Below are 288,358 nucleotides of genomic sequence, written 5' to 3' on the forward strand. Positions count from 1 at the left end.
GGCATCTTCTCTTCTTTCAGTCTTCCTTATTAGTCCATCCTTATCTCTTCTAGCCCAGAGAGATGATTAAAATTAAACCTACTTGGTAGGGATACTGAATGTCACCTGAAATCTGTTGTTACAGTTTGAAACACCAGCTAAAATACTCCTGTGACGATTACACAAATGTTACCCTGTTTCCTAAAGCTATTATTGATTTTTATTATTATTACAGTAGTACTGACAGTCCCCAGATGAGAGTGGGCCCCATTGTGCTAGATGCTGTACATACCTAGTCAGAGCCACTCCCTTCCCCAAAGACCTTTCAAGTTAGAGACAAGACAAACAAAGGGTGAGAGGGGAAGTGATTTGCCCAAGGTCACTCAGCAGATTAGTGGCAGAGCTAGGAACAGAACCTTTGTCTCCTGATTCCTAGTCCAGAGACCTAGTTGCTACAATTCCCTACTGTTTCTCTATTTAAAGAGTGGGTGATACCACTGGGGTTTTTATGCATTTGCAAGGTTTTTAATTAATCTGAATTTCATTGGGTGAATAATTCATCAGAAATAATTTATTCATATAATTTTGCTTTCTCATCTGTTTGCAAAGTGCTCCCAAGCTTCTCAAATGTGTCCATTATTAAAATGATAAATTTGTGAATTTCTTCAGATTTCCCTTCTCCCATTCCCTATTAATAGCTGACTGCCCGTTTGTGGTGAATATTTATTTGAAATGCACACTGGGTTGGTTAATTACAGAAGTCGGTTGGTATTGTTTCTGTTCCCTAACTGGATTACTTCTGTAACTGACTAACCCAATGTAAATTGCAAACATGTCATTCAAAAATTGCTTTCAGCAACCATTTGTGCTTAAAAAATTCACTATTCCCAAATATTTGTGCTAGCTAACCCTGAGCACTGAAATGTTCACAAAGGTAAACATGAGTCATAATAAACTCAATTGTCAATAAATTTTGTAATCAAAACATACTTGCAAACAATTTTTTCCATTATTTGCTCAGCTATAATCTGAACCTACTAGCTCCTTGCACAATGCAAGATTCTATAACTGCAGTGTTCCAAGCCACAACAGGATTAAGTTTTTGATAACTGATCCCATTATTTCTTGAATAAACATGTCTCAAGGTTGACAAGACTGAACAATATTTAGATGAAATATGAGCTGTGCATTCAGAAGAAAGAAAGAGCTAAATATTGCATTAAACTCCTACAATATTTAATACAGGGTTGTTGGTTTTTTCTTTAAAAAAAAAAAGCTGGACATTTCTTGATGAGCATAAAAAAATTACACTCCATAGCACAAATTACTGCCAAATATATCCAGTGTAAAATATGCTCCTTCATGGAAGGTCAAATGAATTATTAAGAGACTTAATGTTTTTAAAACAAAGCAGAAGTGCTTCTAATTGATGTGAGAACACTTTTTTTTACACTTTAATTGTTAATTTAGGACTTGCAAGAGATGCCAGAAGGGAAATAAATCTAATTCATGTCAGCTGGCTTGCATACAATATTTTTACCTATGTGAATGTTTCATTTTTGCCACATAGGCTCTTTTGCACATCTGAGCTCTTACACTAATGTTTTGCAATCTGTTTTCTACTTTTGTATGTTTGATCAATCAATGAGATTCAAGATGTCATATTACATACATAGAAACACACATTTTATATATGTACATATGACCCATAAAATAAATAATACCTATCTTGTATATAGTACTTTTCATACATAAACCTCAAAGTGATTTACAAAGTAGGAATCGTTATCTCCCATACTGATTGGGAAACTAAGGCTTGGAGAAGTTAAATGACTTATCCAAGGTCATCCAGCAGGTCAGTGGAAAGCCAAGAATAGAACCCAACTTTCCTGAAACACAGTCCAGTACTCAATTCACTGGAACACAGTACTCCCTTTAGGTTGTAAACTAGAAAGAAAAGAAAGAAAGAAAATGAAAGACAGATCTCTTCTGAACATCACCAGGGATTGGGGGAGAGGAGAAGGGGTGGAATGAGAAGAGGGGAATAGAAATTGCAGAAAGAATAGATTAAAAGTGCAGGGAATATTGCTATTTTTTGTAGAACATTACATAAGAACGGCCATCCTGGGTTAGAGCAAAGGTCCATCTAGCCCAGTACTCTGTCTTCCAACTGTGGCCAATGCCAGGTGCTTCAGAGGGAATGAACAGAAAAGATAATCATCAAGTGATACATCCCCTGTTGCCCATTCCCAGCTTCTGGCAAACAGAGGCTAGGAACACCACCTCTGCCCATCCTGGCTGACATGCATCCGACGAAGTGGGTATTCACCCACGAAAGCTCATGCTCCAATACGTCTGTTAGTCTATAAGGTGCCACAGGACTCTTTGCTGCTTTTACAGATTCAGACTAACATGGCTACCCCTCTAATACTGAACATTGATGGACCTATCCTTCATTAATTTATCTAGTTCTTTTTTGAACCGTTATAGTCTTGGCCTTCACAACATCATCTGGCAATGAGTTCCACAAGTTGACTGTGCATTGTGTAAAGCAATATTTCCTTTTGTTTTAAACCTGCTGCCTATTAATTTCATTTGGTGACCCCTAGGTGCTTGTGTTATGAGAAGGAGTAAATAAAACTTCCTTATTTAATTTCTCCATACCAGTCATGATTTTATAGACCGCTACCATATACCCCCTTAGTTGTCTCTTTTCCAAGCTGAAAAGTCCCCATCTAATTAATCTCTCCTCATATGAAAACTGTTCCATACCCCTTATTTTTACAATATACCATTACATTATTTGGAAAAACACCTCAGCCAAAAAGCCTTGGGAACATTTCCTAGCCCTAAAATATATGTTAGTGAGACATTGATAAAATCATATCTATCTATTTGGAGATGTATATTAATACTCATTGTTTTGGCATCTAAGTGCTTTCTCTTCAGTAACAGCAGAATATAATGAAGCTCCCCACTGTCTGCCAAAACAAAAACTCTTTATTTTTTATAATAAACTCCTGGCCAAACAAATAATGGTTACACAATGCCCTGCCTCACCAACCCCAGGCTCTAACAAGCCCCCAGAGGAAGCAGTTTTCAGAGGTGTGGGCCCTTCACTGACATCTCCCTGTGCAGGCCGTGGGGAGATTAAACCTGAATCCAACAAGGAGAATAACACCGAGGGTCTCTGTCAGGTAATTGGGGCTATCCCAGTACAATTAAGGCAACCTCACTAAATTCTACTCCACCATTTGCTCTCGTTGAATTTTTGTTTTGTTTTGTTTTTAAATGAGTGAGTTTAAAATAATCCTTTTTAAAAATCATTATTGTGGTAAAGACCCATTTTCATGATTTTTTTGCAAAGTTAACTGAGTGATTATTGATTAAAACCAATATCCTTGAACTGTAGCCTAAAGCAGACCGGGTAGCTGGCATGGATCGTGCAGCACTGGAGATACATGAGAAGAACAGTTTCTTCCACTATTTTAGATATGTTGCTAAGCTTCATAGTATTTTGAAAGCATGTAGCATCTTTCAATTGAAAGGATTCAAAAACACCTTACAAACTATATAATTTTATAAATGTATTTATGTTGGATGTAAATGTAAATATGTTGGATGGTGTTAACGGTTTCCATCAATCACAGATCTGGGTAGGGTCAATGGGTATACTGAACACCTTCATTCAGGCTAAAAGAATGAGCAATTAAGTGCCCCTTTGTGTTGAGAGACATGAAACAATAGAAGCCACTCCCAAAGCACTGACCAGCGTAGCAAACTGAGCAGAAGCTATACCATGTGAGCCAATGGTTTTTCCTGTGGACTGATTGCAAGTGCAGACGCTGGGGCATTAACTGGTTGCAGCTTTCTGTGTCTACGTGCGTCAGAGGCAGAAAGAGAAGCAGTTGTAAGCATGGTTCGGAGAAAGAGCAAATAAAGAGCATCTTGGGGCACAGGACTCTTTGGAAAGACAGGGCTGTAAACTACAAGCAGGAAACTGCATGCTGTTGCTGCTGTTGTATTCAGAGAAACGGGACTTTGTGCACATTGTTTGTAAATAATTAGGATTTCTCTGAAGAAATATCTGGTATCTATTAAATTTCTCATCAATGGAAACAACCCAGCACGGCCTTGAATACTGGCTAATTACTCGAGTTCATGGGCAATTAATGAATATATATCACCCCTCCCTACTACGGGTATGCAGCCACCCAGCAGTAGCAGCCAGGGTGACATCAACAAATGACAACACTGCGCTAAGGGAAATTTTGACCAAGGACAATGGAGAACACTCACACTTATTGTAAGTGTCCTGGAATATGAACTGAATGTTGAAGTTCTCTTCTTTAGTAGATTCCTATCTATCTAAACTACCTGAGAAAGATGAAGGGCTGCCTCAATCCCACAAAGATTAGAAAGGAGTCTCATATTTAACCCCTGATGTTTATGTCTCTAATCACCTCCAAATGACCATTATTGCAGATACCACCTTGGGTTTATGATGTATTTGGTTCATTGCGCAACCAGTACTATGAATGAATGGTTAGATAATAGCTCACACGAACTAGAAACCTGGTAAAAATTCAGCTAGAAATTATTCAAAAGGATTGATGGCTGGGTGCACTCTATGGCTACAATGAATTTTAAAGACCCTGCATAACCTGTATTTGCCAGATTTTTTTTTTCCATTTGGGGGATTTCAGGCAACAAAAAATGAAGGCAAAGCAACATTCTGGATTGACCGTTCCTCTCTCTTGAAAAGGAGTTCTGCATATTTGCAGACAAGTATGCACATGCATCCTGGATATTCTCAGCCCCCAAAGATTCCAGACTGACTTGCCTAGCCCTCTTCCTGCTAGCATGTGTCTCTGGGCCACTTGGCATGCGATAGCAGCCACACACATTTAGTGATGACATTTTTAAAAGTTTTCAAGCTATGAATTCACCCTTCCATTCTGGTAAAGCCCATTATGTGGAAAGCATTTAAAAACAGTTCGAATATGTACTTAGATTTTTCCTTCAATTGGTTTAAAAATCATATTCACTTTCCACATAATTTATTGACTCCCATGCACAGAGTTATCCCTACACTGTTTTTATATCAGTCTACTCTGTAACTGAAGTCAAACAATGCTTCCGATGCAGTGATTTTGCAAATCAAGTAAAACCTCAGGCTTTTCAGCATAGCTACACTGGAACTGTTTCTATTTATTTCCTCCCGATTCTAATACAGTAGAATTGTAGTCTATGGTAGGAAGCCATTCAAAGTTCACTCCTCCCCTCATGGAAACATAGATTTTCAGAAGTAGTTCAGAAAGAGCTATTTCAATGTCCTAGGACAGGCAGTTTCCCTTGGATACATCCCTCTGTACACAGCCTTCTCTTCGGCACCAATCTCAACTGTAGTAGTCTGCCTGTGAGCCCCACTGAAGTTAATTTAGGCTCTGCATGGGAGCAAGGATCAGTCCACATGTATGAGCTTGTAGGATTAGAAAAAGTCCAGACATCCTCAATATTTGGAGCAAAATATGTATTGAAATTCCCAGACATTTCTCTCCCGACCCTGCAATTGCCCATGTTGTTACAATGTATCAATGTGGGGGAAGAAATTAAGGATGTTATGGACCCCTGCTAAGAAGTCACAGATACGGCTGTGCCTGAATTAGGATTTCCCTCCTATAGCCTAGGGAAGGGAGAGCAGAACATAGCTCTAAATGAAACTGCAGCTTTGGTCAATAATCATTTACAGTACTGTGCATGCTTGACAATTAATTAGCTTCAAACATTTGCTAATAAAGAAGCCTGGAGATACCTGCAAAGCTTGTATCTTCTTGAACTGTAGACCTCACTGCAGTGAGGCATTATTAGACAGAACAATGCAAACAAAATAAAAATCATGTTGCTATCAAGACACCAGTCTAAAATCCCAACAGTAACTCCCATGACTTTTTGTTGTCTTATTCCAGTCTGTACCTTGTCACCTTACTCTTTTCTGGCCAGAGATCATGTCTTCTTAGTCCTCTATAAAGCACTGATCATACAGGTAAATAAATGATCTGACGGAGCGTGGGCGCTATCAAGCCCCTCATGAACAAGGGTTTAATCTCAACTCAGTTTCCCCCTCCTCTCACACAGCTGTGCATAAGAAGGGCCTGGGAGACAATGCACGGTCATGTGGACTCTTATTACCTCCCAAGCACCCCCTCATGGCAAGGGGTACCTCTGCAGTACTCTACCTCTGTTGTCTCTTTCACAGGTCTCCTTAAACAAATTCCACACAGTCCAAAGGAAAATTAAAACATTCCCCATCTAGACTCTAATGTATTTAGTCTTCAGGTGCACAATCGTCCCTCCAGACCCCAATACCAGTTCAGAGTTTCTCTCTCTCTCTCACTTTCTCCCCTTAATTGGGAGGGTTTCCAGCCCTCTTCCTCAGACCTGGGTCATAGTTCAATGTTTCTGCAGTAGCCATGCTTGCTAGCACGGATGGTGTTGTGGGGTGGCAGGGAGGGGCATTACACCCCCCCCCCCAAACTGCAAGCCTCAGACAGGCAGCCTGAATGTGCAATGTAATGAGTTCTGCAGAGGAGACTTCTCCCAGTGTGGGCCTCTGAGGCAGAGAGTCAGAATTTTGTTTATAAACACAGTGATTAACAGGTGATTAAGATAAGAAAGGGTTTCCCAAAGCTAAATGATCTCTTCCAAGCTTGGGGAACTGCAAAAAGCAAGTAGCCTAAATGACAGAAAGTAATTGTAGATTTTTCTACAATTGTTTCATTTGTTGGATTCAAGAGGTAGTAAAACTAATATCTATCTTTTTTTGAGAAAATAACTGATTTTTTAGACAAAGGAAATGCAGTAGATTTAATCTACCTGGATATCAGTAAGGCATTTGTTACAGTTCCACATGAGAAATTATTAATTAAACTGGAGAAGACGGGGATTAATAGGAGAACTGAAAGGTGGATAATGACCTGGTTGAAGGGGAGACTGCAATGGGTCATACTGAAAGGTGAATTGTCAGGCTAGGGAAGGTTACTAGTGGAGTTCCTCAAGGATCAGTCTTCAGAATAATCTTATTTAATTTATTACTGGCCTTGGCACTAAAAGTGGATGTGTATTAATAAAATGTGCAGATGACACAAATTTGGGTTGTATTGCCAATATGGAGGAGGAACAGAATATCATACAAGAAGATCTGGATGACCTAGTAAACTGGAGTGATAGAAATGGGATGATATTGCAAGTGCAAGGTCATGCAGTTAGGGACTAACAAAAAGATTTTTTGCTATAAACAGAGGACATATCAATTGGAAGTGACAGAGGAGGAGTAAGACCTGGGTATATTGGTTGATCACAGGATGACTATGAGCCGTCAATGTGATGTGGCTGTGAAAAAGGCTAACATGGTCCTGGGGTGCGTCAGGTGAGGTATTTCCAGTAGAGATAGGGAAGTGTTAGTACCATTATACAAAGCCCTGGTGAGACCTCATCTGGAGGTTGCACTGTGTGCAATTTTGCTCTCCCATGTTTAAGAAAGAGGAATTCAAACTGGAACAGGTGCAGAAAAGGGCTACTAGGATGATCTGAGGAATGAAAAAACCTACCTTATGAGAGCAGACAGAGAGCTTAGCTTGTTTAGCCTAACCAAAAGAAGGCTGAGGGGCGATAAGATTGCTCTCTATAAATGCATCAGAGGGATAAATACAGGCAGGGAGAGGAGTTATTTAAGTTAAGCACCAATGTGAACCTCAGAACAAATGGATATAAACTTGCCATCAACAAGTTTAGGCTTCAAATTAGGTGAAGATTTCTAACCATCAGAGGAGTGAAATTCTGGAGCAGCCTCTCAAGGGGAGCAGTGGGGGCAAAAAGCCTGTCTTCAGGCCATGTCTACATCTAAAATTTTGCAGCGCTGGTTGTTACAGCTGTATTAGTACAGCTGTATAGGGCCAGCGCTGCAGAGTGGCCACACTTACAGCAACCAGCGCTGCAAGTGGTGTTAGATGTGGCCACACTGCAGCGCTGTTGGGCGGCTTCAAGGGGGGTTCCGGGAACGCGAGAGCAAACCGGGAAAGGCGACCAGCTTCGCCGCGGTTTGCTCTCGCGTTCCCGGAGCCACCCAGCAAACCGCAGGGAAGGAGACCTGCTTGCTCGGGGTTCCGGGAACGAGAGAGCAAACCGGGGAAGGAGACCAGCTTCGCCGCGGTTTGCTCTCGCGTTCCCGGAGCCACCCAGCAAACCGCAGGGAAGGAGACCTGCTTGCTCGGGGTTCCGGGAACGAGAGAGCAAACCGGGGAAAGAGACCAGCTTCGCCGTGGTTTGCTCTCGCGTTCCCGGAGCCACCCAGCAAACCGCAGGGAAGGAGACCTGCTTGCTCGGGGTTCCGGGAACGAGAGAGCAAACCGGGGAAGGAGACCAGCTTCGCCGCGGTTTGCTCTCGCGTTCCCGGAGCCACCCTGCAAACCGCAGGGAAGGAGACCTGCTTGCTCGGGGTTCCGGGAACGAGAGAGCAAACCGGGAAAGGAGACCAGCTTGATTACCAGAGGCTTCCTCCTTCCACGGAGGTCAAGAAAAGCGCTGGTAAGTGTCTACATTGGATTACCAGCGCTGGATCACCAGCGATGGATCCTCTACACCCGAGACAAAACGGGAGTACGGCCAGCGCTGCAAACAGGGAGTTGCAGCGCTGGTGATGCCCTGCAGATGTGTACACCTTCAAAGTTGCAGCGCTGTAACTCCCTCACCAGCGCTGCAACTTTCTGATGTAGACAAGCCCTGAGCTTCATAATTTTATGGAGGGGATGGTAGACAAGACTGCGTACAATGGCCCATCAGCAACTGCCTGTAGCCAAAATCCCCAATGGCTAGAGATGAGACACTAGATGGGGAGAGCTCTGAGTTACTATAGAGAATTTTTTCCCAGGAATCTTCCTGGTGGATCTTGCCCACATGCTCAGGGTCTTTCTGATCACCATATTAGTGGGCAGAGAGGAATTTTCCCCCAGATCAGATTGGCAGACACATTGGTGGTTTTTCGCTTCCTCTGAAGCACGGGGCATGGGTCACTTGCAGATTTAAACTAGTGTAAATGGTGAATTCTCTGTAACTTGAAGTCTTTAAATCATGATTTGAGAACTTCAGTAACTCAGTTAGGGGGTCTATTACAGGAGTGAATGGGTGGTATTCTATGGCCTGAAACCTGCAGGTCAGACCAGATGATCATGATGGTCCCTTTTGACTTTAGTAAGAGTATCTGAGAAAGAACATACATTACAATTTTAAACCAAACCAGTCCCTTAAGTGACTTGCCACAAGATGTCAGAACATGTTAGTATTAGAGCTGAGTGGATATAATATTTATTTAATTTTATTTCTTGATATAGGAATTAGATACGGTGCTCCTGCCAGATAATTTCTAAGTATCTGCAAAAAAAAATACAGTATTCAGTTGCCTCAGTAGCCCCTGGAATCATGGTTAAAGTTGTCCCATCCCCTGAAAAATCTGAAATGGTGCCCCTGTGGACCAAACCAGAATTTGTCCCTTCCACACCCCCATACGGCTGGACTGGAGCCGCACTCCCAAATATGGAAGTCTAACTATGCTTGCTAGCTACATCTCCTCAGGTTTCTGTTTCCTGAGCATCCCCGAGCTTTCTACCTCTGGCAGCCTCAACAACCCTTTTTGAGCCACACCCCTGCCTTGAATCTGCCTGCTGTCTTTTCAGTTGGAATCTCCTGACTACTCTCAGTCTCACCTTGTAATAAGGGCTGGCTTTGCCCCAGCCTCTCCAATCCAAGTACAAGCCACCCTGTTACTCTGGGGAAAGACATTGCCTTTGGACAGATAGGCCTCCATAGCCAGGGCCACATGAGTGGGTTAACCTCTAGGGAGTTTTTCTGTTTAGTAGTTTTTGCTCAGGTTAACTGGCTTCAATTTCTTAGCAGAAACATTGTTTCTTGAAGAAAAAGCTTGACTACAGTGAGTCATGCTGCCAGCTTACAATGACTGATACACATCTTGTGGCAGACAGTCTAAACTACAGGAGTGCATCTGACCCACTTCTATTACATATCTCTATTTTTGTAATGCTAAGTGCCGTCATAGTAGTACCTAGGTGCCATATACAGTACAAAAGTAAATCACATTTTATGTCCCCAAAAGGATTTAATTTTCACTAGCTTGAGTGTCATTGTTCTAGTCCAGTGGTTCCCAAACTTTAACAACCTGTGATCTCCTTTCAATAAAATGTCATCTCGTGAACCCCCTCCTAAAAATGAATATTTCCAGGAATTTTCTCCTTTACCTGACTACAAATTATAAAAGAAGTGATATTGGAAATATAAAATTTGTTTTATGACATGCTTATTACACACTATTTATAATTATTTATCATCACAGTATTTTTATTACATTATGAAAATGGCAAAACTCTTTCAAGATCTCACTTCCATAGCTTGTATCACTTTGAATAAACGTGTTATAAGACAGGGCTCCTATGTTTCATCAAGGTGTATCAGATGTGAAACTGCATGAAGATACTTAGGAAGCCAAATCAAAGAGTTCCTCCTACACAAGCATTCAGTTCTTGAGCAGTCCATGCAAACAAACAAAGCTTAAACTTGTTCTTCATAATAATTTTAAAAACAATACTAGCTGCTTATTTAATTTTAAAAACAGCAAAAAATATCCACCTCCCTTTCCATTTTGTATAAGGAGTCTTGAAGTTTAAATCTCCTAAGTGAGACAGATATGCTTGCTTTGATCTGCTTCGCTCTTGGAAGTCCAGGGGCTTTGGGCTGCTGGCCCTGTGCTGCCCAAGGTCCCTAGGGACAGCTCTGTCTGCCATTAGGGAATTTTTTCCTGAGAATCCCCTGTAATATTCAGCAAGCCCCCAGGGGTTCATGAGCCCCAGTTAGGGAACCAGTCATAGACTTCGAGAAAGCCAAAGCTGAGCTGTTCCATAGATTTGTTAGTGGGGAAAGGCCTCCTCTAATTATCACATTTGGAATACAATGACTTCATTCCACACTTCTGGAGAGTACTACATTCCACCTTAATATCACATCAATAATATTCTTATTGTATAGTTTGTAGTTCATTGGTGGTCTGGCACCATTCTTGATGGTCTGTAGAATAAAATTTCTTGAAAATCAAGCAGTGATGGAATGGCATAATGGGAGAAGACTTGGGTCAAAGAGCAGCTCACATGCTCTCTCACTCTCTCTCAAAAGGTCTAAAAAGAATCCTGTGGCACCTTATAGACTAACAGACGTCTAGTCGGTCATGGCTGCTGTATGACCATTCTGCACTAGTATAAATCCCCCAGCTTCTGGAGAGTACAAATCTAAGACATTAAAAAAAGACTAGAAACCTTTTTTTTTTTTTTTAATGAAAGCTAATGCCATGGAAAGGGCTCATAATTGTAGAGTTGGCCTTTTTTTATTCCTACGATATTCTAATTGCCTATTTCTGGGATCCATAACTCAGTAATATCAAGTCACAAAGCCAACAGAGAAATAGGACAGGAGCATTTAACAATGGATTTTTACTAAATTGCTACATTTTCAATCTCCATCAGGAAAGTCTGAACTCCTTATAAAACAAAAGTTAGTGAATCCCACAGTGCCCTGCGGAGGCCATTTCTTTTATGAGATACATTTATCTTCTGTACTGAGAGGGCAAAGCAGATAAACCACAAACTTCCTGCAGGGAGAGTTGCACTTCATCATTACTTACAGCATGGCTCTACTGTCTGCTCAGCATTCCACTATCTCAGAGATTAAGAGCAATCTATTTTTATACTGCTCTCACATTAGGGAGGAAACATTGAATCAGCTGTAATGTTTGACCACCTGCAGGCATTGTGCTTTTAGAACACAAGACCATTTCCCCCAAGGCAAGTCAAATCAATAAAGCAAAACTGCTACAGCTGGTCCAGAAATTGCCTTGGCTACACTCACACTTTACAGCGCTGCAACTACACCCGTAAGGGATGTGGTTTACATGCAGCGCTGGGAGAGCTCTCTCCCAGCGCTGCCGCTCTGACTACACTCACACTTCAAAGCGCTGCCGCTGCACGCTCCCGCAGCGCTGCCGGGGCAGCGCTTTGAAATTCCAAATGTAGCCATACATAGCAGACTGGAAGGGAGAATTCTTCTGACTTCTTTAAACATGTATAAGATGGTGTTGCTCAATCAGAAGCCAGAGACTCTGCTGCACGGAGGATCAACTAGAATTTTCTATATTTAAGCAGTGCTTTTCAACATCAGGGACAGAGACCACTTTCATTTAGTTGTGATGTTGTATACATTTTTGATGCTTCTGCATTCAGAATACAATAGTTCATGCTTTCCTTTATTGCCCAAAAGAACCAAACCTCAATCTGCTCATGAGAACTCCCCTAATAAAACACATAAAGGCAATCTTGGGACTTTTAACTATTTTCTGTATACAATAAATACATCTATTTGTGATGAAAATGAAGAATTTCCTCCTTTATTCAGGAATGGAACATTCTTAATATCACTTTGTTCTAAACTCTAAGTCCCCAGGATGCAGCTATAGTGGAAAGTTTCATGTCAACTGCCCCCATGAGGGATAATATAGAAAATCCTACACTAGATAGATGGGCAGTGTATACATGCCGAGATAAGATACAGATAGGAACTGACTGGGTGAAGAACAGTAACTGTTTCATGATTCACCTCATAAGAAAGGCTCATTACATGTGCACACAATACTGCCCTCTACTGGATGTAACAGGAGGCCTGCTGGCATATTTATCACTTCTTTTTCTCCCCATGAAGGACTGGCACAGCTCTTTCAACTCACCACCCAGAGGCCTCTATTTTTGGAGCTGCTGATGAAAAATTCTAGCTCCTATTCCATGCTGGCAGTACCTGCTCATAATGGCAACTGTTTATAGGCGTTGACTTAAATGATAATATACTTTGGTCCACTCTCATTACATTCTATTTCTTACCAAACTCAAACGCATGTTGACAGTTGGCAAAAAGGGGAAATTATGCCAGCTGGTAAAATCTGGTAAGGGAGTTTTACAAAGACAGGCCCACCTTCAGGAGTTAGTGCCACTTCCTCTTTCAAGGTCTCCCAAATGGAACCTAACCTTTAAAGGGATGTCATGCTGGATTTAGCCCAAAATCTGACATCCACTAGAATACTGAAATGTAACTGGATTACCTACATTCTATTTGGAAGGGCCTTGGTTTTTATTTAACTTAAGTTCTAAACAACTGATTAAAAAAAATAGCCACCAGTTTCAGACATCCACGTACAAAAACAGCATTTCAGGTGTTCCTACTGGTGCTAAGGCAGCAGTTAAATATTTTTCCTAGAGCTACACAGACATCAGTTGAAGGTTCAGCTCACAGTTCTTTCGGTATAAGAAGTTGCTACATCGAGTACCGCATATTGATAATGGTGCTGTTAAACCAAACAGGCACGTTCATTTTTGCTCCATTCAGAACACAGGAGAGAGGAAGGCAACTCAAGTTTGCCAGTCAAAAAAGGTCAAACTGTAGGAGGAAGGAGGAAACATTTTCACATGTACAAGTAGACAGCACTCTGAACATGTAAATATTAAGAGGAAATGTATAAAGGGAAACTAAGACAAAAGACTACAGAAAAATTTCCTTGACAATGTGCTTTTAATAAAATATTGCACCAGTAAGAAGAGCTATAACAGAGACTTGTTTGTACTTTGGTCTTTTGAGAAATGCAAAATTATTTTTTAAATGTCAAGAGATGTAATGACCAAAGATATACTCCAAGTGGTCTCTAGGGTTTATGTTGAGAAATACATGATTTTCTGCTGTGGTTTTTCTAATTTTTTTTTGTATCCTCCACTGAAATCTTTTTTGTAACTCCAATGTACTCCTTAGGAATTAATAATATGAAATACACTCCTATGCCTCTTACACAAGCTGTGCTGAATCAAGGCAAATGGGCCTTTCGACTCAAATATCAACTGGAGTTCTCCAAGTGCAGCCCTGAAATGAAGCCACAGAACATATCTGAACTACATTCTCAAAGAAACACAGTAACTTTGGCCTCAAGAAGACACAAGATGCATTTCCCATATTATAAGACTCTAAATTTTGGAACTTGACTTGCGAAAAGGTGGCATGACAGTTTTTATTCTAAAGCCACTTATTTCATTTCACTCCTGTAGCAGCCATCTTTGTAAGTCAAAGGCAGATTCAGTTTTAAAGGCAGAAAGACCTTGTATATACAATTCAGTCTCCTTCAATACAAGTGTAATTCCTCCTTTTAAATAAGACTCAATTTATGCAGACACTATAAATAGTTTATTAAAGGAATGTATCTAAGTTTGGGGGGGGTTGTTTATTTGCATCCATCCTCTTTTCTCTTCTCATGTTCCTCAGCTTAATTCTCAACATCTTACATACAGCTGATAAGGCACCTCCTGATCAGATCGTTAAGAGACAGGTCATTTCATGCAGAGATGGGTGAAGGGTTGAAAATTAAGATTAGCACCTGCCTGGATCACGAAGTGCTTCTCTGTTTCCCCAACCCAGCAGAGAAAAGGGTGTTGCTTCTGTCCACCTCATTCTTTCTGCTCCTGCCCCTACATGTGTGAGCAAGCTTGCTTGACATCTTAGCCAGTATCATACTCCATTTATACAATATAAAGACCTCTTTCAGCTAGAACAGTGCTTGATCCCAGTTACATTGAATTTCATCATTATTACCCCATCTCCCTTTCTGGTCTTTCATAATATTTGGTAATCCATGAGCTTTGGAATTTTACAAAAATGGAAAGAGTCTCTTTTTCAGGATGTAGAGCACAGTGGCCAAAAATAAGGCCAGGGCAAGAAAAATGAGCAGCTTATCAGTCAGTTCTCTGCGGTTGTACTTTGTAATGAGCTTTCGCCCCAACTGTATTGTTCCCGACATGGACTTAAATTCATCATTCGCATCCAGGATGGTTCGTGAAGAATTGGCTGAAATGAGAAAGTGTAAAGTTTCAGCTGAGTGTGCTTCAAAACATCTTACAAAGGAAACATGCATAAAGGAAACTACAGATAGTGATACCCCCATGAGTTAGTCTGACTAGTGGTGACATCAATGCAGATCATGTTCCTGCAGAATCTTTGACCACACAGGAGCCCTAATATGCCTTGGAAAAGAACACAAAGCAAAATAAACTAGGAGGGCCGGATGGTTTGCAGATTTGGTAACAGGATACAGGACCATTCATTTTTAGGTTACTGGATCGTCAAATCTAGTTCAGGTCAATTGTGAACAAAGGTCATTGCCTTTTAAGGTCTATGTGAAACAAGTTTGGTGGATTTAGCTCCATTCTTACTAGAGAGAAACTGCCATTACAACTGGCACCATTACTGGCAACTTCAGGGCAGGCCAGCATCTGAGTATGGTCATGAAAACCAAATTGCTCTCTCACCACTAGAAGTGTCCCTCTGAGCCAGGACAATAGTTCGATAAAAGTCAGGAGGAGTGATGAGTGATGAAGCAGTTAGGGCCTCAAGGGATTCCTTAATGGTTCACTTCCAAACATTTTAACATTTGGCTTTCTTTTTAAAAAATGTACAATTTCTTTGTAAAAATTTTAATCTTAGGGAGCTGGATTCCATTGAACAAAGAGTTAGTCTGAGAATATAACAAAATAATGACATGGCATACAGGGGCTTTTCAGCTTGTGTTTTTGCAAAATAATTCTTTCTTTAGATTATTAAATGATGACAAGCAGAAGCCTGAATCTCCATTTTCTTGCATTACAAAATCCACATCCTGTAACAGAAAATGCAGTTGAATGTGTACAGAGCTAAATGAATAAAAAGGGTCAAACTTCAAATGTGCTGTTCACTTATATGAGCTTGTAATATCTTATGAAAGAAATATTATCATAATCCATCATATCACAAACTTTGATGTCCCATCCTTAAAGAAAAGTCCTTGATCCAATAAGTGGCAAAGGGAAAATTGTTGTTGTTTCCCATGGTTAGTGACAAAGCATGGCTTCCTTGCTCCACAATCAAATACTGGAAAAAGGACTGCTATTTTTTAGAAATTAAAATTCTAATTACAGACTCAAAATCCGCAGCTGGTTTTCTCACAGCAGACAATCTTTGATAGCTCCTCCCATGACAAACTGTAAGCACTATTCAGCCAGAAAATGGGTGACAGAGTGACTGCCAAAACTGTCTTATTTAAAAGGAAAAGAAACATACTTTTTCTGCATGCAGGAACTGTGCACAGTTGCCATCCCCAGGTGGGAGTAGATAGTGAGGGGGAGAAAGTTGCATTATCTAGCCTATCCTTTAAATCCCACTCTTTCTTTCTTTCTTTCTCCAAGCACAGCAAATATAAGAGGCCCAGCTGGCACACATCCGACTTCTAAATGGTTCATGAATCATCAATTTTGACAGTCCACTTGATTTATTGTTTTAGGGTCTAAAGGAAAGAGCTGGCCAAATCCTGGTTTCCTAGTCCTAGACGCATTACTGACACAGCACGTGACCTTGGGTACAAATCACTTGATCTCCTCCTGCCTTAGTCAACCCAGCTGGAGGGCTGGGTATAAGCAATCTTCTTGTATCCATTAAACTTCCTTCTGTGTGTGGGTATGTGCCTCTATTTAAACAGACACACCCACACACCATATTTTCATATTTCTTTGATACTACACCGTGCATGCTAGGAAAACAGTGTAAACTAATAGCAAACAAACTGTCCCTGACAAACACTAACCAAACTTGTTGCTGTCCCATCAAATTTGCTGTGGAATGCCAGTGATCTCATATCACAGAAAAGATTTTACGCAGAACCAAGAGTCTCCAATGAGCTTCTTCCTCTTTCTTCTTTTTCTCGGACGATTTTACAAAACTTGCCACCAGTCAGGAGGATGGTCTGAAACACAACTCCAAGCCACAGCCAGTTGTTATTCTCTGTTCTGTGTGAAAATGTTAGCTCCGGTGACAGGTACTGACTGAAAGTCCTGAAACACAAGTCGTCTATGTATCTGCAAAATAAGTTCATCATGGGCAGCAGCACAAGTTTCCACTGCACCCTGCCAAGTTTTCTCTCTCTATCCTGGAAGAATCACCTCTAGGAATAGAGCATCATTCTCCTTTAAAACAGGTTTGAACCCAGGTCTCCAGAGGTAAAAGACTACTGCAATAATCCTATCAAAAAGAACAGCCATATTGTGTCCCACCAAAGGTCCATCTAGCCCAGTATCCTGTCTTCCAACAGAGGCCAATGCCAGGTGCTTCAGAGGGAATGAACAGAACAGGCAATCATCAACTGATCCATCCCGTTGTCCATTCCGAGCTTCTGGCAATCAGAGGCTTGGGACACCCACAGCATGGGGTTGCATCCCTGACCACCCTGGCTAATAGCCATTGATAGACTTATCCTCCACAAACTTATCTAATTCTTTTTTGAACTCTGTTATAGTTTTGGCCTTCACAACATCCCCTGGCAATGAGTTCCACAGACTGACTGTGTGTTGTGCGAAGAAATACTTCCTTTAGTTTGTTTTAAACCTGCTGCCTATTAATTTCAATCAATTTTTTATAATCCATAACCGAAGACTTGGGTTGCATCTGTACCTAGTGTTTGCATGGTCTCCTCACTCTGCTTGACCTGCTGAGACATCATCCTGCTAATAGCCATCAGGTTCTCTGTAATTGTACTTGCATTCTCTGCCAGGCTTTCCTTTGTGGTTTTTCTGAAGGAAGAAAGGAAAAATAAAATGGTAAGGAATAAAATCATGTCTCAGGGTGTTTGATGCTTGCTGCTTCTGATAGCAATAGGGTGTTCAGAGCTGGAATTTGGAACCAACTATAGCCGTCTTCAGATATACAAAGCACGCAAACATATTATTTTAATGTGCTCATTCAAATGAGGTGGTAGATTTTGGTTTGCACCCAAAATCCTCACTAAAGCCCAAAGTCACTGAATTTTAGAGCAGCAGCCCCTGAGACAGTTACTAGGCAATGGCTGAGAGAAAGGGTCCAAGTGTCATCAGGTGCTGATCCACAAATACATTATTTCATGACACAATATAGAAACACTGATGAAAGCCATCACATTGTTACCTTTTATATCTAGTTTGATGTTCCTCACTGATTAAATAAGACATGTTTAATTCACAAATTATATAAAACAATCCAATTTTTGGCATGAAATAATGATAGCAGGTAGATTTGTAACTTGTACTTTATATCTACGATGTACTTGATGTAAATCACACAAACTTTGGAGCAGTCTAACACTTTCCTCCTTCCTAACAAGCCAAAGGTTGGAGAATGTATAGTTTAACTGAATATTACAAATCAACCACACCTTTATTTACACAGAAGGTAATAGGTGTTAATAAAAGACCCACTTTCTAAATCAAACCATGTAGTTTACAGTACACACACACAATGTATCATTATTTCTTTTTAGAATAACTGGATACAGCATCTATTGTTTAAATTCTCTAATTAAAAAGGAAAGATTTAGTACCTTTGTCTTAATGAGTTTCCTCCTGGCAGCAGTTCATCCTTCTCAGAGTTGTCTATAGCAATTTTGCAAGCTAGATTTGCCTTTCTCCAAGCTGTCTGATTGCTGAAATCACAAGTGTACAATGTTTTAGAATGATGACAACAGTTTGCAAAGCTAGAAAGATTTTCAGGTGCCAGACAGATAATCAGAAGGCAGTTGGGCACAAATAAATACTGCACCCCAACAACATCCCACCTGCTTATCAGTAACAATTAACCAACATGTAAGATATATTATGTTAACAACTTCTACATCATGCTAAGAGTAGAAATATCCCATTCCCTCATCCATTTCTCCTCTTCTGTATGTTTAGAGAGCAAGGTAAGGAAGAATATTGTGCAAGTTGTTGAAAATCTAATTATATTCCATCCCTGTTCTGAATGTCATCAGGAATAACTATTCAAACACAATTCCATTTGACAGAAAGGTATATCCATAAAACACAACTGGGAGATTTGAACAAGAGACTGTGCTTCAGGAGATCTGAGTTCTATTCTTGACTCTATCATTGATTTATTCTGTGACCTTGTGTAAGTCACTTCACCTAGGTCAGTGGTTTTCAAACTTTTTTTTCTAGCAACCCAACTGAAGAAAATTGTTGACACCTATGAACCAGTGGAGCTGAGAATGAGGGGTTTGGGAGGGGGTCAGGGCTCTGGGCTAGGGGTGCAGGCTCTGAGGTGATGCCAGGAATGAGGGGCTTGGGGTGCAGGAGGGGGCTCTGGGTTTGGGAGAGGCTCAGGGCTGGGGCAGTGGGCTGGGGTGCCGGCTTACCTCCGGCCATTCTCGGTCAGCGGCACAGCCAGGGTGCAGAGGCAGGCTTCCCACCTGTCCTGGCACTGTGGACTGCGCTGCGCCCTGGAAGCGGTCAGCAGCAGGTCCAGCTCCTAAGTGGAGGTGCGCAAGCAGTTCCCTTCCAGTGGTAGTGCAGAGCTGATTCTCGGGGCAGCGTGCAGAGCCACGTGGCCCCCTGCCTAGGAGCTGGAACTACTACTGGCTGCTTCCAGGGCGCAGCACAGTGTCAGAACAGGTAGGGACTAGCCGAGCAGCACTGCCAACAGGACTTTTAATGGCCTGGTCGGCAGTGCTGATCAGAGCTGCTGCAACCAATGCCTTACATTCCGTGACCTGGTACTGGGTTGCAACCCACAGTTTGAAAACGGCTGACCTAGGTGACCCCATCTGTAAAATGAGGGTAATGATGCTCACCCACTTTTGTAAAGTGCTTTGAGATCCTAAGAGTGTATGATTAAATGAAGAATCCGTATATACTATCATCTTTACCTACCTGAGCATTTGTTTTTTATGGTTCTCTACTTCTTGGAGTAAGGCTTGTTTCTCTGATTCTTTATCTTGCTCCTTAGCCATCTGCTCAAGCTCCTTCGATATAAAAGCAGACATACTAAAATCTGAGCATAAGATATCATCTACAGTCATTACTTTTTTCTCAATCAGAGAGGATAACCGATTCTGTAAATTAGCAACTAACTGGATACTGCTGATACCTTTGGTTTGGATCTAGATTAGCTTAGAATGACTAATCATGTGTATCCTAACCAGCTGGCTCTGAAAGGTCCCCAATAACAAGACAAGAATCAACTCTCTATCACATAAGCCAGAGAACACAGAGCAATAAGAATGAATGAAGCAGACTGGCAGGTCAACTTCATTTCTGCTTTACAGCAGACTACTGGCAACAATGGAAATGACAAGAATCATGCCAGTTTCCCTCTGCTGATTTTAGAGAAAGCTATGAGTCTCAGCCCATTTCGAAGGTTACCACTCTAACTAGTGTTTAGGAATTAAATTTTTCTTTTAGAAGTAAATTTAATTTCTGCAGAATTTGTCAGGGTAAGTATACTTGCAAGACACATTTGTAGGATGAGACTTCAGATTTAACTATTTTTACGTATCATGCTCAATATATAAACACTTAGAAATTCTCAATATTACGGTTTATAAATGGCTCCAAGACACTAGTTCTGCAGTGTCACCCTGGTACATTTTAACCTTCATTCTACCTAACGCACAGGCAAATAAGACTTCTGTTTCTCTAGAAAATCCGGTAAAACTCTAGTACAAACACCATTAACACTGTTGCTGTTACCTGCCAGCACCTCATTTTTGTGGTTATTTTGTGCCTCACCTGTATTCTGAGACGTAAATGTTGAAACTTTTCCTTTACTCTGGCATTTAATTCTGTAAGCACACTTAAGGGCCCTTGACAATCACTGATATCCTAAAAGAAATAACAGACATGACCACCATGCTAGATTAGGAGCAGTTGGTTATGCAATGTAATTGAATTTGCTTATTAATTTATTTAATTCGTTTTTGAGAAGGGTGTCTGCTGAATGACATACAGGCAGAAACGTAGGACTTTTCAATTTGTGGGGAATGTGAATGTTTGCAATGTGATTAACGATGAAGAACGGGATTCCCCCGTGGGATCAATATAAACATTATCAGTATTATGTTTTTGGTTGATTTTTTTTCCACCAGGGACACAGGGCCCATTGCACTAGGCACTGCACAAACACACAACCAATGGTTTTGAAATGCTCTATTAACCTTTTAGTGGGGCAGACCTGACACAATTTGTGAAAATTAGTTAGCCTGGGCACATCTGAGGACCAGGCACCAGAGAATTAAACTAACATTTCTACTCCCCTTCCACAGACCTGCAGGCTCCTAAATGTCAGTTCTCCAACCCCCGCCAAAGGAACATGACCAGGGCAGAGAGGTTCACAAGAGACATGGGTTCACATATCTGTTTGCAAAGACCCTAACTGGTGGGTGGGGAAGGATCAAGTTCTTGGGAGAGGTTTCTGGACTAGGAAAAGGTCAGGGTACTGACCAACACCACAGAGGCGACCCCCCCATCCCGAATGTGGCAGGAGACCAGTGGGCTGAGAGCTGCTACCCAGGGGTCACCCCCCACCTACTAGGAAGGAGATGGAAGGAGGACGGGGCTCTGGGCGAACTCCTCAGAGGTGACCCCCCCCATGGCAGGAAGGCAGGGTGCTGAGCGAGCTCCCCAGAGATGATCCCCTCCCCCAGGTATGGCGGGAGGTTCAGGGCGCTGAGCGAGTTCCCCAGCGGTGACCCCCTCCCCCCGTATGGCGGGAGGTTCAGAGCGCTGAGCGAGTTCCCCAGCGGTGACCCCCACCAGGTATGGCGGGAGGTTCAGGGCGCTGAGCGAGCTCCACGGCGGTGACCCCCCCACAGGTATGGCGGGAGGTTCAGGGCGCTGAGCGAGCTCCCCAGCGGTGACCCCCCCCCACAGGTATGGCGGGAGGTTCAGGGCGCTGAGCGAGCTCCCCAGAGGTGACCCCCCCAGGTATGGCGGGAGGGCCGGGCGCTGAGCGAGCTCCACGGCGGTGACCCCCCCCCCCAGGTATGGCGGGAGGGTCGGGCGCTGAGCGAGCTCCCCAGCGGTGACCCCCCCAGGTATGGCGGGAAGGCCGGGCGCTGAGCGAGCTCCCCAGCGGTGACCCCCCCCCCAGGTATGGCGGGAGGGTCGGGCGCTGAGCGAGCTCCACGGCGGTGACCCCCCCAGGTATGGCGGGAAGGCCGGGCGCTGAGCGAGCTCCCCAGCGGTGACCCCCCCCCAGGTATGGCGGGAGGGCCGGGCGCTGAGCGAGCTCCACGGCGGTGACCCCCCCCAGGTATGGCGGGAGGGCCGGGCGCTGGGCCCAGCTGCCCCGAGGTGACCCTCCCCCAGGTGTGGCGGGAGGGCCGGGCGCTGGGCCCAGCTGCCCCGAGGTGACCCCCCCACACGGGGAGGGGGGTGGCAGGAGAGTAGGGAGCCATGGGGCCGTGACCCCTTCTCCAGGAAGGTGCCGTGGGGGCAGTGTCTGAGGGGGCGCAGGAAATGGGCCCAGGGGATGCGGAGACGGTACCTGCACCGTCGCTTTAATCTCCAAGTCGAATTTGACAATCTCCTGGTTACAGACCCGCACAGGCACGTCCCCGGCCGCCGCCATCTTGAGAACTACAGGGAGCTAGAGGGATCAAAATCAAAACCGAATCCCCTCTCCCGCCTCGGGCGGCATCCCCGCCATCTAGTGGCAGCGCCCTGGAGGCGCGGGGCAGGGGATGCGAATGCAGCGCCTCCTTTCCTGGTCCTAGGGATGTACTTGCCTGTGACCGCTGCCCCAGGGCTGTGGGCGGCAGGAGCAGGGTCTGGGCCCAGCTGCTTAAGTACAGCGGAGAACAATGGTTGCAAACCAGCCCCAAATAAATTCAGGGGGTGATGCCACTTTAGGGTGACCAGCTGTCCTGATTTTATAAGGACAGTTCTGATTTTTGGGTCTTTTTTCCTCACATAGGCACCTACTAACTCCCACCTCCTGTCCTGACTTTTGACACATGCTAGCTGGTCAGCCTAGGCCACTTTCTGTCCAGATACCGAAGTTTCAAAATCTTGATATTGCTACTTCCAGGCCCATCATGAGTCAGGCACTTGGCTTTAAAAAAAAAAAAAAAAAAATTCTGTGACTAAGTTTCAAGCTTTTTTTCTCCACAACCAGGAGCATTTGAACCATATTTGTTTTTTAAATTAAAGATGGGATTCTCATGCAACCTCCTGGTTCCAGCAACTGAAAAACATCAACTGATTGAAAGACTCATGATAAACCTCCAGGATTGTGGCAGGGGAGATTCTACATTTGTCCTTCAGAAGGGCTAACAGAATGTTGTGAATCATTAAGAAAGGGATACCCAATAAGACAGAAGATATCATATTGCATCTATATAAATCCACAGTATGCCCACATCTTGAATACTGCATGCAGATGGGGTCATCCCATCTCAAAAAAGATATATTGGAATTGGAAAAGAGCAACAAAAAGAGCAGATAAGAACAACAAAAATGATTAGAGGTATGGAATGGCTGTTACACACTCTCCACCTGAGAATACAAAAAGAGAAGAGTGTGAGGATCCTGCTTTTTCACCACCTCATCCTAGCATGCATAAAGGGATTCCTCCCAGCCTATAGTATGCAGTTTGCTAAACATACCTTGAAAGGGCAGCAGAGACCAAAGTCCACAGAGACCATATCATAGCCATTTTGTGGCTTTTGTAAAATAACTTGGTGGTTCCAGTCTAGGTTCTGCTGGAGAACTGTCCACATCACTCTAGCACCCTTTCAGCTAGTTGCTATTACTATGTCAAGGACTGAATGGGCCTAGAGATTAAATTATCCTCATACCTAGTAATGGTCCCTCCAAGAGGAATACTGAAGCATGATAGTGGGGCAATGGGAGGCGCTTACCCTGTTGATGACTGTGCTGTCCCTGTTCTATGGGGGCGGGGAAAAGGGTGTCAAGCTTCCTGCAATGTCACTACAACATTCTACAGGGGAAACCCAAGTAATTTTACTGGAGAACTATAGAAACAATGCCTCAGCTGATGCACTGTGGGAGAGAGAACATACCAAATGGGAAGCACAAGAATTTGAGAACTGTTTTTTCTCCACAATTTTTTATTTTAAATTACAAAGGATGTTGCATACATTGATGAGTTTGTATCTGAATAGAAGTGCTAGGGCTCCAGGGTGACAGAGTAAACAAAAATCAATATTTTAATTGTGCCTCTTTAAAAAGAAAACTGTACAACTATTAACCAACATTAAACATTGCAACTCTTAACAGATCATGCTTTTAACAAGGAAAAAATATTTTCTGACAGAGACACAAGACTTTCAGTAAGTTTTTCTGAGCTCCAGTTGGAAATTGACTACAGAATATTGAGGACAGCATTACAAACATGACCCCAAGCATAAGCAGAGCAGGTTGCCACGTTTTGTTAAAAAAATATTTTAATTTTTGCCTTTCAGTCAGTTCACTAAATCCACCATGTGCCATCAGCCTTAGAGTTCATTCTTAGCCACAATTACTGAGCTACAAGACATCTTTTAGACAGATGGAAGTTTTCTAAAAAGGATAGGGGAAAAGTGTAGTTCAATCAACAGAAATGCAGTTAGTAGAACATAGTGTTCTAAGAAAGATTAAAAAAAGCAGCTACATTTCTACCACTACATTTGTTTGGTTTTTAATGTCATGAAGAGACAGGAAAAAAAGAGGAAGTATTGTGGTAGAAGATGCATTTGTAATTATGAAGTCCAAGCCAAGAGAATCCTACTCTAACCATTCTATGTATCCAAGTTTGGCTTATCCAAATGTTCCTAACCCATTCAATCTTTAAATGCTAATACAGTACTACAGTATATATTGCTTGCTTAAAATAAAGAGTTTAGGATTTTTGTCCAGATTAAAAAATAAAATTGAGATTTGTCTTAAATGGATCTGGCTTTATTTTTGGCTCCATTGCTCAACAGAAAGACAGTTAATAAATGCATAATCAGCATTTGTCTTTGTGGAAGTTCATGAATGTCTAAGATGCTGAGAGGTATAAATTCAGCACACACACCTTACCATGCTATATCCATTAAAAATCATGGCCTATTGTATAATGTAAATCAAACATCAGCAACAAGGTATCATTCAGTTTTTGGATGCAGGGAAAAAAAAATACTCTAGAGTACCACTTACGCAATGTGGACATTGAAATATCTCCAATGTAAACTGGGATATTAAAAAAAGTGGTGTTTTCTCAACATGATAATACCCTTTATCTGGTTACAACAAGAATCAGCCACTTCAGCAGTAACTATTTGAAATGTATTTTGCATGATCCCTAGGGTAAACAAAATGAACTGCAGCTCTGTGAATAAGCGAAGGTTTCATCTGGTAGCATACAGAACTAGTGGTACTCAACTGAAACCTTTAATTTTAAAATAAAAAAAATAAATCATGATTAGACACATTCTTGAAATTCAGGTCCCAAGGCCAAATAAAGATACAAACATTCATGTTACATAACTGGGCTATGCCTCAACACAATTTCAGGAAGACTGCTAAGCAAGTTTGAGGAACAAAATTATATTTGCTATTTCTGCTGAAGGCAACTGTATACAACCCTTTCAAAGTATGTGGAAAATATTAGTTTTTTAAAAATATGTTTTAAAAAGATTTATGTAAGATAAAAGCACACCCATTCTTGACATTTTTGTGAATAAATTAATAGTTTTATTAAATAAAGGCAAACATCAGATAATGGTATAGATTTTAAAAATGAAACCCAAACTGGCAGTATTGAATTTCAGAAATATGTCTGGTCCTTTAGATTACTTAAAAGACCCGCCATGCATTTTATAAAGGAAGAATTTTGCTTTTTACTGCTATTTTTTTTTAAACTGGAAAAAGAGCTTACTAAACTTCAAGCTGATGTACTGAGCACACCTGGACCCGATCCTCACATCACTTTTACATCAATGTATATCACGGATGTCAGTGTTGTTATTCTTGATTTATACTGCTATGGGAGGAGAATCAAGCACATCCACATCTATCTGGAGACTTAATAAGCGCCCCTCAAAAAATAAATCAGAAAACGTGTTTGATACACTCATGAAAGTCAGAGAAAGCATTAGCTGAAGGGATGTAGTGGAAAATATTTTTTATTTTATTTGTTTAGCCCTAGCACCCCATCTCCCAAGGCCATTCAAAATTGCTCTTCCATACAAATACAAAGTAACTATTAAGAGAATTTGAAATCAGATTCATTTGAAATTCCTTCATGATGCTTTTATCATAGTTCTGATTTTGCTTTCAAAAGGGTCAAAGGATTTAATAGGTTCAGGGGAATGAAAAATACAAACATTTAGTTCTAAATGTACAAGTAAGGCACAATATAAAGCCACATCATAATCTGGCATGAAGGAAATAGGAACAGACAAGAATCATACATGGTACAGTAGAACACGCAGTCCATCATATTGATTCAAAAAGTGTGGCACCCAAATTCAGGCTGACAAGATCTTAACAAGAGCAGTTTGACAGCATGCTTTAATATGGAAACAAATTCTAGAGAATCCAGTGTATCAGAAAAAAAGGAAGAACTTTTAGTTTTTATTAAATCAAAATGTATAACTGGTTTTGGATGACAGAATGAAAGTGAATATTCACAATGCCTACACTCAAAAATATTCAAGGACTTCATTAAGATCCACATACCATGTATGAATGCTGAAAGCCTTTAGAGAACTATTCTCTAAAGATCATCCAAAAATGCATGCCACAATTTCCAAAAAACAGAACATGTACATTTGTATTTTTACCCTTATAAGATTTGTTTGTGATAAGAATACACTAAACATATATATTTTAATGACACTAGAGGAAGCAGATTGTTACTGGCATTAAAGTACAACCATTTCTAGACGGTTTAAATGCCACAGAGTCCCCTGGTTAAAATGTAAAGCTGCACAGCTTGCCTATGTCATCTTTATGATAAAGTTAAACCAGCAAAGGTCTTAACTTTACTCTACATTTTACTGCCAGGTTTTATTTAGATCAAGTATCGCTGCAGCATTCTGACCAGCCCAGAGTTAGCAGCAAATGGCAGGAATCATATAAAAATGCATTTTTTTTCTTCTTCTTTTTAAACAAAGTGCTTTTCTAAGATATACATACTTATATAAATAGGTACAAAATAAAGTGTCAACATTAAAAAGCTCAACTATTTAAAAGCTTTTAACTATTTAACTTAAAATAATACATAGAAAACACTGAAATGCAAGGGTACGGAATCCGCTAAAGAGATTCAAAGTCTTTTTTGAAATGCTAGACCAAAATCATATTCTGGTTTTCAGACAAAATAAAAACTATAAAGCAATGTTAGCTCAGTATTCCTGAGCAGCTAAAAAAGGGTATTTTTCTACCTTATCGTCAGTTTAATTTGTCATGTAAATCCTACCTTATTGCAAAACTGCTGTCATTGTATTTTAAAATACTGCCTTGTCTATACAGTTCTGATACTGCGTTTGCACCTTTCTAGCATCACAAATGTTTAAACACCAGAGAGGACTAACATTAATTCAAATCTAAGTATAGCCATGACTTTAAATTTACACGACATTGACATTCTTTGTCAAGATTTCAATGGCCAAATGCATCTCTGGTATAACTCTTGGTATTGGCAGAATTACAGCAGGGATGCATCTGACCCATTATGTTCTGTTCTGAAGCTACAAACCTGTGCTTCTCCTGCCACCACATTAAAAAACACACACACACACACACACACACACACACACACACACACACCATCCCCCCCCCTCAAACATACAAGACAGTTTTGCTAATCCTTTAAGAGAATTTTCTAAGTTTTGACTAGATAGTATTGGGTACTTTTTCACAAGTCTTGAAAGAAAAACTTGTGACACAGTTCAGTAGTGGTATTTTGGCTTCCTCCACCCTTTTAAAATTTTCAAAATATCAAGCTGTAGCATAAGTTGTGGACACACTACAAGCATGTAGCAGGATTTCCATTTTCATCTTCCACTCTTTAGTTTACTACTTTTGATTCAGACCTTCTTACACTAAAAGTTTAGGTATAAAAATAATCCTATCTATACATAAAAGGAGTCACAGTACAAACTTAGATAAGCTACATGAAGGAGAGACATTTCCCCAAAGGGAGTGGAAAGAAAACCTTCATGGACTTTTTTATTTCCTTTCCATTTTTTCAGTAGCTACATTTTAAAGTATTTGGTATTTTCTATTCTCAGTAGACAGTGTTTTGTCATTATCTTTAAATAAAAAGGAAAGGGGAGAAAAAAAGGGGTCCTTGAAACCAGAGAATGATCTTGCCTTGACATAAAGGACTTTCTCGTCAAGAGATAAAGCTTTTCATTTATACTCTAAACACTAACAAAGCAAACTCTTATGAGCAGAAGAGCAAATAAGAACTAACGTGTGTTAGTATTTCCTAATCATAGAAACTACTGAATTAAGAATAAGTCACATATAAGTTTGAAGAAGCTAGTTTTGAAATTTCTGTACAAAAATATAAAAGAAAACTATAAATTTTGTTTTTGTTTTAAGCCTGTGCTGATCCTTTGAAACATCACATGCATAATAATACATCAACTGGAAAAGTGGCAACTAAGGAATTAGATTATTTGTAGCTCTTTTTCTTCTTTACATATATACATTTTACAATAAAAATAATTTTATTTTGGTTGTTTGGTGGAAGTATCCTACAACAAGCTAAATAATTTTTTTTAAATTCTCAAAGTTGAAAACTATTTTTCCAATAGCCTTCTAAAATCCACATATATTAAAAATTTCCTACAGGAAATGCAGAGAAAAAAAAAGATTGAAAGACTTCGAGATGGTCATCAACTTATCTACTATGGAAGCGAACTAGAAGAACAGCAAAATAATATTATGTATGAATGCTCCTTCTGTAGATAATTGGACCCAAACAAAAAAAAATTCACAGTTCAGTAAGATCCCTAACCCTGACCTTTAATTTTTTTTTCTTTTTTTTGTTTTTTTACATTCAGTACAGTATCATGTAAGCTGTGCAAAACTTTACTTAGACTGGCAGTTTGCCATATCAGTTGCATTTGTCTTTGGTACAAAAATAAACAATCGCATTAATGTGCAAGTATTTGTTTTCTTCCGGCCAAGTACCGAAATTGAATTTTCTAGAGCCATCTTTTATACAATACATAGACTCTGTGGCATATATCTACATTTTCAACATATTCTTATATACATTCAAAAATTTGTAAGAGCTGGAACAAATACATGAAACCCCATAATCATACCATCTATACATCTTGTTTTTTCCTCAGGGTTTTCATCGTACAAAAACTTGACTAGCTTATATTTATAGCTCTCCCCCAAAATACAAGGCACAAAGAATATACTTTTTTTCTCCTCTTACTTTCACAGACATTTAAATACAATATTAAGCTCAGAAAATTAAAGTCTTATATGGCACACTAGCTCTAATGCCGTGTGCACTATGTACAAGTTAATGGGTGCAAAGAAAGCTTATTGGTTTTATTTTTCAGAAGAAAAAAAGCAGTAATTCTAAAAAAAACCACTAAACTTTGACAGTTTACAAAGAATGCTTCCTCTTAATTTTTAATTTTACTCAGAGCATAAACCTGCCACAATGTTCAGCATTTTGCTAAAATTTTCACTAGCACAAAATGTGTTTTTGCTTCTAAAGCAAATTATATGATCTGGTTCTAGGTTTAAAAACACCTAATCTCTGTATTTGTGCCTGAAGCAGCTTTAATACTATATGGTTTATGCTCCAAAAATGCTAATTAAGCATTTTATATCGTGCGTTTACTTATCCTGTTACATTGTTATTAAAAAATTATGGAACCTAATTTTAAGTGTTTACATAATGCTAAACTGACATGCAGACCAGAATGAAATTTACAGTGGAGTACGTAACACAGGTAGAGCTCTGACCAATGAGATTAGGTGAAATGATGTCTGTTAAACTTTTGACGTTGGTATTCGCAGCCCTACAAGGCCACCAGTGGGGTCTCCTTCCGCAGTTTTCTCTAAAACTTGGTTCACAAATTCTGATGTTTGACCAGCTACAGGTAGTCCTGGAAAGGAAAATTAGGGATGTACTTTAAGATCTCTTTTATTCCCACACATGTGTATATTTTAATTAATACAAAACCTCTCAGAATTCCTGTTGTTGGTCAGTAAAGCAGAATGCCTAAAGCTCTGTGATAATTGGGCAACTGCTCCCACAGAAATACTAGGCTGAAGGGACTCAACACTTGCTACATCACAGTTTTGGAGTATGTGGCTGATTAAGTTTATTCCTTACCAAGAGTATCTTTAATAAGTACATCAAGCTTCTGTTCCATGTTGGTTCCTCTGTCATCTTTAGGACTCTGCACTCGATTAACAATTTCTTGTTTGATAGAGTTGATCACAAACAACAAATTATCTACAGAAAAAGACAACATTGGATCACATAGTAATCTCTCTGGGGCAGGAACTGTGTTTCCCTATGTGTATGTACTGCACTTTATAGCAATGGGCCCTATAATAGCACTACCACAACACAAATAACTAATCAAAAGCAAACCAAAATATCTTTAAGCACTACCTACAAGTTAAATACCAACACCCTTTTCTGCATGAAAAAATGTCCAAAGTATGACTCTAGTGACATGAAAATACAGAACGTACAACCGTTTGTATTAAGACAAAGGGAAAATTGCAAAAGTGAAAAAAGTTAATTACCATATTCTGTGTTGAGACCCCATAGCTTCACTTTGTTGGCTTCATACTGGGCTTTCTTCTTTAGTCTGCAAGCCCTGTAATGGAGAGAGTCAATATGCCTCTAATCGCTATAGAACATTCATTACCAATAACTTCCATCTGTGCTGCCAGAGACTGTGGCTTATTATCTGCTCCCACGTCGTCTCTACAACCACTGCTTGTATTTGGTATTACTCAAAAACAAAGAAATGCAATATGGCAGCAGTTCCTGTAGCCTCTCAGATTCCTGTTAGTTAAGTTAACAGGATGGCTTTCTGGGTCTGTGTCAAAATCTATCAGCTAGGCCTGCTTCCAGTGGAAAGAAAGTACAATTTAGTTTGCATTTTTCAATGTGAATCAGATGCCCTGGTTGTTTTGGGGGATTGTTTTTATTTTTTTTGTTAAAGCAATACTAACCTTACAATACTTGTCAAGGATGAAGCAGCCTCTCTCTAAGAAATTCAAAGAGGTCTCACTTGTAAAGCATATGTCTAGAATAATCCCAAATAGGATTAATTCACACAGGTAAAAGCCATTTAAAGTTTACCTGGAAGCTAGTTTGTTCTTTTCTTTTCTTGACCTCGGTCTGGCAGTTAAGGGAAGTTCACTGACTGGTGTCAGGTCACTAATCACCTTATTCAGTTTCCTTAGTTCATTGCCAATCTGGAGAAGTTTTTTGGGGTTAGGAGTCAGGTCTTCCACATCAGTCCTCCGTGACTTCTTTACTGCGTATTTTCCTATTTGAATACACAGATGACAGGGCTGAGGGGTGTTAGAATACAGAGACATACAACTGAAAAACATTCTTAAAAACTGTATCTGGGGAGTAGGTTGTGTGCATCTGGGGAGTAGGTTATCTTTTCATCACTGGAGACCTGGGTGCAACCTGTCAGGTCCCTGTGACCTTCTGCAATATAAACAGGACCACCACACAATTTGGCACTACTGACAATCCATCCAGAACCAGGACAGCAAACACTGCTGGTTAGGACTGAGATACAGGAGCAGCGATGGGTGGGATGCAGGATAATCTTTGAACTGTGGATGCTACACGTCAGCAAGGACTGGCACTATCTCTTCCCTAGATGCACTACAGATTCTAAACAGTTAAATAAAAGTTATACTGTTTCAGTGATTCCTTCTCATATAGCATAACAAGAGCTCCCTTACATGAAGTCAGAGACAGCATCGGTATGTGAAGATGACAGCATCAAAGACGCTAACTGGTTACTAGAGAACTACTCTTACCATGATGGAGCCCATTCTTCTGATACATGTTACTTGGTAACGTATCTCGACTCCACTCCGACGGCCTCAGAATTCTTTCTTGTTGCGATGGTGTCAGTTGCTCACTATACTCCCAAAAGTATCTTCGTTTGCCTCTTTTTCGGCAAGATACTGCAGCACTTTCTTTTAGGTCTTCCACCGAATCATTTTCGTATCCTACAGGGATAAATTGCATTAGTCAGCTTATAAACTCAAGGTTGGAAATATTCTAATGTGTCTACAGGTACCAAAAAAGCCTTCAAGAAACTACAAGTGAGAAGACTTTTAGTTAATGTCCCAAGACACAAGGAGAACAGAAAAGTTACCAAACATAGATTCTCCAGATGACATGGCAGGGTAAATATTAGACATTCAGGGCATTCTGTAAAACAGATGGATTATTAGTTTTTAGTTAGTTGGACCCATTTTTTTTTCAAGAGTTGCTTTACAAGATGATGTATTAGGACCACTGGGGAGGGAAGGGAAGAGAAAATGATCTAGTTTGATTTTGACCCTGCCTAGATCAAGTCATTCCAGAGGGGCAGTTATCAACGCAAGTGCCCTCAGTTTAGAGTCTAGTACAGGATTTCTCAAACTGGGGTCTGCGAGTCATGTCCAGGGCTTCCAGCCCCACTGATCAATTCCTCCCCCTCTCCCCCCGTGCCTCCTGCATGCCATGGAACAGCTGTTCAGCGGTGTGCAGGAGGCGTTGGGAGGGAGGGGGAGGAGGCGGGAAGAGGCAGGGCAGAGGTGGGGCCTTGGGGGAAGGGGTGGACTGGGGATCCGTGACAAATTTTAAATCAAAATGGTGGTCCTCGGGTTGCTGAAGTTTGAGAACCGCTGGACTAGTATAAGAAATGGGTACTGAACGTTAAGAATATGATCAACCCTACCAAATACATTCTCTGCTACATCCTATGTGTAAGAGTAAGGGAGTCTGCATCCCATAAGCTACCCGCAATAATCAAGAGAAGCCTCTTTCCTCAAATCAGTGGTTTCCAAACTTTTTGAGCTGAGCCCCTCTTTGAGTTACAATTTCTGGTTGTGTCCCCCAACCCAGATAGAAATAGACACAATACCTGCCCCTCCCATCCCAGGTTCTCAGGGTGGGGAAAAAGCATGTGAGATGGTCTGTGGGGGAGAAGCCAGTGCTGGGCACGGAGTCTGCCATGAGCGGAATTCCGCTCAGCTGCAGCAGATGTTGACACTGACCCATAGGGTGGCCCTCTGAGATGAGTCAGGGAGTGGAGGTGGAGCTCCTTCCCTGAGCCCTGACACATGGGGCTGGAGTCACCACTTACCCCCCTGAATGTTCCTCCATTTCCCTGTAGGTTGGCACGCGCCACTATTTGAAAACCTCTGCCTCACAAGTCTCAAAAAGCTTTGCACATATTAAGTGATTTAGCCTTGCAACACCATATTGAGGCAGAAAAGTATTTTACCAAGACAGAAACTGAAGTACAGATAAATTAAGAGACTTACCCAATGTCACACAAAGTTAGTGTCTAAGCCAGAGAACATGATCTCTTAACCATCAGTTGTGCATTGTAAAAAACAACTACAACAAAGAGTCCACAAACAAAAAACCCAGACATGTATGTCTGGTAAATTTTTCCTGAACAGTGTATGAGCCATCACCCTAATCCCAAAAATCACACATAATTCATGTAAAAGCAGCAAAGAATCCTGTGGCACCTTATAGACTAACAGACGTTTTGGAGCATGAGCTTTCGTGGGTGAATACCCACTTCCTCAGATGCATGTAATGGAAATATCCAGGGGCAGGTATATATATGTGTGCTAGCAAGCAAGCTAGAGATAACGAGGTCAGTTCAATCAGGGAGGATGAGGCCCTGTTCTAGCAGTTGAGGTGTGAAAACCAAGAGAGGAGAAACTGGTTCTGTAATTGGCAAGCCATTCACAGTCTTTGTTCAATCCTGAGCTGATGGTGTCAAATTTGCAGATGAACTGAAGCTCAGCAGTTTCTCTTTGAAGTCTGGTCCTGAAGTTTTTTTGCTGCAGGATGGCCACCTTAAGGTCTGCTATAGTGTGGCCAGGGAGGTTGAAGTGCTCTCCTACAGGTTTTTGTATATTGCCATTCCTAATGTCTGATTTGTGTCCATTTATCCTTTTCCGTAGAGACTGTCCAGTTTGGCCGATGTACATAGCAGAGGGGCATTGCTGGCATATGATGGCGTATATTACATTGGTGGATGTGCAGGTGAATGAACCAGTGATGGTGTGGCTGATCTGGTTAGGTCCTGTGATGGTGTCGCTGGTGTAGATATGTGGGCAGAGTTGGCATCGAGGTTTGTTGCATGGATTGGTTCCTGAGCTAGAGTTATTATGGTGTGGTGTGCAGTTACTGGTGAGAATATGTTTCAGGTTGGCAGGTTGTCTGTGGGCAAGGATTGGCCTGCCACCCAAGGCCTGTGAAAGTGTGGGATCATTGTCCAGGATGGGTTGTAGATCCTTGATGATGCGTTGGAGGGGTTTTAGCTGGGGGCTGTATGTGATGGCCAGTGGAGTCCTGTTGGTTTCTCTCTTGGGTTTGTCTCGCAGTAGGAGGCTTCTGGGTACACGTCTGGCTCTGTTGATCTGTTTCCTTATTTCCTCATGCGGGTATTGTAGTTTTGAGAATGCTTGGTGGAGATTTTGTAGGTGTTGGTCTCTGTCTGAGGGGTTAGAGCAGATGCGGTTGTACCTCAGTGCTTGGCTGTAGACAATGGATCGTGTGATGTGCCCGGGATGGAAGCTGGAGGCATGAAGGTAGGCATAGCGGTCGGTGGGTTTTCGATATAGGGTGGTGTTAATGTGACCATCACTTATTTGCACCGTGGTGTCAAGAAAGTGGACCTCCCGTGTAGATTGGTCCAGGCTGAGGTTGATGGTGGGGTGGAAGCTGTTGAAATCATGGTGGAATTTTTCCAGAGTCTCCTTCCCATGGGTCCAGATGATGAAGATGTCATCAATGTAGCGTAGATAGAGAAGGGGTGTGAGTGGACGAGAGCTGAGGAAGCGTTGTTCCAGGTCGGCCATGAAGATATTGGCATATTGTGGGGCCATGCGGGTGCCCATAGCAGTGCCACTGATCTGGAGATATATATTGTCATCAAATTTGAAATAGTTGTGTGTAAGTATAAAGGCACAGAGCTCAGCAGCCAGTTGTGCTGTGGCATCATCAGGGATGGTGTTCTTGACAGCTTGTATTCCATCTGTGTGTGGGATGTTTGTGTAGAGAGCCTCTACATCCATGGTGGCTAGGATGGTGTTTTCTGGGAGGTCACCAATGCATTGTAGTTTCCTCAGGAAATCAGTGGTGTCGCGGAGATAGCTGGGAGTGCTGGTGGCATAGGGTCTGAGTAGAGAGTCCATATATCCAGACAGTCCTTCAGTGAGAGTGCCAATGCCCGAGATGATGGGGCCCCATCATCTCGGGCATTGGCACTCTCACTGAAGGACTGTCTGGATATATGGACTCTCTACTCAGACCCTATGCCACCAGCACTCCCAGCTATCTCCGCGACACCACTGATTTCCTGAGGAAACTACAATGCATTGGTGACCTCCCAGAAAACACCATCCTAGCCACCATGGATGTAGAGGCTCTCTACACAAACATCCCACACACAGATGGAATACAAGCTGTCAGGAACACCATCCCTGATGATGCCACAGCACAACTGGCTGCTGAGCTCTGTGCCTTTATACTTACACACAACTATTTCAAATTTGATGACAATATATATCTCCAGATCAGTGGCACTGCTATGGGCACCCGCATGGCCCCACAATATGCCAATATCTTCATGGCCGACCTGGAACAACGCTTCCTCAGCTCTCGTCCACTCACACCCCTTCTCTATCTACGCTACATTGATGACATCTTCATCATCTGGACCCATGGGAAGGAGACTCTGGAAAAATTCCACCATGATTTCAACAGCTTCCACCCCACCATCAACCTCAGCCTGGACCAATCTACACGGGAGGTCCACTTTCTTGACACCACGGTGCAAATAAGTGATGGTCACATTAACACCACCCTATATCGAAAACCCACCGACCGCTATGCCTACCTTCATGCCTCCAGCTTCCATCCCGGGCACATCACACGATCCATTGTCTACAGCCAAGCACTGAGGTACAACCGCATCTGCTCTAACCCCTCAGACAGAGACCAACACCTACAAAATCTCCACCAAGCATTCTCAAAACTACAATACCCGCATGAGGAAATAAGGAAACAGATCAACAGAGCCAGACGTGTACCCAGAAGCCTCCTACTGCGAGACAAACCCAAGAGAGAAACCAACAGGACTCCACTGGCCATCACATACAGCCCCCAGCTAAAACCCCTCCAACGCATCATCAAGGATCTACAACCCATCCTGGACAATGATCCCACACTTTCACAGGCCTTGGGTGGCAGGCCAATCCTTGCCCACAGACAACCTGCCAACCTGAAACATATTCTCACCAGTAACTGCACACCACACCATAATAACTCTAGCTCAGGAACCAATCCATGCAACAAACCTCGATGCCAACTCTGCCCACATATCTACACCAGCGACACCATCACAGGACCTAACCAGATCAGCCACACCATCACTGGTTCATTCACCTGCACATCCACCAATGTAATATACGCCATCATATGCCAGCAATGCCCCTCTGCTATGTACATCGGCCAAACTGGACAGTCTCTACGGAAAAGGATAAATGGACACAAATCAGACATTAGGAATGGCAATATACAAAAACCTGTAGGAGAGCACTTCAACCTCCCTGGCCACACTATAGCAGACCTTAAGGTGGCCATCCTGCAGCAAAAAAACTTCAGGACCAGACTTCAAAGAGAAACTGCTGAGCTTCAGTTCATCTGCAAATTTGACACCATCAGCTCAGGATTGAACAAAGACTGTGAATGGCTTGCCAATTACAGAACCAGTTTCTCCTCTCTTGGTTTTCACACCTCAACTGCTAGAACAGGGCCTCATCCTCCCTGATTGAACTGACCTCGTTATCTCTAGCTTGCTTGCTAGCACACATATATATACCTGCCCCTGGATATTTCCATTACATGCATCTGAGGAAGTGGGTATTCACCCACGAAAGCTCATGCTCCAAAACGTCTGTTAGTCTATAAGGTGCCACAGGATTCTTTGCTGCTTTTACAGATCCAGACTAACACGGCTACCCTCTGATACATAATTCATGGTAAGGATAAGGAAAGACCCTTGCACTCTTGTTTAGGATTTAAAATGCACTCTGTGACCTACCCCATTTTGTTTCCCTATAACTACCCAGTATTATTAGGGTTCAGGGATTTGAAAAAGAAGTATACAAGTCTGTAGAAATCCTTCTGGACCTGGTTTTCTGGCAAGAACATTTTGGAGCTTGAGAAACTTTGTAGGGTGAATAAAAATGGATAATTTAAAAACAAGTATTTTACTCATACTTTAAAAATAAACTTATTTAAAATTAAATTTGAAATGCTAACCCAGCATTTGACACCAGTAGTAGCTTCTGCAGGTTCAGAGAGAATATTTTTTAATTTCAGTTTGTTCAACTACGTCAGTTCAATGACTAATTCATTAAAAAAGTCAAGAAACTGAGTGGGAGCTGCATGAGATCTACTAGTTCTAAAATCTTGAACACAGTGATAAGAAAATCATTTCAATTCACTAACTACAGATAAGACTTTATTTAATAAATCAGTTTGAAATATCAAAACATGTTTTCATAAATCTTTCTTATGTACCCAGAACATTTTAGGTAGGTTTTTTTTAAACTAATAAAAATATTGTGCAGTTTTGGGGCATTTTAATTGAATTCCTATTTCCATCCAAATGCATCTGGACACAAATCATGAACAACATATTAATCTAGTAAATAATATATGTGTCATTCATCATTTTCTAACATAACAAAATGTAATAATTAAGATACTGAACAAATGTATTTATTTAAGCAATTGTATAACTTAACATATATGTATAGTTATGCTCCTGGCTATTCAAAGGATCTATTAAATTTAGTGTAATGGCTACATTTAACTAGTAAGTTACCATTAAAAATGTTGATCTGCAACTAATAAGAATCAACCTTTCTTTAGAAAAATAATTGAGTAAAATGCAGATCAAGATTAAATGTTTCTTGCTTGCTGATCTATATCATGATTGAAAGTTAAATCAATCCACCCTGACATCTTGCTAAATCAGCAGTTCCCAGTCTTTCTAAGCAATTTACCAGCTAGACTTCAGATGAACCAGCTAGTGCCTCCTCTTATTCTACTGAATATTCTAATCCAGCATGGAGCTTTGGCTACTCCAAAGTGTATCCTAGCCTAAATACTCCTAGGTCGGTAGAAGAAAGTGGTGCTGCATCAATTCTCAGTATTATAGGAAAGTAGAGCCTAGAATGCTCAGAAATGGTACATATATAAATTTAGGAAATAGTGCCCTAGTTCTATTACCTGTATAATGGAAAAGGCATAGAGAAATTCTGTTTTAAAAACAGCTGGTCCTCTATTAGCTAGTGTGAGAGAGAACCTAGACAACCCACCTGGAATCCCATGCAATGTCAGTTGACCTTTGCTGAAGTTTGGGCTCCTAATGCTCTTACCATACATTAGCTACACTCCTGCCCTCCATGGCAGAAAGGCAGCTCAGTGCTGGCCTGACAAAAGGAGAATGTAGTTAAATAGACTGAGTCACCAACCCCTGCCCAAAGTGTAAATTTCATTTATATACTAGATTATCCCTCTTTTCAGCTGCAGATGCAGTGCACATAAGATGTGCCTCTGCAATGACTGGGTGAGGAGGATAAGACCTCAAAACAGTTGTTGCTCAATAGAGATTGGCCATCCACTTTTAGGATGTCCTTTAAAGCAGTGCTTCTCAAAGCCGGTCCGCTGCTTGTTCAGGGAAAGCCCCTGGCGGTCCGGGCCAGTTTGTTTACCTGCCGTGTTTGCAGGTTTCGCCAATTGCGGCTCCCACTGGCTGCAGTTCGCCACTCCAGGCCAATGGGGGCTGCGGGAAGCGGTGCAGGACAAGGGATGTGCTGGCTGTGGCTTCCCGCAGCCCCCATTGGCCTGGAGCGGTGAACTGCAGCCAGTGGGAGCCACAATTGGCCAAGCCTGCGGATGCAGCAGGTAAACAAACCAGCCCGGACTGCCAGGGGCTTTCCCTGAACAAGAGGCGGACCAGCTTTGAGAAGCACTGCTTTAAACTATGGATAATGAAGGAGCATGCAGATTATTAGTTTATCATTGTTTCAGATGAGTCAGTGCTTCATAAACCCACAGAAATACAGTGCAGGGAGTGGTGGAGGGAAAGGTGAATCAAAGTAGAAAATATACATGATAGGAGTCAATAAAAACAGTATGTTCTTTGTCCTTTCAGTGAAATGCATCTCTGTATCAAAATTAACTCTCTACCTTTAGTTTCAATATAACAGAATGAAAAACCTTTCTGCTCTATGCTTGTTTCACCACTCCTTCCTTCCCATCTAGGTGTGTTTAGCCTGGGATACACTTTAGCGAAGCCAAAGCTCCATGCAGGATTAGAAAAATAAAGAAGCAACACAAATCCTGGTACAGTGTAATTAGACTAGATAGTGATTTAATCTTTTAGTTCCACGCTTGGAATAAATGACCTTCATTATTTACTTGAAGCTCCAGTGAGCTTTTATAGGCCAAGAGGTTTTTTTGTTTCTTAGTTATGCTGCATGAAAGAGCAGTAGTATTTAATAGAAGGTGGAATGGATTGCTGGTCAGAAAAAAAACTTTCAAAAGAGCAATTAAAGCAATGCCACTAACTGAAATTCTAGCAATTAAAAAAAAAATCCTTTTCAAGATTACATATTATTAAACCTGGGAACCTAATAATGTGGCACAGTGGTCCAGGAGTTATACAGTACGGCAATAAAGTCAGACCACACAAAAATGTAACAGAAGCCACTCAATGCTTCAGAAAGAGAATAAGTTGAGTGGATTCCCTAAAGAAGCAACGAAGGGGGAAAGCTTAGAGGATGTTAATAAAGACCTGTAATGTACATGCAGAAGTAATATAGAGCATACTGAATACCCAATACACTGTTTTATACAAGGTCTACTCATGACTTCTTCCTTACAAACGTGCTTGACTGAGATTGCTGATTTAAAGTGGAATTTTTTAACTGCCTTTTGAGTTTCCTCCCCAAAGTTATATATTGTCGAGTGTCTGTAAAAGCTGTTAATGTCTATTCTATGCTAGAAAGTTGTATGCCCACTAATAAAACTAAGCCCCTTAGCTACAGGCCTCTTTCCTTACAGTTAACCTTTACAATAACAGTTACTGCATTGTCACCTTCCAGATGAGGGTTAGTTCTCTGTTTTCTACTTGCAGATAAGAGAAGAGTTCTGTCTCCACAGTCCCACTGAATGCTTGGTCTCGGAGACTGACAACAGCAGGCCAATTAGGGACAATTATAGGATTGATCTGTGTATTATGGACAATTGTCCAGTAGGATCTAGACCAGGGGTCTCAAAACATGTGGCCCGGAGAGTTATTTCCTGCAGCCTGCCATAGGCGCCGACTCCACCAGCAGCCAAGCTCCCCCCCCCGCCCCGACCACATAAGGAATAGTTTCAGGTGCTTATATTTTATTAAAACCCGCTTCACATTACAGTTTTTTAAAAGTTAATATATTGACTTTTAATAGCATACTATATTACTTTTCATTTCTTTCATTTTTGACTATACTTTTGTATCGTTGCATGAAAAGGTTTCAGAGATGCAGCCCTCAGGCCAATGTACTAGTCCTCATGTGGCCCTCGTGGTGATTTGAGTTTGAGACCCCTGATCTAGACAGACTATCAACTGATTTCACATGGGATACCCAGGCAACTTGATACACTACGAGAAACAACCTATCACAGAGCTGTAAGGCTCCGTGTATCCCACTATCAAGAGATTGACTCAATACATCCCAGCCCAGGAAAGGGATGGATAGATACATCCAGTAGTGTCTAGTAAGCTGGGAGTCAAGAATTCTACACTCTCTTCCTGATTTTACTACTGACTGTGTGACCCTGACCTTCTCTGTGAAACAGGTAGAATACCTACCTAATCGGGTGCTCTGAGGTTTCATGTTTGCATCTGAAATCCTTGGATGGAAGATCCTATGTAAGAGTAAAGTGTTGCCATCTATATCTATAAATCATTCCAAAGCATATTTCCCCCCAATACTTGCTTGGCAGAAAGAGCTGCCCACCTCCTAATATACCACAACATTCAACAAACCTGGTTCAGAGAAAGTATCACTGATGTCATCATCTTTGTCTTCCTCATAATCTTCTTCCTCATCATCATTTTCAGACAGTTCATGCTCACTGCCAAACCCCTCATCATGGTCCTCATCTTCAATATCTTCCTCATCCTCCTCATCCTCTTCAGGGTCTCCTTTGGTTGGCTGCTCACCCAAACCGTCTGTGACAAAGAGAGAATAATTGTGCTCTTCTTTCTTCTGTGAAGGATCTGAGACAGATGTGCTGGCAGAAAGGCTGCTCTCCCCCACAACTAGCCCTGGAGGTTCCTGGGGTGGGCTGAGGAGCAGCTCCTGAGTCTCTTTAAAAGGCAAAATAGGCGTATTATGACTCTGAAGGGAATCTATCCCTTTCCTCTCTTGTCTCTTTGCTACAGCTCCACAATAGCAGGTATTCTCCTTTGCCGCATCTGCATGTGCCTGGCTCAACACTGGTCTGCTTTGTGGTAATGGACTGATCTTTACTTTTGCCTTTTTAACATAGTCTTTACATTCCACATGACTGTTCATCTTCTCATTATTGTACACATTGGTCTTCATGATTTGTGTGCTTGAAGTGGGCTTGCTTGCCTTTTGAACATAGTCTGACAAAGGTGCCTCAGCCTGAATGTTCTTTGAGGAACACACAGGGGCTGCAGCTCTACTTGTGATTTTTTTCCCAGGTAACAGAGAAGTTAAAGGGTTTTGTTTTACACTGAAGAGTGAATCTGAGTAATAAAGTGAATCTGACACAGGTTGAGAGTCCTCACTGTTAAGCTGGGCCAGAGTTGGAGTTTTACTTATCACCTCTTCATCTTGGTATGGGCTTGAGAAATCATCAAGGCCCAGGTAATCCACTTCCTTTGTTCCCCAGATGTCACAGCTGGTTAGTTTGGTGTACTTAGTTAAGTCTTCACAGTTTGTGTCCCACTGCTCCCAGTTTGAGGTGAAAGCAGCTTCACTATCCAGGACGTCTGTAAAAGACTCTAGATTTTCAATATCTTTGCAGTCCTCCATAGAAAAGAAGTTGTCTCTGGAGGTCTGCTGATAGTCCATTTCTCTGTCCTGTGCATAATAAAACAAGTTAACAAGGCACACTTTTTTATAGACCAGGCGGTTGGATGGTCTATAAAAACAAACAAACAAAAAAATCCCCAAAACAAACAAAGAACCCCCCCCCAAACACTGAGTGATGGTGAAGTGTGCCAGCCTGATGGCACATGAGGCCTTTTTATCCCAAAACCAGACATAGCACAAGTAGCTCAGCATTGAGCTAAAGCAGGGGTGTGCAAACTACGGCCTGTGGTACTGCCCCCCCCGTGGCACCGCAGGCCTGGCGCCACTCTCAGAAGTGGCCCCTGGGCGGGGGGTCAGAGGGCTCCGCGTGCATTGCCCTTGCCACCAAGCACTGCCCCCCACAGCTCCCACTGGCTGGGAATAGGGAACCGTGGCAAATGGGAGCTTCGGGGGAGGTACCTGGAGGCATGGTAAGGGCAGTGCATGCAGAGCCCTCCGTCTCCCTACCCCCCAACTCCCTGCCCTAAGCACCCTGCCTGCACCTCGCACCCCTCCTGCACCCCATCTCCATGCCCTGAGCTCCCTGCTGCACCCTGCACACCCCAACCCCCTGCTCTGAGCCCCCTGCCGCACCCTGAACCCCTCCTGCACCCCAACCACCTTCTCTGAGCCCCCTCATACACTCTGCACCCCATCTCTGCCCCGATCTCTTGCCCTGAGCCCCTTCCTGCACCCCCCTCCCACACCTCACACTCCTTCCTGCACCCCAACCCCTGCCCCAGCCCTGCATACAATTTCCCCATCAAGATGTGGCCCTCAGCCCAAAAAGTTTGCCCACCCCTGAGCTAAAGAATCTTTTTACGAGAAAGGCAGGAGCATAGTTTCCATGCACCATCAATTCTGGGCTTCTCTGCTGAGACTGCCAACAAGGGTACTGGCCAATTGTGCTATGGGGTTTTGCACACCTGGCCACTGGGAACTGGACTAAGACCAACAATTCATTTCATATATAAAAAAGCCAGCAGATGGAAATTACTTTAGTTCCCTACTCAGCTGGGTCAGATTTATACAAGTGACCAAGAAAAGCAGGGCTCCACATACCAGCCATTACCAATGCCAGATATCCCAACCCTGAAGAATCTTGTTCTAGCCAGATCTGTCAAATAATGAATATGAGCAATCTTTTTCCCTAGTCCATGTAGGTCTGGTATAGGAAAAATTAGTTATTTCCAACATAAGCTTAGTTTACATTTTGTTCTGTTCATGTGTCTCATCCTCAACTTGGAGGAATGTAATGTCTTTCCTAGACAAGACTACATTGCTTGGGACTTATGTCTGCAAACAACATCCCAGCAGCGATACACCTATCTGTCAATCTGAGGCTCCTGAACATAAAGCCTCTGCTGATGGTTAGTTTTAACAGTTTCCTGTAAGTGGGAAACATCCCAGTTGGTGGCCTGGTGGTTGGGGGCTAAGTCAGAAATAAGTGAATAATCAGACAGCAGACCTTCACTGAACAGCTCCCTATAGACCATCCCCTCATTTACATAGGAAAGAAAGGTGTAACCCAAAGGGAAAAAACAAAGTAACTTACTAGTTCATACATGAAGTCTGGATCTGAACTATTTGCCAAGAGATCTGTGCTCGTCAGCGTCTGTTCTGAAAATGTGTGGCATTGAAAGGCATCCCCAAAAGGAGGGTCCATTCCGCTCACACTGGGCTACAACAAAATTGTTTGATTTTGTTAAGCAAGCTACGAAAGTTATATAAATATATACATATTATATTATATGCGCACTCCTACACCCCATATACTTCAACTTTGAACTTGTTCTATACTTGCATTTGGAAGACTTTTAGATAAACAAATAAGCAAACAGCCAGTAAACGATATCCAGTGCTTTTACCCACATGAGACACTAAAATTTGTATCCACTATGTAGCTGCTAGATAGTTGCTCATTTATTCTTTTGGTTGTTGACTTGAAATTCTCAGTTGTTTGGTGAGTTTAGTGAAATTTTAGTGCTTGTAGAAGTGACAGACTAGTACCCCTGGCTCTAGCCAATACTCTTGTGAATGGGCACTATCTAAGTTTTTCATCCACTGCTTCATCAGTGGGCCTTAATCTTGCCTTGCAGCACCCTTACTATTCTAGTCCTGGAAGCTTTAAGTACACCTCAGTTATTTCAATCCTGGGTAGAGATTGATGATTTTACCAACTTGTTCTATTACAAACCAATTGCACATGTACTGGGGGAATAGGTGGAACTTTGCGTAGAAACATTTTGCAGTTAGGTTAGGATTACTGGCCACAGAAATTATAAGTAACAAGATTACTTCCTGCTTTTTGCCCTTAGTCCTTATTTTTTACTCCTGCTTTACTGTTTCCACCCTGTCCCCAAAGAGACATCACTCATTAGTCCTGGGAGCTAGGGAGGAAGCAGCATTGGATTACTCTCACTCTCACCTAGAGCTGGGCTGGTATGTGAATCATTGCAGTAATAAAAGGCTGTTCCAGGCACCTACCCTCATCAGGAAGACAACTTTGCTGAATCTTGTTTTGTGACAGAGACTACATGACCAGTCATATCACCACCAAGGCCCAGAAATTCTATGGAATTTCTATACTGATTTTCGCAGCAAGGGTAAGCATTTAGTGCAGTATTCCCAGAGAAGTCACACTGGGATACAAGACTGTTGGAGAACCAGACCAATTATATCTCCGTATTTGTGTGCACAAGCATGGGGCAGTGTAATGCTCTGTCAAAACCAACAGCCAGTTTAAAAACAAACAAAACAAACTGAAACAATGCTATGAAGCAATGGCAGCTAAGGTTGAAATAAGTTACTGCTACAAGCCTGATTTTTGGTCTCCCTCTAAAATCCACAAAAGAAGTCACACTGGACTCAGACTGGTAGAAGTCAAAATTTCTTCTATACAATTTGAAATGAACTGGACAAGAGGTTTCTGAATTAGGACACTAGCAGGTCATGATTTGTGGTGTTTGCCTGAAAACCCACCTTGCTAGTAGGTGGTGATCTTGCTGGAACATGATAAGTGTGTTTCACTGGTTCACTCTGCAGGTGGCTCCTACGCCCACAGACAGAGAGGTAAAAGTGGCTCTCTAGAACGAGTAGCTAGAGTATGAGTTAAGCAGCCATGAGTTAACAACTCTAAGAGCGGTCAAACCGGAGGAGAAAACTTGAGTTTTTAGTTTTGTTTGTCCATTGATGATTATTTTATTATTAAATAAAGTAAAATCTGAGAAGGGGACAGTTTTGACTCTACCCAGCATCTTGGCTTTAACTTAAAGCAGATTGGGAAAGGCATCTCACTGGTTATAATTTATATTCTTCTTCTGAAGGTTCCTCATTAGCTCAAAAGAATCCTGTAATTCAACTGTACTTTTAAAAATACAGCCGTGTATGCATGTGGAGGGAATACTTTACGTAAGTAAATCAACCATAACATGCACACCAGGCTTACCTGAGGCATTTCCAAGCCCAGATCCCCCAAATCCAATTCCAAACTTCTTGTTTTCTTCACTTTTGGATTCCTTTCCAGCTTTACTTCAGTGTCAGTGGGTAGCATATAACTCATGCAATGAAAGGGATAGAGGTTTTCCCTGAAATAACTTCAGTTCACACACATGGAGCTCTTCTCTCTTTGTAGACTTCTGTGTAAAATGAACAGACCAAACACCAAAAGTTAACCTTTATTACACTACAAATTAAAGAGCCACCAAAAAAAAAAAAAGAGAGAAAGAAAAATACAGGTGCTTTTTTTTCCCCCTTCAGAAAAAAAGTTATTATCCCAACATGATCATTTCTGAGGAGGCAAAAAACAAAAATCCCCCGCAAAACTGAATAGACCTCATGCTGGAACATGCTATAAGAATTAGTTCTCCTCTCCTCCCGCACCCTAGTGTAAATGAAAAAGCCTGGAACAAACAATACCTGTGCAAACCTTGCTGCTAGTTCAGACTGTTTTCCATTACCTTTTGCCTCACTGTGTTTGTATGTCCTCTAGCTAGACTGCGAGCTCTTCAGGGTAGAGACTGTCTTTTCACATGTCTGGAAAGTGCCCAGCATAGTTTTGGGTCAATACAAACAACAGTCTTCATACATTTAACATCACAAAGTCAATAAATTCTAGAATGAGACTCATGTAATCATCATCTTTTCCAAAGTGGATATTGAGGGCATACCTGTTTTAGTGTTTTCCCCATCCTTCTCTTACAAGTTCAGCCCATCCACCTCCTGCTACAGTTTAATCAGTTTCTCATGCAGTAATATCTAGTGGCAGAAGGGAAGTGTAGCAGACACACTCACTATTAAAAAGGGGAACATCCTTATTGGAACTTAAAGTCTGGGCCAATTCCAATTTCGTTACTCTTCCACTGACTTCTGCCTGGGCCTGGATTGTTTTGATCCAATTTATTCAATAGTAATTTCCTTGACTCAGTATCTTCTGTAATCCCTTGGATAGTTCAAATGCATGATTGGAAAGGAGATCTTATTTAGACAATCCTGCATTTGTAACAGCATGAGGAAGCAAGGCTATGAAAAAGCGAAGTACTTGGTGCAAATATGACAAAAAGCTCAGAAGATAAATGATGGTGAGTGCAGGAGAAACTGATTTATACATCAGTACTAAAGAGCCATATTCATTCCTGGTGTAATTCCACTGACAAAGGCTGTTACAGTGGGAATGAATTTGGCCAAATATTTATTGGCCTTCCTTCTCACACCCCCCAAAACATGAAAGTCTCTTCAAGGAATGATATGCACTGCCTAGATAAATCAGACAGCAGCAGTGTTGTATGAGTATTGAACCAAAATCCCAACTATGAATCTTGAAACAATAGTGCAGGAATATCAGTTGAAACATATTTTTTTATTTTGCACACAATTCCCTTTTAAAAGTTTGTCATTTTTTAAACGCAGAAATAGCACTAGAAATGTTCTAGAACAGCAGAGTAAACATAGCAGGAAAAAAAGAACCCCTTTATAGACAAACTAACACAGGAAGGTAAATTATTCCTTCCCACTGAGTTAGTCTAACATTTTGTACATTGAATTTAGTATTTTTAAAAAGTCATTTATATCTTAAGGTAAGTGAAACAGAATGCAAATAAAGCTCGTGCCACCGCAAAATAAAGTGGTTTTTAAATCACAGAGTCACAAATATAAAACAAACATAAAAAGTCACAAAGTTAAACATAGCCCAAATTTTAACTAGGCAAGACAGGTCCTCAGTAAGACAATGCAAATGCTTCCAATGAAGCTACCCCTTTTAGGGCCTAGATGTCAAATAAAAACCAGCCAGTCTTTTCTGAAGTAAGCTTTTCTTTCTACCCTCATATTTCCAACAATCTCTTATTTTTGTGTCAACTGATGTATAAACTTTTTGGCAGACTGCCTCAGGGCATCACATCTGCAGCCCTTGTCCGTCTCAGTGCACTGAAAAGAGACATCTACAGAGCCGGCTTGCTCAATGCTGTGAAATTTCACATTAGGTCGCAAAATAGATTTGCTCATTCATCTAATGCAGGAGCAAAACTTTGCTCTTTAATTTTAAAAACAGTATGGAAACTCATTTTGGAGCCTCGCTTTTAATATTTGTAGCGGGGGGGGGGCACAAGGATTCAGGAAATGGATCTCATCTTTCAATACCAATCTGCATGTCAGAGTCTCTTTGCAATTCTGTATGTTCAAAGGGATCAATTTTATCTTCTATAAACTTAATATGCCAGCATCTAATGATTTTTGGCATCCAGAATATCTGAAACTGCAAGTCTATGGAGTGTTAAGGTCAAATTCTGCCTTTTTACAATCCAAACAACCTCACTGCCTTTGATACACAAGGTATAAAGTTGGGACAGAATTTTGCCCAAGCCCTATCACAATGGGTTCAGTAACGATTTGACACTTCCCAAAAACTTCTCTGCTCCTCAATCTCCAGAGTCTGCAAGTGTTATGATGGTTATTAAGAAACATATCAAATTCTCATAAATTTAAGTATGGTAGTTGTTGATCTCCAACATAAACTCATAGCATCATATTCTCAAACATCTTGTGCCCTTACTTGACTAGGCAGAATGTATTCAAATAATCATTCTTTTTCATATACAAATACAAATTTGAATGAATGAAAGACCTGAAGGGGGGCCTACAACAGGAGTATAAGTAATAGTGAAGATCAGCACACTTGCAGAGTTGTATGGGAGTACTTGCCCTTTAAGAGAGTTCCATTAATTCCTTAAATAAACATTAAAGGATGCTGGGCATTGGTAATGTAATACACCTTTTCACTTCTAAATCACTGATGCCCCACGTGGGTTGTGATCATAAAGTCATAACCAACCCCTGTTCAATAGAGTTTGTAAAAAGGAAATATTAATGTAAAATCAGTTCCTAAACATAAAAACACACTTTTCTAACTGATTATCTTGCTGGTGATCTTAACAGAAATGCTAAATGAACCACAGAGACAACTTTCAAGCTGGACCCTCCAATGTCAGGGTTGTTACACTACTGTGGTAGTGCAGGGGAGCTCCCATTGCCACTTTCTGTGTTGTATTTTATTCTCCCAGGTCGTAAATCCATCACCTTTCACCAGCATTAAATTCACTCAAAAGAAACCCCAAAGAGAAATTTCCAAACAACTGCAGGATAATCTAGCTGAATGGCTTTACAAAATACAGTGCACCTCAATTTGCAATATGAATTTTGTACTTTAATTAGTTATGAGCAAGATTGCTATTTCATGTTTGTGATGTTAGATGCACATTTGATACAGTTTGAAAATAGTAAGTATAGCTATAACTTTTGTTAAGGACTTGCACAGTGTCTATTATCACAGCAGCTACGCACTTAGTTACAGAGTTAAAGTGCATTACATAAACAATTACATTTTCACTACCATGAGAAGTGTTTCAGCTGCTATTAATGTCAAAGTTCCATTTTTAATACCAGAAGAAAGGCAGGAGAAAACAAGTTTTCATGACTTCCCATGTATACTAATCAATATTTTACTGATATTAATATTTGTATATGATTTGGAAGATGAAGAAATATAGTTTGAAAGTTTCTCCAAACACCTATTAGGCTGAGGACGAAGCCTATCAGCATAGTGAAGAATGCCAGAGATGTCACATCCCCAAAAACTATGTCCATGTCATTTACGAAGAACAACAGTATGTGCTAGGTGTGTGTACTGTACTTAGCTGTAGCATTAACAATCTTTTTTTTTTTTTCCAAGTTAACTAGATTTGTCTCCTGTGTTTTTGTTACAGCTTCTTTCCTCTTCCTGAGTATATTTCACTTTGTTTTCTGTTATGGACAACATTATCCATATCTTCCCCCTGACCCCCATTTGTCTCCCTACATTAAGTTCTGTTCTATACCTCTTCTCTTATATTTTAAGTCTCACTCCTGTTTCTCTCCCCAACCCACTCAAGATGGATCTTTTTTTTTTTTTTTGAAGGGTGGAATGTCTTCCTCCAACAACAGATGATCATGATGGTCCCTTCTCGCCTTAATGTCTATGAGTTTATAATTACACGTTGAAACTTCCCCCTGCCAAACCTGTATATGCATCCACCTGCATAGAGGCTCATTTCCCTCACCTCCTCCAACACCAAGATCCTGATAAAACTGCAGCAGCACAATCTGAATCACTATGCCTTTTGGCTTCTCCTCCCACCCTGAAAAGCAAGCAACAGCTCAGGACACTCTACTCCCCAGCTCTCCTCCCACATTTTAAGAAAATGCTGCACTGCTGAACTCTTCTGCTAGCAAATTCTTCCACTCTTCATCTTAAAGTAGTAGGCCCTAGCATCACATTACTTCCAGGTTTGCCTCTTTCCCTCAGAAGAAGGAACCAGCAGCTCCAGTTGCTTTGCCCCCTCTCCCAAGTGAGATTACGCTCCCAACATTTCTATTTGACAAAATCAGACTGATTTTTGAGATCTGTTAAGTGATACTATTAAACCAGGGTGGGCAACCTGCAGCCCATCAAAATAATCTGCTGGTGGGCCACCAGACAGTTTGTTTATATTTGCACGGCCACCCACAGCTCCCAATGGGCCGCAGTTCGCCGTTCCCAGCCAATGGGAGCTGTGGGAAGCGGCAGCCAGCATGTCCCGGCCACTGGGAACTGTGGGCAGCCACGCAAATGTAAACAAACTGTCTGGCGGCCTGCCAGCAGATTACCCTGACGGGCCGTGCGCAGCCCATGGGCCATGGGTTGGCCACCACTGTATTAAACAGAACCCTTTGTCTGCAAGCAGGCATCCACTGGACTATAACTGCACAAAACAGTGATCCATACTATTAATAACTTTAACGACTACAACAAGAGTATGGTATTAGATTATTAAGACTAAATTCATAGTTTATTTGAACGCATATCCTTATGCAAGAATTTCAGCCAAATAGCTGAAAGGTTATTTGGGCATGCTTAATTTCTGCATATTACATAAGCAGACTAACAGATGCCAGCAACTGATCACTGCTTTTTCACTGCATGTCATATTTCAAAGAGACTTTAAGATTCTTAAAAAACCCTCCAACCACCTATCCCTTTTGTAATAAAGTGTTAACTTTTCTGTGCATTTTGGGGTGGGGAAAGGGGCTTGATGTTTGAACGGACATATCAGACTAATTAATATTTTTAAATCATTGAGCACCACCTGCCTCACTGTTTTGCTGCTGCAGGTGCTAATAGCAACATATTTCAAACAGTAGCATCTTAAGCCCAAGGATCTCAAAAGGTAAGCATCATTATCCCTCTTCTAAAAAGATAGGGAATTTGAAGTACAGGGAAGTTAAGTGATTTGTTCCAGGTCACGGCAAGTCTGTGAAAGAATTGAGGATAGTACCCAGATATCTTGATTCATATTCTTCCTATAACCACTACACTATATACATCTTTAAACTCTAATACTACCAGCACTACTTTCCTTTGAACACCTGCTGCATGGACATCTTAGCCCTCGTCCAGACTAACCCGCGGCATCGGCGGGTTAAAATCGATTGCTCGGGGATCGATATATCGCGTCTAGTCTGGACGCGATGTATCGATCCCTGAGCGCGCTTACATCGATTCCGGAACTCCATCAACCCGAACGGAGTTCCGGAATCGACACGGAGACCCGCGGACATCGATGCAGCGCCATCCAGATGGGTGAGTACCTCGATTTTAGAAATTCGACTTCAGCTACGTTATTCCCGTCGCTGAAGTTGCGTATCTATAATCGATTTTAATATCTAGTCTGGACGTGGCCTTACTCAAGAAAAACCTCATCAGACCAAGTGGAAAACTACAGCAGGTTAGGTGCAACAGTGAAAGACTGTTTTGTATTTTCATCTGTATTCAAGTGCTAGAGATTACACTATTTTCAGGCAAGTTATTAAAGCTTTCAATTAATTCTTAAGATCTTTTTATACTTTTAGGAATCAATTTTAACTGTGAAAGGAATTAATTAGTATATGGATTTTACCAAAGTATTGTAAAACTAGAAAAAAAAAAGAGTTACTTTCACAAGAGATAATGATTTAACTGGTTTCTTCTGCTTACGTTTCAAGGGAATTCACTGTTAGAAACAGAACAATGAAGAGAGGAAACTAAAACAAAACTAGGCAATTATATAACTGATCTTTTGGAAGGCGTGTCCTAGTATAAACAATGCTATAGAGATGTAGAATATGAAGTCATTGTCTCCACTCTTCTGCCAGTGCAGGGTACAGGGTGTAGAGCAGAGTCTTTGAGGAGGATGTGAGGGGCGCAAAGAAGGAAGAAATCCTTAATGCTCAGAAACCCCTGAGTAAAGGGAAATGTAAACTTATTCTAAGTCCTCCTATTGTGGAATTATATTTTATATTTACGGAAACAAAAAAAAAGTTATGAGATTAATTGCTGTCAACACAAAATGCTTCAAACTCACATATTTTATAGCCAAGAAGTGTGCAAGTGTAGTCAATTTATCCATTAACAACTCATAAAAATATAATCCAATTGCCTATGCCATCCAAAAACCTGTAGGAAATGTAAATGAACAAAAACTAAAGTGTTTATTTTTTCTTAAAATGAGTTATGGCACAGGATACACTTTAAAGCCTAAGGCAATAAATTCAAGTAATCATCCCCTAGCACCAATCCGTTAGGCAGATTTTCCTAGATGTTGGTTATTCTCTGTTGTAGTAGAACCTCGGAGTTACGAACACCTTGGGAATGGGGGTTGTTCCTAACTCTGAAAAGTTTGGAACTCTGAACAAAGAGTTATGGTTGTTCTTTCAAAAGTTACACCTGAAAAATAACAATACAGCTTTGAAACTTTACCATGCAGAAGAAAAATGCTGTTTTTAAACCATCTTAATTTAAACAAAACAAGCACAGAAACAGTTTCCTTACGATATCAAATCTTTTTAAACGTTCACTTTATTTTTAGTAGTTTGTATTTAACACAGTACTGTACAATATTTGCTTTTTTTGGTCTCTGCTGCCTGATTGCATACTTCCAATTCCAAATGAGGTATGTGATTGATCGGTCAGTTTCTAACTCTGGTGTTCGTAACTCTGAGGTTCCACTGTACCTCAAACAAATGCTCTCATAGAGTTTTATATGCTTGATCCTCAAGGAATCTCTCTGATGCAGATAAATAATTTTTTCATTATACAGTTGGGAAAACTGGGGTATACGGTTAAGTGGTATGATGTATCAGAGATGGTCTCCTCTGACCACTAAATAATTCCTCTATCAAACATGGATAATCCTTTATAAGTTAGCTAGTGTTTGTACAGCACTCGAAAAGTACTCAGAATTATAACTCATTTCTCACTCCAGGAGCTATACCATCAAGCAATGAGTTTTATAGGCCATGTGATCATAATCCACTGTCCTTCAGCATCAACTATATCAGGTTAGTTGACAATCCCAAGTATACCAACCACCTAAAATATCTCAGACCTAGCAGTTTCCACCCCTTATTTAGGCTGCTCACAATGAACATGCAGCAGGTCCCCCACCAAAAAAACTTCTGAATCTACATCCATTATTCTTACTCAAAAAAAAAAAGAAAAAAAAAGCAAGTGTAAATGTTATTATTAAAAAACCCAGTACTTCAGCTGTGCTCAGACGCAAGCTGTCTGACATATGCAACCTAGATGTCAGCCCACCTTTTTATTACTCTGTTTCGATTTCTAGTCTCTTACAGCTTGAAAGACCGTAGAGTCGAGTCTCATCACACTTATACCGGTTTTACACCGGTGTGACTTCAAGGAGTTACCCCTGATTTACACTGTGAACAAAACAGGCCTAATGTGCTTTCAATCCAGAAATTAATATTTCAGTACGTACAGTTAAAAACTTAAAATAAAGAATCTAGTCTGTACTGGAGTTTGAAAAAAGTGGAACGTTTTAATTGGTTAGTTCAGAATGAAAGGTAGCAGAACTCTGGTCCTGAAATTAAAACACTAATTATTGGATCAATTACTGAAAATAATCCTCTAAAAAAATAGTGTGCCTCACCTATGCACATGCCACAGTTGTATTAAGGAACTGTTAAATCACATGGATGAGATTAGGGCAGGGGCAGGCAACCTATGGCACACGTGCTGAAGGCGGCACGCGAGCTGATTTTCAGTGGCACTCACACTGCCCAGTTCCTGGCCACAAGTTTGGGGGGCTCTGCATTTTAATTTAATTTTAAATTAAGCTTCTTAAGCATTTAAAAAACCTTATTTACTTTACATACAATGATAGTTTACTTATACATTATAGACTTATAGAAAGAGACCTTCTAAAAATGTTAAAATGTATTACTGGCACGCGAAACCTTAAATTAGAGTGAATAAATGAAGACTCGGCACACCACTTCTGAAAGGTTGCTGACCCCTGAATTAGGGCATGCTCTTAACTCAAAGGGACGGAGTAATTCAGTAGGAAGGCCCTAATCATACAAAAAGCTCCCTGGCAAGCAGATGCCAGCTAAAAGCCCACTGAAGTAGAGGAGAGTCCTTGTAGGTGCAGAAGTCTACTTATTTGGTGATCCATTGATTTGAAAGAGGTTCTGTGCCAGGATCCATCAACACAACGCTCCTTATAGGAATGATCTCATGGAATGTTAATATTTTCTTATTTATAAGAAAAGACGGAAAGAAGGACGATCAGAAAACTCATGCTTAGATAAACACCTTAATTTGTTTTAAAAGGGAAGTGATTCAGATTAATATTGGATTAAACTCCACATTCCTAGAATAGTTAGTGAACAGTTTATGACATTTTCTGAATTTTAGATCAAACTTTTTTTTGTAGAACATCAATATTGTGTATGATTATTCCTCATTTACAAAAGCCAGAAGTGAACAGACTCATGAGGGAAGGAGGCAGGGTTTAAGTATGCAAAGAGAGAGAACATAATTTAAAGAACTAAGTTATGGAGTATCTGTCTCCTTAACAATAAATGAAGATGTTTTACCCTAAGTTTTCTGATACAAACAAACAATATTAATGATGAGAAGTCCTGCGAGTGGCAGCAGGGAATTAGGGCTGCCCTGAGTCTGAGGGTAACTAGGGGAACCGGTCTGGATATGTGTGGGGTAGTCAGAAGAAGGGGGTGTTCCCAGTTTTGTAAATTACTTCTTGTCCAGCATGTGCCACCTGACACCCCCTTGTCTTCAGACAGCAGGAGCTCAACCTTCCAGCCCAATCACCTGGATCAGGCATGTCCCCCTTCTGCATCGTCCCGGAGCCCTATCTGTGCCTCTCCCCACCACCTCAAAGGGGAAGGGAACTACCATTCCTAGCACATCCCTGGCTGCGCCCGCCTGCGTCCCCCACCTCCGACCCAGGGCCCACAGGCGCTGTCTCCCCTCGCCAACCCCTTATGCCTGGGCCTCGCCCCCTGCTCCTGACCCACTAACACACCTCCCAGCCAACATGGCCGCCCCACCAACCAGCACCGAGCGCAGCCTAACCCGTGACACAGCCAGCCCCATCCCCTCCCCAACCTGATTGGCCAAACAATCTCCCAAGCTCGCACCCATTGGCCTGCAACGCCGCCACTCAGCCGCCCAGCGGCTCTTTCAAGCTAGTGTGAGGCAACATGTAAACAAATCACTTTCATAGGCTCCTCAGCTAGGCAGTGCCGCTCCCCCACTTCCAAAGGAAAGGAAGAGGAGGGGGAACTACTTCGCTTCAGAGGGAAGGGATAATGGAACCTACTCTCACCAGCTACAGCCGCCAGGCGTGGGGGGCTTCCCTCGCCCCCTGGGGTGCCCGTAGGCAGCAACTCTTCTCTCCTGGAGGAGGACGACGGGGCAGGAGGCTCGCAGGCAGCTAGGTTCGCCCCACAAATCCCCCTACAGGGGAGGAAATAAGGACGGCTCTCCAGCTGCTTTCCAGGCCTGTCACAAGCCTATGATTCCTCCAGGAACCCACGGATCCCCCGCCCCACAACCACAAACTAGATACACAGAGCTGAGTTGGGAGACTCCCTCACCCGTTTCCCACCCAGTTGTCGCCTGTCTCCCCTATTTGCACTGATCCCTTATATACTGAGGGCTAAGCAACTTGTTCATCCATACTACCAGAACCCACAAAGCCCCTGGAGGGAAGGTGCTTTAATCCCCAGGATCCTACAGTGCAGGCTCTGCTCCCCTTGCCACGGCACAGACGCCTGGTAGACGTAGGTTGCAATGGACGCCGACAGGCCACTGCTAACTCAGTGCAAGCCCTGCATGCTGCTGCTTTCCTTTACAGTCTCTCAACTCCTTCTGCTACTAACTTGCAGTCATTCATTTCAAAACACACCAAAGGCCTAAGAAACGACAGCAGTACAATCAACTGTGCCAACGGGTCAGAAATCTCGGAAGCAGAGAAACTCAGACATCTGCCTAGCACGGGGCTGTTCCTATCATACAACCAACAACTAACTATCCCCCTGAATGAGCACGGGGAAGTGTCTGCTGCCCTCCACATCTCTATCAGCGTGGCACCTCCCCCATCCCATGCGCCTCTCCAAAACCAAGAGAGGGGATGGGAGGCAGACACACCCCTTTTTCATCCTGGGAGTGCCCTGGCCTCAGAACCCCGGTCCTTCCTTGTATGTATCAGCGACTCTCCTGATCTACTCTGCATGCAGCCCCTGTACCCCTCTGCTGGGTTAAAGGGACAATAAATGCAGCCCCCCTCCCGCCTCGCCAAGGACTGTACCAGCCTCCACACCGCTGCCCCCAGCCCTTGTCCTACCATGGGCTACTAGAGCAACAGTCTCTCTAGCCTCCGCCCTGTCAGAGGCTGCTGCTACCGCCACCCCACGACCCCTCCCTGCCCAGCCTGTCCCTCACCTGGCGTCCCCCCGACCCAGCGGGGGAAAGGGATGTCTCAGTAGGGGGCGCCGCCCATCCCGCTCGGGCCCGGACCCTCCATGCTGCTTTGGGGTTTGTTTTGTTTATGTCTCTTCCTGACGGGTTCCCGGAAATCGCGTGACTCGCCCTCCTCACGTGGGAAGGGGGGGGTCTGAGAGCAGGCCAATCAATGCACAGGGTCTATCTGAAGCTGCATAGCACGGACTCCTCTGTCATGTGACATTGATAAGTCTCTGGAGGGGCCCAGTGGGGGTGGGTGTGAGTGATTAGTGCCTCTACCCATACAGGATATTCCAGGAGAGGCCAAAGTTCCTCACCCTTGAATTCTGAGCTGCATATAACAATCTTCAGAAGTTCAAGTGCTGGAGTATGCCTGCCAGGGTTCGGAGTTTAAGCTTTGCAGGGGCTCCAACCCCATGGGAGGGATCTGCTGGGGCTTGGGGCGCCCCTGTGGGAGGCACCTACAAGGGCTTGGGTTTTCAGACCTGCAGGAAGCACATGCTGGGGCTGAGGGGGCTTTAGCCTTGCTCTTGCTGAAGCCCCCAGCCTCAGCAGGTGCACTCCACAGGCTGAATCCCTGAGACCTCCATACCTGCAGGGTGGTAGGCCCTAACTCCACCACCACTGTGAAGTCTTCCAGGGAGTCACTGGAGGGGAGTCAGGGCTACGGGACTCCAGGGAGTTACTGGTGGGGATTATTTTGATGTAGCTTAAAACCTTAAACCCAAGAATCGTATTTCTGTTGCTCTGTTGAACTTTTGTCCTCTTTATCCCTGTGCCTATATGGCAGTGGTCCCCAAACTTTTCAGGGTTATGCACCCCTTTACCCCAGTGTGCCCCTACCCCCCAAGAGTAAGGGGGCAGAGGCTGGGGCCACAGCTGGGAGTGTGGCTGCAGCCAGGGGCCAAGGCTAGGGGCAGGGGCAGGAGCGGAGCCATGGCCAGGCTGCAGTGAGGGCTGGCAGCCAGGCCCCCAACCTTGGTTCCGGAGCTGGGGACAGCATATGACACAGTAGGGTGACCGGATGTCCTGATTTTATAGGGATAGTCCTGATTTTTGGGTCTTTTTCTTATATAGGCATTACCCCCCCACCCCAGTCCCGATTTTTCACATTTGCTGTCTGGTCACCCTAGGACACAGTAGGGGTGAGACTAGAGCAGAACTAGGGGTGAGGGGGCCTGCTGGGTACTTCTCTCTCATCACCCCCCTGGGGCTTGCCCAGGCCCCACCAGATGTTCCTCCACCCCTCCTTAGGGAGGGCATGCCCCACAGTTTGGGGACCTCTGCTGTATGGTATAAACCCTCAATTAAAAAAAAAAAAGTTGAAGCCACATTTGGTACCTAAATCTCTCCTGCAGCTGCTGCTGCAGCCTATAAGCAAAGGGTCTGAAGTTAGTGTGTATTGTAGTAATATGTGAGTTTATATATTTTTTCATTTATTTTTTCCTGGCCTCCACCCTGTTATATCCAGATGGGCATTAAACAGACAAGCAAACCCCAGTCCTCACCAGCTTTTCATACATTTATAGCTCTCTGACTTGGAGAATGAATGGGTTTTGACTTAAAATCGATTGATCTCAAAGTAAATTGTAAATAAAAAGACACCTACTCAGCTGTGGACAACATTACACATTTTATCCACTCGTATCCTATTTCTGCTCCTCAGTGCTGGCTGCTCAAACTCAGTATTTCCTATTGGCTAAATGCAAGTGGATGCCTATATTGTTTACTGATTAATTTAATTCTATTGCCTATAAGTCTAGGTCTATTAAATAAAGAAGATGTAAAAAAGAGTGAAAAAATCATTGTCAGCTTCAAAAAACCTTCCAGGTCTTACTAATTACTCCTTAGATTAAAACCAATATATTTGGAAAACCTTATTTACTTTCTGCTGTTTAGACTGCTGTTTACTTTTGCACTTACTTCAAACAGGCCAACACAATTATTAGTATTTATTTGACACTATCCAAGAATGCGTGAGGCAACTATCAGTACAAACAGGAAGACATAATCACTGTCTTGAAGATCTTTAAATCTATTGCCCCAGTTCTGCAATCTCCCTACACACTACTTCTTGTTGGCTCCAGACCTAATTTCAAATGGAGGAGTAACAAAACAGTAATGAGAAAAAGGGAGGATGGACAGAGTTAACATCAATAAAATAACGTTATCAGAAAAAGCTTATGCACACCATGATGGAGCAAACAATTATTAAGAATAAATAAATGTCTCTCTCTCATCACAGGTCAAAGAGGAGAGGTTAGTGGCTTGGCAGACTAGTTCAAAAGGGCATTGCATGCATAGAAGACAGTGTGGGTAAAGCAGCGCAAAGAGAAGTAGACAATAGGACAGAAGAGTCATCTGTAGAAATGTATCAGAGGGGTAGCCGTGTTAGTCTGGATCTGTAAAAGCAGCAAAGAATCCTGTGGCACCTAATAGACTAATGAGCTTTCGTGGGTGAATACCCACTTCCTCAGATGCATTCCCGACATGCATCTGAGGAAATGGGTATTCACCCACGAAAGCTCATGCTCCAAAACGTCTGTTAGTCTATAAGGTGCCACAGGATTCTTTGCTGCATCTGTAGAAATGGTGACCACATGCATCCTGTATTCACACTCTACACATCACTGTAATAATCTTTGTACAAAATATGCTTTGGTATTGTTTGAAAACTAAAAGCTTGCTGGCTAATAATATCATGGTGGAATGTATGCAGCAATATGTTAGTTTGTGAACAAAAGGTGAAATCATGACTGAAGTGTGTTTTCCAGACAAGTCTGGGGAGTAGGTAAACCTGTTTCTCAAAGACAAAGAACAAGTTGAACCTCTACCCAGGTGTCACTAAAGCTGATAGGTAATCACCTACCAAGTGGCTATTCTTGAGAAAGGAAGCAAGGGAGGAACAAACAGATCTGCATCTTAGCAAACAGCAGCATGGAGATTGTTTTCACCACTAGTCTCTTTGGCTATTGTCTACACTATGCACCTTTTAGTGACACACTTGTGCCACTACAGCCATGCTCCTAAAAGGCACACAGCGTAGTCGCTGTTTGTCGGCAGGAGAGAGCACTCCCGCAGACAAAAAAACTTCCACCCTCAACGAGCGGCTGGAGACCTCTCCTGCCGACAAAGCACTGTTCACACCCCCAGTTTTCGTCGGCAAAACTTTTGGCGTTCAGAGGTGGTTCCACCCCTCAAAAGTTCTGTCATTCAGGTTCCAGTGTAGACAAAGCCTTAATCTCCATCCTCACAGCCGGAATGAACTTTATCTAGGGATAACCCTTAGGAAAATGCAATTTCAAAGGGTGACTGAATTATACAAAAAGTAAAAACACCCCAAGTTCTCTTTCCTTATCTCTTTCTCTCTTTTCCATGTAAGATGACAAAGAAACAGCCTATGGACTTTTGGAGCAGATTGTGACCTGAAATTTGGTCAGCCCTGTTGCTGGGAGCTTGTGGTAAGAATTTCACTTTGAACCAAGTCTGGTTTGTTAAGTTTGGAAAGCATTTTATCTTTATTTTTCTTGTAACCATTTCTAACTTTAATGCCTTATACCTGCACTCACTTAATTTCTTTATAATTAAACAAACTTGTTTTATTATTTAATTAAAACTAATCCAGCATCATCTTTAAACTGAACCATGTAGGTAATTCCAGTCATGGTAGCAAATGTTTGTATATTGATATCCTTAGAGGGGCAATGGACCTAGTATTGTCCAGAACACATATTTTGGGGGGAGAAATCCAGGACTGGGAGCGTGTTAGTTTCACCCAGCTAGTGGTAACCAAGACTGCAGAATTCCAGAGTATAGCTGGTGTTTGCTAAAAGGCAGCTGGGGTCAGAGTTGCTAGACCAATTTATGGCTATATACAGACACTAAGGGTGTACCTGCATCCTGTTTGGCTGTTTGTGAGGAGCCCCAGCAGCAAAGCATTGAGACACACCCAGGGTTGCAGAGAAGGGGTGACAGCCTATCACTGGTCTGGACTGCACAGCACAATGAGGGGAAAGAGGTGATGAGAAAAGCAGACAAATAGGACAAAATAGTCATCTGTAGAGATGGCTGCAGAAACAGAGAAAGCCATATTCTGTTGGAATATTCAGTTCTGTCAAAACTGAAACACTTCACAAAATTGATTTAGTTTTAATGGAATTTCATTTCAGAAGAAAACCAGAAAACCAACGATGTCAAAATGTCCTGTTTTGACATTTTCAGAACAAGACATTGATATTTTTTGTTTTGAAATGACTTTTCATTGTGCATTTTTAAATTTTGTCTCGTATCACACAATTTAAAAAAGACAAAATTAAAAAAATATTTTAATTGACCCAAAACAATTTTTTTTAATTTCCTTTATGAGGGATTTTGGAATTTTTGGGTTTCATTCCAATTTGGAATGAAATCAAATTTCAAAATTCTTTAGGAAATGGGATTTCATCCCCTGCACAGCTCTATTAGTCTGCTTATAAGTTAGTTTCAGTTTTGTATTTTCATCTACCCACACTACAGTGCCACACTGTATGGGTTGCAAACAGTTCAGAAAAAAATCTAAATCCAAAAAGTTTTAACTGATGTTTACATTTTTTTTAAAATGAATTTTATTAATTTCAAATGATTTTGCAAAAATAACTGTTAGCAAGACAAGATCAACAGAAACAATAGCATCAAAATAAATAAATAAAAAAAATCAGGCTTCAGAAAGAAAACAGTACTTGGAAATCTTGAACAGACACCAACTTTAAAAACAAGTTGACCATAATCAGCAAAGGTTAGCTGGTCTAGTTTTAGATTTAACTATATTAAATGGCAGAAAAAACAATGGTGTTAATAAGCAGTTTTGTAAATCTTTTACAAAATTTACATTTTGGGCTTCAAACTACCTGTCAATGTACAAAGTATGAGATAAAAAGAATAAAGTTCATGGGATGGGTTTCACCTGTGATGACTTTGAAACAGAGAAGTATCTCCAGAGTCCAGCTGAGTGAGCCTCAGAAATTCATCTGAAGAAAAATAAATACCAGATTGAGGAATTTCCCTATATTTTATGCATCAGCAGGGTGAGCTAACACTTCCTCTCTGAGACAGCTGTCAGATAGTTAATGTGAAGAACATTGGAGATATCTGCATTTTTTTTTAAATGAGTATTATGTGGATCTCTCTTTGATTACTATCATGCTGTCTGCTGCATGGGTGCAATGAGTTAACACAGTCCTGGATGGCTTTTTGCATGTCTGCAGGAAGCCAAAGTCAATAGCTTTAGACAGCCCTAAGTACTAGTGCTTAGCAAACACTACAGGTGTCAAGGCCTTTAACAGTGTGTTTATCCAAGTTGAGCACAGCACCCCGCTACCATATGGCAAAGGGGGGAGGGGAGTTTATGGATCACCCTAACTGATCACTCTCCTTACAGTGTGTATGGTAACACCCATTGTTTCATGTTCCCTGTGTGTATATATCTCTTCCTACTGTATTTTCCACTACATGCATCCGATGAAGTGGGCTGTAGCCCATGAAAGCTTATGCTCAAATAAATGTGTTCATCTCTAAGGTGCCATAAGTATTCCTGTTCTTTTTAAAGAAAAGGGAGTTGCCTGGTTTTAAAAGAAGATTCTCCCTGAAACTGAGAAGAGACTTAATAAAAATTTGCATGGAGTTAACCAACTTGTATACTCCCCCCTTTGGATAATAAATTATAGGAACATTATTTACCTACACAAAAGCCTGCTTTGTGACTATTGCCATGGTTTCCCACTTCACCAATCCACCACTTTCCTCATTCAAATTCCTCCTAAACTCTCATCTGATACCTCCAAGTAGTTAATTTTGTAAAAGCACTGAATTATATCCTGTTCCCTAGCATGCCTCTTCATTTGTTGCTCAGACTGTAATATATGCATGCTAACAGCTGTCTTTGTGTTGTTTTGTAACACAATGGGGTGAATATCATCATAATCACAGATTGTATCTGAGGCTTATGTATAATGGAGATGCCCCTTCAGCTCTATATAGATGTGGCTAATTGCAATGGTCACAAAATCCTGGACATGTTTTAAATAGGAAGGAGGGTAAGTGTGTCAAACCCATGTAGGCATGAACTGGGATTTTGATTACACCCTGCATAGAAGAGGTTTGTTCCCCTTTTCCTGCACCTCAGTGGTTTCCAATCTCAGGTAGTACTAGATTAATCTCTCCTCATGGAGGCCCAGCTGATATACATGGGTTTCACCAGTTATGTCTTTTTTCACATTTGGCCTAGGATTGGCATGATCTCTGTTTAGAATTAGAACACCTTTGAGGATTACTTGGAAACATCAGCTAGTACAAAATAAATGTAGTCCTTGTGCTTTCTGCTCTGTACTGGGTCAATCTAAAGGGTTTGATACCATCAATACCCCCAAAAATCCTGGCATCAAGTTAGCCAAGTAACAGTATCTCCACTTATGCCTTATTGAAATTGGCTCTCTTATCTCCAAGATCAAATTCCTAGCATCAGGCAATAGAACATTCTGGGAGGGATGCTCAGCTCTAGAACTCATTTACTCTGAAGGGTCTTTCACATAATGTCTATTTCTAAGGCACATGCATATATCTATATCTAGTATTTTTCCCTACCTGCAGTCTTTATCATTAGATAGGGTTGGTTGCTGTAGCATAACTTAAGGCAGTTTATTATCAGGACAGTGGCTTTCTATACTAACTCTTGATGGTGCTTTAGCCCAAAGCACCAAGCTCTATTTTGTCATAGGCCTTTACTATCTATCACGGAAAATATAGATACTGAAGTTGAACAACTTGAAACACTACAAGAAAGGATTCAGAGGGAAAGCAGCCGCGTAATTTCCCTCAGTATAGATCAATTCAGATGGCATAGTGAAACAACAAGCAATATTAGATACAGACATACTGAAAGCTCTGAAAGTTTCAGAAGTTGAACTCTTTGACTAACTAAGCAAGATTAACATTACAGAAATCTACCCAAAACCAAAATAACTATACAACCATTAGATGCTTCCCAAGAATGTTTCATATAAAGCAGCAGATTCATTTTATTCCCATGTACCCAGAAATTTAAGATTAAACGTTTGAGAATACAATCCATTGTAAAAATAAATGCCATAAAGACGTGGCAGCATCTCCCAGCCACCAGCTTTGTTGTACACTTTATTTTATGCAATTGTAGTCAGACAGAAAATGCCTGTGTATTACACTATAAATAGATAGCCTAGTGTGTGGAAGTTTCATGAAGCTCATGGAGAATGTGCAACACCGAGGACAAGGAAGAGGCTGCCCTCAAACTCACATATCCCAGAAAAAAATTATAAAACTTAACTTTCAAGTGTAATTGAAACAAGTAGAAGTATATAGTACAGAAAAAGAGGTATAAAACTTACATATTAGGCACATTGTTAAACAGTGGAAAAGGAAACCAGGAGAAAAATATAAGGCTTTGAACAAGCCATTTTAAGCACAATACAAACATTAAGGCATTAAGCAGGTTTGGTATCCAACCAGCTATGTTAAGGGCATCTTTGGATCAATGTAGTTTTTACGTCTAGAGGAAATATCTTCTTTACCTGCAAAGCAAAAGGCAATTCAGTCACTCTCTTTCATAGAGGCAATTTATTAGCTGAAGATCTGCTCAGTGAATTAACCATGGCTGTTTGCTTTCTAGGAAGATACCATGCTGTAAAGAAACAGTTGTGGCCAAGTAACTGTAGAGCAGAGGTGGCCAACCTGAGCCTAAGGAGGAGCCAGAATTTACCAACGTACATTGCCAAAGAGCCACAGTAATATGTCAGCTGCCCCCATTAGCTCCCCCCATGCTCCCAGTGCCTCCCACCCACCAGCAGCGCCACCAGTCATGCATCCCCTTCCCTCCCCATCAGCTGTTTCTTGGCACACAGGAGGCTTTGGGGTGGGGGGAGGGGAAGGACAAAGGGCATGGCAGGAGTGGGCGGGAAGGGATGGAGTAGGGGCAGGGCCTCTGGCAGAGCCAGGGCTTGAGCAGTGAGCACCCTCCCGCACAAAGTTGGTGCCTGTAGCTCTCACTCCAGAGTCGATGCCTATACAAGGAGCCACATATTAACTTCTTAAGAGCTGCATGTGGCTCCGGAGCAACAGGTTGGCCACCCAGCTATGTAGAGTATGGACAGAATTCATCTGCTTAGGTGTTTGAAAGTTCTTTCTGCAGAGATCTATCCCCAAACCAGCATCATCTATGGTGTTAGTACATTTATCATGTTTAATTGGGTCACATTAGAAGCTACCAGCTGGGAAGTTGTGCAGTTTTATAAATGGGTCTGATGAGAATTCTGGCAGGTGCCCTGGATGTTAGTAGTGTGTGCACAGAATCTCCAAAGTAACGCCAGGGATGCACATCCAAGATCTCTTTCAGTTTCAGTCTGTATGGCAAGCTTGTTCTGGAGCAAGAAGCCCACTGAAGGTTGTATGGCTCCATAGGTACTCTGATGGCAGAAGAAATTGGTCAATACCCAGCATGGTTGCTACCAGTTTCTTCTGGTCACACAGGCAAGAATACACATGTGTAACTCAGTGACACCACATAAGCTGAAGGTTAAAAACCCACAAAAGTTGCTTTATAGCTACTTATCACAGGAATTCAATCAGAAAGGCCCTCAATCAGTAATTTGGATTCTCTGGCAGCATAATTTGACTGGATTCGAACTTGCTCTCTCACCATCCCTTCAGATGAGGGACTGTCTGGTCATTCTATCACAGGGGTGGGCAATAATTTTTGCAGGGGGAGGCCACTCCATGAATTTTGGTAAGTTGTCATAGGCTGTACATTTCTACTATATTAATGGAGAGGGTGCAGGGTCTGGGAGGGAGTTTGGGTTGAGGAGGGAGCTCTCGGCTGGTGCACAGTGTTGGGGTGCAGGAGGGGGTGAGGACTCTGGGACAGAGTTTGGTGCAGGAGGCGGTTGTGACCTTGGGCAGGAGTGCGAGGTATAGGCTCTGGCCAAGAGGCACTTACCACAGGCGGCTCCCATGCTGCTCCTGGAAGTGGCTACAGCTGGCTGCTGCTCGTATGTCTCTGGGCGCCCCTTGCACATAGGGGGGCAGCAGGTCTACGTGTGCTGCCTGCGTCTGCAAGCACCACCCTTGCAGCTCCCATTGACTGGATTATGGTCAACGGGAGCTGTGAGGACGGTGCTGGGGGCGGGGGCAGCACACAGAGCTGCCTCTCCCCTGCCAGGGTCGTGGAGAGATGTGCCAGCAGCAGCCGGCCACTTCCAGGAGCGGCGTGGGGCCACAGCAGTCAGGTAGCCTGCCTGAGTACCCCACTGTGCCGCAGGACTTTTAGCGTCCTGGACTCAGAGATCGCGAGGGGGCAGAGGAGGCCGGACAGAAATGTTAAACGGGCCACATCTGGCCCGCAGGCTGTATTTTGCCCACCCCCGTTCTATCAGACATTAATCCCCCTTCTCCTCAGTATCAATTTATTTGTAATGGTTTGGGATGCTACTCCACTAAAAGGGAAACATCTTCCAATAGATATTCTCTGGATAGCCATACCTAGATTCCATCTCTCACTCCAGCTTGGTCTGGCTGGTAGTGGCAGCACACTCCATGGAGCAGATGGTTCATTATTAATTAAAAGCAAGGCCCACCCTCTAGTCTGAAGTGTCCATTCTATGTAGGTGATTATATTCCAATTCCAATCCCAATCCCCTGGCCTTCTGGGAATATGCCAGCCCTTCTGCCTGTGGTCAAGGTCATTACTCAGCAGAAACAAAATCCAGCACAATCACATCAAACAAATCCAGCTTGGCCGCTGTACACTGTTAGAGCTTTCTATCTGCAGCAGATCCCAGCCTACCTTTGGCTTCTACTGAAAAAGTAGGAAACAGAGAGACTTACATACACCACAGTCTGATACTATTCAGGCTTAGCCTGATTTGGAAACACTAGAGTTATGCTTAAGGGTTAGTACTCAACAAGCTTTACAACCAACATCCAATTGAGCAGCACTGTCAGCTATCATCCAGATACTGCTGTTCAATTCTTTCAAAATATAGAAAATTATAGTAGTGAGGGGGGATTAAAGCTGCAAGACAAAGGCAGTAGAACACAGTGCTTTGAATTATTCATTCAGTTCCACGGCTTTGTTTTTTTATGTTGATGAAACTGGTCCCCACTGTGTGCTGAGACACTGCCTGTCATGCTGACAAATGCCGTCTCTTGTCTTATACTTAGGATATATCTACACTAGAAACTTAAAGTTGACCTATATTAGGTCAACTTACACCACCGCATACTATGGTGGCTGTATGTCCATACTACCCTCCTTGGGTCAGTGGCACACATCCTCACCAGGAGGGCTTGCAATGACCTAAGAGGGCAGTGTGGGGAGCAGAGTGCCTGGCGCCTCAGCTCCACTGGCAGCTCTCTGTCAGGAGCCCAGCTGCTCTACAGGCTCCTGGTGGGCTACCCAGGGTGGTGGTGGTAGGGGGGGGTTTCATCAAGGGGAGGGGCTGAACAGGAGGAGGAGGAGCTGCCCTGCTTTCTTGTCAATTTCATGTCTCCTGCCCTAAAATTGACAGGACAACCAACAGCCGAGGTAAGTAACACAGCATTTACACAGACATTGCATCGTCCTAACTACACTGACATAAGCCCTATGCCTGTCGTGGAGATGGAGTATGGCACTTGCATTGGGGAGCGAGGCTGTAATGTAGACATTGACATAATTAGGTAGACGTAAGTTGCCTTATGTCAACCTAAATGGGTAGTGTAGACCAGCCCTCAGATTGTAAGAATTTTTTGGGCAGGAACCATCTTTTTGTTGGGTGTTTGTATAGGGCATAACATAATGGGGTCCTGGTCCATGACTTGGGCTCCTAGGCACAACAATAATACAAATGATAATAATGTTACTCTGGAGAGTTAAGGTGGGAGGATTACCTGCTCTGCAGGAAGATAGTCAGGTCACCTCAACCATAATAGTGTAAGGACTTGAAGATTGTTAAAAAACAAAACCAACTTATGATAAGTGTTAAAGAAAACAAAGATATCCCTCGCCCTCCATACCCATTTTCAGGGCTCTCATTTTGTTGCTAGGAGGAACAGATGGTTCCACCAAAACCACCTGCTGTTACATGGTGTGGCACTCCCCTCTCCATCCTTTCAGAAATCAAGCATCCTAGTTCTAACATCTCAGTCTCCAAATGAGATTAAAAGCACCCAGTCCCAAACTCAAATCCTTCTTTGTTACAGACTGCGAAAACACTGCTTCCTCTTGTGAAACTACCCACCCATTATCCATGCTATTGCTTAAGTTTTCACTGAGCATTTAACAAACCCAAAGACATAACTGGAGAAGGTCTCCAACCATATTTACCTAGTCCACAAAAAAAAGGCAGCAGAGAGGACAGACATCTTTAAGGCCAGTGATACTGAAGATACCAGATTGTTTCATTGCTTAACTGTGGACCAAAGAGAGGGTTGAGCTGGGCCAGGATCGCGATCAGCCAACTGCAAGGGGGAAAAAAAAAAGACAAAAAAAAAGACATCAAGAGTATGGATGACTTCGCCAAAGCATAAAGGCTATCAGGAGACAGTAAGACAGCATCGCTAAAGGTCTAACATCAAGTCAAAATGCTGCTAAACCCAAACTCCTAAAGGTCTCACATTAATGTAAGAGCTCTAGCACTGTATTACACCTCAGAAGACTGTAGCATGTTTAGACTGAGAACTATCCTGTTCAATTTAAAGTGACACTGTCAGTTGGATTTTATAGCATCTTTTTAATTCGCTGCTGCTTCTTCTTGAAAGGTGAAGTGCTCTGGGACACATTCCCATCCTCTGGGCCCATGTTTCAACAACACTGCCTCTAGAGCTGCTCAAGGCCTCCCTGAATGGCAGTAGAAGTCAGAGGGTTACTAAAGGACATCACCTTCCAAATAAGGAGTATGTGTCTCATTTACTTTAACCGTCACTATGCCAAAATGTTTAGATATACAGAATACAGATGAAATTTAAATTGAAGGCAGAGCCTCTTTTATATCAATAAACATTATGACAAAGATTAAATTGAGGGATAGAAGTACAATCTAGCAGTTAAAAGAAGGAACAGGAATTGGGAAATTTTGATTGTATTCCTGACCTACTATGCAACCTCTGTGCCTGAGACATTCCCCCCAATAAATCAGAGATACTAGGCTTGGCTTTACAAGGAACATTACGATCCAATAAAAGATCTTAATGAAATGTATTGAACACGTTCAAACCACCAGTCCCCAATATAATTCTTATAAGAGCCTAAACAAAAATAGAACAAATTTAGAATGGAAGTCAGAGAAATGGGTGTCTAGATCAAAAAGGTGCAAAGCTACTGAAACAACATCAATGACAGCAAAATCCAGATTAGCAGCAGCAGCAGCCTCTCCCTCAGAGCAGCTGAAAGACTAACTCTGCAGAAACCACAGTCAGAATGCAGAAGAAGAATTTGGGATGTGGAAGATATCCAGGAAAGCTGAACAGAAATAAATTTTTCAGTATTATAAAATGTTCTTGCTTTAGCTTTTTCTGAACTTGTAATATTTACCTTCTCATTTGCATGGATTTAGATCTAAGTAAAATACTAACTATATACACGTTTAGTGAACATACTGTCTTATCCATCAGCTATTTGTAGAATCTTTGTAAGGAGGAGAAAAAGCAGAGCAGCTTTGAATGGGAGCTGCCACAAATGCATCAAAGTGCTTAGGCAGTCATAGAAAATTCCACATAAACCTGGATGCTTTGACCAGCAAATGAAGTGCTGGTCAGGTCAGCTTCAAAATGGCTACAGAAGCCTTAGGCAAAAGATGCAGGGTTAGATAAAAGGAAGGTCAATCTTCTTGGCACTGACAAAATAAATATTTGTAAATTTTAGTGGTGTTAATACTAAAAAGTAACAAGATTAAGCAGGACAATAGCTAAAAATCAAGCAAATGCTGTGTCCATAGTGTTCTAACAACCCCTCACACCTTCAATAGTATTCTGAGTGTATATCAACAACTGAAACCAGTCACTCATGCTGATATGCACAATGGATATTATGAAGTGGGTAAATGTCCACCCAGGACCAGTAGGAAAATAGCCAATTTATTTTCACTTGTAAACTGAAGAACCAGAATACTCTTATTTTGTTATCCCTAGCTACTGCAGGGAAAGGGTCGCTCAGCATCGCGCACACATTATGTTGAATGTAGCCTAATCCTTTTACTATATCAAGAAAATCCCTCAAGCATTCATTGATTTGATAGAAATTCTCTCCTTCATCAACAGAACTCTGTGTATAGCCCACTTACAAGTTATTTTTCAGATACAAAGGCAGATTAGAAGAGTACCAGAGTGCATTGTACCAACTGTCATTAACTTCCTGAACTAACAGTTGATTGCTGTTAAGGGATAATTTGCCTCTTTACACTGGGCAGAGAAAAGAACTCCAGGCACCAATGCACATGCCCAGACCTCTCCCTATGTTCACAGAGATCAGACCCAAAACTGCTGTGAAATAAATGAGCTGGAAGCGCATTCTGAATATTGACATGTCCACAGCTGTACAATTAGGCTCTAGGCAAACACTGTACTGGTTTCAAAAGCTATTTGTTCAGATCATGCAGTTTACAGAACTTCTGAAGCACAGTGGCATTATAGGTCAATACCCGGATTGCTCTTTAGCTCCATTACTTCCCTGTAGTGCTGGAGGTCTGATCACTGAGAACATAGTAGTAGAAGGTAGGGGAGCACAGAGTTCAGTGCTTTGAAAGACAATTGTGGAAAGCTTCCCCACGCACATTAATCTTACACCAGGCTGCTTTACACTATAATCTACCACGACAAGGAACAACAAAATGGGGCATTCAGAGCACAATAAAGGAAACTTCTATATCCAATATAATGTTTTAGTGTTGCTACATTCCACATGCTACCTCCTGCAACAGTCAACGTTAATTATCATGCTAACTCAAAGAAATTATGGTCCATCATGATCAAGGATAACCATGTCATTTTATTACTGTATAGACTTCAGAGCAATTTTAATTCTAATTCCATTCTAATGGGTTGAACACTACAATCTGTCTCTCTCTATAGCAGAATAAGAGGGCAGATTCTGGTTTCTATTTAGATTCTAATTTGGGTAATTACAGTCAGCCCACCCAGAATTCTCCTGCAGATGCAACTGATGTAGTATTCCAAACTTTCTTTTCTGAACTACTGGGTAGTACTGCTGTGTCCTCCTACACAGATTATATCTTTTATCTCAGAGGTGGCTTCAGTGATCTCAAAATAGATGTAACTGAGCACCCTGGGTTTTTGATGGAAGGTACTACAGAAAGATAAACTTCTTATCAAAAAGACAATAGGAAAAAAAGACCTGGAATGGTCATCTCAGGCTTTGCTTGTATCTGGTAGAGTATTATGAGCTAAAACTATTACAAAAATGAATTTAAAAACAAAAACAAACAAAACAAAAACAGTAGTACCACCACTATATACTCTGCTTTATAACACCATGCTCCTGAGGGTTTGGTTACACTTCTTTTAGCGAGGTACAGCATACAGCACATGCACAAAAGGATATACAGTAAATTGTGTAAAGTTTCCCACAAAGCAACCAAATTTGTACAGCACGGTCAACAAGCTTAATTGGGATGACCTCAACCAATTCCACACATAGAGGAAGCCAATTTATTTTATCAAATGGCAATGACTGCTTTTTAATTGAGATTAAATTGGAATAAATTCATTTTAATGTGGAGGTATTTGGCAAGTGCCAGGGAGTTAAGTGGCATTTAACAGATACAAAACTGAACTTCATTAAGACTGGTGCTATCAAATGTTAAAAGAAATTAAGATAATTTTTATACCTGCATTTTATTTAATCCAGAATTTCAAGACAAAAGGTTTTGTAAAAACTGCATAATAAGGAACAGCCACTTCAGTAGAGTGGTAGGTCCTTGCAGGGGAATCTCATATATAGGGGAATACACTTGTGACAGTGCAGTTAACATCAATTTGACTCTGACACCAATATAATAAATACTTTCACACAAAGAACCTTTCATCTGAAATCCCAAAGCTTCAATAGGATTAACAAATGGAATGTAAGTGCAATATTTCCAGAAAGTATTTAAAAAAAACAAACAACAAATCCATAAATATGCAACACAAGGCAATTCCACCTTGGAGCATCAGAAGAGACAACAGTTCTCCTCCACATTCATAAAAATATAATTCAATCCAAAAATGCAATTCCATATGATTGACTGTGTATTCACTAAGACACTTAGGTTTTGTCTACAATAGCACTCGTTAGTCAGGGGTGTGAAAGAACACCTCACTGACTGACATAAGTTTCACCAACAAAAGTGCAGGTGTGGACAGCGCTAGGTCGGCGGGAGACACGCTCTCACCAACATAGCTACTGCCGCTCATTGGGGTGGTTTAATTATGCCAGTGGGAATGCTCTCTCCTGCCGGTATAGAGCGGCTACACAGGAGATCTTACAGCAGTGCAGCTGCTGTGATACCTCTGTGAGGTCCGTAGTGTAGACATAGCCTTAGACATCACGTATGAAGACTTTAGCTTCTTCCACTTTTTCCTTCTTTGCAAGGTGCAACTGAGAATGTCAGAATAAATCCTGAGACCATGTTTATTTGCATTTATTCAGATTAGTCAATCTATCCCTCATTCAACAACACACAAGAGCAGATTACAAGTCATTTTAATGAAGAACAGTTTTACCACTGCCCTATTCCAGTACAGTAGTTGCTAACCTCTTTCAGTACTTCCACAACCACCTTTTCTTTGAGGATTTCAAAGCATTCAATCAAGCCTCAGCCATTCTGTGAAGTAAATATTTCCATTTTACAGATAAGGAGTCTGACGCACAGAAAAGTAAAGAAACTCATTTCCAGGGATTCTGAGAACCCTTCAGTTTCATTAACTTCAAGGGGAATTGCCTGTGCTCAGTACCTAAAAAACAAACAAAGAAAAAAACTAGCCTTAAGTGGCTCGTCCAAGATCACACAGCAAATCATTGGCAGGGCCAAAGTCAGAAATGTGGAATCGCAATTCCCACTCGCCTCAAACTTTCTGTTTTATTTTTTATTTTTAATCAAACTAGAGAGCAGAGACAAGCACAGTGCCTCAAAGCTAAATGGGGAGAATCACTGTACCCCAAAGACCATCAAACACAGCAAAGAGAGTTAGTTACTAGGTGAAAGTGAGGACTTGCTTCTCAGTTTCACTGGTACACATGTACAGAGCACCGCAGTCTTGTCAGGGCCTACCTGATTACTTCATAATGCACTGGATTGCTACGAAACTGAGAAGAAGACTCAATGGCACTCCAAAATTCAAGTTATTGGGACCACAGCACTGCTCCTAAATACAAATAAATAAGCCATTCACATTTCCCTAGAAAGAGGCAGTGTGCTCCCTCTATTAGGAGCTATGAATCTCTCTCTAAAAATTAAGATGCTACAGCCATATCATGCTCCTCTTCTTTCAAATCATAATTTATTTCATCTGCTCATAGTCTAAATGCAATTTTCATGATGAAATAAGGGCAACACATCATGGATATTTAATTTGGCAAATATTCATGATTACAAATAAAGTCTAAGGAAGTTGAATAAAGATGCCTCCATTGACTTTCTATAGAATCACCTTTATGAATTCACAGCAGTTAAGTGTATGAGAGCGTGATTTCATTAACATTTTGTGGAATACAATTTCCACATATGCCAGCTGAAAATTCATCAGTATTTTCATTACACTGCATCCAGTAATTCTCTGACAGCCAAGTATTAAAATCTACTTGTATGCATTTTTTAGAACACACCGCTTCCCCTACCACAATTAGTACTTGCTTTTGACAAGTATAAGACAGCATGATCCAGGCACTCATCCTTAAATAGGCAGATACCCACACAAGAAATAGCTTAATATAAATGTTTAAAGTTATCTATTTGATGGCATTCATCAAAAGCCCTAAGGGTATTTCAGCCAATAAGTCAAGTTAGGTTAGTATATATTTTGTGAGAGCATAATTATGCAACTGGGTGGTTATTCCTATATGAACTGCAAGCGCGACGGACAGGGCTCCCAGTGCTTATGTATAGACATCTTTTCATATTTAAATACAGATTTTTTTAAATGGTTTTTAAAAGATAGGATGTGTCCTGGTATAGCTGCTCTTTTCTAAAAGTCATCCAGGAGACAGATTCCATAAAGGCTTCACATGTGAAATATTTCAGGCCTGTTTAACTATAAACAGAAACTGGACCTTGCTTGTATAAAACCTGCATATCACAGCATTCAACCAAGCCAAACCCACACAAGCTTGTGTCCCAAACCAACTCAAGATGGAACAAGACAGACCTTACTTTAAACATGTCATCTACTACAAATAATGCAAACACTAAAAACATGGCTTTGTGCTGGCAATCCCTGCACTCAGAGTCCCAGAAATTGAGATGTCTCTCTCTAAGAGGTTATTTATATTAAGCTCATCACCATGGTATGTTATGAGTGATGGCTTGCAACTAGAGAACGTGTGAACACTCCCAAGTGGACTTGTTCTGTCATTGAATTATGAACAAGTCACCTAGCAAGATGTACCCACAACAGGTATGTCAGTTTACTGTCTGTACCAGTCTGTACGTGTAGAGAAAAAAGTGCTGTGTAGAAATGGCCTGAAAGGTAGTTTGATCTCAATCACAAGTCTCTATCAAGAGGAAGAAATCATTTCACAGAATTAAAGGTTTTCACTTCACACTGTACCTATAACTCATCTATTTATTGGCCAGGAAAGATGATATAGGAAGCAAAGAGGGTTGCAAAGTGTTTCCAGGAGCGCAGAGGCTGCTCATAGGTGGCTAAGAGAGAATTGTTATTAATACCATAAAATAAGGCATAATCAAGGAGCACATTGATTTCAGTGGAAGTCAAGGGCTCTTGGCACCTCAGAGGATTTAGGCATGGCTGACCTGCCACTCTATCACAATAGGTACATACAAATAGTTATTACAATTAATACAAATTATTCAGAAACTGAGAAACCCTCAAGAGGCTTAAGCTGAATAATTCAAGGTCTGTAAAACAGAAAACAATATCAAGATAAATCAATATAGAAGTACTAAAACTTTGGGTATATGTCAGATTCACTTTAATATATTATCCACTAAAGGGAATTTTTTCAAGATTGTTGAAGCTATTTAGGAGCAAGAGTTCAAATGACTTTCAAAGGGACTTGTGCTCCTAAATCCTTTTGGTACTTTGAAAATTCCCCCCTAAACATTTATTTACTTCACTGAAGAGGTCTTTTTCATTTTTATCAGGTGTGCCATTATTAGGAGCGGAGGCATTATTTATACTTACAAGAGGTAACAGCAAACGGCACAGGTCACCAGCATTGTGTTGATAACACTGCAGAAAGAAATAGGAAAAAGACAACTGATTAAGAGTCATAGGCACAGAAAATAAACCTAAGAATGCATTTGGCTATGATCACATGCAAGGTGACTCAAAATATGAATGTTCTAATGACAATCTAATTTCTTGTAATGTAACAGTATAACTGGAAGATAGATATGCCTCTCTAACCTAGGACTCTGCACAGATTTAGTCTGCCATTTGCAAATAAAAGCATCTCTTTTTTGTTTGTAGTATAAATATGTAAATACAAAGCACAAGACCATACAGCCTTGTCTAAAAAGGCTGTTCCAAAGGGAAGATCTCATATAAGAAGCTGTCTTCTTTTTTACAATTATCTCTATACAGCAAATCAGAACCAAATCCTAAAGCACCTTTTCTGTTAGATTTATATGTGAAAACCCAAAGGTACAGTTTATAGAATTCTTCATTTGGATACTCTGTTTGCAGAAAGTCTCACTGAAAACCAGGAAATTAAGAGCCAATTATTTTGTTTAAAGTGAATCTTGTGGACTGTAACTATTGTCAAATTAAAGATCTTAAAAAGGACAAACAAAATCTTGGAGATAATGACAGTTGCCCAGAATGGGAAGATCCTTATTGGAGGGGATTGTCGGAGCAGGTGTTACTAAAATGACAATAAAGAAACTGAAGCTGTAATGGTAAAATCGTGGCTGAACAAACATTTCAAAATCCTGTATAGATGGGAAAATTATGTTTTCCAAGAAAGAAAGAGTCATATGTTCTGCCCATGGAGCTCAATGGAAGATGGGTATTCTGTGTCATGATCTTTGCTTTTATTAAAAGAAAAAAAAAAAAAAAGGAATTTCTCTATATGCAGGTTTTCAGTTGTGTAAGAAGAGTTCAACCTAGATAATAAAAATCCTAATCAGCACCGGAAATAGGTAGATCAAGTAACTCACTTTGGCTTCTTAAGCTATAAAATGCATAGATCTGCTCAAGAACAGTAACTTTAACATTAATGCTGGTGGTGTTTCTAAAAAGTAGAGTAAAACACAATACAATTATAATGTATAGCGTATCCATCAAATACACTGTACAAGAAATTTGAGAGATGCAAAATGGTGAATGGTCTATGCATTATATATGAGAAGATGATGGTGGTGTTAATTGGGTGAATAATTTATTCAGTTCTTGCAGCCACAGCATCATGGGCTGTGGATGAGGGCATGGGGGGCAAAGTAGCATCCCCTCCCACTCCCTGTTGCTCCTGGATGCATGGCCTTCGTGTTGGTTGCTAGGGCCATTCACAGGGGTTAGGCCCTGTCCCACCTCTGGAGACAGCTGGGGCACAAGGCTGGAGGAAAAGGCAGCCGGTGAGTTCTCCACCTTCTCAGAGGTGGTGGGGCTCGGCCTTGGGGCTTCAGCCCCAGGCTTCGGGCGCCATCCCTGGGCCCCATCCTCCAGCTGCAGGGCTTTGGGCTCTTGCTGCAGGGCTTCGGGCTTCAGCCCTCCGCTGCCTCTCCCACCCACCCCCAACACCCGTGTAGCCACCCCCAATCCTCCATCTGGGGCTTCATTTGTCCCCAGGTTTGCCAGAGCTGAGTAAGTCTGCTGTGGAAAGTGATACTTGTATGTTTGTTAACAACACTTTTCACAACAGGCTTACTAGCTAGCAATAAATAAGTTACAATGATTTGGACATGTATCTGTGCTTTGGGCTTTCCCAAAGCTAATTAAGTATTTTAGGAAAAAGTATGAGAGCAAGTGGTCACACTCTGAGGCCACCAAAAAAATTTGTCCTCAGAACCCCTGATAGGTGCTTATGTGCCCCTTCACCCTAGGAGCACTTCCCAAGTACATAAGAACAGAACAGCAACATCTTATGATCTGGCGGATAAATACAGGGAGAGCATGCCAGGAAGCAGGATGTACAGAGAAAAAGGTTCTTGTGTCATTAAAAGAAGCTAAAGAAAAGCTACACTACAACAGCAGCTACATATGGGGTCTCAGGCTCAGTCCCTGCAGATGGTCAGCGATCACAGCAAAGCAGCTTATTAGTCTGCACCCCCCAATCACATGACTCTGTTCAGGAGGAGCAAGACAGACACATTCAAGCAGACAGAAAATAAATAAAAGGGGAACTACGATGAGCAAATGGCACAAGACCACTTCTGTCTGTGCTACTGCGATGCAGCTGGACCCCCAAACCAGGCAGGCACCTGCTGCCCTCCCACTCTCCAGAAGGAAGGCTGTATTATATGAGGGTCGAAATAGTTATTGCCAAGGGCCCTTCGCTGGTTTTATCGACTATGCCCTGCCCGGCAGGCCCAGAGGGAAGATTCCTACAGGCTTGTGGGGGCGGGGGAGGAATGAAGGGGGAAGTTGGGCCCCGACGCCGATTTCAGTTGAAGGAAGAAGTGGTCAAGAGGCCCCAGGGGAAGGAGCCAGATCCGCTCCCCAGATGTGGGGGGACCACGATGGTCCCCAGAGCCAGGCCAGACTCACAGCCCTGCCTCAGGAGCCTTGTTCCCCTCACAGCTAGGGTGACCAGATGTCCTGCTTTTATAGGGACAGTCCCAGTATTTGGGGCTTTGCCTTACATAGGTGCCTATTCCCCCCACCCCCATAGCACACGGCCCTGCCCAGTCACGGTGGGGGGACACGGGGGCAGTTCCCCCATCGGAGTGCTCCGTCGCCGGAGGGTGGGGGACACTCTCCAGCCCAGGACAGGGTCAGGGTCCGCTCCCCTTTTCTCCAGGCGGCCTGTCACTCACCCGCGGTTGGGCCCCTTGGGCACGAGCCAGGGCAGGATGCCGCCGACTACCCCCCAGAAAACGCTCATGACGATGATGGGCACAGTGAGGCCGCCGTACGCCATGGCTGGGCTGGGGGCTTCACTCTGAGACACTCGCGATGGCACCACTCCGAGGTCCTGCGCGGCTCCCAGTCGGCCGCAGCCACAGTTGCTCGCAGAGCCCCGCCCCAGCCCGGCCGACCAACCAACCAGCGCCCGGCACGTGACACTGGCCTATGCCCGCCCTGCCCGGAACCCGCACTCGACCCGGCCCATAGCGAGGCGAGGCACGCGCGTGCCCGGGATGGGGCTCACGGCGCCTGCGCGGTTGGTTTACCGAGTCCGTTCGGCAGTTAGAGGCGCGGCCTGGCGGTCGGCAGCAATGTTGGCTTCGGGCTGTCGCCCCCACACGCCCAGCGGGACTCCCAGGTTTCCCGACATCGCCCTTGGGAATAGCTGGTGCCTGTAGCCCCGCAGCCACCACCTGCGGGGAGGAGCTCAGGTCCCCTGCAGCACAGCGCGAGTCCAGTTTAGGGCTCCTGTGGGCGGCTTCCCGATTGCTCTCAGCGACCCCCAGCACCCGGGGAGAGGGCAGAGCAGGGTCGGCTCCAGCCACCCAAAAGCTGGAAGGCCGCACCCCTGCGGCTCATTCTTCACTGCACAGCTACAGGAAGCAGAGAGATTCCCGCTGCCAGGCAGTGCGAAGCAGCCCATACAGACTCTAGGCTTGAACAAGAAAGGGGACCCCCGTGCCGGCTGTGGCGGTAGAGGAGGGCAAGCCGTACCCTCAAGAATTTAGTTTAAAGCAAGAAGCCAAGAAATGGAACAGCTAGTGAAACTCTTCTGAGGGTGCTGTGCGCTCCAAGGAGTAGCAAGTTCAATTGCTTTGTCCATAAGTGGTTTCAACTTGGATTCTCCATTTCAAATCTTAGATTGTAAGGACAGACTATACTTCTGTACAGCACCTACAGTAGCAGGGGCCATATCTGCCACCATAACAAAATCGATGGGCCTTGGTTGGTATAGGACACATAGGACTATATGTTTGGAGAATGTGAATATAATCCTATCACATATCAGTGGAAAAGTGGCCCTTTGGTCTAAAGCAGTGATTAGAACAAGTAACTTTGGATTCACTTCATAGACCTGGCTCTGCCTCCCTGGATGACTTGGGTAGGTTACTTTACCTATGCATTTCACTTTCTCCATCTAAACTTTGAGATAAATACTATGTTTCAAAGATCAAAGGATAGAGATGGACTATTTTGCTAAAATAGTGGAAGTACTCTTCCCAGTTCTCCAACATGGCTACGTCAGTTCAGTTTACCCATTCCCACATGAACATAAACTAAAGTATACACTGTGTTTGTAAGCATGGAAAGAGGTCTACAAGGGTATGTCTACACTGCCTGTGCCAACTGACTTGGGCTCAGGCTAAGGGGCTGTTTAATTATGCTGTAGATATTCCGGCTTGGGCTGAAGCCCAGATGCTAGGACAGTGAAGTTGGAGGTCAGAGTCCAGGCTAATCTATCTCTGCAATAAACAGCCACACAAGTCCAGTCAACTTGCACAGGCCAGCCATGGGTGTCTTAAGTGCAGTGTAAACATTCCGAAAGGGACTATGATGAGGCCTCAATTTATGCAACAGCAGTCTACAAATTATTTAAAACATTCCAAATTAATCTTTCCTCTGGATTCTTACTGCTTCCCATGTTTCAGAGTAGCAGCCGTGTTAGTCTGTATCCGCAAAAAGAACAGGAGTACTTGTGGCACCTTAGAGACTAACCAATTTATTTAAGCATAAGCTTTCATGGGCTACAGCCCACTTCTTCGGATGCATGGAATGGAACATATATTGAGGAGATATATATACACATACAGAGAGCATGAAAAGGTGGAAGTTGCCCTACCAACTCTAAGAGGCCAGTTAAGTAAGGAAGAAAAAAAAAAACCTTTAGAAGTGATAAACAAGATAGCCCAGTACAGACAGTTTGATAAGTGTGAGAATACTTACAAGGGGAGATAGATTCAATGTTTGTAATGGCTCAGGCATTCCCAGTCCCTATTTAAACCTAAGGTGATTGTATCTAGTTTGCATATCATAATTTTCTTCCCATGTTTTTGATGGTAAATCTTCAAGGCAGGGGCTGAATTTTTGTCCAAGCTTATCAATGATTAAGTCATTCGCTGTGCCAGTTAGCTATCCAGTAAACGTGAACTGTTTTCACCTTTTCTGCAACAGCTTTCGGTCATTTCTATTACATTCATGTCAAAGCTCATGGAATTATGTTTTACTTACATAAACTCTGGTATAATTTCACAAAGTGCTGAAAATGAAGGAAGCCTGTTCTCAAACTTCAGTAATAATTTAAAGGCACATCACAACTCAGTAACTGCACAGAACTAAAATAAAGCTACCACAACAGGGTACTTCAATACCTTTGTCTGTCGTCTTCTACTTCCACTTCACTATATGCCAGTGTAAAACTAATATGCAGACAAGCCCATTAACTTATTTGAAGACAAAAGTTGGCTAGTGCAAGAGAATGTGGTTGCAAGCATTGCACTTATCTGCCTTGAAACCAAATTTTTGTAGACACGCCAATTTCTACTTATTTTGCCAAGTATGTGGTACTTCAAACCAAATAACTTAATGTTCCTTCATGGTTTTACACGTCTTAAAGTTTTATTTATAGAGATGGAGAAGAGAAAAGACCCAGTACATGCACTATTCATTCTAACCATGTGTTTTCTCCCCAGTTGTCCTTCCAGCCCCTCCACCTTTTCCTGCATCAACTCTTGCTACTGTTCTTGATTTCTTAGACTGTAAACTCTTAGGTATAGCGTCTGTCTTTACTGGCTTTGTAAAAAGGCATACACGTCTCTTATACTACATAAAGGAATACAAGAATCAATGTGCATGCATGATGAGAAGATATTAAATTCGCTTTAACCAATTTAAAGCGCCCAACAGATAAGAAAACAAGCCTCTTTTAAATTAGTAGAAGTACTTTTCTGAGCATCCAATATTAACATGTGAAAGCGGTATGAAGACAAACCCAATCCAGACAGACTGTACCAATGCTTCCAAAAACAGAACACACAACAATAGGTTTCATTTTAGCAGTTCTTTTAATGGGTGACACACAGGAGACCATTCTATTCTTGCATCTTTTCAATGGTTTCTTCCTTGTATTTGCCCTTCTCCTTGCCAACCTGGCGAGACTTTGCTTTGCGTTCCAAGATCTTTTTGCGATCCTTGTCCAGTTTTAGCCTAGTGATCACCACCTAGAGAAAAAGGAGAAATAGTAAAAATCCGTAATACTAAACTTTGGCAGAGAACTGTTCAATCCTAACACCTTGAGGGTATCACAGTCAAACCTCTGCCTCCCCAGTGACAGGTCAGGTCCTCTTAATACACAGCATGAGAGAACCAGTGGAAAGCAACAAGGGGCATTAATCCAAGATTTTCCTGATGGCCATCTGATTTCTTCATTTACACTGAATTTTCATTTCCTTGTTTCACTTGCTAGCCTACAAGTTTTCCAGAGCCCAGTTTCTTGTGAATTGGAAAACTGCATCACAAAGGCCAGCACACGGAACAAGCTCTAGAATTGTATGTATTCATGGACCCACACTAGACAAGGTGGGTGGGGTAATATCCTGGATCCAACATATCTGCAAATAACAATGGACTGAAATAGACATATATTCAGGTATTTGGGAATTGATACCCCTAGTGTGCTGCAATAAATTTAATTTATAGATCTTACTTTTAAACTTGTCTTAGCTACAGGTAGAGGTTTTCTGGGTGCGAAGGTTATTGCAAGCCAGCCAGTCAAAGAATGAAATTATCACTGAGATACACGATAAGTTTATTGCTTGTATTATTACCAGAGGCTATACAAGGTATGTGGCTTAGAGCTAAAAAGACTATATATTTTTAACCCTTTCCCTGCTATTCCCTCATTGCATCTGCTCTACTATGCAGAGTTTTCCTCAAAGTCTTAAGGAATGTTATCTGATGAAAACCAAACATGCAAATTCACAACGTGCATCAAGCTGGGATGTATAGAATTTGGAGCTAGTGGCCATTATACTATGTAAACTGACACTGTATTTGCAGAACTGCAACTGATTACATGTAATGATCATATCTTCAGAGAGCTTCCTTCACCATTCACTAGCATAAGTACCAAAAATAAGCAACTTAAGCAAAGGTGTCCACAATAACAACTCCTTCCTCTTTACAGGGCACATAATGAGGTATCCCCATAATTTTGGAAAACACTGCTGCTGTTGGCCATGCTATTGGTTTAGCAACAAAACATTTAGCATGGCTAATCCATGTAGTCAATACAAAATATTTTCAAAATATAAACAAATATATGTTGACCAGTTTAAAAGACAAAGATTATAAAATAAAATAGGTTAAAGAAAAGTAGCAATAACTGATGGTAAATATCATTCATACATATACTGGGTTTATTCAAATAAATCATTCAATAAGAGGACCATCTTGGGCAGGATAATCATAGGTAGATTCTCAAACATTTTGATTAAAGATTGCTTTCTTGTAATTATAAATCTGCATTTCCCTGTGCTCCAGCCTTGAATAAAGTTCTCTCTTTTAGAGATTCACTAGATAGCACAACCAGCCCAAGATCAGCAAACTGTATTGCTTGTACGCCCTACAGTTAAATATCTTTCCAACCAAGTTCAGCTCTAAGTCTGTTAGCAAGTTATAGAATAGCACTTCTCCAGAAACAAAAATAGTCCCATGTTTGCATAGTGGATAAAAAGCATCTGGGAAATAATACTAATGGGAAAAGTTTGTCATGCAAACAGCAGACAACATTGCAAATACAATTTTGCTGGTCCCCTTTCTTGGAATGCAAGAGCCACCAAGCTGTGTGCGCTCTGCTGTAAACGCATGGCTGCTGTCAAAAGGTTACAGTCTGGCAAGGCAGTTATCAAACCTTATTAACACATGGGTACGTTAGTGATTACTTGCCAAGCCCAATTTGTTTCCAGATTTCTGACGTTATTTCATAATAAGACAGTGATATACACAAGAGTTTGCAATGGGCACCTTTGGAGTTTCCAGACCCTTGCAGCAGCCTATTACTTTTCTCTCTCTCCAGCTGGCAAGGAAGTAACATAATTGGATTAAGCAGGGCTAGAAGCCCAATAAGCAGGGCTAGAAAAAACAGACACATAAACCCCTACATTTGTAAAGTAATGAGTTAATGAGATATCTACTGTATCTCCCATCAAGCAATATTTTGATACTATTTGCTTTAAAAAAATGCAACTCAGAGGATGTAGGTCTAATACAGCCACACAGATCTGCAGTAGGGCTGTACAATCTAGCCAGTATTCATTCTGCTCCTGCCAGCATTGAAGAAATAAATGCATCATCAATGGGACAAAAGGAGGAATTTCTTCTGCTACAGTGAGAGGCAGAAAACTGCAGAATTCCTGTTATCTCCCTAGAACAGTGGTTCTCAAACTGTGGGTCACCAAGGCTGGCATTAGACTGGCTGCAGCTCAGGCTTCAGCTTCAGTCCTGGGTGATGGGGCTCAAGTATCGGGCCCCCCAGTCAGGGGATGATGCCCTTGGACTTTGGTTTTGGTCCTCCCTGCCCGGGGCGGCAGGGCTCAGACAGACTCAGGCTTCAGTTACTCTTCTTGGGGTTACGTAGAAATTATTTTCTGTTGTCAGTAGGGGGTCGCAGTGCAAAGAAGTTTGAGAACCCCTGCCCTAGAAGTTTACTACATAACCAGACTGTTTTTTCTCCTCTTTTGTATTTGCAGCTGGTCATTTCCTTATGGAAACAGAGCCTCCTTAGGAGACACTGCTTTCTTGGGGGTGGCCCAAGACTGGAATTAATTCCTAATGGAACTAAGGACCATTAGAAAACTCATTACTTTTCACTCTTAAGTACAAATCAACATCTTCCTCTGGGGGAAAGAATGACAGATGTTAGTCATTTTGCTTAATGCACTACTAGAAGACACACAGCTACTATAATGATGAATGCGCTATAAGAACCTATCTAGGATAGAATGGTAGATACGATGCATTATAGATGAGGTCATATTTCCACTGTGTGTAGATTTGTGGTGGAACCCATTAGTTCAAACCCAGTATCTGGATACAAAACTGTGTTCTTTGGATATAATTCTGTTCCCCCCTATCACATGCACAGTTTGTTAGAGGTTTCAGGAAACCTGCCAGAGCTGGGTTCACTCAAAACTACCCTTGCCTGGTCAGTGTGGGCCAGACAAAAGTCTTGTTTTATTGGCTTCAAACTAGGTTTCTAGCTAGCTTTGCTGTTATTTCATTAGTTCCCTATATATTCTTAAATGCCTATCTACAATGAGCAAAACAAGCATTTCCTTCATCTTCACTGAATACAAACCACCTTAAACCATATTAGGCTGAAGCCAGATTCAACCAACAATATTCTTCCTGGCAGCAACTCCTTTAAGTTATGGAGGTGTATTTAGGTATTTTTAATGCATCCATCAGAGTGGCAGAAATGTCATATGGCAAGGCTGAAGGATGGATCAGATCAATCCACAATAGATGACAATCACATTTTCACCGCTGCAGGACTGGTGTATATGTTGGAGGGAGGGGTCCCCCAACATGGCAGTTACTACAATGTGGATGTGCACTTACAGTATTTTTAAAACGAAACAGTACTTTTGTTTTTAAATGACCAAGCTTTTTGGAAATTTTTACAAAAAGCTTTAGCCTTTCACAAGACCCTACAGTTCAGATGCCAATAATTTCTTCATGGTAATCAATTCACAGCAGGAAACAACCCCAGAATTCTGATTCCTACTTCCCTGCTGCAACTAGGACATTTCCTCACTGTATAGTTATGCCACCGCTACTGCTTCTCAAACTACTGTGTGTGCTAGGATAGCACTCTACTTCTACAAATTGCACCTATTTCCAGAGCTAGCAGAAATTCCTTTTGGGAAAAAGTTCAGTTCTCATGCACATATTATACCTTGCTAGGATGGATTCCAACATGGACTGTTGTGCCGTTGGCCTTCTCACGCTGTACGCGTTCAATGTAGATAACGTATTTTTTTCTGTATACCTGGACTACCTTGCCGATTTGCTGGCCTTTATAATGTCCCCGGACAACCTGACCAAAAAAACCCAGAACATTTAACTTTTTCAAGTTTCACAAACTCAGTCTCAGACATAAATAAGAACAATAAGATCTTCACAGGCTGAAATCCCACTTTACCCCTTGTTTGCGACATTACAGTGAGATCTCATAGGATCTCACTATGGACAATATAATGTTCAGCTAGATATAAAATATAACGGAAAGGAAGCGCACCCTGTTCTGTATTTCTCCTTCAGTAAACTAGATTCAGTGAACTCTAAACTGCTTGAAGTTTAAATTATTAAAGGAGTTGCTTTTTCTGTATTTGTCCTGTTTGAGGCCTGTAACCAAGTCTGGCTCTCAAAACACCTGTGTTCCACACATTTTTTTCCTTGACATCTCCCCCACCATAGCCTAGCCTGCTATGAGATTAACTCCAAAGCCCTAACAGCTATTTAAAGTTGCCTGGTCCATCTCTCCTGATTCTATATAAAAACTAGATGTCCACAAGGCTCAAATTTCACAACAAGGACTACCTGGACTTCGTCATCTTTTCGGATAGGCATAGAGCGGACATTGTATTTCTGCCTTAGCTCCTTGGAAAGGGGAGAAGACATGATCTTCCTGCGAATGTGAGAAGGTGCATTGAAGTGCCTCTTGCGGTTCTTGCTGCGGTCCGAGGTCACAAAAGGATTGAACTTCATTTTGGCTGCACAAAGCAAAAAATTGAAACTCAGAAGCATTTATAGCAAAAAGAAACTAGGTGTGAAATTCTGCATATGGCACTGTTCCAACTAGATTTCAACAAAGTCCTTTAAGCACTTACTTTAGTTTCCATCCACAAGACTCTAGCTTGCATTAGGTTGCAACAAGGTTATATAGCATGTTCCCTGACCAGTGTGATGACAGTTCTTCCTGAAAAACCATACTGTGAACAATCACCCTGACAATCTATAGCACTATTTTATAACACTTCTTCTGACCCAAAACTCACTGTGCACACCAGTCAGGAAAACTGTACTAGTAATAACCATAATTAAGCCTGGTGGTTGTAACCAGCACAGTTCTATTTCCAGTGCGGCCATAACCTAGATATTTGAGGGGGCTTGCAGAGCCAGGGATTGCATCTTTTTGTATGCTTTTATTAAAAAGAAAAATGAAAGTTTAGAGCATATAGCAATCCTGTAATTCAGGTATGTCTTGGACTTTTAGCAAATGTTTGTGACACCCACAATATCAGTAACTTCACATAGAAGCTCATAGTGTTTTAAAGGTAAATTAAGTCCTCTGTGATGCAAACATGTGCCCTCTACCTGCCTATGTGTTCAAATGTGCATGTTCCAATTTGCACTGAGCTTGGGTTGCTCAGGAATACAAGACAGGACTTTGAAACAACCCAATTACAAATAAGATACTGGACCCTGAGGCTTAGTGCTGCCCAAGCTCAGTGGGAGGTGAGAGAGCTAAACAAGAGGAAGGAACAGCAGGCCACAACATAAAAGCTCATCAGCAGAAAAAAGAATACAGGAAAGGAGAGATCAAGGACAATCAGTTACAGAACTGAGGCATACAACAGTGAGGGGAATCTGGGGCCTACGAGTACCATTCAAAACACTCTCCAACGTGCACATTTTTGGAAACACTCCACCAGACATGACATAGGAGCAAGAGGTAAGAGAATCTTGGAATCAGCCCAAAATAGGGGCAGCATCTCTCCCCGCGCGGCCGACACCTCGGGGGGATGTGCAGTCTCACAGCGGCGAAACAGACTACTCCGTGGGGCCTTTCATCTCGGCTCCCCGCCTTAAGGCATTTCCCGCAAAGAGGCTAGGCCCCCAGTAGGTGATCGCCCCCAGGGCAATGGGGAGAGAGGCTGCTCGCCGTGTTTTCCCTCCACCAGCCGAACGGCCCCTACTGACCACCCTCCCATTCCCTACTGGGCATAATCCCATCACCACAAAGGCCCCAGGCATCTTTTGCAACCGGGAGCCCCCTCCTGCCTCGCCAGGCTCTCATACAGGCACTACTCTGTCGGCCGCACGGCTCCCGAGGTCCCCGCAACACCCTGGGCACGGGATCGAGACCCCATGGAACGGATGGCGGCGGATTATACCGACCCCCCCCCCCACCGCCTCCCTTACCCCGCTGCTGGCTCCACTATGGCCGCTAGGAAAGAGGAATGGATGCTGCTTCCGCCTGCCCTCCGAACTCTCTAAGTTCTCGCGAGAATCAAAGGATGAGCCTGGGGAGGGAAGGTGAGCAGCGCCACCAGGTGTTCGCCGAGCCAAACGGCACCTGCAGAAGACGGGCTGTTTAAAGCATTCAATCTATCACAGATCAACTATTCCACGTATTAGCATCTCATCAATCTTATATGCTTGTGTTATAGATGTCATAGAATCATAGGGGTGAAAGGTACCTCAGGAGGTCATCTAGTCCAACCCCCTGCTCAAAGCAGGACCAACCCCCACATTTTTTCCTCAGTTCCCCAAATGGCCCTCTCAAGGACTGAATTCACAACCCTGGGTTGAGCAGGCCAATGCTCAAACCACTGAGCTATTCCTCTTCCCCTATAGCATGTCCCTTCTCCAGCTCCTATGTGGAGGTGCAGCCCGTGGCTCTGCATACTGCACCATCCACAGGCACCACCCCTACAGCTCCCATTGGAGCGTGTAGGAGCCAGAGTGGGGCCATGCTGGCGAGCAGGGCTGAGCCCGGGGCCTGGCTTAAAACGGCTCAGCCCGCAGGACGTAGTTTGCCCACCCCTGCTGTAACTATAGGGCATCCTTGCAAACACTGTCACAGAAATTTACAGCTCAAGCCCAAAAATCTAGGTGCATGGAGAAAAACTGTGACTTCCACTTCCTCCTCACCCCCATCCCAAAGTAAAAAGCCATTTGCCTCAAAAGTGGGAGGGCATCCTTTGAAGTGCTGCTCTAGGATTTGCAGGGGGTTGGGGGTGGTTGGTGAGTTTAAAAAATAAATGGGTGGCAGGGAATATTAAGAAAAATCACAATTTACATTCTCCATAATTACCACCATAAAAATAACTTACTTGCATGCTGTAACAGACACCCTTAAACTGCCAGTCTTCAGTAAAGCTAATATTAGGTTGGCTACAGTTGAATGTATTCTGAGGCAAATAATGTCACAGTGATGGGAGGTAATGCCAGGTTATTAAAATCTGCAAAGCACTGTTTGCACAGCCATTTGGAACAATCCCTTGAGCCTGGCTCAATAGACTTTAGCTAGCAGGGCTTGCACAAGTGCTCTAAAAGTAGGTATACAGTACAGACAGCACTTTGAAATGGCCACTTGTGCTGGAGCTTGTGCTCTGAAACCTAAGGGAGGGATGGGTATCAGCGCCACAGCTGGAGTTTCAACTTCAATGCGCTGTCTACACTATTTTTAGAGTACTAGCATGAGCCCCACTACCCCAACTGTGTCAACCTGGCTTAGAAGGCTTGCTCCAGACTGCTGTGTAGATATACCCTAAGAAATCCTCAAATGAAAAGCACTATAGAAGCATGACTTTGTTTTGCCCTACCTTGATGGGGCCACTTGTAAACTGGTAGGTTGTAGTATTCAGAGTTATAAAAACAGCTTCTGTACTACTCTCAATTTTCTTTTTAGCAGTATAGTGAGTTCATACACAGGACTGTCACTTCTGGAAACCTGAGTTCAAAACCAGATTTGAGGTCAACTGCAAGCTGGCAAAGCCTGATCCTTTCTCAGTATTTTGAACTGTCACACAAGTATAGATATTAATAAACAATATGAAAGTTAAAGGGATTGTGGTGACTCAAACAAGACAATGATCATTGTCTACATCAGGGGTCGGCAACCTTTCAGAAGTGATGTGCCAAGTCTTCATTTATTCACTATAATTTAAGGTTTCACGTGCCAGTAATACATTTTAATGTTTTTAGAAAGTCACTTTCTATAACTCTATAATAGATAACTAAACTATTGTTGTATGTAAAGTAATTAAGGTTTTTAAAATGTTTAAGAAGCTTCATTTAAAATTAAATTAAAATGTAGAGCCCCCCAGACTGGTGGCCAGGACCCGGGCAGTATGAGTGCCACTGAAAATCAGCTTGCGTGCCATCTTTGGCACATGTGCCATAGGTTGCCTACCCCTGATCTAAACACCTCTTCCCTTCAGACTGACAAACTGTATAGCTTAATTAATACAGTGGTTCAATCAATCATTATAACCCTGTATTGCAAAGGATTTAAAGAAAGAGAAAGTGCTTTCATACAGCAAGATACATATTGAAAAGGGCCAGTAATGGAAGGTTCTGAGCATAACCTGCATTGTGCTGAGCAAACACTACTTCCACTAAAGTCAGCTGGAGTTGAGGAGACTGAGCACCTCCAAGATTGAGCCCTATCTATTTTTTATGCCCTGGTAGTGAGTCAGCGTCAATTAAAATTCAAGGAGGCTCCCGACTATTTCAACTTTCCACCCACGTCAGAATGCTTACAATGATTTCACTATACACAGCTCATTGAAATAAACAAAACATTTACAAATGAAAAACCTCATCAAACTTGGTCTTGCAAAGCTAGTGGAATGAGAGGCAAATGGAAGTGAAGGTTTATGTGATTACATCCAAAAAGACAATGTTCTTTTAATGTAAATGCTGCTAAGTCAAGCACTCAAAAGTTAAGAAATGCTAGAATTAAAATTGCCTGTGCAACCCTGATTTGGCACCTTTATGCATATGCATTGTGAGAACCTTTAATTACATGACTGCATGCTATTTTTTCCACAGGGCCCTGCCTCATTCAGTGAACCTTTGTATCCAAAGCTTTTAAAAAAATAAATCAGTATGAGGCTGATATCCAGCAAGGAAAATTTTAACCTGAACCATCTTTTTATGGCAAAGTTATAAGCAACTGAAAAACGGGTCTTAGTTATAATGAACAGCATTGGGGAACCTTAAGTATAGATGTCGGTATACTGCCTATAATGAATATTCAGTGATCTTACTTAGTCCAGCTGGTACTCTATTAAACCCTGGTTTGCAAAACATCTGCAAACAGACATGCACAAACCTCTTTTGAGTATTTGTTTCCACCACTTCCAAACACTAGCACCACAAGAGAGCCCTGTGTCCCATTTTCCTCAGCACTCCATGTACATTTGAGGAAACACCATAAGGCCATGACTTTTCACGGATCTGGGAATTGAAATCCTGGTTGCTTCAGGATTAAGCAAAACTTTCTAGGCCCCCATTTCTTCAACTGTGTGATAGGGATAATGCAGGTTTCAAGGGGCCTATGAGGATTATTTAGTTACTGCGGAGATTAACATCTTAAAAAGTGCTAAGTATTTATTTTTGGGGATGTCCCTCCAAGAAACACTCAAATCAGTATTTTGATGGAGGTACATGTAAAAGCAAAGTGAGGGGAATGGAAAAGGAGCATCTATTAATGTAACAGCTTTGTGGAAACTTCTGCTTGAATTTTAGGGTATTCTTTGTTAGACATCAGACTAGTGGGGTTCCACTGACTGTTTTCTTGCCACGATGACTTGGTTGAGTTTTGTTTTCATCATTGAGTAAAATATCACTAACAGTTAACTCATTTTAACTGGTGTCTCCTAGTGTACGGAAACAAAACAGAATAAAGGGGTGGGGAGGAGAGAGAGAGACTGCTACTGTAAAAGCCAAGTGGCTGCTACAAGTCACCTTCTCTTTTGAGAGAGATGAACAGCAAACTCCTTTATTAAACATATTCTGACATCTGGTTTCATGTTGCCAAAATATGGGTCAGCTACAGCAAGGGAATGGGGATGCCTAGAACATACAGAGCATTGGTTTGGCAAAGCTTGAGAGGCTGTGGATCCATTGCCTAGAGACAGGTCTGAGCTGTGATGTCAAGATCTGGACATTCCCTTTTTCCAAATTCATCTGGCGTTTGAAAGGCTGTTGGGGTTCTATCTCTACCAAAAACAGCTCTTTGACTGGGTTAATTCAGTGGATTGTTTTGGAAAGAAAGCAGGTAAGCTGAAACCTATTTGAAAACCAACACAGCCCAATTGGCTGTCCTATAGCCAAAGACCTCCATTTTTAAAGGGTGGGACAAAGATGCGCTGTGCAAGATGCTAAAATCATATCCTTTAAATTCTTTAATCCAACAGGCTCTCAGCTAAAATTCACCAAACGCAAGAGGAAAAATGAGAACGTTTGCTTTAAGCTTTGGTTGGGAACACTGAATTAGAGGAAATTCCTCAGCAGAACTGATCATACTAGAAAAATCCCATGTTCCCTCTGCAAAGCAACCTCCACCACCAAGTGGGCAAAAACACACAAACACACACACTGAAATGAAGACAAATGTACTGTTTTCAACTTGATTTCTATAAATGGAAAAAATGTATAAAATCCATCCATACATTAACAGATACAGGAAGTTACAAGATCCAATTCACACCTAAAATAATAGCAATCAGTTCATTAAAAAATCATGGGAAATTCCACCACTGTCATTTTGCAGAAGTTACTACAGGGCAGGTACCAAAAGATTTTTGTCAATACAATTAAAAATTATTGGCTATCTTCCCTACTTCTAAAGCAATGAGAATTTCAACAGACATACTGGGCAGATTGAAATGTTTCTGGCTCTTGCATCAATGTGGAATATTCAAGATGCATATAATTACAATGCTCTATTTGGACACTTTCACCTCCAGAAGAGGGCTAAGGACAATAGATACTACTCCAAAGAAAGCCTTAACTCATTCTAGAATCTGTAAAGTTGACACACTTGGAGTTTATTGTTTTATGATTTGCAGCAACCCGGGAACAATCAAAACGTGTGTCCCTCAAGTCACACAATTCACAAATTGTGCAAGGACTTAAGGGATGTTTAGGGGCCTATGGAGAACACATGGTGGGTCAGTCCAGTTCCCAGTGGACTGACTGATGTTCACACATCACATACAAACTGTATCTGGCAGAAAATCTCCTCTCATACTCCCATTTGTTGGAGGTCTCAGACAGGTCAATAATTAAATGAAGGACCTGGAAGCTGAGCTACCCTTTCATGCTTAGGGTTTAGGATTACTGGCAGGAGCCAGTCTGAGGAAAGCTTGCCCCGTTACTGCCTGTGCGGTCTCTGTGACTAGACAGAGGACTTCAGTAACTGCCAGTCTAGGGCTGGTAAAAGATGCTGGTTCAGTTTATTTTTTAAAAAGTACTGGGAATGCAGGCACCTCAAAATCCCAAAGGACAGGCTTATTATGATTTACAGGTGTGCATCACGTACACAGACAGCATAAGGCATCAAGCTGTGTACATCCACCCAAGACAGTACAGCATTTCTGTGAACAAGTAGTATGGGTGACCCTTTCCAAATAAATCAGATCAAATTGCAGACTCCAAACAAGGTGGTCTGTGTTTAAAAAAGGCAGGAGAAACGGATACAAAGCTAGTGTTGCAATGACAACTATTCTCCTTCAAAACAAAAGGCCACATATAATAGTGTTACTCAATTTGGCCATCTGTAAACACAAGACTGGATATTCAGTTACTGGGAAGAAATGAAAATATTTTTACATCCAAAAGGAGTACAAGAGAGGCTGTCCCCTTCCCCAGTTACAGATAGTTTACCAAGGAGAAGGTGGTTGGGGAAAGGTTTCATCATAATTGTTCATTTCATCTAGAGAGGGAAATATCTACAGAGGAGCTTTTCAATAAAATCAAAACATTTTGAAATCATTTTTGCCTCTCTCCCCTTAGGATTGCTGTGAGGGCTAAACACTTTCCATTCTTCATCAATGGACACATCACTCTTTTTGGCACTGAAGATAGAATTTCTTCCTAATACATAATTTTGCCGTATAAAATACATGATTGTCTAGTCATGCAATTCCAATAGCATGAAAGAGCTGCAAGAGAATTCACATATCTTTGCAACCCCTACATAAGGGACCCTCCTGACACTAAAGTGTTACTCTATAGGATCCTGGAGAGTTAATTCATAAATGCAATTTCTACATTAAAAACCTTTTGGGGAGATTTGTTGGGAGGGACCTGATGACTCAGAGCTTTGAAATGCAGACAGATTTTTGATTTGTTGAAAAAAAGGGCTTCACCAAATAACTTGACTAAAGAATAATGTATCGATTCAATCAAACAGAAGAAACAGAAACAGGTGTGTGTAGGCGGGTTCTCATTCTTCTCTCTTGCCCCTGGAGCCTTGGATAACGGTTTCATCGCTACTGCATTTTCCCTAATTGTATCTTCTTCCAGGCTTCAGAGGCTGTGAAAATGCATGAGTCAAGGATCCCAGCTACAGTAAATGTTCCTCCAATAATGGCGCAAATCTGAAATTTACAAAAAGAGAGAGTTTAGGGATTTGTTGATGAGACAGACCTTCACACAGCTTGAAATCCATGGAAAAGGTAAGTGCTTACAGTTATTGTACTTGATTGAGTCAACGAGTTATTCTGAGGGGGATCAATGCTGGGGAGATAGTTACATGTCAAGGCATGGGAACTACCAGTCCTGTTGAAGAGGAAAGAAACTTCCTCACAATACTATTAGCCCATTCTCTCTGCCAGCCTACTCAAGGATGAAGTCACCATGTTAAACACAATGTCACTCATTTGGTATGTATTTACAAGAGTCCTCTCTTTATCCCCAGTATCACAAATACAATTGGATTTTCCTCTGGAGTGTACCTTGATCCCACTTTGTCTGAACTCCCTACTGCTGTTATCTACTTGAGTAAGTACCCAGCCCCTTCATACTCCAGGTCCCCGTATAAGACCATTTAAAATAGTTTCAATCTGGTACATTTCAATCCAGTAGCTACCCCAAGGAATACTCCAAGGATTCACCACAGTGCTGACATCAGGACACCTCAGTCATTGCTTTTGAAATGTGCACCTACTATGTAGGGGAGCTCTGAAGCAGGCCCTCACTGTTCCCAGCCCACCTCAGAGAGTGTTAATATACTAGCACAAGGAAGAAAAGAATTTAAGGCAAAGGAATCTGACCCACCAGCTTCTATCATATGTTCCAATAAAAAGTACAGCACATCTCAAATGTCTAATGAAGCGCCTTTGTCTCACCTTTGTCCCTTCCCATAATCTACCACTATTTCAGAGACAAATGTCTGAGCAGCCTCCCAAGACAGTGGTAGAAACTCTATCACCTAGCACATGTTAAATACGTCTGGACAGAACACTAAAAATGTGCCACAGGGAACAATGCTGCATTGGACCCCAAGTAACGGGAAAGACTTGTCACATCATAAATCCATCTCTAACTTTTAGAATTCTGGAGTATGAATCTCTCTTCCCCTGGATGTATGCAGTATTGCTGTAGCCATGTTAGTCCCAGGATATTAAAGAGATAAGGTGGGTGAGGTAATATCTTTTATTGGACTAATTTCTGCTGGTGAGCGAGACAAGCTTTTGAACTTACACAGAGCTCTTCTTCAGGTAACCAGAATAGCTCTGTGTACTCAAAAGCTTGTCTCGCTCACCAACAGAAGTTGGTCCAATTAAGTCTATAATATATAACTAAACTATAGTTGGTCCGCCAAGTTACTACCTCATCCACCTTGTCTTCCTCTAGATCATCATCTACGCAGAGTAGCCATCTGGAATCTCACTACTCTCCCTTCCTGCTGACTCACTGGCCTAGTGGTGATTCTGTCCCTCCACACTCTCACCTCACTTTGGTGATTCTGTCCCTCCGTAGTCTTACTGATGGTACAATATTCTTTCCTAATGCAACTCTTATTGACTGAAACAGCCTCTCTCTGCTTCATAGACAGCTATTTTCAAATCTCAGCAGAAAACATTTCTTCTCTCTTATCACTCTTAAATTCCCCACCCACCACCTACTAGCTTTAGCATGATGGCTTTTAACTAGGCTTGGCAGGACTTGATTTAAATGATTAGTTGACAGTAAAAGTCGATTTCACCTGACACACTAAAATATCCATCGGTAACAATCAGCAAATGCAGCCTCCCTCACGCCATGTGTCTCCAAAGATCCAGCGTCACCAGTCCTGCGGCCATGCACGGAGCCCCCTACCGCCAAGCTGTCATGGCCCCACTCACTCGTACACTGGCTGGGAGTGTGGGGGGCTATCGTCAGAGAGGAGCCATTCAACAGCAAGATGGCCTCCCGTGGCCAGGGACTCATCCTCCTCCTTGCAGTCATCTGCTTTGCCCTGCCAGGACTGCGACCGTTCCCCCAGCTTGTGCTTGCAGGGATCCAGAGTCACCAGCCCTGCAGGGCACCCCTTGCAGCCCTGCTGTCATGGCCCCCTGCAGTCCCGCTATCAATGCCCCACCATGGTTGCACAGGGAGCCTCCTGCAGCACTGCTGTGAAACTGATTGACTGAACACTGATTTAAAATCAATCAGAAAAAGGTTAAAAATAAAAATCTGTATCAGCCACTGAACTTACAAAAAAATAAAAATCAAATTCTGGCAAGCCGACTTTCAATTTAGTCACCACACAACATCTGTCCACTGCAGCTTTCTATCATCCATAGCGGTCTGCCTTCCCTTCTTTATTGTAGAGCATATTGCAATGCAGGGTGAATGTGTGTTGTTCAGCTCGTAAAGGACGGAGACTAATAAGAGGTAGAGCTGGCAGCGATACAATAGTTAAGGCCACCTAACACTTTCCATTGTAAGAGCCCATTTTCAGTTGTTTATGACTTTGCCAAACTAACTGTTCAGGCTGAAGTTTTCCATGCTTGGTGTTTAACTCAGGCTGAATTATTTAATTAATTAAATCAACACAAAAAGAAAGAAAAACAAGCTTAGGGGAAAATGTTTTTCTAGTGTTAAACTCACAACTATTTCACCGAGAAGCTCTAGCACCTTCATGCTTTGGAGCAAGGACTAGAAATTTCACAGGAGAGTTGCCTTGGAAGTCAGAGGTGTTTTTTGGTGTCCCTATGAAAATGTACCCAATTTGTCTGAATTCTAAGCTTTGGAAAATCACCAATTGTACTTTCTCACTAGAAGTTTGCTAAGAGCTTGACAGCAAAATTCTCTGAACATTCCATCCCCACAGAGCTCTGGAGCAATCCTGCTGAGCATGCTCCACCCCACCCAGACCTCTCAGCATTCTCTGGCCTGGGGCTGAGCAGGACTTTCTTTGCAACTGCTTCTCACAGCTGTTGGGGGGCACTGTGATGCCCAGCACCAGAACGGAGACCATGGCCACTGCCTTTCCTGTGCTCTCGGTGCTCCCACGCTGGTGCCCGGGCAGCGTGGAGAAGAAGGAAACCTGACTCGAGGAGGGTAGAGGATTAAAGTGAGGGCAGGAGCAGAGGAGGAATGTGACAGAAGGAAACAATTTGGGGAGGGCTGGGGACATGCTAGGGCAGGGGTTGGCAACCTTTCAGAAGTGGTGTGCCAAGTCTTCATTTATTTACTCAAATTTAAGGTTTCACATGCCAGTAATACATTTTAAGGTTTTTAGAAGGTCTCTTTCTCTAAGTCTATAATATATCACTAAACTATTGTTCTATGCAAAGTAAATAAGGTTTTTAAAATGTTTAAGAAGCTTCATTTAAAATTAAATTAAAATGCAGAGCCCCCCGAACCGGTGGCCACGACCCAGGCAGTGTGAGTGCCACTGAAAATCAAGATGGCACACATGCCATAGGTTGCCTCCCCCTGTGCTAGGGGACAGAATCAGAAGACTCTGTAATTACTAGAGCATATTCTTCTCCAGAACCTGGGATTCCAGAGTCACAATATTCCTCTGTTAGCAAATACCTGTAAAACCACTAATAGAGTGTGTCATCACATTCTAGTAGCTGGTCCACATAGCAATAGCAGGCCATAATCATCTCTCTCAATTAGCTTAAAGGGCAGATGTCTGTACTGTGGAACTAATGGTTCCAATTGTGCCAATGGCCCATGATGGTATAGAGATCAATATGGTTCCACATGTTTTTTTTTCCAGATTGCTTTTTGAAAAATTTGGGAAATTACATGAAAAACCCTATGTTAAAAGAACACTTAAGTTTAATAGTCACGTGCTCAAAAATTAGGAAACAACAGCACTAAGGTTGCTTACATAACCCTAATTCCCACCCTGCCCACTCTATCTGCATATATATGAACTTTGATATAGTCTTTAATTACATAATCACATACTATTTTTCACAAGACCTCTGCCTCATTCAGGCACAGGATGGATGGTGTTCCAGGAATGAATTAGGGCTGTCTAGTTAATGAGACTGTTGGCTCCGCCTGCTTCATTTGTTTCAGAAGTTGCAAAGTGTGCAGTGAATGAGGCAGGGGACTACAAGAAAAAATAAGTAGTGGGTTTTATGGTTAAGGGAGTCAAACGCCACCTTGGAGAAATGGATTCTTATCCCTGCCTCTACCAGAAGTTCCAATGGGATGCTGGGCAAGTCACAACCAAACTTTTCACAGGAGGCCACTAGCTGTGTGTTCCTCATTTTCTGAGTGCCCACCTTGAATCACTTATGGCCTGATTTGTGGAAGTGCTGGGTGCTCACGGCTGTGGCTAAAAATTAATAGGAGGTGTTTTGTGATCATCTAAAATGTTAAGTATTCTGAAAAGTCAGGCCCGATGTGTGTTAGTGAGGGCATCTAAAATTAGTAGACAAGAAGTTTGGCCTTCATCTCTCTTTTATATCAATATATCTCCTTTATACTGCTTCAACTCCCCATCTGTAAAATGGGGTTGATACCAATCTTGCTACAGAGGGATGCTGTGAGGATAAAATACATAAATATTTGTGAAGCATTCAATACTATAATGATTAGCACCACAGAAAAGCCCTGAAGGAAATTAATAATTCTGTATTCAATGCTAGGTTTAAACTGTATGCAGTAAATAAACAATGGGTCAGACCTGAATGATGGGGATAAAAAGAAATATTGAATAGATATCCCATCCATCCTGGGCAACAAATGAGGCAGTAAAAATACTATGTGATCATGTAATGAAAGACTGTATAATAAATAACTCATACACACAAGGGGCCCAAATGAAAGTTGCTAAGGTTTCCAACTTATGTGTGCTTGCCTTTGCAACTTTAATATTCTTTTAATGTAGTCTTTTTGTATGTCATTCAGAGCAGCCTGAGGTGGCTCATTGAACGATAGTGACTCTTGGAGCTGGTGAAAGGTGAACGAACTGCAATGCTTCATTTGCTCAGGAAGAAGGAGGATCCTAGAGATGGATGGGAAAACGGAATAAGATTATTTAAAGCTTCAGAGCAAAGGGTCAGCAGCGATAGGGAAGTTAGCTGTGCAATTTCCCTGGGAGGAAGCCAACCCCGATTTGGGACTATTGCACCATATCCGATTTGCCACAGAACAAATCCCACTGCTTCGCCACACGGATGAACAGCAGTGGCGGAGTTAGGCAGGGAGTTTTTTAGAGTAATAAACAGCTCTAATAATAGACTAATGATGAGAGAGGGCAGTGGGGAAGAAATCACTCATTTATAAACATATTTATAACCAATGATATTTGTGTCCTATGAGCTCAGTGAAACAGCGAGATGCCTCAATGACGGTGGGGCCGGGTGATGTGTTTCTTGCAGCACAGCTGGCATTCTGGCAGATGAAAGCCTCGGAAACCAGGGCACCTGTCAGAGACTTAATTCATATTTTTGGGGAGCAAGTACACTCTTCGCACTCTGCCCCCCTCCCTTGCCACCCCTCTGAATGTGACGCATGGTGACTTCTCAGGGAAAGAGATAGCTGAGGTGGTGGGCTATTTCAGTCCACAGGGGATCAGCTGACAGGAGATTTTACACCACAAAAAATGCTTTTAGAGTTTGCATCAGATGGTAGGAAAATCTGACTTTACTGCCGCCACACAAGGGGGGGGACGACCCACAGAATAATACATATTAATCTGCACAGCTCTGCGCCGCTGAGTGCTTATGACACACACACCTGGCATTTGATTGGACTTTGCCTCCCAGTACACACACAGCTTTTGAGTTTGCTGTGACCAACAAAAAAGGTGACACACAAGGTCTCTCTCAGGGTCAATACAGAAGTGATGCTATGTAATTTATTTATCAGACAGTCCATCAGTGAGGTTCCAATATATGCTCAGAGTCCCAGTCTATGGTGGGATTCACGGGAAGCAGGCACCACACTGTTATTTATTTGTGTAATGCCATGGGGGCAAAGGAGCTTTATAGATAGAAGACCAGTAGCTGCCTTAAGGAGATATTTAAGCCTACCCCACCAAGGGGGAAGACAAATAAAGGAATGGGAGTAAGGGAGGAGAGAGACAACATGTGATGATAACATGGGCACCACATTAGAGTTTTAACAGATATGATTAAGGGACTACAGTGCAGCCATTGGTAACAGAAGGCTGTATGGGTATAATGAGGGGAAGATGAAAGAAGGGCAATGGCAACATGGCTGTCTCTTCCCAAAGTGAAATACCATACTGAGGATCTTCAGGGTTTCTTCATGATCACATTTTAAGAGCAGAAGGGGTCATTGTAATCATGTAGTCTGAGCTCCTCCATAAAACAGGCAATATATTTGCATCCAATAATCCTTGCACTGAGCTCAGTAACTTTGTGTTGAGCTAGCGCATATGTATTTAAATCAAAACTGAGTGTTTTTCTGAGAGCTCATGTGATGCGGAGTCCACCACACTCCTCAGCAAGCCGTCCTGATGCTTAATTGCTGTCACTGCTAAAAATTTGCACCATATTTCCAGTTTGAACTTTTCTAGCTTTGACTTCTACACATTGGATCTTCTTATGCCTTTGCCTCCTAGAATGAAGAGCCCTCTAATACTAGGCATCTTTTCCTAATCTTCCCTTGGGATTGCTCATTTGTAACTCTCTCTGTTTACTCCTCCCACAAAGCTAACCCTGTGTACTAAAAGGCTGCTCTCTGGCTAACCACCTAGGGGAGTTCACAACTGATAAAGTGTGAAATGTTGCACACACATACACCTTTATCCACCAATGACTTGTCTACACTGCGAAATGTCACTGTGTTAACCAACACATTAACTATCATGATGTTAAAGACTCTTTAGACAAGGATTGTCAAGTTTAACGTTGTGTCAGCTGTTTGTGACTAACCGTAGGGTTCACAACCAGTTGACATGATGGTAATCATGGTAGCCCTGGTCTTCACTTAGTGCTAAGTTGTGCTTAACATTATATTTGTTAAAATGGGATACTTAAAGCATTTTTTAGCACAATGCTTTTTGCCATGTATAGATTAGGCCTCTTGCATGACACAGAATGAAGTTCTTAATGCCCCTGGAAACAAAAGATGTGGCCACAAACTAACAAGTGTTACACTAGACAGCATTACAGTTCGGATGGCAGTACTGAAGGCCAGGGCCAGCTTTAGGCCGATTTGCCCGATTCCCTGGAATCGGGCCCTGAGCTGGCGCCTTTCTAATTTTTACTCACCCGGCAGCGCTCTGGGGGGTCTTCAGCGGTATTTCGGCGGTGGGCCCTTCACTCGCTCCGGGTCTTTGGTGGCATTTCGGCAGTGGGTCCTTGAGTGCTGCCGAAGACCTGGAGCAAGTGAAGGACCCGCTGCCGAAGTGCCGCCGAAGACCCGAAGCACTGCCGAAGACCCGAAGCACTGCCGGGTGAGTACAAATCGAGCCTCGCACTTGCTAAAGCCGGCCCTGCTGAAAGCCATAACATATGGTACAGTGCTGTGTGTTCAGATATATCAATCTCAGCTCCTTTGAGATTTTAAAAAGAAATTCCATGCTCATGCAAGATGTCAGACATCCTCTGTTTATCCACAGAACAACAGCAGCACAAGAGTCCACTGGAACTATATTGCGTAGTCCCAACACTTCTTTCTGACCTGACCTCCCAGAACCTCCCTACACACAGCTGGTAGATCTTAGCATCCACCATTCAACATCTACATCATTCTCCCAACATACACCCATGCTTAGGGTTCCCACAGACTCAGAAACTAAAAATTCAGCTGCCTTTGTGGCAACAAACAGGTTTACATTTATAACCCTGCCAAAGCCTCTCACAGCCCAACAAGGTCTTTTCCCAGCTACAACTCCAAGAACATATTTCAGTTCAACAGTGTTTTGGTGATGATTGTGTGAGCACGGTCTAGTAAACAGGCTGCTCAATACGGAATGGCAGGTGCTCCCTCTATAGCCCCCTTCTATGGTTTTTAACCAAGCATCTGCTGCATAGCAAGAGCCTAGGGGTTTCCGAAGCCTGCCCCACTCAACAATAACTCCAGCTGTCACAAGCAGATAATCTTCTGTTGGATCAGAATGCTGTGGCTTCAGCACACCAGTGACGACAAACCAGTCTCCGGGGCAATCATGATGCAAAAGGCTAGGCTGGTAATACTACTAGGAAGAGCTAGAATGATGGGAATGACAACAGATCAGAGTGTGTCATTGAGATAGGAAAAGAAAGCTGAGGACCAAGGCATCTTAATCCCCAGCAACCCTGTTCTCCCTGATCCTTTCACAAAGCTTCCCCACACCTGCATTGAGAAACCTAAGAAGCCAGCACACGCACACACAGGGGATCAAACCAAAGCTTAGAGTTCTCTGCCTAGATATACATAAAGGGGACATGACCTGGAACTGCATCTTGGCCAGAGGGTCCCATTGATATAGCAAAGATCTGCATGGTAGGTAAATGCAAAAGGTCTGACACACAAGTTACATCAGTCACCCTCAAGTGACAGGACTAAAGCTGCCATGGATTTACTGTTACCCGCAGGTCTCAACATAACAAAAATTAACATACACCAGCCCAAATGGAGCCACCTAAACCCAGGAGGCTAATTTGGTGGTAGTCAGGGGAGGAAAGAGAAATGTCTGGAACATTCTCCCCACCAGCTACTTACACAATTTTGAAGTACAGTGTTTTATTTAACACAGATGCTACAACTGTTCCCAAACATGAGATGACCTCTTAGCAACAAGCAAATAGACATGACAGTGAACAGCAGTGCAGAGTACTGAAGTATGGACTGGTCCTGGCCAGGTTCCAAACCATGTTACCTACCTCCCTCAAAAAGAAAAGACTATGGGACCATAATTTGGGAGGGAGAAGGACAGCAAGAAGCATTTGCAACAGGTTAGTAAGCCCTAATGTTTTAATCTATTGACCACACTTTGAGACCAGGAAGATATGCTAATTAAAGAAGGGCCCAAACCATGAAGTTCTGGATCTCAACTCTTCTGCCTCAGAGTTTGGGGGTGTTTTGATCCATCTCTAAAGCTGACAATGTTTATTGAGAACTCCAAAAACCAAACCTCCTAGGGACAGAGCACAGCACAACTGATAAAGCACCATTTATGTTTACAATTCAAATATTCAAACCCCAGTTCCAAAGTACAGGTCTTGGGCGCCACCAAAGTCAGGTTATTTCAGTCAGTTTATCATAGACACATGGAGCTTGTGTGTCCTGGCATGTAATGCTACCCATTTTTCTGAGTAGCCACGGTACACAGCACGATGGGTCCTATCATCTGTACATGCTAGCTCCCATTATTTGAGAGGAGGTCTGCTGCAATCTGCCCTTATTGTGTATCAGTTAGGTTTTGCCCCCATGTTCCTGGCATATTGCTAGTGTACCTCCCTTCCCCCCACAAGCCAATGGGCAAACAGCATGGGTACCGCTGGTGCAAGATATTTGTCTGTCTTTTATGCCAAAGTGGTTAAATCAAACCATCAAAGGTTGGTTCTCTCTTATCGGATGCTCCACTTTTCCCTCCAATTTCGATACATGTGAGCTGGCTAAGGCAAAGGCGGAGCTCAGCTTTACTCTCAGCTCATGTCTCAGTGCTCAAGCAGGAACTCAGTTGCCAGATTGGGCAAGAAGGGCACGGGAAGAGCAGGAGAGGGCAAGAAGGAAGAGTCACAGGCTTAAAGTAACTCACCGATGTGATAAACCTGTACAAAGGTTGCCGCCTCTCTGTGTATTTCACGGTGATGGGGCTCAGATCATAGCGAAACCAGATAGCGGGGATAATGCGGCCAGTGTGACTGTAGGCAACATACTCCTGGAAAAGAGAGTGGGAAGAGAGGAAGGCAGAAAGCATAAGCAATTTTATTTCAAAGTTGATCTCAGAACTGACTCCCTTCCCACTAGGCTGCTCCTCATTCCTATTGGGAAATTTGCAACATACTATCAGGAGATAGTAATTACCCATAATGATTACACTAAGAAAAGTAACTTGTTCATTTCTGAATGACTATAAATCAACAATACTGACTGCCTGGTGATGTGGCGTAGAACAAAAAATGCCACTCAGTATGACCCTAATCCAAAGTCCACTGAAGTCAATGAAAAAAAGAGACAGACAGTTTTGGATCAGCCCCAAGTGGATACATGGATTTTCCAAGTGGTTGTAGATAGAGAGTTCTAGCACTATTAAAATTAAAAACTGCAGCTAACCCACTGGTAAGTTAAGCAATACAAAAGGAATTTGACTTACACCAGCTTGTCGGCCTGCCTCATGCATTTAGAACAACAAAGCATTTCCTGTGTCTGAGGCCCCATTCACGCTGGGATAAAAACAGTTTTAACGCTTTTTGTCGGCCCAGTGCAAATAGGACAGAACTGTGTTTAAACCATGTTAAGAAACTTGCTCTAGGCAAGGAGGGGAACTAACGTAGCAGAGAGTTTGCAAACACCATTTTAAATCTGTTCAGCAGAGACACTCTTAGCTCCACTCTGGTCACAACCCTTTAATCCACTTCTTATACAGCAGGTACATGTGAAGTATCAGCCAAAGGGCAGTTCTCCAGATCATCCACCGTTATGGAGAAATCAGCACTGTGAAAGGGATTTCTAAAACCTGCTTTGAAAATACATCTTAGTTCTATCAGGTCTTACCAAGAAAATATTTAGTTGTTTTGCTGTATAATATTTTAAGTGTGCCCTCAACACGAAGAGAAACACCAGCCATTGATATGAGCAGACAGACAAACAAGTAGAGGAGGAGAGTCAGCTTTGGGATACAGCAAACCTTTGAGAAATGCCTGAGCATGCTCTGCACATTCCGGCCCTTATTTCAGCAGATACCCCTTCCCTATCCCTGTGACAAGTGTGCCACTTTTGACTGATAGACCCAACTCTTCAGGAGGCAGGGACAACAACCACCCTAAAGAGATGGATGAAGCACTAACAAAGGCATGTCCACAGGTACAACAGCAACAGGACGATCTCTTCTCAGCAAAGGGAGCTGAAGCTGAAGCAGCACCATCATGCTCCATCAACCCCACTGGGATTTTTCCTCCTTTTTGAAGTCTCTTCCAGAGTTAGTGGACTGAGCTTCAATGGACAGAATAGGAGGGGACCCATACCAGCTTATTTTAAGGGCTCCTAGCACAACTAATTGGTTGATGCCAGAACTGTAGTGGTGGCTTTGGGTGGAGAGAAAACAGAAGATCTAGGAGATAACATGGGAGAGGAGACAGACAGTCCACACACATCACTATCATGGTACAGAACCACCTCATGCTAGGGCATCTATGCCAGATCATTCCAAAGACTTCCTTCCGATTCCTGCTTCCCTCTTATCAGCATGGGAGTTTAGAGCAGAGGCAGGAAACAGAGACCTTTTTAAAATGCACAGAAAATGCATACACAGCTCCATTTGCTTACACTCTGGTTATGAAGAGAACAGTTTTGACAGAACTGACCTCATTTTTTCCTTCCTTACCCTCCGCCCTCAGCAACACAGTCCTGATGATTCAGTCTTGGCTAAGGGCCCCAGTTGCAATCCTGCTCACTGAAGTATCAAGATCAGCAGCTCAGGCTGTACGTTTTCCCAATTAATTTCAGAACGTGTGTTGCAAGAGAATCTTATCAGAAGAGTGGTTGTAACATTAAACAGAAAGAATACATTCTATCCAGGGAGAGAAAGCTATCCAAACCCTTAGGACACTTTGTACAGGACACAGGAGACTATTGCTAGTCTTGGCACAGCTCAGGAGAGCATAATAAATAAGTGGATATTTTAGCAGAATGGCAGCCTCAGAACCCTCAAGTAGAATAGACACAATAAATCCACATGCGAAAGGTCTCAAGGGAAGTAAGAGCCACTCGATGCTCCACTGGGCCAATGCAATCGAGAGCTATCCTGCACAGACATCCACAGACACAAAGAGCAACAACCCTGCCCAATTTCGAGCAACTAGCAAAGGGCAGTACTCCCATAAACAATGCATTACATTTGCTCTCTGTGTTAAAATAACTGTTAATTTTTAGAGTCTTAAGGCTCTTTAAAGGGAAAATAATTAGACCCCAACCAATTCAGTTATGGGAAAGGCCTGCCAGGTACCCACACTATTTTAAAAAATAAATAAATAAATAAAATAAAAAAAAGAGTACCAGGCAATAAATCTCTCTGAAATCTCTTTAGCAAGAGAATTAGGATCTAGAATTACTTCAGGCTATGAAGGTTTTCGTACAATATATATCGGGACTTGAGTCAGTTAAGCTCACATAGGAGAGAGTCAGCTGTAAGGCAACAATTCTTCAGAGAAAGAATAATTAGCACCAGGCGCTGAGAAAAATTCCATGCTACTATAATGTAGCTGCTGCTAAGTCTAGAAGAGATGACTGCAAGAGTCCTCGTTCTAAAGCAATTCAGTTCCTCACTCTTCCAGCAGAGGCTACTGCATGCCTACCAAACACAAATGCTTTATACCAGAGCACCAATAGCATGGATTGAGTTTTAAGTAAAGAGCTTCCTATGAACTCATTAGGTTTTTCTTCCCCAATGGCAAGACTACGTAACAGTCACCTCCAGCCTTACCTTGTTTGCTACAGTATACTGGTATGAGTACCGCTGTTTGCCGCTCATATCTTCATACACGGTGGGGACTATCTTCAATATATAATCGTGAGAGGCAAGGGCTATGAGTCAGAAAGGGAAAGGATAGATTAGCCAGTGAAAAAGCCCATGCCCCCAGAAGGAGGGTGGGAACTCATGACAGCTATTAGGAAAGCATAGGGGTGATTTTGGTGATAATGGTGGTAGCGGGTGGGGGTCAGAAGAGCAGTATACAGATGCAAATACCATAAGCCCCCTGCTCAGACTTGCTGCAATTCATGTGATACCAACCTAATCCCTCTTGTAGCAGGTGATCATAATCAAGCTGCAGAGAATGCCAGCGACAACAAAATCCAGGGTGCAAGAGAGAGGTAGCAAAGGACCCTGTGGACTAGGCTTTCCCTAGGGCCAGGGGTGGGAATCGAAATCCCATTCACTGATGCCTGGGTCCCTTTGGTTGCTTATCTGCCCCCTAAACAGTGTTGCATTAATATCCTGGTTTTCATTTTGCTTTTGCCCACTATCAGTGGGCTGGCTAAGCCCTGGAAGCACTGACAATACATACGGTTTGAGCTGAGCTTGTCTGCTCCCCCCAGAGCATTGAATGCTCCATGAATGTTCTGGACCTGGAGAGCAAGAAGACACATACAGTGGTTATATTCTATACTTGGTTCTTTTTGCTTTTGCTTCCCCACCTTTGAAGGTTCCAGTTTGACTCAGTGTTCTCAAATGCAAAGCCTCAACCCAAATGAGAAAAAGGCACAAATTATTCTCAGTGGCCATTACCACAAGGCTTGGCTCCAATTGGTGAGGTTGTAAGGACCTCCAAAGATTTAACATTAATGTCCACTCTAAACTGCTTCAGCCAAGGGAGCACTCCCCGAATGGAAGTGACTGGTGGGGAAACACAAGTCAGTCTGAAGCTTTGAGGTGAGTCTCCATGGCAAACTATGACATCATTGCACACCAGTCTGCGCTGGTAGGTGGTGTCATCCCATAATTAGGATCAGTCTCCCAGCTGGAGAATAAAAACTTGCACTAGCAAGCTCTCATCACATGCATATACAATGTAGAGACTATAGCCTGCTGGGAATCACACTTTAAGATTCAAATTCAGGGCAGAACTTGCAGCTGCCTACTTTCTACTCAGATGCATCCCTAGAACAACATACACTATGTCTTGGAAGAAGGGAAGGAGACATGCCAGCTAGGCCATCCATTCCTTAGCAGTTGGTTCCAGGCACGCAAGTGTTAGGCATTCCCAACCCCTCACCACAGATCAATTGGATTCCCCCATTACTCCCCACTCCTCTAAGGTAGAGGCTAATGGAATTAGTTGAAAACAATAAGCACCAACATCCACCAACAGAATGATTGATTTGGGAAATTTCTGGAATGGTGAAAGCTATACAGAAGTCCTGCAACTGTAGTCAGAGGGTTGCAATGTAATACATGCCACATTAAGATACACAGAAGGAGAAGAGATAGCCACTAGCTGGGAAATTACTGACAGACAACAGATAAGCAGTTTTGTTTGGAGGAAGGGTTGTGTCCTTCTAGCTTTCACTGCATTAACAAGTCGCAGCACCAATTTGCATTGTCCACTGTCCTTCCAACAGCTATAAGCATTTGACTGCATAGGACATCCACCTCGTCCTACGGCATGTTTCCGCGATCACTATTCCACAGCAAGGTGGTTTGGGAAAGAAATAAGCTAACAAGGTTCCTTATCAATATCTTAGGAAAGAAAATTCTAGCAAGACAAATTCCTTGTTTTTCATCAAATTGAACTGACTGAACAGGTAACATGCAGGTGACAAATATAATTGGAACCACAAATGGGTTTTCTATAATGCCTTCCAGACTGCTGGTATCTCAAATGGCTTACACAGTGCTGAGTTGGATAGTAGCAATAACTAGGCAGGCAGACAGCATTCTGTTCTACAGCTCACACATCCTTGGACATCAGTTCATCTAGAGAGGGGGATATTTGACTTGGCAACAGGATTAACCCCAGCTCTTCTTAGTACATGCAATAGGAGTTAAACTTCTACTAGGAAAACCCTTTAAGACAGGCAGAAAGGGCATCAAGGTCTCATTTGAAAGATGGCACCTTCTTATGACACAGCAGCTCTTCCAACCACTCTTTCAGCATCAATTTCCAGTACAAGTCCTGGCAGGGAAAAAGAAGCCTGAAGCCTCAGCTCAGAGGGTAGAGCACGTCAATAGCTGAATAGTTAATCCTGGAAGAATCAAGTACTTCTTGAAGACAACCCGGAATACCTCCCCTTCTCCAAAAGGAGCCACACGCCGAAGTGACCCCATGAAGGAATTAATGGTCAAGCAGAAGTGTCCTCATATTACGGGATACTTTGGGGATAGCTCAGGACAGGAGTCTGCCTAACAACAGTGATCTCTACATAATCTAAAGAGGGAGCACATGTCAGTGGGGGAGCATACATGCTTGATTTACATGAGCTGCTAGCTGCACTACAAGCGACCGACCAGTGCAATCAAGCCTCACCACTGCAACATGCCAGCATAATGCCTGGTGGTTTTCAATGTCATAATATCTTGAAGAGGTGGAAAAGCAAGGCAGCTGGAAGTGTGATTGGCAGGCATAGGAGCATGGATGTGTGTATGGAATGCTGGTTTAGCTCAGCATATTTACAGGCAGCTGTGGTACTTCAAAACTAGTTCAGAAAGGATGAGCTCAGGTAAACATCTATTTCAGAGGATTGTCTGTGCATTACATAACTCCGTAAACTGTCTAACCCTTCCTGAGGTACACACAAGACATCAGAGTTAAGTTTAAACTACCAGGGTAAGGGCAGGGCAAGATTTTGTCACTCAGTAATAGTTCTGACACATTATACATATAAAAGTTCCCCCAATGTCCTTGATCTTAGTGGGCAGCATGTCACCTGCTTCTGCTCCATTTGATACTTTGGCCTGGTCTACCCTAGGGAAATTTACAAAAAGTTTCCCACCAATTCAGCTTAAGCCACTACTAAAACCAATAGGAAATGTCGTTTAGACAAGGTTCCAGCAGCCAGACCAGTCTTTAAACCACTATTTCAATTTGACTTACTTTTCAGAAAGGTTAGCTAAAATATTAGTAAAAATGGGTTGCTAGATCCTTGGCTGAACTCTGGTGATCATCTGTTTTGATGACAGTTCAGCTGAAACCATGCTAAAACTGGTGGGATACTTTTTGTAAGATTGCCTAGTGCAGACAAGGCCTAGGAGGCCATGCACAACAGCACACAGCCAAGGCACAAACAACAGACTTTGAGGGCAAACGTCCAGCATCTGAAAAACATTCCCCAAGTTTTTCCAATGTCAAAAACCCACAAGCTTTAGGTATAACATCCTGCAAGGTGTCCTGCATTCAAGATGGCATAGTTACTATACAAAAAAACTGCCCTTTAAATTACTTCATTCTTCTCTCTAAACAAGAAGAGCGAGGATCCCAAACCTGCACAGTTTACTGAGAGCGATGTCTCATTTTTGTGCCAAAAGTAGGTGGTGCCTGGAAGATTCCACTCCCTCACCCCGACGTACATCCCAAATTGGGCAGAAGCTAAGCCCAAGGATCCATGCAATCATATTAATAGTGAGTGGCGTCTCATTTTGGTGGCTCACATGGACAGAGTTTATTTTGTGGACAAAGCTTGGAGGAGTACCACCACCATTTCCCAGCCACCCTCCAATCTGGTCACCGGTGGCAGGAGATATCCCCATTTTGCAGACAGAGAAACCGAAGCACAGAGTTGTTAAATGATTTACCAAGGTCACAAAACATCTGTATGATACAGATAAGTGACAAGACCCTGATCTACTGAACACTAGTCCCATGCTCTAACAACTAGAGCATGCTGTCATCCAGTGTGCTGGAGAGAACAGCCCACCCCATTTCGAGCTCGCAGGAACTACTGAGATGAAATGTAGAAAAGGTTAATGAAGCCTAAAGTAGCACAGCCTCTGAGACTCCAGTGAGCTTTTCACTATTGGAGAGAGGGGATAAATATTCTCCTAGTCTGTCAGCAAAAGGAGATGGGGAGATCCCTTGAGGGATAAACTGCGAAGTTTTTGCAACTGGCCTTTATGAAAGACCAACATTTCAGGACATGACAAAGTAAGGAACAAAGGAATCAGGCAAGCCCTTCAACCCATTGTTAGATCAGCAGATACCCTAAGATAGAGGCAGGTGAAACCAAAAATAAACATTGAACAAAGAATGCTCACCTATATCCAGACCACATTCAAATAATCCAAGCACACCCCCTCACGAAATCACTCTGGATATGTCTTTTGCTGTAGCTGGGAGCATGCGTCCCACAGTGCAGACGCACTAGCTCCACTTCAACTAGGATGCTTAAAAAACAGGGTGGCTGTGGTGGTGGCTCAGGCTAGCCACCCAAGTACATACCCAGGAGGTCAGGTGAGCTTGTGCATGGTTAGCTAGCCTGAGCTGCTGTTCATGCTACCATGGCTACACTGCTATTTTTAGCACACTAGCTCAAGCAGAACTAGTGCAACTAGTGCCTGCTCTGAGAACACCACACTGGCTGCAGCGCAGACATACCCTCAGTAGCTCTCACCAGTGCTTGCTCAGTCTAGCTAGAAGCAGAGTAGTGAACAACTCCTCCCATGTCACATGCCCTTTAGCTCATGGTTTTGCTTACTGTGCCAGCAGCACGTGAGCACACATGCATGAAGAGATAGAGGTGACTGAACAGCATGTGTTATTTAGCAGGGCCATCTGGGGGGGGGCGGGGGGCAAGAGGGGCAATTTGCCCCAGGCCCCGGGCCCTGCAGGGGCCCCCACCAGAGTTTTTCGAGGACCCTGGAGCAGTGTCCCTCACTCACTCCGGGGACCCCAGAAAACTCTCACGGCGCCCAGGCCCCCGGAGCTTCTTCCGCTCCAGGTCATAGTCAGCAATTTGGCAGCTGGGCATCCTTCCGCCCCAGGACCCGCCGCCGAAGTGCCCTAAAGACCCGTGGCGGGGGGTCCTTCCAGCAATTCAGTGGCGGGTGAATCCTCTGGGCGGCCCTGTTATTTAGAGGCTTGAGATTTCTGAATCAACTTGTAATGGCACATAACAATAGCCAGCTACATCTGGGAGAGTGGCAGACTACATGATGTGCTAAATACTTCTATGGTGAGGGACACAACGTCTGCAATCAGACATCTTCTGCCTGTTCCACTCCATGCTCAAAGCCCTCCCATTGCCCAGCCTTCCTACCACATTCATGCTAACACTCTCCAAAGACTGCAGGATGCAGTGGTAGGAATATTCCCGTATAGGACACGTTTCCCGTGAAGTCAGCAGCAGTCCCTATTAGCACTTACCTCTTATAGTGAGCCACCATGTCTACTAAAGTTAAGATTTAATTTTCATATTTTTCAAAGTGCTTTATAGACATGAAACCAACTAATCATTATGCTAATATTTCAATGCTCCAACACAAGACATGTCCTAAAGTGGTTTGAGCACTGGCCTGCTAAACCCAAGGTTGTGAGTTAAGTCTTTGAGGAAGCCATTTAGGGAACTGGGGTAAAAAATTGTCTGGGGATTGGTCCTGCTTTGAGCAGCGGGGTTGGACTAGATGACCTCCTGAGGTCTCTTCCAACCTTGATATTCTATGATTCTAAAGGAAGCTGGAGCAGAATGAAATAGAGGATTACAAAGCAATGCTTCAGACTCATTAGCATTACAAAGATTTTGGAGTAAACAGGCATGTGTGGAACAGGGAGCAACGTAATGAAATGTCTGTGTTGAGGAACCAGAATTACAGAGATACTCTGTTTAAGCCATGTTGGGAGGTAAATCACGGAATAGGTGTGTGCATGCACCTTTGTATCCATATGAACTCAGCTTTCTGGAAGCAAGTTACAGAGGTGCAGGGCTGAGAGTTGTCTCCATTGAGAAATCAGGAATTATGTAATAACATAGCTCACCGGGTGAAACCCTAGCCATAGGGCAAATGCACATATTCACCTTCTCCCCAGCTGTAGGCTGGCAGCTTTGAACAACCGCTCAATTTGTCCTATGAGAAGGGGGAAGTAGCTAGATGTCTCATTTTCTAATCTTTGATCTCCATTAGAAGCATAGTGGAAGGAAGGGTGATATGGGGCTAGAATCTGTTGCAGTACCATATGCTCTCAACCACCACGCCTGTGGTATTGTAGTCCCTTGATAAACATGCCTAGCCTGCACAAAGCCACTAACTGAAGCTACATGTGCAAAATGAATATTCAAAGCAGCTTGCCAAGTGCTGTAGCAGGGAATCTGGAGTCAGGATTCCTAGGTTCTATTCCTAGTGATGCCAGTGACATCACAACCTTTGTGTGCCTCCATTTCCCACCACCATCTGTACAGTAAGCATAGGGCTACTTATCCATCTTTTCAAAAGCATTGTGAGATCTATAGATGAGAAACAGCCACAGAAGTTTAAAGTTCTCTATTGTGAATGAGAATACAGCTCCTCCCTGACCTTCCCCACCACACTCAGCCCTTTTGTAAAATGCTCCAAAATGTAGTAAAAAGAAGACTGGTTCCTCTGCCCCTGTAGACAGCAAGATGGCCTGGAGGGAGGACTCACCTGTAACTTATCTCCAAATGACAGTTTGTGGATGATGTGCGTCATGTCAGGATTCTGAGGCTGTGCAGTGGCACTGTGTGTTGACACGTGAAAGTTACCTGGAACCTGCAGTCAGCCAATCATTAACATAACAAAACAAAACAAAAGCAAACACATGACTCTATATTTTATTTCCCTAGGTAACTGGTGTTTGAGATGTGTTGCTCATGTCTATTTTATATTATGTGTGTTTGCTTGCCACATGCACCGGTGCCGGAAGTTTTTCCCTTAGCAGTATTTGTAGGAGATTGGCTCTGGCACCCTCTGGAATGGTGCCCGTATGGCACAGTATAAGGTCGCTGCCAGCTCCTCTCACCCTCAGTTCCTTCTTGCCAGAAACTCCGACAGTGGGGAAGGAGATGGGTTGTGGAATGGACGTGAGCAACACATCTCGAACACCAGTTATGGAAAAGGTAACTGTCTTTTCTTTGAGTGCTTGCTCATGTCCATTCCATATTAGGTGACTCCAAAGCAGTACCCCTGGAGATAGGTAGGAGTTCACAGACATGCAGATTGCAACACCACTCTGCTGAACAGGGCCAGCTCCAGGCACCAGCTAAATAAGCAGGTGCTTGGGGCGGCCAATACGAAGGGGCGGCACTCCAGCCACTATCTGGGTGGCACGTAGGTCTTCGGCGGCGGGTCTGTCAGGCCCTCTCGGAGCGAAGGACCTGCTGCCGAATTGCTACCGAAGAGTGGAGTGGCGTGATCGCACTGCCGCGGCTTGCTCTTTTTTTTTTCTCTTCAATTTTGGCCGCTTGGGGCACGTTGCAGCTCTACAAATGTCCTGGATAGTGACATACACCAGGAAGGCCACTAAAGATGCCTGCGTCTCATCGAGCGGCCTCTGACAATCGGCAGCAGCAGAACCCTCATCAGGTCGTAAAAGATGCCTCTTGGAAGAGAGTCGACAAACATGCTCCCCCTTGCCTGTTGATATAGAATATAGAGGCCGTGTTGTCCTTCAGAACTCTCACCACCTTGCCCGACAGGTCAGGTAGGAAAACTCCGTATGCCAAGCGGACCGCCCTGAGTTCTTTGACGTTTATGTGTAATGTCATCTCCTCCAGGGACCACATACCCTAGGTCTGGAGGTCATCAAGGTGCACGCTCCAGCTGAAGTCCGAGGCATCTGATACCAACTCAATAGTGTGATGGGAGGTGTCGAACAGAACCTCCTCTAGGACTATCTTATGATTGGCTCACCATCACAGTGAGGCAAGTACTGTTGGGAGAATGGTAACGACTCTATCCAGGTGATCTCTGGACTGGGAATAGATCATCGCCAGCCATTGCTGCAGGGGCCACATCTGGAACCTGGCATGACGGACAACGTATGTGCAAGCTGCCATCTGACCCAGCAGGTGCAGACAAACCCTGGCTGTAGTCGGGGGAAATGCAAAGACCTCCACGATGAGGTCCATCAGTGTCTGGAACCTTTCTAGTGGCAGGAACACTCTGGCACAGGTAAAGTCGAGCACTCCTCCGATGAACTCTATCCTTTGCACCGGAACTAACAGACTTTTTGTTGTTCACCAGTAGGCCCAGAGAGTGGCATGCAGCTTGAAGCACCACGACATCCTTGTGGACCTGAGACCTGTAGTTGCCCTTGACTAGCCAGTCGTCAAAACACAGGTACATCTGGATACCCCAATGCCCAAGGTAAGCAGCAATCACTGACATGCACTTCGTAAACACTCTGGGTGCTGTTGCCAGGCCAAATGGAAGGATCATAAACTGGTATTAGTGGGGCTCCAGCATAAACGGGAGGAAGCCTCTGTGACCTTGAAAGATCACTATGTGCAAGTATGCGTCCTTCAAGTCAAGGGCAGCATACCAGTCTCTCGGATCCAGGGAGGAGATGATAGAAGCCAAGGAGACCATTCAGAACATCAGGTCCAGGATGGGACACAGACTGTCCTTGGCCTTTGGGATTAAGAAATACCAGGAATAGAACCCCTTGTTCCTGTACTTGAGAGGAACTTCTTCCACCGCACCCGATTGTAGCAACCCCTTTATCTCCTGCGCGAGGAGACTCTCATGAGAAGGATCCTGAAGAGGTACAGGGAAGGGGATGGTGGAAGTAAACTGTAGGGTATAACCCTCCGCCAGAGTATTGAGGACCCAGAGGTCTGAAGTTATAGCTGTCCATGCGGGGAGGAAAAAAGAAAGGCGGTTGGAGAACAGCAGGACAGACAGATCTGGGGTAAAGTCTGGGAGGTCACCCTCGAGTGCACCCTCAAAACGCCTGTTTGCTCCCCCTGCTTATTGTGGGTCAAGCCTGACTGGGCAGAGGGAGGAGGTGGGTGGCTCAGGCGGCACATGTAGCCCCAACTCTTCTTATGGGGGGGCTCCTGGCGGGTTTGACTCCCTTGGCCCTGAGATTGTTGTGGTCTGAACCACTTACGGGCTAGACCGGCAAGGTACTGTGGCAGTGCAGGAGTCCTTAAAGCCATGCAGCTTACTGCCCATCTGTTCTGCAAACAGAGCCTGGCTGTCGAAGGGAAGTCCTGCATTGATTGCTGAGTCTCCCTTGACAGACCTGAGAGGAGCAGCCAGGACGCCCTTTGCATGGAGATGGCTGAGGCTGCTTGGACGGCCACTCTTGCTGCAGCAGTGCCCTCTTCAAGGGTTGCCCAGAATTCCTTCTTGGACCCTTCGGGCAGTGAGACCTCAAATTTGGTCATAGGCTGCCACATATTGTAGTCATAGCGGCCAGGGAAGGTTTGGTGATTGGCTACTCTCAACTGAAGGCTGGAAGATTAATATATTTTTTGCCCAAACAGATCCAGTCACTGTGAGTCTTTATTCTCGGGCGTAGTCCTGGGTTGACCCTGCCTCTCTCTCTGGTTAACGACCTCAGCTACCAGGGAGTTTGGGGCCGGGTGAGTACAGAGATATTCATGGCCTTTAGCTGGCACAAAATATTTGCGCTCAGTCGTTTTTCATATGGATGGCAGGGAGGAGGGGATTTGCCATAGGGTATTAATTATTTTCGATACCCCCTTGCGTAGGGGTAAAGCCACTAGTGCGTGCCGTGAAGCAAAGGACGTTGAACAGAGTCCAATGGCTCCTCAAGTTCCTCTGCCCAGAGCCCCAGGTTAGAGATGACCCTCTTTAAAGGTTCCTGATGAGCCTTGGCGTTATTTTGCGGAACTGGGTGAAGGGGACCCATAATCGCTTCGTCTGGCAATGATAAGGACGAAGCCAGCACCAAGGGATCCACATCTCCTGATGTTCCAACTGGCTGCTCCCCTAGTTCCTCATGGCCCTGGTGGGGGGGTCTTCCCCTGTGGGGCTTCTACCTCCGGAGGGCGGGATGCTGCCGCCGATGGCCTATCTGAGGCCCCCACCACTGATCAAGCGGCCTGGGAAGGCTGGGTGAAACCATGCTGTCGGCCATTGACTCGGAGGCCACAGGCTCGATTGCAGTGCCAAGGAGGCTGACTGTACCACTGGTGCCGGGGCCTGTCCTGCTGCCAGGGACTCCTGATCAGCACCAGAGTCATAAGCAGAATGGACGCTGCGGAATGAATATGAGCAGCTGGCCCGGCGGCCCTCCTCACCGCAGTGCTGGCCGCTGTGCCTCGACGCTGACCTGTCCAGTTGGGAGACGTTCCTCCCGTGGGACCCTGGGGATCTTCGGCATTTGGTGGATCTGCGTCAGTAGACTGCTGACCTATGTCTCCACACTGCTTGAGCTGTACTGGGAACTAAATGGGACTGGGAGTCTGAGCGGGCTGGTCATCGATAGCATCTCCCCGACTGAGGGGGTTCGCATCTCAGTGACGGATGCCATTGAGCAGGTGACCGGTGACCCTATTCTGCCAGTCGGTCGCAGGACCAGTGCCGAGGCATTGGAGACCCGAGGAATCGGTCTCGACACCCATGTTGGGGGGCATGTGCCTCCGCAAGTCTGCGCCAGGGTACCTGCAAGCCACACCTCAAATCCTGCTGTCGGTGTCCAGAGACGGAAGAGGGCTTCTCTGGGCCTGCCTCCCAATGTCCAAGGCATGATGCTCTGTGCAGGCAACTGCTGGCGGGATGTCCCCCACAATGGGGAGAGACGCTGCTGAGGCAGGGACACTAGGAACGGTCCCAAAGCAGGTTTACCCCGGGGTTGGGTACCGCCAGAGCTGGTGTAGGTGGCACCAGTAGCATCAGAATCTTCTGCGCTGCCTGCAGGGCCTCGGGCATCGACAGAACTTCGAGTTGACAGAGACTCTCGTCACTGTCCAGTGTGACAGGCATAGTACGGGAGGGGCTCGACCGCTTGACATGAGCTGGGGCCCAAATCCCTCACAGAGATGTTGAGCCACCCAGCACAGATCTTGGTGCTCCTCTTGCCCTCTCCTTTCCCTTATGGGAAGTGGGAAATCTTCCCCCTGTGGACCTCTTGGGCTTCTTGGATGAGGCTGGGGAGGGGAATCGGTGTCGGCTCGTAGACAGCACCAGCAGGGCACTCCTTACCTACGCTGCACTGCTCAGGGCTGAGTCAGACCTCTGCTCCGGTGCCGGGGTCAGCATCGACTCCATCAGGAGTGCCCTGAGACGGATGTGGCTCTCATTTTTCGTTCTGGGTTTGAACAACTTATAGATGCGACACTTATCACTTATGTGTCCTCCTAGATACCTTAAACAGCTAACGTGCAGGTTGCTGATGGGCATAAGCCACTTAAAACAATCGCATGGTTTAAAGCCTGAGGATCGGGCCATGCCCCGTCCCTAGTGGGAGTCCCGTCCGGGACCAGCTAACTAGAACTAATACGAAGAGTAAATACTTAGATAATGTTTTCACCCCTCACTAAACTATATACAACTATTTTACAAAGAAACATTTGTGAGACACACTGAACTAAGTGAAAGCTAGCCGAAGCAGCAGAAGTTCCAGCACTATCACTGACGGCAAGAAGGAACTGAGGATGGGGGGGAACCGGCCACACCCCTTATATCACACCATGCGGGTGCCACTTCAGAGGGTGCCAGATCCGGTCCCCTACAGATACTGCTCAGGGGAAAAACTTCCAGTACCGGTGCACATGGTGAGCACACACACCTAATATGGAATGGACATGAGCAAGTACTCTAGGAACAGTAACTTCTGCATACACAGATCTCACCTAAGGGCTTTAGTTGCCATGACAATGTAAAGCAGCCACTCTCATGTCATTTTTGATTGGATCACTCTGGAATTCAAAGATACTTCAGAATGTGATTACCAGAACTGCACCATGAAACCTTTCAACAGAGTCAATGCAACTGCTGCTCTGGAAGGGCCAGGTAAATCTTCCTTCGCAGCTCAGGGCAAAGGACTGGTTGTCAGAACAAAAGAATCTTGAGTGCTGATGTGGTTGGCAACACCTAGCAACATCTGATGCATTGTAGAACAGTACAATGTTCACTGCTGCTCTCTGCGCTCCCTCCCATTCACTTGTACCCACTGTTTGTCTTGCTATATGCTATCATACACTTGTTAGGCTCCTACAGAGCAAACATTTAAGCATATGCTTAACTTTATGCACACAAGCTGCCCCACTGAAGTCAACAGGACTAGTCACATATACAGAGTTCAGAGAGGCTTAGCCGTTTGCAGGATCAGAGCCTGCAATTGTAAGATCATGCCTTCATTCTGTGTGTGTAGTGTCGAGCACAATGAGATCTAAATCCCCAACTGTGGCCTCTAGCCCCTACCATAATGCAAATTAACCCACCCTTACACAGCATGGCTTGTCTGCTTCTAGTGGCTGGATCCAAGAGGTTCGTAAGTCCATACAACCTTTTTGCTAATAGACTGGGATCTTTTAGCTCAGGCAGTAGAGGTTCATGCTTTTAGAGCCAGAGTTCCTGGGTTTGACCCCTGCCCCAAGACTGATGTATTACCCAAATAACAAAAACAAAAATTAAATAGAGAGAGTAAGGAGATCACCCTATTCCTACTTTGTGAAAGAAGAACATACAGCAAGTCTCCTGGCTGTGACCTGTGCCAGAAAGCAGACACATTACACGTACTGGACAGGCGTTAACTACCTTAGCCCTACACTTCAGGGAGCTCTCAGACTTTCAGAACAAAAAGATGAAACTGCACCGAGCCCTACCCCAGCTTAGTATCTAGTCAGTCATGAGTCTCGTTGGCTGCTCAATGTGGGAGAGAAGGGTAAAAAGACTATGCTTCAAGAAACAAGCAAGTCTAAATCATTTTCATGCCCCAGCATAAGCAAGGGGTTCTGTCGGTTATTTTTAGATGTGATTTAACATGATCTGGGAGGGGGAGAAGGAAGCAGGATTTGGCTGCCTCTGTGGTACATGACAAGGCATGAATAAAGCTGCTAGTGAGCCACACCCTCCCAATCCTCACATCCCTTTTAGTCATCTGCAGCATTACATAGCAAGAATAACCAGTTCTGGACACACCCATCCCAGAGAGGAACCTCCCTAGGCCTGTATATTCATTCCCTCAGAGCATGCCAGAGCTCCATTTCTACACAGCACATAGGTGTGCACGAATGGACACACAAGCCATTTCTGTCAAGCTGACATCCCCAAGGGGCAAACATTCCAATCACTCTGCAGTCCTTGGACTAGGAGAGAGTTTGGATCAAAATGTGCCAAAGCTCTTTGCACAGCAGTGAGTCATATACTGGAGGTACTGTGGAGGGACAGCTCAGTGGTTTGAGCATTAGCCTGCTAAACCCAGGGTTGTGAGCTCAATCCTTGAGGGGGCCATTTAGGGAACTGGGGTAAAAATCTGGTCCTGCTTTGAGCAGGAGGTTGGACTAGATGACCTCCTGAGGTCCCTTCCAACCCTGATATTTTATGATTATGAAGGACAAACACAGCAGCCATTCTGCATTCCCCAATAGCTCACACACAAACTAAGACATTAAAGCCTGTTTTAATGAAAGGGGCTGTTGGCCACAACACAGGCCTATTTTCCACTATTCAAGAGGTGACACCTGGATGTCGTTCTAGACAAGGGTATATGGGTGCTTGATTTAATACTTCTATTGGTCTAACTGCGCAGCCTCTCCTCCTAGTACTATATCGCAGCATCAGGGAGCTGAGCTCACGTCCTGATTTGAAACCACAATAACTGCAAAACCATTCAGATGTAGGCTTTCATGAGTGCTTTGCATATGGGGCTTGCCAGCTGCTCCTGAACCACCCTACACCCACAACATGTGTCGTTCACACTCACCTTGTTGATGCTGAAGTGGCCCTCAAACCTGCAGCCATCCCCATTATTGAGAGGTACTTTCATTGAGTTGTCAATATGACCAACCTCATGCCTTCCCATTTCATCCTGAATGTCCAGTCCAACCACTACCCAGTTGGGAGGGGGGAAAAGGAAAGAAACAGAGAAAGTTATGAGAAGGAACAGGTGTGCACAATTCTTTGTGGGCACAAACAACTTTTTCCTGGCATTTGACAGAATCATTCAAGTAAATTCACCTGTAAAATAAACATCATTGCTGCCCATCAGCAGTGATGGAATAATCACCAAAGAACTTTTCAGCTTCAGAATATTTTATGAATATTAATTTAGACATTACACACTTGGGAGATAGGCCTAATTCTCATTTTTCAGATTGAGAAAGTGAGGCAGAGAAGTTAGGTGCTTTGCCAAAGGCCAAATGTGACATCTGAGTCAGACAGCTGTGATTAGAACTCAAAGGTTTCTTACTCCCAGACACAAAAGAGCAGATCATGAAGTAGGAAACCAGATTTAGTCAGATCTCACTAAGGGAGGTGGGTCACTAGTCCGAATTGAAGGAGGACAGAGTCATATTCCATTGCTAGGTAAGATTGCAAGAAAAAGATGACTTGGCTTAGCATGTGAAGTAGTAGGGTATTTACAGAGATTCAGCCACTGCAGAAATCTGACCTCCCTCCAAAACCTGGATTGTATAAACATGGGCCACTGGATTGTGTAAGCATGGGTACAACTGATGCCCTATAGAGATGACAACACATATAGAAAAGCCTCTCTCTACAGTCATACTACCCAGAAAGGGAAGAACAATACACTGGACAAGGTAGAGTTTTTATTTCTTCCCTACAAGAAAAGGGCAACAACATTTCACCAAAATATAGGGTGGGGATTGCTCTCAGATCTCATGTTAAAAGAGTAAACTTAGAGCTTTGCTCTAGAAATACAGCAAGAAATCTAGGCCTGAACAGAGACACTTACATTCACAGTGCAGGTTTGGTAAGCTGATGTTCAGATTCACTTCTATTTTACCTCCGCTCTCTTTGTCCGGGTCGTCTACGTAGAGCTCGTTAACTCTGCAGGGAGATGAGCACAGACGGTTTCACTTTGTAACTCACGGACACAGCTACTGTTCAGTAGGGGAATTTGCACAGGAAGGGAAAGTTTGGGTTAGTTTGTGTGACACGTGCTAAAAAGGCTCAGAAATTAAGTGAGAAGAAAGCCTTTCAGAGGAGATGTGAAATCAGATGGGTACAGACACTAGCAACCTGACTCTACAACTTGCACACAGCAATGGCAGGACAGAGGGGCTTTACCCACCTCATTCACTCCAGTAGGAAACAAAGTCAATTCACTTTCTCTAATTAAAAAAAAAAAGTTGTAGACTCCCCCCCCAACAAGGGGTTTCCACTCGTGTCATGAAACAAGATTGCTTTTTCTAGAGGTGAAAGGCACTAGCCATCTGCATTATGGCACTCCTACCCCCCTTAGGAAGAAGGAAGCCTATAATCTGAAAGATACAAAGTTGTAGCCATGACTGTCCCAGATATGTTGGATGTAAGATTTTCTGAAGAAGAGCTCTCTGTGGCTCAAAAGCTTGTCTCTCACCAACAGAAGTTAGTCCAATAAAAGATATTATTGGAGAGTCAAGGGGGGTGAGGTAATATCTTTTATTAGACCAACATTTGTTGGTGAGAGACAAGCTTTTCAGCCATACAGAACTCCTCTGAGGCCTTGTCTACACTAAAGAATTTTGTTGACAAAAGGCAGCTTTTGTCAACAAAACAGTGAATGCATCCACACTCCGATGTGACCTGTGGCAGCAAAAGTGCTTGGTTTTGGAGAGAAAATACAACCACTCCGATAAGAGACATAAGGCTTTTTGCACAATTTTTTTGTCCCATGCAGCACAATCAGAAGTCTTTTCTGTGTCCTCCCCCCAAACTCCAACAGCACAGTCCTGTCCACTTTCCAGGACTTCTCGGTTTCCCCTTCACTCCACCCCCTCGGACAACTTTCATAATGATAGCTGGACCTACACGCAGATCTGAAAGTCTGCGCTTCCCTGGTTCCTCCTTTCCCACCAAGCCTCTTTGTGCGTGTGTGTGCGCGCGCGCGCTGTTTCTTGTGCAATAAAAGCAAAGTTTTTGAAAGGTAACTCATCTTTATTTGTTTCCTACGAACTCAGATAGCAGGCACTACCAATACATACACAGGCAGTTTAACCATTTGCTTACTGGAATGTAAGGCCCCAAATTTCACCATTGCTTCTTAGGAAAACTACATGTAATATAACATTGAAGCACCAATCACAGATATACACATTACTGGTTCTCATTTTCAAAAACTGTTGCCTCAAAGCCCCCCTGATTCAAATTGCCCCCCTCTGGGCCCCTCTGATAGCCCTGGTATTTGGCTGCTCAAAATCAGCAGCCAAGCCATCTGCCTCAACACTCCACCTCAGAGCAAACCTTCTACCGTCAGCTTCACAAAGATTACGCAATGTACATGACACAGCTATGACCATGGGAATATTATCTTCACTGAGGTCTAACCTTCCATAAAGGCACTTCCAGTGCACTTTTAATCTGCCAAAGGCACATTCCACGGTCATCCAGCACCTACTCAGCCTGTTGTTGAACTGCTCCTTATTGCTGTCCAGGCTTCCTGTGTAAGGTTCCATGAGCCAGGACTATAAGGGGTATGCTGGGTCTCCCAGGATCACTATGGGCATTTCAACATCCCCCACTGTAATCATCTGATTTGGAAAGAAAGTCACCGCTTGTAGCTTTCTGTACAGGCCAGTGTTCCTGAAGATGCGTGCATCATGCACCTTCCTGGACCACCCCGCGTTGACGTCAGTGAAATGCCCACGGTCATTCACAAGCACCTGCAATACCATGGAGAAGTACCCCTTCCTACTGATGTACTCTGTCGCAAGATGGTCTGGTGGCAAAACTGGAACACGTGATTAATTGCCCTGCACACTTGCATTAACGCAGCCTCAACTGTTGACTTCCCCACTCCAAATTGATTCGCAACCAAGCAGTAGCAGTCTGGAGTCACCAGCTTCCACACAGCTATTGCCATGTGCTTCTCCACCAACAGGGCAGCTCTTATTCCAGTGTCCTTGAGCCGCAGTTCTGGGGCGAGCTCCACACACAGTTCCAGGAAGGTGGCTTTCCACATCCCAAAGTTCTGTAGCCACTGCTCACATCCCAGACGTGCATGACGATACAATCCCACCATTCGGTGCTTATTTCCAGAATCCAAAAGCGACAGTCCACTGTCTGCAGCTCTTCTGTGAATGCCAAAAACAATCTGAAGTTGGTCCTATCCATATCACACAGCATGTCAGGCAACTGGGAGTCTTGCCACGAAAGAAAGCTGGAAGCCCACAGAATGCTGGGATGGAAAACAATGCATCATGGGACATTAAGCCTGGTCCTAGATGCACCGCGATCCACTCTGCTTTCCCACAAGATCTAGTGGCAGAAGGTGTCGAGCTGAACTGTGGGAAAGGTACCCACAGTGCATTGCTCACACTGTCAATGATAGTGCCCCAGTTGTGGATGCACTCTGCCAACAGAGGAAGTGAGTGTGAACATGCAATACTGATTATTATAGCGCTTTTTGAGTGTCGACATAATGTTTGTTGACAAAACTATGTAGTGTAGACAAGGCCTTAGTCTTCATAGCAAATGCAAGGTGAAACAGATTGTTTAGCATAAGTAGTTAGCACATATTGTAAGAGACCATTCAAGGTAAAGTGGTCTGTTAATACCTCTGTAGTCAATAAAAGATATTACCTCACCCACCTTGTCTCTCAAACAACCTGGGACTGACACAGCTATAACATATAATCTGATACATCAGAAATGGTTTTAGAGAAAGGAGACAGCCACCTATCCCATAAGTGCATGTCTACACTGCCTACGTTACAGCGTGGCCGTGGAAGCACTGTGATGTGGGCAGTGTAGTCATGCTTTATTGCCGGGGGAGAGCTCTCCTGGCGATAAAAAAAACAAACCACCCCGAACAAGCAGTGGTAGCTTTATTGCTGTCAGCACAGCTCCTGGCGATAAAGCACTGTCTATACTGGTGCTTTTCAGCACTAAAACTTTTGTCGCTCAGGGGTGTGTGGTTTTTTTTTCCATACCACTGAACGACTAAAGTTTTAGCGCTGAACATGGCAGTGTAGAGACAGCCTTAGAAAGGCCAATTTGTGCAGCTGATAACAATCCATTTTTGTCACCCACATTGGGTGGCAGAAGCAGGGGCAGTTTGTGAGATGAGACATTTAGCATTAGTCTCACCTGTGATTAATCCTGCCTGTGCTGGAAAGCTGTCTGAGCTCCTTGCTGGAGGGGAGAGGTGTTTTAGGTTTCTCCAATTCACATGATTCCTAACTTTCGACCCTTTGTTTTTTGCCAGTGTGCCCCTCTCCCAGCTCTTCAATTACATCTGGTTCCTCTGGTGATTCACTTGGAACTCTGCATAGCAATTCAAAACAATGGCATGAAATTGAGATGAAGAGCATTTAGGCTAGAAAATACCAGGGGGAAGATTCCTGGATAGCGAGATCCAATAAACTCTGGAACAGTTTTCTGTGTGTGGTAATATTATATTATAGCACCAGGCACCTCACATGTCAGATGACAAAACACAGACTCAGGTTGGAAGAAAGAATACAAGAAAACAATGGAACATTTAGGTTGGCATAAGTCTTATTAGTTCCAACATTTATGCTTATTTTGACCACTTAAAATATGGCAACAAATGCCATGCAGATACAGTTGGGAGCCCATTTGCTTGGGAGATTTAAAAACCAGTCTAGATAAAGCTCTGGAGAAAATATTGTAGGGGAAAATCCTGCACTGGACCAAATAGATAGATGAGATTACTTAGGACAGTGGTCCCCAACGTGGTGCCTGTGGACACCATGACGCTCGCCAGGGCATCTGTGAGTGCCCGCCTACTGCGCCCCGCTGCCAAGGAGCACGGCCACTGTACAAACAGCTGCCGAAATGCTGCTGCTTCTTGGCAGCATTTTGGTGGCAACACCTCTTGATGATGATGCTTCTCGGTGGCATTTCGGCAGCCATGCTTCTTGGTGTTGCCACTTGTCAGCCGCATTTCAGCAGCTGCTTGTCCAGTGGCCACGCTCCTCGATGGCATTTCAGCGGCTAGTCGTCCAGCGCCCACGCACACTGAAAGCTTGGGGACCACTGACCTAGGAGATCTTTTTGATCAGTGCTATCCAGCCAGACCAGATAAGCACATTAGTGGCTGTATCTGCCAATATGTAATATATATGATATAACAGTATTTTTTGCAGATATGCTTTACTATCTTCAGCAGTGAGAACGCCACATTGTTTTTTATCTAGTGCTCAAAAGTGTGCTAAGCCCTTTTGACAAACAAAATGAAAAAAGGTCCCTGGCCAGAAGAGCTAACAGACAATACAGATGAAGGGTGCTAAAAGATGAGTCAAAAGTGCTTTTGCTCTGAGGGCCCATCTCTGGGCCATAAGCTTCTAGCTGGTGAATGGCATGACTTATTTATCCAGTAGGGAGTGCAGAGAGAGACGGGTTTGCCTATAGGGAAACAGGTAACTACAAGTTTGGTAGAGAAGATAATGATCACTGCATCAGTGAATCTGATTGGCATTTGATTGAAACCAAAACAGTGTTGGTGTTCAGCTCCACATTGCTACGATCTCCTCTCTGTTAACTGGCCTGACAAGCTGTTGGTAATAGTTACCTAACATATATTTCATGCGATTAATAAAAATGACACAGAGGGAAGGGCAAGTTTGCTCATCTGTGACCTGGTTAGAAGCTTCTTGGCTGGGAGCTCCCCTTCCTGACAGAAGGTATTAAACCTTCTATGTATTTATTATTGAAAGATTAAGTAGTGCCAAAAATTAAGTCATAGCTGTGACACAGATTCCAGGAGTGACCTCAGCCAAGAGAGGCACTAATCCTAACAGAATGTTGCAGCTTTCTACACCCCATAAGTACTTCCAGCAGGATCCCAGTCTACCAGTCAGTTTCATAATAGTGTCTGGCTTTCTCCCAGCTCTTCTCTGCTGTCTGAGATTTGGGCCACACCCCATCACTGCTTTGGACAGTTTAACATTACCAATGAAAAGACGCTTCCATGCCTGAGCTAGCAATGGAATGTGTATCAGGTTAAAAAATTCATTGATCACTTCAAAGAGCTGTGATATACTCCCAGGATATCAATATTTTTATTAAGCATTTTCAGGTTATGAGCCAACAAGAAAATCAAATGCAGCTTCATACATGATTAACCTTAATTCTCTCCAAGGTCAATTATAATAGGGTACTGAAATAGTTCACATGATATAATTTGTGCTTACATAATGCTTTTTCATCGTGGCTCTCAAAGCTCTTTACAAAGGGAAGAAAGCAGTAGAATCACTCCCATTTTACAAACGGGATACCTGTGGCAGAGAAGTATGACAATCTGCCCAAGGGTGCAAAGCCAGTGACAGAGTCAGGAACAGAATCTAGGACTCCTCACTCCCCATCCCATGCTCCATCCACCAGGCCACAGCTGCACACTTAATAATGAGCTATGGGCTTAGCTTGCTAGGGGAAGGCCTCAAAGAAAATGTCATCCCCCTTCACAGAACTGGAAGTTTCACTCCCAGAAGAGACACTGGAAACATGTAGCTAAAGCAGAGCGCCCATATCAAGGTCATTCTTTCTATGAACTCCCCCTGAGCCACTACTAGGGTCTTCATGGAACTGGCAGATTTCTGTATTATGCCCCTTTATTTAAGGGCAGGTCTTCACTACCCGCCGGAACGGTGGGTAGAGATCGATCTATTGGGGATCGATTTATCGCGTCTCATCTAGACGCGGATAAATCGATCCCCGAACGCGCTCCCCATTGACTCCGAACTCCAGCTCACAAGAGGCGGAAGCGGAGTCGACAGGTGAGCAGTAGCGGTCGACTCGCCGCCGTCCTCACGGCCAGGTAAGTTGAACTAAGATGCATCGACTTCAGCTATGCTATTTGCGTAGCTGAAGTAGCATATCTTAGGTTGACCCCCCACAGTGTAGACCAGGGCTAAGGCAGTCACTGTCCAGCTGCCATTTCTCCCTCTAAGGCCAAGAAGGGGAATTAAGAGTCTCATGGGTTTTTCCCATTATTTAATCACTCAACACTGATGTGAAGTGGGAAATAATATGTGCAGTTTGTGACACAGTGACTAGCAACCCTTGCTGGAGAGCTAGAGACTCCAGCAAAAGAAAAGGCTTCGGCCCAAGGGATTATGCCACCATGCACACAGCTACCCTTCTGGAGGGCAGGCAATGGGAACGTGAGATTCCTGCACCACGGCTTGGCTCAGACAGTCACAGAAACAATAAGCATGAAGTTGGGCAGAAGGAGTATTTCAGATGTGGATTCTAAAGAGGTGGCTGCCTGTAGGGCTGCACTGTAGCCTCAAAAGGATGGTTCGAGTCCCTCCCAAAACCAGAGAGGCAAGCACTGCTGCTTCACAGCTATTTCTGGTGGCAGGGCAGGGGTGGTGTTTTTTTAATTGGCTTTTCTTAGGGACTACTCCTGAGGTGTATGAAAGGGGCAAGCAAGGGCACAAGGGAAGGCGGAAGACGACACACCGTTCCCACCCCAAGTGCTCGCAGTCACAGTTTCAGGGGAAAGAATGAGAGAGCTTCCTTACGTGGCATAAACCATGATCCACTCAGAAACAAATCTGATCTGCTTCTAGAAATATTTCAGATTCCTAGGAGATGTTGCTAAGCTCCTCGCTCCCTCATGCAGTTTGCTTACAAACTTGCAGCAGAAGGTTTCAGGGATTCTTTGGCAAGCCTGCAGACCGTGAAAACTGCACATGCAGATAGAGGGGACAGTAACAGAGCAGTTCATTATCACTCAAGATTTCACTCAGATAAAACATGAGCCACTCCCCAAATTGGAGCCTTTAGAACTGACATTTGGGATACAACGGCTTTGTTTCTCCAACAAAAAGAGAATTATTTTTTCCAGCGTCCCTGGTGAGTAACATTAAACACTTCTGCACTTGTAGGTGTCCAGATGCCTATGATCCTTCAGACAGAAAAGGAGACATGTTTAATCCTTCTGAACCTCAGTCTCTGTCCAAGCCCTCGCAAAGTGGCTTCACAGGAATCCAGCCTCTTCTGCTGCCTTCCTCAAAGCAAGCTGCCTTTCTTCTGATACGTTGTCTGCTCCCAGGCACCACAGTCTGTGTCTCACCCCAACAGTTTGAGAAAGGACACCCTGCTGTCAGTGTGCTCCCACTTTGCATTGTTCTCTCAGGTCCAATAGGTGACAGTTAGCCTTGCTGGGATTTAAACATCGTGAAGAGAGGGGTCATCTCAAGAGATTTTCTATCTTTCCTAGGGGATGACCCTCACAGGCCTCTGCAGGGCTGCTCAGTGTCTCAGACACACTATCTGAGCCTACCCATTGTTTTCCTTGTCCACCTGATGCGCTCCCAGCAGTAGAATTCGCTGCAAAGGCCGCTCAACAATCAGCTTCCTCTGTCTGTGGATGGGAGAATCAGTATTTATACAATGTAATGTCTCATCTTTCCAATTCCTGATAAGGAATGAAAAGTGGGACAGCAAATTCTCTAATGCAAAATAAGTTGGATGTATGTTATTGCTCTGTCATTTGTAGTTTCCTGCTGTTTCCTGCTGTGCCTGCGTTCTGGTCATTTCCTCATTTAAAAGGTCCGTCTCATTGCTAAGCCAAGAGGTGTCCAAAACACCTACAAAGGAAGGAAATGTAATTCTCAGGGAGGTGGGGAAGAGGGGAGATCCACATTAAAGATGTCAACATCCATTTGAGTCAGCCATTGTAAATGACATAATGGCACAACCGTCCGTATCCTGTTAACCCACAAACATGTAGATTAGGATGAACAGCATAACAACTTCCCCACCATATAACACCTTTCATCAGAGAATCTCAATGTGTTAGGCAAACATTAAAAAGCCGATCAACACCAGTGGGAAGTAGGCAACTACGTATTATCATTTTCATTCTACAGGTTGGAACAGTAAGCCATAGAAAAGTTATGTGACTTGCCCAAGGCCAAATAGTGGTAGAGTTAGGAATACAACCCAAGAGTCTTGAATGTCATTCTGTTTCCTCTTCTACAATAAGTCTGTTTTTATCATTTCCCCCAACTGGATGAACTAGTGGAACTGCACCTATAGCTCACTGACCTGGAATAGAAGGTCATGAGCTCTAGCCTCCTTGCTCCCTTTGTACAGTTTGGGCTACACGGCAAGTTACTGTGTGACAAACCCGGGTATGAATCTACACTGCATCAGCTTGCAACATCCCACATGGATACTGCTACAGTGCAAAGTCCAGGAGTGCAATTTAACATGCTATGCTTTCAAGGGGTAGTATGTTAAGCTATTCTCTGGGACCTTTCACTGTGCTGTAGCATTGTCCACTTGGAACATTATAGTGTGGCAATCTCGGACACCGTAGATTTACATCCCGGCTTGTGGTGCAATAACTTGTCATGTAGACAAGCCCTTAGTGACCAACAGTAGATGTATGTGAGCACTGTAAGATGTCGAATTGTCCCATCAGACATGTGCAGGATCTTTTATATGGGGAGAGGGAGAGGGAGAACAGGTGTCCCAGTGGTAAGACTCAAGCCCTGGAGAGAATGACAGATTTGGTTGCTGACTACTCATATTTTATGTGAAGGTAATTATTTTACTGTAGGTATTTTATCCAAGTAGTTGCCTCACAGTGGGCCACGAGCTTTCATTTGACAGAAAGTCACTAAAACCTAGCCAGTTACTTCAGAATTATATAACTAACTCCATTCTGGTGCTCTTAACGCAAGTTATTTGGTCAACAATAATTGATTTGCCATATTCACACATTTGTCATATTCGTAATGGAATCAAGGCCACACTTCCACTGCACAGCTGCCAATTACTGGCAGATCAACTGGGTTAATTACCTCATTCCCTCTAATTGTGAAATACTTGGAAACATTCTTAACCTTGCTCTACTCTGCGCTGGTTAGGCCTCAACTGGAGTATTGTGTCCAGTTCTGGGCATCGCATTTCAAGAAAGATGTGGAGAAATTGGAGAGGGTCCAGAGAAGAGCAACAAGAATGATTAAAGGTCTTGAGAACATGACCTATGAAGGAAGGCCGAAATAATTGGGTTTATTTAGTTTGGAAAAGAGAAGACTGAGAGGGGACATGATAGCAGTTTTCAGGTATCTAAAAGGGTGTCATCACGAGAAGGGAGAAAACTTGTTCACCTTAGCCTCTAATGATAGAGCAAGAAGCAATGGGCTTAAACTGCAGCAAGGGAGATTTATGTTGGACATTAGGAAAAAGTTCCTAACTGTCAGGGTAGTTAAACACTGGAATAAATTGTCTAGGGAGATTGTGGAATCTCCATATCTGGAGATATTTAAGAGTAGGTTAGATAAATGTCTATCAGGGATGGTCTAGACAGTATTTGGTCCTGCCATGAGGGCAGGGGACTGGACTCGATGACCTCTCGAGGTCCCTTCTAGTCCTAGAGTCTATGAATCACTTTTACAGAGTATTAATTAGGTCACATGATACATGACTTATCTCACCAGATAGAATATTGTAATAATAATAATAACAACAACAACAACAACAACAAACAACCACCATCTAGAACTAGATCTGGGTTAATTAAAAAAAAAGGGACAGATTATTTCTATGCTCTTAATTTATGATGTAACAGTGAGATGAGCTAGGAAGGCTGTTAAAATTATGATGAGCAACTCCTGGAGGTCCTCAACCTGCAATCGATCCTGCCCAGGAAATACCAGAGGCATTCAACACTTACAACTTTATTTTCCTAACTGTTTGAGTCATTTTCTCAGTGGGACAGGATATGCGTTTGTGACTGACAACTTTGTAAAAGCTCAAATATGAGACACTGACCTTCTTTTCTTTATTTATCCTTCTTTGCAGAGCCATGGAGCTCTCTTAATTTCTTGTGCCCTATTATTCACAAAGACTTCAGGTCACCACCATTCTCATCAGGAAGCCCCTTTTGAGCTAATCTCTGCTTCCCCCAGCTGGCAAGAGGTATTGCAGTTGAATAATGTAAGGTGCTGCCCTCTCCCACTATGGCTTAGGCATTCTATTTCTGCAGTATATGTAACCTCAGCCAGGAATTAAACCTGAATCTTCCACATGGCTGTGCAGAGAGCTAGCCACTAAGACTATCAGCAGGTTTGGGAAAAGAAAAGGCCACAAAATCTCCAGCATACCTAGTGGTTAGTGGTCTCACAGCCATGCTAGAGTTGAAGGTGCAATTTCTTTCACTTCCCAGATCAGTCTGTTGCTATACAGAGCATGCAGGCTAAATCAATGGGCAGGGTCAAAAGATATTGACCTTTCAATGGGGGAAGAGAGTTATTGACATCAGACTTCAGATGGCAGTGGAAATTTAAGGAGCATATAAGAAGTTTTAGTTGTTACAGCAACAAGAAGGCAGAAGGAGATCCATGAATGGGGTAGTCTAACCCAGGCACTGAGGGGAGTAGTACACAGACTGCATCTCGCACAGGTTGTCTTCTTGCCTACACCCATGTGCACACATACTGCACATAGCCACTCTGCAGTAGGGGGACATTAGGTAAGCACTCATACATGATCAGGTATTCGCTAATAGGAGGATACTGGCATGCCTCTGGCTAAGGTGGCACACGGCCAAAGGCTTTGAATTTCTCTCAGCTATCCATACAGTGCAGATATTTCCATGTAACCTCACTTAGGGAAAGGCTTTAATGCGACTTACTTTATTGCACAAGAGAAGACAGACTGATGCAGAGTCTCACAATACAGTTGATACAAGCAAAGCGGGTAAGCTCATAAGCTCAGCTGATACATCTGCACACACCAGTCAATATTATAAACTAGCTGCCACTATGAAATTTCAAGCAGGAAAAGAGATTCGTCGTAGGAGATTTCCTTATTAAAAAAAGACAACAGAAGCCTGCAGGGTAACAAAAGCTGGTTGAAAATTAATTTGCAGTTAAATAATACTTTACATCTTCAAAGCACTTGACAGTGAGTTAATCAAACCTCACAACATCCCTGAGAGGTATCTCGGTATCCTCATGGCCATTTCACAGACAGTGACACACAGAGAGGAAGATGAGCGATATGTAACCTCACCCAATAAATGCTCCAGGACCGCACAGAGCTGGAACTAGGACCCAGGAGTTCTGTGCTCCCAGGCCCGTACTCCAAAACACTAAACTATGCCGCCTCAAATTGTAACATTAGTCTCAGGTTTCACAGGGAAGCGAAGAAACTGAGCCCTGGTCTACACTACAAGGTTAGGTCAAATTTAGCCACATTAGGTCAATTGAAAAATGAATGCGTCCACACAACCAACTCCATTCCATTGACCTAAAGGGATCTTAAAATCAACTTCTATATTCCTGCCCGATGAGGGGAGTAGCGCTAAAATCTACCCCAAATTCGACCCAGAAAGGTAATGTGGACACAAAATCGATGATATTGGCCTCTGGGAGCTATCCCAGAGTGCTCCATTGTGACCACTCTGGACAGCACTTTGAACTCCAATGCACTAGCCAGGTATACAGGAAAAGCCCTGGGAACTTCTGAATTTCATTTCCTGTTTGGTCAGCATGGTGAACTCAGCAGCACAGGTGACCATCCAGTCCCCCCAGAATCATAGAGCGTAGAATGTTTCTACACTCCCCCATCATCTCCATCCCTGAGGCTATCGCAGATTAGAAGGGCAAAAAAAAAAAAAAAAAATGCACCCGCAATGACATGTTTTCCAAGCGCATGCAGTCCTCCCGCACTGATAGGGCACAGCTTAATGCATGGAGGCATTCAGTGGCAGAGGCCAGGAAAGAATTAAGTGAGCGTGAAGAGCAGAGGCAGGACGCGATGCTGAGGCTAATGGGGGAGCAAACAGACATGATGAAGTGTCTGTTGGAGCTGCAGGAAAGCCAACAAGAGCACAGACCCCCACTGCATCCACTGTATAACCACCTACCCTCCTCCCCATGTTCCATAGTCTCCTCACCCAGACACCCAAGAACACGGGGGGAAGGCTCTGAGCACCCAGCCACTCCACTCCAAAGGATGGCGCAAGCAACAGAAGGCTGTCATTCAAACAGTTTGATTTTTAGTGTGGCTACAAGCAGCAATGTGGACAAGCAATAAGCAATGCGGCCTTGTCCTTCTCTCCTCACACCGAAGCCTGGCCAGTCATGAAACTGGTTTTCAAAGCCTCTCTGATGCACAGTGCTCCTTCCCATGCTCTTCTAATAGCCCTGGTGTCTGGCTGCTCAAAATCAGATGCCAGGCAATTTGCCTCAACCTCCCACCCCGCCATAAACGTCTCCCCCTTACTCTCACAGATATCATGGAGCGCACAGCAAGCAGCAATAACAATGGGAATGCTGGTTGCGCTGAGGTCTGACCAACAGCGCCAGCGAGCTTTTAAACGTCCAAAGGCACATTCTACCACCATTCTGCGCTTGCTCAGCCTATAGCTGAACTGCTCCTTGCTACTGTCCAGGTTTCATGAGCCACAGGAGCCAGGGGTAGACTAGGGTAGGTGCGACTGTGCGGTGCTGCTGGCTGGGAGAGCAGCCTGAGGCAGAAGCCTCCAGCTCGCAACAGCGGCGGTGATGGTGAGCTTAGCAGGGTCCATGCTTGCTTGCATGCTACGTTGTCTGCACGGGTAACGCAGGAAAAAACGTGCTAAACAATTGCCTGCCGTTGCTTTCACGGAGGGAGGGGTGACTGACGACATGTACCCGAAAATCACCAGCGACAATGTTTTTGCTCCATCAGGCATTGGGAGCTTAACCCAGAATGCACCACAGTGCACCACTCTGTAAGTCGATGCTAGCCACTGTGAAAGAAGAATGAATTCTATTGTAAAAATAAGAATGGATTAAAGAAATGTTGTATGTACCTTTAAGCAGAAATAAATGTTCAAATACAGGTGCCAGGAAAAGAAACATTAGGCATAAACAATGGTGCTAATGGCAAAACATTAGCAGAAGATCGGTAATAGTAAGTAAGGAAATAAGATATGCATGCCTAGCCCAGGTAAACTTATCAGATTCTGCTTCCTTTGTTATCTTGTTAAGTTCTCACCCTTTTATCTGTATAAATAAGATAGTTTGTGTCTTGCATGGTGCTCACATTATCTGGGTGTTATTAGCAGAGCGCTGTGCTAATAAAACAGAGTGGTCTGACAAACTGAGTCCTGAGTCTAACTTTAACACCACGGTAGCGAGGATGCACTCCGCCGACTTAATGCACTTAGTGTGGACGTACACAATCAACTGTATAACATCGATTTCTAAAAATCGTCTTCTATAAAATCTACCTAATTTCATAGTGTAGACATACTCTTAGTGTTATTAACACCTGCAATATACTGGGTTTCCCAGAAGGGAGAGTAATAAGTAAAACAAAAATGCCCAGTTCACCAGAATTTATGAACATGGAAGTACCTTGTTGCCCGATATCCTGTCATTTCCCTAGATGGAGAGGGAAATTCTTCACAAATATAGTGCCCCAGTCACTACCAGTAAGAGATCCTGTTGACACCATAACGAGCAGAAGTGGATTTTCGTATTCTCAGAATCCCATGCTGGTGGTCCACAGGGAATCAGCCCCCTGCAATCACTTTGGTCATCTCACCCTCTCCCATCATGTTCTGATCCAGATTTTACTGCATTATTTCTCACAAACACTTACTCCCAGAACAATTCCCCCTTTTGCTTCCCCATTCTTTGCCACCCCACCATCTATCTGTAGTCATCATCTATCACAGACTTTGAAAAGAAAGTCTTGTATTCTGTCAGGTGGGCTTTCAAGAAATCACGGCACCTGAAGTGTCTTTGAGAAGACACATCATCATGCTGACAATGCCAGGATCTACATCAGTTTGACAAGAGCTCAAAGAGACTTTAGTTCTTGTCACTCTGAAGGAGCTCTTAAGCCAGGAAACAAATCTCTCCCTCCCTACCTCCCTCACCCATAATCACACACAAAAAATTGCTCAATTAAATTGGCTAAGGTCAGGAAAGAAGAGTTGTTTACGCTCCTTGAAATTTACATTTTAAAAATCAAACCAGACACGACTCAGGATAACCCAGGGGAAGAGAAGTAATGTGTTACTGGATGTAGTTTTCCCCTTTCTAGCTGTTTAAATTTTGTTTTAAATTACGGTAACCCCAAAGACCGGGCTCTGAGATCAGGTGTTCCTGAGCATTTTATAGAACAATGAATTATTAACTGAAGAGAGAGGGAAAGGGAAACAGAAAACACCATCTATGAAGTAGGCCAAGGAGTAGGGTTGCCACCTCTCTAATTGCAGAAAACCAAGCACTCTTGCCACGCCCCTTGCCCGAGGCCCCATTCACTCCATCCCCCCCTCGTCCATCGCTCGCTCTCCCCACCCTTGCTCACTTTCACCAGGCTGGAGCAGGGGGTTGGGGTGTGTGTGGAAAGGTGAAGATTCCAGCTGGGGGTGCAGGTTCTGGGGTGGGGCCGGGAATGAGGGGTTCAGGGTGCAAGAGAGAGAGTGCTCTGAGCTGGGGCAAAGGGGTTCAGAGTGTGGGAGTGGGCTCCAGGTTGGGGTGGGGGGGGTGAGGGCTTCAGGTTGGGGTGCAGGCTCTGTGGTGGGGCCAGGGATGAAGAGTTTAGGGCGCAGAAGGGGGCTCTGGGCTGGGGCCAAGGGGTTTGGAGTGTGTGGGGGGTTGTGGACTCCAGGAAGGAATTTGGGCACAGGGTGCAGGCTCCAGCAGAGAGTTTGGGTGTGTGAGGGGGCTCTGAGCTGGGGCAGGGGATTGGAGTGTGGGAGGGGGCTTGGGGTGTGGGCTCTGGGCGACTCTAGCTGGTATGGTTTGTGGGGGCTCTGGAAGGCACTGATGTCAGGGGGCCCCTTAAATAGCAGCTGCATCAGCGCTGCCCTGGCATTTCCTAGGCCTCAGAGGCTGCTCTATCTGCCATGAATCCTGGACACATGGCTAGGCCAGCACACCAATGACAAAAAGTTCTTCCTGTTCTCTGGAATTTGGGGGGTGGTGGGAGAATTCCCCACAATTGACGCACACACCCCACTGCTGCCCTTGGCTCGCTGCTCCCCGAGCATAGCCCAAATCACAGCAGCTCTAGGGACAGCACTGCTGCAAGCCCCCTTCTCCTCCCCCTGCCACTTGCAGTGACCCCCCTCTCCTGCATGTGTCCACTGCCCGGTCGCTGGCTGGGGCCTCTGCATCCAGCTGCTGCCCGACTCTGCTCAGACCCATTCCCGGGGAGAGGAGCCCAATTTTAGCCCCATGCATCCACGTAGTCCATTCATCCCTGGGAGGAGACTGACCAGCCCACAGCCCCTTACCTGCTGGCCACGTGGTCCCGAAACAAGCCAGGCACAGCAGCTTCTGGGGAGCGGGCTATGGGACCTGGGGCAGGCAGCAGTGGCTCGCCCTGGCCCCCTCCCCTGCCAACGGCTGCATGCCATCCCTGGGGAGCCAGGCCTGCTACTCTCTCCAGCAGGCCGGATAGGGAGGGGGCTGAAGGCACTTCCTAAAGGCCACAATGCCTGCTCCACAGGGAGCCCCCAGCCACGGAGGAGGCTGCTGCCCGGCTGTTAACCCTGTCAGCCCCAGCCTGCAGCCGAATGTCTCTCCCAGCCCCTCTGCTGGGATCCACCTCCTACCTGCTGGGGCTAACACCGTCCTGAGCTCCACAGAGAGCGCAGCTGCAGGCCCCCTCCTCATCCCGACGACTTTTAACAGGGTCCCTTTTCGACCGGGGATTCTGGTCAAAAAACAGACACCTGGCAACTCTACCAGGGAGACACATTAAAACAAGTTACAACCTAGATTTCACTACTATTTCTATCACCCAAGGTTAAGGTTTTCAGGGAGAGTACATGCTTGTGCCAAGGTAGTAAACCCTGGAAGAGGTAGTTATCTAACAGCCACACAACGAAGCCTGACACACTTTTTAAAGTCAAGAGGTGGCTAATCAGACTCATACAGCCTGGGGGATACACATATCCTCCACCCCAGTGGCAGATTAGGTTGCTCTTGTTATCTGGTCTATCTTCTAAGCATTGCCTCTGATGGAAGTTCCAGGCTGCCTAACTTCCCAGGAATTCTGTATCCTGGTGAGATCATATATAATATTAACAGGATGATAGTAAATGATTCACAGAATGTATTTTAACTATGTCAAATGTTACTAAATAAAGTTTATTTTAGGATAGCAGAAAAATGAGGACAGGAAGGGAATTTCAGGTGAAACAGGAAGCAGTAACTCAGGAATTAAAACCCTTGGTATTCGTGCTAATTTAAAAGAAATTGTTCTCGTTTTATTCAGCGCATGTTTTTGAGAGGTCACAGACACACCATCAACCATATTTCTGAGTAAAGTTTGTGGCAGGGACAAGAGGTAAGGGGAGATTTTAACAACTATGCCATGAGTAGAGCATGTCTCTGAGTATCAGAGGTAGGACCCCAGCTCTATTTCAGCTGAACAGAAAAGCTTTCAGCATTAACATTTACTAATGACCATTTTTACATACATCATTCATCTCTTTCAAAAGGTCAGTCTCAGAGTGTTGTAAGAAGACGGACAAGGCATTATGCCCATTTTACAGATGGGGAAATGTGAAGAAGTAGTATCTTGCCTGAGGTCACGCAGTCATGAGCAGAGCTGGGAATGAAACCTGGAGTCACAGCTCATATGCCCCTGCTTTAACCACTAAGCACCGTAACATCATTACATTTTGATGGGTTGAACACTACTCATCTTTAGTCAAAAGTGTGTAAAACAAGTTCACTGCACTAGGCTGGAGTTACAGGAAACAAGCTGCAGCAAAGCCAAGGGAACTCTTACTGCAGGAAAGAGAAGGCTCTGCAACTGCAGGATATCTGCCTTGTTTAACATTCATACTACCCTTTGACTAGTCATGAGATACTTTGAAAAGGGTTGGGTTTGTGTACGAACTCAGTCTGACTAACATAACCATCACACTCGACATGAAATCCAGTATGTAGCTGGAAAGAAAGGACTGGACAGGAAAGAAGCAGCTTTCCCTCAAAGGAATGAAAGTTTTCCTAAGATACACCATTACATGAAAAAGATGAGTGAATGCTTGAGAATTTTGTTTGAACTAGCAGGATTCCAAACACTGTTAAACAATGAACTGGACTACTGTAGTGGAATTAGACACACAACACCAAGGTTACAGAGTGATGATTTGGTCAAAGAAGGAGAGGTTACTTAACTTGTACAATAACTTTGAGATGTGTCCCCCTAGGTGCTCCACATCCAGATGCATGCATGCCCAGGCACTCTAGAGCTGAGATTTTTGTCAGCACTACCCGCGGGTCTGCAAGTGCACCCTAGACATCCTAATGCTCCAGTACCAGGGTATGTAGGGAAGGGCAGACTTGCTGCCACTCCAGTTCCTTCTCAACCACAAAAGTCTAGTGAGAGATTCTGAAGCAGAGAGGAAGGAAGGCAGGTAGTGGAACACCCACAGGGACACACATCTCGAAGAAATCCAGTTACTGAAAAAAGTAAGTAACCTCTCCTCCTTCGAGTAGTGTAGCTATGGGTGTTCCATGTCAGGAGACTCCCAAGCAGTACCTCAATTATAGAAGAGGGTGCCAAGGAGGTGGATTCAGTACAGATCATAGAACAGCATTGCCAAAAGCCACATCAGCTCTGTAACCAAGCAAGACAGCATAATGCACATAGTAATATATGTGTGGCAAAGACCAGGTGGCTGCCCTGCAAACATCCAAGATAGGTATATTTTTCAGGATGGCTACAGAGGTAGATTGAGCCCTGGTGGAGTAAGCAATAACTCTTGGAGGGAGATGAACCCACAAGGCTTCGTAACAGGACAAGTCACATCCTGAAACCTATTTAGACAGTCTTTGGGTGGAGGTAGGACACTCTTTAATTTCTTCTGCAATGGAGACGAAGAGTCTAGTGGAACACCTAAAGGATCTAGTCCTGTCGAGGTAAAAGGCAAGAACTCTTTTCACATGTAGTGCATGGAGGTTTGTTCCTTCTCTTGAAGAGCAAGGCTTGGGATAAAACACTAGTAGGTGAATCTCCTGATTCAGGAGAATTATATAGTGAGGATGTGGACATAGTGTCACCTTATCACAATAGAACACTGTGTATGGTGGACAGACATCAAGGCTCCAAGTTCCCATACTCTCCTAGCTGAGGTGATGGCTATGAAGAGGAATGAAATCTTGGCCTCTAATGTGGGGTAGGTTGTGCTGGCAAGAGTAATGAACCACTCTGAGGTCTAGTATATTGATATGCAGCATCACCTCCTCAGAGGTCCACTTGCCCTAAGCTGTGAGGTTCTGGGAATGTGCACTCCAGCCTACCAGGGAGGGGTCTGTGGTGATGATCCTCATGGGAGGAAGCTGTAGGAATGCAACTCCCATGCATATCTTTTGTGGGTCCTTCCATCAATTGAGGACTGTCCATGTTAGACACTCATTTGGATAGACTGTGCTTGTTGGGGGCATGGATATTCTCAGCCAGGCTTGAAGATACCAAGACGTAGTCTTGCTAAGGGTGTCAAACATACAGGATACCATGTAGCCCAGAAGCTGTAGGCAAGCCCTTGCTAGGGTTTGCAGGTTCTGTTATGCTGTTGAAACAAGGTTGGACATTGTGGCAAATCTGTCCTTCGGCAAGTATGCTCTGGCAGTGGTGGAGGAATACAGAATGGCTCCAATTAAGTTTATGTATTGAGTGGCTGCGAGGGTAGACTCTTCTGCGTTAAGGCAGAGGCTCACTAAGTAGAACAGAGGCAGGGCTTTGCTGGTTGTGTCTATGCCTTGAGAAATAAGCAACCTTTCAGGTGCCAAACCTCCAAGTAGGGAAAGACAATTATTCCCATCTAGTAAAGATAGCCTGTGACAGCCAATAGGACCTTGGTAAAGATCCTTGGGACAGTGGAAAGGCTGAAGAGTATGATGCAATACAGGTAGTGGTCTCTGCCTACCACAAAATGTATGTATTGTCCAGGTGAGGGATGCATGACATTAAGTGTCCTGAAGGTTGAGAAGACTAACCAATCTTGCAGATCCAGAGAGTGAGTTATTGCAGTAGGATTGCCATTCTGAACTGCTGAGCATGGATGAAGGTGTTCAGAGTCCCAAGGTCCATAATTGGTCTCTATCCTCCATTTTTCATAGGGCCCCGGACACCATTGGAGAAGGGGTCTATTCTCGAAGTTCAGTGGAACAAGTTTGATCAGGTATCAGAGGGATAGCCGTGTTAGCCTGGATCTGTAAAAGCAGCAAAGAATCCTGTGGCACCTTATAGACTAACAGACGTTTTGGAGCATGAGCTTTCGTGGGTGAATACCCACTTCATCACATGCATCTGATGAAGTGGATATTCACCCACGAAAGCTCATGCTCCAAAATGTCTGTTAGTCTATAAGGTGCCACAGGATTCTTTGCTGCTTTTACAGGTTTCATCAGGTCCAGTGTTAGGAAGCCCGATACCTCCAGTCCCAAGAGATCCTCATGAAAAGGGTTCTTGAAGAGGGATGGGGACAGGTAGGAGGGCAGTAAAGAGCTGAACTGGATGGCACTACCTGTAGAAATCACCTCCAAGATTTGTCTGAGGTGACAAGCTCCCAGGGAGGTAGAAAATGGGAACGTTGATCCCCATAAAGATGGAGGAGTGCAGCACAGGATCTGGAATGGGAGACAGTTTGTGATCCTCAACCTGTGGGTCAAAACAGATGTTTTGAGGATGTTACTGACTAGGAGGTGATGGCTATGGAGGGCATTTTCTTAGTGAATCTGGGATTCTTCTAGGGGGTCTTAGCCAGTCTCGTGGGCTGGTAGTGGACTGGACAAGATAATTTAGCTACTGGCAATCTGCTGTATTTTCTCTTTGTTTCAGATGTATAGATGCCCAAGGATTGTAGTGGAGGGAGGGATAGCTCAGTGGTTTGGGCATTGGCCTGCTAAACCCAGGGTTGTGAGTTCAATCCTTGAGGGAGCCACTGAGGGATCTAGGGCAAAATCAGTTCTTGGTCCTGCTAGTGAAGGCAGGGGGCTGGACTTGATGACGACGTTTTGGGGTCCCTTCCAGTTCTATGAGATAATAATAATAATAATAATAGGTAATAGCTCCAGTATTATTAATTATTATTATTATTTTAAAATAGTGTCACCTGGTAATCTTTGAGAGAATGAAAAGACTTATCTGTGGTGTCACTAAACAACTTGGGCCCTTGAAAGAAATGTCCAAAATTGTATTTGTATCTCCCAGGAGAGGCCAGAGGACTGCAGTCAGGAGGCTTGGAACATGATTACTGTCACAGCCATGGAACATTCAGCTGTGTTGGCAGCACTGAGCAAGGCCTGGAGAGATGCTTGGCACCTGTTTAGCCTTCTGTAATGAGGGCCTGAAATTGTTCTCTCTGGTCCCGAAGCAGGTGTTCAATAAAAAGTGGGAACTTAAAATAGTATGTGAAATCACATTTTGCCATCACGGCTTGGTAACTGACTGCTACTAACCTCAAAGAGTCCAAGAAATAGCTCTGGCGGCTCAGAAGGTGAAGACATTTTGGCTCTTTGTGCGATAGTGTTCAATGGAACCCATGTTGCCTGTTTTGTTGGTCAATGGCCTCAACAACTAGAGAGTTGGATATTGGGTGGGAGAAAAAAGTACTCCGAGCCTCTGAGTGGAATATAATATTTTGTTGGCCCATTTGCATGTAGGCAGGAGTTTGCTGGGCTGGGGCCAGCAGAGCATCATTGATGGGCAAGGCAGACTTGCCCCAAGGAGACAAAGGAAGGCTGTCAAAGAAGGAACGTTGGGGCTCCCACATCTCCTGGTAAAACATCTGCCACACGGTTCATAGGTTCTTGAAAGGCCTTGATATCATCGAGATAAGATGGTGAAGGAGGCATGACAGCCTTGTCCAGTGAGGAGGTTGTTTTCCTTCCTCCTCTTCAGAGGAGCTGGCTCTTGCTTCTCTGGGAGATGTGCCTGTGGGGCAAGGCTCAAGGGCATCTGTTGTTGCTTCTGCTGTGCCTTTTTACAGGATGGAACTCTGCAGAACTGGTTACCACACAGGGCCCACAGGAAGAAACCCAGAGTTGTCATTGCAAGGGTCTCTGGATGTATCTCCTGCTGAGAATTTCCTCCTCATGTTGAGCCTCAAGGAAGGGAGATCGGAAAGTAGAAGAACTTTGTATAGATGCCTCAGAGTCAGATGAGGTGTCATCCCCACGTCCATCTGAGGGGCAAGTGGTGCCAATACAAGTGGTCGAATTAGTGCTGGGCCCTGGGGAGGGACCTGAACTTTCACTGGTATTGAGGTTTCATGGGTGGTTACATGGTGAAGAGGTACCAGAGGATGTGCCAGTACTGGCTGGAAAGCTCTCACAGTGCCCTCAAAGAGCTTGCGTGGAGGCTGTGTCGATACCAGAGGACATGTTGCCATTGAAGGCTGTAGAGATGGAGGATAAGTAGGCTCTCTGGTAGAAAGTCTCTCTCAGTAGCAGTCAGCAGCAGCAATTCAGACTCTTCCAGGGTTCAAAGGTCCTCACAGAATAGGAGGCTGGATGGCAGTGAAGGCTCTGTATAGGAACTTCAGGAGTGTCTTGTGTAACACTGGAATAGGTACCAAAGTACAACTGGTGACATGACGACGATTTTGGCTAGGCTCAGGAGTCCCTATGTTTAGGAGGGACTGAGCCTGGTGCCAATGTCAGTGCTGCTTTAGGCGGCTTGTCAGTACGTAGCTTCTCCGCTGGTGCCATGGGATCAGTACTGGAAGAAATGGGAGCCTCAGTGGTACCCACATTGGGACACAAAGTCCCCAGAGGCCCAGATCGATGGTGACTTTCCCCTTCTCTTATCTCGGTCCGGAGAATAGGATCCTTTTAATTTGAGGGTGTGGATGGTACCGTAGGACCCCCAGAGTCTTTGCTTACTACCAGAGCAGAGGTGGTCAGTGGATCCAATGTACATGAGAGTGACTCAAACCCTGCAGGTCTCCATCAAGAGGAGTTTTGTACTCCTTCAATTTCGTAGATCTGCTCTTAAATGTTGAGCAGTTCTTACATTTGGAGGGGATGTAAGTGGAGGCAGCTTGAATGTCCATGGCAGGTCTGCAGGGTTTGAAGCCCAGGATCTTAGCCATAACCCATACTCAAGGCAGCAGTTCGAGGCCTGAGGGAAAAAAACAAAGGCCCAGATGGGGCAAAGAAAGAAGGGAAAGGGACCCCCCCCCAAAAAAAGTACAAACTGAGCTAAATAACAGAAAACATAATTAAAATAATATAAGTAAAGGAAAACACTAGAGAACAAGGAAAAATAAGCAAGAAGCACTGCAAGCTGCACGGCTAGGTAATGAACACAGCGACACTCCACCTCAAGCTACAGGTGGTTGATAAGATGCAAGAGTGGCAGTGGGTGTGCCCTGCCCTATATGCCCTCATACCAGAGCACAAGGACATCTAGCGTGCAGGCATGGACCGATGGACACTGCTAATGAAGATCTGCTATCAAGAGTGCCTGGGTACATGCACAGCCTGGTGCAGAGCACTCATCGGGACACTACCCAAAAAAGAATCACTTGAAAAAAAAAACCCTATAAAACAAACTTTCAATAGCTTTTACTTACATTTCAGTGGCTATGAATCCGGTGAGCTCAGACAGGAAAAGAAACAGTATGAAGAGACAGCAGCAGACAGAAACTGGAAGAGATAGGTGTTGGGGGAAGGTTAGTTTAAAAAACTGTCACAAGATTTTGATTTTCATACACACACCGGTTTGCCACTGGTTCCCCCACCCCCTATTACCCTACCCCCTAGGTATAGGTGGGAGCTACCATCCTGTTCAGGGGCATCAATTCAGGCTATGTCGGCAGAATATGATGGTATCAGTAGGAAGCATGGTCTGGAATCTCAGCTCTGAATCAGAATGGAGATTCCTAATCAGTGCCTCTATTCTGAGGGCAACTTCCAGCCCTAGGTGTAATATCCACCCCCTACCCTACCTTTGACTCCCATTTTCTCCATCCTACAGCCCCTACTGCTGGCAGCCAACCCTCCCTCTGGAAAGACTGCTCCATTACATGCCTTCTTCAAAGCACTTGCCAATGACAGTAGGGTAAGAGAATCTCCGGCATGGGGTTTGGAAGGAATCATCCTTTCCCCACACTATTATAGCACTACACACTATCAAGTCACTGTCAAAGGCAGGTTCTCAGATCAGACGACTCAATGGTCTGAGACTGTGGGAGATGGAGATAACAGATTAGATGAGCTGAACCCCCTACACCACCCAGTGCATCAACTCTACAATGACGGAAAATTCCCAGTAATCCAGAGAACAAGAGGCCTACAGTGACTCTGACAGCAGGTCTCTCAACAGGCCAGTGGTGTATATTTTCTCTCCTAACCTAGCGTGTATTCAGTCCAGAAGATATCTCATGGGGAGCCAAAAAAAGCAACCCTCCCTCTGTAGCTTGTGTATTATTAACTATTCCTTACCAGGACACTGCTCAGCACACTGTGCAAGCAGTCAGCCTCATGTGATAGTTACAGAGCCACTCACTCAAAGTGGGGGGGGAGGCGGGAATGGGAGGAAAAAAGAGACTCGGGAGGGTAAGAGAGCCTGTAAGTGCTTGGGGAGTAGTAGGGAAGTGGAAAGGGGACACAGTGATGTGGCAACCATGGTCCGGTTGCCTGGGATTTACATTTGTATTAAACAAACAAACAAACAAACAAACAAACATTCTCCACATTCCGGCTCCACAGTGAATCACCACAAAGGAGTAGTTCAGGAAATGGCATGTAATCACAGAGGAACAATGAGAGCATTATGACCCCAGCTCATACTCCCTCAGTCCCTGGGAGTAACACTCCGTGGTGTAGGATCCCACCCATCAGTCCTACCAGCGTCTCAATGACTGAGCATTCCATGGTAATGACCACCTTACCCCAAAAACACAACCACTGAGTACAGAGGACTGAGAACCATGTAGGGTGACTGTTCCCCTCAACTTTATTCCAGTTGGCTGATACAGCCTCAATTTCATTTCCATTCCCTCAGGAGACTCCCAGAATGGTTATCTGACGAGGGAAGGGGCTGTAACCACCATTGCTGTTCAAGACTGAGGCGAAGTTTGGAGGCAAGGAGAGGAAGGAGGAGATAGTTGAGGCAAAACACCAAGACGGAGTCCAGATGTCTCAAAGCTTTGTGCCTCATCCTTCCAATCCATCAGCCCTACAACTCTGTGGAAAGGCAAATTCCTGCCTTGCTTCCCCCTTCCTCAGTCGTGTCATCTCAGAGCTCGCTCACTCTCTAGCAGCGGAAGGATTAACAGAGACGCCAAAAGCCATTAAATGGGTCATTCTTTAAACAGGAAAAAGAAAGAGGAAAGGAAAACTAAGCCTGAGAATAGTAGGAAGATGGGAAAGGGAGGAGAGACTTCAAGGGAAACCTTCACAGATGCGCACACACAGTTCCTTCCATCTCTGTGCCTTTGGCAGGGAGAATAATTCAACATTCCACTGCTACCCCAGGAAGCCTCTGGCCTGGTGCACAACAATGGGTGTTAGGAGGGGAAGCTTTTACCTAGAGCACCAAGGGAAATTCCTAGGAGAAGTACCGGGAGACCTTTGTTCACACCTAACTGAACCAGCACAAACTGGTTGGTCAGGATGCTTCTTATTCATAAGCAACCAAACAGCAGGGAGGTCAGGTCAGTGATAGGGCCACAAGTCCTTGGCAGTACACACAGGAAGTCTCTATTGCACATACTGCATACAGCACATCAGTCAGAATTTTAAACAGATAAACCCTTTGCACTGAAATCACAATGAGAGACTGGTAAAATCACCTGCCACCCGCTGCTTACATGACTCTCTTCTTCAATTCCCTTCACAGGCTTCCCCTTCTCTTCCACATCCCATTCAAGACTCTTGTCTTCCTATAAAGCTCCTCCACAACACCATGCCTGGTTCTTTCTCTGCTCTCATTCCCTCTTACTCGAGCCCTAAGCTGCTCTCTGCAACACTCCTTTTGTAAGTATCTTTCACTTCCACCTTCACACCTTCTTCTGTGCCATTATCTTTGGAACATTTTACCTTCCCCCTTCCAGAAACACCAAACATCTGTCCTCTCGCAAATCTTCCCTTCAAACCTGCTCCTCCACTGAAGATTTGCAGCACTAAACAAATAAAGTAGAGGTAAATCGTACTGGCCTAAGTTTTTAAACATAATTAGTGAGGTTGGGTGCCCAGCCTGAGCTACCTTGCAGGGGCCTGATTTTCAGAGGACAAGTGCTCAGGACTTCCTGAAAAATCACACAGCTGAAGTTGCATACCCAAAAATCACTAAGTCACTTCTGAACATTTGGACTACTATATAATTACACACATGCATGCTGTTTGGAAATGGGACCTTCCTCTGAACACCCTGTTTACCTGAATTGTATTGTCTGTCTAATTTATAACAGAAGCCTTACAGGCATAGAACATAAGTTCCTCCATACTTGCAGAATACCAAGCACACAGAATACTCCCATAATGAAGGCCTGCACAATTTACTTCAGTCAGTTATTTAACAAGGGAATCCTTTATCTGCCTCTACATGAATGTGCGAGTCCCTAGGTCACACATTTGTTATGCTTGGAATAGTAGTTAAAAGTCTAGAGGCAGATAAAGAAGCTAGCTGCTTTATTACAGCAGTTAATTCAATTGCAGGAGAATGCATACTGCACTGTTCCCCCAGAGCTGTCAAGAACCAGCTCTGACCTGTTGTCATAGAACCAGGGATTTGGAGCAATCAAATTTTTGAATTGCTCCGTTCCAGCTCTGCTCTAGTTCTGGGAGAAAACCTACTGCTTCGCGCTCCAGTTCCAGGCTCCGCTCCAAAGCCCTGCATAGAACTCTGGCTACAAAACTCCAAATATATTAAAGTTTAAAAGCATTACTAGCATTGAAACATACTGATATTGGCTGACTAGAAAACTTAAGTAAAGCTGAGTGAGAAACTGTTTTCCCCTAAAAGTTTTAGGTTTTTTTTTTTTTAATTTCCATATTCAATTGAGATGAAAAGTCAAAGTCTCAAATGTTAACAAACCAAAAATGCAAAATAAAATTGGTTCAGGTCCAAATGTTTAGGTTTTGGTTATTCTTTTACTCTACTTTGCTTAATTTTTAAAACAAAACTGGTTTCAAAATAGAAAACTAATCTTTCATTTAGAAAAATGTCAAAACAGACATTTTTTGATTATTTCTAAAACTTTTTTTCCAAAAGGTTTCAGTCAAGGAATTAGTTGAAACTAATCCTTTCTTCATGAGAAGTTTGGGTTTAGACAAATTGTCATTTTTCAGCTAAAAAACTCTGTCAAAAAAATTCCTGAGCAGCTCTAACCTGGAGGACAGGATGCTTGCTAGGCAACTTTTCAGCACTGCCTTTTTCAAGCTAACTCTTCTATATGTATCACATGCAACAAGCACCTCCACCTATGCACCCTAGTCCCTTTTTTCCATCCCCTTTTTTTAAAAAAAATGACGATATTCAAAGCAAAAGCAGATTAATGTTTAATTAATGAATGCAGATTGAGAACATAGATACATGTCTGTATTATGGCATATACCAACTGCAGGCATATGTCCAATTATATAAACTGCTAGGAAGTGCAAGGAGGGGCCAAATCACAGTTGCCATGCGAGTCATAAGTGATATTTCATGATGTGTATTAAAACTCCAGCCTGTAGAACGTTACCCGGTGTGTACAACACGTACATGTAAGCTATGCATCCACACCGACGGCTAAATCATAGGATTGGCAGAGTTGCTGTCTGAACTGCAGACCCCATGACGATGTCAGGCAGCTCATGCCCATCCAGATACCAGCTGTCAGACTGCCCAGGCATGTGCTGCTGCAGTCAACATACCCAAACATGGCCAGTTTGTCATAGTGATACTTAGGTCTGCTGAAATGACTGTTCACTAGCACTACAGACACTGCAACAGAAGGAGGGAGACAATGTTGACACAGGGACTTAATGGAGTGGCACATGTACTATTCACTGGTTTAGAGGATAGAAAGTAAAAAGACTACTCAATGAAGGAGGTTTTAACTGAGGTACAATATGAGAGCATGAAACTACTATATACAAATCATCTCCAGAAACTCTAGGCACTGATAAAAGAGGCAGTGGGTGTTTAGGTTTTTCCAGCCCTCATCTCACCATATCTTAGTGGACTGCTCTAGTTCCTCCAGTTCTAATGAAGTTTAGATTTATATTAATGTTTGTTTTTACCTGCGGTAGGAATGATTGCATTGTGAATCTCAGACACCTCTGTTGTATGCCGTACCCATTAAATCCCCTGTGATTGCAAAGCTGTGCGTGTCAGATTATACCTCTCCCCAATATTGGGTTTCTAGCGATTAGTGACTGGCACTGCCCTGCAGGAGCACAGGTGTGATTCCCAGTCATTGTCAAGGACCTCTCTCTTATTTGTGAGACAGCAGGGATAGAGTAGTAAGCATTAACACTGTGCATGAATCAGGGGACTGCTGTTCAGTGCTACAACCTACTGCTACTCAGAGATTTCTAACATATGTCACGGAGCAGCTGGTTCTATTTAAAGAAGGAAATGGATGAGAAGGAGAAACAACTGTCTTATCTGTTTCTGGAAGGGAATATTTGAATGAATGAGAGCTCTTTGGCTAACACTGCAAGAGCAACCAGTGTTTGGCACTATAGACCCCAAACAAACCTGTCCACCTCTGCCCCAGTATCTGAGGTGGTGCTTTAAACGTTTCTTCCTCCCTCTTAATTGCAATCAGCAGGTCCTCACTGCACTTCAACTCCAACTTCAAGGTCACTCCATTCAGAGCAGGTAGAGCAGCCTCTCAGCAGCAGCTTTCCACTTGTGACTCTGCTGAAGTAGTGATGGCTAAGCATATGACACTGGTACTCTTCAGGGGATCTACAGCCACATCAGCTGTCATTGGAAACTCATGGACTCTGGGTGCTGGCTTCTCCTCAATGGGACTCAGGGAGGCGTCACCAACAGCAGCACTGTGGTCGTTTTGGTCAGTGGGAATGTTGTAAAGTACTTCAGTGCAAGCACAGGCAAGCTGCAGGGCAGTACAGCAGCAGCCACTTACTGTTCATGGACTGCTTGAGGAAGGAGATATCTGAGGAGGTTGTCAAACCCTCCCTCTACACCACTGCCAGAAGTGCCTGGTCCACATAGAATAATCAAAAGGTAGACAGACACCAAAGAAACCCATCAGCTGGCTCCTGAACATCCCCTGTGTTTTAACGTGCCCCTGGCCCATCGTATCAATATGGGCTAGCACACTCCCATCAAGACAGAGACGGACTTCAGCACTTTCCATGCTGGATGCTTCTGTCTCCCAGAACCTGATCAGCTCAACATTCCCTAGTGCAGGCAGCACTGAGACACCAAACTTTCCAGTAAGCTGCCATAGTGAGAAGCAGCATTTTACAACTCAAAAGTGACTGTGGGAGTCTGGCTGACAAACACGTTTCTATTCCAAAAAGCTTCTGCACCATGCAAGTTCCCTTCCAGAGGCAACGCTGGACCAGTGCCTAGGCAGCAATTACATGGGACGTGCAGGAGTGTAAGCAATCAGCTGCTACAAACTGTTTTAGAACTTCAAGCAAGTAGGATGTTCAGAGATGCAACCACATTTCTATCTATTCTAGTATCATAGTCCTTTCATTTATTCTAGTGACCTAGTAAAAATTCTTTATGGGGAATTAATCATCCAGCACACACATAATCCCCTAAATACGATTATTACAACCCAAATCCCATAAAATATTTATCACAAAATCCTGCTGTCCTGACAGGCTTCAAACTGGTACATTATACTCTAGGTAGGGCAGTTGACTTGTCTCACTCCTGACTTCCATAAAAAGCCTGCAAAGCTTAGAGATGCTGGATTTACAATCAAGAGAGTCACAGGCTGAGTCAGACAGGCAACCCATTGAGAAGGCTGTATACAGAGATCGCCACACACAGAAGTGCCAGCTGGTTTTGCATATTGACCACCTGATTGCTGTACGCTTTCCAATCCCCTCCACAACAGGAGGGTGGCAGGCAGGAGATGTGAAGTGGTTAGAGAGGAAACTGTCAAGGGAAAGGGAGGCTTGATAAGCCAGGTACAAGGAGAAATGAGTCAGTTGATTATTTTAGTAAGGTCACCGGCCTCCAAAGTTTTCCATGACAAACTTACTGCACTAATGAAATGTCACAGATCAGAGAGGGGCACACTATCCCAGCTCTAAAAGAGTTTTTTAAAAGCTCCTTTTCAGGTGACACGGAGACAAGTGCACTACGGGACAAGCTCCCAAATGGAATCAAGATGAGGTGTGGGACTGTCACTTCCCAAATGGAAGGTAAATTTTGGGGCCTTGACACACAACAGATCTTAGGGGCCTCCAAACTTATCAACAGGTTCATGTAGACCTTATGGCTGTGCTTGTTGGGGAGAGGGGGTGTCTATACAAACTACTGTGCTGGCACATTCGGAATAATCTTAGCAGCTGCACCATGACTACAGAAGGGCAGGGTCAATGCTGGAGGAATTCAGATGTTTGGGAGAGCCAGAGAGGCATGGAGCCTCTGAAGAAAAATGGTTCAGTGACACCAAATGTTTGGTAAAATGTCTCATCCCATCTTTGGTCAGGAGTTTCCCCAGCTCACACAGCCCTTCACTTCACATTCTTTTGATTCACTATTACTGACTCAGTTCTATTCAGCGCCTGTCGCCACCGAGGGATATGACATCACTTGCGTCAGCAATGAGTACAGAGCCACTAACCCAAACTCAGAGGGTGAGTGAATGGGGCACAACTACGTGATCAAAGGGAGTCAGTGTGAAACGGAACAGGAAAGACGCATTAGGCATCTAATTACAAATTTGGCAGGATCAGCTAGATCTGTATTTACTGCTCTATGCAGAGCACTCAGTGATAATGATGGTGTGAAATTACATTACTCAGTCAATCTGAAAAGGAAGAAGGAAGAAGAAAAGCCCAAGGCAAGAAATTTACATCAGCCAAAAACTATGCACAGATACATGGGGTGGAGAGTAGATTGTTATAGGTAGGGCCCTACCAAATTCATGGTCCATTTTGGTCAATTTCATGGTCATAGGATTTTTAAAATTGTATATTTCATGATTTCAGGTATTTAGAGCTGAAATTACATGGTGTTGTAATTGTAGAGGTCGTGACCCAAAAGCGGAGGGGCGGCCAAGGTTATTGTAGGGGAGATTGGGGAGATTGCAGTACTGCTACCCTTACTTCTGTGCTTCTGGAGGCGGTGCTGACACCAGAGCTGAGTGGCTGGAGAGCCACAACTGCTGGCTGGGAGCCCAGCTCTGAAGGCAGGGTATGGTATTGCCATCCTTACTTCTGCGCTGCTGCCTTCAGAGCTGGGCCCTTGGTCAGCAGCCACCACTCTCTCTGGCCACTCAGATCTGAAGGCAGCAGCAGAAATGTAAGGGTGGCAATACCACAATCCCCCTAAAATAACTTTGTCACCCCCCTGCAACTCCCTTTTTGCTGAGGATCCCAACTTGAAAAACGCTGGTCTCCCCTGTGAAATCTGTACAGTATAGCATAAAAGCACACAAAAGACTAGATTTCAAGGAGGAAGATCAGCATTTGTCAAATTGGGAGTCCTGACCCAAAAGGGAGTTGCGGGGGGGGGGGCAAAGTTATTTTAGGGGGATTGCAGTATTGTCACCCTTACTTCTCTGCTGCTGCCAGATTTCACAGGGGGAGGCCAGATTTCACGGTCCATGACATTTTTCATGGCGTGAATTTAGTAGGACCCTAGTTATAGGCAAAGTGAAAAATAAACAAAAAAATTGCAGAAAATAAGTCATATTGGGCGCTTTTCACCTTGACAGCCTCATCTCTGATCCCAGAGGAATCCCATCTTTATTGCCAGCCCGCCACCCCAGCTCTCTCCTGACTGATAACAGGATTGTGAAATGCTAAGGAATGTTAAAGAGGCTACAAGAGCATAAAGCACAACAATAATGGGTGATTTCAACGGCTTCGTATTGATTGGGTAAATGTCACCTCAGGACATAATGGAAAGTTAAAATTTTTAGATACCATAATGACTGTTTCATGGAACAGCTAGTCCTGGAACCCACAAGGGGAAAGGCAATTCTTGATTTAGTCTTAAGTGGAGCACAAGATTTGGCTCAAGAGGTGACTATAGCTGAACTGCTCGGTAATAGTGACCATCATCTAATTAACTTTAACATTCTTGTGGGGGAGAGAATATTGAAGAGACCCAACACTAAAAGCAGGAACGACATAAAAATATGGCCACTTGTTAGATGGAAATTAAATGGAGCTGCCACAAAGGTAAAATGCCTGCAAACAGCATGGGGACTATTTAAAAAGACCATGACAAAGACTCAGAGTAAATGCGTACCTCAAATCAGAAAAGACATAAAAGGACCAAAAGAATCCCACTCTGGCTAAACAGCACAGTAACGAAGGCCCTTAGAGGCAAAAAAGCATCCTTTAAAATTTGGAAGTCAAATCCTAGATGCACAAACTCTGGCAGATAAAATGTAAAAGTACGATAAGACAGGCCAAGAAGGAATTTGAGAAGCAACTTGTTTAAGATGCAAAATCTAGTAGTAAGGTTTTTGGGTTTTGTTTTGTTTTTTGAAAGTATATCAGAAACAGGAAGCCTGCCTGTGGCAAAGTACCTGTCTCTCTTCTCCTAGCTCAGTCCTCCTCAGCCTTGGAGACACAGGCTTGGGCAAAGCAAAAGCCCTTCACAGTCACGCAGGGTCTGGCTAATCCCTTCTCAGTCAGGCCCTTGTTCTGTTTTCCTCTCCTTCTGGGGAGAGTGCAACCTGCCTTGCAAGAAAAGTTTTTAGAGTTCAGCTGCCTCTACTCGCTGGCAGCTACTCTACTTCTCTCCTCCCCCCCTGCTTCCCTGCCAGTGAGGGTTTAAAAAGGTCTCCAGCCATTGGGGCCAGCTGAAACTAATTACCTCCCTGGTAACCCCTGTTCCAGCTGAACCTTATTCCTCCATGGTTAACCCTTCTGGGACTAATTACTACCCCATGCTTGGTAGCTAAGTGTCCTGAGTTTGCCACACTGCCAAACCGGCAGTGGGACCACTAGACAGCCAAGGTGTTAAAAGAGCACTCAAGGAAGACAAGGCCATTGCAGAGAAGCTAAATGAGTTCTTTGTATTGATCTTCACTGCAGAGGCTGTGCAGGAAGATTCCCATATGAGCGGTGTTCTTTTCAGGTGACAAATGTGCAGTATTGTCCCACATTGTAGGGGGTAAATTGGTAGAAACTATAGTAAAGAACAGAATTTTCAAATACATAAGTAAATATGATTTGTTGGGAAGAGTCAATATGGCTTTTGTAAAGGGAAGTCATGCATCACCAATCTATTAGAGCTCTCTGAGAGAGTCAACAAGCGTGTGGATAAGGCTGATCCAGTCGATATGGTGTATCCGGATTTTCAGAAAGCCTATGACAAGGTTCCTCATCAAAGGCTCTTAAGGAAATTAGGTAGTCATAGGATAACAGGGAAGATCCTCTCCCAGATCAGTAACCGGTTAAAACATAGGAAAGAAAGGGTAGAAATAAATGATCAGTTTTCACAATGGAGAGAGGTGTCTATATTGGAACCTGTGCTGTTCAACATATTCATTGATGATCCAGAAAAGTGGTCAATTAATTAATGATCCAGAAGCGGCAAAGTCTCCAGACTACACAAAATTATTTAAAAATAGCTGAGTCCAAAGCTAGGGTTGCCAGGTGTTCCTAGAGGAACCCAGTCAGCAGGGCTGACTGTTGGCCACAGTAACCGGTCTCCATCACTCAGGGGTAGGAAGAGCAGCAGCTGGAGCCAAATGGAGGAGCTGCTCTCTGCTCAGCTGCTGACACCTGACAGAGAGCAGTGGCTGGCTTCCAGACCAGCCTCCAAGAGGTAGGTGCCATCGCCGGGGGGGAGGAACTTCTTCACCCCCCCCTTCTGCCTCTATTGCCCCAGCCCTCGCCCCTTGCTACGGGGACTGATCCCTCCCTGCCTCAGCCCCTTGCTCTGGGGACCAACCCCCCGCTGTGCCCCGATTGGGCAGGTGGGCAGGCTCCACGTCAGCTCCTCCTAGCCTGGCTCTGCAGGCAGCTGGTGAGTCCTGGGAGCGCTGGGAGTGAGAGTGGAGAACAAGTGATGGGGGGGTGGGGAGGAAGAGAAGTGAGCAGGGGGTAAGCCGTTGAGGGAAGAGGCAGGGCAGGAGGAGGGGCAAAAATTGCAAAGTCTGTTTGGAGCAGGCACACACCCATCAAGGGAGGGAGCTAGCAGCTCCCTATCTACTTCAGCCTGGGTCAGAGTTAATTGTTTGTAATTCAGAGCCTGCAAAATTTTAACAGCTCCCTTTCTGACATTTTCCGTCCATATAGTTCTAAAACAAATTGCCGTCACAGCTCCTCCGTACAAGAGCACAGACTAGTCACAGCAAGCTGCCTCAGCTACAGAAGACGTCTCTTCTCGTGTGTTTAATATCCCTTTAAAAAAATCATACCTTTTAGAAGGAGGCCAGAAGAAATACTAATTTTAGACTGGGGTATGCATAGGCAGCAATGAGAGCTGGTACTTACTAATAGCTCCTGTGTAGGTTGGCTGTGTGAGGTCTTTTGGCACCTTCCTGTAGATATCAAACCTGAAAAGAGGAAAAGCAACAGCCATAAACCAGGTGGAATATTTCAATATACTTCATGTCCCTGCAGGGTTCAATGATATTCAGGATTTTTCCATTCAGGTTTCCAACAACATTTTTCATTTTGCAGAAGGACATGAAAAAACCCACAAAGCCTTTTCCTTTTGTACAGTTATGTAACTTCGTTACTTTTTGGCTCCACCTTTGCAAGCTCTCTCCTCTACTTCCCTTGCCTTGCTCTCATGGGTCTCTGCACTCTAGCTAGTTAGCTAGCATTGGAGGGAAATAGGTTATGGTGGATAAATTATAGACCATTGTATAATCAATGATGTCATCAGAAAGAGTATTCTTTTCCCTTTTCAAATTTTTTGTATTCAAACTATGGGCTCATGAATGCAAGGAACTCAGTACAAACCAGGCAGGCTCTCCACACACATGCTCACCTCCAAAGCTCCCCTGTCCTCACCAACAGCACCCACTTTGGACAGGGATGGAATATCAGACAGACTGCTAGTGTCATGGGACTGGACAGTCACTTTGGAGGTACTGAAAAGCATACCCAGGGACTAGGAGAAGAATACATACATATATTTTCATTTAGGGAAATAAAGTTTTGAATCCAGATCTCTGGAGACTAAAAGTCTGCACATTAACCTACTGGGCCCAGTCTTTTTCTGTTTTTCACAGCACGATCCACAGAACAGATTTTCTAAAAGGAACATCTCCCAAGCCCCAAACCTGAATTACAGAAACAATTGTCTCTTTTAAATTAATCCTGCTTAACGAGCAAAGCTGTTCAGTCAATTAGCTCCTATGAACTAGGAAGAAAAATGCAGAAAGGCAACCTAATTAAAGAATAGGTCTGTTAAGACTGAAGAGCTCCTTTCACATGGGAACCTGAGTGGGTTCAGGTGGAACGAGGAACAGGTATTTAGACCTTCCCCTAGCTGAAATCAATAAAACCAAAGAACCGTGACATGGCAGCAGAGATTCATGGAAGAAGCCTGGAAAAAACTCCAGAAAGCTCTGGCTTCAGTTGCCAGGAAACTTAAGGGGCAACATTCATCCAGTTGACTTCAGTGGAGTTATACCAAGGTTGTATGTGCTACCATGAGACAAATATAAGCGACTGCCAGAAATCCACAAAGCAACTTATAACTTGTGGGCTTGGGGGGGGGAGGGTTGCAAACACCTATCTCCCAGCAATAATTTAAAAAAAAAAGAAAAAGTCAAGGTATTGAGGTAAGAAACCTATACTTGGACAACAAATATTGGGAGAGAAACCAGCCAAGCATTTTGCTTCCTCCCCCAAGAAAAGAAAACTAGTTTAATATTAAACCATTATTTCTATTCAGTCATGTGTTTTAATATCAACATGGCTCAGCTTTGCTATTTTAAACTCCCATAGTTAAACTTTCATTGCCTTATGATCATGGCTATATAATTTCCAATCAACTTGAGCTCCACTATGCCCTGCTGCAATGCAGGTCTGACATCAGATTTTCCAGCACTCAATAAAAATTAATTAGTCCATTGAAAAAACCCTACACCATGAAGCGTGAAATGACTGGTTCCCCTCAAAAATAGCCTTGGGGGTTTTCTGTTTTTCAATTCCCTCGTGGTGCAATGAGGTTTGATGGTTCACCCTGAAGTCCTTGTTTCCAGCTGCAGCGAGATAGATAAGACCTTTCCAATCCCAAACTGGACACTATAATAACCTGCATTTTCACACAGAGAAGATACAAGGCTAAGATTCATTTTTCCACCCTCTCTTTGACTTTCTAAAATTCAATAGGTAGCTTCCTTTTAAAACACTAGTTAAAGTATTTTGTTTATAGTCAACCTCAGTATTCATCTAAGGGTCTCAAAGCACTTCACAGCACCCTGTGAGGTAAGGAAGCAACATCATCCCCATTTTCCAGATGGGGGACACAGTGGTACAGAGAAGTTAAATGACTTGCACAAGGTGACACGACAAACTTGGCAGAGCCAGAAAAAGTCTCCCACTCTAGCCATTAGCTGCCATGGCCTTGCTGTATTTTATCTACCCACTCTGGACTAGTTTAATTAATCTACGGACCAGGAGCACTTAACTAGCCTCCCACCTAGAGGGGAATCTCTTTTTGAGCACTGAGAGCTCAGGGTGGAAGACCTTCACTCTGCTGCTGCACTCTGTGCTATGCCTATTATGGGTCAGAGGCCACCAGCTCCAAAATTACCTATCCAGCACCTTTCACTAGCACCAAATCTGCTATTTTGGGGGGGATTGCGAAAACAACTAGAATGCCTTTTGGGATTCTTTCATCATTAGTTTGACTAGAACATCAACATAACAAGCTCCTTAGTCACCACTTGGAGGCAGAATGGGTTAACAAAGACTAGCACCTGCCTGCCACAGACTTACTAGAATACTTTTCTATTGTTTAATTTTATCCAGGGTTCAAAGTTGGGGGTGATGGTTTGGGAGGGAGAGAGGGAGGAGAAACAGGAAAGTATAATAATAAAAATAATCTTATGGTTAAGGCCCTGGGAACATCACGTATCTGGGTTCAGTGCCTGACTAAGCCACAAAACAAATCACTTAATCATCCACTGTCCCAGTTACCCACCTGTGAAATCCTCCCTGGTGTGCTAGGAGGCTAAACTCATTTGTGTCTGTGAGATGCTCAGATACTGCACCAATGAGGCCACATACATACACAGCAGGAACTGCACACACCCCCCTTGCCAGCTTTTGCTCATATGTGATGTAACTAACAGCACATGCTGTGCTGGATGCTTATAGCACTATACATTTTTATTACTCTAATCACTGCCACCCCCTAAACACATTACTAATGCTCCTGAACTAAACAGCCCATTTATGGGTCTGCAGCCACCCTGAGAACATCTGGAAAGCGCTGTTTACATTCTTTCCACATGCACCAAAGCAACAGCAGCAGCAGATGATAAAGTGACCCAGAACAGCTGATGACATCATGGTCTCACAGGAGGAGGAAATAGCTGAACTTCCTGCTCACGGCCCATTAAACGCTCAACACTGGCGTCGTCTCACTGAAATCACAATAATGGATTGGCAAGGCGAGAAAGTCAATGGAGAGAGAGGCACAGCAACGGCTTTGGAGTGTTACTGAACAACTGGAAAATAGGAAATAGTTCTATGCTGAATGTAGTAAAACCACCGCCATGTGTACACTATAAAAGGAAGCGTGTTTTTAGAGTGAGAAATGTTCACTAGTTTTAAAGTTATGACCCATTGCAGGATAAAAATAAACGCAGAATATACAGGTATTTGAATACGAGAAAAGCTGCTTTCAAAATAGCGCCCTCTCCCATTTTAGTCACCTAAATGGCACCCACCTCCTTAAGGCCTCTTTACAGTCCCCTCCCCCTCCAAAACCAAATATTTTTAGATTTATTTATACAGGAAATCTCTAAAGAGGGACAGAGTCAAAGTTGGTGGGACAAACCACCAACATAAACTGACCTGTGACCCGTCACGTGCATTTATCTATCTGCTGGCTGTAATCACCTACTGAAAAAGAAATCTAGTCTCTCCATTTTCTAAGCTGCTTGAGTTGTATTCCCAATCCTCTCCCATTTAATAAAATCATAACTAGAGACAGAACTGAGCCAAAACTCTGGATCTTAATATCCCTCAACTCTGCGAGCCTTTGGAGCCAGATCCAGACTTCAGGGCCCAAGCCTCTCTGATCACAACACTTTGTACCTCTATAGTACCTGTCACGTGAGAATCTCAAAGCACTTTACAAACATTTAATACCCAAGCACGGCACAACAGACAAAGTGCACCAAGAAAATCAAGCCCTAGCCTGAGGAGCTCACAGTCTGAAGACACATGATGTCTACACAGCATTTTGGAGCTCAAGGAAGCAAGCCTCAGAGCCCAGGCCAACAGACTCATGGGCTCATGCTAGAGCTCTAAAAATAGCTCTGTAGACAGTGCTTTGAGGTTTCAGTTCAGGCTGGAGCTTAGGCTTTGAAAGCTGGGGAGAGGAACAGGCTTCAGAGCCCCAGCTCCAGCCCAAGCTGCAACTTCAAAGCAAAGTCTAAACAGCTATTTTTAGAGCTCTAGCATGAGCCCTGCTACCCTGAGTCTGTTGACCCAGGCTGGGAGGCTCACTCCCATGGACTCCAAAATACTATACAGACATACCCATATGCAAAGTGCAGTACAGAGCAAAGTGAATGGATTGCATCTGATAAGAGGAATGCTTTGTGGAACTGGCAAGCTTTTAGAAGGGGAGAGGAAGGGGTCCCATAACAAACCGTGGAGGAAGGACACAAAAAGAGTGGTGAGAGGCGCTTGGATTGTAGGCAGGAAGGAGAGCTTAGGGAAGTAGTACAAGTTTTAAACTTCACATGGGGGAAACGCTGATATGTGACCTGAGTAGCAGAAAAGGTAGGTGAACCAGGCAACTACATTTAGGGGTTGGAGCAGGATGCTGCAACGGTCAAGACAGAAAGCAGCACTGGCAGGAGGGACCACACCTCTAGGGATGGATCTGGAGAGAAAACACACCACAGTTAGCCAGCAGAACTCAAGACCACACAGAAGTCATTGAGGCCAAGAGCCTAGCAGGACTGGGGTGGTGGTGGGGGGAAAAAAAGAGATTGGAGATGTATAAATAAGTCTAACTTATCTGTGCAAGTGCTCACAAATGTGTAAGACATTATGCTCTAGATCATAAAGGTTTGTAAGCCAACCACTAGATATAAATAATTATTCCCATAGCACCTACGACCCCATTGTACTAGGCTTACAGTCTACATCTGGCAACAATCCTGGATGGAGGTCACCTCTAGAGGAAAAGTTGCAATACTTGGCATTGTCCTTAGTAGCAAGCAAGTCTATTATGGGGGATCCCCAATAACGGAATATTGGTCCTGTGATGGATCTGTGCAAGGACCATTTACAATTGGTCACAGATTGCCTACTCAGGAAGTCCATTAGGCCAGTGGCTCTTAACCTTTCCAGACTACTCTACTCCTTTCAAGAGTCTGATTTGTCTTCCATACCCCCAAGTTTCACCTCACTTTTACTTGCTTACAAAATCAGACATAAAAATATAGAAGTGTCACAGCACACTATTATGGGAAAATTGCTTACTTTCTTATTTTTACCATATAATTATAAAATAAATCAACTGGAATATAAATATTGTACTTACATTTCAGTGTATTGTATATAGAGTAGTATAAACAAGTCATTGTCTGTATGAAATTTTAGTTTGTACTGACTTCGCTAATGCATTTTATGTAGTCTGTTGTCAAATTAAGCAAATATCTAGATGAGTTGATGTACACCCTGGAAGACCTTTGCATACCTTTAGGGGTACTGCTGTCCCCGATTGAGAACCACTGCATTAGGCTATCGCTGACTCCTAGGAGGTGCAGGGACTTTGGGGTTGCCGCACTCACACTTCCTTGACAGTGGAAACCATACCACAGGGATGTCAGCTACCAGCCCTCAGGTCACTCTCAGAAGACAGGCATCCCTGCTCGACGCCACAGGGAAGGCATAATCCAGCAGCAGTGAAGAAAATATGACTCTTTGAACACCGATGTTGTGGAATAATATTTCAGCTTCAGTTCCGGGCACCTCTCTGGTACAGACTGTGTCTCTGCAGGGGATCTCAATAATTCTGTGAGGGCACATCACTGACCCATAATTGGCATAGTCTGCATCTAAGTCTGTACTAGTTCACTGTGCATCATTCCTGCCCTAACGGCAGACTTCAACGCCTTGCCTTTGGAGTGAAGCTTCTCCCCTCCTTACAGCATGACATCTCCCTATGCCTGAATCCATGCTTGGGCTCTGCTCAGCTCTCTGTCTCACCTTTGTCAGCTCTAATAATGACATTGTTGGCATCAGGAGTGCTGGCCCCGAAACCAGCGCTGACATAAAGGCAACTCGCGCTGGGGCAGTCAGCGCAGTTGGTGCCAGTTCTGACTGCATCTTCTTTCCTGCCTTCCTTTCACTGAACCCTAAGGCAGTGTGTGTGCTCACGAGAGCCATCACTGAAATAGACCCTTTCAGTCATTCTTTGGAGGCAGCCACCTTCTCTGAGTCTGAAGTGACAAGTATCGAATGTTTGAGTAGATGCAGCTTTAATCACATGTCCCTAGATGTACGAGCTCTCAAAAGAGAAGGATTTACACACTGAGCAGCTATCTGGGATGTGACTCTCCCACAGAGAGAACAGGCATCAACTGTGCCCATCAACCAGAACGCGAGTCCATTGCAGGCTGTGCAGGATTCAAACTCAGATGATCTGGAGTCTGTCACATTAGTTGGCATGAAGCACTTTACCCCACTGTACAGAGGATTGTACAGGGCTTTTTTGGGTGGGAGGAGTGTATATTACTGACCTGACACTTACACAGCAGCTGCCAATCCAAAGGATCCCAAAGTATTTTAAATAAAGTCAAAGGCCACACCATCGGTATGTGGCATGTAAACACCTCAGTGGTACACCTTACAGCTTTTGTAAGAGTGACATGAAATTCTGCAACAACACCCCTTTAAGATACAGTGATCTTCGTACACAAAAAAGAAGTGCACACCTAAGAGAGTAAGAAGTGTCAACAAAGGAAAAGAAATCAAGCTGCCTGGTGGGTAAGTATTAGCAGCACTGCAGCAGAGGGGACCCTTGGCATCTGGAGGAATTTATTTGACAGGAATCAAGATGTTCTCCTCCCTACATCCAGATGAGTATCTCTGGGTAAAATCTTCACTCTATTTTAAAACCAGTGCAAGCAAGTCACAGAGCTTGAGTCTGCTGATTTGGAGTTGTGCTTTTGCACTAAAAACACCTGTGCAGACTTTGCGCTTGTGATCTGAACCCCATCCCTACTGCAGGCTACAGAGTGAATGCTGTAGCCCAAGGTCAAATGTCTACACAGCTGTTTTTAGCACCGTAGTGTGAGCCCTGCAAGCCTGAGTCTGTAGACCCGGGGGCTCTAAGACTTGCAGCCACATGTTTAAAAACTCAGTGTAGACACATCCTCACTACCTAGTATACAGGAGCTGCTCCTATCAACATATGCAGGAATAGTGAGGTTTGCAGATCCCATCATTGGATCTGGAGGCGCACTATGGGCCCCACCATAAAGGAATGCACATGGGGAGAACAGAATAGCAGCCTCCAGACCAGAAAGGGCAAACGATGCTAAGCATGCCACCCAATCCAGCCTTTCAGAGTAGTTAAGTGACTCTCGGGGTCGGTCTATTTCCACGCACTAGTGAATCATTCTGGTGAGTCACTACAGAGAGACATTAAATTCCTTAACCACCTACTCTCAGCAAGACCGCAGACAAAACTGAGGTTGGGGGAGGAGGAAGATGTACACACACATCTATGCTTGTTTACTGAATTTTGGGGGGTGGAAGAGATGTTCTACTTTTTGTTTATAGGGCTGCATTTTATATCTCACAAAATTATCTCAGCAGCCAAGCAAAACCACAACACACACAACCCAGTTGCAGAATAGAATTCACACACCAGCAAATACTATCAAAGACATAAATAAATGATGAGATTTGCAAAGAGATGATTCCCTTCCCCCATCACATTTCATATGATTCAGATTTGACTTTAATGCTTACAGTGGGCTGAGCTGTTTCTTTTCCCCACAATAAGTGAAGTGTATTTTTCCAAAGCAGAATTGTATGTTAAAGATCAGCTTCCTCTTCCCCATCCACCTGCTTTTTGATAGACACTGGGCCCAGAGTGGCTGGTCTTGAATTAGCACAACATGTACTGAGAAAGGAAGATGCCTAGGAAATGTGGTCAGGGCAAAGCATTGTTCTTCCCCTATTCCCCATGCTAAGAGTGGTTGTCCATTTCATTAGGACAAATTATGTATCTGATGTCACTGAAATGAAAAAAAAATTGATTACACTGGGGCTGATGTATCTATGGCCGTTCAGTGAAACTGTCATAAACCAAGCCACCTGAATTCCATGCCTATAAGAATATAAGAATACGGATGGTGAAAGAACCATGGAGTCGCCACCTTCTGCAGTAACCAGCTCCTGGCAATAGTACTACTTTTCAAAAAATACCGTTACTTCTCATCCAGAAATGAATCCATCCTGGATTTAGAAGAACAGGCTGCATTAAGACAAGCTTTTTATAAAACTTCACACCATGAAAAATGTTTATTTTATTCTTCTTTTACAGAAAGTTTAAACAACACACATTCCCCCACAACAGCTGCAACCCAAGCACCATACCACCATGCTAGTGCTGGAGTACCTGAAAGTAAAATGGACTAGTCTCTTTTAATTGGGTGAAATGAAGGGAATGCAAATGCATAGTCGAAAAATAGATTTGTGATGTCTTTCTGTTTTAATAAACAAAGGTGGTATTTGTAAGGATTTTTAAGTCAGAGTGTCCCTGTTAATTAGTTAAATATTAATAATCCCTAGACATCACCTAATGTGTGTGTTAACTATCCTCTGGGTGAAAATGCTCAGACAATTTTGGGCACAAGTGCCATAGGACAGAGAAAAAAAAAGTACGACTATGTGCAGCAGCTATATTCATAGTCAAGCAGGTCACTAATTCCTGGTATCTCTTGTCACTGTCAAAGCCCACACTAGCACAGAGTGAAAAATAACAATTTAGAACAATCAGTAACCTTGGGATCAGTCTGTAAACACAAAAAAGGTGACATTTGCTGAATCAATTGTGAATTTCTTTAGCAATTAACTCTTAACTTTCTAGTATCAGATTTTACAGTCAAAATCTTCTTTCATATAATATTTGAGCTAAACATTTTGTTGACCAAGTTGAGCTGGAAATTAAAGTAGAGTTCAAAAACAGGATTTTATTGAATTAAGGTATAAAAATGGATAACACAAACATTACAATATTCCCCAGGTTAGGATATTTCAGTATCAAATTCAGGCTGCCCCTACATTTTCATTAGGCTGCACACTGTTGTACTGACAGTGCAGAACAACACTGTAGGCGTTTGTATTCCGCCATGCATGCTGTGTTCTTGAGGCCTGGTGCTGGCAGAGAGCTACCCACTCATCCCGGGTAGGAAGCTATGTCCCTTCCATCACAATCCCTGGTTCTGTATTATAGATTTAATTTAAATAACTAGTGATTGGCAAAGGTTGATTTCACCTGACACACTGAAATAGATGAAAAAAAGTCTATTGGTAACAGTTGGCAGGTGCTCTAGAGCCTACAGTGATTCAGCTTCACTGGCCCCGTGACAGCATCACTGGCCCCATCTGCAGCCCTGGTCACTGGCTCACCAGCTGGGAGCTCCGTGGCCATTCCCAGGAAAGGGCCATTTCAGCAGTGGAGTGGCCTCCCATGCAGCAGGAGGCGTGTCCTCCTTCTCACAGTTCTGGCCAGGGGTCTCTGCTCTGCCAAGTCAGGACCCTCACCTTGCACCTGCAGGAATCAGGTATCAGAGGGGTAGCCGTGTTAGTCTGGATCTGTAAAAGCAGCAAAGAATCCTGTGGCACCTTATAGACTAACAGACGTTTGTTAGTCTATAAGGTGCCACAGGATTCTTTGCTGCTTTTGCAGGAATCAGGTGTCACAGACCCTGTGGCCGTGCAGGGAGCCCCCTGCAGTACCACTGTGAAAGTTTATTTAAAGATAAAAATCAGAAAAAAAACTATAATTAACCATCAGATTTACAAAAAAATAAAAATTTAATTCCGCCAGCTCAATATATACGAGGCCTCCAGAGGAATAAACAGAAAAATAGGATAAAACCTGGTAAGAGAAAAAACTGTGAAACTTAATACTTTGAACTGCCCCAAAAAATTTCTGGTTCAGGAACATTCTCAGTCCTCTTGCATCCTCCCTGGGTAGAATAAACTATACTGAGTCAAGGATAGGCTCCTGCTCAGGGAGAGGGGATGTTGGTGATCAACAAGGTAGTGGTGGTGAGGGGGACGACAGCTGCAACACACACAGAATAAGGTTTTTTAAATAAAAAGAGACACGACTCTATGCTAGTCATGCTGAGCCTGCTTCCTGGACAGAAGTGCTCAAACATCAGGCGGGAGTCACGCAGCTCACTATAGTGAAGTGTGTAATGAGGGTGGTGGAAAACCCACTTCACAGTGACACATCTGCACTCAAGAGGGAAGCTGAAGAGTCATCGAGCCCACACACTGCAAGGGAACTACAGTCTGTCATGACAGAACTCAGAACTCTCTAGGGCTGGTTATTGGCATTGCCTAATGGGAGGCCCTTGGGGCTCCCCCACATCACAGAACCACACAGTATTGTCTGCACAGGATTATTTCACCTTTACGCAGTGGGACGGGGAACAAGAGCAAGAAGAGCACTGCATTTTCTGAACTCATTCACAAATGTTCTCATATCACTGGACCATTTATACACCGAGAAAGCAAGCTCCAAAACCTGGCATGCTTGGTGTCACTGAATGTTTAGGCCACACTATCCAGGATAAAAAACAAAAAAAAACCCAAACCAGGTTAGTAAACCGGCTTTAAAAAGTTTCATCCAAGCGCAATTTTGTTGCCTGCATGGAGGGGGGCACAATTTGGTTAAAGCCATTTTCAGAACCTGGCTGCTCTTAGGCCCTTACCCCTGGATGGAACTGTGCTATTCACAACTTTGTTCAGAAATAGCTGGCACAGCTCTGCTCCTGTGTAGGTTCATAACATTGCAAAAGAGAAGGTTTCAATGAATTCAACATACATGAAGTAGATTTTGTTAAACAAAGCCTACGTAGGACACAATCAGCTTGAAATCTTGTCAATTAAAACAAAAAGTATGATTACAAATAGTTTCAGGTGAAACAAGTATTTGCCCTCGGATTCCCTGGCCCTTTTTTGTCGCCTTACAGACATTTGGGGAAACGGTCGGACAGAGACACACACAAATGCAACTCTGTAGCTGTGTGAAAGAGCCACACCAACAGGGGATGTTATTATAAAAAGGAGAAATGCAATAAACCTGACAAAATATAATCATAGAATCACAGGGTTGGAAGGGACCTCAGGAGGTCATCTAGTCTAACTCAAAGCAGGACCAATCCCCAGGCAGATTTTTACCCCAGACCTCTAAATGGCCCCCTCAAGGATTTAGCTCACAACCCTGGGTTTAGCAGGCCAATGCTCAAACCACTGAGCTATCCCTCCTCCTCACTTTATCAATCACTTTATCAATTGCATAATGTAAAATTTAATATAAAAATATTTGAGTCTACTTTAGTTCTAATAACTTTAGTTCTTCTTTCACCTATTAATAGTATATTTTCAGACTGAAATGTGTTTTTTAAATTTTTTAATTGTCACGTGTTCCTTTCACCTAAACTGGCAGTTTCCTTTTTGCTTACAAATCAGACAGTTTTTCTCCCTTTAGAAGCACTCAAGGGCATTTGGACTGGATTTTTGACAGACCTTCACACCAGAAAAGATTCAGATCTATGGAACCAAAGAATCCAGATTCATGGAACCAAAGAAAGATGAAATGGTATACAGTATAACTGCACTAGCAGTAGTCTCTTGAATAGAACTGGGTAGTGCATCCATCTCAAATACTGTTTTTTCCCTATTGCCCCCTCACCCTGTTAAATCTTTCCTGCAAACCAGAGAAGATGTGTGTGCATGTTTATGTATTCATGTCCATCCTTGATAGTCATATTAAGGGAGAAACCTCCAACACCAAGAGCCTCGCTGCAAACCAAAAAGAGCTGAACCAAACAGTATTTTTCCACAGACCTCTTATATCAAGAATCCAGCAAGGCTTGAGTATGTTTCCTTTTTACAAAACGTTTGAATGATAAAAATGCCTCTAGGCATATGCCCCTGCCTGGCTGACATGACAGGGAGCATGCTCATTTCTTACAGAGAGCTCACTCATTAAAACATACTGGTCAGTTTTCTTTTGGTCACATAAATACCCCCTATACCAGAAACCTACTGACCACTATACTTACCTACATGCCTCCAGCTTCCATCCAGGACACACCACACGACCCATTGTCTACAGCCAAGCTCTAAGATACAACCGCATTTGCTCCAATCCCCCAGACAGACAAACACCTACAAGATCTCTATCAAGCATTCTTAAAACTACAATAACCTACCTGCTGAAGTGAAAAAACAGATTGACAGAGCCAGAAGAGTACCTAGAAGTCACCTACTACAGGACAGGCCCAACAAAGAAAGTAACAGAACGCCATTAGCCGTCACCTTCAGCCCCCAACTAAAACCTCTCCAGTGCATCATCAAATATCTACAACCTATCCTGAAAGATGTTCCCTCACTCTGACAGATCTTGGGAGACAGGCCAGTCCTCGCTTACAGACAACCCCCCAACATGAAGCAAATACTCACCAGCAACCTCTACTAATGTGATATATTCCATCATGTGCCAGCAATGTCCCTCTGCCACGTACACTGGCCGAACCGGACAGTCTCTACGCAAAAGAATAAATGGACACAAATCTGACATCAGGAATCATAACATTCAAAAATCTGTGGGAGAACACTTCAACTTCTCTGGCCATTCAGTAACAGATTTAAAGGTGGCTATATTGCAACAGAAAAGCTTCAAAAACAGACTCTAACAAGAAACTGCTCAACTTGAATTAATATGCAAACTAGATACCATCAGTTTAGGCTTGAAGAGAGACTGGGAATGGCTGAGCCATTACACACATTGAATCTATTTCCCCATGTTAAGTATCCTCACATCTTCTTGTCAAACTGGCCATCTTGATTGCCACTACAAAAGTATTTTTTTTCTCCTGATGATAATTGCTCATCTTAATTAATTAGCCTCTTAGAGCTGATAGGGCAACTCCTACCTTTTCATGTTCTCTGTATGTATATATATCTCCTTACTGTATGTTCCATTCTATGCATTCGATGAGGTGGGCTGTAGCCCATGAAAGCTTATGCTCACATCAATGTGTTAGTCTCTAAGGTGCTACAAGTACTCCTGTTCTTTTTGCAGATACAGATAACACGGCTGCTACTCTGAAACTTAAACTTTGGCTTGTTTATAATTAGTTTTTAGATCACATCCTTCTAGACTACAAAACTATCTGTAATTATTCATGTAACAACTGCATAAGGACAAAGCTCAACAACTGCTGGTGAACTCGACCAAGAAACTATGTCTATTTAGCTGTCATGGAAGACACACAAATCATCTTTTAAAATTAAGCAAGAGAATGAATTTAGCCTCAAAACAAGAAAAACATAGAATTTTGGAGTTTGTCAGCCTCCCCTTCACCCAATGCACCATCCTCGCCAACTCCTGTCTCTGCCTCCTTCCCTGGGCATTTCTGTGGCACTGTTGTACCATGAGGGTGCCACTCAGAAAGCGGAGTTGGGTCAATCAATCCAGATATCATATACCCAGCCAGGACAACTAATCAACTCTCCCAAGATCAGTGTAGTAGTTCCTATTTTTATATTTGCCATTTCACGATACAGAAGATCACTAGCAATTCATCAAGTTAGACATCTGTGTAACACACAGGCTGTTTTTGAGGGAAAACTGAGCAACCACAATCCCAATTTAGAAAGCATTTATAAGAATATTAGTTCAGGAGGATTTCTGTTCAGGTAAAGTGAGCTGAAATGATGGCCCTACAGAAACAAGTTTTCCATTTGTCCAAAAGAACAGGCTGCACCTACGTAGCCACCACCACCTCAAAATTTTTCTGGAAGGAGCACCTCTAGTGCCAAGAAAGGAATTCACAGACCATGGCTCATTCAGTCTCTGCTTCTCTTCAGACTTCCTACCAAGGTGCCGCCTGTTTGTGTGGATACCTGTCCATTTGGAATTTAGAATCCACCAGCTCATTTTGCATAAATCATACAACTAATAATTTGAGGATTGGAGACAGGGAGCACAGAGAAAAAAATCACTATAAATTTGGGCCAGATTAAGTCAGAATGATTTGTAGGCTAAAGGCTCCATTCATAATTCTGTTTCCAGAAAGGGTTTTATCAAAGGCTGGATACTGTATGGAAGAGATTAGAATCATCACCAAGTTTCCTTGAGAAGTTTCCTCCTTCCCCCAAACTTCAGCGTATTTATAGCAGGGGTGGGCAAACTTTTTGGCCCGAGGGCCACATCAAGAAATAGAAATTGTACGGTGGGCCATGAACGCTCATGAAATTGGGGTTGCTGTGTGGGAGAGTGTGCAGTCTCTGGGGTAGGGCTGGAGATAAGGAGTTTGGGGTGTAGGAGGATGCTCTGCGCTGGGACCAAGGGGTTCAGAGGGCAGAAGAGGGATCAGGGCTGGGGCAGAGTTGCGGGAATGGGTGCAGGTTCTGGCTGTGGGTACAGGCTCTAGGCTGGGGTTAGGGATGAGAGATTTGGGGTGCAGAAGGGTGCTCCGAGCTGCAGTCGAAGGGTTTGGAGAGCAGGAGGGGCATGGGGAGAAACTCAATGGATGCAGGCTCTGAGTGGCGCTTGCCTCTAGCAGTTCCCGGAAGCAGCGGCATGTCTCTTCTCTGGCTCCTATGCGGAGGCACAGCCAGGTGGCTCTGCACTCTGTCCCATCCGCAAGCACTGCCCCTGCAGCTCCCATTGGAGCGCACAGGTGCCGGAGTGGGGTCATACCATGGCTTCTGGGAGCCCCATGGTGCAGCCCCCAACCCTGTGCACCAGGTGGAGTGCCAAGCAGGACCAAGCCGCATGGTGCAGCTCGCGGGCCAGCTTAAAACAGATCGTGGGCCAGATCCAGCCTGCAGTTTGCCCACCCCTGATTTAGGGGGCAGAGGAGAGGAGAGGAGAGGAGAGGAAAGAAGGACTGACTATATTTTTTTCCACCTTCTACATGCTTCATGGAATCACAGCAGGCCTGAGTTTAGGAGGAGGCCTTTTTCAGTCTCAGGGAGTTACAGCTGGGGACAGTCATACTGAGAGCAGAGTTGGTGTGAGAGGCACGCCCTTCTTCCTAACTCCCTGTGGTATTTCTGGGGCCTCCATTCTGTATCTGCTAGCTGATTTACTGAACAGCATTTGTACCCCTATGGTACATCAGCTACCTGGGCACAGAGAAAGTCATAACAGGTCAGAGAAACAAAGGACAGTCAGGGAATAAAGTAAAGTATTATAGGAATTGGAAGCAAGAAGGAGCATGAGTTAAAAGCCTACCTCCAGCTCCTCAACAACTTGAGGTACGAGGGGAGGAATGCTCACCACCATTTAAATTCAAAGAAAAACGCCCTTCACTAATGTTTTGCCAGGTAGTTCAGCATGCAAGATGGTCAGTGGCGGGCATGTGTGTACAACGCATGTGCACACACAACACATGTGCACGCTTGTTTCCCTCCTCCCACCATATCTTCTAGGGAATATAAAAAAGTAATGCAGATTTTCATGGCACAACTCCATGAAAGGAGGGGGTGTGGAGGTGTCTAATGTTCCATCATTACAACTACCACTTCTGCCAAGACACCAAAAAATGAAACAAAACACAAAAAAATAGATGAGAAATTATAGAGTTCTAGAAAAACTATATAAAGGGAGACAAGAAAAAGGAACAAGAAATATACATAAACCTTCTAGTGCTCCTCGGAGGGCAGATTTTACCACACAAAGCAAGCCACAAAATGCAGGGCTAGAAAAACAAGTTGTGAAGAACCACCAACTGTTCTTTCATTTCCTTGGGTCACTGCTCTGAAACAATGACTTTGGGACAATTCATCTTTGCTTTGTCAGTAATGGTGGGCTAACAGTCCTTGAATGCTAGACAATTAGAGCAGTCCAATCAATGCCCAATGAATAACAGGGCTGCTACATACTCTACCACAGATGGCCATCTTGAGTGGCTTATAACTAAGACTACGTTTTAGTCATGGGCATTTTTAGTGAAAGTCATGGACAGGTCACGGCACTAAACAAAAATTCACAGCCCGGGACCTGTCCATAATTTGTATTATACCCCTGACTAAATCTTGGGAGTGCCGTGGGTGCTCGTGGGAGCAGCCCAGGTGGCGCCACAGGTGCTGGAGGAGTGGCAGCCTGGGGGGGAGGGCAGTTCAGGGGGAGCTGCAAGTGCTGGGGGGGGGGACTGCCCAGGGTGCACTGTGGGTATGCGGGGTTGGGGGAGGGCTATGGATGTACAGCCTTCCCTTTTTACTTCCCCAGCTGCTTCTTACAAAAAGGAGGAGAGTGTCAGGTAAAACATTTTTTAAAAGCAAATTTCTTACCATTATTATTACTAAGAACAAATGTTAAAAAAACCTTATTTACTTTTCAACATTTATGACAACTGTCCAACCTGAGGGAAAAAGAAAAGGTAAAACAATCAGAACAGTTGTGTCCAATTCACGTTGAGATTACCATGCACAAGCACAGTGCAATCTGAATCATAGAATTTAAGGTCAAAAGGGACCCTCAGATCATCTAGTCTGACCTCCTGCATCATACCACCACCACCACCCAGAACCCACACACTAAACTCAACAACCAAAATTAGACCAAAGTGTTACAACCCACGGGAGATGAAATTATTACGTGTCACAGGCAGAGAACAGAAGAGACTGAGATGCACCAATGCCTGAAGCCCCTGTAATGGAACGGAAATGGTTATGTGAACTATACCCAGATAATTCTGGCAGGTGCCCTGCACCCACACGCAGCAAAGGAAGGTGAAAAAAACCCAGTGCCCCTGCCATTCTGACCAGGGGGAAAATTCCTTCCCAACTCCATGTATATGAGCACAATCAAGCTACCCAAGCACCTGAGAAAGAGTATGTTTGGCGCCACCTTAGAGTCCTCCCTGTCCAATGTCCTGTATCTAGCCATGGCCATCCGTGATGCTTCAGAGGAAACACTTTAAAAAAAAAAAATCCCTTCCTGACCCTACAGGTGGCCAGCAGAAACCCTGAAACACGAACTTTCAGGATCAATTTAAAGAAAAACACAGACACACTTCTGAAGGGTTTGATGGTGGGGGCGTGTTCATTTTGTTGTTGTTGTTGTTTGTCTACTATTGCTGCAAGCTGTATCTAAAGTCACAGTGACTCAGATTAGATAAAAGGTTACTATTTTTCCAGTTTCTTTACTTCGTGAATTTTACAGCAGTCTGGGTAGGGTTAGGGTTACTTTTCCCCCTCGTTCGGGTGCTTCACATAGCAAATGGGGAAGAGGGGGGGAAAAAAAAGTGTGATTGTAAAAAAAAAAACAAAAAAAACCCCACATTTCTCAGGGAGGGTTAGTGGTGTAGTGTCTTTTTTTATTTTTAATGGTTAAATTTCAAGTTGAAGATGTCCCTTTGGCCATGGCTAGACTGGCGCTTTACAGTGCTGCAACTTTCACGCTCAGGGGTGTGAAAAAAACACCCCGCTGAGCGCTGCAAGATATAGCGCTGTAAAGCCTCAGTGTAAACAGTGCCGCAGCGCTGGGAGCGCGGCTCCCAGTGCTGCAAGCTACACTCATAGTGGATGTGGAGTACGTGCAGCGCTGGGAGAGCTCTCTTAAAGAGCTGGCGCTGCGACCACACTCGAAACTTTAAAGCGCTGCTGCGGCAGCGCTTTGAAGTGCAAGTGTAGCCATACTCTTTAAATCAGGGGTTGACAACCTTTCAGAAGTAGTGTGCCGAGTCTTCATTTATTCACTCTAATTTAAGGTTTCGCGTGCCGGTAATACATTTTAATGTTTTTAGAAGGTCTCTTTCTATAAGTCTATAATATATAACTAAACTATTGTTGTACGTAAAGTAAATAAAGTTTTTAAAATGTTTAAGAAGCTTTATTTAAAATTAAATTAAAATGCAGAGCCCCCTAGATCAGTGACCAGGACCCGTGCAGTGTGAGTGCCACTGAAAATCAGCTTGTGTGCCGCCTTCGGCACACGTGCCATAGCTTGCCTACCCCTGCTTTAAATACAAACAAAATGTTAATGGGGGAAAATGGTTTAGTTATCTATTTTTTTTCCCAAACTATTGCTATCCATGTTGTACCTATTCTGGGGATAGATCTAGGATTTCACTCGCCAGAGCTGTTAAAAACCCAGAACATACCTTTCAACAGTACTGAATTCTCTTACAAAAAGCAGAGAGGAAAAAGACAAATGCCTTAGCCTATTGCCTTAGTTTAAACTATTTGCCAAAGGTAAGCTATAGCTGTACAAACCACTTTTTCCAATCTTTAGGAAAATAGTAATTTAAGATTTTATTTTGAGATCCTTTGTTTCCAGGAAGTTCCTTTGTTTCCTATCCAAAGTCAGCTATCAGCTCTGACACACAGGGCAAAACACCTTGCACTTCTAATATATTGCTTGATAAATACTAATTATTCTTTCTGCAATTAAGTTGGCAAATGTTACCATCCCCATTTTACAGATGAGGAAACAGACACTGAGAGGTTAAGGGACTTGCCCAATATTACACAGGAAATCAGTAGCAGACCCAGAATAAGAACTCAGGAGTTCATTGTTCTTACTACTACTTCTCTTTGTTTAGATAACAGTTTCCATATTTCCCATCTAATGGGAGAGGAGAGTGTAACATGAGGGAGAGGTGGTCAGGAGAGATGTTGGAACATATAAAGGGAGTGTGGTCCTGTGGTTATGAAGAAAGACTGGAAGTTAGTAGATCTGATTCTATTCTATTCTCAGCACTGATTCACAGTGTGATTTTGGTCAAGTCACGTAACCTTTGTTCTTCACTTTTTCCACCTGTAGAGTGGGGCTAACAACACACCTCTACCCCGATATAAAACGCTGTCCTCAGGAGCCAAAAAAATCTTACCGCGTTATATGTGAAACCACGTTATATCGAACTTGCTTTGATCCGCCGCAGCACTGCTTTACCACCTTATATCCGAATTTGTGTTATATCAGGTTGCGTCATATCAGGGTAGAGGTGTACTTACCTACATTTGTTAAGTGCTTTGAGATCTATAAATGAAAAGCTCCATAAGTGCTAAATGTCTAAGATCAAAGGTCTATTTTTTTTAATAAATACTTTGGAAGGTCTTTACTAGGGAAACTCAAGGAGTTTGTGAAAACCTCATGATACATGTACTTTAAGAGCCGTGGCCTTGATTCATGACAGCACTTAAACATATGCATTAACCATAAATGTCATCGCGAACAGGGATGCTTTCCTGAACAGAGGTCCAGTTTTCAAAAGGGTGTAAGCTAAACTGCATGTTCCTGTAAATCAAAATTTACACATGCAAACTAGGCAGAGACAGAGTCTTGCCCTGACTATTTGAGTGAAGATGGACAAACACCCATTCAAAGCAGAATGAATAAGTTGCTTATTAAATACACTAGCAAGTTATTAAAACACATTTTGAGATTAGCACCTGTATAAGAGTTGATAAGATGCAAATATCTTAAGCAACCAACTGGCCTTATTTACAATACTGCATTAAATATGTACTTCAGAAGGCCAGTTTTAGAAGAATGATCTTTTTCCAGTTTCAGAATTACACAATGAAAATAGTTTATTCTGAACTGCTTGAAGCAAGTTCCAATACGTACTGGAAAATTCAGGGAGGTGGAGGGTTTAATGTAGTTTTAAATTAACTTGTTTGTTTTAAAAATAGATGAGGATGGTACTGGCACAAGACAAGTCACCTACACATGATCTTAGCCAAAAGGCCTGCCACCTCGCCACTTGTCAACAGTGCCATTCCTCTTTGATTTGATAGCTCTTTGCACTTTTAGGTCTGGGGTAAAGGACAGGAATAAATTTCTCTGCCAGCCAGTCCCTTCCTCTTAATGCTGATTCCAAAGACACATTAAAACAGAGGAAGTTTCTCAAACAAGGAGTAGTACTGAGAACAAGCTAAAGAGGTTAACACTATATAGGACTGGCACATTCTGTTTTAATACAGACAGTACATTCATTACAAGTTCAGCCTGTAGATAACTGGACTGTAACGGAACAGGGAGGAGAGGACATCAGAAACACTCTTGGCAGTAGTGTGGGTGCTTACATAGTACGGTGGTACCCAGATTGCAGTGCCATTATTTAGATAATCTGCACCCACTGTCTATCTTCATAGAGAACTCCTAGAACAGTGGTCACCAACCGGTCGATCACAATCTCTGGTGGTACAGCGGGGCTGCTGCTAAGACAGGCTCCCTGCCTGCCCTGGCCCCATGCCACTCCTGGAAGTGGCCAGCATGGCCCTGGGGGCAGGCAGACAAGGGGTCTCCCTTCACGCACTGCTCCTGCCTGCAAGCACCGCCCCCACAGCTCCCATTGGCCAGGAACAGGAGCTGTGGCCAATGGGAGCTGCAGGGGCAGTGCTTGCAGAGACAGGCAGTGTGCAGAGCCACATGTCACCACCCCCCAGGGGGCACAGGGGCACGTTGGCCACTTCCGTGAGTGGCATGGATCCAGGGTAGGCAGGGACCCTGCCTTAGCAGCAGCCACACTGTACCACCAACTGGGAGCTGCCAGAAGTAAGTGCTGCCTGGCAGGAGGCAGAACCCCAATGTCCAAACCCGAGCCCCCTCCTGGAATCAGCACCCCCAACCCCAGCCCCAACCCTCCTCCCAGAGCCAGCACCCCATACCCCTCCTGCACTCCAACACCCTGCCCAATCCTGATCCCCCTCCCAGAGCCAGCACCATGTACCCCTTCCTGCACCCCAACACTCTGCCCCAGACCAGAGCCCCCTCCTGCCCCCCAAACCACTGCCCCAGGCTCAGCCCAAAGCCCCCTCCCACACTGAGAACCCTTCAGTTCCAGCCCAGAGCCTGCACCCCCCTTCCAAGCCCCTACCCCAACCCAGTGAAAGTGAGTGGGGAGGGAGAGCCAGTGAGGGGGGGTGCTTTGGGGAAGAGGCCAGGTAGATCCTGGGTTGCCCTTAAATTCAAAAAGCGATCTTGGGTGTAAAAAGGTTGGAGACCACTGTCCTAGATACATCTGCCTATAGAAAAAAATATACATAACTAAACAAGTTACTTTTAGAACAAAGATACGTTCACCACCACTTGAACACTTCAGTAAGAAGGTGCAAAAAACTAAGCAAATTCTCTGTTCCTTTATTGAACGAACATCTTTGCCAAGAACCTAGTTCTCCTACCCCTGCTCCTCCACCAGTCAGATTATTCTGTATTATGCCTTATTTGCCAACTATATTATGAGTTTGGAGATCTTGGTCTTCAAGTGCTTGTGTGGGTTGCTCTCCATCCTCCAGGAATATCAAATAAATCACCGTCATTGAAATTGTGCCAACAGAACAAATTGTTTCAGAGGTTGGAAAGAATGGAAAAGAGAGGGCTACGGGGAAGCAGAAGAACACATAATTTCAAAGGAAAAATATATTAAGCACAACTATATTTCAGTGGAAATTAGGAGGGAGACAGTATTTGTAGACTGAGAAAGACATGGCTGTGGATTCATGCCAAGGAGTGATTTTTTTTTCCTTTTAGGCAGTGAGACTAAAATGTCAAAATGAGGAATGGCAGAGTGTGAGGGAGAGATTTTTTTTTTTTTTTTTAAATAAAGTGAGCAAACCACACTGTGCTTCATCAAAAAAGGAGAAAAAATGTAATGAAGAAAAAATGTTCAAGTAAGGGGACCAGTATTTAAAAGGAACCAAACCCACTGCTGGACTGAAAGCAAGAGAGAACGTAATTCTGAGTGAAGCAATTAACACAACCAACAGGCAGGATGTCCACTTGGTCTTTAGGAGCCAAGACTAAAAAGCATTAGATTCCACTGCTGTCCTGCACTCTACAATGCCATGAAACAAAATCTGATCAAATAAAGAAAGCATCAGTACCACACAAGAACTGAAAACATGTTAAGTGTGGTACATAGCTGTTGCTAGTACTAACTTCACATGGTCTTCCTGAACAGTGAAGGACAGTATTGTGTCAGAGGAATGGGACATGAGAGGGATGCTAAGAGGTGAGGAAGACAGAGGAACACTCACCTGTAGATGTGGTTTGGACAGCCATGGTTTGCAGAGAAACCATGCTCCACTCAAGGAGACAAAGATTTCTCCACACCAACAGGGAAATTGCTAGAGCTCTGCGACCTACAACTGATTATGCTCCTACTGTACAATGCCAAATACGACATTTCTTACCCCAGAGAGACAAGAACTTTGAGAACTTCAAATGAAAGGTGCTCTGCAAGTAATATGTCCCTTTCAGACATCAGGTAACTGAGGCACAGAAAGGTGAAATTCGTTGCTCAAGGCTACAAAGAGCTGAGTGAGTCAGGAATGAGTCCCAGGAGTCCAGACACCTTGTCCCTTGTTCCAGGGACTACTAGACAATGCTGCCTCACCGTATACACCCTGTAACCTATAGCTAGAAAGGGCTAAGCAGTTCACAGGCTAATTGACCCAGCTTCAGCCTTTAGAGACATGTTAGAAAAGTATGTAAATGGTAATTAGGGCCATTCCATGTTAGATAGGCTTGAACTCTGAAACGCAAACCTGTGTTGTTAGAGAATTAGAGGCGATACTAATTGTATGTGTTTACTTATATCTTGTTAGATGTTAGCCATGTAAACAGACAGTTCCTGTCAATTACTATAGCTATTGATTCAGAGATCAAAGGGAGTATTAACATTTAGATGAATCTTGGGTGAAACAATGTCACTGTATATATCTCTCTGTAAAGTTTGTGATAAATGGCTTAATGGATAAATTGCCTTATGTTAATCCATGTAGCTAATTACTAGTGATGCTTAGGAAATAGGTCTACTTCAGAGAGAGTCTCTATGATTGCCTATTGTTCGCCTAAGTACTGTATGGTCAAGAAGCTGCTAGAAATCTGTATAAATGACTCTTCAGTCCTGATCCTTTCATCTCAGATTTGCTTGATACTTTATGCAGGGGAAGCCTGAGTCATAAGACTGAAATCTCCAGTCCAATCTGGATCACACTGAATATGAACATTGGATGTATAACTTATGAACTAATCTGAAAGAACTCTTTGCAACCACAAAGCTAATCATCTCTACTATAAAACTGATCTCAGAATGGTACTCATGTCTGTATGCATACTGATCTTTTAATCAATTCTCTTTTCTAATAAATTTTAGTTTTGTTAATAAGAATTGGCTGTAAGCATGTACTTGAGTAAGATCTCAAATATTCATTAACTTGGGAGGTAATGAGTCTGATCCTTTGGAATTGGTAGAAGTTTCTTATATGATGAATAAGATTTTCAGTAATTCTCATCATATTTGACTTGTGTGTCTGTGTGGAGGCGTAAGGTTGGGTTGCTTTAAGGGAACTGTGTTTTGGTTTCTGGGTAACCAGTAAGATATTACAGAAGCTGTTTTGAGGCTAGCTTGGTGTATCTAAGTACTGGAATGACCACCAGCTTTGGGGATTGTCTGCCCCATTCTTTACAGTTTCTCCTAATTAGGAAACCTCAGTGTGGCTCCCATGGGACCCCAGCCACACACCCAAAGCACTGCAGAGTGCCCCTGCGTTCCTAAAGTAAAATGGGATAATATCGTATGGACAAAAGCCATTCCCAATATGCAAGATTTCAGGCCACAACACACCCCTTTCCCCAGGGACACCAAGATGGCTCCAAATATTTTCTGGCTACTGGTATATCAATCAGCATCTCAGTAAGTATCCTGCAACAAAGCTCAAAAGGTGCAGCTACTAGATAAGGTTCTCTTACCTGCCACCCTCTTCCCTTTCAGACCAATTAGAATTTAATTCCTGAGCACCCTTCTATGATCTTTGTACTCTTTTCCAATTACAGAGAATTCAACTTGGTAACCATCCATCTAAATTAACATGAACAAGTTCAGCTGGACCATCTTTTAACTTCTTTAAAAGGCTTAGCTGGGGCCCAGTATTGGGGTCCCAGCTTACCTACCAGAAAAGAAAGATATGATAGTTATATAGGATCTCAATTTCACTATGGCCTCCCCACAAAATCCACACCTCTAATTTATTCTCCTGTACCTGCTGTGCTACAGCCATCTATTGAAGCCAATGGAACATTAGGAGTTGTGGTTCAGTAACATTCCCTATCTGAGCCATTGCTTGTCTGCTATGGAACATTTATTACAGCAATGTTTCTGTCACAAACATTTTGCGGCAGTGAGGACAGGCAGGACTAAAAAAATTTAGGTGAAACACACAGCTAAGAGTTCCGCTTACTGTGTTCAAACCCTGTGAGCTGCTTCTGAGGCACAGGCAGTGGGAGTACCTTTGATTTCCTTTTGAAACTGATTGTATTACCACAGGATTAGCTCAGATCAGACACAGCATCTGGCTTTCTGTGCGGTTCGTTTCTGACCCAGTTTCCAAGAAAAGTTTACGAAGGTGCTAGGCACACTCTAAAATGCCAATGAGGGAGAGGAGACAGTTACATCTTATAATTTGGATGGGACTTAATCAGTGCTCTCCAACCAGGCTAAATTTTATGACAGTCCATAGGCCCAGTTCTAATCTGTGAAATTACTCCCAATTTACACCAAACATCAGTATCAGTCCCCAAGGCTTCACCCTGGTTAGGAAACATGGTTACAGCCAGATCTACACTGTAAGTTGCAACAATGTTTTAGCAGGATCCCCAAAAGTATTTTATCCGGAGCATGGATTGGCCTATAGGCAGATGGCAGGGAGAAGGGGGGCAAATGACTTACCTCAAAGTCTCACTATTTCAAACTAAAATTGAAGAGAGATTTGAGAAAGTGGATTTGTTACCTTAACATGGATTTGTGCCCATTGCAAAGTGTTCATTCGTTATAAAAATCAAATCTATATTTCTGGCTCCTTGTGCATTTTCCTGATAAAAGTTTAAAATATGCTTCATTAAGGAAGATTTTTCTTATAAGCTACAACAACCTGCAAAACCAGTTCAAAAGCTGCCAGCCTTTTATCACACACTCTCCAACTGAAGTCTCTCTTTACAATGAGTGTTTTCAGTTACTGAACAGCAAACTATCTGAGCCCACGTCCAGACTAACCCGCCGTATCGGCGGGTTAAAATCGATTGCTCGGGGATCGATATATTGCGTCTAGTCTAGATGCGATATATCGATCCCCGAGCGCGCTTACATCGATTCCAGAACTCCAATCGACCCGCACGGAGTTCCAGAATCGACACGGAGAGCCGCGGACATCGATCCCGCGCCGTCTGGACGGGTGAGTAATTCGATCTTAGATATTCGACTTCAGCTACGTTATTCACGTAGCTGAAGTTGCATATCTAAGATCGATTTTCATCCCCTAGTCTGGACGAGGCCTCAGAGTTATTAGCCAATTAACTCTGATTTCAGAGCACTGATCACTATCCACACATTCAAGAGTTTAGAAAACTGCTTTAGGACATGGGAGATTTTGCAGTGTGGATGGGGAAAAAGATTATTTCAACCAGCCTTTCACAGATTAAGTTTTCCCTGCTTTTGTGCTCAATACAGTAGTAACTGGATGAAGTGCTGTGGCCTCTGCCATACAGGAGGTCAGACCGATCTAATGGTCTCTTCTGGCCATAAAAATCTATGAATCTTTTCAATAGGTTGTACATATGTTTTACACTTAAGCTCTCTCAGCTTCCACTACTCTTGCTTAATTCATGCAGTGTTGCTACAATCCTGTGCGCACTATCTGATGCAACTGTTTTCTTCTTAATGTAAAAACTAGAGGTTTATTCATAAAAAGAAAGAGATATAGATGAGAGTTAAAATTGGTTAAATGGAATCAAATACATACAACAATTGCAAGGTTTGCAAGTCATTTAACTGTGATGTCACAAAGGGAAGATTGTTGCTTCAATGAATGAACCGAGAAAGACAAATACCTTGGTAAAGTGAAGTCAAGAATAAACAAGCCAAAGCTAACTGAAGCGTAATATTTTTCTTCTGTGTTTGGAATAAAAACCTTGACTTGAGCAATTAGATTTTAGAAGGAATAGAGGGGTATTAAGAATACCTGGAAAGAAAGTAGTATTTATATATGGATACATGGACATATGTAATCACATTACCTATGCCACAAGATTCACTAAAGTTCTTGACACTTCTAGAGGTTCTGCATATCCCAATACTTGCTCAGGTTCTTGCTGGTCTAGTTAACTCCCAAGATTCCACAATAATTCCCCTCAATTCTCCACCAATGGTATCTTGTTTATTTTAAACAAAGTTGAGGGCAAGGCAGTATCCTGACTGATATCAAACTCTGGCAATTACATAGGGTGCCCGCATCAGGTGCATTTGGAGAGGTTGTGTGTCACTCTACATTGTGCTGTATCACTGGTGAACACATACCCCTTTCCACCCTAGTGGTGACTGTGTTATCATATAAAAAATATGGAATGACAAGTACTGTGTAACCAAGTGCTTAGTTATCACTTTAACAGCTAATAAAAATGCAGCTATCTCTGGAATGTAAAGCAGAAGCTACTTAACAGCACAGAGCAACAATAGAGTTTTTACTTATACATGCATAAATTAGGTCAGGGAGAGAAGAGTACAGCATCCAACTGAATCATATACAAGAGTCCATGGAGGACCTTTACCAATTCTGCTGAATAAAGGCATGATATGAACATCAGGAATTATTGTCACTGAAAGGAAAGAAAAAAAAAAAGGCCTTGTGGCATCTTAGAGACTAACAAATTTATTTGGGAATAAGCTTTTGTGGGCTAGAACCCACTTCATCAGAAGTATGAAGTAAAAAATACAGGAGCAGGTATAAATACATGAAAGGATGGGGGTGCTTTACCTAGTGTTAGGTCAGTCTAATGAGATAAATCAATTAACAGCAGGATACCAAATGAGGTAAAACAACTTCTGAAGTGGTAAGAGAGTGGCTCATCACAGACGGTTGACAAGAAGGTGAGAGTAACAATAGGGAGAAATTAGTATTGGGGAAATTAAGTTCAGGCTTTGTAATGACCCAGCCACTCCCAGTCTTTATTCAGGCCTTATCTGATGGTATCTAGTTTGCAAATTAATTCCAGTTCTGCAGCTTCACGTTGGAGTCTGTTTTTGAAATTTTTTTGTTGAAGAATTGCCCTTTTGAGGTTAATTTACTATAGGGCACATACCAAGGTTTACACACTGTGTGATTCTAAAGCAAAAAATAAGCCCAACACATACCAGCAAAAAGCCATAGAAGTGGAAAGCTGGCATTAATTCCCCACCCTTACAGAAATACACACCCACTGCTACCTAGCACCAGCATTTTATATTCTACACAAAGGGCACCCAGAGCTCGCTTGAAAAAGTGTGTTTTTGCCAAATGAACTACCACTGTGCATTAATGCAACTAGTTAAACAATACACAGCAAGAGCAAACAGATAGATTGGTGCAGTGCAAACTACTACTGGGATATCAGCAATACAGAATCATTTGAGTCCCTACCAAGCACCTTGGAGACTCCAAATTAAAACTATCGACCAACTATGTACATTTCCATTAAGCATTTGATATTGACCTGGAAATAGCGATGCGTCATTTGGTCAGGAAGTCTATTCAAAAATACACCAATGGTGAATTTATAGAAAAGGGGATATGGAAAAGATGTTCACCCAACTCCCAACTAACCAGCACTTTGAGTGTCACATCAGGATTTTGAGCTGCAACCCTTATGAGTCTGTCAAAGACAAGAGAGTCCAGAAGGAAAGTTGTGTGTGTCTTCTTCAGAAGTTTGAGGACTGAAAACAAAGCTCTTTCCTCGGGGCTCACAAGTGAATGCAGAAGTTCTTCATGGAATCTCAGAATTCAGAAGAGAAATTTTGTAAGATTTTATAGTCAATAATCTGTCAGTTTGAAGCCACTGTTTAATATTTGGGGTACAGGGGGAGAGAAAAAGGACAACATAACACTGCCCTATAATTCCTGCTGCAGTCTGCTTCACCAGTTTTTCAAATACTCCAGGCTGGCTAATTCAAGCATCACTTTGTCCATTAGCCATCACAATGGATGGGTTTAAGCTTTAAGAAAAAAACACCACCACACATATATGCTTTACCCTCCACTAAAAGCAACAAGGTTGAAAACACGTCAACTTCAATTTGAGATGGTCCTACTGGCTTAGGAAAGACAAACAGAAACTGAAGCAAACATTTGCTCATCCTCCAACAAAAAATATGTTTTAAAGTGTGGATTACAATAGTCATCCCAGAGACAGCCTCCTTTAAAACAAACAAACAAACAAACAAACCACACCACATTTATTACAGTTGTGCGTAGGGGCCAACTGAGAATAGGGCTCCATTGTGCTAGGCCCCATACCTACAGAATAAGAGACAGTTCCTGCCTCTGAGCACTTCCAGTCTAAAGCCAAGTCTACACTAGAAACTTCTGCTAGCACAATATAGTAATTTTGGTTAAGGAGTGTGACTTTTTTTATACCGGCAAAAGCCCTGGTATAGATACAGTCATACTTGTACAAAAATGCTTTTGCCAGTACAGCTCATTTTGCTCAGGGAACTCTGTTAAGCTACACAGGCAAAAAATGAGAGGATTTGCCGATATAGCTATACAGGTAAAGGCAAACCTTTTCTAGTGTAGACTAGGCCTTAACATTTAAATCTAAATCCGCTGTAAATCTGGCTCCTTCCCCATGCCTCTGAAACCTGTGCCCAATGTACTGTTGAGCTCTATTATTCCACTCACATCATCAAGCAATTAAAAAAAACAGCAAAATTATTAAATGATAGGAAGTAAGTTCTGAATTGCTCCATTAGCTATAAATGGTGATTTACTATCCAATGCCAGAATAGCAGAGCACTTGGATCTGTTAGCATATAACTTCGGAATTGCCCAGTTAAAACAAGATCCGAATTACAGTTCCTCTAGTTTATACTTGCTGGTAGGCTGAATAACAGCAGTTTAATGGTCTTGAAAGAATTCAAAAGCCTCAGTGGCTACTCCACAGCCATCTGTGACTTGCTTGAAATGAGAACTGCCAGACACCAGAAAAGCAGTTAGCCACAAGGACAACAATAATACATGTGGCAAAGTTTCTCTCTCCACCTTGTTACCTAGTTCCCAATGCACAGACAGGATGATATTTTTGACCTGTTCATTGTCCTGAGAATTACGAAGAACATTTAAAATGCCAAGATCTCTTTCCTCTCAGAGATGCTGCTCTCTGCAGAAGCAGCTAATGCAAGTTGTTACATCATGCATTAAACAAGTTTTTGCCCTACCATTCCCATTCAAGATGGGCTAAAGTTACATTTTAACTTAGGCATGCTTCTGACTTTCACAGAAGTTGCACATGGAGGCAGCCTGGGTCCCTAGAAATATCCTGCAGCTCCCCATAAACCTGCAGCCCCATTGTCTGGCAATTGTAGTAGAAAGGGTGGTGTAGGATGCAGATGTTTTGATCTGAAAAACAGAGATTGGGGTACGTGTGGAAACATTTGTATTCCATTGTAGCCAAATTTTGGCTGAGAAAATAAAAAGGCAGGGAGGCTGTGTGCATTACTAGGATAAGATGTCTGTCAGACGGGTAGTACCTGAATGACATGTGCTTCAGTCTTAATATGCAGACGCAAAGCAGTATGCACCAAAGATTTCAACCTATAAAGTAACGCTTAATTGCTTAGCTATTTCACAGACAGGTTGCAGGATTAGTCCTATGTATAAAATGCTGTGAAGATGAAAAGCACTAGATAGTGCTCAAGTATTATTAAAAATGCTAATACTCCTGGGCCAGAGTGCTTGTTCATTCATTCCAAACTAATTCGAGTGAACACATTTCGTTATATTTTAAATTGAATGAATTTGGTGTTCTTGAAAATGGACAGCTTGACAGCACAGGAGATAAAAGTTCTATTTATCCACAGACAGATACTGCACGGAGCACAGGCAACAGCACAAGCTTTCCCCACACTGCCCCTTGCCAATGCACTTGAATTCTGGTGAGGTGTTCAGTCTTCATAGGCTCTTCAGGCTTTGGCCTCTCATGCAATTACTAGTATCCAGGACCGGCGCTACCATTTAGGCAGCCCAGGCAATCACCTAGGGTGCCAGAATAATTGGTAGGAGGCATTTTGTTGGAGGGGGGCGGCAGGCAGCTTCGGTGGAGCTGCCGCAGTGGTGCCTGCAGAGAGGTCCATTGGTCCGCGGCTCTCCGTGGAGCTGCCGCAGTCAAGCCTGCGGACGGTCGGCTCCTCGCAGGGCTTCGGTGGACCTCCTGCAGCCACGACTGCGGCAGCTCCACCGGAGTCCGCGGAGCACCAGACCCTCCGCAGGCACCACTGCGGCAGCTCCACCGTAGCCGCGGGACCAGCGCACGGAGCGGTGAAATTGCTGTCTGCCTAGGGCGCTCAAACCCCTAGCGCTGGTCCTGCTAGTATCTGTGACATGTATCCATGTCCACTAGTAGATGGATTGGGACTCACCAACTCATTGTAATATGCTGGTTGCTGAAAGCTTGTGAAAGGGCCATTTGGTCATTACTGATCTAAGAGATAAGAACCACTACACCCACAGCTTCTCAAGATATTTGTAGTCTGGTCTCATCTCTATTCAGGGCAGCAAATACACATTCTTTCAGTTTGGATGGCCAAAAAGTGTTTTTTTTCCTGGCAGATGAAGACCTCGCTCCACTCATACCTTTATTCTCCAGTCCAGACTACTGCATCCATCTATCTAGAGCTTTTTTTACAGGGCACATAGTTCTTACAGAAGGGCTCTGTGTAGTTTGAAACTTTGTCTCTCACCAACAGAAGTGGGTCCCATAAAAAGATATTACCTCACACACCTTGTCTCGCTAATATCCTGGGACCAACATGGCTGCAACAACACTGTATAATTTTATTTTGTCAGACATGACAAATTAATTTCTGTACCATAAACGACTGGCTTCTGGGATATACCAGTTTGACAATTTTATGATTGTCATCTTAGATGAAGCTAAATAGTTTTCTTTTTTTAGTTTACATTATGTAAGATGACGCGTTAAAAAAAGTCTAATTTTAGCCCTCTGGGTTGCCAGAACAAAGATGCAAAGTGATCTGTGACTTGAAGTCTCAAAAAATAGCTCTGAACCAACACCCCTACATTTAGGGAAGTTTGGATCAAACCTTATAACCCCACGTTTATTTAATTCTCTGTCTCATTCTGCTGTGAACCCATCAGTCCTTTCTTTTATTTTAGTGAGCTTGTGTTTCCATATGGGTTTTGAAACTTTGAACAAGAGGAATTGCATTTATCAAGCCACCTGAAACACATTTCCCTCACATACTATTATAGCAGTTGCTCCAGCTCCCATTATAAGCCCTATTTTCCACACACTTCTGTCTGCAAATAGAGGCCTATGAGGTTGAAATTGGCAGCCCATCTCCAAAGCTGAGGAATAATTCTACCACCAAGTGTCACACAAATCAAACAGGGACGCTTTGAAGTCACAGACCCCCCAAAAATCTAAGTAGGACTCAGTGAAATTGCATTGTTTCCAGCTAAGCAATACTCCATTGTGCTCATTCTCACCAGAAGCAATTACCCCACTGAATCAACAGTGCCTCAACAGAACACAAAGAGAATCCCACTGAATGTATAAATAAGAGTCTGATTTCAAGTTTATGGTGGGCAGAGAGAAAATGACAGTTTTGTTTGGGAGAGGTAGGTTCTGTGATGTTCCCAGTTCCTTTGAGCATCTATCTCCTGAAATCAAAGGTATCCCAAAGGGGGCTCAACTAAGGTTCTATAGCTTCTTAAGTGGGGAAGTATCATCTTAACTTTACTTTTCTCAGTCTCCAATGTTTACCACGCTGCATTTTATTGTAAGCCCAACACTCTTGTAAGAGACACATGAGGACACCTTAACTGCACATTTTCTGTTCTTCCACTGCAAGTTTGGGGAATTAAAGCTCATGCTCAGGAAGGCACAAGGACCACAGGGAACAATTTTGCCAACACACACCTCTGAATCCACGTTAACCAAGCTTTTTAAATCAGGGGGTAGCCATGTCTGCATCCACAAAAACAACACGGAGTCCAGTGGCACCTTAAAGTTAGTCTTTAAGGTGCCACCAGACTCCTTGTTGTTTTTCAAGTTTTTGAGTATGAATCTAAATATCTATGAGGCTATATGAAGCATGCATGGCAATCTCTTTTATAGGTTTGTGTCTCAAGACATAGTTTATCTAACACGAATGCAGGTGAGTACAGGTTGAGATGTCCATGCTGTTTTGATTGATGAAAATTTCTATGCTGTCAGTAGCAACAACATACAAAACTTTAGTTACATGTAGCCTTATTTTATCAGGCAGCCCCTTAGAGAAGCTTTAGCTTGGTAGAGCATTATACTGGGATCTCATGCAAGTAGAGAAGAGAAGGCAGAGTGCTCAACTCAACTCTTTGTTACTGTCTGTGTCTAAAGTAATGAAGCATCCTCTCCACTGAGCCAGCTTAGGAATCATACAAGGGTTCTACCTCCCAACCCAGCATGCCCACACGCCCTCAAAATGCTCTACAAAGATCCCTGACCCTTCTTTACACAACATTATTATAAACAGCACTGTTGGAAGAACCTCCAACTTCCCATGCACCTTCCCTCTCAAACCTAGTCCCTTTCCCCTGGCATCCTGCCAACACCAGCCTCAGGTGGCCTCCACACCCTGTCCCCAGCCTGCTCTGCAGCTTGTTTCATTTCAGCCCATGTGAGGTCATAAGCAATTTGGGTCAGGACCTCACCTTGTTTTTTGCAAAGCACGGGGCACATTTATGGTGTTATATAATAACATGTTTTCTTGCACAATACACACCCCTTACCTCTGCTCAGCGAGCACTAACCCAGTGCCTAGGAGACACTCGCACAGATTGCACCCTGGGAACTAACGTAAACGTGGGAGGAAGCGCTCAGAGGTGGGGGCGTTCAGCGTTCCAGATGAGGCCAGGCCAGGTTTAGCTGTGAAAGGACACAACTGTGCTCTGCACCCTGCAAGGGAAGACTGTCCTGAAGAACAAGTCACCAGCTCGGGGAGGAGGAGCAGCCCCAAGGTGCCGCGGGCTGCAAGGATCCTGCGGCTCTTTTCTTCCCCCACACCATGCACGTCTGGAGGGAAGGGGCTACAACGACCCCTACCCCCAGCGCGTGACGCCCGGCAGATCTCGCCGCGGACAGCATGGGACGCCCCGGGTCACGGGTTGTCCCTCGCCCCGTGCACTAGGGGCCCTCGAGCCCCGGGCTCGCGCCGCAGGTATGGTCCGCGCACACGGAGCCCCCGGGCTCCTCCCCGCGCGCTGGGGGGCGGGCCGGGGGCGCCCCGCACTCACCTCCTGAAGTCAAAGGGCATGTTGGTGGCGGCTGCGGCGCAGCCTCCGGCCCCTCCCCCGGCGCGGCTCCCTCAGCCTCGCTCGTGCCGGCCCCGGCTGCGGGGCCAGGAAGTGATGGGCCGCGAACACGCATCCCCATGGGCAGCCGGCACCGGCCACTGCAGCGGCTTCCCCGGCGAGTTAAAGGGCCAGGAGGGCCGGCGGGGTCAGGCGGCGCGGCCGGTCCGCGCCTAGAGGAGCCGCTCCCTGGTCCCGGGCTGGCACTCAGGAGAGCTAGCTGTGCCGCTGCCCTGCTGGGGGACCCTGGACAAGGGCCTTCCCTCTCTGCGTCTCTGTCCCGCCCCCCCCCCGCCCTCCGGCTTCGTGAGCTCTTCGGTGGTAAGCACTGCGTGTTTGTACAGCGCCTAGCCACGGGGGCCTTACCTCCCTAGGGCCTTTTAGCCCAAACAATAAATACTATATAATCACTCTCTTTACATAATGAGCTACCCAGGAGTAGTTGGGGCTGCACTGCAGGGAGAGCATGGGCCCAGTAATGCCTGCAGCCTGTCTCTGATGGGGATGCTTCAGATCAGCTCTGTGTCCAGCAGTAAGTGGAAACTGAAAAAGCAGCTGAGGCTTCAGAGGAAGGTGTAAGGATAATCCCAGGCCTTTTGCTGGCTACGGGCTAACTTTGGAAACAGGGTTGACAAAGTGGTCTCACTTACAGCACAAGTTAGATCACAGCACAGAAAAGTATTGGGGTAGCTGTATTAGTCTGGATCTGTAAAAACAGCTAAGAGTCCTGTGGCACCTTATAGACCAACAGACATATTGGAGCTTTCGTGAGGGAATACCCACTTCGTCAGATGCATGGCAGTTTGATGATGCGGTTCTGGCGGGACCCAGCTGAGAGTGCCAGTTCAGGACCAATTGCTTAAATAGGGCAGTTACAGCCCTAGGCTGGGGTTTTTCCACCTCTAAGGCAAACCAAACCAGCCAGACAAAAAGGACTTTGGTTTCACCCCACTGGCTAACCACAAGTCACACATGCAATTTCCTTAGACACTCCAGTCTCCCAGTATCACCACCAGTGCCACCCATCCTGGGGATGAATAGTTATGAAAACCAACACCCCAGTAAAAGAAAAAGGTTCTCTCGATCCCAAAGGACCAAGCCCCAGACCCAGGTCAATATACACATCAGATCTTACCCACAAATCACGCTGTTGCCAATCCTTTAGAATCTAAAGTCTAAAGGTTTATTCGTAAAAGGAAAAAGATAGAGATGAGAGCTAGAATTGGTTAAATGGAATCAATTACATACAGTAATGGCAAAGTTCTTAGTTCAGGCTTGTAGCAGTGATGGAGTAAACTGCAGGTTCAAATTAAGTCTCTGGAGAACATCCCCTGCTAGGATGGGTCATCAGTCCTTTGTGTAGAGCTTCAGTTTGTAGCAAAGTCCCTCGAGAGATAGGAAGCAGGATTGAAGACAAGATGGAGATGAGGCATTAGCCTTATATAGGCACTTCCAGTGTAAGATACTTCTTTGTTCTTACTGTGGAAAATTACAGCAAAATGAAGTTTGGAGTCACATGGGCAAGTCCCTGCATACTTTGCTGAATCACAAGGCGTATCTGCCTCCTCTCAGTGGGTCAGTTGTGTAGCTGATGGTCCTTAAGGGGCCATCAAGCAGGCTAAGCGGAGCTAACACCAACTTGTCTAGGGAGTTCCCAGAACTGCAGCACCAATTTGAAATACAGACAGTACATAGCCAATACTTATAACTTCAACATAATGATACAGACAAACAGACAGCACAATCACAACCAGCAACTCATAACCTGATCTTAGACACCTTATATGACCCCCTTTACATAGGATTTGGTGCCACTACAGGACCTTGGTTGCAAACCATGTTCTATATGGTCCCAGTTTATATCAATAAAATCACAGGCAGACGTCTGACGAAGTGGTTGTTCACCCACGAAAGTTTATGCTCCAATACATATTAGTTTATAAGGTGCCACAGGACTCTTTGTTGCTTATCACAGAAAAGAAACATGGTTACAGCCAAAATACCTTCCCTTGGTGGTTAATCAAGAAAAGGGATCCAGGGGAAGAGGAAATGCACAGAAATCTATGCATACCACATTGCCTTCCATGGTGGTTCCACCACTTTCATCATCTTCTCATGGCTCTTGCCATCTGCCTCCTCCCCAGTGACCCACCTCTCTCCATTTTACCCTTCTCTGGTGGCTCAGCAGGAAACCAAGGCTATGGTTAGAAGCAAGAGTCTTTTGGGCTGGAACATGCAGAGAAACACTTCTTAATGCTGAGATCCATTAGGCTGTGAAATAGGTTCCTAAAGGAAGGGGTGAAAACTTTAATATGGAGCAAACTGATTGAAACTATAGTAAAGAACAGAATTGTCATACACATAGATGAACACAATTTGTTGGGGAAGAGTCAACATGGTTTTTGGAAAGGGAAATCATGCCTCACCAATCTACTAGAATTCTTTGAGGGGTCAATGAGCATGTGGACAAGGGGAATCCAGTGGATACAGTGTGTTTAGATTTTCAGAAAGCATTTGACAGGATCCCTCACCAAAGACTCTTAAGCAAAGTAAGCTATGATGGGATAAGAGGGAAGGTCCTCTTATCGATTAGTAACTGGTTAAAAGATAGGAAACAAAGGGTAGGAATAAATGGTCAGTTTTCAGAATGGAGAGAGGTAGATAGTGGTGTCCTCCAGGAGTCTGTACTGGTCTCAGTCCTATTCAACATATTCATAAATGATCTGGAAAATGGGGTAAACCATGAGGTGGCAAAATTTGCAGATGATACAAAACTATTCACGATTGTTAAGTTCCAAGCAGACTGCAAAGAGTTACAAAAGGATCTCTCAAAACTGGGTTACTGGGCAACAAAATGGCAGATGAAATTCAAGGTTGATAAATGCAAAGTAATGCACACTGGAAAACATAATCCCAAACTATACATATAAAATGATGGGGTCTAAATTAGCTGTTACCACTCAAGAGAGAGATCTTGGAGTCATTGTGGATAGTTCTCTAAAAACATCCACTCAATGTACAGCGGCATTAAAAAAAGTGAACAGAATGTTGGGAATCATGAAGAAAGGGATAATAAGGAAAATATGATATTGCCTCTATATAAATCCATGATACACTCACATTCTGAATATTGCATGCAGATGTGGTTGCCCCATCTCAAAAAAGATATATTGGAATTGGAAAAGATTCAGAAAAGGGTAACAAAAATGATTAGGGATATGGAACAGCTGCCATATGAAGAGCGATTAATAAGACTGGGACTTTTCAGCTTGGAAAAAAGATGACTAAGGGGGGATATGATAAGAGGGCTATAAAATCACTGTGTGGAGAAAGTAAATAAGGAAGTGTTATTTATCCTCATAACACAAGAACTAGTGGCCGCCAAATATAATTAATAAGCAGCAGGTTTAAAACAAACAGGAAGTATATTTTCACACAACGCACAGTCAGCCTATGGAACTCCTTGCCAGAGGATATTGTGAAGGCCAAGACTATAACAGGATTCAAAAAAGAACTAGATAAATTCATGGAGGATAGGTCCATCAATGGCTATTAGCCAGAATGGGCAGGGATGGTTCCCTAGCCTCTGTTCATTCCCTCTGGGGCACCTGGCATTGGCCACTTTCAGAAGACAGGATACTGGGCTGGATGAACCTTTGGTCTGACCCAATATGGCCATTCTTATGTTCCTTTCTTGGGATATGTGAAACTAGACTGGGGGAAGCCCTAGAGATTAGACTGTAAGGCGAAATCCTGCAAAAGCCCCTGGGAATAAGTAAAAAAATTTTGAATAGATCTTTTGTAACTCAGACATCTATATTATCTGACCATATTGTACAAGCACATTAGTGGGACATTTCTCTTAAATGATTAGCAGTGAGCTAGTTAACATACTCAGCTGAAATTTAACAGCCCATCTAAATTAATAGGGCGATTTCCATCTCTCATAAGGTAGAGCTGGTTAGATAGGCTTGGCTAGAGGGTCCTATAGCAAAACAAAAACCAAAAACAAAAAAAACCCCAATGCTGATTTAGATACAGCCTAGAATATATACTAGCAAGAACCAAACAGTGTTAGCTGCTACAGTCACCTAGTATTAGCCATATTGTGTTGAAGACATAAACCAGGTAAGCCATGCAAGTTACTAAACTGGTTACAAACTCAAAAACTGTAATGTACACAGATCTTTAGGCAACCTAAAACAGTAGCTCTGACTAATATTTAGGAATACATACAACACAGCAATAGGTCACATTACAAGGTTTTATTTGAAACAAAAAGGTCAAATTCCGAAGAAACTGATGAGGCCACCACAGCATGCCAGAATGGCTTTACGGCCTGATACAGCTCACAGTCCTGCCAAGGAAAGAACTTAATGCCCTGAGATAAGACCCCTCGTCATTACATTGTTTAATTACATAAGCTTTTAGAAAGCTAGAGATAAGAACAGGAATTTGACTGCAGTCCACTGGGTGCGGTTGCTTAGATCATACTGTGTGTTAGAATAAGAACTAAAAGCAAGAGTTTATGTGGCATGACTATAGCATAACTGGAGTTGAAATAAGTAAGCTGATACTGATGACTGGATCTGAAAGTAACTATCTTTTTAATAAATAAACAATAAATTATCACTCTCCTGATAATAGTAATCTTAATACTACCTCATGTTTCTCTTCAAAGTGCTTTTCTACCATTAACTGATCCTCATAACTCCTTTGAAGTTGGTGAGTAAATAACATTATGACCATTTTTCAGATGAAGAAACCCAGGCAGAGAGGTGAAATTACTCACCTAGGAGCAACGTAGGGTCTGTTTCACAGCCAAGATTAGCAACCAGGAGTTTCTAGCTCCTAGGTCTATGTTCACAAAAAGTATGAAAGTAACATTCCATATTCCTGACCGCTTTCTTACAGATGAAACAGATCACTGGTGACTCTCTCTGGATTCATAACCACTGTCTCATAGATTAAGATAGAAATAATAAAATGGTCTTGTAATTAAGGTGAGATTGCCACTTCCTCCCAGATGAATTCAGTACCATTCTACTCCAGCAGTAGAACAGGAGACTTGCTTTGATGATGGGGTGTTATTGTTGGATTCCAAAGTTCCCTGGGAGGTAAATCCATCCCTACCTAACGATGAGAAAACAGACCCAGAGAGAGGTTCACAACCAGAGCAAGTGACAGCTAGAAGGAGAACTTGGGTTTTCTAGACTCTCCAACATTGGCTTGTACCCCCTGTCTATACTGTCTCCCAGAAAAAAACTATTTGTCACCCAAAATCATAGACACTAGAGAAGGAAAAACATCTTTATCTCCCTGTTCAGGATTTTTCTAGTCTTTTGCTCAATCTGATTTTAAAAGTCCCAAATGATGGGACTTTTTTTCTTTCCATGGGAGACTATTCCCGGCCAAATAAATTTCATTGTCAAGAAACTGTTACCGATGTTCAGCTTACATTTTCTTTATTTTATTTTTAGTAATTGTGGAGCTGTGATGATTTACACCAGCTAAGGATCTGGCCCAGCACTGGGCTTAAGTGTTTATGCTTTAGCCAATCTTTTATAGACTGTTATGTATCTTCAGTTATTGTTAACCACTAGACATATTTATCTTAATCAGTCTTCACAAGTCAACCCCTCTAGTTCTCTGATTGTTGCCATTCTCTGCATTCTTTCCAGTTTGCCAATATCTTTCTGATAACATGAAGTCCAGAATTCTTTATATGATTTGCTTCAATCACCTGCCTCAATCATTTATTCCATAACTTGTTTTTCCTGGTAAGAAGATGTATGCCTAAATTACCTAGGTACTCCTAGTATGTAGATTATATGACATCCCTTATTTTTAACTCCTCATTAATGAATCTCTATACATTATACTGATTTTTCATAATTTCATAATCTCTAGTGTATCAACCCAAAGTCCCTTCTTTTCTAAACAGAGTAATCCCAATTCTCCTAATCATTCTGTACAAATCTGTATAATAAATATTCTTTAAGGCTCACATCAAATGGTCACATTTTTCTTTTGAGATCCCTTACTCATTGTTCAGTGCTATTTGATAACCTCTGGCTTGGGCTCTGGTGCTCAAGCATGAAGTGGGAATGTACTATAGCAGTTATTATGTGTCAAGGTAAATCTGTGAAGTGTTGTTCTTGAGCTCTATCTGTACAGTCACTATTCAGCTCAATTACATTTTGTTCAAAGGTTGGTACGCACAGTCATTGATCTTATTCAGTCATGCACCCTCTTCTGTTGCTTAGGAGTGTATGCTAGCTGGTGAACTTTACTAGCCCTTCATGTGGGAGTGTATGCCAGGGTGTATGCTCTACTGTTTTGTCATTGTGCATTTATTAACCAGGTATATGTGTAGTCCTCATGTCACCACAGGTTTATGTAAGTGCATTTGTTTTCAGGGTGCGTTTACTTGAGTCCCTCTTGAATTCTACAGGGTGTGTCAGTGACTGCATGATGTGTCAAACAAATGACATTGAGGAAGAGAAAATAGTTCAGAGAAGCAAAAAGAAAAGGTTAAAAATGTACTTTTTAAAAGTAAATGGAGAAATGTATGTGAGTGAACAAGTCAGGGGGAGAGTTGCAGTTAGGTGAGGACTTGGTTATTAATATTGTTTGTTGAATTCACATAGCATGTTAGTACTCACAAGTGAAGGCTCAGTCCCTGCCCCCAGGCACTCACAATCTAAACTGGCTGTGGACAATATTGTTCAGGCACATAAAAGACCAAAACCTAGGTCTAATTTTCATGTGGTACAGAAATTTATCATTATATTTTTAAATCACTGGTGAATTAATGGTAGAAGTGGATTTTAAATTAATATTAGAATAAATTACTATAAACTTACCTGCCTGTCTAGGTGCCTAAATGATCCCACAGCTGTAGTATCTGACCATCTGCCCTGTGTAGACAACATAACCACAATCTCCTTTTTCTTTCCCACCCTGAAGAAGTAACAATTATTTCATAGCTTGTGTGAGTGTGTGAAGAATTTACTAAGGGAAAGCCACATTGACAAGATGAGTTTTGCATTTAGTTCTCACCACACTGCGGTCTATGGTCACTCTTATCCCTTGTAAGAATGAGATCCATAACTAGCTCTAGCTGCTGTGACAGCTCTGCCTCCTGCATTCACAAGCACACACACCCATTAGTCACCATTTTCTTGATCCACTAGAATGTAGTGGTCCCAAAGGATGGCCAGAAGGAGATGCAATCACTCAGTTAGCTGGATCCAATCCAACAGAGACCTTTAAATAACAGGGCAGAGCTCTTGAACAGCACCTTGTTCAATGAGGAGCCAGTGCAGACAGCCAAATGGTGGGGTAGTGTATTCACAGGGTGTAGGTGAACAGCTGCACGAAGGACCAGATTTTCCAGGATGTGGCTTCTTTCTTAGACAGCAGCTACAACATCCTTGCAAGTCATGAATGCATGGATCAGCCTGTAGCCAGGACTACATCTGACAGGAGGGAGTGGGCTCATCTGGCCAATTTTATATTGAAATGGATGGGGGGAAGAGTGGTGTTGTTTGGTGGTAGAATGGCTATCTGAGCATTTTGTACTATTGAGGAGTCCAAGAACACCCCATGGCAGCAAGCCCATTTATCAACCTGAGAGCAGAGATCCATACTAGAGGAGAATTTTTCACAGGAGACAATTTATTGGCAGCACTCCTTAGTCTAACACCATCACTTCAGTCTTCCCCAGAATCAACTTTAGGCAGCTGCACTTTATTAAGGTGCTGATTTCAGCTAAGGTGTGGTGCTGTTTACATTTGATGTAAAGGAGATGGAGAGCAGAGTGTCATCCACTTACTGTTGACACTTCAGCCTTTGTTGTCATAGCAGCTCTCCCATGGGTTTTCTTCGGGGAGTGGACCAAGCCTTGTGGGACTTCATAGTTGAGGGCCTTGGAAGTGGATCTCTTTGTCTTTTTCACTGTAGTGACATAGGCCCGTAATAATTCCTCATATACAAGCCAGTCTGTAGCAGGCAGCATTTTCTGCCATTTCAGTTTTCTTTTCTCATTTGTTGTCTTGCAGATTATATGAAAACCATAGTGATTTGTGGGGCCCTTGGAATGGGAGGGGGCACTTCAGTCAATACTAGAAGTCAGAGCACATGAGTGAGTCTTTTAAAGAGAGGGTATTTGCCGGGCCTTATTTTCAGAGATGCTGAACAGCCACAGCTTCCAATGATTTCCACTAGAGTTTTGGTCACTACCTACTTCTGAAATGTAGCTGTAAGAGCTTGATTTTCAGACATGGACAGTGATTTGGAATGATTGTTTTTGGGTGCCCAGCTTGACAGACCTTGCAGAAATGCCAAACACCAGCAACTCCCATTCACTTCAATTTGGAGCTGTGGGTGTTCAGTTAGGCCAAAATTATCAGTTTGGGCTTTCAAATGGTCACCCCAAATCTGTTACCACTTTTGAAAGTGTTGGCTTCTGCTAAGAGTGAGCACCAAAGACAGGAGACACATAGAAAAGTAGCTTAAAAGGAGTGTGGCCAGCAGGAAGCTGAGTAGGAGGTAATGAGAGCAGAGGCATAGGCAGAGGCAGATTTGTCCAGGTCTAAGAAAGTGAGAATAAGAAGCCTGAATATGATGTAGTAAGAAAGAAACAAGTCTAAGCCAGTGGGCTCACTCCTCAGAAACAAAACAAGTACAGTCAAGCAAAGCTTTCCTTCAGAGGAGCCTGTTTATAAAACAAAAGTGTAACAAAACTCCCTCAGCCTGCAGTTCAAGGTTCCTGGGTGCAAAATTACCTCCTAAAGGAATCGTTCTCCTGTGCCTCCCAAGAAGCCAGTTGATGGTTCTTCCTCAAGTATCTGGATTAAGGGAGGAGCAAAACTGAGTTGAAATAACCCCTTATTCACTGGGGACCTCATGGAACCCCTGCACCCTCTCACACTGTGCTAGAGAAACTGCAGTAGAGATTACTGTGTTTTAATTGGATCAGTCTCACTTTTTGTCATACTTCAAAGTTTCTGAACAGAAAGGATCCAAGTTGGGTTGCCACGTGTCCAGTTTTGGACTGGACTGGACAGTCCAGTCGAAAAGAGGACCTGGCAGTAGCCAGTCAGCACTGCTGACTGGACGCCAAAAGTCCAGTTACCAGCATAACTGCAATCAACCTCCCTGCTGAGAGGGCAGGAAGAACAACAACTGCTCAGCTGCTGCTGCTGATAGAGAGAACTGGTTGGCTCCCAGACACAGCTCCAGCCTCCAGCCTCTCCAGCGGAGAGGTAGATATCACCGCTGCCCGGGGTTGGATGACCAGATGTCCAGTTTTTAAAGGGACAGTCCCTTTTTGGGGACTTTTTCTTATATAGATGCCTATTACCCCCCATCCCCGTCCCATTTTTTCACAGTTGCTATCTGGTAACCCTACACAGTGGGGATCCTGTCCACAAAACAAATCTTACTGTGCATAACGTGCCAGAAGCCAAAAAAAATGTACCAAATTGAGATTCTAAAACAGAAACAAGATGATTAGGACTGTGGAAAATGGGGCGATAGCTAGCAGCAACCTGGCAAATGGGTTGGTGCATTTTATAACAGAATTATATATGCTGTCCATTTTGTTTGGCATTTTCTTGAGATACTATGTTTGTGGAACTTCTCATTTGCCCTCACCCAAAGAAAAAACTCACATTCCTGTATCGGTTGGTATTTAATAGCACAAAGAAAAGAGGTGGAATGGGCTTTTAACCAAGTTATAGGAAGATTTTTTAACTTTGCTTTTGGATATTAGTTATGGATGTTATTGGTACTTCTCACTTAATGTAATGCACTTAAACCTGTTTAACACTCACTTAAATCAGTTTAAATAAATTTAGTAATTTACTAGTACATGCTAAACAAGGATAAATGGGTTTAGATGCATCTACATTAGGGGGTATCACCTATTTAACTACACAGACCTCAAATTAATTTAGTTAAGACTTTACAACTTTTCTAATATAGATAAGCCTGAAGTATTAGAACACAATTACAAAGAGATGCACATAGAGTAAATGTCGATATGTATATGTATAATACAGTGCTGAATCTGCTCCTTAGGTTTGCTTCATTTGAGTGTGCATTCAGTTTTCTCTTTTAAAAAGTCCTTGAGAAGGTGTGTGGGGAAAGCCTACCTACAGAAACGGTGAGACATTTAATGAACGCTCCTAAGGCTGGATCGTTTTTCTACATGAATTTTCTGTGGAGAATTTTGTTGTAGGAAGGAATCAAGTATGAGGAAAAAAGTTTTCCAAAAGGGAAAGAACAAACACCTCTTTTAAACGTCTCATGCTGTTCTAAGTCTCACGAATCAGCTTACTCAGTCACAGCTTGGGGGGGGCAGGTTTCAGAGTGGTAGCCATGTTAGTCTGTATCAGCAAAAAGAACGAGGAGTTCTTGTGGCACCTTAGAGACTAACATAAGCATAAGCTTTCATGGGCTAAAACCCACCTCATCAGATGCATGCAGTGGAAAATACAGTAGGAAGATATATATACACAGAGAACATGAAAAAATGGGTGTTGCCATACCAACTGTAATGCGAGTAATTAATTAAGATGTGCAATTAGCAGGAGGGGAAAAAAACTTTTTTAGTGATAATCAGGATGGCCCATTTCCAACAGTTGACAAGAAGGTGTGAGTAACAGTAGGGGGAAAAATAGCATGGGGAAATAGGTTTTACTTTATGTAATGACCCATCCACTCCCGTCTTTATTCAAGCCTAATTTAATGGTGTCCAGTTTGCAAATTAATTCTAATTCTGCAGTTTCTCATTGGAGTCTGTTTTTGAAGATTTTTTTTGTTGGAGAATTGATGTCTGTAATTGAGCGACCAGGGAGGTTGAAGTGTTCTATGACTGGTTTTTTAATGTTATAATTCTTGACGTCTGATTTGTGTCCATTTATTCTTTTACATAGAGACTGTCCGGTTTGGCCAATCTACATGGGAGAGGGGCATTGCTGGCACATGATGGCATATATCACATTGGTAGATGTGCAGGTGAACAAGCCTCTGATAGTGTGGCTGATGTGATTAGGTCCTATGATGGTGTCCCCTGAATAGATATGTGGACAGAGTTGTCAATGGGCTTTGTTGCAAGGATAGGTTCCTGGGTTAGTGTTTTGTTGTGTGGTGCTGGTGAGTATTTGCTTCAGGTTGGGAGGCTGTCTGTAGGCGAGGACTGGCCTGTCTCCCAAGATCTGTGAGAGTAAAGGATCGTCCTTCAGGATAGGTTGTAGATCCTTGATGATGCACTGGAGAGGTTTTAGTTAAGGGCTGAAGGTGATGGCTAGTGGCATTGTTACTTTCTTTGTTGGGCCTGTGCTGTAGTAGGTGACTTCTGGGTACTCTTCTGGCTCTGTCAATCTGTTTTTTCACTTCAGCAGGTGGGTATTGTAGTTTTAAGAATGCTTGATAGAGATCGTGTAAGTTTGTCAGAGGGGTTGGAGCAAATGCAGTTGTATATTAGAGCTTGGCTGTAGACAATGGATCGTGTGGTGTGGTCTGGATGAAAGCGGGAAGCAGTAGGTAAGTATAGTGGTCAGTAGGTCTCTGGTATAGGATGGTGTTTATGTGACCATTGCTTATTAGCACAGTAGTGTCCAGGAAGTGGATCTCTTGTGTGGACTGGTCCAGGCTGAGGTTGATGGTGGGATGGAAATTGTTGAAATCATGGTGGAATTCCTCAAGGGCTTCTTTTCCATGGGTCCAGATGATAAAGTTGTCATCAATGTAGCGCAAGCAGAGTAGTGGCATTAGGGGACAAAAGCTGAGAAAGCGTTGTTCTAAGACAGCCATACAAATGTTGGCATACTGTGGGGCCATGCGGGTACCCATTGCAGTGTCGCTGACTTTAAGGTATACATTGTCCCCAAATGTGAAATAGTTGTGGGTGAGGACAAAGTCACAAAGTTCAGCCACCAGGTTTGCCATGATATTATCAGGGATACTGTTCTTGACGGTGAGCAGGGGAGGGCCCTCAGGGGGAAAAGCAGGGAGGTGAGGGGCGTGGCCTCAGGAAGAGGCAGAGCAGGGGTGTCTGGTTTTCAACAATTAGAAAGTTGGCAACTCTAGATCCAACTGACTAATTTAGGGACTAGATTAGTTGCAAGAACTGATCTTAGCTATTGTAGGTTAATGCAGTAACTCTGTGCCACAATTTAGGGTGTATGTACGGTTCACCTGTCCCCTGTGAGGGCCATCAAAAGGGAACATATCACAACTGGTGGCATCCTGAAGATATCAGACTTCCTGAACTTATCAAATCATTGAATCAGATCCTGCAAGAAACAAGTGGGCTCAGAAGATTCTGTGCTACTAAAATACTCCAAAACTTGACATTTTATTAAACTATATTATTGTCTGCCTGTGACAGGGCACCATCCACCAAGCAGGCCCATTTGTGGTATGGCCCTGCAGGCCCACTGCCTTCCTTCTCTCCTCCTTACAGTGCTCTACTTCCAGACTAGAGTACTTACACCAAGGTTCCGTCTTTGTGGGGCTTATTTATTAACTCTCATATAGCATACAAACTCTTTAGACCCTCAAGACCCTTGTCTTCTGTAAGCTTCAGTACTAGAGGAGGTAGGCAGGTATCCCCTCCTAAGTTCAGGAATCCCTCAGACTTACTGGCCTGTCTAATAACTCAGGTAGGCTTACCCTCCTTACATGCAGGAGTACCACAGCTCTCCTCCCAGACCTGGGTTGTGACTCAGGCCAGCTGCAGGCCTCAGCCAGCTTCTCTCAAGCTGAGCCATTTTCTGCAGGCTTGGAGAGATCAGTCAGTAGGTAGGCATCTGCTACTAGCTTCTGTGGTAGCTCTTATCTTTAGAAGCACCCTCCTTCAGTTGTGCTCTGGTAGACATTTATTGGGCCCAGGAGCTCTGGGACCCCCCCACCCCGCAGGATCCTAGAGCCCAAGCTCCAGCCCAAGCCCAGAATGAAACAGCAATGAAACAGCCCCGCAGCCCAAGTCCCACGAGCCTGAATTGACTGGCATGGACCAGCCATGGGTTTTTCAGTGCTGTATAGACATACCCTTGGTTACTTACAAGTGAGGCAGGAGCATTGTTCTTCTTTAAAAAGTCAGAGGTAGAGTGGGCCAGTCACCCTGTGATACTGCCAAAATGATAGTCATGGAGTACCCGTGAAATTCTTTGGCCTGTGTAGGAGTTCAGACTAGATGATCTAATGGTCCCTTCTGGCCCTAAAAATCCATGGATCTGTAGGTCACAGGGGCCCAGCTGACCTTGCGATCTGTTTGCTGTTCACAAAGATGGCCATTCTATTAATTATGGGTTTTCCCCAAATCCTAAAGAATGTTTCCCTCAGCACATTTATATTTCGCTTCCCTTTATTGCATTTTTTAGAAGCCTCCCACACTCTCATTTAAATTCTGTTTCTGTCATTTCTAAGTTTGTCTTTTTTTTTTTGAAGGTTTATTCTGAAATAATGTGGTGACTTCCCAGATTCACCCCTACTTACTCAGTCTCCTACCTGAAATCTTGATGGAAACACACTCATATACCATAAGATAGAGGGAGGTTTCCAATTCCATTTGCTCCAGTGGAAATTGCCTGCTGTGCCCTTTCCATTTCAGTAGATGGTTGTTGCTGGTAAGAGCAGTGACAATAACATCAAAGTCTGAAAATAAAATGCTGAAGAGTAAAATCTACCCCTAACTTCAGAGGAGTTACAATAGGGATGAATTTAGCCACTTATTACTAGTTGTACTATCACAAACATATTGGCCTCTTATAGTTACAGGGAGAAATGAGATTGCCTTTCTCTGCATGGATGCCCTAAACTAGGTAACTGGAAACCAGGTAACTGGAAGCTAGGACTCCTGTGTTCACTTTGGAACTCTCACAGTGAGTTTCTGAGCAGCCTTGGGAAAGACAGCTCCATGCCACCATTTTATGATCTGTAAAATGGTGTGAAAATAAATTATGTTAATTAATGTAAGACCCTTTGAAAATTGGCAAAGTAATGTATATGAGGGGATAGGTAGGCAAGAATGGATATATAAGGTTTATGTTTAAGCCATCAGCTTGGGAATAACTTGAGCTATTAGTGAATAACTCTCACCAACAATAACAGAAACCATGCACATAACTTTCCCCACACCACAGGGAAATTTCACCTTCTGAACGTTTGCACATTTCCCTGAACCAGACACTGATCAAGTCACATGGATGCTGCGTGAGCGTGTGACCAGCAGCCGACGTGCTCACTTACCGCCCAAAAGCTCGTCACAGTGACAAGCTGAAGCTGTGAAAGAAAAAATGACTCATAGTTTGAACTTTATGTAAATGAGAAGTCTCTGTTGCCATTTCCTGTTTTCCCAACAAGCCAGGCTGAGTTCAGTTCAGTTACAAGATGTACTGTGTCCCTCTCTCTTTTCTCGGAGCAGTGCTATTATGGGTGGGAGGCCATGGTTCTCCAACTGCACAGCATTGTTGATGGGGCAATGAGGCAGAATGGCAAGTCATTCTGAATGTGAAAGTCTCTTGGAATGCTGGGCTGACTATACAGTCCTGATGGTTGCTTTGGATTGCAAAAGTCACTGAATCTCTACACGCTGACTGTAAATGTTGAGTTGGAATTGAAAAACGAGAAGTTGTGGACTGCAATAAAGCCTTCTCCCCACTGGGAACCTATCATTTTTGGTTAGTTTGAAGGGTAGTTTTTTCTTGTTAGAGTCCCTCATTTAGTTCAGTAATGACATAAAAAAAAGTCCTGCTGTTGCGGGGCACCACATTGCGTGCCATCTCATAACAAACCTCACACAGGCAGCGTACTCCAGGCAACAGCAGTGATGATGAGCAGTGAAAGCAGCCGAATGCACCAGGTGTGAAGTGTCTGACCACACAAACCCATCAGATAATATTTTTCAAGAAAGAGGGTCTGATTATTCTCTCAAAGCAGAACTCCACTGAAGTCCATGGAGTTACACGAGTGTAAAACTGATGTAACTAAACAGGAGGAGAATCAGGCCCAGGCCCAAAGACTTTGACCCTTTCAGCTATTCTTGTTTCTACTGTGCATCATCCAGTGACCCATATGTGTACATATTGCCAGCAGATATAGCGTAGCAGTGTCTACTGTGGAGGACTGAACTTTGGAGAACCAAAAGGCATGATAAACTCTGGCAAACTAGAACACATTTGCCTTGTATTGTACATTGGGTAGAATTATAGAAAGAATTCTAAGATCCTTACACAGGCGAAATTTAATTGACTTCACTGGGAGTTTTACTTGAGGAAGGACTTCATGATCTGAAATTAGAGATGAAAAGACATGTTACTCTTCTTTTCCATCCCCAGGGATCATAGAAGGATTGTTCCCTACAGTTGATTCTCCAGAGTTTTGCTCAATCAGTTGAAACCAGCACAAGTCTTTCACTACTTCCCTTTGGAGATTATAAAACTATCTAGCAGATTTCACTGTGAGAAACCATTTCCTGTTATTCAGCCTGTTTCTACGTATATGTCACTTCATCCCTTTATTTGTGGATATCCCCCTACTCCCCAGCTCGAACCACTTTAACAGTTCCTTTCGCACCCAGCAGGCACTATAGAAAGGTATCATAATCTACCATAGTCTTAGTTTCCTAAAGTTCTGTGTATTTAGTTCTGTAATCCTTTCCTCATAGTTGATCATCCAGTCCACTGCCCCAATTCAAGCCTCCGTAATAGCAAGCCAATATCAATTATTTTAACCTTAGTCTCGCTGGACTTCTGTCTACATTGATTTGCATGCAGTAAAGCTTCCCGACAGAAGTGAACTGGTGCCCTGATTAAAGGCAGCATTTCCTATTTGTTTTAAGGGTCATACTCATGACCTTTAAAGTCCCTCCATGAGCTGAGTCCTTTATATATTTTTGTTGCCTGTTCTCCACCAGACTCCACAGATTAAAGGCTAAAAACTGTGCCATCTTTCTGTCTGCAGGCCTTTGGGGTATGTCATTTTCTCAATGGACACCCCATCCATGGAGCATGCTGTCTCCAATCTTCAGAAATGTAACTCTCTAATGAATTGTGCAAGTACCATAGATCAAAATTCTGTTCTCCCAGCCTGGCCTTCAGTTAGTGTTTGCTGAGTCTTCTGCATCTGGTGTTTTAGTTATATCTCATAAGGTTCTGTGAGATACAGTAACACTCTGTACAAGTAGCTTCTTTTTCTTTTTTTTACAAGTAGTATTTGTTACCTGAAATTGGGCCAGCTAGTAAACTTAGGGAGGACTAATGACCCACTAGAGTTTGGCAGAAAGCAGCACGTTATTATACTGATAGCTAAGCTAAAAAAGAGGTGTGGGGATGGGTCACACTCGCTCTCGAATACTCACGCTTCCAGGACAGGCACAGCATTGGAGATGTCAGGATCCTTCAAGGTAAGTGTCCCACAGCACAGCGATGGATGGTGCAATGAAGGTAAGTCTTCCCAAGGCACAATGGAATGCAATGCGATTAACCAGTGGCTAGGTGATCCGGGCAAAGGGCCTTCACGGGAAGTACAAGCTTGTGAGTGCACACCTGTTCCTCCTGGCCTGTGACTGGAGATGACTTGGCTGCGTCTTGTTGGTCATAGATGCCAACTCAATGGGTGCTTCAGGGCTGGAGCACCCACAGGGGAAAATTGGTGGGTGTCTGCACCCACTGGCAGTTCCTGACCCATCCCCCACCCCAGCTCATCTCAGCTTCCTCCTCTGAGTGCGCCACCGCGTCCTGCTTCTCCCCCTCCCTTCCAGCTCTTGCACTGCAAAACAGTTGTTTCACGCGGCAAGCACTGGGAGGGGGGGGAGAAAGAGGAATGCGGCACACTCAGGGAAGAGGGGGGGGGGGTGGGGATTTGGGGAGGGTCCAATAGGGGCGGGAGGCAAAGTCAGGGCGCAAGCACCCACTGGCGCCAATGAAAGTTGGTGCCTGAGTGGTGGTCACACTCCACCTCGGGCAGTGTCCATGCATTGGGTGTGTGAGCGCTGCCTAATCAGAGTGTCATAGCCTACGACTAGAGGTGACTTGGCTGCATCTGGTTGGTTACACTCCACCTTGGGCAGTGTCCATGCATTGGGTGTGTGAGTGCTGCCTAATTAGAGTCCCAGATACCTTGTCTCTTGCACCTTTCATCGGAGGATCTTAATGCACTTTACATAAATTAATTAATTCTCATAATGCTTCTTCAGAGATAGTTTAATGTTATTGTTCCCAGTTTACAAATGTGGAAACCAAGTGATAGAGAGGTTAAGTGATATAACCAGTGCCCCACAGTGAGGCAGTGGTAGTTTTGTGGATGGAACCCAGGAGTTCTGTTCACTTCTCATATGTATGGAGTGTAGTTGTAGCCATGTCAGTCCCAGGATATTAGAGATATAAAATGAGTGAGTCTGGGCTATACACCTTCACACAGTTAAAACTGCCTTCACCAAATAAGGCCACTCCACCACAGAAGTAGATCGAATCATGGAATGGGTCAACCAAATACCCCGAGAGAGTATTTCTTCAACACAGAAATAAAAACCCCTTTGACCGTATATCCCTAATTGTCACTGATCACACCACACTGGAACCCATATGGGATATCTTCAGACAACTGCAACTCCTACTCAGTGGGGATCCCATCTGGAAATCTTTCCTGAACCCCTACTCCTAGCCTTCAAACAACCCTGCAGCCTCTCCAAGCTCATCATCAGAAGCAAGCTCCCCACAGATCAGGACAAACCAACTCAAAATAGCTCCAGACCTGCCAGAACAACAGATGCAAAACCTGCAGACATAGCTCGACTGCTACAATGAGAAACACCTCCCTCAACACGGTTTTTAAGATCCATGGGTCTTACACACACCTATCACAATATGTAGTGTACCTCATCCGGTGCACTAAATGTCCCAATAACAACTATGAAGGTGAAACCAGACAATCACTACGCTCTCAAATTAACTCACACAGGAAAATTATAAAAAACAAAAACACCACATCACCTGTGAGTGAAAACCTTTCACAAAGTGATCGCTCTATATCTGACTTATCAGTCATCACCCTCAATGGAAACCTGTGCAACACTTTCAAAAGATGAGCCTGGAAGCTTAATTTCATTACTCTGCTAGACACTAAAAATCATGGACTGAACAGACACTGAATTTATGGCTTATTACAACAATCTGTAACCAGCTAACCTCTCTTTTTGTCCTATGACTGCAGAGGTGTTAATGGGCCACTTTGCCTTGAATGGTCCCTTATAGTATTGTGAAAGTAGAATGAATTATATTGTGAAAATAGAAAGGATTAAAGAAATGCTGTCTGTATCTTTAAGCAAAATTGTTGGAATGCTGCAATCCAGGTGTCAGGAATACAGACATTAACATAGAACAATTGCACCGTTTAAGGGCAATTGGTGAAGTATTAGCCTTAGATCGATAAGAGTTAGTAAGGAAGTAGGATATGCATGCTGTGCCCCATGTGAATTTTACTGTTTTGCTTTCTTTGTCCCTTTGTCTAATTCCTGCTCTTTTATCTGTATAAATAAGATAGTTTGTGTCTTACATGGTGCTCACATTATCTGGATGTTATTAGCAGAGCGGTGTGCTAATAAAACAGAGTGGTCTGACAAACTATGAGTGCTGAGTCTAACTTTGACAGTATGTGCTAACTACTTACGATAAACAATCTGCTCCACCTTGAATTTTTCTGTGATGCTGGTAATATCTTCCCCAGACCTGAAGAAGAGCTCTGCGTGGCTTGAAACCTTGTCTCTCTCACCAACAGAAGTTGGTCCTATAAAAGATATTACATCACCTAGCTTGTCTCACTTCTTATATGGTGATATTCTGAATCAAAGATATTGTGGTACACAGTGATTGATCTGTTTCAGTGGTAGCCATGTTAGTCTGTATCTGCAAAAAAAAAACAGGAGTCCTTGTGGCACCTTAGAGACTAACAAATTTCTTTGGACATAAGCTTTCATGGGCTAGAACCCACTTCATCAGATGTATGAAGTAAAAAATACAGGAGTAGGTATAAATACATGAAAGGATGGGGGTGCTTTACCTAGTGTTAGGTCAGTCTAATGAGATAAATCAATTAACAGCAGGATACCAAGCAAGGAAAAATAACTTTTGAAGTGGTAAGAGAGTGGCCCATTACAGACAGTTGACAAGAAGGTGTGAGTAACAATAGGGAGAAATTAGTATTGGGGAAATTAAGTTTAGATTTTGTAATGACCCAGCCACTCCCAGTCTTTATTCAGGCCTAATCTGACGGTATCTAGTTTGCAAATTAATTCCAGTTCTGCAGCTTCACACTGGAGTCTGTTTTCCAAGTTTTTTTGTTGAAGAATTGTCACTTTAGTCTGTTAGTTGTGACCAGACGAGATTGAAGTGTTCTCTTACTGTTTTTGAATGTTATGATTCCTGATGCAGATTTGTGTCCATTTATTCTTTTGCATAGAGACTGTCCATTTGGCCATATATAACTCTGTGTTACAATCAAAGTGAAGTGGCACTGTCTGGATTCTCTCTGACTTACAAGTTGTGTCACCTGTTCTGCATTTTAACATAGAGGGTCCAACTTTTCACATCCTATTAAACTGGGCTTGCAGGATATTCCATGTGGGGCTTGACATCCTGACACCAACAGAAGTGGATCATTTGACATGATGAAGTTGCAGCAAGTGGAAAATGCAAACATTGCAACACTGTGACACAGTTATTTTGTATGTAATTACTTAAGATGAGGATGTGTTGCTGTAAGGTGTGTGTACCCATGGGGTCGTTATGTTCACCAGACAGTCACCCATATCTTGCTCTTTCTGTCCTCTTCCTGCAGACCTTGGAAGTTATAACTTATAGGGAAACAAAATGAATTGTAACTTATGTCTGCACTGAAGGTTACTATTGACCTTTTCAGTTTTGAGCAAATACACTAATTTCCTTGCGATACTTACTGTTTTCTTCAAAGCTAGCATAATAGAATCGTCTGCAATTGTTCACTTTAATCAGCATCTCGGTTGTGCTGGCTTCTGTTCCATTAAATGAACTGTGCAGTATATCGATGATATCTGAGCATGCCTCGAGTGGGAATTGCATTTTCTTTGCTGTCAAGCATATGTGCCCTAGAAATTTGAATGTTTCGGTTCAGCAGTTAGACTAGAGAATACCACAAACAGAATATGCTAAACTCTGCACACTTGTCAAAAGACAATACGGAAGCAGCACTCTCTTTTTGGACTTCAAGAACAGAATAGGCATCCAGTCAGTTTTAGAGTAACACTTACCAATGCTGATAATTTGACCTGGCTGATTAATGAAAAAGCCGGGTTTGCTCCACGGTTGTAATATTATTTGTTGTCATGTTATTGTTAGTATTTGGATGACCACTCAGTATTTTTAAAAAATGCTCAGAATCCTGGGAGTTACAGATGTTAGCACAAGTAATTATTTTTCCACTAATTCATTCTGAAATACATATTAATTGCAATTTAAGAACATAAGAACGGCTGTACTGGGTCAGACCAAAGGTCCATCTAACCCAGTATCTGTCTACCAACAGTGGCGAATGCCAGGTGCCCCAGAGGGAGTGAACCTAACAGGCAACGATCAAGTGATCTCTCTCCTGCCATCCATCTTCATCCTCTGACAAACAGAGACTAGGGACACCATTCCTTACCCATCCTGGCTAATAGCCATTAATGGACTTAACCTCCATGAATTTATCCAGTTCTCTTTTAAACACTGTTATAGTCCTAACCTTCACAACCTCCTCAGGAAAGGAGTTCCACAAGTTGACTGTGCGTGCATGAAGAAGAACTTCCTTTTATTTGTTTTAAACCTGCTGCCTATTAATTTCATTTGGTGACCCCTAGTTCTTGTATTATGTGAATAAGTAAATAACTTTTCCTTATCCACTTTCTCCACATCACTCATGATTTTATATACCTCTATCATATCCCCCCCTTAGTCTCCTCTTTTCCAAGCTGAAGAGTCTTTAACCTTTCCTTATATGGGACCCTCCCCAAACCCCTAATCATTTTAGTTGCCCTTTTCAGAACCTTTTAAATTGCCAGTATAACTTTTTTGAGGCGAGGAGACCACATCTGTATGCAGTATTCGAGATGTGGGCGTACCATGAATTTATATAAGGGCAATAATATCTCAGTCTTATTCTCTATCCCCTTTTTAATGATTCTTAACATCCTGTTTGCTTTTTGACTGCCTCTGCACACAGCGTGGACATCTTCAGAGAACTATCCACGATGACTCCAAGATCTTTTTCCTGACTCGTTGTAGCTAAATTTGCTATTTGTCTTTCATCCTCAATTTTCTGACTTTAAAATTTCAATCATTCAGCCAGGGAGCAGAAGCTATACCACCATTACTACACATTTCAAATAACAAACAGTGTAAGTGAGCGGTGTGCAAACATCCCATAGGCTAAAAATTGTTTTTCCAAATTATTAGGTAAATATTTAGCGATAACAGATGCATTCACAGAATGTCGAATTGATTCATAAAATAGAAAAAAGGGCTAAAATGCAAAAAATAGTTTTGTCAACTGTACTTGTAAGAGTCTGTGCTTTATAAAACATAAACAAAGAACTGAACAGCTGCTCACCTTTGGGAAAGGTTTATGTTGCACCATGTCTTATCTGCTACTTCCTGTTTCAGCACAGTAATGTTGATTTCACATCATTGGCACATGCAATGTACAAAAGGTTCAGGGTCGCAATTCATTGGTGACACAAGTAAACAACAATGTAGTTTGCTCCTTCTGTTCTGGTTTATTAGAGAGACAAGCTGATTGTGATGCTTCCTACCTGTGAGGCACCTCACTACCATCCGTGTTTAGTGTGAGGAAACCTTGTCTGTGCCTGCCATGGTTCAACTCCACCGGCCATGGGCAATACAGGCACTCCCCTCTAGACATACACAGGTCTCTCTGTTGGTTAGCAATAGGCATGATGCAACCCCTGAGCCCTCCAAACATCTCCCTGAAGTGTCCAGCCTCTACTCCATTGGACACTCACAGTATTCACAGATTTGCTGCTCCCAAAAGAGCAGCTCAGCCCAACTTACAGTTACACCTCAGATCACCGCTCTGCTAAACACACAGCACCTAGATATGTTTATAGTGAAAACAAGTATAAGTTTATTTAACAAAGGATAAAGAGTCTAGTAATAGCAAGTAGAAGTTGTGATATTACACAGAGTACAATCTGGACCAATGAACAGCTGTGCCCCTTAATTCTCTAACCTGGGGTGCCTTTTATACTGCTTCGCCATGAGAGTTACCAGTCCTGGTCTCCTCACACACAGCCTCCAGTATGTAAATTACTCCCAATTATATTGTATGAGTTTTATAGTCAATCAATTGTGAATTACACTGTAGAGCAACACCAGCAAATTCCTAGTCCCCACTTTCTCCCAGAAATGTGCATCTTGTACTGCCCAGCTCTCTCTGGACAATACAAGCTCATATAAAGTCCGTCCTTTTATTAACAGAAAATGATATGCACAAATCCTGTTATCTCAAATGGAGTTTCTCAGATACTTAAGTCTAAACACTCTGATTTAGATAAAACAACAAAACAAGTTTATTAACTATAAAATAGATTTTTAAGTGATTACAAGTAACGAGGCATAAAATCAGAATTGGTTACAAGAAAATAAAACTAAAACTCAACTAATACCTAACTTAACAAGCTAAGTGAATTCAAAGAAAAGTCTCTCTCACCACATGTTACAGGAATCTTGCTGGCTAAATTCCTTTCAGTCAGGATCCTTCCCCTAGTCCAGAGCTATTTCCTTTGTTCTTCAGGCATTGTGGATGCCATGGGTAGAAAGGGAGGAAGAAATAATTTGGGGTGCCTCCTCTCTCCTCTGATAGTCTTTCTCTTCTTCGAGAATCATCTCCAGCTGAAGATCAGGAGACAGAAAGTTTGTGTGAACAGGAACTTCCAGCTTCTTTCTTTGTAAAGATGTAGATTTTCACCCACATCTGGCAGTCCTTACTCAGTTTGTATTCCTCCCTTATTAAGGCAAAACTTCCCGTGAAGACAATGGAGGTTGCTTGACTATAATTTTAAATCAAACAGAGTAAGAATCCCAGGAGTTGGTCCTGTGTATCTATATTTGAGTTTAATTCTTTAGGAAAATTAATTTATTTCTGATAATGATGACTGATTACATTTTGCACTCTAACTATAGACTAAATAGCAGGACAGACTTCCCATCAACAGGATGTATTTGACTATGGAGCAGTCTCTCAAGGGAAGTGATGGAAACTCCATTTCCTGGGACTTTTTAAAAATAGACTGGACAACGGACTAAAAATTGCACTGAAAGGAACAATCCTGTATTGTCCCAGGGAGCTAGATAAATAATCTCTAACTTCCATAATTCCATAGTGCTTTCCATGTGAAAGGCTCAGACATTAATAAATAGGGCCCTACCAATTCATGACCATGAAACCACGTCATGGACCGTGAAATCTGGTCTCCTCCTATGAAATCTGGTCTTTTGTGTGCTTTTGCCCTATACTATACAGATTTCATGGGGGGAGACCAGCGTTTCTCAAATTGGGGGTCCTGACCAAAAAAGCAGTTGAAAGGGGGGGTCATTAGGTCATGGTTTTGCCACTCTTGCTTCTGTGCTTCCTTCAGAGCTGGGTGGCCAGAGAATGGCGGCTGTTTACTGGCGCCCAGCTAAGAAGGCAGCACCTTGTCAGCAGCAGCACAGAAGTAAGGGTGGCAATACCATACCATGCCATCTTTACTTCTGCGCTGCTGCCTTCAGAGGTGGGCGGTTGGAGAATGGTGGTTACTGACCAAGGGCACAGATCTGCAGGCAGGAGCGCAGAAGTAAAGGTGGCAATACCATACCATGCCACCTTACTTCTTCGCTGCTGCTGGTGGCAGCTCTGCCTTCCCAGCTGGGGTGTCTGGCCAGCAGCCGCCACTCTCGGACATCAGCTCTGAAGGCAGCACCGCCTTGCCAGCAGCAGTGCAGAAGTAAGGGTAGCAGTACAGCAATCCCCCCTACAATAATCTTGCAACACCCCCCACCCTTCTTTTTGGGTCAGGACACCAACAATTACAACATGGTGAAATTTCAGATTTAAATGTCTGAAATCATGACATTTATTATTTTTAAAATTATTTTTAAAATCCTATGATTGTGAAACTGAGCAAAATGAACCGTGATTTTTTCAGGTACAAAAAATGTTGTATTGGCAGCCCTGAAGACTAATGGCTTCCACTTCTCAACAGACTAGGGATATCATGCTGTCCTCTGTGGACACACTTCAACCCTGACATGGGAGGAGGAGGAGATAGCTTTGTCACATTGTTTTATTATTGCCCATAAAAGTTGGCACTGCACACATTTGTTTAACTGTTCATAAGTGCTGGGACTCTGCCCACTTGTTTGTTATTAATGGGTTATTTATGAATGCTGAGCAAAGGAAAATTATAATTGTTTAGAAACAGCATCCCAGAAACCACCTATCCCTACAACCTATCACTGTTACTGAGAGAAGTGGCTTTTTGGTAATTGCTGAACTGCTTTGTGGGGATGAGGGGGGTGGAAACTGGCTGAACCAGTGCAGTTGCAATGCTTATGGCTTCTTGTTCACACCAGGAAGAAACCATTGTAGATGTCACCATGTTACACTTTTTCAGCTAGTATAGGAGGGGCTGGGCAGTCCTAGAGGGGAAGGCTGGGTTAGTGGTTAACCTAGGACTTGAGCAACCAGGTTTAATTCTCTGTTTTGCCACAGACTTCCTGTATGACCATGGGCCCACTTAGAGTACGTCTATGCTGCAAAAGAAACCGCACAGCAACAAGTCTCAGAGCCTGCATCAATTGACTCGGGTTCATGCTATGGGGCTAAAAATAGCAGTGTAAACATTCCTGCTCAGGCTACAGCCTGGGCTCTAAAACCTGGGGAGGAAGGAGGGTCTGAGCCTAGACTCCAGCTCAGTGGGAATATCTACACAGCTAATTTTAGTTCTGTAAACCCGAGTCAGTTCACTCAGGCTCTGAGTCTCACTGCTGCAGGGTTTTGGGGGTTTTGCAGAGTAGATGTACCCTTAGCTTCTCTGTGCCCCTGTTCCCCATCTGTGAAATGGTGACAGGGCCCATTATTGGAGTACCAGCATTGAGGAATATAGCTTGTTCCAGAAAGATAGGTATGGGGAAAAAGAAGAGGTGTTGTGCTGTATGTCCAGAATGTATACACTTGCTCCAAAGTCCAAGAGGAAGTGAGCAACAGACCTACTGAGTGAGGATAACAAGGGGAAAGAACAGTAACAATGTTCTGGTGGGAATCTGTTGTAGACCACCAAATCAGGAAGAGGAAGTGGATGAGTCATTCTACAAGCAGGGAACAAGATTAGCTAACACACATGAGCTAGTATAAATGGGGGATGTTAACTTCCCTGATATCTGTTGGAAGACTATTGCAGCAAAAATATACCCCTGAAAATTCTTAGCATGCGTAAGGGGCTGCTTTCTGATTCAGAAAGTTGAGGAAACAGGAGGTCGTCCATTTTGGATCTGGTTTTAATCAGCAGAGATGAATTAGTTGTGAAGATGATCAGGAACTTGGGAGGAAGTGATCATGATCTGATAGAATTCAAGATCCTATCTTTCCGATGGTTAGGAAAGATAGAAAATGTGGCAAAAGACCACCTTGGCTTACCCTTGAGATCTTGCGTGACCTACAAAATAAAAAGGCGTCATATAAAAATGGAAACTAGGTCAGATCACGAACGATGAATATAGGCAAATAACACAGGAATGCAGAGGCAAGATTAGAAAGGCAAAGGCACAAAATGAACTCAAACTAGCTATGGGAATAAAGGGAAACAAGAAGACTTTTATCAATACATTAGAAGCAAGAGGAAGACTAAGGACAGGGTAGGCCCACTGCTCAATGAGGAGGGGTAACAGTAACGGGAGACTTGGAAATGGCAGAGATGCTTATGACTTCTTTGTTTCGGTCTTCACTGAGAAGTCTGAAGGAATGTCTAGTATAGTGAATGCTTACGGGAAGAGGGTAGGTTTAGAAGAGAAAATAAGGAAAGAGCAAGTAAAAAATCACTTAGAAAAGTTAGATGCCTGCAAGTCACCAGGGCCTGATGAAATGCATCCTAGAATACTCAAGGAGTTAATGGAAGAGGTATCTGAGCCTCTAGCTATTATCTTTGGGAAATCATGGGAGACGGGGGAGATTCCAGAAGACTGGAAGGGGGCAAATATAGTGCCCATCTATAAAAAGGGAAATAAAAACAACCCAGGAAACTACAGACCAGTTAGTTTAACTTCTGTGCCAGGGAAGATAATGGAGCAGGTAATCAAAGAAATCATCTGCAAACACTTGGAAGGTGGTAAGGTGATAGGGAATAGCCAGCATGGATTTGTAAAGAACAAATCGTGTCAAACTAATCTGATAGCGTTCTTTGATAGGATAACGAGCCTTGTGGATAAGGGAGAAGCGGTGGATGTGATATACCTAGACTTTAGTAAGGCATTTGATACAGTCTCGCATGATATTCTTATAGATAAGCTAGGAAAGTACAATTTAGATGGGGCTACTATAAGGTGGGTGCATAACTGGCTGGATAACCGTACTCAGAGGTAGTTGTTAATGGCTCCCAATCCTGCTGGAAAGGTATAACAAGTGGGGTTCCGCAGGGTTCTGTTTTGGGACCGGTTCTGTTCAATATCTCATCAACGATTTAGATGTTGGCATAGAAAGTACTTATTAAGTTTGTGGACGATACCAAACTGGGAGGGATTGCAACTGCTTTGGAGGACAGGGTCAAAATTCAAAATGATTGGACAAGTTGGAGAAATGGTCTGAGATAAACAGGATGAAGTTCAATAAAGATAAATGCAAAGTGCTCCACTTAGGAAGGAACAATCAGTTTCACATATACAGAATGGGAAGAGACTGTCTAGGAAGGAGTATGGCAGAAAGAGATCTAGGGGTCATAGTAGACCACAAGCTTAATATGAGTCAACAGTGTGATACTGTTGCAAAAAAAGCAAACATGATTCTGGGATGCATTAACAGGTGTGTTGTAAACAAGACACGAGAAGTCATTCTTCCGCTTTACTCTGCGCTGGTTAGGCCTCAACTGGAGTATTGTGTCCAGTTCTGGGCACCGCATTTCAAGAAAGATGTGGAGAAATTGGAGAGGGTCCAGAGAAGAGCAACAAGAATGATTAAAGGTCTTGAGAACATGACCTATGAAGGAAGGCTGACGGAATTGGATTTGTTTAGTTTGGAAAAGAGAAGATTGAGAGGGGACATGATAGCAGTTTTCAGGTATCTAAAAGGGTGTCATCAGGAGGAGGGAGAAAACTTGTTCACCTTAGCCTCCAATGATAGAACAAGAAGCAATGGGCTTAAACTGCAGCAAGGGAGATTTAGGTTGGACATTAGGAAAAGTTCCTAACTGTCAGGGTAGTTAAACACTGGAATAGATTGCCTAGGGAAGTTGTGGAATCTCCATCTCTGGAGATATTTAAGAGTAGGTTAGATAAATGTCTATCAGGGATGGTCTAGACAGTATTTGGTCCTGCCATGAGGGCAGGGACTGGACTCGATGACCTCTCGGGGTCCCTTCCAGTCCTAGAGTCTGAGTCTATGAGTCTATTGAAAGGAGGACATGAAAACAGGGAGACCAGATTTCATGGTCTGTGACATATTTTTCATAGCTGTGAATTTGGTAGGGCCCTATTTATATCTAGCTCCCCATAGTTCCAAGGAGTGTTCCAGCCACAGGATTGCCAGCACCCCTTCAGTGCTCCCTTTCTTCTGTAAATGCCCCCTACACCAGAAGCCAGGGTGGGGGGAACAAGGAGCTGCAGCCACACAGGGATTCTCTGTACTATCTAGGTATTTATACAGCCCTCAGCACCATAGTTTCTGAGCACCTCACAACCATTAGTAGATTTTATCCTCACATATCCCTGTGACTAAGGGCAAGTCTACACTACAGCGCTACATTGACGCAGCTGCGCCGCTGTAGTGCATCTGGTGAAGACGCGCTATGCCGATGGGAGAGTGCTCTCCCGTTGGCATAATTACTCCACCTCCATGAGAGGTGAAGATATGTCCATGGGAGAGTGTCTCCTGCTGACATAGCGCCGATGTGGACAGCGCTTAAGTTGATGTAACTTGTGTCGCTCAGGGGAGTGACTATTTCACACCCCTGTGCAACGTAAGTTACATCAACTGAAGCAGTAATGTAGACCAGCCCATAGTGTGTACTATCCCCATTTTAAAGACAGGCAACTGAGGCACATGTAGATTAAGTGACTTGAAGACACAGGAATTTAAGGCAGGTCTCCTGGATCCATGTCCAGTGCTCCCTAAATCAACTAGATCACCTTTCCTCCCTACACAGGGGAAATCCTGAGAGGGCTAAATCCAGTTGGTTTCCAACATACTTTGTAGAACCAGAGCAGAGCAAACATCTGATATGGACCTAAAATCAGGTGACTAAGAATGGCTCATAAAATAGACTCTATTCAGAGCGCAATGAGCAAAGGTCATTCTCTTGTTTGTGCATTATTTACACAAGTGACTGTGCCACACAGAGTCATAAAAACACCGGTGAGGTATCTGAACAACTCAATATTGCGTGAGTTGGCTACACTGAATCAGCCACAATCAGTTCTCAGGAGAACAAGCAATTAGAAAGGATTCAAGGCAGGTAGTTCTGAAAGAGTGTATGCTCAATTTCAGATCACACATCAGGATAAACACCCGCTTCTTTGCTTTTCAGGGTAAAGAAATTCTTGTGAGTGTTATCTGAGTGTGCTGATGTGTATTTAACTGCAAACTTTACTCAGCTTCACACTCCTATCTTACATGTCCCAATGTCCCTGGGTCCTTATGGAAAATCCTGTCTTAATCATCCTGTAGCCACACTCATTCAGTCCTTTTCACAGATTTACTGAAATGAGCTCAGTTTCCTCTCTAACAATAGACAAGTTTTGGTAGAAATGGCATATTTGAATTGAATTTTAAATATCTGGCATCAGTCAGTGCACTGAGGCCCCATGTCTTTAATATCTTCATTTTCACAACATCCCTGTGAGGTAGAGCAATGCTGTTATAAAATCATAGACTCATAGGGCTAGAAGGGACCACATGAGTCATCTAGTCTAACCCTCTGCCAAGATGCAGGATTTGTTTGTTTACACCATCCCAGATAGATGGCTATCCAGTCTCCTTTGGAAAACCCCAGTGAAGAAGCTTCCACAACCTCCAGAGACAGTCTGTTCCATTGTCCTACTGTTTTTACAGTTGGAAATTTTTCCTGAGATTTAATCTAAATCTGCTATGCTGTAGTTTAAACCCATTCTCTCCTGTCCTGCCCTCTGGGGCAAAGGAGGACAACTTTTTTCCATCTTTTTTATGGCAGTCTTTTAAGTATCTGAAGACCGCTATCATATCCTCCCTTAATCTCCTCTTTTCCAAACTAATCATACCCAGTTCCTTCAGCCTTTGCTCATATTGCTTGTATTTCATCCCTTTGATCATCTTTATCACTTGCCTCTGGATCCTTTCCAGTTTCTCTGCATCCTTTCTATACATTGGTGTCCAAAACTGGACCCAGTACTCCAGCTGAGGCCTAACCAGTGCCAACTAGAGCGGAACTGTCACCTCCCATTACTTGCATGCTATACCTCTATTAATACAACCGAAAATTGTATTTGCTTTTTTTGCAAGAGCATTGCACTGCTGACTCATGTTGAGGTTGTGATCCACCACAACTCCCAGATCCTTCTCAGCAAGGCTGCTGCCAAGCCAGTTTTCTCTCATTCTGTATTTGTGCATTTGGTTTTTCTTCCCTAAGTGTAGCACCTTACATTTGCCTTTCTTGAATTTCATTTTGTTGGCTCTAACCCAGTTCTCCAATTTATCAGATCCCTCTGAATTTTAGTTCTATCTTCCAAAGTGTTGGCAACTCCCACAGCTTTGTCATCTGCAAATTTGATCAGTATGCTCTCTATACTATATCCATGTCATTAATACAGATGTTAAACAACACCAGACCCAGAATAGATCCCTGTGGAACCCCAGTCGAGACCTCCCTCCAATTCCCCAGCTCTGAAGGCAGCACCCGCAGCAGCCAGCACAGAAGTAAGGGTGGCAATACCATACCCTGCCATCTTTCTGCGCTGCTGCTGGTGGCAACTCTGCCTTTAGGACTGCGTGCCTGGCCAGTAGCTGCCACTCTCTGGCCACCCAGCTCTGAAGGCAGCACTACCTGGCCAGCTAGTACAGAAGTAAGGGTAGCAGTTCAGCAAGCCCACTACAATAACCTTGCAACCTTCCCACTCCTTTTTGTGTCAGGACACCAACAATTACAACACGGTGAAATTTCAGATCTAAATATCTGAAATCATGAAATTTATGATTTTTAAAATCCTATGACCATGAAATTGACCAAAATAGATCTTAAATTTGGTAGGGCCCTACATATAAGACAGAGCGGCCTTCAGAGTCCCATTTGATATATATGTCCGGGTAACATAATCCCCAAGGTAAAGGTCATATACCATTTTCAATCTGAGGATTTCTCTGAAAGAACTTTACAACTGAAGCTAAGTATAATTAACCCTGTTTTACAGTTGGAGAAACTGAGGCACATGGAATCTGAGGGACTTGTCTCAGGTCACACAGCAAGTAAGAGGCTGGAATAGAACCCAGCAGACTTCATTTTTCTCCCCTGCAAGAATCCCTAGACACACTGTCTTCCATAATAATGCTTATCACAGAGTATTAATTAATATATAAAATACTTAGAGTCCCTTTAAACTAATACCTCCAATTGTTATACAGTAGTAAGGTGAATGATGAGTAACAACTACAGAAATTTGCTATTTTGGGAAACAGAGTATTTCATTCCAGCTGTTTTAAGTCACAAACATTTTTGAGAGATTTAATGTTTCTGTTGAAAGACTGAAAAGAATGCAAATAAGCAAGCATACAGTGTGTTCTGGGACACTAACTTTGCAGGAGAGAGTCCCCCCAGGAGAGTGACTAACAGCTGGATGCAGGACACAATTTACATGTTCTCTGACTCTGGTGCAATCACTGGGCTACTTGAAATTACTCCACACCACAGCAGTCATCCATTCCTTATCGACAGTACTGCTGAAAATCACATATCCTTGACTGGAATAGGGTAGAGGAGTTAGTGTTGTTTCAAGGAAATTGTTTAGAGTTATTTCAAGAAAAAAAATAGCTCAGTGTATCAGAAGATCTGGAATCTATCACCGAACAGGGTTGTTTTTTTAGTTCTGTTTACATATTCTGTGACATTTTCTTAGTAACTGTTGGTTTCAGTTAGTGCTGCTACATTCCCTACAGTGAAAAGTGCCTGTCATAGGGTGTCCCTGACTGGAGCATCCTCCAGTGGCAGGCCACAGTACAACAGGCATGCCTGCCTCAGTTTCCCTCCGTCAAAGTCCCAAAAAATGGCCTAAACAGTTTCTGAGTACAGATGGCCCTTGTGGGGTTAGTTTATTGCAAAAGAAAGAGCCCATGTACATAAACCATAAGAAACAAGTTCCATCACCAATAGAAAACAAGTTCCATCACCAAGAACACAACAATAGTCCAGACTGTACACCAAGTGATGCCGTGGCATCCTCATCACTCCTCACTTTCCAGCACAGCCATGGCATCCCTCACTGTGCCCCGGCTCTCCAGCTCAGACCTGGCATCCATCACTGTGCCCCAGCTGTCCAGCTCAGACTCGGCATCCCCCACCAGGTCCCAGTTCTCCAGCTCAGACCTGACATCCCTCACCCCCCCTACAGTCTGCATTCCTTCTGGCCTTGGCTCATTGGCTCAGGAAGAACATCCAGCTAGCCTCTCCACTGGTCTCCTACCCTTACACTCTTTTCAGGCTCCAGCACTGGCTTTGGCTCCTGAAAGTCAGCAGGTTACATAAGAACATAAGAACGGCCATACTGGGTCAGACCAAAGGTCCATCTAGCCCAGTATCTGTCTACCAACAGTGGCCAATGCCAGGCGCCCCAGAGGAAGTGAAGCTAACAGGCAATGATCAAGTGATCTCTCTCCTGCCATCCATCTCCATCCTCTGATGAACAGAGGCTAGGACACCATTCTTTACCCTTCCTGGCTAATAGCCATTTATGGACTTAGCCACCATGAGTTTATTAATTTAGGTTAGCCCCTCTGCTGACTTTCTGATCATTCCTTTCTCTTTCCAGGGAGGGCCTGTAGCGAGTTTTCTGCTCTCTGCAGCTCTTCGTAGAGACCTCCTCTCCAGTCTCATAACACTGCAGACCTAACTCAACAGGTCACTGTCTCTTACTGGGTCTCTTCCCCTCAGATTCTCCCTCATCCTTCATAGCCCGAGGTCTGTTCCAGTCCCACACTCTTAATTGGCCAATGAGAGCGCCGTTCTGCATGGGGATGTTGGACCACCTTCATTTACTGGGGCCAGCCATCCTGTGACAGTGTCATTTTGTCAGCCCTCAACAATTGAATCCTCTATTATCCATAGAGCAAGTACATCATGGGAAATGTTAAGGCAAGTGTCCCATACTCTGCCCCACCGACGTGCCTCTAGCTTGCTATGGAAGGACAATTTGTCAGGGTAAATGAGAAGTTCACTCTCTTCTCTGTTGTCCATTAAACCCTTGTTTTTTCTAACTAAGACAGGGAGCCAATGAGTGTTCTTTGTGTTGTGACACCTGTCCCACTAGGAAATAGACTGAAACCCATCAATTCATTCTTCATAGGCCACCAAACACCTACAAAGGGTAAGAACATTTGGTCAGTACCTGAACTATGTTTCTCTGTAACAGGATGCTGGCCAGGAGGTCCTGAGCCAGGCCCCTGTTAGCCCAACTCCAATTAAGAAGTATTAACTTAGGGCTGGCTGAGTATGCCACGCCTAATTGCTAGAAGAGAAGCACCTGTGGGCCTTATTACCCACGGGACTATGTAAGGCTGGCAAGGCAGGTAGGCAGGAAGGAAGTGAAGGCGGGAGGGGAGAGAATGGGAAAGGAAAGGGCAGGTCAGTCAGGTCAGGGCAGGGCTGTGCGGTGTGGTGCGTCCCTGCTGGCTGGAGACACTAGCTGTCCCCCAGAATGGCTGGTTTGGAGAACACTGTAAATAGAGGTGGTGGAGGCTGACACTAAAAATAAAAAGGCACTGGTGATGCACTCAGAAAGAGGTCTCCGCTGATTTGTTCCAAGGGCAAATGAATGCCTCGTTACAACCCTCCATCCAGTCCCACATCTCGGCCTGTCTCGCTGACAACTCCTGTGGGATGTGTCCAAATTAAATTTAATGAGACAAAAGTGAATGTCATTACTTTCCTCTGAAACCTTCCTTTCTCTATCACTGTTGGCAGAATCACATCTTCCATGACATTTAGGTTCCTTAGCTGTGGTTATCTTGGACTGCTGTCTAGTAGACCAACTCATGCAGGCCATTCCCAGACCTTACCACTTGGTCATCCGTAACTATCCAAGATCTGGCTTCTTTTTTCTCTCCAGCTGACCAACATTCTCATCCAGGCCTCAGCATCTCCCAACTCGATTACTGTAATCTCCTCCACTCTGGCTTTCTGACACCCTCTTGTCCTTGTTAGGGGCCATTGAAACTGCTGCAGCTAAAATCATCTTCCCTGCATTCAACCCACCTCTTTAAGTCTTTCTGCAAGCTCGCTCTCCTCCACCACATGAAATGCAAATATCTTGTTGTCACTTTCAAGCTCTTCACAACTCTGCCCCTCCCTAGTTATCCATGCTTGTATCTTATCCCGAAACCCCTGCTCCCTCTAATCCACTAAGAATGTCAGCTTTGATGGACTATTTGTTCACTTCTTCCACAGTGCCTTTGTGTTTTCTTTCACCAGAACTTTTATGCTTGAATGCTCCCTCAAATTAGTCTGTAAAACTCTTACCCAGTCCTCCTCAAATCCCTCTCAAACCCACTTCTTTCATGGTGCCTATTGGAAATTCCCAACTGATAATGGTAGGAAGATGGCCAGCAGGGACTATATATGGGCCGCAAATCCTTTTACTTAGGAATTGTGTGTGTGACCAGATTTCACCTTTCAGCTCTCTATGCCTCATTTTCCTCTCTATGGGCTTGGCTACACTGGAGAGTTGCAGCGCTGGTGGTGGGTTTACAGCGCTGCAACTTAGTAACTGTCCACACCTGCAAGGCACATCCAGCGCTGCAACTCCCTGGCTGCAGCGCTGGCTGTACACTGGTCTGCTTGGGGGTGTAACGATTGCAGCGCTGGTGATGCAGCCCTGCTCTCAAGTATGGGCCACCAAAAGCGCTGTTATTTGCCTCCAGGGTATTAGGAGGTATCCCAGAATGCCTGAACTCCGAGCTCCCCCAAGCTGCTTATCTAAAAAACAAACACAGCTCCTGTTTGCTCGATCAAGCAGAGGCAGGCAGGGGAATTGCTTTGGAAGGTTCACAGCTGTTTGCTTGAAGAAAGAAGTCACATGGCAGAGGGGTAGGGGGGAGTCCGTGTTAAGCAGCTGCTTATGTGGTCTGAAGGCTATTTAGGAATGCATAATTTGCATTTAGTGAATAAGAGAGGGGTGGGGGAATGGCTCGAAACTTTTGAATTGATTGCAGGTTGGTGCTGTATATCTTCCAGTCCTTAGAACTTGCAAGGCAGGGAGCTGACACAGTGTCACCTCCAAAAATCCACTCTCTCTGTCTCCCCCACGCTCCCTGTCACACTCCACCCCACCCCCCTCTTTTGAAAAGCATGTTGCAGCCACTTGAATGCTGGGATAGCAGCCCATAATGCACCACTCCCAACAGCGCTGCAAATGTGGTCACACTGCAGCGCTGGTAGCTGTCAGTGTGACCGTACTGCAGTGCTTTCCCTACACAGCTGTACGAAGACAGCTGTAACTTCCAGCGCTGTACAACTGTAAGTGTAGCCATACCCTATAATAGTAACAGTTTACCTATCTCCAGGAGTGCTGAGAGGGTCCAATAGTTGCTGTTTGTAAAGCACTTTGAAAATATTGTTGACTCTGGAAGTGCAAGGTATCTTCCCCACCCTGGTTGAAGTAACATTCTTGACTTTGGATTATTTGTGTAAATGCTGTGAAATCATTGACTGCATTATACATGATCCCTGCAAGCTCTGCACTCACTTCACAGCACTGAGCTAATTCTAACGAAGTCCTTGAAGCAAGAAGCAAGGGAGAAACTCATCTCATAACTGAAAAGAAATAGATAAGTGAAAATGAAAACCAGGTAGCCCTAAACTGTTTAATGAGGTTTCTTACTGTGACTATGAACACTGGAAGCACTTGTGCAGAAGAGGTAACAAGGCTGTTCGGAGAGATTTGTAATGACTGTCCCCAGGGGCAATCAGATGAGCTGCAAATCTGCACCTACCAGCTGTCATAACGCTGGACTCACTTACTTCAGGCTTTTCTGAATAGGAAATGTAATGATCAAAATCCAAACTAAGAATCACATGGAGTTTCCTGGTGCTGGGGGGCATTCTCCACCCCTGTTACTCATAGATTCAAGACTCTTAATTTTAAGGTATAGGCTAGGTAGTGGCAGACTATGCATGGGTGCACAAGGGGTAGGGCAGAGGGCACAAGGATTTTTCTCTCCATTTGTGCCTCAGGGCAGGGGCTAGGCACACCTAGTGCCTTGCTTGCACTATAGAGCACCTCTCTCACTCCATGTTGATCCCATTCTGTTAGCCAGTGGGGCTCAGTCAGCTGATGGGAAGCACACACTGAGCCTTTATAAAGAGCATAGTGCTCCTGGAGGCATTATCTCCAAGTACAGTGCCTCTCGAACTCCCACTGGGGCAATGATTCCCTGAACCATCCCATGCTACAGGCATTGAGCTTTCCTTGCCCTAAGCATGGAAAAGAGAGAATTGATTGACTGATTTGGACTGAAGCCTGAAAGCTCCAGGCCGCAATGAAGAAATGAAAATATTTTTCTTCAGATTTACATTTTTTTCCTCGCAGTGCTCTGGACACAGCTGGAGCTTTCTGGTTGACTGTCAGTGATGTCGTCCCCAAGTGTATAGGTACTGCTAATGCCAAATCTCTTTTCATAACATAAGAACATAAGAACGGGCGTACCGGGTCAGACCAAAGGTCCATCTAGCCCAGTATCCTGTCTACCGACAGTGGCCAATGCCAGGTGCCCCAGAGGGAGTGAACCTAACAGGTAATGATCAAGTGATCTCTCTCCTGCCATCCATCTCCATCCTCTGACAAACAGAAGCTAGAGACACCATTCCTTACCCATCCTAATAACCATTAATGGACTTCACCACCATGAATTTATCCAGTTCTCTTTTAAACGCTGTTATAGTCCTAGCCTTCGCAACCTCCTCAGGTAAGGAGTTCCACAAGTTGACTGTGCGCTGCGTGAAGAAGAACTTCCTTGTATTTGTTTTAAACCTGCTGCCCATTAATTTCATTTGGTGACCTCTAGTTCTTATATAATGGGAATAATTAAATAACTTTTCCTTATCCACTTTTTCCTTGATTCAGAGCCTGAATTCCATATCATAGAAGCAATAAGACCCTCCCAAGCTACTATAACTCTAAATGGATGACCATGTGCCTTGTGACCAGGGCTGGTAGAAGGCAGATTTCTGCCCCTCCTTGGAGATATATGGGTAAGGATCTATACATATAAGTTGCATGATCTGTCTCTCAGTCCCGCTTCCTCTAGACCAGAATCAGATCCTTAGCTGGTAACAATTGGTGTAACGCTAATGAATTAAGCCTTCTGTATGGTACTCCTATTCACTTCAGTGGAGTTACACATATTTTACACCAGCTCAGATCTATCTATCTATCTATCTATCTATCTATCTATCTATCTATCTATCTATCTATCTATCTATCTATCTATCTATCATGTCACTGAGATTTATGACCAAAATAAACCATTTTGGGTTAGGCATTAAATATGAATCATGCCCCATTGCTAAGTAAAAAGGCATCATGAAACCCTCAGTGGGAAAAGTTCTGAGTAATAGCAATGGTGCGGGGACTAGAATCCAACCAAAGTTCAAGTGACTGTCCACAAAAACATTTCTAACTTACAAAGGTGGCATAAGCATGATTTAAAAAAAACCTAGAAAACTAAATCTAGTTTTAAAAAAGCAAAGTGAAATATTTTTAGCCTTGCTGGTCTCCTGATCTTACACTAGTGGGAACCACATGCATTGGGATTGGCTGACATTCTTGGTAAATTACATCGCTGCAGCATTCCAGATGTTCTGAGGGGTTCTTTGGGAATGAGTGTTTGTCTTTTTGTTTGTCACCCTTATTTTCTGCCTTTCCTGGCCATCTGTAACTTACCTTCAAAGGCACCTGAGGGAATTAGACACCCAAAACCTATTGAAATGTATTGGGAACTGGGCACCTAGCTCCAGCTGGCTCCATTGAAAATCCTAACTTATAAAACAGAGGTTCTGACTTTTAATAATGAGAGTTATTTAGTATGGCAAAGGAATGGAGCCCAGTGGTTGTATTGTGTTGGTATTGCTGTGAAACAGCTGCCTTGTTACACCCCAAAGGTGGCTGCTCTTCAGGAGTGGATGAAAAATCCCCTAATTATAGGGGTTGATTGAGCTGTGCTTAGCCCAGGAATGGAGCAAGGGGTAAAGGGGAGTTTAAGCCCGCTTTGTACCTTCCCACACTCTAGGACTGTACTAGGGCTTGCCTGGAGCCTAGTGTAAGTTAGAACAGCATTGGGGATGCTCTAGCTTATACTCAGCTACAAACTAGTAGCTAAGAACAGCCAAAGTGCATCCATTCCCATCCCCTAGCCATGATCTCATCATAATGCCTACACCAGGAGCTATGAGGAAGCAGTGAAGAGCTATCATAGCTAGCACCACATCATCCAGGGAAGCCCCTATACTAGGGATATTCTCCAGTGAGTATATCCTCTACTTTTATGGCCTCTTTACCAAGGCAGCAGCATAAAGTTGTCACAGGGCAAAAGAGAACCTGGCCTGTAGTTTCTAAAGTACTTTGGGTTGGAAGGTGCCATGTAGAGATAAGCTACAGCATTGTTATTATTATCACAACATACTTCCCATTTCCAGTGAGCTCTTACTAGCTGGCACATGCTACAAATCTAGTTGAACACAGTGTTTTGAGAAAGTCGTCATACTGATCTGAAAGATAACTTCCATCACAGAAGTTGGTCCAATAAAAGATATTACCTCACCCACAGGGCCGGCTCCAGGCACCAGTGAAGGAAGCAGGTGCCTGGGGCAGCTAATAAAAAGGGGTGGCACTCTGGCCATTATTGGGGCGGCACGTCCAGGTATTCGGCGGCACTTCGGCGGCAGCTCAACCGCTCCACATTAGTCTTCGGCGGCAGGTCCTTCTCTTCCTCTCTGGCAGCACCTCAACTGGGTTTTCCTTTTTTTTTCTTTTTTTTTTTTTTGTCTTCGCTGCTTGGGGTGGAAAAAAAGCTGGAACCGGCCCTGCTCACCCACCTTGTTTCTCTCATATTCTGGGACCAGCACGGCTACAACACTGCATACAACTTCCATCAAGTTAGTTTCATAACCAAGGTTTTCTGAGGTTGGGGGTTTTGTGTGTGTTAATGCTGGTAATGTGACTGAAATATTCTGGTGATTCATTTTTAGTCCAGAGCGCTGAATCAACCATGTAGAACACAGCTTTCTTCTCCCAAACCACTATCTTTTCCATCCTTCCTCGTCATTTCTGCAAGAGGATGATTCATGACTCTTATTTACTATTTCAGAATCTGCTTCAGGCTTTTATCAAATTTCACTTCTTCTTCCTCTTTTTCATGAGAACAATCAGACCTGAGAGAAGGAAACCAATCACCAGGCACTGAGATATCAGGTTGAGGCTCATGGTATATAAACTTGAATAGAATAGACTAGAATAGAATAGAGGGAGAAATCCTGTAACTAATTAAACAAATCATGGGTCCAAGAGTCAAAATTCAGATACCGAGCTGCATTCTCTGTGTTCCAAACTTCCAGGATGCTCAAGTCTGGTTTTTTTTTTCAAGCCCAGCTCCAATAAAACCATTTTGAAGTCAGAGCTACACAGATTCCAAGGTTTTTACATACAGTCTCTTTTGACTTGCTTCTGCTTTCCTCATTTGTTTCTTATGGAGGCTGATTCTGTCTGGGTGGTTCTGACTGGTGGAGGTAATGCTAGAGATTTATTTATTAATTTATTTGAATTTATTATAAATCTGCCCATCCTTGGCCCTGGGCATAAATGCACAAGAGTCTGGTGTAAAATCCGTATGCAAATCCTCTAGAAAATACCTGAACTCATATTCTCCCACCCATCCACACTACCTGGAAAAAGGTCTAGGACAAAGGTTCTCAAACTGTGGTCCGTGGATCACTAGTGGTCCGCAAGCTCCATTCAGGTGGTCCGCAGATAGTTCCCTCTAAGGCAGTTGTTCCCAAACTGGGGTTCATGAACCCTTGGGGGTTCGCGAAATGTTACAGGGGGTTCTTGTAAATTCCCTAATGGCAGACAGAGCTGTCCCTAGGGACCCCGAGCAGCACAGGGCCAGTAGCCAGGAGACCCTGGACTTCCAAGAGCTAAGCAGATCAAAGCAAGTATATCTATCACACTGAGGAGATTTAAACTTCAAGACTCCTTATAAGAAAGGGAGGTGGATATTTTTTGCTATTTTTTAAATTAAATAGGCAGCTAGTATTGTTTTTTAAATTATTATGACAAACAAGTTTAAGCTTTGTTGTAACGTGCGCTGTTTCCCTGGACTGCTCAAGACCTGAATGCTTGTGTAGGAGGAACTCTTTGAGTTGGCTTCTTAAATACCTTCATGCTGTTTCATATCTGATACTCCTTGATGAAACATAGGAGCCTTATGTTATAACAGGCTTATTCAAAGTGATACAAGCTACGAAAGTGAGATCTTGGAAAAGTGTGTAATAAGCATGTCATAAAAACAAATTTTATATTTCCAAGATCACTGCTTTTATAATTTATACTCAGGCACAGGAGAAAATCCCTGGAAATATTCATTTGTTGGAGGGGGTTCGCAAGACTTGACATTTTAGTGAAAGGAGTTCACAGGTTGTTAAAGTTTGGGAACCACTGCTCTAAGATGCGCGTCTGGGCAGTCACACATAAGAGAATGAAGGGCCACTCACCTAGTTAGTGAAGCTGCGCAGGCACGGCTCCACTAATTAGGTGCCTGGACCCTGGAGAAGACGCACATGTAAGGTGAGGGGTAGCCTTGTGGGGGAATAGGGGGTGGGGTGAGAAGAGGGGATGGGGGAATTTGGGATATGCAGGGCTGCGGCAGCCAGGGAAAGAGGCGACTTTCCCCAGCTCCAGGGCTGTGGCTGCCGGGAAGAGACAGCCCTCCTTCCCAGATTCAGCTCTGTGGCTGCTGTGGCAGGGGAGATACCCCACTCCTTCCCAGCCCCAGCTTGGGGGCTGCTACAGTGGGGGAGAGAGGGAGAGACCGTCCCGCCTTTGCAGCCTCAGCTGAGGGGCTGCCACGGCAGGGGAGAGTGGGCACATCCATGGCATTAAAAATGTAAGACTACTGATATTAAAATATAAGTTGTGCTTTTATTTGTAGAACAAAAAAATTAATTATTATTAAGGTTTTTTTATATAGTGCTTTTATCTAAAGCACTTTACAATAGTTAGCTAACGGTACAAACAACAATTGGAAAGATCATTAAGTGGTCCGCCGAGACCCTCAGTAATTTTCAAGTGGTCCATGAAAAAAAAAGTTTGAGAACCACTGGTCTAGGATAACTGGCTTTTTATCATGATCTTAAGGTAATCAAATCCAGCGGGGGAGTGAGTTCAAGAATCAGAGACTCCCAAGAATGTATGCCCTCCCACCCACTCCTTCCAGTTCAAACCAAGGAGCTATCAGTCTGAGTGCCTCAGCTGATCACAGTAAGCGCAGTGTGACACAGGGAAAGATGTACCTCTCAGATGAGCCTCTAGATCACTGTTTTGAATCTGCCTTTAAATCAGAAATGACTGAAAGATGTTATCATCTCGGGGGACTTTGGTGGCTCATACGAAATGACAACTAATGTCTGATCCAAAGCTTGCTTAAATCAATGAAAAGATTCCAGCTGAGCATGCTGGCTCTATGGTTTTCCTACTTGCTTTGTTAGCAAGAGTGTTTTTGACTTTACAGGAGTGGTAAAACTTGCTCTGTAGGAAGCATAGTCCTATTAAAATCCTTCTGTTGGGCCTCTATCTAAATAGACCTGCGCAGAGTATGAGATGAAATCACACTTTGCAGCTGGTTCCAGGATCCACAGAACATTTGGAATATGAGTCCAACCCCCCTGAGGAATGTGCCATGTTTGGTAAAATTCATTTCAGCCAGATCTTTCTTATGACTTCATTGCTTATTCATTCCAGTTGGGAAACAAAGTGTTTGCCAAAAGAACAGGAGAAAACTAGCAAGATGAACATTTTGTAAGCTTACCTGAGGCAAAAGGATCTTGTGGGAGGGTAATATCTCAGGTAGATTAGATCAAGTAAACACTGACTTGTATAAAGTCAGGTAGGTAGTGAGGTGGCATTGACAAGGCACAGGGACAATGACAGGACATCACATGAGCAAAGAATTGTATGAATAAAGCTATACAGGGGTTTGCCACATTGTTCCATTAGAGGCAATAGACACAGAACACCACATGTGTGAGTCAGTCCCCATGTATTCAAATGTGCTTTAAGAAACAAAACAGGAGGATAAGGTTTGACTTTTTTCACCAGCCTAAAGTTTTTCATATTCAAAACAGCCAAGCACTGTTCCCGGCTATGACTAATCCTGTGTTTTCACTAGCTTCTCTCTTACACACAACCATCACCTCACACTATCACATGAGAATCAAGTCACAGTGCAAATATGTTAACACATTTTATAGTGAAAATGAAGAAGCTGTTCTGTGTTAACTGATACTGTTTTTTTTTGTTTAACAGACAATCAGAAGGTGCTACTCAAAGATTAGCTATTCACATGGGTAAACTCAAAAGATACTGCAGAAAAAAGGAGATAAGGTAACTAAATAGATTCAGAGGGGATGCAGACAGTAGTGTAAATTGAACTCCCTTTATGCTTGGACTCCCCTACACTCAGATTCCCTTAGACCTACTCACATCAACTGTCCAACTGTCAGACTGTCTAAGCTGGTGTAACTTACACACTAAGGACTTAACTACACTACCCGGTGGATCAGCGGGCAGTGATCAATCCAGCGGGGGTCAATTTATCACACAGATGCGATAAATCGACCACTGAACACTCTCACGTCAATTCTGGTACTCCACCAGAATGAGGAGCACAAGCGGAGTTGACGGGAGAGCGTCAGCTGTCGATTTACTGCAGTCGAGACACTGCGGTAAGTAGCTCTAAGTACGTCAACTTCAGCTACGCTATTCACGTAGCTGATGTTGCGTATCTTCAATCAACCCCTTGCAGTAGCGTAGACAAGCCCTAATTAGGCAGAAGCTGTGAAATTAAATAGGTGACCATTTTAGCTTACACCTCCCTACATCCTCCTGCTAGTTGATTTTGCTGCTACCTTCTTCTCTTCATCCCCTCAGCCACTCTGCCTCCTTACACTCCATTAGACATACTGGGACAAGTGTAGGGGTGATGTGCAGTGCTTCCATTATTGGAAAAAAGTAGATGGGTCCTGAATGTCAAGTGGCTTGCTTTAATGTAAACAATATTAAGAAGTAAGGGGGCCATAAGACAGAAGTGCAGGAGCCACTAACAGTATTAAGGGGGCCAAGTCCCCCTACATCAGGCTTCCCTGTAATTCGAGCATTGGTGATGTGTGAGGCAGAGGGTTTTGCTTAGATGTTGGTAAGTGTATTTAAGTGTAAAGAGCCATGATGCCTGGGATCAGTGGAGATGCATTGGCATAGGACCTCAGAGGGAGGCAAAAGTGGCTTTACATCACATTGGCAGCTCCCCAATTCTACAGATGGCCCCTGACTCTTGTAAATGACTCCCAGCTGCCTATGGCTCCCAGGGGCTGTTCTGGCAGCCATCAGTAGCTAGATCACATAGGAGCTCTGGTCATGTCCTTTCTTTCTTCCTCAGCAATGCTTCCTAAGCTGGGGGAATTTGGGGGTAGCTGGTTAAACTGGCTTTATGGCTCCACTGCATCAGTAGACCAGTGGAAACAGTTGTATCTTATGGAGAACTGGGCCCAGGAATGCAGAGGAAACCTAAATTGGTATAATAGATGCATTGAGGGGACCAGAAAGTGTAAGTTACATCAAATTAGAGTCCTTCCTCCTTTTAGGCTTACTTAGATTCACATCTGAATCAGGGCCCTGGTTTGTAAATTCTTCATTACAGGTACCATTGAGTCATATTCATAGAATCCTAGAATATCAGGGTTGAAAGGGACCTCAGGAGGCCATCTAGTCCAACCCCCTGCTCAAAACAGGACCAATCCCCAGGCAGATTTTTGCCCCAGATCCCTAAATGGCCCCCTCATGACCTGAGCTCACAACCCTGGGTTTAGCAGGCCAATGCTCAAACCACTGAGCTATCCCTTTGAGCTCATTCACCCTGAAAGCTAGAGTTACTCCTCTTTTATACCACTGTTACTGAAATCAGAATCTGACCCTATACTTTTCTCTTGTCTACTAAATACCATGCACATTTATGGAGCTAAATTTGTAATCAATAATAACAACAAAAGGGAGAAAGTCAGAAGAACAACCTACAGTTTACATTGCCCCAAGGGACGTCATTACAATCTTTGCTACACAGCTGCTGATTTCAGAGCTTAGGAACTCACATATGATCACTGCACCCACAGGATGCTGGAATCAGCTGACTAACAATAGATCCATGTCTCATATTTCTGCATGAGAGCAACACACTTCTTACCGCTATCTGGTTACAAGGTACGTCACTCATTTTCTATTCAAATCTACCTCCCTTCCACAAAAACTTGCTCATCAGTGTATGTTACTAATAAATGGGTAGCGGGGATGAATTATTGGATACCATTAGAGAGAATGGTCACCCCTATTTAGGGTACTCACAGGAGGAGGGCTCCCCAGGCAGCAAGCCAGAATTTTTAGCCCAGTTCTTTGAATATTAACCTGGCCCTGAATAAGTAATAAGTAATGTATGTATAGTATGTTAAAGTTTTATTGTAATTTTGCCTTAATAAAAAGTTTCAAAGAGAGAATGACCGAGTGTAAATGCATTTTACATAGGGCTTAATTTCCAAAGACAGAGGTGCTGGGGCTCTAGCAATAACAATGGCGTCGCCCACACAGTGTGACCTCACACATGAACATATGTGTGTAGTCGTGCTGCAGGGAAGGTAACATTCTATTTTACAAAATGGCATCCTCTGCCCAGAGTAACCTTGCATGCACCATATGTATGAGGTCACGCCTTGCATGCCCCAACAGAAGAGGTGCAGGGGCTGCGGCTTGCCATGAAAGGATGCTGGGGCTGAGCTCCAGCAAGTCCCGGCACAAATTATGCTCTGATATATCTAGTGTCTTTCATTCTGAAGGATCCCAGCTTTACAAATACTGTAGCTTCACAACCACTGTCAGATGAATAATGCCTACGTCCAGTACATTTCATGTTTCACTACAGATGATTACAGTTAATTAACTGTAATGCTAATCTGGCTAAAATCATGAGTACTGCTGCCCTGATCCTGCCAGGTGCTGAGTGCCTGCTGAATGGTGCTATTCTCCAACAGATTTCAACCAGAGGGACAGTGCTTAGCATTTCTGAAAATCAAGGCCAAGGTATCCCAAGCTGGACACCCAAAATCAGTGGCTGCTTTTGAAAATTGGCCCTTAAGGGACTTGTTCAAGGCTACACAGTAATTCAGTGTCAGAGTAAGGAATAGAAGCTCTATCTCCTGGCTCCCAGGACCAGTTCAAGCAAATCTGGGATCTGCTGTAAAACCATTCTCTTGGGCCATCCCCATCTGCAAGGGCCAAATATCAGTGTATATGTCCTTTTTTTCCATACCTGCCCCAAACTAGACTTTGGAGGCAGTGATCATTCTTGGGCTAGACAGATGATGTGTCCAGAACTGGTATTTTAGTGCAGGTATTTAGTGGAACAGTGGGTGGGGGTTGTCTGCTGAACAAGAGAAGAGGAAGTCTAAGATATGCCCCAGCAAGGGCTGAGATAAAGGAGGAGATGTTGTTATTCCCTAAAGGGGGGGGGCCTACTTGTCTGTACGCCAGTCATACTCCTTACCATAATCACTGTACCATTGAACCTCTATATCACTGAGCTTCCAGTTAGTAAGAAGCAGTTCACACTGCACACAACCAGACATGAGCATATACAGAAAATACCATATTGGATTTTCAGCTTCCCTTTAATCGGATAAGACCCCCAACCCAGGGCCTCCTGTTGCATTGTCTGGACTGGCCCTGTGAACAATTAAATAGATTCCCCACCCTCACTTCTGTAACACTATGAAGTTGATAAAATTAGAACTTGACCAGAACTCAACAAGAAGATGCAGTCCTCAACCTGGATTTAAATGTGTAAAGAAATCTAGTTATCTGTAGTGTATCTGAATGATAATTCTATATTGATTATATTTTACCTGTTAATTCCTTTCATCCCTTTTTCCCCCTCCCACTTGTTAATTTGTCTTGATATATACAAGATCAACATAATTGTTTATAAACAGAAATGCTAGGCTGTGAAACTGAATTTAGAGAAAATGTTACAAATGCTAAAGAAATGAATCCAGCACCGTTTCCAGTTTCCCCGACATGTCTGTCTCACTGTAGAATTGATCTTGCATATCTTTACTCAGGAAAAGGACATGCTAAAGCCAGTAAAGCACAAAAGGTCACATCTAAACCTGCTATAATTCTGATTTCCGTGGAGTTTCACTCACTTACACGAGGTCTGAATTTGGCCCTGAGTCACCACTTCAGAAGTCTTTGTCACCGATTTAGCTCTCTACAGATTGAAAGCTATGAAGGAGAATACCAAGTGTATGGTAGAAATCTGTATAGGTGGAAGGATCCCGGCTCAGAGGTTATCTGTGATAGTCACAGGATTGCTAAACAAATCAGCATCAGAGTCGGTTAGTGTAAAGTTTTCCATGGTCTTTTAATTATTACACTCCCAGATAAGTGTCAGGTTGGAATGTGAAGCCCCTTCACGCTGAAAAAAGATAAATTAATCTTCCCTCCCACTGTCCATACGCACAAAGAGACAGAAAACATGTAAAGGCACAACAAATGTGACTATGAATTCATGGTGATGTCACTGAATCATGAGTATCCTACCCCATGAGCATGGTATCATCTTCATGTGGTTTTCATGTCTACAGACTTGTTAGAGGTACTGTAAAACAACCGTGAATTCACAGTCCCACAACTCTAAAGTTAAAATAATGTGGAATAATGCGAGCCACCCAGATGGTCAAATTAAAGAGCCACCTTCCTCCTTTGCACCAGTGCACTGTCCTTTTCTGTTGTTTGTTGTTGTTGTTGTTATCATCATTATTTTCACAATGACATTTTAGCCTGATTGGAAACAGGGACTTGTTTAGGAGCCAGGGGTTAAGTTGGAATTTCCTGACTTTTTTTAAGCCAGGAAGTCAAACCCTAATTTAAGTGAATTGAGTTAACTCTTTAAATGTGACTTTAACACTCTGTTTTGTGCTTTCATTACCGTAGCTTTTGAAGGATGTTTATTTTTAATAAATAAGAGACAAAGGCAAGGAAATTATTCTTTGGTGCTATCAGAGCTTAATTTTCTTCCTACTGACACAGGTTTTACACTGGTGTCATTCCATTTATCTTGATCGTGTGCCTCCTGCTTTGTTGTAGTGTAAACAAGGTCAGAATCAAAGCTCTCCTCCTTTGATGACAAAACCAACAGGCACAACTGATACTGCCCTCATTTGGGTGGATTCCCCTAGGATATAGGGTGCCATAGTGGCATGGACAGTGGTTTTTCTGCACCACCCTACAGCAGCTAGAGTGTGTCTGGCCCAATATTTAATATTCTGGTGCTGATTAATAACGATGTTTTGGAAAAGGCTAATTGCTATTGAGGTGCATTCTAACTATTGTACAAAGACCAGAGATATGATTCTTCATATAAGCTCAGGAAAAGTAAAGCCTTCCTAGATGGAAAAAAAGCCATTTTTATTTTACTTTTACTCTCAAGTAATTTTAAAACAGCCAATCCCCAAGTTGTTAAATTTGGTTAAATCAGTGAAAAGAAAACGTGCCCCCAGGCTGATACCTGGCAGGATAATATTGGTACAGCTAAGTTATAGCTGAAGCCATGCTACCTTGGGTTGTGATCTTGTCTGATCTCACAGGGCTGGCCCTAATCAGTCCTTGAATTGGAAACCTCCAAGGAAGAATCCAGAATTCTGGAGGAAATAGTGTTGCGAAATGGCCCTTGTGCCTTTGAGTCAGTGTTGGCCCAGTGCCCTAGCATGGCGCTAAGGGGCACTGTGCTGCTGACAGCGCCGTCCTTCAGATGAAACATTAAAATGAGGTTCGTGGTTACTAATGGCATGTCTACAGTACAAAATTAAGTCGACCTAACTTACATTGGCATACAGCTGCCACAGTAATTACATTGCTTGTATGTGTCTACACGTTACTCCTTGTGTCATTGATGTGCATCCTCACCAGAAACACTTATACCAATTGTACTGTCAGTGTGGAGCATTGTGGGATGGCTTCTAAAAGCCAATAACAGTTGATGTAAGCAACGCTGTGTCTACACTGACACTGCATCGCCCTAACTGATTCTATGCCTCTCATGAGGTGGAGTTATTAAGTCGGTGTAGCACGGCAGTTACGTTGGTGGAAGTGAATTTTTAGTGTAGACACTTACTTAGTTAGGTTGATCTAAACTGCCTTGTGTCGACTTAACTCTGTACTGTAGATCAGGCCTAACAATTCCATTGGTGCTTTTTGGAACCGGTGAGGTATTAAAAGCCCAGTATTCTAGTCAAGTTCCATTTCAGAATTACATTCTCCTTTCCTGCTGTATTTTCAGCTGGATATGGGATTCTTGCAGAAACAAGGTGGGTGAGGTAATATCTTTTATTGGACCAACTTCTGTTGGTGAGAGAGACAAGATTTTGATTCACATGGATCTCTTCTTCAGGTCTGGAAAAGATACTCCCAGCATTACAGCAAAATGCAAGGTGGAACAGATTGTTTGGCATATAAGTAGGTAGCACATACTGTAAGGGAACATTTTAGGCCCATTAACACCTCTGCAGATATAGGACAAAAAGAGGGGATTAGTTGGTTACAGATTGTTGTAACAGGCCATAAATCCAATGTCTCTGTTCAGTCCGTGATTTTTAGTGTCTAGCAGAGTAATGAAATTAAGCTCCCAGGCTCGTCTTTTTAAAGTGTTGTGCAGGTTTCCTTTGAGGATGAGGACTGATATAGCTTGATTGCTTTGTAAAAAGTGTTCACCCACAGGTGACGTGGTGCTTTTGTCTTTTATGTTTTTCCTGTGTGAATTCATTCAAGAGTGTAGTGCTTGTCTAGTTTCACCCACATATTAAACTATTGCAGTGTGCCACATTAAACTACTGCTGCATTCCACCCTCCTCCTGCCTGACATGGTTCCTGTGTATATACTTGTATATGCAATAAGTAGGAGTTCTGCCAAGACAATAAACTCTAAATAAGGGTCTCAGCTCTTTGCCTATCCTTTCTTGACTGCTTTATTTTGTGAAAAGGCTATTAATTAATTATTAATAATTATCACTATTATTATTCCCCTAAAAGAGATTTGTGGATGCCTACTCAGTAAAAGTTTGATTGGAGCATTGTAAAGGCTGAGGGTTATAAATAATAACCTTGCTAATGGCAGCATCTTATGCAGCACATCCAACAGACTATGTGACCTGTTCTAACCGAATGGCCACTCTACTGTGAGCACAATATTTCACTGATCTTGCTGCATGGGCATTAATGATTCACTGGAAACGATTAGTTGTAAACTGCTTCTACAGTTCTAGTAAGTGAATAGCTCATAGGGGGCTGAAACATCAAGCATTGAAACATATGAATCCTTCACTCACAATCTGTCTCTCAGTCATGGTGTTATTATAATTGCAATAATAAATAAATAGAAATGAAAAAGTGCAGCTCTGTGTTTATTTTGAAGGGAAAAAAACAGATTTGCTTTGAGTCTGCAGCTTTGGCAGACGTCATGGTTTGGCAGGATAGATGCAATTGCACAATCAGTTAATCAATTTCAGACTGGCAATTAGTACCTCACCAGCTATCTAAGGAGAAGATTCTGGATGGCTCTGGGGTACTTGATCAGATACAGATCAGCAGGGAATGCAAGACATTCTAGAAGGTTGCAGGGCACTTTGTTATTTATGGACTATCAGAGACTTACTGAGAAGCTTCTGGAACGTTCTGAGGCAGTTGGCTGGTAATAGTTTGTCAGGAGCCCAAGGAGAAAGTTCTGGAAAGTCCCAGAAAAGTGTGGCTGTCTGGGAGTTAGACAGTGTGAGAGGGAGTCCAAAGCAGTTTGAGGAAATGAGAACAGGGAAAGTTTGTGTTGAAAGGAGCAGCTGGAGAAGAGGACTAGTAAGAGAGTACTGCTGCGTGGCGGGGGAAGGAACAAGGCAGAGAAGAGAAAAGCAGTTGTACGGGGGCAATATTGGGAGAGAAGCAGGAGTCACAAGTGGGCAGTAGGGAAAAGAGAAGGTAGAGAGACCAGGGGAACCTCCTCCCTCATCAGGAGGGACAGAGAAAACACACAGCAAGAGAAAAACAGGCTGTGAGAGACCATATTAGAAGCCAGGCACCCAGGAAGGGGAAGCAAACGCAACTGTGATTGGAAGCCCTGAGTAAGAAATACCCCAGTGGGTTGATTAAAGCTGATCACTCACAGGGAAAAATAACTTTTGGGAAGCCTTGCTACATTTGTGAAGGGGAAAAAATCAGAGAGTGAACTGCTCTACTGCCAGTTATTTGGTAGCCCTGATTTCAGTGGGAATTTTGAGTACGCAAAGAATACAGTCCTAGGCCTAGAGTTTAGTTGTGTTGCTCTTTCTTCCATACAAAAATTCCTGTTCTGTCCACACTGTGATGCTTTTCTGAATACCCCTTTCACATACCAGACCTATGAGATTACATGAAACAGTAAATGTCAGTAGGGGTGTGTGTGTAAGCGTAAAGACAAATAATATGAAGAGTCTGTGCCTGCAGTCACATTTCTAATCTATAAAGGAACATGGACATGAACTAATATTGTTTTGAAGACAGGAGGAATCACTGTCACTTGTGCTTTAAAAGAACCTCACTTAGCTTCTTAGCAGTGTGGGGTCTATGACACTGAGTGGCAGAGTTCTAATTCCACCCAGCAGAGGGCAGTTAGAGAGTTATACAGCCTAGCCATGTCATCGCACTACGCACGTGGTGAGTGTGTGGGAATTCTTACATGCCAAACGGATCATAGAATGTGGAGCAGTACCTACTATGAAGGAAGAGTGAATATCATGGGTCAGCAACCTTTCAGAAGTGGTGTGCCGTGTCGTCATTTATTCACTCTAATTTAAGGTTTCGCATGCCAGTAATAAATGTTAATGTTTTTAGAAGGTCTCTTTCTATAAGTCTATAATATATAACTAAACTAGTGTTGTTGTATGTAAAGTAAATAAGGTTTTTAAAATGTATAAGAAGCTTCATTTAAAATTAAATTAAAATGCAGAGCCCCCCTCCCCTGGACCAGTGGCCAGTGTGAGTGCCGCTGAAGTCAGTGCGCGTGCCCCCTTCGGCGCACAGGTTGCCTACCCCTGGTGTATATGTTCTTCAGCTTTCCGCTGTACATTGTGTGCCTTTTCATCACTGCCAGGAGGCCAGGTTGTTTCTGCCCGCAGCGCTGGGGAGCGTAGGGTTGCATCAGTTGATTTCCTGCTTGATCAGGATGGAAGTTTTGTATATGTGTGTGTGTGTTTTGCATTCAAGGACTGCAAAAGTGCCGATGACGTGAGTACCCCTGGGCAGGGAGTGTCTGCTGTACACCCCGGCAAGTGACGTCTTGCCTGAAGCAGTCATGTGACCCAGTCTCATTCACAAAAAAAGGGGGGGGAGCGGGCAGCAAGCTGACTATATAAGGCCACGCGCAAGGCTGCGGCGAGCAAGGAAACTGCTAATACCGAGGAAGCACAAAGAGCGGCTACTGAAGTAAGGAGCCAGCCGCAAATCAAGCTGCCCCCTCCGACCCAGACCCTGCCTTGGCGATACAGCGGGGGGTGGCTGGAGTTAAAAAAAGAATTTTACAAGAAGCGCTGGCAGCTTTTTTTAAAAGAAATAGTAGAAACCAAGTAACCCCCGAGAAGAAACAAAGGAGCCGGGAGAGGAACAAGCCCCCAGGCACAGACAAAGGGGACTCGCCTTCTCCCACCCGAACGAGCACTTTGGCCTTGAAAGAAACCAACAACCTACCCCCCTCTCTCCCCGCCGGCGTCCTGCAGCTGGGGGCCCGACCAGCCGCTCCGAGCTCTCCTCCCTGCCGCTCCTCTCCCGCCGTGCACCGAGCTATGGTCAACATGCAAGTGTGCGCCCTGGATTGCGAGACGCTCCGGGGGCTCCTGCAGGAGCGGGCTGCCCAGTGCCTGGTGCTGGACTGCCGCTCCTTCTTCTCCTTCAACTCCGCGCACATCCTGGGCTCCGCCAACGTCCGCTTCAGCACCATCGTGAAGCGGCGGGCCAAGGGGGCCATGGGGCTGGAGCACATCATCCCCAACGAGGAACTGCGGGGCCGCCTACTCAGCGGGGGATACCACGCCGTGGTGCTGCTAGACGAGCGCAGCTCGGACCTGGAGCTGCCCAAGCGGGACAGCACCATCATGCTGGCCGTGAACACCCTCTGCAGGGAGGCCAGGGACACCCGCATCTGCTTCCTCAAGGGTGAGTCCCGGGAGGGCTCAGGGCAGGGGTGGCATCAGTGGTGAGCGTGGGGGGAAGGAGATTCTGGCTGGCACAATCCAGCCTGGGTGTTTTCAGGGAGGCGCAGAGAATTTATGTCTCACCAAGGCTAACAAGATCTTTTCCCTCTTTTTTTCCCCCTTGCCATTCCAGGAGGGTATGAAGCCTTCTCTTCTGCGTACGCTGAGCTATGCACCAAGCCAACTGCTCCCACCAGCCTGAGCCTGCCTCTGAGTGCCAACAGCGTGCCCAACAGTGCGGATTCTGGCTGCAGCTCCTGTGGCACCCCGCTCCATGACCAGGTCAGTAGGAAATGGGCAAAGAAATAAGGGATAATTTGAACTGAGGGTAGCCCTGGAGGCTGAGTATCTCCAGAGGTGATGCCCAGATACAGATACATTTACTAAAACCATGTGAAGAGACAAACATCTGCTTGCCTGCATGTAACAGAAAAGGAGGCTATTTTAAATCACAGAGTGCAATTAACTGATCCTCTTCCTTTGTCTCTTCTCTTTTAGGGTGGGCCGGTAGAAATCCTACCATTTCTCTACTTGGGCAGTGCCTATCATGCCTCCAGAAAGGACATGCTGGATGCTTTGGGGATCACAGCCTTAATTAACGTCTCGGCAAACTGCCCCAACCATTTTGAGGGGCATTACCAGTACAAAAGCATCCCAGTGGAGGACAACCACAAGGCTGACATCAGCTCCTGGTTTAACGAAGCCATTGACTTCATAGGTAAATGAATGCTCTCTGCAGCCTGTGCTTCCAAAGAATCAGTTTGTGTTAGCCTTGAGGCAGAAATCTCAGTGGAAAACTCTAGCCCAGTTTAATTTTAAAATACCTGGGAAACTGTTTACTCAGCGATTAAAGTAACACGAAATAAATCTGTAGCTATTTTATTAGAGTCAGTACTCCCTACGAGGCTGTATTGCTAAATGCGGAGAGAGCCTTAACTTTATAAAGCTGTCTGAAATATTGAATCCCATAACAGAAAGTAGTTAGTAACTTAGTCTACTAAGTTCCACCAATACATTTTTATTTTTTAAATAGAGATGACTGTTTCAAACAAATATCAGTGGCTGAAGGAAACTATTTGTATTATTGGAATTAGAGTTTAGTATAGAAATCCCTACATTGCTTTTCTCTCAGGACAAGAGTCTCCTTTGTCTGTGAAGTGCCATGCACAGCTAGAGTGTTATGGAAAGAACAAATTTAAAAAAAGACATGAAATAGCAGCTTGTATTTATGTAGCATTGCAGCAGCCTGACCCATGTGTTAACCATGTCATTGAATTGATTATTTCAGATTCTGTTAAAAATGATGGTGGAAGGGTATTTGTGCACTGCCAGGCTGGCATCTCCCGCTCAGCAACTATCTGCCTTGCTTATCTGATGAGGACCAACCGAGTCAAACTAGATGAGGCCTTTGAGTTTGTGAAGCAGAGGAGAAGCATCATCTCCCCAAATTTCAGCTTCATGGGGCAGCTACTTCAGTTTGAGTCTCAAGTCCTAGCCCCTAACTGCTCAGCAGAGGCTGGAAGCCCTGCCATGTCTGTATTGGATAGAGGAACATCAACCACCACTGTCTTTAACTTCCCAGTCTCTATCCCTGTACACCCTTCATCCAGTGCTTTAAGCTATCTACAGAGTCCCATCACCACTTCTCCGAGCTGCTGAAGGGTAGATGAACATTTATTCAGAACACAAAAACTTGACTCTTGTCTAAAAAGTGCAATAACCCTAGGGACAGTGTCTTCAGTCATTTTGGTTCACATGGGATTCCATCCATCCCAGAACACATTGTCGCAAGCACAGAGGGGCTGACTTGACTCCAGAGAGCTAGTCCTTTCTTGAGTTTGTTGGCATATTTTCCACCAATATCTGGATGTCTACAAGGGAGACAAAGAACACAGAACATTGCTTTCTTCTCCTGAGTTACTTCTCCTTTGTCTGTCAGTTCTAAGAGACTAGTCCTTGTTAAATAGCATACCCACCGGTATTACCATTTCTGGACATTCTAAGCAACAATGATGCTGTCCCCTTTTATATGAAATTCCTGTTATTTATTTATTTTTGTGTAGATGCATTGTTCTTGCCTTCACAAGCCTGAAGTTTCATTTCTAGAGAAACCAAATACCTCAGTATTTTTTGGGTACTGTAATCCTGTAAATACATCTTAAACTGTTTCCTAAGCACTGACGTGAAAGCACCAGATGAGTGCTTTTTTTTTAGTTGCCCAGGGTTGTATGTTTGCTGATTTTATTTATGATGTGAAATAATATATTTCTTCTTAGGAAAGAAGACATGGTTTTGTTACGAGATTATGAGTTTTTATACAAACAGAATAAATTATGACATTTCTATTGAAATCTGGGTGTATAAAGTCTTATGTTTTCAGGATGTAGGGTTAAACCTCACCTAGGCTGTCTCCCAGCTAGGGCTGCAGCATACAGCACAGGAGAAAAGTATTGAGTTCAAGTTCTTCTGCTTAACTTTGTGACAGCAAGCAAATAACTCAACCCCCTGCTGTGTCAGTCAACCCTGCTGGAAAAATGGGTTTGTGAAAGGGCAGGGACCTCACTGAAAACCAGATTCTGCTCCTGAGCTAAGCGCGACATGGGTATGTAAATGATCAATAAATCTGTGGTTCAGATTGTGGTATAATAGCAATACTCTGTCCCCTGCTTTAATAAATCATGTTATAAACACTCCAGGCCACCTTTTCAGCAGTGTGAAGTGGTGTTAGCTGCATTGATATCAACAGAGCTGTGCCAATTTAAATCAGCTGAGAAACTGGTAGATGACTAGCAGGCACCCTACTGCAAAACAAATAGATACCTTTTTTGAGGACCTTCCTTATTACTTATTTACTCTTAACACTTTAAACGTTAAGTCTAAAATCTGGCCCACCACTGACAATTGGCCCATATTTGTAAAGCTCCCCTTAAGGAGCGTAGTGGTTTTCTTTGTCACCCTGAATGTTTCTCTGTCCAGCCCAGAATATTTCTGTTACCCCAAATGAAATGCCTGCCCTCTTGTTCCATACATTGTACACAAATCTGGGCATATCTACAACAGGAGATAATTTAAACAAATTGCACTGTGTTGAGAGCACATATTTTATTTCTCACACACTATGTCAAATTCTGCTCTCTTCCTGCATGTCTGTTTTGACTCCAGGGGAGTTAGACTGCATTTATATTGATGTAACAGAGCAGAAGCTATTTCATTATGTGCTGTAACAGAGACAGGAATTTTAGCCAATGAATATTCATGCCACCTTGAAAGTAAGACCTACAACAACCTATAACTACAATAAACAGTATGAGATTAGTTGTGCGCAGCCCTTGGGTGTTGTAGCATCAGGCTATCCCACTGGGAGTTGTGGGAAAGATTGTACATTCAGGACCGCAGCTGCTATGCCACCCATATACTTCCCGCTGAGACAAGGTAATACTGGAGGTACAGGGTGCGTATGGGTATTTCCCCACCTGTTTCCCTCTATATTTAGAGTAGTTAATAACACTAGCAATGCTAGCCTTGTGCTCAGAAGAGTGCCAGAACTGCAACTGTGACTGGCTTCTTGCACCAACTGGACATGACCAGGCACTGTATCTTTAAAATCCAATGGATCTAATTCTCCTGGATATTATGCAGCCTCATTGAAGATGAGTTTGCACAGATGCAGATAGAAGTAGAATTTGACCTTGTCTCTCTACTTGAAATGAAGGCACTTATCATTAAAATAGATGCTGAAGTCCAAGGTTATGCGTGAGCTCTTATTGAGTATATAATAGCTGCTGTTTGCCTACACAACCAGTGCTGAATCAGACTCCACATAATTTATTGCTTTGTAAAGCCCTGTGAGATAACTGAAGTGTTCATGTAAATCCGTTCTATGTAAAATCCAGTTCTGATCTCTTGGGAGGAGATACCCTTAAAAGTTAATCTGATTGCACAGCTAGGTCTGAAATTCTCCCAGATGAAATATTCCACAGACGCTGCTCTGCCTGCAGGAATATATGTTAGCAATCAGTGGGCCACAACCTGACCCCAAGGGACAAAAACAAATGGAAAGCAAAAGGGAAGTAAACGAACATCTCTATTCACCGACAACTGAAGCGAAAACCCTTCCCCCCTCCTCCCCACAATTCATTGCATACATGACCCTCCTACTGGAATTGAATTATCCACCCCCAGAGCCTCTCCCACTCCCCAAATCCCGGAATGCTACCCACCCCCTTTCCTTGTTCCATGGAAATGAACTTGAAAGGTCTTATTGTTCCATGGAATTACACCCATCGGCACGTTCCCTGACAAACGAGTAAGGCTATTTCTGAATATGTGAGCCTTGTTACACCTGCAGTGATGAGGGGAACAAGCATTCACCTTCAAATCAAAGCTTGTTCAGTGGAAAAATACAACCTTGGCTGCGGTACAACTGACAAAAACAAAAAAAAAGAATCCCACCCATGAATCACCCTTCAAACAGAATTCCGCTCCCCATCAGCCATGGAGGTTTGTTTATATGTTTCTGGGAACAATAAAACTCATTACCTGGCAGCTGGTTGTTTTTGCAACCTAAACATGCACCTGACAGAGGGGCACAAAAAGAGCTGCTTCAGCACAAATCACGTTTCTGAAAAACAAGCCAATTCAAGCTGGTTAAAACGTTCTCTGCAAGGCAAAAAATACATTTCTAGTTCTGAAGGGTTGCAATATATGCTCATAATCTTAAACATAGTTATAACAGTAGTGCTTAGGGACCAACCAAGATTGGGTCCCCCTTGTGCTAGGTGCTGTACAAACGCAGAGTAGTAGACAGGCTCTGCCCCAAAGAAGAGGAAGTCCAAATAGATAAAGAACTGGGGATACAACATACAAGCAGAGAGATCACTGACAAAATGACAATGACAAACATCATATTAGTGCCATGATTTTGGGAGGAGATTGTGAGGTTTTGTCCAGAGAGGATTAGCTAAACAGAAAGACAAGGGAAGGGAGAAGGGTGAAGGGGACAGAGCATTGCAAAGATGTAGGTGAGGAAGTTACTAGGGGTAGGTGTGGAATGAAACCGAATGAAGAGACTATGAAAGGAGGGTGGGAGAGGACAGGAGGGGGCTGGAGCAAACAGCCAGTTACAAGGGCAGAGAAAGACCAGTTGCAACTGTAGTAAGTGTAATTAATTATGCTCAGTGTTTTATTTGCAGGAGAGGAAGTCAGGGTAATTCACCCTAACTAAACTTCATTTTGCCAATTCAAATGCTCAAGGGATGATTTTGCCCTTCTGCTCCTCTATATATGTTCTGTCTGTTGTGCATTATCATTTGCTCAGTATACCATGGCACACTATTTAGCATGGCTCATAGCTTTGAGACCCACCCTCCACTGATTCTCACAATCAAAATCCATGGATTGCATACAGAGACGTGTTTCCGGTCCTCTCAGGATAAGACCCTATATTTTGTATCAGGCCTTTAATCCCCTCGTAGGGTGACCAGATATCCCAATTTTATAGGGACAGTCCCGATATTTGGGGCTTTGTCTTATATAGGTGCCAAGTACCCCTGTCCTGATTTTTCATCCTTGCTATCTGGTCACCCTCTCCCCAGTGAATAAGGCACAAAAATGGTGTGTGTAACTTTAAGATTATATAAGTTTGTCATTACACAGTTGCCTGTGTCCCCATGGAAACAAACTACTAGGAGTTTCCCTTTTGTGAGAAAGGCAGTAACATCACTTCCTGTTGCTGACAAATCAGTTTGTCCTGAAGTGATAAAAAAGCATGTTTAGCGTTTACAGCAGCTGGTTCCAGGCTTTGTTAGTTGCCAGGCAGAACCACAAATGCACATACATGCTGAACACTGGCCATTTTGTCTACTTCTGAAGGGGACCCCGTGAGATAGATGTGAACATATTCAAGGGCCTGAAAAAGCAGAGCACAAAAAAAAGCAGGCAGCCATTCAGTCACAAAATGCAACATCTAACAGGCAACATATAACACAAGCACATAGCACCCAACAAACACAAAACACACAACCAACATACACAGCATACATAATGAACATATAACATACACACACTGTGCCAGATCAGATGCAGCTGGGTTAAAGCCCATGTCCAAAGCTTCTGTCTTCCTTCTATAATCAGCACTTTTAAAGGGAGCAATGTGAATTAGTTCCCTGACTGTCCCACATAAGCAGTTCTTGGTATCAACCCAGCAGAGACCAAGTTACATAAGGCCATCAGGTACTTGTTGGAAAGGGACATTACATGATTATGATCACACATGAGGCCTCCGGCTCAGCTAGTTAGCACCTGTTTTTTCTTCTGTCTGGCTTCCATACCACAGGCAGGAAAGAGGCAGGTTTTATCTCCAGTGGTTTGAGAATCATTTTCAAACCGAGTTTAAACACAGTTCCAGATAAACCACTTTCTAGCACAGTTTGGCTGGTAATTGTGAATGAAGTGATACTCTGTAAGAACCATGTTCTGGGCTGGGCTGTGTCGTAGTGTGTAAAAACATCTGACATTTAAACACAGTTCCTTTCAGTCCCATCCGCACTATGACAACTCCCCCTGATGGATGACTTGGTTGAAGCACAGTTGTCCCTCAACATGGATAAAACGCCGTTTTGGTTTACAGCATAGATGAGACTAAGCTCAGTTTTGCGTGTTCCCAAACTCTGCTGAAATCTGTGGTTGTAGTAAGGCTAGGAGTACGGTTAAAATGCAGTTCACTCCCGTCTACAATACAAGACCAAACTCTGCTAGGCAACAACCATCTTGTAACCAGCCCTCCCTCCACTGCCGTGGTAGTTATTACAGTATAGAAGGGTCAGTGACTGTAGAGAGTGGGGCAGGGCAAGAGGTGAGGTTAGGCTTCAGGACACAGGTAGTCAGGCCAGGTGATTCTCTCTAGTTCAAGTCAGGACTATAAAAGGCCGAGAGACTTTGTGAGACAAGAGGGAGGGGCACACAGTCCTGAAGACAGAAACAACTAGAGATTAGGCAGCTCAGGGAGGAGATCAAGCTTGAATTTCATAGGCCAGAGGATCAGCTGATGTAAACTGACAGTATGACTTCAATAGATGCCAATTTACATCAGCTGAGGACCTGGCTCTATGCTTGTGAGTACAGCTCTGCTTCAGGCCTTTGTTACTTGAAATTAAGGGGTGAGTTTTCAGATAATTTTATGTGTGAACAGTAGAGTTACCCTGCCTGGAGTCCCACTATGAGTGGGACAAGAGAGGATAAAGGATGCTTTACTTTTTAGGCTAAATACATGAGAGTTACTAACCCTTGATTATACAGAGGGTCATTCTAGGGCCAGGTCCTACAGGCACAGTCTGAGCGGATAGCTTTAGTGCGTTACACGGTCAAGAATGATTTTGTCATTCTAAAACCACTAACAGGAAACAAAGCAATGACGGAGTTTCTACTTTATTTCATTTTACAGCACAGGGGAAACCTACTCTGCCACTTCCAAAGAAGAACCTGTTCTGCAGATCAAGAGACGATTTCCATTTTCAGGGCTATCTAAATTTAGGGGACAGAGGCATAAGTATTCAATGGAGGTTAATGAGTCCCCTTTGTTCACCCAGGAATACTTCCTCCGCCTCTGTGCCCCATTTTGAGTGACCCAAGGACAACCGTAGATTCTTGCCCAGTCTCTCTGTGCTCTGGGTATGAGAGGCTGAGGTTAATCTCAGATCCCTCTGAGGATTGCTGAGTTGGCTCTTTTTTGACGGGGTTTTCCTGAATGGATCTCTCAAGCCCTTAGATTTGCATGTACTTCCTGGTAGACACTGAAATGAGTAGTGCTGGGCTTCCCCGATCTTGACACTGCTAAGAGGCAGAAAAGTGAGTGGGAGGCGAAGCCAGAGACAGTCCACAGGTACATTACAGTTCCTGCTGATGTCACTTGTCCAGAGGGATCGGCGATGAATAGCTTGTGCCACTCCGGTGACCCCCCCAGCCAAGCATTCCTGTGGGAATCCAGTCCAGTGCTCCTCATCTACAATAGCCCCTGGTTTCTGGGATCCAGAGTCACAATGGTGCAAGATGTATATCAGGATAAGAATGAGGAGACCCTCAAGGATCCAGTGGGGGGCATGGAAAGGATTTTCAAGGATCTCACAGGGCTGTAGAAGGGATCCTCAGTGATCCATTAGGGAAGTAGAGAGAATTATATAGTGGTGAAGGAGGGATTTTCAGGAATCCAATAGGTTTATAAAAGGAATCTATTAGGGAGCTACTCTTCCTTCTTAGACCCATTGGATAGGCTTTTGTATTCTTTTCATTCCTGAATCCTTGATCTTCCTCCCAACCAAGACAGCTGAGCATAGTCAACCCCAGTAGGTGGTCAGCCACTAGCAGATATGCTGCGCTGTCACCTGATGCTTGCCTCACTGTTACGCCTGGGCCTCTGTCACCTAAGGATCCTGGCTTAACTAGGCCTCTGTTTGGCAAACCAGTCTGAGCTGTGTGAGTAGCACTTTTATCAGTCAACTGATTTCCAATACCCTATCAGACAGGCCTAGCAGAAGGCCATGGAGAAGGCTACTTTTCCCTCAGGATGATGATTACACATTAGGGCAGGGGTTCTCAAACTTCATTGCATTCCAATCCCCTTCTGACAACAAAAATTACTACATGGCCCCAGAAGGGGGGGACCAAAGCCTGAGCCTGCCCGAGCCCTGCTGCCCCAGGTGGGGGAAGGGGGGCCCAAAGTAGCCCCAGGCAAAGGGCCTATAACCTGAGCCCCATCACCCAGGGCGGAAGCCCTCAGGCTTTGGTTTCAGTCCCAGATGGTGGGGCTTTGGCTTTGGTCCTGTGCCCCAACAAGTCTAAGCCAGCCCTCATGATCCCACTGACTTTGGGGTCCCAACCCACAGTTTGAGAACCACTGCATTAGGGTGATCCTTGTCATAGCTGTGTTGCCTGCTCCTAAAAATGTAGGCCCCATTTAAAAACTAACTATAACTGAGTCAGGGGATTAAAATACAGTTCAGTTGTATTCTAACTTTGTCACAACATGCTTAAAAGTTTCTAGGGGCCAAGGATATAGTACAACGGAGTTGATACAAGCAGGTCCTAACCCACTTCTTTTGCAGTGGGGTTTGTGTAACTAGCTTTGTCAATTTTTCAGTTTCTAAGTCTCTGTATGAGAAGACATTCCAAAGTGCCTTGCACCCCAGGGGAAGGGGACATCTTGAAGGACATCCAAAAGCATTACTAGCAATTAAGGCACTATGGGAGAACAGGTCATATCTTCCCAGGATGCACCGGTACAAGCCCAATTGTATAGCAGGGTAGGTACAGCATGGTTATACCTGGTAAAATGCTACAGCATGGACAAGTTGAAACCATATTTGCTGCTGTAACCTGGTCAGAATTCACATTACATGAACATAATTCTCCTTGTGCTGTAGCAATTTTTGCGCCCTTCCCCCTGGATCCTCTCAAGAACTCAGCTATCCAACTGTGTAGCTGTAGCACATTACACAATAATTCTCACCCCCTTCTACTGATCAGGCGTGGACTGCAAGGACAGAAGCAATTTCAAAGGCAGAAACACCCTTTCAGCCTTGATTCTTTGCTGTTGTCATTCCCTTCACACTGATCACTGTCTCCAGATGCCAGTGGCCACCTCATTGCAGAGCTAACCTCAACTTTCAGCACCGTTTCTCTCTTTTTATTTTTTTTTGGAGACTTGTCCATGGAAGCCAAAGCCAGATGGTCTTTTTATAACCTCCTTTCATTACACTGTTTGCTGCTTCTCTTCCAAACTCCAGGGACGGTTGACGTCAGGGCCCTACATTTGGGCTCCTTGTACTTTTATTCTGCGCTAATGCATTCCTTAAGCTTTTGGAATGTGAAATGCAATGTGAGCTGGCTGGAGGTGGGGGAAGGGGAGCAGACTATTGGAGGGGAGAGGGGATCAGAGAAGAAGGATGCTAACAAGCATGTAGCCCTCTGTGTACCAGCAGCTAATTGGTGCAATGGAGAGCACTATGGTCATTTATGGCATTGTGTTTGTGGCAGGCCTGTTCATTGGGGTACCCATATATCCATCCACAGAGTTACGGCAGAGTGGATTAATGGCACCGAGGGCTACACACTGAGCTATTTTTAATAGGTTTGGGCCGGATCCCAAGGATGGTTCACTCTATTCTTGGTGCAAAACGATCTTCCTGGAAGATGTGGACATTTTTATTGTGAAATGCATGATTTTTGGTTTCAAGTCAACTAAAGAGAGAAAGCACTAGGACAACGGTGGAGGAAAGGCAACTAAACAGGAGGGGAGTGTTAAGGGGTGTCGGGACATTAATGACTTGGAAGGGGGAGTGCACTCTGCCTCCACTGAATGGTCATTGCCAATTTTACATTCACTCGTCAGGAATTAAAGAAGACAAGGTTTCATTTTACATATGGGGGTTTACTGAGGGCACTGGAGGGCTGTGCCTTTGCTTGAAATAGAAAGCAGGGGAGTTTTAAATTCTTAAACATTTAAAAATGGAAAAACAATGATGGAGGTAAATGCAGGGCTGCTAGGTTACCAGCTGCCATCACCCATTCTGGGCCCAATTTTTACTCCAAATCAAGTGGCTCTGAAACGCAGCAAAACACCTTCCTTCTCCCTGGAGTTGGGGAAATTCCTAAGAAGAATGATGCAACAACAGTTATTATTTGTACTACAGCAGTATCTAGAAGCCCTGGCTGAGATTGGGGCTCCATTGTGTTAGGTGCTGTACATTCACACAGTAGAAGATAGTTCTCCTTTGGCTCCCAGATGAGTCCTAGGCCATTGTACACCAAGGGCCAAGCAGTCAAATGTAGACATCTATACTGCAGGTCAAAAAGTTGCATGTGTACCTACTACACACCTGAAACCCCCATTTATCTGAGTTTCGCCAATGCAAACAATTTGCCTACATTTGAAAATGTGACTATATTTTTTAATATCCTCTCAGCACAAGTGGGCAGACAACCACACAGACTTTACAGAAAATCAGACAGACGAATATGTTGTTTCTTTAAAGCACACAGGAGTTCACCATTCTCCTTTCTAATTTTATGATCATTTGTAGGGGATAACATCCTTCGCCCCCATTACATGAGCTATTCCTTGTCTTCAGTAACAAACAGGATCTCAGTGCTTGCCTTACTAAACCCTGATGTTTCAGATGCCTCAAAGCTGAGACCTGCTGTGTGTGTAAAGACCACCACACCCATCCTGGGAAGGCTTTTTCTAAAAATCATGATGCCAAAGGGGAAATATTTGGTATCTCCAAAGGATTTGTCTGGGCACAAGATTAATGGCAGCTTTGCTTTTGATATGTTCTTTTGGAGGAAAGTTTAGTGTTTTGAAGCTGGAAATTTTTTTTTCTACTTTGTGACTTCTAATCAGGACTGATTTAATACTGTCTATAAAAATCTGACTCAAGGAGGTAGACTACAGTATACTTCCCTTCTCCCTCCTGCCAACCCACACAAGTAAGGAGTGAGTAATAACACTGACAGGGGGATCTTGATCTGTCCAATTAGTAGATGCAGACCAGTAGATTCAGTGTGCCAGTGTTGGGCTGGCATTTCCTACTGACCATGCTATGTTACTAATGCCAGCAGATATGAAGATACATATAGTGCGATGTTGCACTCCATATGTTTTATGGAAAATATGTTTATAAGTGTGAATACGATGTTACTGGAATATGCTTCATGCTAAAGGTCTCTTGCAAGGTATCATTACAAAGCTTATGATCTACTGAGTGTGTTCATTCTATTTGTTTGCATGTATTATTTCTATGTCTGGAGTTAGGAGAATAAGATATAAACTTGTATTACTGATGTAAACATGTTAAGTGAAAGCCATTAAGGGTGCTTCAGAATCAATGAACTGTGAATGGATTTGTTTACCTGCAAGCCTTCCTATGTACCTGTCTTCCAGATACTAGGTAATGAAGAAGGTCTTACAGTGACATGTGAACATGTCACCTGAACTGGAATCCATCTTAAACCTGGTGGTTTTCCATTTAGAAGGAGGGATGGGGATCCAGAGAAACAAAAGATTCCCACCTTGTGCCAAAACTATAAAAGGGGATGGAACAGAACACAGAGGACTGGCAATCATGAGAAATCCCCTAGTTACCACCTGAGCTGGAACTAACAAGGATTGTACCGGGGAAAGGATTGGGCCCAGACTAGGAAGGAGTTTAGTCTATGAAAGAAGATTATTGGAACTCTGAGGGTGAAATTTACCTGTATTCACTTTCTTAATGTATTAGGCTTAGACTTGCATATTTTGCTTGGTAATTCACTTTGTTCTGTCTGTTATTACTTGGAACCACTTAAATCCTACTTTTTATACTTAGTACAATCACTTTTGTTTATTAATTAACCCAGAGTAAGTGATTAATACTTGGAGGAGCAAACAGCTGTGCATATCTCTCTCTCAGTGTTATAAAGGGCGGACAATTTATGAGTTTACCCTGTATAAGCTTTATACAAAGTAAAACAGATTTATTTGGGGTTTGGATCCCATTGGAAACTGGGTTTCTGGGTGCTGGAAACAGGAGTACTTGCTGAGCTGTTTTCAGTTAAGTCTGCAGCTTTGGGGTTTGGTTCAGACCTTGGTTATGTGTAGCAGCAGGCTAGCATGTCTGGCTCAACAAGACAGGGTTCTGAAATCCCAAGCTGGCAGGGGAAATGGGCTCAGAGGTAATTTCAGCACATCAGGTGACAGTCCCAAGGGGGGTCTCTCTGACTGAACCCATCATATATAGATTCATAGATTTGTAAGGCCCAAAGACACCATTCTGAACTATTATCTGGTCTGACCTCCTGCATAATACAAACCATACTTCTGGTGGAACTAGAGCATATTTTTTAGAAAGGCATCCAACTTGATTTAAAGACTCCAAGTGATTGAGAAATAAAACACCATTATCATCATTGTTATTTGTATTCCAGGAGAGTGACGTGGACTAGTGGACAGAGTAGGAGACTGTCAGGTAGGACTCTTGGGTTCTCTTTATGGCTCTATTTGACTTGTTTCCCTTTGTGTCTCAATTTGACTTTGACTTTGTGTCTCAGTTTACCTCTCTGTAAAATGAGGATGACACTGACCAGATAAAAATAGGGGTTTTATAAGGGTTTAATTAATGAATGTTTATAAAAGTACTTTGAGACTTTTGGATGAAAGACAATACAGGACAAAGTATTATTATGATATAGTGAGTTGATAACAAGCAGAGTATGCTGCATTGGCAGAATACAAACCTATCAGTCCTTTTCCAGTGGAATATCCAATACATTTTTATGGTGGATTTTTCAAAAGTACCATTGGCCTAACTCCACTCCTGTTGAAATCAGTGGGAGTTTTGCCATTTACTTCAGTGGCAACAATTGGACCAATGGTAAGTGCTTTCGAAAATTTCATCCATAAGGTTGTCTATAAATCAGTGCTGCAGCTGGATCCCGTCAGATAAGCTATTGCAAGGGGTGGAAACATTCCCTAGCAGCTTCATTTCCAAAGTTAATGATCTTTATTAATACTTCACACTGTACAGAATTCAGTCATTCCTCACGATCCCTTGTGGGGAAAGGAAGTATTATTATCCCCATTTTACACATAGGGAAAGTGAGACCCAGAGAGATTATGACTTATCCAAGGCCATGGAGGGAGTTATAGCAGGATTAAAACTCAGAGCTTTTTGTTCTTAGGCCTGTGCATGGACCACTATGGGTATGTCTACATAGCCTGAGGCAGCAAGCCTCCAATCCAGGCTACCAGACTTGGGTTAGCAGGGCTGGCACTAGCACTCTCAAAATAGCTGTGTAGACAGCACTTAGAAGTTGCAGCTCAGGCTGGAATTTGGGCTCTGAAGCCTTGGGACGGGAGTGGGTTTAAGAACCTGAACTCCAGCCCAAGCTGCAATTTCAAAACACTGTGGACACAGCTATTTTTAGAGCACTAGTACGAGCCCCACAAGCCTGAGTCTGCTGACCTGGGCTGGGAGGCTCACTGCTGCTGGCTGTGTAGATGCAGCCTTAGGGTACATCTCCACAGCCACACTTGGACCCAGGTGTTTGGAGGGCCTTGGACTTGTGTAGCTAGGGCCCGAGCAACCACCAATACCACAACATCCATGCTGCTATTTTTAGTGGCTGAGCTGAGTTAGTTCAAGTATGTCCCCATGCTGGGAATCTCACCTCCTAGCTGCAGGGTACATAAATCCATACAGTTCACTGTTCAGTTTAGCACAGTTGCCTGCATTTCTGAATGGCATGGAAAAGGCTCTTGTCAACAGCCAAGTATTTTTATTTCTCAGACAATTCAGTAAGGTCACTTTGCTGCTCAAGATCAAAGCTACACACAGATTTGCAGAAGGCTGCCCTTGTAAAATGGTCCTTTTTATGGGAATGGATGAGTGATCAAAGATGTGTTTCCTAGGCAACAGGTTTCCTTAGTCTTTTGCATCCAGCTGAACTGGAGCTTCTTGTGATATCTTCTCCCAACCCAGGCACACCCCTGCCCTGGCAGCATGGAAGGTTAAATGGCCATTGAGGGCCAGTATCTCCTTGGAGAGCATGTACTCTCTTTCTCAACCTTTTCCATCTTACACCAATTTTTTCACCACTTATTCAGGGCCTTCAGCATAGAATTGCTTGGAGCAAATGCTGCGCATCCTAGTAAAGGTGAGGGCCTTATTTCTCTCCCCTTCTTACAGTGTTTTAACCAATGTAGTGTCTCTTTGTATCTGAGCTTCTGAAGCTCATGCCAACTTTTGTCCAAGCCGCTCCCAGGAATAAAATCAGTCACTGTTGCTCTTTGAACAGATCCCTGTCTTTGTTTTCTCCTATCATATGATCAGCTCACTCTTCTAAAAGGCTTTTTAGCCATTAGCACATATTGGGCCTGATTCTCCACTGCCTTCCCCTTTGTGTTGCGATTTACCCTTGTGAAAAGTAGGTGTAAGAGACAACCAAGTCAGAATGCTCCACTTGCCAATAGTGGTGGTAGCACTTTGCACTCCCTATGCACATGTGAAAAGGTCTACAAAGGGGCAAGACATGGGAGAATCAGGCCCTCTATGTGTGTTTTACCTATGTGAAGTTATTTGAGTCCTAGACACCCCCTTTTCCCCAGCTGCCAATGCACCCCAGTCCATAGCATCCTTATTTATTCTAGTCCTGCACCATCACACACCTCGGCCAGTGTACCTCAGTCTGACCTGCACATCCCACCATTTTTCAAAACCCAAGCCTACCTCTCCTTTTTTTCATCACTCTCCCCCATCCTGGAGACCCTACTGGCTGACGAGTACAGCACAAGATCTCTTGCAAGCTGCTCTAGACACAGTGCTTCTCAAATGCAGCCACCATGGCTGCATGCAGCCTCCAGGGCCTGTCTTTGCAGTCACAACGACCTGGGATGTGATGGGGGGTGAAAAGCAGTGGCCCCTCTCCCAGGACCACCACCAGTGATTGGATCCTGCCCCCCTCCAGAGAGAAAAAGCTCCGGCCCCAGGCTCACCACCCCCGCCATCGTCCCTGGGGCTTGCTTTCTCCCTGCCCACTTCCCATTCAGGATTTAAACTTGTCCCGGGGTTTGCAGGGGCTGAGTAAGTTTGCTGTGAAAAGTGATATTAACAAACATATAAATATCACTTTTCACAGCAGAAGACTTATCGGCTAGCAAGTCTTAGAAGAAAAAAAGTGCAACAAAAAAGCAAAAGAAACGACGCGAACATGCAAAGCGCCTTATTTATGTTTCTATTCTGTGTCGGTCCAGTAAAGAATAGAGACCACTGTCAATTATTTTTATGACTGAGTCTGAAAAAACTCTACATAAATAAATTACGATTTGGACATGTATATGTGCATATTTATTTGTTTTTCCTAAACGTAATTAAGTATTGTAGGAAAAATTGTCAGCACGGCCAGCAGCAAGAGTTGGTGGCTGTACTCCGAGGCCACTAAATAATTTGTTGTGAGAATCCCTGCTAGAGATATTTCCCTGATGACTCGTGTAGGGATTTTCATGTGAAAAGTTTGGCTTTTTCTTTCAAGCCAGTAATGGGTGAAAAAACATCTCCTGAGAGACAATGGAGGGGAGATGTAATGATTCTCCAGGAACAGTGACCTGGATGCCTCAGTTTGATCTGCCTCCAGGGAGTGGCTATTGCCAACTGTACAGTCACTTGTCAGGAATGAAGAGGCCGTGGTTGTGTTTACAGACACGCTCCACTGTTTGTCCAGTTGCCTGGTGGATGCTGTGGTATGTTTATCCCCTTCCCAGGCCGTGTGAATTGCTTCTGCTTCTTGCTCTGGAGTTCAAATAGGGTCCAGGACACCGGAGGCCCTTTGGTAATGGTCAGAGCTCACGCACTAAAAAAAGCTCTTGCTGCGCTATCCGTTCAATCTGCTAACCAGTCTGCAAAGGCCTTTCCGGCTGCATGAGGGAGTGGCCACAGGTTGGGGAGCCAACATGGGGAGCAGCAGCAATGGGGGAGTGACCTAGGGGGATGGGTGCTGCTGTGCGGGAGTGCTCAATGAATCTGCCTGCCCAGGTGTTTCTAACCTGCTCATTTCTGGGGTGTCTGAGCAAGGTGTCTCACTCCCAGAGCACCATTTCATCTGCCCAGCAGAGCTGTGGGTGTGCGGTGACCTCTTGGCTATAGATACTTGCTTTTGGGGGCAGAGACTGTATCTTTTCACGTATCTGTACAGTGCCCATCACAATGGGGGCCCAAACCTGACTGGGTGCTACTGTAATGCTTTAAATAATAATAATATAGTGTCATTCACTAGGGCTCTGCCCCACATGGGCAAAATGAGGGTGCTCATTTGGGAAAATAAAGCATAGTGAGTAACAGAGAAATGGGAACAAATTGCTGGGATACAGCTGTCAAATAGAAGAAGGGAAACTACTTCTCTAAGGCCTCATTTGCCCTTGAAAAGATTTGTGGTTATAGCTTATACCAGTAGAGGTACACTGGAAACCCCCTAGCGCAGCTTATACCAGCAAGACGTTCTTTTACAAGGATAGCTTCAACCAGTTTCCTGAATGGAATAAATCTGAGTTACATCCTATGGTAAGTGGTACTGGAGACCATCCGTGAGCACTCATGGTTCATTCATTTATGCTTGCTTTCCACCATGGGAAGTACTGGAGGCTTCTTCTTCACCCCCTGGTGCTTTCTCCTGCATAGTTCCTTGCCAGCTCGTGTGCAGTGGAGACATCTGGAGCCCTCCTTATTCTTCTGGGAATGCAACGCTCCTTCAGATGAGCAGGTGACAGAGAGACTGATCTTTCAAGCCATGGATGTGTCTCTGCTTCTGGATATTCAAGCCACAGGAGAAGATCCTTTGCTAACAACACCTGCTGGATTTACACCCCAGTGCAATCACCACACATGGGAACCAGCTGGTCCTTTCTGCCTCACACATGGATGCAATGCTGCAAGAGCTGTGCGGCTTGGGAGCTAATCGCTTTAGCCAGTAATCAGCCTATACTTGGTGACTCGCTGCCATTGTTCCATTCACTTTCCTCTCCTCCTGTTTCTGAAAGGAGGGATTGTTTATGTGAGGTCAAGAAAACAGGATCTAGCATGAAGGAGGGTGGGAACCTGAAGGGCAGCTTGAGCCTTCCTGTCTTGGCTTCTTGTAGGGAGCTGATGACGTTAATATCTCAGGAAGGAACACACTGTTCCTGAAGGGAGCCGGAGACATTCCATTCATAACTAAGCAAGGATCTGGCACGTCGCCCCTCTCTACCTCGCCCCCCATTTTTCATCACATAAGCCAATCTCCAGGAGAATCCCACAGGGAGCTGAGGCTATTATTGAAACCCATTTCCATGGCAGATTTCCAGATTTATATTTCTTTTCACATGAAACAGGGAAGCAAATGCCTCCCAAAAGTGTCCAGCTGGCAACCTTTTCACTTGCTGTACTTTTCCAGTGCATTCAGGGCCCATCAGCACAGCACAGGGTATGCTATGTGCATGGGACAGACGCGTGTTTTTCTGGTGTCACTGAGGGTAGCCTGTGGCCCCTCAAGTCTCAGGAAGCAGAAGGGAGGATCTCAGTAGGCTAGTGTTTACTGACAGAAAATTCCCTTGGATTCCAGGCTCCCAAGAGGACAAAAGGGAAGCACCAATCGCATTGTGCCCTCAAACCCCCTTACGTTTCATGTTATCCCCTGAGGCCAAGCATGAGGCTTCAAACCAGGAGCTTGAGTCAGGCATTAACTTACTCAGACACCTTGGGCAAGTCATTTAACCTCTCAGTGCCTTGGTTTCCCCATGTCTAGAATGGAGAAAAAGATCCTTACCTACTTCACTGGGGCTGTATTAAATAGCAAGTGCCTGTGTAGCACCTGGGAACTATAACAAGTTATACAGGATAATTATCTGTCACATTTTGCTCTGTCCCTTTGAGCAACAGTTGGCTCTGGACTCTCAAACTCTCTTAGGACACACCGCATGGAGATGCCAATAATTTTTTTGATAATGGTATTTCTGCTATTATTTCAAAGCTTCAATGAAAGGGAACCGGCAGGTGAGTGCATACGCTCCTCTCCTCCTTCCAGGCCTGCTTTCTGAGCCCTGACCTGTGACAGGTTAAAGACCCAGCCTTGCCTAAACCTGCAGCCTAACAGTGCAATGCAGTAAAGCACCAAAGAATCTCAGAATGATCAGTGTGTGTATGTGTAGATGATACTGCTTCAGGCTGATGCATCTCTGAGCTGTTTGCAGGCGTCTGCCCAAGAAATGGATTCCAGGGCCTTGAGAAATAGTGTTTGAGAGACTGAAACTGAAAGCTTGGAGAGAATTAGTCATCCCTGTACCCTAGTAACGCTGGCAAAAAACAGCCTCAAACACAACAGAGCTGAGTGTTTGTGCAATCCGAGCCGCAGACCCTGCACTTCTCCTTATAAAGAGGGAGCGGGCAAAAGGAGGACAGGGAATAAAGCTCCTTATATATCAGCAGTGTGAAATGAACCCTCAAAAAACCCTCCTGCCCCATTTCCCAGTGACATCTCTCTCCGTCTAAATACAAAGCTCATGCATTTGGGGGCTGGGATGGCAGATGGGTCTGCCAGGAGCTGGACAGTGCATGAGGATTTAACAATGATCCCTGGGCACCTTTCCCCCACCAGATCAGGTCTTTTACTCCTGAGTGGGAGCTACATAGGTCAGAACAGCAGCAGCAGGGGAGGACTCTCAAGCTTTTGCCACACACAAACCTGAGCAAGGTACCTGGCCTCTGACTCTGCTCCAGCTCAGTATTTCTAGGGCAAGGAAGAGTTCAGTCTCCAAGTTTTGTTCAGTCCTTGACCTTTCCGCTGAGACTTCCAACAAGGGATGTGTAGAATGGACTGAGAAGCCAAACTCCACTCACCAGGGCCAATGAATGCTGTTGGATGAAGAGGACTCTGGAGGGCACAGTTCATGTGGTGACCCAGGGATGAAAGGTGCTGTATCCCACTTCCAGTCCCCTGACACATCCAGATCCCTGAGACTGGTATTAAAATAGGGGTCGGTGTTCCTTGTTTATTACCAACCTTTTTGGATGAAAGGCCAAATTCACTCAGAATGCTGCGAACCTTCTATTTGAGGATCCCAAAGCTCCATACATTCATTCTCAAAGCCACTGTGACATAGGCCAGGATTATTATTGCCATTTTAGAGAGGGACTTCAGGAGATTTTAGGTGACTTGCCCACACCATGATGCAGCCAGAGATGGGAACAGAACCATGAATAAGGTATCCTGAGTTAGCTGCTAGAAAACACTCTTTCCTTTCAAAGGGCTTTTGCTATTCTGCTTTTCAATTACAACTGGGACCACTTCAAAATTCAGGGTCCAAACACTCAGACAACAGGAAAGGTCCACTGGTCCCCAATCTGTGGCCAGAACCTTCTCCACAAAATCAGAAACCTTTGCAGCCTGAATCCATTGTTGTGCTTTCCTCTTTTGGTCTCCTCTCTGCCTTGCTAGCTGTGGGGGAGGGGGGGGGGAATGTGAGAGTCTGGTTGGAGCACACACTCATTGGCCAAAAAGGAACTGGCAGAGAAGCTCTCTGGAATGCCTGCAGCCCGATTTAACCAGTTCCAGATTTGCACAGCTCACGTCAGTGCCTGAAATGAGAAATGGGCCTCACTTAACCACAGCAAAACATAGCAACAGCAAAGCAGCACTGGTGATGGCACAGGAACTTGTTTTTCAAGGCTGTCGTAAGTGAAGCAAGTGGCAAGGCTTTGGGGAACTGAAGACTGGCTCAGGATAATGCTACAGTTGCTGTGGGGGTGAGATGGTAACTCAGCATCCCAGAGGCTGCTGAACTGGACCCCGATGTACCACAAAGCCCAGCTGCACAGTGGGGTTTGAAGAGAGAATGGCCAAGGATGGGGTCAGTGGATCCTCTGTTGCATGGAGCCACTGGGCACTGCCCCCTTGCAGAAATGTTGAGGCTTTGCAGGGTCTCAACAGCTGCTCCATGGTATGGAGACCGCAGTCTGCAAAATCTACCTACACTGCGCCACTCAGGCTTGGCTTAGAGGCATAGTTATGTCTCTGCATCCAAGACTTCTGGAGATTTGAGGCATCTGCTGTGCCTTTTAGAATGTCAAGAGGATTAGATGGGCTGGGAAGGGGGCTAGTTCCTCCCTCCCCCTACTTTGGCTAGAGGATTCTTACATGATATTAACTGCTTCAGTGGGTCTGAAGCAAACTCCTGGACCAAACCCCTGTGAATTATGAGGCCGCTCAAATCCCAATTGATATTTCACAGTTGGTTCCTAACTCCATAATTGGCCAAACCAACCCATGGATGTGAACACTCTGAACTGAGAAAGTTCAGTTCTGGATTGGCCAGGCCCATTTCTCAAATTAATATGGACTGGGGTCCTTCCATCAGTGGGTGGCTTCTGTTCTCTCTCTCTCAAAGACTCTTGGGATAGCAATCCTGGGCCTGACTCCATGGGTCAGTACAAACCAGCCTGGGGATGCAGCTGCAGTTTGCTGAGTTCCTGTGCAGGAGAACTGAGGCTCAGAGGCAGGTGAGGGATCCTTAGTGGTGCAAGTAGAATTCATTTCTTGCAGGTACTACACTCATGGGAGGGACACAAAGGAGGGGCACATGACCTCCCCATGTGACCCTCCATGTGACTCCTCCTCACCCTGCCCACAGCCTGGGGTCCCCACGCTCTCCCTGTCCCCTCTGACACCCCCCTTCAAATATACAAACATCAACATGCTTAATTACCCACTTTCCCCCATAAAATATGTAGTATTCAGTCTGTTTATATGGAAGTTGGGTGAGGAGCTATGTCAGCGTATGTATGACTTACTAAAAGACAAATTTTAAGTAAAACTTTGTCCTATACTGCTTTATGGTATTGTACCCAAACATTCAATTTCAATGGGGGATTCAACTTCCTTTATAGGAACAGAACAGACTCCTCAAACTCTTACCAGTCCACAAAAGTGGTCATGCAAATAGTCCCATTGTCTTCAGTGGGATTGATCAAATGATTAAGGGTTTACAGGATTAGGTTCCAAGTTTGTAAATTGTTCTGGATGAAACTGACAATGCCTGAGCTGTCAGATCAGAAGGAGCTTCATTCAAATAAAGGTGGGCAGATGTGTGATAAGTCTTAGCCCTGTTGCTAAGATGAGGAACATATTTTCAGCAAAGTTCTTGACAAATTCCTGAGGAAGCTCACTGGTTTAAGGCTGTCAGTGTCCAGCATTATAATCTTCACTCATAGTTCTCTGACCCACAAAGCTGGAAAACGAGGAATTTGTTTTCTTTGTGTTGCTGCTTCAGTTCCAGTTAACAAAATGCATATTAGACTAGTCTGTCTGCAAAGAAGAATTCTAGGTACACTGGGGACAACACCTGATTCCTATCAGGCTGCAGAACTGGGCTGACATCAGAGTCCAAACATCCTCTGGTCAGTGCAAACAGAGGCATTCCTCCAATGATTTGGACTTGCTGTGATGCAGTATGGATGTCATGGATAATTCAGACCAATGGGGAGAAACACAATAAAAAACACTGCTTAAACACTTTCCGTCCTCCCCACCCCTCTTGAATACTCCCCACCCCTCTTAAGGGCCAGTGTAACAGCACAATACATATGCTAACAAACTTAAACAAAGGCTTTGTTTCAGTTTGTTAGCATATGTATTGTGCTGTTAAAGCCATATAAAGAATGAATGTCCTCCCTAGCTGTGTTCTGCTCTTTTAAGAAGTAGAGTGCAGCCCATCCCCCTGGAGTGGGGGGGCTAGCCCCAAGTTTTCTGGTACCCGGTACCTGCTAAAAATCTCTTACCGGTACTGCGTACTGCAGGGTACTGTCTTACTTGCACCCCTGGGGATCCTTCACTTCATCCAGCCCTTGCTGAAGGAAGCAGACCATACTCCAGAATGGTCTCCAGTAGAAGTGGAGCTAGCCTCCTGGGCAATGCAGACCTGTGAAGACATAGGCCCAGGTCCTCAAAGGTATTTAGGCTCCAAATTTCTATTGATTTCAGCATGTCGGGAAATCCAGGCCACTGTAACGGATCTGTTCAATTGCTTAGTCTGGCACTTCACCTTCACCAGAGATACTGATGGAAACCAACACTGTGCTCTGTCCTAACTCAGGCCATGTCTACATCTAAAATTTTGCAGCGCTGGTTGTTACAGCTGTATTAGTACAGCTGTATAGGGCCAGCGCTGCAGAGTGGCCACACTTACAGCAACCAGCGCTGCAAGTGGTGTTAGATGTGGCCACACTGCAGCGCTGTTGGGCGGCTTCAAGGGGGGTTCCGGGACCGAGAGAGCAAACCGGGAAAGGAAACCAGCTTCGCCGCGGTTTGCTCTCTCGGTCCCGGAGCCAGCCAGCAAACCGCGGGGAAGGAGACCTGCTTGCTCGGGGTTCCGGGACCGAGAGAGCAAACCGGGAACGCCGCGGTTTGCTCTCTCGGTCCCGGAGCCAGCCAGCAAACCGCGGGGAAGGAGACCTGCTTGCTCGGGGTTCCGGGACCGAGAGAGCAAACCGGGAACGCCGCGGTTTGCTCTCTCGGTCCCGGAGCCAGCCAGCAAACCGCGGGGAAGGAGACCTGCTTGCTCGGGGTTCCGGGACCGAGAGAGCAAACCGCGGCGTTCCCGGTTTGCTCTCTCGGTCCCGGAACCCCGAGCAAGCAGGTCTCCTTCCCTGCGGTTTGCTGGCTGGCTCCGGGACCGAGAGAGCAAACCACGGCGTTCCCGGTTTGCTCTCTCGGTCCCGGAACCCCGAGCAAGCAGGTCTCCTTCCCCGCGGTTTGCTGGCTGGCTCCGGGACCGAGAGAGCAAACCGCGGCGTTCCCGGTTTGCTCTCTCGGTCCCGGAACCCCGAGCAAGCAGGTCTCCTTCCCCGCGGTTTGCTGGCTGGCTCCGGGAACGCGAGAGCAAACCGCGGCGAAGCTGGTCTCCTTTCCCGGTTTGCTCTCTCGGTCCCGGAACCCCGAGCAAGCAGGTCTCCTTCCCTGCGGTTTGCTGGGTGGCTCTGGGACCGAGAGAGCAAACCGGGAAAGGAAACCAGCTTGATTACCAGAGGCTTCCTCCTTCCACGGAGGTCAAGAAAAGCGCTGGTGAGTGTCTACATTGCATTACCAGCGCTGGATCACCAGCGCTGGATCCTCTACACCCGAGACAAAACGGGAGTACGGCCAGCGCTGCAAACAGGGAGTTGCAGCGCTGGTGATGCCCTGCAGATGTGGACACTCTCAAAGTTGCAGCGCTGTAACTCCCTCACCAGCGCTGCAACTTTCTGATGTAGACAAGCCCTCACTGTGCAACGCTCTTCAGGGCAGGGAGAGGGTTTTAGGGATTCTTGACTTTACGGATGATCAACTGATGCTCTGCGGCAAGAGTAAGATTATCTCTATCATAGCTGCACACCCACAGCTGTTATTAATGGTTATAAAAAGAGTCATTCCTTTTAAAAATCCACAAACACACCTTGGCTCTGTGGCCTCTTGTGGACATAACATCCCAGGCCTATTACATGCTGTGGGATGCAGTGTTTCCAGTTATTGCTTCTAAATTAACCAGCCATTTATAACTTCCACAAGAATCATGTGATTCTTGTATTATGGGACAGCACAAAGGGTGGGATGGATCAGCTTTCACTTTCTACCTCACCTCAAATACCTCAATCACACTCCACCTAGTTCCCCCCCTTTCCATGCTAAACAATCATAGTTTTTGTGTCATTTCTCATCATATGAAGCTTGTGGCCATACAGCTAATCACCTGTGTGGCTTTTCTCTGGCTGCAAGTTCCAGAAGGGGTTTGTTTCAGTAGACTATTTTGTATCACCAAAGAGTCCCATCCTACCAGCTGTGACATTTTCCTGTCCCTTGGATACCAGGAAACAGATAGTCAGATGATGCAGGGACTTATGATCCAGGAAAGTATTGTCTTTCAAACCAAAAACCTACAGGCAGGCACAGAGCCTGCAGAAATATCCCTGAGGAGAGATCTGTTACTGCTTACTGTTGTGTAGTATGGACTTCTGTGCATTCCACTGTGTGGAATGGTAGAAGAAAGATTTCCTACATCCGGATAGTCTGTGTTCATGGGAGACCGGGTGATCTAGCGGGCAGGGCACTGGACTGGGAGTCAGGAAATTTTAGTTCTTATCCTCACTTTGCATCCTACTCTGTCTGTCGTATCTATTTAGATCAGGGGTAGGCAACCTATGGCATGTATGCTGAAGGCGGCACGTGAACTGATTTTCAGTGGCACTCACACTGCCCAGGTCCTGGCCACCTGTCCGAGGGGCTCTGCATTTTAACTGAATTTTAAATGAAGCTTCTTAAACATTTTAAAAACCTTATTTACTTTACATACAACAATAGTTTAGTTATAGATTATAGACTTATAGAAAGAGACCTTCTAAAAACGTTAAAATGTATGACTGGCACGCAAAACCTTAAATCAGAGTGAATAAACAAAGACTCGGAACACTACTCCTGAAAGGTTGCAAACTCTGATTTAGACTGTAAACACTTTGGGACACTCACTATGAGTTTGGTTAGCGCCTGGCACAACAGACTCTGATCTCAGCTGGGGCCTCCATGTGCAGCAATAATAATAATAATAATAATAATTTAATAATAAATAAATAATAACGCTGCTTTCCAGAAAGAAATGAGATATCCAATATCTCCAGAAAACTTCAGCTGAAACTGAATCAAGCTCCCTTCTTTTAGTCTCCCAGGGAAGGGTGTGCTGTCCTGGTGGAAGATAAAAAATCCCCAGACCCATTTTGAGTAGAGCCAGGGTAATTCAGGTGTTGTGGCCAGTTAATATTATTATTTATATTGGGCTAGCACAGGGGTAGGCAACCTATGGCACATGTGCCGAAGGCGGCACAAGAGCTGATTTTCAGTGGCATTCACACTTCCCAGGTCCTAGCCACTGGTCTGGGGGACTCTGCATTTTAATTTAATTTTAAATGAAGCTTCTTAAACATTTTGAAATCTTATTTACTTTACATACAACAATAGTTTAGATATATATTATAGACTTATAGAAAGAGACCTTCTAAAAAGGTTAAAATGTATTACTGGCACGCAAAACCTTAAATTAGAGTGAATAAATGAAGACTCGGCACACCACTTCTGAAAGGTTGCCGACCCCTGCTCTAGCATATAGATATTGCAAAAGAAAAGAGTTTTATATCCTCCTCCACAAACAGCAGGAAAAGATCTTTCCTTCTGCTTAACTGGGTATTTAGTAGAACCCGGCTTAGCATCACAGACTGAACAGTTAATGAGAGTATTGAGGGTATTGTACACGTTTAGTACATAGTTACAATGTCATTATAGCATTATTAACACAGCCCATTTTCCTATCCTGTGGAATGAAGTGATATTAAGGCCCAAGAACGAGTCTTAAAGGACAGATAGGGTGATCAGATGTCCCAATTTTATAGGGACAGTCACGATTTTGGGGTCTTTTTCTTGTATAGGCTCCTATTACCCTTCACCCCCTCTCCTGATTTTTCACATTTGCTGTCTGGTCACCCTAAGACGGATGATGTGAAAATGTAAACCTTCCATATTCAGTCCAATAGAAAATATGATAAAATCCACACCACTGTGGTTTCAGTTAGATGCAGTATTCCTCTTTTCCTGTCCTAGGCCATGTCTACATCTAAAATTTTGCAGCGCTGGTTGTTACAGCTGTATTAGTACAGCTGTATAGGGCCAGCGCTGCAGAGTGGCCACACTTACAGCAACCAGCGCTGCAAGTGGTGTTAGATGTGGCCACACTGCAGCGCTGTTGGGCGGCTTCAAGGGGGGTTCCCGGACGAGAGAGCAAACCGGGAAAGGAAACCAGCTTCCCCGCGGTTTGCTCTCTCGGTCCCGGAGCCAGCCAGCAAACCGCAGGGAAGGAGACCTGCTTGCTCGGGGTTCCGGGACCGAGAGAGCAAACCGGGAACGCCGCGGTTTGCTCTCTCGGTCCCGGAGCCAGCCAGCAAACCGCAGGGAAGGAGACCTGCTTGCTCGGGGTTCCGGGACCGAGAGAGCAAACCGCGGCGTTCCCGGTTTGCTCTCTCGGTCCCGGAACCCCGAGCAAGCAGGTCTCCTTCCCTGCGGTTTGCTGGCTGGCTCCGGGACCGAGAGAGCAAACCGCGGCGAAGCTGGTCTCCTTTCCCGGTTTGCTCTCTCGGTCCCGGAACCCCGAGCAAGCAGGTCTCCTTCCCTGCGGTTTGCTGGCTGGCTCCGGGACCGAGAGAGCAAACCGGGAAAGGAAACCAGCTTGATTACCAGAGGCTTCCTCCTTCCACGGAGGTCAAGAAAAGCGCTGGTAACTGTCTACATTGGATTACCAGCGCTGGATCACCAGCGCTGGATCCTCTACACCCGAGACAAAACGGGAGTACGGCCAGCGCTGCAAACAGGGAGTTGCAGCGCTGGTGGTGCCCTGCAGATGTGTACACCTTCAAAGTTGCAGCGCTGTAACTCCCTCACCAGCGCTGCAACTTTCTGATGTAGACAAGCCCCTAGACAATTGTGCACTGTTGCTGTGATCTGTTAAAGGTCTGCTATGCTCCACCTCAGAGATGGCTGCATTTCTATGGGATGTGAGCCAATGTATTCACAGAAAAAGATGCAGTTCCTACCCCAAGGAGAGTACAATCTAAATAATGTACAGCTTCATTAGTGGCTTTCTTAATGGTGTTCCTTTAGCTTGCTCCCTACATGACAGCCTTTCAACTGGCTAATGCAAAACAGTAAAAATTGTAAAGTGCATAGGTATCTTGCAGTGAAGGGTATTATTGAAATATAACACTGTAGTGCTCAGTATGGTGATTTTGCAGTACCTAATACAATACAGGTATCCGCTACCATAATACAACTATTACCAATAATTAAATATATAAATGTCAGAAAATAGCTTTATAATTGTCTCTTTCTACCACCTACTGGACATAATGGGAAACTGCAGGACAGTGCTGTTAGATGCACTTTATTGCCCTCTGTAGACATCTCCTAGACACAGCTCACTTTATGAGTAAGGTTAAGATTTTGTTATGGTTATTTTTAGTATAAGGAACATGAAAGGTTGCAGGCAATAAACGAAAATTCACGGAATGAGAGTGGGCTGCTGATGAGAGGATAACTGAAGCCAAAGGGAGTGGGGAAGCCTCGCTGTGAGAGTCCAGCACTCACCAAACCCGGGCTCTCGGACTCTCCACTGCCAGGGCCGGCTCCAGGCCACAGCGCGCCAAGCGCATGCTTGTGGGGGCACGCCGCAAGGGGCGCTCTGCTGGTTGCTGGGAGGGCGGCAGGTGGCTCTGGTGGAGCTGCCGCAGGCGTGGCTGCGGACGGTCCGCTGGTCCCACGGCTCTGGTGGACCTCCCGCAGACATGCCTGCAGCAGCTCCACCAGAGCCACGGGACCATCGGACCCTCCGCAGAAATGCCTGTGGCAGCTCCACCAGAGCCGTGGGACCAGAGAGCGGCAAAGCGCCCCCCATGGCGTGCTGCCGTGCTTGGGGTGGCGAAATTGCTAGAGCCGGCCCTGCCCACTACCCGTGGCGGTTGAGAGCCCCGGCTCTTCTCCAACCCATGGTGGCTGAGGGCTCCAGGCCTCCCTGCCACCTGTGGTGGCTGAGTGCTCAGGGCTCCCCTGCCTCCTGTGGCAGCTCAGAGCTTCAGGGCCCCCCACTGGCTGGCAGCTCTGGCCGCATTGCCCCAGGGCTGAAGCAGAAAATATCACGGAGGTCTCTGAAAGTCATGGAATCTGAGTTCCAGGGCCGCAGCAACAAAGAACGCGGCCCCCTCCGAACATATGTCCGGGGCCCCTTACAATGCAGAAACTGGAATGCGGTATTTATTTTATACAATATACAGGGATCATATTATGTATACATAGGCCTACAGTGTACATGTATTCCATATTTACACAAAGCGCTTCTTTCGAGCCTTGTTCTCCGCAAATTGGTTAATCGATGCATCATATCCAGAGATCTGGCAATCTTGTTTTCGATTGAGATAACTGCAAGCGCAGAAAGCCTGTCATCTGTCATGGTTGAGCGCAGGATATTCTTGATCAGTTTCATTCTGCTGAAGCTCCTTTCAGCACCAGCGACAGTAACTGGTGTGGTCAGAATTCTGATGCAAATGCAAAGATTCGGATATATCTCCTGAAGGCTGTTCTTGTATATGTACGTTAAAAAATTGTTTGCCGTGACAAGTCCTCTCTCTTTCTCGATGACATAAATAAAACGATTCAATTCCATTATGAGTTTGTTGGCATCAATGTTTCCCATTTTTCTTTCAAAAATTTTGCTGTGATTCTCCAGTTCATTTTCTCTGTGACACTGCTTCAGGCTGTTAGCGTTGTACAGAAATACAAACAACTTATACCACTCCACGAGTTGGTCAAATCGCGACGAAACAGAAGATATGGCCTGATCAGTGAGAACAAGAAAGAACTGCGATTTGAATTTTTCTTCGGCAGAAAGACGACTCGAATCATCAGCACATTCATAATCAAACATTCTCTTCTTACATCGCACCCTGGTTTCTGGAAACACCTGCTCAGTACCCATATGCTCTGCTATTTCACGTGCATTTGTGACCACAGAGTTATATCCTGTATTTCGATAGTCTTCCAAAAACTTCATTGTAGCACCGACTTCTGCCTGCAGTACCTCAATTGACACATCTGGTGACTGAATTAATTTGCTGGTTTTATTGACGTGAAATAGTATATCGTACCACGTGTACACAGTCAGAACAAAAGGCCACGTAGTAACATGGTCTAAAAGTGCACTGGCTTCTGTTGCTGTATTGCCATCTTTCTTTTCGAGCGCATATTCTCGCAAAGATGACAAAGCATTGCACAATTCTTCAAGGTGATAACGCAATGGCTTCACAGCATCAATTCTCGACTCCCAACGAGTGTCCGATAACCCTTTAACATATATTGGCATATGTTCTTGAAGTATATCCCAACGTGAAGGTGAAGAAGAAAAGATAACGTATATTCTGTTAATCAGACCGAAAAAGTCAACAGCATATTTCGATGACTTTGCCGCGTCTGAGATCACAAGATTCCAAGTGTGAGCTCCACATGGTACATACAAGGCACGGTCATTTATTTCTAGCATGCGGGCTTGAACGCCTTTATTCTTTCCTCTCATATTTGCGCCGTTATCATAAGCTTGGCCTCTTATGTCAGCAATGTCTATTCCTAAGTTGTTTGCCTTTTCAAGAAACGCTTTCAATAAGCCCTCGCCAGTTGTATCATGAACATTAAGAAAACCAACAAACGCTTCACGAATATTGACACCATCTTCACCGTTGCATTCAACAAAGCGTAACACCACAGACATCTGTTCTTCATGTGACACGTCGGGAGTACAGTCCAAAATAATTGAATAATATTTTGCTTTTTTAAGCTGCGCTATGTTGGCCTCTTGAATGTTACTGGCAACAAGTTGAATCAGCTCATTTTGGATCTGTGGACTGAGGTACTGAACATGTGTCTTTGCCTTCTTAATCCTCTGTAAAAGTTCGCTGAGGACAGTATCATACTTTGCAAGCAATTTAAACAGTCCCCAAAAGTTGCCATTCGAAGGATCGCCGAGCTTTTCATTACTTCCTCGAAATGCCAAGTTTCTTTCGGACAAGAAAATAACGACATCAACTATGCGTTTGACAACATTTCTCCAGAAATCTCTTTCTTTCAGAAAAGCCTGCAATTCGAGTTGGTCAATAGATGTACGGTTTACTATGCCTGACCGAAGGTCAGACCATTTCACCATACAGTCTTGATGACCTTTGCCTGTTTCATGCTGCTGAAGTCTTTTTGACAGTGCTTTCCAAGCAGATGTTCCACGACGTAGCAGTATGTCGCCAAAAAAATAAAAATTTACAACAAAAACAAAAAATGGCATCTTTCTGAACTGAGTACATTAACCATGAACGTCTTATTTTCTCGCCATTTGCCATGGTTCGATAGAAATGAGTACTTGTGAACCTCCGTCTTTCCTCGTTAAATGGAAATTCGTAACTTTTATTCTGCTGCGGTGGGCCACGTGCAACAATGTCACACACTTGCCTGTCCGATATTATAGACGGCCAATCTCCTGGATCATCAGTCAGTGGTTCAGATTCAGATACTTCTTTCCCTGCAGCAGCTGGAATATCTGTCACAGTTTGTTTGGTAGAACAACTGGCTTCACCTTCGACCTCACTTGAAGCACTTCTGGATACTTCTGGATACGATTCGTCGCTGCAAGCGCTGTCCATTTCATGTGCCTGTACCTGTACGTTGGATTGCAGCGCAAAATACGTTGACAACTTTGGAATTTTCTCAAGTTCCTTCTCAGCATCTTTTGCTGCCTTTCATTTACTAGCTCCACTCTTATACATTCTCTTAGACATCACAAAGCACGCTTCTGCGTTGGAAACGATAAAAAACTAAACAACTAAATTAATAACATTTATCTGCCGACCGCCATTATGAATGCAAATACACATTCTTTGAATGGGTCCAACTAAAATTCGAAACTGACCGACAGACAACTGATGTAGCCAATAGCATTATGATGTATCATAATGACTTCATGGTTTTGTCAGTAAAACCGACATGGATTGTGCAATAGCGTCAATAAATGTCACTTACATAGTTATACCTTACATTTTTTTTGCCACTTTTAGGGGCCCCCTTCCTTGCGGGGCCCCCTCCGGTCAGAGGGTACGGAGGGTGCTCTCTACGCCTCTGCTGAGTTCCATGACCTTTGTGACATAATTTTATCCATGTCATTTATTTACTAACAAAGATCTATTTTTGCTGGAGGCTGGAAGTTTTCCTATTGTTTGAGGTTCAATGACCATCACTGTATTGAAAAAGGCTCTAGTGACAATTAATTGCAAAGAGACACTCCTTGTAGGTAAAGGGATAACTGTGTCTGTTGTACCCAGGTCCCATCCCAGCTGGTGGCAGAGGAAATCTCAGGATCTGTGGCTGCATTCTACCTGGCCCATACTGAAATCCTTCAGTGCGTTTCTGGTTCCTATAAGTATTTCAGGCATTGCAACAATATGAGAGGGAGCAAGGTCCCTAGGATGCCTGGTCTGGAGTAGCTCATTGTAGGACATGCCCTTTGTGCTGCAGCTGCTGGCTGGCTTGTTAGTAGCTTTGCACTTCCAGTTTGCTGTTCTTCACTCAACAATGTGACCACTGAAATAAGAATGTGTGTGTGTAGAAACAAGGTGGGTGAGGTAATACTTTTTTTAGACTAACTTCTGCTGATGAGAGACAAACTTTGAAGCTTACATAGAGGTAGGGTGACCATACATCCCGTTTTGGCTGGGACAATCCCTTTTTTAAGCCCTCTCCTGGCTGTCCTGACTTTTTTGACAAAAGTGGCATTTGTCTTTGCTGTTGCCAACTTGATCAGGAACTTGTGTGTGATGCCAGCCCTGTGTGCCGGAGGGAGGACGATGACAGGGAATAGGCAGGGTTCATGTGAGCAGCGACACCAGCCCCAGCCTTTGGGAAATATGGTCACCCTATCTAGTATGTGCATTGCTGCTCACTCGAGCCCTGCCTGGCCCCTGTGCCAGACAAACTGCATGTAGTGTCACGTTTTCCCTTTGGGAAATATGATCACCCTACATAGAGCTCTTCTTCAGGTCTTTGAAATGTGTCACAGCTAAATACAAGGTGGAACAGACTGTTTAGGGTAAGTAGTTAACACATATTTCAAGGGACCATTCAAGGTGAAGTGGCTAAATACACCTCTCCAGTCATAGGGCTGAAAGGAGAAAATAAAGCAGCGGCAGGTGGGAGGGGAAGTGGGTTAGAACATAAGAACGGCCATACTGGGTCAGACCAAAGGTCCATCTAGCCCAATATCCTGTCTTCCAACAGTGGCCAATGCAGGTGCTCCCAGAGGGAATGAACAGAACAGGTAATCATCAAGTGATCCATCCTCTGTTGCCCATTCCCAGCTTCTGGCAAACAGAGGCTAGGGACACTATCCCTGCCGATCCTGGCTAATAGCCATTGATGGACCCACCCTCCATGAATTTATCTAGTTCTTTTTTGAACTCTGTGATAGTCTTGGCCTTCACAATATCCTCTGGCAATGAGTTCCACAGGTTGACTGTGCATTGTGTGAAAAAATACTTCCTTTTGTTTTGTGGCACCTTATAGACTAACAGACGTCTGTTAGTCTATAAGTTGCCACAGGACTTTTTGCTGCTTTTACAGATCCAGACTAACACAGCTACTCCTCTGATACTTCCTTTTGTTTGTTTTAAACCTGCCACTTATTAATTACATTTGGTGGCCCCTAGTTCTTATGTTATGAGAAGTAGTAAATAACACTTCCTTATTTACTTTCTCTACGTCAGTCATGATTTTATAGACCTCTATCATATCCCCCCTTTGTTGTCTCTTTTCCAAGCTGAAAAGTTCCAGTCTTATTAATCTCTCCTCATACGGCAGCTGTTCCAGATCCCTAATATTTTTTGTTGCCCTTTTCTGAACCTTTTCCAACTCCAATATATCTTTTTTGAGATGAGGCGACCACATCTGCACACAGTATTCAAGATGTGGGCATACCATGGATTTATATAGAGGCAATATGATATTTTCTGTCTTATTATCTATCCCTTTCTTAATGATTCCCAACATTCTGTTAGCTTTTGTGACTGCTGCTGCACGTTGAGTGGATGTTTTGGGAGAACTATCCACAATGATTTCAAGTTCTCTTTTTTGAGTGGTAACAGCTAATTTAGATCCCATCATTTTATATGTCTAATTGGGATTATGTTTCCCAATGTGCTTTACTTTGCATTTATCAACACTGAATTTCATCCACAGGTGGCAACTTCCCCTCTTTCCCGTGGGTGCTTGATCTCCCGTCTGTCCCCGCCCCCACTCCACCCCTTCCATGTGGCCCCGCCCCTTCCCTGGCCCCATTCCAACCCCTTCCCCAAAGTCCCGGCTCCAACTCCGCACCCTCCCTGCCAATATTCCAACTCCTTCCCCAAATCCCTGTCCCAGCCCTACTTCTTCCCTGCCTCTTCCCCTGAGCGCACCACATTCCCACTCCTCCCACCCCCTCCTGGAGTGTTCTAACCCTGCCAAACAGCTGTTTGGTGGAGGCTCGGCAGGAAGCGCTGGGCGGTAGGCAGAGTAACAGGGATGTGGCATACTCAGGGGGGAAGGAGGTGGTGGGGTGGGTGGGGTGAGGGGAGCTTGGCTGCCAGTGGTCTGAGCACCCACTAATTTTTCCCTGTGAGTGCTCCAGCCCCAGAGCACCCACGGAGTTGGCGCCTATGATTTCAACTGCCATTTTGTTGCCTGGTCATGCAGTTGTGAGAGATCCTTTTGTAGCTCTTCGCAGTCTGCCTGGGATTTAACTATCATGAGTAGTTTTGTATCATATGCAAATTTTGCCACCTCACTGTTTACCCCTTTTTCCAGATGATTTGTTAATATGTTAAATAGGACTGGACCCAGTATAGACCCTGGGGGAGACCACTATTTATCTCTCTCCATTCTGAAAATTGACCATTTATTCCTACCCTTTGTTTCCTATCTTTTAATCAGTTACCAATCCATGAGAGAACCTTCTCTCTTATCCCATGACTACTTACTTTGCTTAAGATCTTTTGGTGAGGGACCTTGTCAAAGGCTTTCTGAAAATCTAAATATATTATGCCCACTGGATCCTCCTGTCCACATGCTTGTTGATCCCCTCAGAAAATTCTAGTAGATTGGTGAGGCATGATTTCCCTTTACAAAAACCATGTTGACTCTTCCCCAACAAATTATGTTCATATATGTGTCTGACAATTTTGTTTTTTATTAGAAGTCAGACTTACCTGCCTGTAATTGCCAGGGTCTCCTCTGGAGCACTTTTTAAAAATTGGTATCACATTAGCAATCCTCCAGTCATTTGGTACAGAAGCTGATTTAAATGATAGGTTACAGACGACAGTTAGTAGTCCTGTAATTTCACATTTGAGTTCCTTTAGAACTCTTGGGTGAATACCATCTGGTGCTGGTGACTTATTGCTGTTTATTTTATCAATTTGTTCCAATCCTCCTCTAATGAGACCTCAGTCTGGGACAGTTCCTCAGATTTGTCACCTAAAAAGAATGGCTCAGGTTTGGGAATCTCCCTCACATCCTCAACCATAGATACAAATAATTCATTTAGTTTCTCCACAATGGCCTTATCATCCTTGAGTGCTCCTTTATCATCTCAGTCCTCCGGTGGCCCCACTGGTTGTTTAGCAGGCTTCCTGCTTCTGATGTACTTAAAAATTTTGTTGCTATTACTTTTTGAGTCTTTGGTTAGCTGTTCTTCAAATTCTTTTTTGGCCTTTCTGATTATATTTTTATACTTCATTTGCCAGAGTTTATGCTCCTTTCTATTTTTCTCATTAGGATTTAACTTCCAATTTTTAAAGGATGCCTTTTTGCCTCTCACTGCTTCTTTTACTTTGTTGTTTAGCCATGGTGGCTCTTTTTTGGTTCTCTTACTATATTTTTTAATTTGGGGTATACTTTTAAGTTGAGCCTCTATTATGGTGTCTTTAAAAAGTTTCCATGCAGCCTGCAGAGATTTTACTTTTGGCGCTGTACTGTTTAATTTCTGTTTAACCAACCTCCTCATTTTTGTGTAAGTTCCCCTTTCTGAAATTAAGTGCTACAGTGTTAAATGTAATTATATTATGGGCACTATTACCAAGCGCTCCAGCTGTATTCACCTCTTAGACCTGATCCTGTGCTCACTTAGGACTAAATGAAGAATTTCCTCTACTTTTGTGTGGGTTCCAGGAATAGCTACTCCAAGAAGCAGTCATTTAAGATGTCAAGAAACTTTGGCCTGGTCTACACTGAGGGGGGGAGGGGGAGATCAATCTAAGATACGCTACTTCATCTATGAGCATAGCTGAAGTCGATGTATCTTAGATTGACTTTCTTCGCGTCCTCGCAGCGCAGGATCGACGGCCGCCGCTCCCCCTTCGACTCCACTTCTGCCTCTTGCCCTGGTGGAGTTCCAGAGTCGACGGGGAGCGCATTCGGAGATCGATATATCGTGTCTAGATGAGATGTGATACATCGATCCTCGATAGATCACTACCCGCCGATCCAGTGGGTATGTAGGCATACCCTTTATCTTTGCATCCCTTCCTCAGGTGATATGTACCCAATCAATATGAGGATAGTTGAAATCCCCCATTATAACTGAGTTTTTTATTTTAATAACCTCTCTAATCTTCCTGAGCATTTCACAGTCACTATAACTGTCCTGGTCAGGTGGTCTGTAATATATCCCTACTGCTTGAATAATAAGCATGGAATTAATATTCACAGAGATTCTGTGGTACAGTTTGGTTCATTTAAGATTTTTACTTCATTTGATTATACACTTTCTTTCACATATATGCCACTCCCCCACCAGCACAATCTGTTCTGTCCTTTCGATATATTTTGTACCCTGGTATTACTGTGTCCCATTGATTATCCTCATTCCACCAAATTTCTGTGATGCCTATTATATCAATATCCTCATTTAACACCAGGCACTCAAGTTCACCTATCTTATTATTTAGGGTTATTCTGGGGGTTACAGATTGTTATAATAAATCATAAAACCAGTGGGTCTCTTTTCAGTCCAGGAATTTTAGTGTCATGCAAAGTTATGAATTTAAGCTAGACCCAGGTTCATCTTTTAAAAGTGTGCAAGTTTCCTTTGAAGACAAGGATTGAGATGAGTGATGTTCTGGAGCAGCCTTGCAGGGGAGCAGTGGAGGCAAAAAAAAACCTAAGTGGCTTCAAGACTGAGCTTGTAAGCTTATGGAGGGGATGGTATGTAGCTGATCTGTGCCTGCTAGCAGCAAATATCTCCAATGGCTGGTGATGGGACACTAGATGGGCTGTGGGGGGGGGGGGAGTTCTGAGTTACTACATAGAATTCTTTCTCAGGTTTTTAGCTGGTGGGTCTTGCACACTTGCTCAGGGTCTAATTTATCACCATATTTGGGGTTGGAATTTTCCCGGAATCAGATTGGCAGAGAGACACTTTCCTCTGCAGCATGAGGCAGGGGTCCCTTGTAGGTTTAAACTAATTGGAATGGTGGATTCTTTGTAATTTGAAGTCTTTATGATTTGAGGATTTCAGTAATTCAGCCAGAGGTTGGATTCTATTATAAGAGCGGGGGTGAGGTTCTGTGGCTTGCTAGATGATCATGATGGTCCCTTCTGACCTTAAAGTCTGTGAGAGGTCAGATATGGCATGATCACGTTGTGAAAAGTATTTTCCCCTGGGTTTTTGTCTTTTATCATTTTCCTGTGTGAGTTCATTCGAGAGCTTAATGATTGTGTAGTTTCACTGAGGCATTTATTGCTCTGGATGAGGTACACCACATGTTGTGATAGGCATGTGTAAAACCCATGGATCTTGAGAGAGAGAGAGAGAGAGAGTGTGTGTGTGTGTGTGTGTGTGTGTGTGTGTGTAAGAATACATCTTAAACCCTTTCTAAGAAACATAAACTACACCAAAAAAGGCCGTCTTATCCTAGAATAAGAATGTACACACAGGGGGTTGAACCTCTATATCTGTATCAATTTAAATTCACTTAGTTTATAATGAAAAAAGCTTTCCCGTGTGGACAATGCCTAATATGCTCAAGCTAAATGATCTGTGAGGTAAATCTTCCCATCTAGTGGCTGTATGAATAATATTTTGTTACCATATTTGCCAAATGGAGCCACTGAATAGTAATTAGAAAATATTGGTTTCCTAGCCAGACTATAAAGGACTCAAGGCAAGGGCCATCTTTTCATATGGATTTGTACAGCACCAGTCACAATGAGTTCAATATCTGATTAGGGTCTTTCGGTACACTGCTGTAACACAGACAATCCATAATAATACCAGGCTATCCAAGTACAATAATCATTAGCATTTCCATAGCACTTTTCATTTTTAAATATATTTTTCTGAACATTAAATGATTAATTAATCCTCACAACACACTTGTGAGGTAGGTATGTAATAGGGCAATGGGATCAGAAAATGTGGAGCTTTTGCAATGTTCTTTTGCTTGTGTGTGTGCACAGCTACTAAGTGGCTGGAAATGCTTATGCAAGGGCAGGAGCTGAGCAGATAATGCGACAATACCCCCAAATGCAGGCCCGGCCCCACTCACCTGCTAGTGTAAGATGCTATTGAGGACATGATTCCTGCTGGCATGGAGACGGAGGACATTACTCTGTTGGCTTAGGGCAAGTATAGAGGTGTGCAACGGGCATGTTCCATCTCTCATTGAAGGCAGAAGGATCAACTGTGAGCACTATGGGTACTGAGAGATCTGCCCCCCTTTGCTTCATGATAAAGATTGCCTGTTCCCAGACCGCTGCTCACTCTTTGAGACAGAGCCCATATCTTCTTCCTATGTGTGTTTGTGCAACAGTTAGGACAACAGGGTCCCAATCCTGACTAGCACTGCTGCAATAGAAACGACGATTAATAATAATCAAACAGGGTCTGACTCAAAAGCTGTGCTGTGCCCACCTTCTAGCTGGCTCAGCTGGGAAAGTGGTGGGCTGCACAGTACAGCCATCATAGCTGGCTGCCTGAGTGCAGCAGATGTGGTGCCTCTTGAGCTGGGGTGTATTTGGTATGGGGGTCTAGAAGCTTGTTATCTGAGGCTGCTGGTTGCAGTCCAGCCTGAATAAATATGTACTGAAGTTATTATGGTTTAACAGCTATTTGGGGTGACACTAATAAACAGCACTTTGCATGTTCAAAATATTAGCTAATGCATCTTCACAGCACCTGTGTGCAGTAGGTCAGCATTTTCTGCATATTACAGATGGAGAAACTGAGGCACAAAGGGGCCAAAGGACCAGATCTTCAAAGGTATTGAGGCTCCAAACTTCCATTGATTTCAGTGAAAGTGAAGAACCTCAATACCTTTGAGGACCTGGGCCAAAATGACTTGACTAAGGTCACACAATGAATCACTGTCAAAAGTGTAACTAGAACTCAGGTCTCCTGAGCCCTGGCCTCTGCTCTAATTACTGATCACACTGCGCTCAAATAATGCTGTCCCCAGAGAGACCAGCTGATGTTCAGCAAACATACTGACAGAGATCAGAGTGAGTGGAATGTGTTGCCTCCTGAGATGAACAGATGATTGAATCACCCTTTCTGTGTCACATTGTCTTCATTTCTATCACCTGCCCCTCTGAGCAGACATGATGTCAGACTCCTTTCACCAAAGCACAGCCAAGACTGCTCCCATTGTCAGCGAATCGCCTGCTGAATGCACACAGTGACACTGCTTGGCCTGGCTCTTGTTCTTCATCCTCCTGGGGACAGGAGGGCAGCTACTCATGCAAAAACAAGAGACGATTTAGACAGAGGGATGCTGCTCTTGTCTGATTAAAGTTCCTTGGTTGTGCTCCAGAGGTCTTATTCCTGGCTGAGTCTCATACAATGAGAGGTTTAAGTCATCACAAATACTGTGTAAGCCAACCATGTGGCTCTAGGGCTATTTCCTTGGCTTTTGAGTTGATTTTTTATAGCAGTCAGGTTCTAACTTGCTACCACTAAATACATGCAGTTATTCCACCTGCTTAGGTGGATTTAACTTGCCTGTTGTTAAAGGGAAGAGAAAACTTCTGTATCTATTACTCACCTGTCTCAAGACTGGCACTAACATACTCCAAATATCTGCTGAGAACCAATAGAGCATGCAAGCTCACTCCCTTTAAGAACGCTTGTGAAGAGGGTGCCCTTTCAGAGAACAGTGACAGCCTGGTCTAGGCGGGCAGTGAACACTCAGTTCAAATCCTGGCTCTAATACTAACTTGCTGCAGGGACTTTTGTGAGTCACGCAATTTCCCTAGCTGTAAAGTGGGACAAATGCCACCTACATACCTCACGAGGGTTGTGAGGATTAATCAGTTAACATTTGTATATTGCTTTGGAAATATGTAGTATTGGTTAAAAAAGTATAAAAAAAATATTAAAAAAACCCTGCTACAATAATGGCCCCTAAATCCTGTGCTAAAATGATTATAAACTGCAGTATCTGGGACCAGTACAATCAAATAATTCAGGATGCTTTACAAGGCCACTGGAGAAATGAGGCTTGTATTATTGAACTCATCTAAAGGAGGAGATAAAAAGTGCATTAGCAGATAGATAAAGAGTACCCAGCTGTCACAGTCACTCCTCCGCTCACACTCACCCTATAGCTGGACATCATCCTTCCTCAGTCAGGCTCTCTACATGATGATGGGGATGTGTGAGTATCTCTGCAGTGGAACTTCTGTTACTGTCCCTGGGTACTTATTGATTTCCCTAGTTCTGAACAGCAACACCCTAGATCTGCACATCGTGTAACTTTTGTTGTTGTTGTACACTCCATGGGGCAAAAACAATGAGGAGTCTGCTGGCACCTTAAAGACTAACAGATTTATTTGTGGGTAAAAATCCCGCTTCTTCAGATGGGGGGAGGGGAGAAGCGTGCTAGTATGGAGGCATCTCTAGATTCTTAAAACTAAATAGCCAGACCAGATCTTTGGCATAATTGACTTCCACAGAGCAGAAATTCACATAGATTCTGTGCAAACCTTATTCAAGGAGCTCAGGTGAGTTCACAAGGGCTTACAGCAGCTTTTAGAGCTTATGCACCTCCATGCTGCACAGCACAAGGCAACAATAAATTGTGGGATTTGGGAGAAATTCCCCCCAAGTTGTTCAATAATTTCCTGTTGCAAGTTTCTTGCACCTTCTTCTAAGCAGCTAGTTCTGGCCACAGTTGGAGACAGGATATCCCCTATATGGACTACTGGTCTGGACTAGTATGGCTGTTCTTTTGTTGAAGTCAATGGAATTACATACAGGAATGAATGATTTTACTAGAGGGTTTTTAAAGCCAACAGACCTCTGAGAGGTTCTCTCTGTTGTCCTCTGTGCAGAAGTTTGTTAATAGATTCTGTAGGCCACAAACGGTGGCACTGCCCTGAGACTAAGCATAAATGCTAATAATTGGAAGAATATTAACGAGGCAAAAGAATGTTTTTTTTTAATGGGACTATGCCTTTTTAAAGCTTTATGATAGAGATGGAAGGTCTGAAGGCTATTTAAAATATTTTTTTACTTGATGTTTACATAGAGATATCAGTAATGTCCATACTAGCCTCACCTGGTGACTTTTTGGAGGTCTCAAAGCATGTGTATTGTGAACACTCGCATCTTAATTGAAGAAGCAGGAGGAGGTGTTAAATCTTTAACAAATACTTTTTTCTTTAAAATGTTTATTGGTCATTGATATTAAATATGTATTAATAAAAAAACAAAAGCCCTGGTTCTGGGCCAGCCCTGGCTCCCTATGGCATCTCAGCAGCTATAGAAGGGCTAAAGCTGGCCTTGGGGAATATCCTGGGTTTAGGAAGCTTCCCCCTGTGGCAGAACAGCCCTATACTGTTCCTCTCTAGGGCTGTACTGGGGGAGCCCAGGACTGGGTGCCCTAGTCTAGACTTCTAGGGAGTTTCTAGATCCAGGTACTTGCCCCCAATCCTAGACTGTGCTTCCCTAGCCATTCTCCTTGAGAATCTGACTGCAAATCCAGCCTCCTTTCAATTGCTCTGCTTTCACTCTCTTGGTTTATGTGCTCCTATAATTTCTCTAGATCTCCAGGCCCTGTGGCATCTGTCAGGGTGGGCAGGACCTAAATTTATAGTTCATACAGGCCAGACAAAAAGCAGAACTTCACCCTCCTGCTTCTTTTAAACCTTCCAGGCCTCTTTGTCCATCAGAAAAAAGGAAGCAAACAGGAAGGGCAGGAGGCAGATATTACCCCTCTTTGCAGGTCACCTTCAGCCAAGGGCCCTGGGAGAGCAGGGTCCCCATGGAAATGCATAGAAGCAGATGGACTTTTTGAGGAAGACAGAGTGCAGGGAGGAGGGATGAAGGTGGGAGAGTAGATACAGGCTGGAAATCCGCCAGCGCCCTTTCTGGTAATGAAGCTCCAGGAGCCTGGCGGTGGGTAGCACTACTGCCTCCAGGCTAGGCTAGCCGCCCCGTGTGAAGCGGAGGGACAGCTGGATCCTAGGACACGCTGCGCTCCTCCTCCTCGGTGCCCTGGGGCATTTCGAAATCTGCAGGAGCTACAGCCCGGCCTTCCCCCGGGGTCCCACGCTCGGCCAGCCCGCAAAGCCCCCGGATTGGGGCGGAGGAACAAGGAATGCTCCTGTCCCCCAGGCTCCCGAGCCAGCCGCGCTGCTCCACCCCTACCTGCACTCGCGCCCGCGCAGCCTCGGCGGCCGGGCGTCACGCGTGGGCGGGCTGCGCGCCAACGGGGCTCTCCCTGCAGCCCGCCTGCCTGGCAGGTGCACTGCCCAGCCCGGCCTCGCCGATTGGTTTGTCCCGGAGCCAGGTGGGAGGCCGATCCCACGTGTGGGGCTGGTTGCGGGGTTTGAACGCGCGATCTGGCGGGAGAGCCCCAGGCTGCCAAGTGCCAGAGTCCCTGGAGCTCCGCGCCCTGCTTAGTCTAGCGCCTGCAGCCCCTGCGACCCCGAGCGCCGGGCCGCGCCCCACGGAGGAGCCTGACCGAGAGGAGGGGAGCCGGAGCCATGGGGAACGCCGAGTCTGTCCCTGAAGGGTCCGCAAGCCGCCTCAGCGTCAGCCGGAGCCCGGGCATCAGCTTATGTGAGTGCAGCGGCAGCGGGGAGCGCGGGTCTCCTCCCGAGTGCCCAGTGCTGGCTCTGCGGGCAGCCCCCAGGGCGAGCCGTGCCGGGGTGTCGGGGCTGGGCCCGGGGTGACCGTGGGGTTCGTGCCCTGGGTAGTGAGTGGGGGCCGTGGGCTTTGCAGTGCGGTGTGTGTGTGTGTTTGGAGAACGCGTGCATCCCACTCGCGGGGTCAGGGTGTCGCTGCTTTTGCCCAGCCTCTTTTATTAGTGAAATTGAACAAATACTGTTGCATTTGAATGCGGAAATCTGGGACATAGAAATATAGTTGCCCTACTATCAGGCAGAGTGAAAGGAAAGAACAACAAATTCAGATCGCTCTTCCCATGTATATTTCTTAGATTTAAAAAAAAACGTTGCAGTGTTTTCCAAAGGATGTTTGTTGATTGACACTCAACAATCCACCACTGAAAGGCCAGTTATGAGACCTGATACCCGCCTCATTAGTTCCAAATTTCAGACTTTCCTGTCAGGTTTAAGGGGAGCTTTTCAAGGTATAGTAGTAAATATGGAATGGGTAGGAATGCTTCTGATTTTATTTGGATGAATGTTTTATTTTAAAAATGAAATAAGATGTATAGGGAGTTCAAAACACGTTTTAAAAGTCTGGTATCCTAAAGTAGCTAGACTCTAAGGCGTCATGCACCTGTCAAACTTTACTTGGGCAGGCGGGGGGGTTCACATAGCTTGAGTTCCTGATCTATCTTCATGGTGTTGTGTGCATTGTGCTCTGCAGTTATTGCCCAGGAAACTAGAGTTTTGCCAGATCCACCCTCTGAAATTCAAAAGCTCTCTGCCAATCCAAGCTCACTCAGACTGGTAAAGCATAATCTAAGAAGACAAATCAGTCAACAGTGTCCTTGTCATTGGATGCCAGGCGATCTCTTGGTGCTTTTATTATCCTGCCTGCTTCCTTTTTGCATCCCCCTTGTTTCCATCGTTCTGATAAGTCTAATAGAGAGAAATCTGATTGGCTGGTTTTAAAGGATGCTGGTAACTGAGCTCAGCCAACCACTATAAAATACTAGTGCATCATAACATGAAAAATCCAGTGTGGTAATACAGCCCAGTTTTATGTAATGCAAATTAACCCATAATAATGAATGTTAAGTTTCAACAAGGCAGTACTTGTCTTTTATTAACCCATCCTGGGCCTCAGGCCTTGTGTATGCTCCTAGTGCATTTAGAATAACAGAGTTATATGCAGTGTTGCTGTAGCCGTGTTGGTCCCAGGATATTAGAGACACAAGGTGGGTGAGGTAATATCTTTTATTGACCAACTTCTTGCCAACAAAAGTTGGCCCAATAAAAGCTATTACCTCACCCATCTTGTGCCCAGTGTTAGACTGAGACACATGTATAACATCTAGTTTAGGTGAATTTTTAAATAATGCCCTGTTACCAACTGCCCTCTCCTGATATCTTCCCCCTCTTTTTCTCAGAAAAAATTATAACTGTTCTTTTGCTATCAGAAATATGACAACAATGTGATGTAAATAAAATGCATGAGATTCTCCTATGAATGGGCAACATGTGTAATGGCAGTATCTGATTCTGAACTGTAAGACTCCATGATCTGACCTTCCATGCAGGATTGTGCATGAGGGGAAGAAAAGGGCATTTGGATCTTGTAATGAGGAATGTGGTATAAACCACTCAAGAGAGAAGCTGTTCTGTTCACTTCCCAGATAAAAGGCAGAAATACTGCGCTGGTCTGCTCTCCCTCCCCACGTTAGGCAGCACACTGCTAGTGCTGAGTGCCAGCTACTGTAACAGAAAAAGGGGCTTGATCGCAGGAAAAGAGCAGTCTGGTCATCTCTGCCCCCTCCCTCAAGAAGTGTGCAGTATAGCAGGAGATTGCCTGGTCAACCTGAAGCTGCAGTAGGTTGTATTCACTCCATCAGAGAAGTAGTTTAGAGGCTGCGAATATAACCTCCCTGCCCCCCCCGCCGAAAAAAAAGGGGAGGGGAGGGAAGGTACAAAGAGCATGTGGCTTGGATTCCTCTTTCAGACTGGTTATTGCTGTCCCAAACTGTGCTGAGCAAGGTTGAGCATTTTATATATATCAAAGGAGGGGACCCACACAGGGTGTTGCTGGCAGTTTGAGGATTAAATGCTAATCAAGTTGCTAACCAGCTAACTGTCTGGACAAATGCTGGCTTTGTTTTTGTTTTTGTTGTTTTTTTCAGTGGGCTCATGTGTTTTTCTCCTGTGGGCTGCTAGCAGTGTACTGGCTTTGGGCTGATTAGTTACTATTACGAGCATGTCTGTAATTGAAGGTTATTTTACGATTAATGCATAACTGTGCTTCATAATCTCAGTTTTCAGTTAAAAATCCAAGTGTATAGCCCTTCTGGTTGTGAAAATATTATTCAAAACATTAACTGATGCTGTCAAGTCTTTAGACAGCCTAAAAGAAAAGCTCAGAGAGGTGTGACCTGCCCTATTCATCTTTATGGAGTATTAACGCTGATGCCAAACTCTGATAATTTAGATGTCAATGATAACTACTTCATTCCTGGTCATTTTGGCAGAAATAGGTTTGTCATTGTTGGATGTGGTAGCAGGTATTGAGATAGGATGCAGAGGGTTGTAAAAAGTTGGGGAACAAGGAATTCAAATCCCCTTCTCCCCTCAAATGTAAAATCACCTCTGCCTTACCCAGTAAGGAGAGCGGAAAGAAGAAATTAATCCCTTCCCCAAAAAACCTTAGCTGCATCTTGAGTTTCACTAACCCAAACCAGCCACCACACCTTCCTGAGTGCCAAAAATTTGACTTGTCCCCTACTTCAGTGCTCAAACCACCAATTTTCCTTTTAACAACTTCTGTGGGGCAGTTATGCCTTGTCAGCACAATAATATGCAACCTGCTGAAAATTTCAAGCCAGGACAGCATGAAATAAATGGCCTTAACTAGAAAATAAGGAGCATTGTATGGCTCGGACTGAACTTGAGTGGCAGTGATGATTTGCGGGATCCCCGCCACATAATTCCTGAGATGCTGCTGCATAACATAGGTCTAATGTGCTGCATAGGACATAGGGTCTTGTTGACCGAAGCATTCATGCCTCGGTAGCTGTTTAGCATCCTCATGCTAGGAGAGGTTGCTGTACTGTATTCCTTTGTAGTAGGTTCTGATTTAGCTTTGTCACACGTGACTAGCTCCACATCTTTCTTTCTGTGTTTGGCGTGTTTGCTGCACACACCTCTGGGATGATCCTGGGCTCTCGTTCTGAGTGTGCACAGTTTGGGGCATGTGCTTTGCCACTGCGTGGGTGCATGCTCCCAGGAGTTCCTGGCTTCCAGTCCTGTGCTCTGGCCAATAGATCATGCCAGTCTCCGCTTTAGTTCCTCTTTATAGTCAGTGTGTGTAAATTCTAAGACTGAAGAAGAGAGTTTGTGGATTGTCCACACTCAGAACCAGATCTTATAAACACTCATGGGGACCACAGTGCTTGCTACAGTTCCATTGACTTCAGTGAGACTAGTTAGTGTTTGCAGGTTTGGGTTCTAAACCAGCCCCTGTGTTTTCTCAGACATGCTTCTGTGATTGTTCTCTCTCTCTTTTGTTAAGCACTATATATTATTGGCTGAACTGTACTGTAATTGGAAATAAGATTTTTTTGCCTGCTTTTTTTTTTTTTTTTTTTAATGCTAAACACAGATCTACTAAACAAATCCATTTATTGTCCCTTGACACTTGGCTGGCTTTGAAGACTGATACTTTTTGATTTATGACAACTTTGCCTTTTATTTCAAAGTGAAGTTGCAGGTGGTTTTTGTCATACGGTTTCTTTTTATTGGCCTGGCCTAGCAGCCCATGGCATCGACCTGGCCAGCCAGTTGTCAGGGGGATAATATTAGCTGTTGTTTTTATCTCTTTCCATTTAGAAAGCCTTACCTAGTGAAATTGCCTGCTGAGTTTTTTCTTTGTTTTGAAATGAAAAATGTCAATGTTTTGAAGGCTTATGGTTTTTACTTTCTCAGCTCTTCTATGTATGATAATCCTCACTGTAAGGGCTAATCTCCTTCCAGAATATGAGAGAAAATACATAATTTCTTTTATAATAGCAAGTGTGTTGTTGTTACAGCTGCCAGTCACTCTGAGCTGTAAGCTTAAGTAAAATGGTTTGGGTAAAATGAGAACTGATGAAAACTTGTGGCCAAAGCTCAAACTGATCCCAAGCCACTTATGAAACTCGAAACAAGTTTGGGGAGCATTTGCTGGGCTATTTAATTTTCTTTTGCTCCTATGAATTTTCTGGTTTCAGACGGAACTGGACATAATGACATCTCTGGGGGAGCGGGGGGGGAGAGAGGGGCTTTTTTCTGTGGTGTTTCTAGTTTGGTAGAAAGCAGGACATACTGGGATTCTCCTGGAGGCCTCGAGAGTGTGTCGTTATAAAATCATTCAGGTGATGGTGGGCAGAACAACTTTGCTACATAACAGAACTGAATTGTCACTGGCAATATAGAATGATAAATGACAAAATGCAGACAATGCACACAAGTTACTGTCCCATAAATCTTTCTCATAAACACACCCAGGAGCTGGGACTGGAATCCTAGTTCTTCCCTCCAACAACAACAGGCTTCTGCAACTTCTTGATAGGGTGATACAAGTAGAACCCTTACACTCTCCTTGGGCCTGGCCACTGGTGGGACACATCACACTCATTGTTATGCACTGCACCCAGCTGGTATGTTACAGTAGGCTATGTTCAGAAGAACTCCAGGGGGCTATTTTTGTAAAATGGGGATGATCCCAGATTCAATCCACAGGTCCAAAAACTCTCAAAGTCTAGGGAAGTTAGATCTGGATCCAGTCTGTACAGCTTGGTCTGGTCTCTAGTGTTGTGTTTATTCACAGGCCCCTGTGTCAGTCCTGGCTAAGAGAGGATTAGACCACCAGCAAGTCCAGTCACTTCAAAATGGCTTCAGGAGCTGAGGCTCCCAACGCTTCCCATGAGTGACTCTTCCACAGTCTTATACGGTTGCATGGTAGGAAACTTTCCTGTTGTTCAGCCTAATTTCTCTAACCTTCATCTTCTTCCATTATTCAGCATCAAATGCACAACAGCAAACTATCCTGATGTGAAGGAAAGATAGAAAGAATAGTGACAGGACAATTCGGCTACATCAGGAGCTCTTTAATAACATGAAAATCAAAAAAGAATCCTACAAAAAGTAGAAATGTCGATGGATTGCCAAGGAGATGTGCAAAAGAATAGGGACAAAATCAGAGAGGCTAAGATACACAATGAGTTACAGCTAGCAAGGGACATAAAAGGCAATAAAAAGAGGTTCTGTAAATATATGAGAAGCAAGAGAAAGATGAATGAACGTGTAGACCTTCTACTTAGTGGGCAAGGAGAGCTTATAACTGATGACATCAAGAAGTCTGAGGTGTCAAATGCCTATTTTTCTCCAGTCTTTATTAAAAATGTTAATGGTGACCGGATACTCAACATAGAAAGAATCGATTGAAGAATATTCAAATGTGTTCGTCTGCAAGGCCTCCTGAAATTCACCCTAGGGCAGGGGTTCTCACAAGAAGTTTTTTGGTGGCTGCTGCACTGACAATTTCTCCTAAAATACTCAATTACCTTTAGGAAAAACAAATAAATATGCACATATACATGTCCAATAATTGTAAATTATTTATGTAGGGTTGTTGGGTTTTTTTTCAGACTCAGTAATAAAAATAATTTACAGTTGTCGCTGTTCGTTACTGGACCTAAACAGAATAGAAACAGAAATAAGGTGCTTTGCATGTTCTTGTTTTTTTGTTGTTTCTTTTGCTCTTTTGCGCTTTTTTCCTTCTTCTAAGAGTTGCTAGCTGGTAAGTCTTCTGATGTGAAAAGTGATATTTGTATGTTTGTTCATATCACTTTTCACAGCAAACTTATTCAGCCCGGGCAAGCCCTGGAACAAATTTAAGTCCTGTATGGGGAGGTGGGCAGGGAGCAGGGCCTAGGGATGATGGCAGGGGTGGTGAGCCTGGGGCCGGAGCCTGGAACCTGAGCCTGCCACCACGTGGACGGAACCGAAAGCCCCGTGGCCGAAGCCTGCCTCCCCTACTCGTGGGAAAGTGGGGAACTCACCAACTGCCTGCACCTCCAGAGGTTTTTCTGTCTGGAGGGGGGCAGGGTCCAACCGCTGCTTGTTGCCACTGCTTTGCATGTACCCCCCCCCCCCCACATCACAGCCCAGATGGCTGTGGCTGCAAGGAAAGGCCCTGGTGGACATTTGAGAAACCCTGGGGGGTACTTAAGGGATTATCTGAAG

The 288,358-nt window shown here is 43.9% G+C and overlaps 6 protein-coding genes across 11 annotated transcripts; 1 reads left to right on the forward strand and 5 right to left on the reverse strand.

The window, feature by feature from the left end:
• Positions 1-13,634: 13,634 nt before the first annotated feature.
• Positions 13,635-22,554, reverse strand: BNIP1 (BCL2 interacting protein 1). The gene is made up of 6 exons (XM_030573286.1): positions 22,444-22,554; positions 20,688-20,780; positions 19,830-19,921; positions 18,503-18,604; positions 17,602-17,720; positions 13,635-14,970 (listed from the first exon to the last, which is right to left on the reverse strand). Exons 1-6 carry the CDS (start codon positions 22,525-22,527, stop codon positions 14,774-14,776), a joined length of 687 nt encoding a protein of 228 aa, XP_030429146.1. The 5' UTR covers positions 22,528-22,554; the 3' UTR covers positions 13,635-14,773.
• A 1,454-nt stretch (positions 22,555-24,008) lies between these two features.
• CREBRF (CREB3 regulatory factor) lies at positions 24,009-56,777 on the reverse strand. Of its 3 annotated transcripts, none has more exons than XM_030571651.1 (10): positions 56,626-56,777; positions 46,271-46,346; positions 45,760-45,949; positions 43,867-43,992; positions 41,255-42,320; positions 31,947-32,141; positions 31,246-31,435; positions 30,681-30,754; positions 30,259-30,381; positions 24,009-30,028 (listed from the first exon to the last, which is right to left on the reverse strand). In XM_030571651.1, exons 3-10 carry the CDS (start codon positions 45,871-45,873, stop codon positions 29,913-29,915), a joined length of 2,004 nt encoding a protein of 667 aa, XP_030427511.1. In that variant the 5' UTR covers positions 45,874-45,949; positions 46,271-46,346; positions 56,626-56,777; the 3' UTR covers positions 24,009-29,912. The 3 variants fall into 3 exon arrangements, with proteins under 3 accessions (XP_030427511.1, XP_030427510.1, XP_030427509.1); XM_030571650.1 differs by having other exon boundaries at positions 46,230-46,346; XM_030571649.1 differs by lacking the exon at positions 46,271-46,346.
• Positions 56,778-63,671: 6,894 nt separating this feature from the next.
• ATP6V0E1 (ATPase H+ transporting V0 subunit e1) lies at positions 63,672-78,055 on the reverse strand. Its single transcript, XM_030572959.1, has 4 exons — positions 77,841-78,055; positions 75,049-75,096; positions 68,015-68,148; positions 63,672-64,226 (listed from the first exon to the last, which is right to left on the reverse strand). The coding sequence occupies exons 1-3, from the start codon at positions 77,942-77,944 to the stop codon at positions 68,055-68,057; spliced, it is 246 nt and encodes an 81-aa protein (XP_030428819.1). The 5' UTR covers positions 77,945-78,055; the 3' UTR covers positions 63,672-64,226; positions 68,015-68,054.
• A 2,919-nt stretch (positions 78,056-80,974) lies between these two features.
• On the reverse strand, positions 80,975-87,241 carry RPL26L1 (ribosomal protein L26 like 1). The gene is made up of 4 exons (XM_030572915.1): positions 87,136-87,241; positions 85,531-85,703; positions 84,887-85,027; positions 80,975-81,149 (listed from the first exon to the last, which is right to left on the reverse strand). Exons 2-4 carry the CDS (start codon positions 85,696-85,698, stop codon positions 81,021-81,023), a joined length of 438 nt encoding a protein of 145 aa, XP_030428775.1. The 5' UTR covers positions 85,699-85,703; positions 87,136-87,241; the 3' UTR covers positions 80,975-81,020.
• Positions 87,242-91,324: 4,083 nt separating this feature from the next.
• On the reverse strand, positions 91,325-187,787 carry ERGIC1 (endoplasmic reticulum-golgi intermediate compartment 1). 4 transcript variants are annotated; one of them, XM_030572493.1, is made up of 12 exons: positions 187,687-187,760; positions 154,943-155,065; positions 154,441-154,502; positions 143,409-143,481; positions 136,431-136,559; positions 120,642-120,736; positions 119,649-119,773; positions 112,415-112,519; positions 106,371-106,431; positions 105,788-105,888; positions 102,902-103,024; positions 91,325-93,329 (listed from the first exon to the last, which is right to left on the reverse strand). In XM_030572493.1, the coding sequence occupies exons 2-12, from the start codon at positions 155,017-155,019 to the stop codon at positions 93,222-93,224; spliced, it is 1,059 nt and encodes a 352-aa protein (XP_030428353.1). In that variant the 5' UTR covers positions 155,020-155,065; positions 187,687-187,760; the 3' UTR covers positions 91,325-93,221. The 4 variants fall into 4 exon arrangements, with proteins under 4 accessions (XP_030428353.1, XP_030428354.1, XP_030428355.1 ...); XM_030572494.1 differs by lacking the exon at positions 154,943-155,065 and having other exon boundaries at positions 187,687-187,787; XM_030572495.1 differs by lacking the exon at positions 136,431-136,559 and having other exon boundaries at positions 187,687-187,752.
• A 51,183-nt stretch (positions 187,788-238,970) lies between these two features.
• DUSP1 (dual specificity phosphatase 1) lies at positions 238,971-241,968 on the forward strand. Its single transcript, XM_030573512.1, has 4 exons — positions 238,971-239,753; positions 239,925-240,073; positions 240,290-240,509; positions 241,080-241,968. The coding sequence occupies exons 1-4, from the start codon at positions 239,384-239,386 to the stop codon at positions 241,448-241,450; spliced, it is 1,110 nt and encodes a 369-aa protein (XP_030429372.1). The 5' UTR covers positions 238,971-239,383; the 3' UTR covers positions 241,451-241,968.
• Positions 241,969-288,358: the final 46,390 nt, after the last annotated feature.

This window comes from Gopherus evgoodei, chromosome 8, assembly GCF_007399415.2.
Source record: "Gopherus evgoodei ecotype Sinaloan lineage chromosome 8, rGopEvg1_v1.p, whole genome shotgun sequence".
NCBI lineage: Eukaryota > Metazoa > Chordata > Testudines > Testudinidae > Gopherus > Gopherus evgoodei.

What these genes read in the sequence shown, in the direction of transcription:
- BNIP1 (XM_030573286.1), bottom strand. Translation starts at nt 22,527, where the DNA reads ATGGCGGCGGCCGGGGACGTGCCTGTGCGGGTCTGTAACCAGGAGATT. An exon ending in AGATTAAAGCGACGGTGCAG is followed by an intron (nt 20,781 to 22,443) that starts GTACCGTCTCCG and finishes TATTTCTTTTAG; the next exon opens with GATATCAGTGATTGTCAAGG. An exon ending in GGAGACCATGCAAACACTAG is followed by an intron (nt 14,971 to 17,601) that starts GTACAGATGCAA and finishes TTCTCATTTCAG; the next exon opens with CCAATTCTTCACGAACCATC.
- CREBRF (XM_030571649.1), bottom strand. Translation starts at nt 45,873, where the DNA reads ATGAGTTATATGCTACCCACTGACACTGAAGTAAAGCTGGAAAGGAAT. An exon ending in TGGGCTTGGAAATGCCTCAG is followed by an intron (nt 43,993 to 45,759) that starts GTAAGCCTGGTG and finishes ATTTTGTTGTAG; the next exon opens with CCCAGTGTGAGCGGAATGGA. An exon ending in CAGACTTCATGTATGAACTA is followed by an intron (nt 42,321 to 43,866) that starts GTAAGTTACTTT and finishes TATTATGCACAG; the next exon opens with GACAGAGAAATGGACTATCA.
- ATP6V0E1 (XM_030572959.1), bottom strand. Translation starts at nt 77,944, where the DNA reads ATGGCGTACGGCGGCCTCACTGTGCCCATCATCGTCATGAGCGTTTTC. An exon ending in CCCAAGGGGCCCAACCGCGG is followed by an intron (nt 75,097 to 77,840) that starts GTGAGTGACAGG and finishes TTCTTTCTGCAG; the next exon opens with TGTTATCAACACAATGCTGG. An exon ending in GCCGTTTGCTGTTACCTCTT is followed by an intron (nt 68,149 to 75,048) that starts GTAAGTATAAAT and finishes TCCCCCTTGCAG; the next exon opens with TTGGCTGATCGCGATCCTGG.
- RPL26L1 (XM_030572915.1), bottom strand. Translation starts at nt 85,698, where the DNA reads ATGAAGTTCAATCCTTTTGTGACCTCGGACCGCAGCAAGAACCGCAAG. An exon ending in GAAAAGATGACGAAGTCCAG is followed by an intron (nt 85,028 to 85,530) that starts GTAGTCCTTGTT and finishes TTTTTTGGTCAG; the next exon opens with GTTGTCCGGGGACATTATAA. An exon ending in TTGGAATCCATCCTAGCAAG is followed by an intron (nt 81,150 to 84,886) that starts GTATAATATGTG and finishes CTTTTTCTCTAG; the next exon opens with GTGGTGATCACTAGGCTAAA.
- ERGIC1 (XM_030572493.1), bottom strand. Translation starts at nt 155,019, where the DNA reads ATGACACTAGCAGTCTGTCTGATATTCCATCCCTGTCCAAAGTGGGTG. An exon ending in AGGACAGGGGAGCTTTGGAG is followed by an intron (nt 154,503 to 154,942) that starts GTGAGCATGTGT and finishes TCCTCTTTTCAG; the next exon opens with GTTTGATATCTACAGGAAGG. An exon ending in CATTTGGAGATAAGTTACAG is followed by an intron (nt 106,432 to 112,414) that starts GTGAGTCCTCCC and finishes CTTGCTCTCCAG; the next exon opens with GTCCAGAACATTCATGGAGC.
- DUSP1 (XM_030573512.1), top strand. Translation starts at nt 239,384, where the DNA reads ATGGTCAACATGCAAGTGTGCGCCCTGGATTGCGAGACGCTCCGGGGG. An exon ending in CCGCATCTGCTTCCTCAAGG is followed by an intron (nt 239,754 to 239,924) that starts GTGAGTCCCGGG and finishes TTGCCATTCCAG; the next exon opens with GAGGGTATGAAGCCTTCTCT. An exon ending in GCACCCCGCTCCATGACCAG is followed by an intron (nt 240,074 to 240,289) that starts GTCAGTAGGAAA and finishes CTTCTCTTTTAG; the next exon opens with GGTGGGCCGGTAGAAATCCT.